We start from the raw sequence: 288,358 nt of genomic DNA, 5'->3' as shown, positions 1-288,358 counted from the left end.
GCCAGCGATTACGGGGCTTGAACGCTAACCACTTTATTTATTTATTATTTTTTAGGGCCTCCTTACGTCAGTTTCAGCCCGACCTGACGCTCAGCATGGTCGCCTCTTCGGCGTCGGCTTCATCGGCCTTTTGTTTGAACGGAAACAGTTTTCCAAAGTATAGTTACAAAACGTAAATGTGTTTCTTCCATTAGTAATGGTAAAAGAATAATTTGTGAAACAAATCATACGCATCCGCAGGTTTGCAGTTTTGCTGCCGTGTGAAGGTCATTCTTGTGAAAAGTAATGGGTGTCGTTCCACCCAGTTATAAAAACTAAACTAAAATGACCATCGACACAAACGAAAGACGTAATAAACATTAAAGAATAGAAAAAGAACACTCCATTTGCCAAACTTATTCATATCAGCATAGTGCCTTCTGCGAGGTTTGTCTGCTCGATACCAATTGCTTTGTGTGTCCGTCGCTGATCATAAAATTACGTGTACATCGTTTGCCGAAAGTCGGTGTCTTGTTGCATTGGCTCATAACTTTGAAGACTCCGTAATGTCCTCATGTTACTAGTGTGCGCGGGACCTTTTCTTTGTTTCCTTTGTTTTTCCTTACTTTTAATTACATCTTGGTTAGTTCGAGCGCCGTGGGGTAGTTGGCAAAAAGTATTTTATATCTTTGGTTTCTGATTAGTTGTGTCGTTTTACTACATCTGTGCTGCAGTGTATCTATGACGTCGCAGTCGCTGCACTTCTTAGTGGCTGCCAGCTTGATTCTGTGGAATTACAATGAAATGAACACCCTTAGCTGCTTACACGCGCTGACATAAGTCAACGGGGACAGATCAAAATGTGTGCCCCGACCGGGACTCGACTCCGGGATGTCCTGCTTACATGGCAGACGCTCTATCCATTTTATTTTTATTTTTTATTTTTTTTTTTAAAATCTCATTTTGTTCGCTTTCGTTCGTTGTATCTGCTCGGGGCGAACGTTGTAAGACATCCGTTTAAGTTCGTTGTTGATCCATTAACTCGTTTTTTTTGTTACAGAGGCAGCTAGCCCGCTGACCGAATACGCTGAGCTACCGTGCCGGCGTCCATCTGAGCCACTGAGGACACAGAGGATAGCGCGACTCAGGGATTTATCTCTGGCACGCCTCCCGCGAAACCCACATTCTCAACGTATTGTCCCGCACTACATTCGTAGTACCCCCGCCCATTATCATACCCGCGGCGCGTTGCCGATACCCGTAAGAGTTCGGGCACTGTTTGTGCATTCTCCCAGAAGAAGAAGATGGTCAAGTGGCTGGTGAGCCTTAACTATATACAGAGCGAGTCACCTAACGTTACCGCTGGATATATTTCGTAAACCACATACAATACTGACGAATAAATTCCACAGACCGAACTTGAGGAAAGGGGCTAGTGTAACTGGTTACTACAAACCATAAAAAAATGCACGGAAGTATGTTTTTTTAACACAAACCTACGTTTTTTTAAATGGAACCCCGTTAGTTTAGTTAGCACATCTGAACATATAAACAAATACGTAATCAGTGCCGATTGTTGCATTGTAAAATGTTAATTACATCCGGAGATATTGTAACCTAAAGTTGACACTTGAGAATCACGCCTCCGCTGTTCGATAGTGTTTATCAGAGAGCACCGAATTACGTAGGGATCCAAAGGGAACGGTGATGGTCCTTAGGTACAGAAGAGACTGGAACAGCACATTACGTCCACATGCTAACACCTTTTTATTGGTCTTTTTCACTTATGCAAATTTACACTAGACAGCAAAAAAAGTGGGTCACTGCTGAATACAACCAACATAACGTACCTGTGTTGCAGGTCCTCTAAACACCAAAACCCCATGGGGTACAGTCGTTTGACTAGTTTTTCGCTCTCTAAAAGGTTTTCCATCCTCATGCTGAAGGTCGCTCAACGGCGAGTGGCTCTGGAAACTGGATATTGAACGAAGCAGTAGAAAAACGCGATTAACGGCAAAGAGCACTCTAAGGAAATCTCAACGCTAACAGCGAATCACCAGTAATATCATTGTTCTCATAACACATCAACAGCTACGTGTACACAAATTTGAACTTCAAATGACGTGACCAACGTCGTCGTTCTGGACCCAGATTCAAACCCAGCACCTATAGCCATTGCTAACTAAGCTAAGCTTTGTTTGTGCCTTATTGAGACCCGATCACTAGGCATAAAGAGACGTGAAGTATAGACGTTTGCACCAGTATCAGTTATCTATTCAGATCCTGAAAATAAATGACGAAAATGTTTGTACTGAACTCGGAATCCTGTCATAACAGTTACCGTCCTGGGAACTACCCCCAACGACGTATAATATGGTGTCATTCACAAGGAACAACGTATGCTCATCGTCATATAAAGCTTGTGACAGGGATGCGAACCCAGCACCTAATCGGAATGTTAACGAAGAACAGTCATGCTCAAAAGTATCCGAACGACCTGGATTGCATTTCACCTCATTCCCATGCAACCCACATAACGCAGCTGTCTAGCAGGTCCTCTAATCACTCCTTGATACAGTCGTTTGACTATTGAAAATGGTTCCAACAAGTCACCACTAGAAAACACTGCTCTGTATCGCAATAACTCAAGATGTAAAATAATGCCACGATACTACAAATATTAGGGAACACCTCATCACAGATACGACTGTCCTTAAGGCTTGTAAGCTCGCATTTATTGCAATAACTGACACACCTGGAATGTAAGCACTCTCATGATTACGTCTGATAGGTAATGCACGTAGTAAGTTCGTCCTATTCATGATTTACTCTTCAAAGTAACATACCATACTTGTTATTAAACACAGCATGTCATTAAAAATTTACGTTATTCACGAGAAGCTAGTTGAGAATATGTATGAACTTCAAATGACACGACGAACCGACTCGTTCTGCAGATGGATTCAAACCCACGTCATGCAAACGAAGATTTCGTGACTGACGCAAATTAACAGTCATTCCTGACTAGGCATAAAGAGAGTGATATACCTCGATTTTAGACAATAACAGTTAACAAATATCAACTTTAAATTAGATAACGTAAACATTTTTAACGGTCGCGAATTCCTACCCAGCATCTATTGTCCCTGTTAACGAACTACGAGAGATGTTAAATATTGCTTCCTCACAAGTAACGTACTTGAAATGCCGTGAGGTAAAGCTTTGTGTTGGACAGGGATTCGAACCCAGAACCTAATCGGATTGGTATCGAAGCACAATCAACTGTGACATATCGGATTTTCTCGGCAGTAGCTAGATATTTTAACTAAAATGACGAGACGAAACATTAATTTTTTCCTTCCCAGGACGCCAACACGGCACATATCACTTTTATATTCTAGAGAAAAGGATCGTTAAGTATGGGTTTGTTACACCAGCAGCGACTTGTGAGCATGTTTGAACTAGAAATGATATGACATAGAGTTCAGTGCTGACTAGGTTGGTTGGTTGGTTGCTTGGGGAAGGAGACCAGACAGCATGGTCATCGGTCTCATCGGATTAGGGAAGGATGGGGAAGGAAGTCGGCCGCGCCCTTTCAGAGGAACGATTCCGGCACTTGCCTGGAGTGATTTAGGGAAATCACGGAAAACCTAAATCAGGATGGCCGGACGCGGGATGCTGACTAGGAATCGAACCCCACACATATCGTTGTTGACTACACACAAAGAGACGTCAGCTTCCGAATTTTTCTCTACCAGCAGCTCGGAATAACATCCTTGAACTTACAGTGATCTCGCAAATAGTTCTGCGTCTCACTGGGAGTAAAAAACGTCAGATATCGTTAGTGTTGACAACGAATGAAAATGCATTAGAAATAAAAATTATTATCCACCAGCAGATAGGTGTTCTCATGCTAGAGCTTGATAATGCATAGTGAAAAGTTTAGTGCTCGGCCAGGATTCCAACCCATTCATGCGCAATATGTGGAGACGTTGAGGAATCTGCAGTTTTCAACAAACAACAAATTGTAGTCGAGCTGTATTGTCACGAAGGGATCAAATTCCGCGTCAAGGGCGGTCTGAGTTTCATTACCAGTTCAGAACCAATTTTATCGACCTTTTTTTTTGGTCATCAGTCTACTGACTGGATTGATGCGGCCCGCCACGAATTCCTTTCCTGTGCTAACCTCTTCATCTCAGAGTAGCACTTGCAACCTACGTCCTCAATTATTTGCTTGACGTATTCCAATCTCTGTCTTCCTCTACTGTTTTTGCCCTCTACAGCTCCCTCTAGTACCGTGGAAGTCATTCCCTCCTGTCTTAGCAGATGTCCTATCATCCTGTCCCTTCTCGTTATCAGTGTTTTCCACATATTCCTTTCGTCTCCGATTCTCGTAGAACCTCCTCATTCCTTACCTTATCAGTCCACCTAATTTTCAACATTCGTCCATAGCATCACATCTCAAATGCTTCGATTCTCTTCTGTTCCGGTTTTCCCACAGTCCATGTTTCACTACCATACAATGCTGTACTCCAGACGTACATCCTCAGAAATTTCTTACTCAAATTATGGGCGGTATTTGATATTAGTAGACTTCTCTTGGCCAGAAATGCCTTTCTTTTTGCCATAGCGAGTCTGCTTTTGATGTCCTAATTGCTCCGTCCATCATTGGTTATTTTACTGCCTAGGTAGCAGAACTCCTTAACTTCATTGACTTCGTGACCATCAATCCTGATGTTAAGTTTCTCGCTGTTCTCATTTCTACTACTTCTCATTACCTTCGTCTTTCTCCGATTTACTCTCAAACCATACTGTGTACTCATTAGACTGTTCATTCCGTTCAGCAGATCATTTGATTCTTCTTCACTTTCACTCAGGATAGCAATGTCATCAGCGAATCGTATCATTGATATCCTTTCACCTTGTATTTTAATTCCACTCCTGAACCTTTCTGTTATTTCCATCATTGCTTCCTCGATGTACAGATTGAAGAGTAGGGGCGAAAGGCTAAAGCCTTGTCTTACTCCCTTCTTAATACGAGCACTTCGTTCTTGATCGTCCACTCTTATTATTACCTCTTGGTTGTTGTACACATTGTATATGACCCGTCTCTCCCTATAGCTTACCCCTACTTTTTACAGAATCTTGAACAGCTTGCACCATTTTATATTGTCGAACGCTTTTTCCAGGTCGACAAATCCTGTGACCGTGTCTTGATTTTTCTTTAGCCTTGCTTCCATTATTAGCCGTAACGTCAGAATTGCCTCTCTCGTGCCTTTACTTTTCCTAAAGCCAAACTGATCGTCACCTAGCGCATTCTCAGTTTTCTTTTCCATTCTTCTGTATATTATTCTTGTAATCAGCTTCGATGCATGAGATGTTAAGCTGATTGTGCGATAATTCTCGCACTAGTCAGCTCTTGCCGTCTTCGGAATTGTGTGGATAATGCTTTTCCGAAAGTCAGATGGTATGTCACCAGACTCATATATTCTACACATCAACGTGAATAGTCGTTTTGTTGCCACTTCCCCTAATGATTTTGGAAAGTCTGATGGAATGTTATCTATCCCTTCTGCCTTATTTGACCGTAAGTCCTCTAAAGCTCTTTTAAATTCCGATTCTAATACTGGATCCCCTATCTCTTCTAAATCAACTTCTGTTTCTTCTTCTATCACATCAGACAAATCTTCACCCTCATAGAGGCTTTCAATGTATTCTTTCCTATCTGCTCTCTCTTCTGCATTTAACAGTGGAATACCCGTTGCACTCTTAATGTTACCACCGTTGCTTTTAATGTCACCAAAGGTTTTTTTGACTTTCGTGTATGCTGAGTCTGTCCTTCCTACAATCATATCTTTTTCGACGCCTTCACATTTTTCGTGCAGCCATTTCGTCTTAGCTTCCCTGCACTTCCCATTTATTTCATTCCTCAGCGACTTGTATTTCTGTAATCCTGATTTTCCCGGAACATGTTTGTACTTCCTCCTTTCATCAATCAACTGAAGTATTTCTTCTGTTACCCATGGTTTCTTCGCAGCTACCGTCTTTGTACCTATGTTTTCCTTCCCAACTTCTGTGATGGCCCTTTTTAGAGATGTCCATTCCTCTTCAACTGTGTTGCCTAATGCGCTATTCCTTATTGCAGTATCTATAGCGTTAGAGAACTTCAAACGTTCGACATACAGAAGCTGAAATAAATGATGGAATAAATGTCCTGTGACCATTCACAGGTTTGTTTCGTCACTAGAAATAAATAACTAGTACAAGAAAAGTTACTGGTGATAGAGTTTCTACATGCCACCACTCCTTACTTTATTGTGGTTCCACCTAACGTCTACTTGGTAGAGAAGGAATATCATGTTTAACGTGATTTTCACACCACAATGCCATTGTAACCTCTTCACTTGGCATAGCCAGAAGAGAATAGAAACTGCCTCTCCCTATAAAAAAAATCGGCAGAAGTTGGAATCTAACCGAGACCATCATCATATGAAACTATCATCAGTCCAACAGACCACCAAACCCTCTTCGCTACGACTCATTTCTCTATCATAGTACCGTAGCGGCACACAAGATGAGAATTCTGACACACAGGCTCCCTGTAGTGGTTTGCAGGATGTTCAGTACATTCTTTTACTTGGTTGACCGAATCGCCATGAACTAGCTGCCTTGGCTACGCAGTGAATACATTCGACTCTGTTTTGTAATCATCGAAATAAAATAACGTATCTGCCACCTAGACAGAACTGCCAACAGTGTAAGATGCAGAAATTTAAATAGGAAGTGTTCCTTTCCATTTGAGTTACTCTATTGCGCTATCTGTTTGTTGAAACCATCGTGCAGTGCAAAAGAAATGCTGTAACTGTCTGTCTGTCAGAAGTCTAGATCCGGCCATATGCATTATCTCACACCACTGTGGAATGCCGAATTTCTGGAGTAACTGTTGTTCTCTTCCAGAGGTGCTGGAGCTACGTCACAGCTAGTAGCATAACGGTAAGCGTCGCCCGCTGTTGATAAGACGTTGCTTGTTCTATTACATTCGCTACTATATTTTTTTTAAAGCGCAATTCTGCTGTCTGCTGAAGTTATCAATTTAATGGAACTTTGAACATAATTCTCTTCACTTCTCAACCCAAAATAGTCGCATGTGGAAAAAAGGCTAACTTCTGCGTCATTTTGTTCTTTTCAGGTTTAATAGACGGCCAGGCAGCAGATGCGTCCCGAAGCTTTTGTATTATGTATGGGAAGAGCGCATGGTGCCAAAACAGTCAGAAAAGTTTTTTCTGTATTATCTGTCGTCTGGTTGTGGCATTTTATTTTTCTTCAAACCTTGTTTGACAGCTTTAACTCAGAACAAGTTTTCTACATGCATGTAATCAATAAACTGCATGTGCATTGTCAGACTGTTATAGATAACATCAGAGAATTCGCATATATCGTTGATGATTAATTTCTCTCTCATGTTTAGTATTGTTTTAACAACACTAAAAGAAACCGTATGAAAACTGTGCACTGTATTATAAGCAACGAAAAAATTACCCACGACAACCTTACGACGAAAGTCTGTTTTAACAAAACTGGGTGTCTGTACACAAGCGTGCCTCTATCTGCACGAATTAGTAAAATACTTCTCACTTAGATTTCGATTGGGTCTGTGTTTAAATGGTATGCTGTGTCATACTCAACAGGTATGCAAACGTGGCATTTCATAAATAAAGTTACGTATTCCTAGAAACCCAAAATTTGCTTGTCAGCAGCGGAAAGAGGCGTTACCTGTTGTGGAGCATTGTAAGTTTTTCGCCATTGCACTATGAGCTGAAAGTATTTTCTTACGATTTACTTATCGATGTTTGACCTGACTGCTTTCAGCTCTTACACAGAAGGGATAAAAAAGTTACAATCTGCGAGACTGGAACCGCGAACCATAACAGTCGCGATTCCACAGGTCAGCACGTCAACACACAGCTAGCGGATATATGTGGTTTGCGCATTCCCCTTACGAGGCCAATAGTGGCTAAAACTCGTAAACCGCTATTTACGGGACGAGATTAGTTATGATTGCCAAGTTCAATGACTTTGCTGGGCTGAAAACCGTAAATTTACAATCTTCTGTTACACCTCAAGCGATAACAAGTCAGGTTATTCAATGGAAATGACATGAGAAATCAAGCGAACTTTGAGGCTTAATTCCATGCACACCAGGAAGTAACTCGCGGATCACAGAGTTGCGAAACATACCTTGTGTTGTTGCCAAATCTCAGTTACAGCAGGAAGAAGACGAAACGATGTGATCCCATAGCGGGCTGGGAAGTGACCATAGCTGGCGCCTGAAAGACGCTGAAGCTACGGCCTGGAATACGTAATGCATCTGATTCGCATTTGTGTAACTAGGTTTAGGGACTGGAGCTTAGTTACTAGTAATACTCAGAACTGACTGCTACTAAGCATCATAAATCAGTTGTTTTTATATTTCTTTCGTAACTGTACTCAAAACTAAGAAACTCATTCATGGACGTTTTCGTGCCTCGCCGATAGTCGAGCACAACAAACAAATAAAAAGAGAATGTGGTTTTGTGTGTGTGTGTGTGTGTGTGTGTGTGTGTGTGTGTGTGTGTGTGTGTGTGTGTGTGTGAGAGAGAGAGAGAGAGAGAGAGAGAGAGGGGGGGGGGGAGAGAGAGAGAGAGAGAGAGAGAGAGGGGGGGGGGGAATTGTTGTAAAGAAATTGAATACTGGTGTGTAAAGAAATTTTTCATTTTAATTTCGTACAAAATTTATCCTCATTTACGTTCATGTTGAGAATTGATAACTGATAATGGTGCAAACGTCAATATTTGACGTCTCTTTCTGCCTAGTGATCGAGTCTCGATGCGGCACAAAGCTTTGCTTTGTTAAAAATGGCTTTACGTTCTGGGTTTGCATCTGGATCCAGAACAAAGACGTTGGTCATGTCCTTTAAAGTACAACTTCGTGTGCAAGTAACTGTTGATGAGTAATGTGAACAATGATATTACTTGTGATTCGCTGTTAATGTTGGGATTTCCGTTAATCATGTTTTCTTTTAACTGCTTAGTATTACATAAAGTTGATGCGAATCCACTCCCCGTTGAACGTTGAACGACGTTCAGCATGTGTTGCGTAAAGCTTTCAGACAGCAAAGAACTTGTTTCCAATTGCCATTCAACTTTATAAATCCATATACTGTCTCAAATATTTAATTGTGCCTAAGGATTACTGAACGATTTATGTGACATAACTAGTTGTCCCATAATATTTGAAATGTCACTTATTGTAGTTAAGTTTAGTTTACAAACGTTAAGGACTGTCTGACCTCTTCTGTACTATCGTGGTGTTACTTTACATCTGGACGGACTGTCATAAAGACCGGTGTTCTCTAGTAGTCTCTAGCGGTACCCATTGTGTATCTTACAACGACTGTACTGTGGGGGGGTTGCGACGACGTGTAACACACATATGCAATGTTGGTTGCATACATTCTGGTGCAGCCTACACGTTGAAATTCAGCGGTGACCTACTTTTTTTGCTGTCGAGTGTACATTACCATGAGGGGTGAGGTACACGTACACACGTGGTTTCCGTTTTCAATTACTGAGTGGAATAGAGTGTGTCCCCACATGTCTGGCCGATAGATGTTCAATGTGGTGGCCATCATTCGCTGCACACAATTGCAATCTCTGGCGTAATGAATGTCGTACACGCCGCAGTACATCTGGTGTAATGTCGCCGCAGGCTGCCACAATATGTTGTTTCATATCGTCTGAGGTTGTAGGCACATAACGGTACATGTTCTCCTTTAATGTACCCCACAGAAAGAAGTCCAGAGCTGTAAGATCAGGAGAACGGGCTGGCCAATTTATGCGTCCTCCACGTCCGATGAAACGCTCGTCGAACATCCTGTCAAGGGTCAGCCTAGTGTTAATTGCGGAATGTGCAGGTGCACCATCATGCTGATACCACATACGTCGACGCGTTCCAGTGGGACATTTTTGAGCAACGTTGGCAGATCATTCTGTAGAAACGCGATATATGTTGCAGCTGTTTGGGCCCCTGCGATGAAGTGAGGACAATGTTTCAAGCGTCAACTTTAGGTTACAATATCTACGGATGTAATTAACATTTTACAATGCAACAAACGGCACTGATTACGTATTTGTTTTTATGTTCAGATGTGCTAACAAAACTAACGTGGTTCTATTTTTTAAAAAACGTAGGTTTGTGTTAAAAAACATACTTCCGTGCATTTTTGTATGGTTTGTATTCAACAATTACACTAGCCCCTCCCCTCACGTTCGGTCTGTGGAATCGGTTCGTCAGTATTTGATGTGGTTTACGAAATATATTCAGCTGTAACGTTAGGTGACTCACCCTGTATATACTAAGATGGTATTTTAGTATATATATATATATATGGTATCTTAGTATATATATTGATTCTGTGGAGCCTTTCCTTCGTAGAAATTGTTTCGTTCGCTAGCTTGTACCACGTGGATTTGATTCCCGTATCCAAGACCTTATTATTTATGTTCTTCCAGATCTTGGGCCTGCCGCCGCTTCGTGCTGAAAATTGCCACGCACTGGTATTCAGGGTATTACAGAAAGGTACGGCCAAACTTTCAGAAAACATTCCTCACACACAAAGAAAGAATATATGTTATGTGGACATGTGTCCGGAAACGCTTACTTTCCATGTTAGAGCTCATTTTATTACTTCTCTTCAAATCACATTAATCATGGAATGGAAACACAGAGCAACAGAACGTACCAGCGCGACTTCAAACACTTTGTTACAGGAAATGTTCAAAATGTCCTCCGTTAGCGAGGATACACGCATCCACCCTCCGTCGCATGGAATCCCTGATGCGCTGATGCAGCCCTGGAGAATGGCGTATTGTATCACAGCCGTCCACAATACGAGCACGAAGAGTCTCTACATTTGGTAGCGGTGTTGCGTAGACAAGAGCTTTCAAATGCCCCCATAAATGAAACTCAAGAGGGTTGAGGTCAGGAGAGCGTGCAGGCCATGGAATTGGTCCGCCTCTACCAATCCATCGGTCACCGAATCTGTTGTTGAGAAGCGTACGAACACTTCGACTCCATCGCGCATGAACCACATCATGTGTTGTATTTGTAAAGGCACATGTTCTAGCAGCACAGGTAGAGTATCCCGTAGGAAATCATGGCGGTGAATCGAGGAAGTACAGTACATACTGACGAAATTAAAATGAGATCTAACATGGAAATTAAGCGTTTCCGGACCCATGTCCACATAACATCTTTTCTTTATTTGTGTGTGAAGAATGTTTCCTGAAAGTTTGGCCGTACCTATTTGTAACACCCTGTATATTTGACGATCGAAATTTATCTTGCGATTTCCTCAATAATGCTTGAGAAGGACGCACTACTGCTCACACATTTTGTTGTCCTCATGGATTACTACGAGTGTACGAAGTTTGCAGTAAATCCGCGTTCCAAACGTCGAGGGCTCCCCTTCTGAGTCTAATCAATGTGAACAGTCGACGAAATGGATTCGCCCAGTAAGAACATCTTTTGTATACAAATGATCAGAAGATCGAGATTTAATTTCGCTGAAACTAGTAATCACTGTGTATTTTTATGCGATCTGGTCGAATAAACTTTTGTAATAGGAAGAACAGTTGTAAAGTTGATGCATTAATTTGTTCTGAAAGCGGTGCTGATATTGAAGACAACAAAAGCGGGTTAAAAGCTGTGAGCTATCAGGGGAAGTTAACCTTGCATTACTGAGCAACTGTTTCACCAGGTATCCAGTCTAGCTTACCAAATTCCCAACCAGACTAACATTAATTAAAAAGAAATAAATCAGTTTATATTTTGACATTTATTTTAACATTGATCATTGTTCGTTAAAATTTCAGCATATTAAACTTGATTCATAACTAAACTGGTGCCTTATTTAGGATTGTGAAAAAGTGAGTTTGTAATCTTACGGAATTCATCAAATATGGAGCCAAGCTTGGGAGACTGCATACAACACTGCATTCATAAAATAAGACACGAAGAACGTTGAAACATACGCAAGAGGAAATTAACCACAACCAACCGATTCAATTTTCACCCATAAAGTTACGTTCGCAGCGCAATCCTGTCCGTCATGGAATTACCACACACTGGTATACTAAATTGATACCAACTCTCTGTGAAATCTTTCCGAAAAAAATAGCTCAGGGGTACTTTGATGATTACAGCACATGATTCACGTGGTCAACTTGGTTTACACAAAGAGTGTGACTGAACAGTAATTTTGATAATTAAAATAAATTACATCGAAACGCAATTTACAAAAGAAAAACCTCGAACTTGTTACTATCGTCTTACTATTAACCTGATGGGTCAAACAATTGTATAAGCACATGGTACTGGTCTCACAAAGTACACCGCACGTGGGTTGAACATAAAGAAAAGTTGCTATATTGAAAAATATTGTCAAGAGGAGACGTTATAATCTCATGCACAATCGCATTTAAGATTGATGATCTTAGTTAGAGTTACGTATCATCAACACGTGGTTCCACTTTACTCACAAAGTAGTGATAAAGCAACTACTGGAAGATATACTGAACTTCACACTCGAATTACATTGCGTTGCAATTTAAGATAACAAAAGATATTTTAGATCTAAACCTGAAATAAAGGTGATTAAATTTTCAGTTAGGCTGAACTTAAGAAAACCATTGTCCTACAGACTTAGCAGAGACGCGCTTAGCAGGAGATCTTACCACTTCAGACGCTCGCCGCGGACAGACTGCCTGGGCCCCTACCGAGGGTGGTTAACAGATATAAACGGAAGTGAACAGAGAGGCAGCTTCCTATACCTACATGACAAGGGGCGGACAGGACCATACTAAGAATAGAAACCTCCCTGCTTTTAGAAAGCGTAGCTACCTGTTCCGACTTTGGTCCTACTGTTCTCTAGCAGACAGGCTTGTCTGCTACCATCAAGCATGCAACTAGAAATACAGTTGCTCAATCATCGTCTCACACAGACGGGAAGGGGGATGACAGTATCTTATCATTTACAGCGGATATAGGTTTCGTATGAGACTGTGTGACATGAATTACATATAAACTGTGTTTTAAAGTGTAAAAGTGTGCCAGATCGTTCTTGTTTATGTGTAAAAGTAACGCGTTCCACTGCTCAGTCTCCTCCCAGATAGTCAGAAATACCACAGTAAATGTAGAAGAGAAATTTATGCCGTAAATGACAACAGATTTAAGAAATTAACATGAAAGGAATCCAACAGAGACGTTTCACAGTTGCTTTTAGAGTCAGAGATTGCCCCCAATAGAGATGACGATGTCAGGTAATCATCATAATCGGATTATTAGTTCCAGTCAGCGACGCTTCTTTCTTCAAACAATTCATTCCTGCTCTCAGTTCGAAGGCGCCCAGTGTCTCGTTTCGCCGGAAGCCGGTCGTCCGCAGCGCCGAAGGCCAGCGCAGCACGTCGGGCAGACCGGCAGCTGCGCGATGAGACGCGCCGCGCGGCGGTCCGAGCACACCGAGCGAAGTCGCGGCGGGCGCGCAGCGGCGTCGCGGCAGGGCGCAGCAGCGGTAATCCGGGCTACGGCCGGCAGGGGATCGGCAGCGCTAACGCCGCAAGATGTATGCGGCGGCCGCCGACGCTGCACGCGCCGCACGCCTAAATGCGTATCGATCACCGTAATGCGCGACGACTGTGCCGTCTGGGCGCCGTTATGGCTGCACCGGCGCTCCCACCGGGCGCGGCCGTCTCTCAGTGTGCACACGAGTGTCCGGCGAGAGGCACCTGCAGCCTCCCCTGTGGTTAAGAATACGCCTAATGTACCGACTCGACTCCAGTCTCCTTCCAGTGAGCGCGCTTTTAGCGTTCCGTGTCTCAGTCTGTAAAAAATGGAACCCTGGTAGCATCGATTTGTTGTCTCTCTTCGTCTGCCGGCCGGGGTGGCCGAGCGGTTCTAGGCGCTACAGTCTGGAACCGCGCCACCGCAAGGGCCGCAGGTTCCAATCCTGCCTCGGGCATGGATTTGAATGATGTCCTTAGGTTAGTTAGGTTTAAGTAGTTCTAAGTTCTAGGGGATTGATGACTTCAGCAGTTAAGTCCCATAGTGCCATTTCTCTCTTCGTCTGTCTGTCTGACTGTTAAGAACATTTTTTTCTCAGGGAATAACTTGGAGCTTGTAGACAACGTCAGTATAGAAACGGGGACCATAGTAACGCATTGAGACCTCTCATGAGCAAATTTTTCCCTTTTTAGGAAATACATTTCTTTCTAGTGTTTTGGTCTTCCCACATCTACATCTACTTCTACATACATACTCCGCTAGCCGCCAAGCGGGGTGTGGCGGAGGGCACAATTCCGGTCAAAGTCATATTTTCCCCTCTCTGTTCCACTCGCGGATCGGGCGAGGGAAAAACGACTTTCTGAACGCCTCAGTACGAGCTCTTATTTCCCTTATCTTTGAATGGGGATCATTGCGCGATTTGAAAGTTGGTGGTAATAATATATGCTCTACCTCCTCGGTGAAGATCGGATATCGGAATTTAGTGAGCAGCCCCTTCTGTTTAGTGCGCCGTCTATCTCCAAGTGTGTCCCACTTCAAACTTTCCATGAGATCTGTAACGATCTCGCGATGGCTAAATGTACCAGTCAGGAATCTTGCCGCTCTTCTTTGTACCTTCTCAATCTCTTGAATCAGACCCATCTTGAAAGGGTCCCATACAGACGAACAACTCCAAGGCTGGACGAACTAACCTATTGTAACCTATTTCCTTTGTTGAAGGACTGCATCGCTTCAGGATTCTACCAATAAACCGCAATCTAGAGTTCGCCTTACCCGTTACTTCTGTAATCTGATCATTCCATTTGAGATCATTTCGAATAGTCACACCCAGATCTAAACATTCATGGTGGTGTCTGTTTGTTCTATATCGTGTCTCCCTACCACTTTCGCGCAACGACGCTCTGAGCGCGTTTTTTAGGGAATTGACTAGTTTGAACCTGGGACCTGTTGCTGGTAAGGAGAAGCCAGACCACACATTGCATGTAGAATTCAGAAGAGTTCAGTGGGACTAGCGATGATGTAACCAAATACTTAATGATCTCAGCGTCAGCTCCACTGGACTCCCTGTAAAAGAATCTTAATACTAACTAAATGTAATGGAAGGGGTTCAAGGCTTTCCTATTTTTAGTTAGCTGGTAAAATAACGTCGAAAAAGCAGTTAAGTTTACCATTGGAAATTTTATTCTACTCACAAAACATCGTTTATAAATTGCATTATTGATAAAAGGAAGTGTTTTAATACAGGATGGTAAAAACCAACTGCGTTCAACAAAAACGTGAACGAATATTCCCTGAATGTGTTTTCAAGTTCTACAATGGATCGAAGGATGACCTATGCCATATCACATCTATAATCTAGGTTTAAATTAAGTTTCACAAAAGAGAAAACTATCAAAATGGTCCACAGTGACCCTCAATTATCTTTAATAACTTATCTAACTTGTCGTAAATTACAGTGGCTGATGTGGCTTCTCAATAACTATATAACAGAAAAATCATCGCGTTTCAGATTTTTACTTCAAGTGGCAAATGTGGACACCATGAGTTTTAATTTACGATCGACACTAGTATTACGCAAAAAAGGGGGTGTAACAGATGAGACTTCTGCAGTTCTGAGTGAAGCCTTATGCGCTCAAAAATCCTGCATCGCGTGCGTTCATTACCTTGTCGGTGTTTAGGCAGCGTCATGGCAGCGGCGGGCAGCACAACTCCACTCACCTCGCCATCTCGGAAGCAACTCTTTCCTAACTTCTCCTTACTACAATTTACCGACTTTGGTTTAAAAAAAAATCTGGCTGTGTTTTCATCTGACCAAACAGGGTCTCAGTGTTAACCTTAAGCTCCGCCTACAAAAATTTTGTCTATCCAATGAGAAACGATATACTTTTCGTGGTGGGGTAATGTTTTTAAAGTTTGCAACGTAACAGAGACGCGAAAAAGTCTCATGCTAAAACCTGCAGCTGGTGTGGTCCTTTTAGTGTTATCGTAAGATCTATACTGTTCTTCTGGAGGGCTCTATCTTTTAACATGGGCTGGGGGGTGGTCCTAATGTAACAGACACGCGAAAAAGTCTCACGCTAAAACTTGTGGGTGTTAGTGGCCCTTTTTGTGTTATCGTAAGATCTATACTGTTTTTCTGGAGGGTTCTAGCTTTTAACATGGGCTGGGGGGTGGTCCTTGACGTAAAAGAGACGCGAAAAAGTCTCACACTAAAACGTGCGGGTGGTGTAGTCTTAGCGGTAGGCTGGCGACGTGGGTGTCCAGTCTGTCCCTTATCGTAGGGCCTTCTAGCTAAACACGGTTCTGCTCTCGGCTTATGTTCTCGTTTCTCCCTTCGGAACTGCGCCTGTCTCACGGTGGGAAGGTACGACATGCGTTTAGGCATTCTTGTGTTAGTCTGTGGTATTCCATTTGCTCACTCGTTACTCGTACTACTTTGGTTAATTTAATGTCACGATTTATTCGGAGCTATGTGACATACTACTGGATTTGCTTATCATGTCAGGGTTTTCATGGAAGGTGTTGGATTTGACTGACACCTTACACAGATACTTTACGGACGTTACCGCTTCCAAAGACACATCAGGTGCCTATACAGAAAATACGTACAACTCATCTTCTCCTTTTGTCATCTTGGTTATCCTTTCGTTACCATAGTTAACATCGGCAATGTTATTACTAAAATTCTTATGAGTTAAGAAACCCACTCCTGCTTGTACTCGTAGATGTTTATCCACACGACAGCAGAGTAGTGTATAACGTCCTCTTACGATTGGAACTTCTCATTTTATCTGTCACTGCACATGTGCTTATTTCATGCCCTTCCATTCCTATAACAATATTCCACTCTTTGTATTCAATGTGGCAAATTTGTAAGTTCTTACCTGTTCTTTGTCCTTTACTGAGGCAAGGTCGACATAATTTTATCCGTGCTCTTCCGAGGATTATCATTATTTCTGTTTGCTGCCTTAGACTTTATTCCCCAGGCAGCTTGCTAACCTGACCCCGAAAACCAAAACCTGGATTATCGGTGTTTTGATATTCGGGGTCTCTATCCCAGGGCGGGCTGCCATCACTGCTCTTCACAGAGCACCGTCTTCGCTGAAGGTGGACAGTGAAAAGGGAAAGGAAAGACACTCTCGTGCCTCGAAACCAAATACCTTTGGAGTAAAAAACAAAAAGATCTGGCCAAGGAAGGGCGACAGGAAAGATGTGGGAGAGATCTAACACAAGTAACTGCAAGTACCATCAGACTTAGCCAAGGTCCCATGTACTCGCAAGGCGGGAGTCCCCTAGGGGAGACTGGGCTCTGTCTAGGGTATCACCAGCTGACCAGTCTAGCATGGATGACCCTACCAGGAGCATTGACCCCTCCAGCATAGCTATGTCTATCACTAAGACACGCAAAGATGCCTACAACGTTCAGGCGGTAGCTCACGGGAGAAAATTTGTGTTACTGAATAATGGACACCTTTACGGACCAAAGTGAGTGACTAAATGTTTTTGCAGATTATTCATATGTCTAATAATGGACACCTTTACCGACCAACGTAGATGACTAAATCTTTGTAAAGATTATTCATATGTCTAGTGTGGATTCCATGAACTGTTGTTACTATTGTTACTGGAGAGAAACCATTCAGAACACTGATTTCATTCGCTACAACTTCCAGGTGTTAAAATTGTTTTCGATTATTGCAGTAATGTTAACAATATGAGGATGCAAACGAAATTGAAACACTTCCGATAGCAATGGCAGAAAGTAAGCTACATATAAAAAAGTTTGTTAGACATAAGCATTACCAAACGTCTCAATGATTCTTTATTTCTTGCTTTAATAAAATATTTCTAAAACACGTCAGTTTTATTTGATTGAACGTTAGGTAAATATTATATATCTTGGTTATTTTAAACGTTGTAGTGTTAAATGCTACCGGTGTGGCCGAGCGGTTCTAGGCGCTTCAGTCTGGAACCGCGCGACCGCTACGGTAGCAGGTCCGAATCCTGCCTCGGGCTTGGATGTGTGTGATGTCCTTAGGTTAGTTAGATTTAAGTGGTTCTAAGTTCTAGGGGACTGATGACCTCAGATGTTAAGTCCCATAGCGCTAAGAGCCATTTGAACCATTTTTTGTGTTAAATCAATTTTTCCCATCCAAAGTGTAGTTAGAAGTTAAATTTTGGTAGAGCTATTGTCTGACATCTGGTCTCTTTCTTGGGTAATGGAGTCAGGAAGATTTTGAATCACTCTTTCAGAGGCACGAAGATTTGCGCAGTGGTGTTTTCAATGTGACGGTCACAAAACCGCATACTGTTAGGTATCCGCTATTGGAATGAGTCCTCTGCAGACATGGCCGGGCTGCTGAAGATGGGTTGTACGAATATACCAAACAGTTTTGTTGCGAGGACACTCGAGATTCGAATTTTGTTTTGGGTTCTGGCTGAGATTATTCACTGGTGTCCAAATTAACTGGAAGAACAGCCAATGACCGGAAAAGCCTTACCGGCATTTCTATCAATCATTGTAGTTGCCTGTAGCAACATGAAAATAGGAAAATAATTCAACAGATATGATGCAGTGCGAGATGTGTGACTGGAGGAAGAAAGTATCAATGCACTGAAAGAGGTCAAGTTGCTTAAAATCAAGTTGAGAATGAGACGTAACTTTAACTATAGAGATCCGTGTAGTAAGGACGTCATTACGGACGTGAGAGCTGGACCATAAGAAAGGCTGAACGACGTGGAATGGATACCTCTGAAATGTAGTGTTGAAAGAAACTTCCAAGAGCTCCGAGGACCACAAAGAGAACGAATAGGTTGCCATTACAGCAAATAAAACCAGACTGTTCCTAGGAAGGCCAGCCACTGAAACAAAAACGTTGGGAACATTATTATAAAACACGATTCGATGAAAGACATTATTGCTGGGGAAGATCGAAGGCACAAGAAGAGGACGGCAATGGATGAGATGGATCGATAACATCGCAGAAGTAATGGACTCCAACGTGAAAGTCTGCGGGAGAAAGTGCAAGAGGGGAAACTGCAAGACAGAAAAACTGGCGTGCCTTATTTCCTGGGATCAACGAGACATTTTTACATGGAAAATGTCTCCATCCCACCAACCGTCTAAATGATTTGTTTGTAAAACGGAGCATGTGTAGACAATGTGTGTTTGAAGGTTAACGGATTCAGAAAATACAATAGCGTAATTCACTGAAGAAAAAATGCAATGCGGTAGAGAACTATGTATCTTTTAGACAGTACAAACTCTGCAACAGACGTCTTGGTGACATTAGAAGCTGACAAACGACATATCACGTTACAAGACCGATATTTCATGACCCTTATTCACGCTGTTATCTAAAACGTACTTCCTATATCTGCTCTACAGAGCTGTGTTATCATTTTTGTAGCATAGCACTTTTTTTTTTTGAGTCATCTGCCTTCTGACTGGTTTGACTCCACTCGCCGAGAATTCCTCTCCTGTGCAAACCGTTTCAACGCACTGTAGTTCTTGTACCCAACGTCCCCAGTTATTTTTGTGTGAACTCCAATCTTTGTCTTCCCCTACAACTTTAACCCTCTGCAATTCTTTCCAATGCCATCGTAATTATAACATGATATCTTAACACACGTCCCATTGTATGGTGTCAGGCAAATCCAACACCTTCCATGAAGACCCTGACATGATAAGCAAATCCAGTAGTATGTCACATGGCTTCACAGTAACGTGAATAATTGTTTTGCTGCCACTTCCCCAACGAGTTTAGAAATTCTGATGGAAGGTTATACATTCATTCTGCCTTATTCGAGCTTAAGTCTTCCAAAACTCTTTTAAATTCTGGTTCTAGTACTAGAGGTTCTCTCTTTTCTGCGTCGATTCCTATTTCTTCTTCTCTCACGTCATCAGGCAAGTATTCCCCCTCATAGAGGAATTTAATGTACTATTTTCACCTATCAACTCTCTTCTCTGCATTTGACAGTGGAATTAGCATTACGCTCTTAATGTTACCTGTTCTTTATTTTAATTTCACCGAAAGTTGTTTTTACTTTTCTATATGTTGCGCCAGTCCATCCGATAAATCTCTCTGCTGTGTCCCCAAGAAGATATGGTGCTCAGCCTACGTGGATGAGCGCCGCGCTGCCTAAGACGCAGGCGCGTCTTGAGGCAGGGGAATCTTGATTAAAGCTTCAAAGCGGGACGCAAACAACTACCATGCCTCGCATTCGTCACACGTGGCACAAATTGTTCCCAAGTGGACACCCGTCCACCAAACCTGGATATAAGCAGGCACACTTTTCTCCTAAGTTGGTAGTTAGTTAATGAGTACCTCAAAGATAGTACATCAGTACAGGACCCTGTCTCAGCAAGTGTCAATCGACTCATGTACAGTCGCCGCTAAGAAGAGCCAAACGAGAGATTATACGAGGAAGTGCTGAAAAGTTCAAATGGTTCAAATGGCTCTGAGTACTATGGGACTTAACTTCTGAGGTCATCAGTCCCCTAGAACTTCGAACTACTTATACCTAACTAACCTAAGTATATCACACACATCCATGCCCGAGGCAGGATTCTAACCTGCGACCGTAGCGGTCGTGCGGCTCCAGACTGCAGCGCCTAGAACTGCTCGGCCACCCCGGAAGCTGCTGAAAAGTAATGCCTCCGAATTTTTTAAAGCGAAAACTCTTAAAGATTTTAAAATAAAACAAACTTTATTAACATTCTACTTTTTATTCTTTACGTCCACGTATTTAATTCTCAACATAGCCACTCTGGCGTTTTCCCAAAGAGATATCAGTTTGTTAATACAGCCACTGAAGAATGATTAAGTCACAACCTTACCTCTATGAGCACCGATTCATTACTATCAAGATGAAGTTCTCGAAGATGTTCTTTAAGTTCCTCCATTGATGCTGTCGTGTTTTCGGGATCAAAATGGCAAACCCAACTTTCATAACCTGTCACAGTGTTGTTAAGGACACCATCCCCCTTACACTAGAAAAACAAAAAAAGAAATTGTTGGCGGATGTCCAATCTCCTCTGTTTCACGTCAGAAGTGAGTATTCGTGGTACCTACCGTGCACAAAGTTTCCTGCGCCGCAGTTTTGCAATGATGGCCTGTAAACGATCTCGTGTTATGATGTGCCTGTATTATCCGACGATTTTTCCTGGTGCGTTTATCAACCCCATTCCGATAAGTCTCGTCGGTTGCCGTACGCGCTCATCCTCTCCGAGCTCTGTCAAACACGCTGAGGTTAGCACCACCGCTTCCTTCATTACGAGCACGATCATTCCAAAGTTGGACATTACTTATGTCGATTCAATCATCATCGTAAACAGCTTTCCTTCTTCAACGGGTTTCAATTGCAGGCACGTTTTCTGCAGTCAGGAACTCTATTACAGCATGCTGTTTCTCATGCATAGACATAGTTACGTTACAGACCACCATGCTACACGCTACAATTGGGAGCCCTCAAGCGGCAGAGAGTCGCATCTTGCGTCAGCAGAGCAGGAATGTCGACCGAGTAATATGCGTGACATGTAATACCTCAATCGATTTTCGGAACAGAACATGATTCGGAGGCATTACTTTTCAGTACGGCCCTCGTATAAGGCGTGTCGGTCATAGCTCACCGTACTTTTGTTTACGGTTCACTACAAGTGAACCATGAACCATGGAGCTGGGGAGGCTTGCGTGCCTCAGTGATGCAGATGGCCGTACCGTAGGTGTAACCACAACGGAGGGGTATCTGTTGAGAGGCCAGACAAACGGGTGGTTCCTGAAGAGGGGCCAGTCTGGATGATTCACTGATCTGGCCTTGTGACACTAACCAAAACGGCCTTGCTGTGCTGGTACTGCGAACGGATGAAATCAAGGGGAAACTACAGCCGTAATTTTTCCCGAGGGCATGCAGCTTTACTGTCTAGTTAAATGATGATGGCGTCCTGTTGGGTCAAATATTCCAGAGGTAAAATAGTCCCCCATCCAGATCTCCCGGCGGGGACTACCCAGGAGGACGTCGTTATAACGAGAAAGAAAACTGGCGTTCTACGGATCGGAGCGTGGAATGTCAGATTCCTTAATCGCGCACGTAGGTTGAAAAATTTAAAAAGGGAAATGGATAGGTTAAAGTTAGATATAGTGGGAATTAGTGAAGTACGGTGGCAGGAGGAACAAGCCTTTTGGTCAGGTGAATACAGGGTTATAAACACAAAATCAAATAGAGGTTGTAACCTCCCCCTCACTTATCGACCCTAATGACAGTGAAAAATTAAACCGAGTGTACCTAATGGAAATTTGGGAAAAGCAATCGTCACCGAAGTTAATCTGTCGGTAAAAAGGGAGGAAAGGGTTACATCTAACTGAAAGGAATAATGCAAATGAAACTGGTGGAAATTAATTTGGAAAATGGGTAAAGTTAATAAAAAAAGTAAATGTGCGGCCGTTACGTTAACAATTAACTGGCGGTAATTAGATATTTGAGATTTGGGAGAAATTACGGTCACCAGTCCTATGGACAATTACTATAGTAACTGAAAAAAAGGTTATTACACGTATAATTAGCACTAGAAGCGTGGCAACTGAAGGTTGACACGTGTAGTGTGAAAACTGAAAGTTTGTCAGAAGTAATAAATTTCGCTACACTCTGACTTAATTTAGTAAAAGAATTCATAAAACTGGAAAATTTAAAGTTAATTTAGTGACTGAAATTAATAGTGAGCTTTGTTTCTGTAGCACACTGATATTCAGTAAAATACGGTTAGCCTTGGGCTACCTCAACAATCATTTCAAAAGCTACTTGAATCTACGCAGTTTATAAATAAGAGATTTAACCTTGAACTTGAATTAAATGATTCTGAACAATTGACAATAGTAAAATTTAGTACGTACGAAGCTGAGCTGCAGTCACAGGTAAGCCAAAATACGGTAACAAAACTCGCACTCTTAATTTGTGCTTGTGTAATCTAAACATTGTAGCCAGCTATGAATACTTTAACTGAACTTTGAAATTAAAGCAGTGAAATGGAATAATATTACTTTCATGCTGGCGTTTGAATTTCAACGACACTCGGGTTCATTCCGGAAAAGGAAGGGACCCTGCTTGGTAATGCAATTGGGACAATGAGCAACAAATGTTCGTGCTAAGTTGCTGTAATTATAGTTACGAAAATGGAACAGTTTGAAAAGCTGAGGTCTGCCATGCAGTTCTAAAACTTTACGTGCTTCCAGTCTTCCTTGTTGGTTGGTGGCGACAGTCAATCATTGTCGGCCGTCGCTGTTGCAGAAGCTGGAAGTTTGCGCGCCTTCTTCTCGACACGGTCACCAGGCGAAACAGGCTCTTGATGTGCGCCAGCTAATGCTTCCCGTCCGCGACACCGTGTCAGAAACTGTCATAGCAAGTCGAGTGCAATTACATGCTGCCCAACCCCGAAGGCGCGGCAACTCGCGGGAGCGTCACACAACACTTGCTCCACTGCACTACTCCAGCCAGACTCCCTTTGCCGCGCTCCACGCGACAGAGTTAACACTACCAAAGACCCTAAACACTTTTGGTTGTCCACACGACCATCGATGTATTCCTTCGATAGCATAGTTTTCCCTAGGCCAGACCCAGCAAAAACAAACCAATTATACATCGACATAGATGCATATAGATACAAATAGTGAAACAATTACAATATACAACGACACAGAAATGTTATATCTTCAGGTAACAAAATAAGGAAAAAAATTTGCAGTGTAATAGATGGAAATAGGAGGATATGCATTTCCGGCGTTACAATGTAATGCAGGAGAAGGTTTAATAATGAATAGGAAAATTGCAGTGCGGGTAAGCTACTACAAACAGCATAGTGAACATATTATTGTAGCCAAGATAGACACGAAGCCAATGCCTACTACAATAGTACAAGTTTATATGCCAACTAGCTCTGCAGAGGAAGAAGAAATTGATAGATGTGACTGGAGTTCGAGAGTAGGAAAAGGGAGAGAAGGAAACATAGTAGGTGAATACGGATAGGGGTTAAGAAATGAGAGAGGAAGCCGTCTGGCAGAATTTTGCACAGAGCATAACTTAATCATAGCTAACACTTGGTTCAAGAATCATAAAAAAAGGATGTATATATGGAAGTATCCTGGAGATACTAGTAGGTTTCAGATGCATTATATAATGGTAAGAGGGAGATTTAGGAACCAGATTTTAAATTGTAAGACATTTCCACGGGCAGATGTGGACTCTGACCATAATCTATTGGTTTTGACCTGTAGATTAAAACTGAAGAAATTGCAAAAAGGTGGGAATTTAAAGACATGTGACCTGGACAAACTGAAAGAACCAGAGGTTTACAGAGTTTCAGGGAGAGCATAAGGGAACAATTGGCAGGAATGGGGAAAGAAATACAGTAGAAGAAGAATGGGTAGCTCTGAGGGATGAAGTAGTGACGGCAGCAGAGGATCAAGTAGGTGAAAAGAAGAGGGCTACTAGAAATCCTTGGGTAACAGAAGAAATATTGAATTTAATTGATGAAAGGAGAAAATATAAAAATGAAGTAAATGAAACAGGCAAAAATGAATACAAACGTCTCAAAAATGAGATCGACAGGAAGTGCAGAATGGCTAAGCAGGGCTGGCTAGAGGACAAATGTAAGGATGTAGACGCTTATCTCATTAGGTGCAAGATAGATACCGCCTACAGGAAAATTAAAGAGACCTTTGGAGAAAAGAGAGCCACTTGTATGAATATCAAGACCTCAGATGGAAACCCAGTTTTAAGCAAAGAAGGGAAAGCAGAAAGGTGGAAGGAGTATATAGAGGGTCTATACAAGTGTGATGTAATTGAGGACAATATTATGGAAATGGAAGAGGATGTAGATGAAGATGAAATGTGAGATACGATACTGCGTGAAGAGTTTGACAGAGCACTGAAAGACCTGAGCCGAAACAAGGCCCCGGGAGTAGACAACATTCCATTAGAACTACTGACGGCCTTGGGAGAGCCAGTCCTGACAAAACTCTACCATCTGGTGAGCAAGATGTATGAAGCAGGCGAAATACCCCCAGTCTTCAAGGAGAATATAATAATTCCAATCCCAAAGAAAGCAGGTGTTTACAGATGCGAAAATTACCGAACTATCAGTTTAATAAGTCACAGCTGCAAAATACTAACGTGAATTCTTTACAGAAGAATGGAAAAGTTGGTAGAAGCCGACCTCGGGGAAGATCAGTTTGGATTCCGTAGAAATGTTGGATCACATGAGGCAATACTGACCTTACGACTTACCTTACAAGAAAGATTAAGGAAAGGCAAACCTACGTTTCTAGCATTTGTAGACTTGGAGAAAGCTTTTGACAATGTTGACTGGAATACTCTCTTTCAAATTCTGAAGGTGGCAGGAGTAAAATACAGGGAGCGAAAGGCCATTTAGAATTTGTACAGAAACAAGATAAGAGTCGAGGGGCATGAAAGGGAAGCAGTAATTGGGAAGGGAGTGAGGCAGGGTTGTAGCCTATCCCCGATGTTATTCAATCTGTATATTGAGCAAGCAGTAAAGGAAACAAAAGAAAAGTTCGGAGTAGGCATTAAAATCCATGGAGAAGAAATAAAAACTTTGAGGTTCGCAGATGACATTATAATTCTGTCAGAGACAGCAAGGGGCTTGGAAGAGCAGTTGAATGGAATGGACAGTGTGTACAAAGGAGGATATAAGATGAACATTAGCAAAAGCAAAACGAGGATAAGGAATGCAGTGTAATTAAATCAGGTGATGCTGAGGGTATTAGATTATAAAATGAGACACTTAAAGTAGTAAAGGAGTTTTGCTATTTGGGGAGCAAAATAAGTGATGATGGTCGAAGTAGAGATGATATAAAATGTAGACTGGCAATGGCAAGGAAAGCGTTTCTGAAGAAGAGAAATTTGTTTACATCTAGTATTGATTTAAGTGTCAGGAAGTCGTTTCTGAAAGTATTTGCATGGAGTGTAGCCATGTATGGAAGTGAAACATGGACGATAAATAGTTTCGACAAGAAGATAATGGAAGCTTTCGAAATGTGGTGCTACAGAAGGATGCTGAAGATTAGATGGGTAGATCACATAACTAATGAGGAGGCTTTGAATAGAATTGGGGAGAATAGGAGTTTGTGGCACGACTAGAAGACGGGATCGGTTGGTAGGACATGTTATGAGGCATCAGGGGATCACAAATTTAGCATTGGAGGGCAGCGTGGAGGGTAAAAATCGTAGAGGGAGACCAAGAGATGAATACACTAAGCAGATTCAGAAGGCTGTAGGTTGCAGTAGGTACTGGGGGATGAAGAAGCTTGCACAGGATAGAGTAGCATGGAGAGCTGCATCAAACCAGCCTCTGGACTGAAGACCACAACAACAACAACAACAACAAGTGAACATTGTTCTGTATTGCCGAGTACAGTCTTTATACTCCAGTTATTGTACAAATAACTTAAATAAATTACCATAAACTGTTGTTAGCACAGGTCTATAATTTTATACTTTCAATTTTTCTTAATAATTATAGAAGATCTTAATGTTCTTTGATATGTTACATTGAGAAATTCTGTTTCCCTCTAGCATGTAAGTTTTTCAGAGACTTTAAATTCATTCAGAACCATGCAGTCAAAAACTTTATTAAAAAACTGGTAAAATAGGGGACTCCGACCATTATGATGAAGCATTACATTTCTTCAGTACTCAGAAAATGGTGTAAAAGTTAATGCCTCTTCTTTTGGCACTCAGAGCTTCATTTCGAACTTTACCTTGTGAGTTTCCTGGGAACACTCCCTCTGCAGCAACCAACAATTGCCAGCAATCTTGCTGACGTCCCATCGGTCCTGTTGTCTCCCATTTCTCTAACATCATGCTGGAACCTTTCGTCTTATTCCTCACTCATAGTACCTGGATCTTCTGCAAAATAGCTGACGTATAAATCCAGGAATTCAGCTCATGCTCATCAAGGTACCCAAAACTTTGAATTTATCCAAAATGTTTCTATGTTCTCGTAATCAAGATCTTTGTAGTTCCCGAGAAATTTATTGACGATTTCTTTAAAGGATGTCCAAGCTCATCTTTCAGTTTATTTCCTTTTTTCTTAAAAATTTTCGTCTTTTGTTAGATTTAAGGCCAACAATAACCGATTCTTTCAGCTTAACTTCCGATTGCCTCGAGAATCTCCTTGCTACGTACTTGGAAGCGTCAGCGCCATTTGGTAGGGCTTTATTAAACTGCTGCTGCCTTGCAGAAAACCGCAGTACTAACACTGTAATGAGTAACTGTTGCCCCTGACAACAGACCAAATCCTCTTTTTTTCTGAGCTCTACATAGCGCTTAGGACTCAAGTAGCCTTTTCGTACGGCAGCTGTATTATAAGACTATAAAACTGAACATAGTTTTATAGCACATTGCATTGTAAAACACCCCAAAACAATACTGACGTTATTATGGCGACTAAATAGTTACAATTTAAATACTTCACAGAACTTCTCAATTTGTATCAAAATGTTTGTCAATGAATATTTTATTTTACTTAGAACCCACGCCTAAAAATACGTTAGAGACACACTTTACCCTTAAGAAAAAAAATTCATTGTCAACCAGTATAACCTGTGTTGGCAACTATTTCTGTCGTGGCTGTAGCCTAACCCTGTGACAAAGCTGTGTAGCACAGACAGTTTTTCTTGTCGTTTATTGTAATTTATTCCCCCCGCCACATATGGGCGTGGGAGTGGGCTGTCAGTGGTACAGTTCTCCGCTTTTCAACCAATGAGACACATAAATAAAATTCGGGGCTGTTTTTTATATTAAAAATCGAAGGTGGTCATTTAAAAAAGGAGATATACACATTTTAAAAGGATGTCAAAGAAAGATGAAATTCATCCGATAAAAAAAAAAAAACTGAGCACTGCACTTTCACTTCGCCCTGAAGGGAGGTATTGCCGCAGGAGAGAGTAGTTGTAAGTAGGCTGTTTAGGTTTTCTTATTGGTAACGCCACGTAGCACTCTGTAAGAAAATCATTGGCTGTGCTGTGTGCAGTCTGTGGCTAGTTTGCATTGTTGTAATACTCGCCATTGTAGTGTTGGGCAGCTGGATGTTAACAGCGCGTAGCGTTGCGCAGTTGGAGGTGAGCCGCCAGCAGTGGTGGATGTGGGGAGAGAGATGGAGGAGTTTTGAAATTTGTAAGACTGGATGTCATGAACTGCTATATATATTATGACTTTTGAACGCTATTAAGGTAAATACATTGTTTGTTCTGTATCAAAATCTTTCATTTGCTAACTATGCCTATCTGTAGTTAGTGCCTTCAGTAGTTTGAATCTTTTATTTAGCTGGCAGTAGTGGCGCTCGCTGTATTGCAGTAGTTCGAGTAACGAAGATTTTTGTGAGGTAAGTGATTTGTGAAACGTATAGGTTAATTTAGTCAGGGCCGTTCTTTTGTAGGGATTTTTGAAAGTCAGATTGCGTTGCGCTAAAAAAATATTGTGTGTCAGTTTAAGCACAGTCTTGTACAATTTTTCTAAGGGGACGTTTCATACAGTTTCGTAAGGTTAAGAGGCGTATGTAGAACGATAGGACAAACCACGGAGATGAGAGGTAGGAGGTACGGTGGATGGTGGAACATACAATCGGTGGGAGAGAGAGTGTGAGGAGTGGTGTGTCGTGGGGATAGGGCAGTGACTGTAAGAGGAAAGGGATGGGGATAGATGGAGAGGGAAAGGAGAGAGGGGCTCGGATGTGGAGTAGGATAGGTGGGGAAGGATTAAAGTTGGTAGGAGGGATAAAGATCGGGGCAGTAGGGGATTCTCGTCCTGCAGCGTTTATATGTTTGACCCCAAGTACATCTGGTGAGTACAGCACCCTCCATCAAGCATAGACTGCCACAGATAGTTGCAGTGCTAACGTCAGCAATAGTATCCGAATTGGCCTGTCAATGCAGTACCATTACATTGTGAGGTTTCGGTTCTGAATTTGTGCACTGCTGTACGAGCAAGTGGTACTTATGTAGCGACTGAATGCTGAATGAAGCAACAATTCTATCGGAGTTTTTTCCAAGCCAGCTCGTAGTGGGTCTATTTTAGATAAAATCGATACATCATTTACTACATGGTCCGCGCATGTTTCCAAGCTACTCGCTTTCTCCATTATTACGTTTCATTGTTTAACTCGTTTAATTATCAGCTTGGGCAAACGTAGTGTTAAGAAAGCACACTGCCATTTTCAAACTGATGCAGTAAATATAAGTTAAAGACCTGTTTGAAAAAAGAACGAATGATTTCGAGCAACTGTATGTTGCACAAAAATGTGTCTCCTATTTTACATCAGAATCAACGTTTCTCGTGTAGCACTTTAGATTAGCGCAAACACAGATTCTTTCGCCCACGGCACTCAATTAGAAGTATATCGAGTGGTGGCAGTCGATATTAGATTGAAAAAAACAGCGAAGAATTTGCAGAGTCGTATCAACACAGCAATGGCACAAACCAAAGGAACAATAACAGTCCTTCCTGGAGAAAGATAATCACGCTGATTATATTTAAGACCAAAGTCACATGAGTACAGGTATAAAAACATCTCCCTAAACAATCGAATATTATTTGCTCTTCACCGAAAGCTAAGTTAGGTTGGGAGAGATTCGTGCGTCTGTGAGAAGGTCTATGTGCGAAGCAAACAACTACTACCACCGTCGTACCCTAGTAATAGATCTGACAGAGAAAGCGAGGAAATTCTGGTTCCATGTAGAATCGCTAAGCGGGTCTAAGGCTCCCATCCAAAAACTCATCAACCAGTCTGGTGTGGCAGCTGAAGTCAGCAAAACGGAAGCCGAAGTTTTAAATTACGCGTTCAAGAAATCGTTCACGCAAGAGAATGGTACATACTCCAGTATAGACGACACAGTAAAAAGCATCCCTGGAATAGAGAAACAAATGGAGGAGTTGAAAGCAAATAAGTCACCAGGTCCGGATGGAATCCCAGTTCGGTCTTACAAAGAGTATTCTACGGCACTGGTCCATTACTTAGCTTGCGTTTATTGTAAATCTCTAGCCCAGAATGAAGTCACAAGCGACTGGAAAAAAGCGCAGTTGATTCCTGTGTATAGGAAGAGTAAAGAAACCGACCTGAAAAATTACTGACCAAGATCCTTAACAACGGTTTGCTATATAATCATTGAAAATATTCTCTTCGAATATAATAAATTTTCTTGAGACCACGAAGCTTTTGTCAACGAATCAGCATGGTTTTAGAAAGCATCACTCGTGCGAAACTCAACTTGCCTTTTTTGCATATGATATAGTGCAAACTATGGATGAATGACAGCACACAGATTCCACATTTATAGATTTCCGGAAAACATTTGACACGGTGTCCCATTGCCGGCAGCTAACGAAGTTACGAGCCTATGGAGTAAGTTCACAGATAAGTGAGTAGCTAGAAGACTTCTTAAATTATCGAAACCAGTATGTTGTCCTCGGCGGCGAGTGTCCTTCAGAGAAATGGGTATCGTCAGGAGTGTCCCAAGGAAGTGTGATAGGGCGATTTTGTCTCTATACACTAAATGGTTTGGCGGACAGAGTGGGCAGCAATCTGAGGTTTTCTTTTGCTGGTGATGCTGTGGTGTACAGTAAGCTGTTGAAGTTGAATGACTGTAGGAGGATACCACAGGACACAGACAAAATTTAGGGCTGGTGATAAATGGCAGCTAGCTCTAAATGTAGAAATATATAAGCTAAGGCGGTTAAGTAGGAAAAACAAAGCCTTCGTGTTCGGATACAGCATTAGTAGTGTACTGATTTTCACAGTCAAGTCGTTTAATTTAGTGGGCGTAACGCTGAAAAGCGACGTGAAGTGGAACGAGCATGTGAGGATTGTGGCGGGCGAAGGTGGATGTGTAAGTTTAGTTTATTAAGACAATTTAAGAAAAGCATGCTTCATCTACAAAGGATACCACAAATAGAACTCTAGTGCGACCTATTCTTAAATTTAAAAAAAATTATCAGCGATGACGACCCAATACTTCCGGCGGAGGAGCGGACAGAGGTGCTTGGAACACTCTTGCCCTGGGTGTGGAAAACTGCCCCTAAAAGCGGAAGAATCAGCAACGATCAACGGCATGAGGATGCAAAAGGCAATGGAAACCACTCCATTAAAGACACATAACGTGTATCCACAGGACATGTGGCCTATAATTGAAAAAGTGTCAAGATGATCTCTCCATGGCAAAATATTCCGGACTAGCTTCACATTCGGATCGGCGGGAGGGAACTGCCTAGAGGGAGGTGACAATGAGAAAAAGACTAAATAATCAACGAAAGGGTAACGTTCTGCGACTCGGGGCGTGGAATGTCAGAAGCTTGAATGTGGTAGGGTACCTAGAAAATCTTAAAAGGGAAATATTAGGCTCAATTTAGGTATACTGGGGATCAGTGAAGTGAAATGGAAAGAAGACAAGGAATACTGGTCAGATGAGTATATAGTAATGTCAACGGCTGCAGATAATGTTATAACGGGAGTAGGATTCATTATGAATAGGAAGATAGGGCAGAGAGTGAGTTACTGTGAACATTACAGTGATAGTGTTATTCTCATCAGAATTGACTGCAAACCAACACTGACAACAACAGTTTAGGTATACATGCCGACGTCGAAAAGAGATAAAGAAAGTATATGACGATATTGGATTGGTATTCAGTACCTAAAGGCAAATGAAAATCTAATTATCATGGGGGATTGGAATGATGTCACTGGGAAAGGAGTAGAAGAAATGGTTGTGGGAGAATATGGGCTTGGTACTAGAAATGAGAGTGATAAGTTCTGCAATGAATTTCAGCTAGTAATAGTTAGTACTATGTTATAGAAGCACAACAGGAGGAGGTATACTTGGAAAAGGCCGTGAGATACGGGAAGATTTCAGTTAGGCCTAGATTAAATTACGGCTGGGCAGAGATTCTGAAATCAGATAATTGATTTTTAGGCGTATCCAGGATAAATGGAGACTCAAACCAAAAGTTGGTAGTGATGAAGAGAAGCTGAAGTTTAAGAGACTAGTCAGAAAGAATGAATGCGCAAAGAAGTGGGATACAGAAGAACTAAGGAATGAAGCTGTACACTGTGGATACTGCGATAATGAATAGGCAGTTTAATTGAAGAGGAAAGGACACCTCTAAAGAAGGCAGTCACCTAAGTTGGAAAGAAAAACATAGGTACAAGGAAGGTAACGGCAGAGAAATCATAACGGCGAAGAAATAATGGATACCAGAAGAAATACTTCAGTTGATCTAAGAAAGAAGGAAGAACAAAAATGTTCAGGGAAATTCAGGAATACAGAAATACAAGTTGCTTAGGAATGAAATAAATAGGCAATGAAGGGAAGCTAAGGCGAAATGGCTGCTTGAAAAATGTGAAGAAATCGAAAAAGAAATTACAATCGGAAGGTATGATTGAACATACAGAAAAGTCGAAACAACCTTTGGTGAAGATAACATTAATATATTTGAGTTATCAGTCTACTAACTGGTTTTATGCAATATGCCACGAATTCTTGCTATTCCAACCTCTTCATCTCAGAGCACTCGTGGCACTTGAGCACTTGCAACCTACGTCCTCAAATATTTGATGTGTATAGTCCAATATCTGTCTTCCTCTACAGTTTTCACCGTCTACAGTTCCCTCTAGTACCAAGGAAGTTAATATAGGTTGTCTTAACACATGTCCTACTATCCTGTCCCTTCTTCTTGTCAGTATTTTCCATATATTCCTTATTCCTTAACCCAATTTTCAACATTCTTCTGCAGCACCATATCTCGAAAGCTTCGATTTTCTTCCATTCTGGTTTTCCCACAGTCCATGTTTCACTACCATACAACGCTGTGCTCCAAAGATACATTCCCAGAACTTCTTCCTCAAATTAAGACTTGTGTTTGATACTAGTAGATTTCTCTTGGTTAGGAATGCTCTCTATGCCTGTGGTAGTGTTTTCCATGTCCCCATTGTTTCGTCCGTCATGAATTATATTGCTGCCTAGGTAGCAGAATTCCTTAACGTCGTCTTCTACATGATCCCCTCTTCTGATGTTAAGTTTCTTTCTGATCTTATTTCTGCTACATCTCATTTCTTGCGTCATTTCTCTCGTCTTTTCTTTCAGTCCATATTCTGTATACATTAGACTGTTCATTCCATTCAACACATCATGTAATTCTTCTGCATAAGGATAGCAATGTTTTCAGCAAATCTTATCTTGAACCCTTCTTTTATTTTTGTCATTGGTTCTTCGATGTATAGGACGAAAGACTGCGTCCGGCTCTTACACCTTTTTTAATCTTCGCCCTTTATTCTTCTGTTTCTTCCACTGTTACTGTTCCCTCTTGGCTCTTGTACACGTTGTATATTACCCGTTTTTCCCTATAACTTACATCTATTATTCTCATAATTTCCAATATCTTGCAACATTTGATACTGTCGAACGCTTTTTCCAGGTCGAGAAACCCTATGAACATGCTTAGATTTTTCTTTAGTCTTGCTTCCATTACAAAACACAAAATTCTCTCTCTGGTGCCTTCACCTTTGATAAAGCGAAACTGATAGCCGTCTAACACATCACCAATTTCCTTTTCCATTCTTCGTATATTACTCTTGCCAGCAAGTTGGATACATGAGCAGTTGGGCTGTGTGTGCGGTAATTCTCGCACTTGTCAGCTCTTGCAATCATCAAAATTGCTTGGATGATGTTTTTCCGAAAGTCAGATGGTATACCACCAGACTCATAGCTTCTACCCACTAACGTGACTACTAGTTTTGTTGCCACTTCCCCAACGATTTTAGAAATTCTGATTTTGAATGTTGTCTATCCCTTCCGACTTATTCATTTTTAAGTGTGCAAAAGCTCTTTTAAATTTTGATTCTAATACCGGATCCGCTATTTATCCTGTATTGACACCTGTTTCTTCTTCTGTCACGTCATCAGACAAGTTTTCCCCGTCATAGGAGGCTTCAGTGTACTCTTTTCACCTATTAGCTCTCTCCTCTGCATTAAACAGTGGAATTCCCATTACACCCTTAATGTTACCTCCTTTGCTTTTATATATTAGCGTGTGCAACAGAGAAGGGAAATGACCGGTACAACTAGCACAGGGAGCCACCGCCACGTGCCATTCGGACCGTCTAATGTCGATGTAGGCACATATGCGGTAAAAGTGTTAACTACTTGAAGGAAGCAGCGAACCTCCAGTAATTAAGACATTGCACACCTCTTTCCGTTTCTCGGTTTCAGATATTTGCTTCTCAAATAATTTTCAGTATCCCTTTTAACGATCTGTAAACCTTGTAATTTTCCACTTTATCGTTGTTATTGAGGAGAATGTTGACACTTGTTCACACAGGGAATGACATGGGAGTCTTTAACAACGCATCAATAGCCATAATTCAAACAAAAGTTAATTTCCAGAGTGAATTTTTACTCTGCAGAGGAGTTTGCGATGATATGACACTTTCTGGCCGATTAAAACTGTGTGCCAGACTGAGACTCGAGAACCCAGCACGATTTGCCTTTCGTTTGCAAGTGCTCTACCAACTGAAACTGATTCTACCAGGTGGTTATACTTAATGTACAGCCGCTCACAGAGGTTTAATGTGGGCTGTATCACTTTTTTTTTTGCTATCAGTCTTCTGACTGGTTTAATGCGAGCCACCACGAATCCTGTCCTATCATCCTGTTCCTTCTCATTATCAGTGTTTTCCACATATTCCTTTCCTCTCCGAAACTGCGCAGAACCTCCTCATCCCTTACCTTATCAGTTCACCTAATTTTCAACATTCGTCTGTAGCACCACATCTCAAATCCTTCGATTCTCTTTTGTTCAGGTTTTCCCACAGTCCAAGTTTCACTACCTTACAACCGAGCGAGGTGGTGCAGTGGCTAGCACACTGGACTCGCATTCGGGAGGACGACGGTTCAATTCAGCGTCCGGCCATCCTGATTTAGGTTTTTCCTTAATTTCCCTAAATCACTCCAGGCAAATACAGGGATGGTTACTTTGAAAGGGCACGGCCCACTTCCTTCTGCGTCCTTCCCTAATCCGATGAGACCGATGACCTCGGTGTCTGGTCTCCTCCCCCAAAAAGCAACCCAACAACAACCCAACTACCTTACAATGCTGTACTCCACACGCACATTCTCAGAAGTTTCTTCCTCGAGTAAGGCCGATATTTGATATTAGTATACTTCTCTTCGCCAGGAACGCCCTTTTCGCCATTGATAGTTGCTTTCGTTCTCCTCCTTACTCCATCCGCCATTGGTTATTTTACTGCCTATGTAGCATAATTCCTTAACTTCATCTACTTCGTGACCATCAATCTTAACGTCAAGTTTCTCGCTGTTCTCATTTCTACTACTTCTCATTACCTTCGTCTTTCGACGATTTACTCTCAGTCCATACTATGCACTCATTAGCCTGTTCATTCCGTTCAGCATTCTTCTTCACTTTCACTCAGGATAGCAATGTCATCAGCGAATTGACATCTTTTCACCTTGAATTTTAATTCCACTCCTGAACCTTTTTTTTTTTGGTTTCCATCATTGCTTCGTTGCTGTACAGATTGAACAGTAGGGGCGAAAGCCTAAATCCTTGTCTCATACCATTTCTAATACTAGCACTTCGTTCTTGGTCGTCCACTCTTATTATTCCCTCTTGGCTGTTTTACATATTGTACATGACCCGTCTCTCCCTATAGCTTACCACTACTATTCTCAGAATTTTGAACATCTTGCACCATTTTACATTGTCGAACGCTGTTTCCAGGCCGACAAATCCTATGAGCGTGTCTTGATTGTTCTTTGGCTTGCTTCCATTATTAACCTAAGGGAGTCAGAAATGCCTCTCTCGCTCCATTACCTTTCGTAAAAGCCAAACTAATCTTCATCTAGCGCATCCTTAATTTTCTTTTCCATTTTTCTGTACATTTTTCTTGTAAGCAACTTGGATGCATGAGCTGTTAAGCTGATTGTGCGATAATTCTCGCACTTGCCGTCTTCGAAATTGCGTGGATTATGCTTTTCCGAAAGCCAGATGGTATGTCGCCAGACTCATACATTCTACACACCAACCAGAATAATTTTGTTGCCACTTCTCCCAATGGTTTTAGAAATTCTGATGGAATGTTATCTACCACTTCTGCCTTATATGATATTAAGTCCTCCAAAGGTCTTTTAAATTCTGATTCTAGTAATGGATCCCCTGTCCCTTCTAAATCGACTCCTGTTTCTTCTTCTATCACATCAGACAAATATTTCCCCCCATAGAGGCTTTCAGTGTATTCTTTCCACCTTTCCACTCTCTCCTCTGCATTTGACAGTGCACTCTTAATGTTATCACCCTTGCTTCTAATGTCACCGAAGGTTTTTTTGACTTTCCTGTATGCTGAGTCAATCATTTCTTTTCCGATGCCTTCACATTTGTCCTGCAGCCAATTCGTCTCACGTTCCCTACACTTCCTATTTATTTCATTCCTCAGCGACTTGTATTTCTTCATTCCTGAGTTTTCTGGAACATTTTTGTACTTCTTTCTTTCATCGATCAACTGAAGTATTTGTTCTAATACCCATGGTTTCTTCACAGTTACCCTCTTTGTACCTATGTTTTCTTTCCCAATCTCTGTGATGGCCCTTTTTAGAGATGTCCATTCATCTTCAACTGAGCTATTCTTTATTGCTGTATCTACAGCCTTAGAGAACTTCAACCGTATCTCGTCGTTCCTTAGTGCTTCCGTAACCCACTTCTTTGCGTATTGATTCTTCCTGACTAACCTCTTAAACTTCAGGCTATTCTTCATCACTGCTGTATTATGATCTGAGTTTATGTCTGCCCCTGGGTACCCCTTACAATCAAATATCTGATTTCGGAATCTGTGTGGCTATGATGTAACTTAACTGAAATCTTCCCTTATCACCCGACTTTTTCCAAGTATACCTCCTTCTCCTGTGATTCTTGAACAGAGTATTCACTATTACTAGCTGAGACTTGTAGAACTCAATTAGTCATTCTCCTCTCTCATTCTTTGTCCCAAGCACATATTCTCCTGTAACCTTTTCTTCTACTCCTTTCCCTACAACTGCATTCCTGCCCCCCCATGACTATTAGATTTTCATTCCCGTTTACAGACTGTATTACCCTTTCAGTATCCTCAAACACTCTCTCTATCTCTTCATCTTCAGCTTGCGACGTCGGCATGTATACCTGAACTATCGTTGTCGGTGTTGGTGTGCTGTCGATTGTGATAAGAACAACCCAATCGCATGAACTGTTCACAGTTACACACTCTCTGCAGTACCTTCGTATTCATAACGAATCCTACTCCCGTTATACTATTTTCTGCTGCTGTTGATATTACCCTATACTCATCTGTCCAGAATTCTTGTCTTATTTCCACACCAGTTCACTGACCCCTAGTATATCTTGATTGAGCCTATGCGTTTCCCTTTTCAGATTTTCTAGTTTCCCTACCACGTTCAAGCTCCTGACATTCCAAACCCCAACTCGTAGAACGTTATCCTTTCGTTGATTATTCAATATTTTTGTCATGGTAACCTCCCCCTTGGCAGTCCCCTCCCGGAGATCTGAATGGGGGACTATTCCGGAATCTTTTGCCAGTGGAGAGATCATCATGACACTTCTTCAATTACAGGTAAATATCGTATGGTAGCGAAATTTGTTAGATATTCTAATGCGTTAAATGGAAAACGATTTACGCTGAAAAAAAAATTAGTTTCAATTTTGGCCAGCAGATGCAAATCTGGCGCTGTGAACACAAGAAAGGCACGTAGAAATATTGCCACGTGTAATAATTAGGAACGAGACAGGACGGGAAGTGAGAAAGGCATAATTTTATTAGTAACTGCCGCTCACACAGTTTGTTCAATATGAGCACCTGAGATGTTGACGAGTCGCTGTACAGCGCCAGATTTGCAACTGGTGGCCAAAATTGCAGCTACTTTTTTCCTGCGTAAATAAGTTCTGCATTAACGCCTTAGCATACCCACCAAGTTTTTGTGCCATTTGATACTTACAGCCCACACTGGACCTCCGCGAGTAGCTGTAGTTTGAATATGACCTCCCAGTATAAACATCCCCAGGCTCCAGTAGCTAAGACACGTCTCCACCATATCTTTCTTCCTGGAGGTGTTGGTCTTACAAGTTTCACAGGAGAACTTCTGTGATGTGTGGACGGTAGCATATGAGAGACTGGCGGAAGTAAAGTTGTGAAGACGGGACGTGGGTCGTACTTCGGTAGCACACACTTTTAACCTGCCGGAATTAGTCTATTTGCCGTCCGGCATCTCATAATAGGCGTGGATTTGGAGAGATACATAGGGCAGTTGGTTTGTAAGGTACAGCTGTTTTTCGAGTTTTGGCTTCTTTATAGGTGTAGTTAGTGTATCCCCATTTTCCCAGTATACTCTATGCAGTAGACCCGCTCAAAAACTTTCGTAAAACTAAATAACGAACCTCTGAAGTGAAGAAAATATGCAGTACTTTCACTGCTGGTAGTTGTACTGTGAATCAAACGTAACTACCACAAACTTCCATTGATAAATAATGGTCTTTTGACACAATGCTTTCTAGGAACGAAAATATCAATCTTGATCAGAGATGTCCACTTCATCTAATTGGTATTTGAATACGTGAACTTTGTTGTTATCCTCATAACTACTGATACAGCCAGGAACGCCACGCTTCTTCGCCATAATAAATAGTAACACTCAGGTACTAAAAACAGGATAAGCCCAGAGGCTACTAAGATTTATGAATGGACAGAACTGTTTAGCAAATCATGTGAAGCTCTAATAGAGGCATCCTCTTTAATGTCGACTAAGCTGCGCACATATTCACCTGTAACACATGACGTTAGTTTGTACTAATCAGCTTGAAAGGTCGTTGTAGTAATTTTCATTATGTTTTCATTTTTGTCGCTGTGACATTAGCTATCGTCTGTTAACTCAATCAAAGGGCCTTGTAACTAAACATGTGCGTGCAGTAGACCACGGAGGCAGTCTAGTTATTTGTGACGTCAGGAGTCTTCCGCCCAGGTTAGCAGGCACAAGGGGAGACCGGTTTCCTAACTGTCAGGTGGAGAAGGGATGGGCAAAATTATGGCTTTCCGATATCAGTGGTTTCTGTGAATGCCACTTTTTGGTAATTGAGATTTTTAGTTGCCTTTTGTCACAGTTTAACGTGCAATTTTTGCAATTTATCACCCCAGATGTTACCCTACCGTTAGTCACAAGCAACAAATAACAGACACGGTCAACTATCTCTGCTAACTGGTATATCTGACCAGGTTAACTGTGTCACTGCAACGGAAGCAATGTTTGTCTCCCGTAAAGCGCGCACACTGAATTTTTTAAGTGTGTCATTGAAGTCATTATATAATTTGAGAGGGGTGATAAATGGATGTGAAATACCCTGTGAGTGAATATTGAAGATTGCATTCTCCCCTTATTAATCTGTCCCATACCCCAAAATTTTCTACCATTTAGTTACTGATGAAAACTTGGTTACGCGAATTAAAGAGAGTGACTGGAAGGGATCTTCGAGTTAAAAGTAAAAGCGCAATACTTGAAAACACACAGAGACTTTTACCTGCGATTGTAGTGATGAAAATGTATCGATCTTGTGAGTACGCAACTAGTAAACATTTTGCAGAAGTTGCTTCGGTCAAGTAGAGGTCCACTAATCCCTTCTTGCATTTTTGTTTATGTACGATACATTTCTATAATACGCATCAGTACCATTATCTAATGTAAGTTTTCTGAATTTACCTTGCATTTTAGTTTTTACATTGATAAGTACCTTAATGTGTTTTTAAACAACGCAAATATTAGACTACACTATCGTTAAATCTGTTGTCACGGTCTCTATCTGGCACTGATATTCGTTGGCCTGAGCAACTTTCACCGAATTACCTCCTAGAACCTAACGTAGAGCTCGGACGATTACAGAAAACCAGGATTTCAGGAGTTTTTCTCACGGCAAATTAGTCGTCAGGAGCAACTGACTGCCTACACTGTTGCGGCGTTAGCCTTATATAACTCATTGACGGCTCGTGATTGATCGGTAATTACATAATGTTGTTGCAGATTATGTCCACGCCTGCACTGGTGATTCCGCCGTTCCCGTAGTAGCGTGAAAATTGCGACGAATATCTCTCTCCATCGAGATCTCGCTTTCATGCACCGCTAACATTATACCCACTCTTACGGTTGAAGTTCTTCTCACACATTCTTATTTCTACAGCTCTTTAGTTACAGAATCCCAGTGTATAGAAGCCTGGGAGAAAACTTACGTTTCATCAGACAATATGCTGTGCTCAGTACTGCAGATTCTCTAGTTCCCAATTTTTAATATGTTCTTGATGTTTCGCGCAGTGATCGAAAGCGGTACGGATGGACTGACCTATATAATTGCTTCCGCATTCAAAGCGATATTGTAAACCCCAAGCACTCTGGGGCCCAGATTACCCATCTTGTTAGGTCGGAAAATAGCTCTTATATCTTGTCTTTTCAGGATTCTCTATTTTACTGGGTGTAGCGACGCAGAAAGAAAGGAATACAATCGGTGGTTCATTACGTGAACTGTCAACATATTCACGTTATCTTTTCTTGGAGAACGCTAACTTCACACTCGTATCAAGCGAACCATAGCCGTTCTTTCGGAACATGTACTTCGTATGATTAATTTCCTGATCCAAGTGTTCCTCGTCAAAAGCAGTTTTTCGATTGTGTGACTATGTATTTAAAACTGTTCCCTTCTGGGCTGGGTGATGAAAACTCTGGGTGCTAAGAAGAGAGATTTAAATTAGTGTGCCAAGTGTTCCGAGACGTCCATCCGACTTTCGTTGCATCGAAACCTCGAAAAATGTAGCCTTCCTTCTTTCTCTGTCTCGACAGTGAACCAATGTTCAAGGAAGTGCTCTAGAGCGTCTACACCGTGTGGCCAGATTAACGTGTCGTCAACATAGCGATAAAGTGAAGATGGACGAAGGGGAAGCCAAATTTAACACACGTTCCACAAAACGTTCCATAAAAATATTACTTTTAGTTGCTACTTGCTATTTCTGACTTCTCATGTGGCTGAATAGCAGGCAGATACGGTAACCTTATCGTGAATATTGCGAATTCTCGAGCACTGTGATTTGTAACAGATATATGGAGTAGACTGACCGTCGATGCCTGCCTCTGTGCGCTGAATGACGTTACCTATATGAATTCTTTTGCACGCGCCATTGTAACAATGTTGCGAGTAATTTTTTAGAGATCAGATCCTTGGTTTCCGCTTCACGGTAGACATGTGTTCCTTAACATTAATTTTGTCCAGGCTGTTTGGACCTGTAGCTTGATTTCATACGGAAGCTTGTCATATTTATTATTTGGAGTCAGACTTCCGTTCTGAGCACCCACTGATGTGATGTGATGTATTCAAACAGTGGGTGAGTGCTTTGGAATTAATCTGATCAAAGTTAACCTGTGATGGCTTACTGTGCATGTGTTAAGGAAATCGTATCATCCTTTCTTCTGAGTAATTAAATATGTGCATGTAAAAATATTCTGATGAATGCGTGTGAAATTGTAATATTTTTTCTGTATTCCATGCCTGTCGTAGCTGACAAATTTGTTTTAAAAGGCAAACACTTCAACTTACAATATAAGCTGAGCACTTAAACTATGTACTTTCTTTGGTAATTATAAAAATCGAAATAGATTTTTGACTCAGTTTGTCTCACGACTCCACACTTACCGTTTACTGTGAGAAACAACCAAGGAGAAGATGTGCACTTGCCTTGAACAGCAGCGTGACTTATTTCGGGTGCAGAGACAGACGATTATATTTCAGATGCTGTTGCAGGGCCGAACGGATCTTCGTTTCCTCAGGTAAAATTTTATTTCAGGGTTATGACGATAATTTGTTGTGTATTTTCGGGCAACATAACATTTACCCACATCTTCATAATTTCCAAAACGGAACTAATGAATGCTGAAAGGCAGGTTTTTGCTTACAGTTAGTTAAAGTTTCAGAAATCATTGATCAAGCTAAGGTTTAGCTTGCTGCTTTTGTTGTTAAAAGGTTTCGCAGTCAAATACAAGTTTCACTTATTGAGTTTCCGTTTATGAGGTCTTTTTCTCTTTGCTTGGACCACCCAGAAGCGTGTGTGATTCTCGTATGGAGAAGAATCTAATTTCTCTTCAGAAAATCCAACACGTCCTTCGAGGCAAACGATACAGAAACATATACCACCTCTATTCGTCCTGCTTTCTCATATTGAAAGGCAGAAATGTGCCGAGGTAAATGTGAACAGACAGAAGAATCTAACTTCCGTATTTTGGATCCCCTGGAGCTATGCGATGGAGGCCTCTTCCAGCTGGTTATTAAGATTCACCTGCTCTGGTGTGTCACCGAAAAGAATCGCGCCTCTGAATAAACCATTTCCCCGCTACATATTTCCTCTAAACAGGTGGATCGTTATTTTGCTGGTTTCTCTAGATAACAATTATCTATAAAACTACAGCATCACTACAGCTTCTGCTCGGTGTCCCACAGGATTAGCAAAATAAATTCAACTTACCTCTGCGAAACGCACATTCGACTCTCCTCAACTATGTAACAGGAACGACCTGCAAAAAAAATATTTAACATTTAGGCCTTTCAGCCAATCAGTCTACATATAACAAGCATCCCTTTTGGATTTGCCTGTTCTTTCCTGATAGAAAAGCATTTTAGGGTGGTACCTCTTAGCTGACGCTTTACAGCTGCACTGCTCAGAAAAGTTCCACTGGCACTCTAGGAAATCAAAGCTCATCAGCCCTGGAAGTATCCTGGAGAAATGTTGGCTGGCTACATCTTTATTAAATCCAGCACGTGCCCTTGTTCACCCTATCAACATGAAAATTCCACACTAACCTGCAGCTGTCTTCTGTGTCGGCCTTGAACTAGCCTTTGCCTTTAAAACAACAAGTCACAAACTGAATGAAATTCACGGGACATTCCATTTCGAGACACAGTATAACGACCACGCACAAATACTCCATTGTTCGAAGTAAATGCAAGTCTTACGGACACAACGCCCAGAATAGCCAAATTTCGGTTTAAAATCGCTATTCATAGCAATAAGTTTAACAATCCCGCTTCATCTAACGACCTGAAATGTACACTCCTGGAAATGGAAAAAAGAACACATTGACACCGGTGTGTCAGACCCACCATACTTGCTCCGGACACTGCGAGAGGGCTGTACAAGCAATGATCACACGCACGGCACAGCGGACACACCAGGAACCGCGGTGTTGGCCGTCGAATGGCGCTAGCTGCGCAGCATTTGTGCACCGCCGCCGTCAGTGTCAGCCAGTTTTCCGTGGCATATGGAGCTCCATCGCAGTATTTAACACTGGTAGCATGCCGCGACAGCGTGGTCGTGAACCGTATGTGCAGTTGACGGACTTTGAGCGAGGGCGTATAGTGGGCATGCGGGAGGCCCGGTGGACGTACCGCCGAATTGCTCAACACGTGGGGCGTGAGGTCTCCACAGTACATCGATGTTGTCGCCAGTGGTCGGCGGAAGGTGCACGTGCCCGTCGACCTGGGACCGGACCGCAGCGACGCACGGATGCACGCCAAGACCGTAGGACCCTACACAGTGCCGTAGGGGACCTCACCGCCACTTCCCAGCAAATTAGGGACACTGTTGCTCCTGGGGTATCGGCGAGGACCATTCGCAACCGTCTCCATGAAGCTGGGCTACGGTCCCGCACACCGTTAGGCCGTCTTCCGCTCACGCCCCCACATCGTGCACCCCGCCTCCAGTGGTGTCGCGACAGGGGTGAATGGAGGGACGAATGGAGACGTGTCGTCTTCAGCGATGGGAGTCGCTTCTGCCTTGGTGCCAGTGATGGTCGTATGCGTGTTTGGCGCCGTGCAGGTGAGCGCCACAATCAGGACTGCATACGACCGAGGCACACAGGGCCAACACCCGGCGTCATGGTGTGGGGAGCGATCTCCTACACTGGCCGTACACCTCTGGTGATCGTCGAGGGGACACTGAATAGTGCACGGTACATCCAAACCGTCATCGAACCCATCGTTGTACCATTCCTAGACCGGCAAGGGAACTTGCCGTTCCAACAGGACAACGCACGTCCGCATGTATCCCGTGCCACCCAACGTGCTCTAGAAGGTGTAAGTCAATTACCCTGTCCAGCAAGATCTCCGGATCTGTCCCCCCTTGAGCATGTTTGGGACTGGATGAAGCGTCGTCTCAGCGGTCTGCACGTCCAGCACGAACGCTGGTCCAACAGAGGCGCCAGGTGGAAATGGCATGGCAAGCCGTCCCACAGGACTACATCCAGCATCTCTACGATCGTCTCCATGGGAGAATAGCAGCCTGCATTGCTGCGAAAGGTGGATATACACTGTACTAGCGCCGACATTGTGCATGCTCTGTTGCCTGTGTCTATGTGCCTGTGGTTCTGTCAGTGTGATCATGTGATGTATCTGACCCCAGGAATGTGTCAATAAAGTTTCCCCTTCCTGGGACAATGAATTCACGGTGTTCTTATTTCAATTTCCAGGAGTGTATGTTTGGAGACATTCATCGAAATAATTGGTTGTCTAGGGTATCCAGCGAAGAAATCTAGAAAGAAATGACTGGCAGAAGGACTGATTCAAACGTACAGAAAAGTCAAATCGACCTTCGGTGATATTTAAAGGAAGAGTGATAATATTAAGAGCACAGCTGGAATTCCACTACGAAACACAGAGCAGAGAAGGCATAGATTGAAACAGAGCACTGAAAGCCTCTACATGGGAAGGACTTGCCTGCAGACGTGACAAAAGAACAAAATGGCGTCAACTGGGAGACATAGGGGATCCTGTATTAGCCAGAACTGAAAAGGGCTTTGGAAGACTTGAGATCAAAAAGGCAGAGGAAAGAGAGAGACTATTCTATTGGAATTTCTACAATCATCGAGGGAGGTGGCAACCAAACGACTATTCAGTTAAGTGTGCATGCTCTAGGAGAGTCGTGACGTAACATCAGACATTCGAAAAAAGTATCATCTGCACGATTCCGAAGATAGCAAAGGCAGGTAAGTGTGAAAGCTAGCGCGCTATTAGCCCATGCATCCAACCAACTGACAAGGATAGTATAAAGAAGAATCGAAAAGAAAATTTAGGAACCGTTAGATGACTGTTAGCCTTTAGGAGAGGTAGAGGCACCAAGGAGGTAGTTCTGACGTTGCGCTTGATGTTGGAAGAAAGACACGTTAGTAAGATTTGTCGGTACAGAAAAAGCAAAAGCATTCGACAATGTCAAATGGTGCAGGGTGTTCGAAATTTGGAGAAGATTAGGAGTAATCCATAGTGAAAGACGAGTGATATACGATATGCACTAGAACCAAGAGGGGAAAAATAAGAGCGGAAGACCAAGAACGAAGTGCTCTGATAAAAAAAGGGCATAAGGTACAGACGCAAGGTTTCGCCCTTGCTGTTCGAACTATACGTCGAAGAAGCAATGACGGAAAGAAAAGAAAAATTCAGGAGTGGGCTTAAAATGCAAGATGAAAGTATAAGAATCGCTGGTGACGACCTCAGCGAAAGTAAAGAGGAATTACAGACTGTTTAATGGCATGAACTGTAAAATGAGTACAGAATATGGATTGAAAGTAAACTGAAAACAAGTAATGAGAAGTATCAGAAATGAGAATAGCGAGAAAATCGACGCCAAAATTGGTAGACGAAGTTAAGGAATTATTCTACCTTGGAAGCAAAATAACCCACGATGGACGAAGCAGGGAGAACATAAAACGTAGTCTACCATAGGCAAGGATGATATTCCTGCCCGAGACTGGTGTCAAAAATAAGCCTTAACATGACGTAGGAATCCCTGAGAATGCACGTTTGGAGCACAGCATTATATGGAAGTGAATCATCAGAGAGGGGAAAATAGGAACTGAGGGAATCGAATCGTTTCAGATGTGCTACAGAGGAATTTTGAAAATTAGGTTTACTGATAATATAAGGAAAGAGAAGGCTCTCTGCAGAATCGGCGAGGAAAGGAATATGTTGAAAACACTGAGAAGGAGGGACGGGATGATAGGACGTGCGTTAAGACATCAGGAAATAACCTTCACGGTGCTAGAGGAAGCTGTAGAGAGAAAACTATAGGGGAAACACATATCTGAACACGACAAGTAAATAATCGAGTACGTAGGATGCAGGTGCTACTCTCAGATGGAAATGCTGAGATACGAGAGGAATTCGTGGCGTCCCGAGTCAAACCAGACAGAAGACTGAAAAAGAAAGGTATTTTCAGCTGAGGTAAAAACTATTTTTTCGATAATGCTCTCCATATCACTGAATTTGAGAGAGAGAGAGCGAGAGAGAGAGAGAGAGAGAGAGAGAGAGAGAGAGAGAGGGAGGGAGGGAGGAAGAAGGGAGGCTGAAAGGCATTGGATTCAGCGCCATATTGACAAGATCAAGTTGGAAAAGTCCACAGAACCTACTTATACCGTGACGTAATGATGATGTGGTGTATGACAACATACTTGTGTGAACAGAAACAGATCAGAACACTGACAATATTTTTTGCGTCTTTAATTTATGTGAGTTGTGGTGACAGACTGCTCTATAGTGTAGTTCTGAGGTATAAGTTATCAAGTGAAAATCTGATTGCGAGTTAGAGAAGCTAACGGATGAAGGTACAAAACCGTAGTTGTGGTGACAGATTTGTCACGTAATCCGGAACCTAGGTTAGGTTGAAAAGTGACAGTCTGGTTGTGAATTGGTGTAGTCATAGCGGAAACGTCAGTTACTCAGCGAGGATGTTGGTCGTCTCATTTTCAAAGGAACAATACTGGCATTTTCCTTGTGATCAGGCTGGCCCAATGGGAATCTGAAACACTGTCTTCTCAAATGCGAATTCATGATGCGCATCCAGGTTCCTTATATGCAAAACACACAACGGGTAGAAATACTGGCATTCTATTTGCTGCCGGTGTGTAATATTATCACCTGTAGCCTTACTGCACAGGACTTTGCACATTCTGATACACTATGTGTAGAGACACACTGTTCGTCCAAAAACTTACAACGCTGATTCTGGTCATAGAATGTGAGTGACGACAGCGGGGTAATTACAATGGCAGGTTGAACTAACAAACAGTATCTGATGTACATTCGACCAGTCAGTTGTGAGCAGGCAGCATTTGACAAATGGATATGCGATCCTAGTGTGCCAGCGTTTATGTATCAAGTCGCAATGGAGCAATGTGTCTAAATTGATTGTTCAAGGCATTCTCCAGAATGTTTTGAAGATCAGAAAACTGTGAGCGAAATTTGTCCCGTATACCTTGTTTCCCTACCAAAATGAACTTCTTACTGTACATGAATAATGACAAATTTAGACTGTAGAATGAGCAAGTAAAACTAGGCAGTACACAAAACACTGGAAACAAACCAGCACTTTAAAGTTGTTCTTCAGGCACATTTACATACTCTGTCAGTCCAAAAAAGATCCGAGATTGGATTAATAAAGAGCGTACTAGTTAAAATGCGAAAAGCTTTTCTAGCAAAAGTCATCGCTTGTGACGATACTTGGTGTTATCAGTAACAACACACCTCAAAACGACGAAGTGTAGAATTCACATGAAGAGTCAACACTTTAATGAAATAACCTGCATTCAAGCCAATGTTACGCGCGAGTTGAAGATGGCAAAGGAGTATTTTTCTAACAATTTCATGTGGTATTATGAACGTTCTGTGGGTTGAACTGGGGAGGAGAGAATGTAGAACGGCCGAAGCATTAAAACCACCATCTGAACTTCTCTCGTTCCTTATTAATCCACTCTCGTAACTTTTTGGACTGAGAGTATGTCATTGTGCTTGAACAGCAGCTTTCAAGTGCTGGTTCCTATACTGTGTCTTGTACACTGACTGGTTTCAGTTGTTCGTTTTACAGTCTAGATTTGTCACTATGCTTGAAGGAGTAGAATAAGAAGTTCGTTTTTCCTTTTAAGTACGTTGTTAAGCTACATAAGAAACTTTACTTGCTCTTAGACTGCCTTTTATTATGAACCTATATATCTGATGATACAGCTGTAAGAAAAAAAATTGTTAGTTATTAGAACTACAAATAAAAAATTCTTTCTGAATAACAAGGACCAGTATCTAGTTTGTTAGAAAGTTTTTCTTTTATTCTAGCCACAGGAAAACGGTCATTGTGTATGGTGGATATACTGAATAGTAATCAGAGTTCAAGAAAGAATTATTTTTATTAAACATTGGATTATTGATTTAAATAAAAAACAAAATATGTATTTTCTATCTCATATGAAACACGTTCTTTAAATTTAACAAATGTAAACAACATTCATCACTTGTAAAGTCCAATAATCGACTCACCAAATCTTACTAACATAAAGACATTATCAACAAAAGTAGTTATCAATGAAATCTGTTTATCTATAACTTATAAATAAATCAACATTTCTGTGTTAACAATTATAATTGCCTCCATGAATATTACTGCATACGAAAATGCCTGGGAAACATTTGTGATCTGCATGTCTGATGAAGCTCTGACATAAGCAGCCACAACAAAAGAGCAAACCTTTGAAACCAATTTGGTCCCTACATCAATCACCAATCACCATTCAACAACGACTGTTTACAAAAGATGTGTTCACTATATATACAAAAGTTTAATACATGTGCTATGGAATAAACAGTTTTGTACAGCTAAATATTAAATTGTAAAAGTAATATAATGTAAGAAACTTAATGTAGTGTCATTTCATGGTACTGAACAACTGTCTGTGAGAAAGTACACTGAATTTTTGCATATTGTAAATATAACATCAAAAATTTAACTAGGCATTTCTGACTGAATTAGCTACCATTGCTCAGTCAACGGTTATGATGTATTACATGTTGTTGTAAAAGTTAATTACAATGAAACACTACAATATACTTCAGGAAATAAGATACATTACAATAGATCAAGCAACACAATTAACTTTAGACAGAAATGACATTCTGTTGTTAGTGAGTATCACAAACATCCACGTCAGTATGGACATTAACATATCGATTTGATTCATAAATATAATACAGCACATGAGCGAAATCTGGAATGTAATGTTTGAAGATTGTACTCCTGTCATGAAATGAAGACAATTTTTAAAGGAAAGACCAAGAATAGTAAGAAAAACAAAATATTAGAGACACACATTTTAGTCTTCTAGTATATCTTTCTGCTGACTAATCAACAACAAAAATTATAATTTTTCTTCTGAAAAAGACTTAAGGCTCCTGAGAGATAAATGGACGTACTTCAATAGCGACCACTGTCGCTAACACTTTTCTTCCACAGTGTTTCTGACCCTGAAACCCTCACAGAATACACTATATTGTCCACTGTCTTCGATCTCTTACTAGAAATTAATGAAAACAGCGCTCATAAGACAAATTCAGATCAATAGTGGGATTCTGACCACTGCAAAAAACTGGTACATTATAGCATCACTATTTATTCCTGACCTGCAAGATCACAGGGGCTGTCTTTCTCCTGCATTGCAAGAGTAAATAAAGACTACAATTACCATTCAACACGAACGCTACGCAGTCTGTACAGCTTAATAATTTGTACCAAACATTTCAATATTACTACATGGGAGTCCGAACTGAAAGAAATCTCCACCAAAACGTTGCCAGCCAGCGGCAAATTGGCAAGGTATGTCAGATTTGGCATGCCTGCCAAAGGACGTGAATATGTGCTTATATATACAGAAGTGTATAATGAACGAAATTTGAGGACGTAAATTGTTGCACGCCACCTTTACCACTGTGCAGCAGAGGCTTTACTTTTCGGCTACTCCGTCGGTGCCTCTGGCCTTTCACAGATCTGCTGCTGTTCTTTGTCCGATTGCAGAGATTCCTGTGAGGGGTTGCCAGTGCTGACATCTGCCGGCAGCTGCTGGTCACAGCTCGGCTCCTCGTGCTCCTCCGTCGGATGCTGTGACTCAGTCGCAGGTTCCTGCTTCACGCACACCTGCGGCAGCTGCTGCTGCTGTGGTGACGGAGAGGCTCCGCTGCTGTCCGTACAGCAGACGGCGCCGTTGTTCTCAGTGCTGGCACGCGGCGACACGGACTTGCTGCCCCTTGCTGACCGCGTGCGCCGACCAGGAGTCGCTGTGTGGGCGGCTTCTACCGGCTGCTGCTGGGGTTTGTAGCAGGGATCCAGCTCATATGTGCCGTTACTCCCACTATGTTGATAGAATACCTGTTTCAAACCAAAGGAAGATTTAGTTCACTCAAAAATCAACACTTTTTCCTTCAATTACTTGTATGTATAAATCCATTAGTCTCTGCTGTTGTGATTGTACCTCAACAAACTAGAATGTTATTATGAACATTAATAAAGCTACCATTAAAGGCGGAATACGAACAACAGGCTCCGGTTGGTATGGTTCAATGGAAATTTAAGTGAAAAAAAATTAAAACTTCCAGAATGGATTTTCACTTTGCAGTGGAGTGTACCTGCCTAGGATTCGAACCTGGGACCCTTGCCTTTCACAGGCAAGTGCTTTACCGAATAAGCCATCGAAGCACGACTCATAACCCACTCTCAGAGCTTTACTTCTGCTAGTACCGCATTTAGAAATTACTTTCTATTTTTTCGTGTATTTACCCAAGGACCAACGTAAAACTTTACAGCTTTTATGCAAGTGCATATCTCTACTAATAGGGTGAGGTAGAAAGGATGGGCGTTTTCAGAACATATAGTATTCAGGATCAGGTAGTAGGAGTGGGGGACTAATGTCACGTTTTTGGTAGCTCCTGCCATTATTTTGTTTAGCCGAGGTGTTGGGGCCGTGGACTGTGCGACATCGCATGTTTGCTTACGATTGTTTTGTGGCCAATAATGAGTCTATCGTTGCTGTAACTGGTATAGATCGTGTGCTGTAACTGGTATAGATGTTACTGGTCCACACTTGATAACGGGAACACTGTAACTTTAATCCCGTAATGTTATAGACAGATGAATTCTTCTTACGTGAACTAAGAAGAAAACTTATTTCTATCCGGAAAGTTTGGTTTCAACACGATGGGGCCACAGCTCAAACAACAAGAATGTCAATGGAAGCTATTCACACTGATTTCGTGCTCGCGCCATTTCCCGGTTTGGTAACATTAGTTGGCCTCCTCGTTCTCTAGATCTGTCCATGTGCGACTGCTTTTTAAGCAATTCGTGTGAAGTCGTTCAATTTGACAGAGCAATGCCGGAGAGAGTGGAAGCCAGCTTCTGAGAACGGCTTGAGAAGCGCATCGCTGAAAACGACCGTCACCTGGGATATGATGTTTGCAAGCATTAATTTTCTAAACTGCCAATATCACTTGAGTATTATTCTGCATTTAAAAATGTTTCTGAAACACAAGTAAAGATACAGTGTTTAATTTTTTTAATTTTTTTTATGTATGTCCATTCTCTATACTGCACCCGGCATAACGACAAGACGTTGTATAACTTTGTTACCGAAAATTTAAAAGGTTTAAATCTTTACATGATACACTAATAAACAGTCAGATTTTCGAAGTGGCGTCAACTCGAAAGACTTGCACCAGGCGAAAGGTCAACCCGACGGGAGGCCCTAGCCACACGGCATTTCCATTTTGCTGTAGATTTTTCAAACTACACTGTACACGTTTTCTTTGAAAGCGAAATGCGAAAAAGAAAATGCTGTGCTGCGCTGTTTAGTTTTGTTTCCCGCAGTCAGTTGTAACTTCGACAGGAGGGCATATAATTAATTAGACAGATAGTTTCTCCAATATCATATTTTCATTCTACTTACATATCATTTTTCAAAAATTTTATAAGCAACAACAATGTGCTGTTTTGTTTCGTTCCTCGCAGTCGGTTTCAACAGAAAACAGGACAGTTGTATTTATGGCTTATCGGCTTACGATTACGGTACTACTAAGAATTACGAATCGTCCAAATTTTGTAATAATACCCACCCGCAGATTAAAACTGTGTGAAATATTGTCATTAAGACTCCTATCCTCACAGATCTAACAGCACGAAAGGTCACTCTCATTACCCATATACCACTGCTCCCAACTGAATTGTTGACTCATTTTAAGTGACAAATTCTCGAACAAGGTTTTGTTTTCATTAACAGTAAACTGGTTCGAGGTTAGAGAGAGGGGGAAGGGGAGCCGAACAAAGCAGGCGAGGAGTGGACACAGAGGGGAGGGAGAGAGAGAGAGAGAGAGAGAGAGAGAGAGAGAGAGAGAGAGAGAGAGAGAGAGAGAGAGATGAGATTAGGACGCATATGCAATTCCAGTATGTACTTTATTTAGCAATTACTGAGCATTTCCAGGTTCGCTAGCTACTACTAAAAACAATAGAAAGTTGAGTGGAATCATACCACTGATTCAAGTGCAAAACGTATACTGACTTATTACACGGATAAAAAGGATAAAACTGTATGGCACTGCTTGTTTCCCTTTCTTTTTATCCTGGTACAGATCTCTTCCCTTCTCCCAACGGCACAGCTTGCCTTGGGCACGCATCAGTTCTTCAGCATGGTTTCTATTGGCTGTCCGTGGGAAGACTGAAGCCGTTTCGTTAAAGAAGCTCAATTTCGCCTCATTCTGCATCGATCTGCAGCCAGCAGTTCCATGAGGCTGCTGTCTCCCTTCTACCGTCAGTGTAGCAACGGCCCTGCAGCCACAACTGGGTCGCTCTTTCCTGTGCATTCTACACACTATTTGGTCAAAAGTACCCGAGTTTCCTATGCAGCATGGAAGCGACCACTGTATTTTACGAGAGGCGCATCTCATAGGATAAAAAGAGGTGGGGAGTACGGTGTTGTCAATAGAGAATCAGTAACAGCACAACGGGTCCGTTGAGAAGAGCTGAGTGACTTCGAAAGTGGACTAGTCGTCAATGGCACCTGAGCAACACATCCATCAGGGGCATTTCGCCCTTCCAATACTGCCCAAGTAGAGTATTAGCGATTTTTTTTGTATTCTGACTAGTTTGATCCCGCCGGTCACGTATTCCTCTGCTGTGCTAAGCTCTTCATCTCAGATTACCACTTGAAAACTACATCCTCAATTATTTGCTGAATGCATTCCAATCTCTGTCTTCCTCTACACTTTCTGCCCTCTATAGCTCCTTCTAGTACCATGGAAGTCATTCCCTCATGTCTCAACAGATGTCCTATCGTTCTGTCCCTTCTCCTTATCAGTGTTTTCCACATATTCCTTTCCTCTCCGATTCTGCGCAGAACCTTTCCTTACCTTATCAGTCCACCTAATTTTCAGAATTCGTCTGTAGCACCACGTCTTAAATGCTTCGATTCTCTTCTGTCCCGGTTTTCCCACAGTCCATGTTTCACTGCCATACAATGCTGTACTGCAGACGTACATTCTCAGAAGTTTCTTTCTCAAATTAAGGCCGGTATTTGATATTAGTAGACTTCTCTTGGCCAGGAATGCCCTTTATGACATTGTTAATCTGCTTTTGATGTTCTCCTTACTCCGTCCCTCATTGATATCTTACTGCCTAGGTAGCAGAATTCCTTAGTTCAATCTACTTCGTGACCATCAATCCTGATGTTATGTTTCTCGGTGTTCTCATTTCTACTACTTCTCGTTACCTTCGTCCTCCGTCGATTTACCCTCAATCCATACTCTGTACTCATTATAGTGTTCATTACATTCAGCAGATCATGTAGTTCTTCTTCACTTTCATTCAGGACAGCAATGTCATCAGCGAATAGTATCAATGGTATCCTTTCACCTTGTATAATGTGCCCTATTTTATGCACCACAAAGACAACGTGGCATGATGTACGAGTTCAGAATGAAACACGCTTAACAACAAAAATTTTTGGAAACCGTGGATGATAGTTACTGCTGTAGAAACCAGTTTTTAACAATGAAGACTAGTTTGTGCGATCTTGGCTATTGAAAACTTTTTCCCAAGTTGAACAGCGTTGTTTTCTGCATACAGTTGAGGAACAGTTCGAAGGCAATGATGGCATCAGAACATTTCCGCCGCCACAAAACAGCATTTGTGAGGCAGTGATTTGTGGGCAAGAACATTCCTGAAATAAACCGGTCTGACCTCAACCGAATGGAACACTATTACGGATGACTCAGAAGATGGACTTCGTTCCAGATCTCGGACTAACTTTGGTTCAGCTCTTGAGGGAGCGTGGCATTTCTCCCAACAGGGTTCACGGTGTCATAAAAGTGAACGGGGAACACGACGATATTAATGTCCTCTAATAGATGTCCCGATACTTTTGGTCAGAGTGCATTAATAATCCAAATGTGGATCGCACCAAATTGCACAAGAGGAATAGCTGTTTTGAGCATTTGAGTCTCTCGCTGACATTTAGAAAGAAACAATATGTCCGCCATCCAACGGAAGAACTGTAACACGCTCTTTTATGGAGAAGTGTTTATTTCATTTTACTTAATTTTACATACGCGTCTTAATTTTCATCATCCAGTACAAAACTGTGCCATAACTACGCCAATCTGTTTTGGGACATTGCTACGACACTTTTTTTCACTAGCTGCTTATTTTTTATGACCCACCGTTTAATTTCTTATGGTGGGTCGTATGTTGCCACTTAGCTGCTGTGATTGGGTCCGGTGTGCGGTGTGACAAAGTAACACCAACCCGGCTCCCGTCCCCACTCACACCATTGTCCGTGTCCCGCCACGTGGAGGCGGGCTCTTTTTTTGTGCAGCATTAGAAAAACTTATAACTAATACAAAATCAAGTGAGATATTAATGAACAAAACGATATTAAATATTTAGAAAGAAGGAAGGAAGGAAGAGAACTGAATAGAGATGAGAAAGGTATAACATTGCCAGTCACTTGGTTGTGGAAGGCGGCCCGGGTCTTGGAATGACCCTCAAGACGCTGGCCATAGCTCACCATGCCTTTAACATCTACCACCCTAAAAACTAACTTAACTAGACGAGATTAGGGTACGTTAAAGCTAGAAACTAAGACTAAGATCTCCATGTCCAGCCTGCTAAACTTTTTACGATATACAATAGTGAGGTAACTGATTTTGTGCTTGGCTCGAAGTTGCTAATGAAAGGGCACTTGTGGTAATAGTGATAAAGGTAATGACGCTAACGGTTTGTGTTGAGCCAACAAGGCTCCTAGTAGAGTACATCAGGCGCAAGCACCTCCCGGCCCCGCCGACAACTCGACCTGAACGGTGGTTTTCCCCGACCTACGATAGGTATCCGTCGGGTTGGGCTCAAAAGAGAGGGACCACAATTAAGATCCTTCCATCCTCAGACGACAGCGAGACATGGTTGATTTGGGGGAAGGGGACCAAACAGCGAAGTCATCGGTCTCATCGGATTAGGGAAGGATGGGAAGGAAGTCGGCCGTGCCCCTTCAAAGGAACCATCGCTGCATTTGCCTGAAGCGATTTAGAGAAATCACGGGAAACCTAAATTAGGTTGGCCGGACACGGGTTTGAACCGTCGTCCTCCCAAATGCGAATCCAGTGTGCTAGCCACTGCGCCACCTCGCTCGCGCCCGCGTTAGCGAATTCTGGTACGTGGCGCCTCACCTTTTCGTCTTCGCGCTCGTTGTGGTGGCTGTAGGTGTGGTTGTCGAGCTCGGCGCGGAAAAAGAAGCGCAGGCCGCAGCGGCTGCAGTCGTAGGGCCTGGCCTGGGGGCCGTGCGCCGCGAGCATGTGCTGCTGCAGGCCGGCGGCCGCCGTGAAGACGGCGCTGCACAGGTAGCACGTGAAGCTGCCGCAGCCCGCGAACGTGTGCTCGATCAGGTGCGTCTGCAGCTGCAGCGGCGACGACAGCGCGCGCCGGCACACGTGGCACTCCAGCCGCGGCCCCGCGCCTCCGCCGCCGCCGCCGCCGCCGCCCCCCGCCTCCAGCAGGTGCGTCGCCACGTGCCGCTGCACCGCCGCCTCGCTGTCGAAGCTCACCTGCGAACGCGTCAGGTCTCACTATAATGCGCCTGCAGTCTCCGAAAAGACAGGAGGGAAACTTCATAACTATGAAGGGACTTCAAAATGAAGTTCCCAGTTAAGAGCATTGCGCAACAAGACTGGAGCATTGTCAGAAGGGAAGACACGTTCAGAGTTTCCTCCAGAGACGGCGTCAGAGCATGGGAGTGAAATGGCGCGGCAGTTTAAAACATGTAAGGTGCCTCTTACGTGAGGAAGACATTTTTACCAGTTTTAATAAATTATTGTCTCTCATTGATGTATTCACGGTAGTTAGACCTACTTCTATGCCATCGATGTTTGCTAAAGTTATCGAGAGGGTTGTATATACAAGGTTACTGGAGCATTTAAATTCACATAATTTTCTGTCACATGTACAGTTCAGCTTTAGAAATGGTTTAACAACTGAAAATGCTATATTCTCTTTTCTCTGTGAGGTTTTGGACGGATTAAATAAAAGGTTACTAACACTAGGTATTTTCTTTGATTTAACGAAGGCTTTTGACTGTGTTGACGACAAAATATTACTGCAGAAGTTGGACCATTATGGAGTAAGGGGAGTAGCTTACAATTGGTTCGCCTCTTACTTGAAGAACAGAAAGCAGAAGGTAATTCACTGCAATATTGAGTGTGGTAGTGATGTTCAGTCCCAATGGGACACTGTTAAGTGGGTCGTTCCCAAAGGGTCGGTGCTGGGGCCACAGCTGTTTCTTATTTACATAAATGATATGCCTTCTAGTATTACAGGTGATTCAAAAATATTTCTGATGACACCAGCTTGGCAGTGAAGGATCTTGTGTGTAATATTGAAACAGTATCAAATAATATAGTTCATGAAATAAGTTCGTGGCTTGTGGAAAATAATTTGAGGCTAAATTACAGTAAGACTCAGTTTTTACAGTTTCTAACTCACAATTCAACAAGAACCGATATTTTGATAAGACACAATGTGAATATTATAAGCGAGACGGAACAGTTCAAGTTCTGAGGCGTTCGGATAGATAGTAAGCTGTTGTTGAAAGCCCATGTCCAGGATCTTGTTCTGAAACTAAATGCTGCTTTATTTAACATTAGAACAGTATCTGAAATAAGTGACAGTTCAACACTAAAAGTAGTTTACTTCGCATATTTTCATACGCTTATGTCATATGGTATTATTTTTTTGGGGTAATTATTCTGATTCAGAAAGGGTATTTTTTGCTCAAAAACTGGCTGTTCGAGCTATGTGTGGTGTAAGTTCGAGAACCTCTTGTCGACCCCTATTCAATAGTCTGGAAATTCTGACATTGCCCTCACAGTATATATTTTCTTTAATGTCGTTTGTTGTTAGCAATATTACCTTATTCCTAAGAGTTAGCAGCTTTCACTCAGTTAATACTAGGCAGAAATCAAATCTGCATGTAGAATGCACTTCCTTGACACTTGTGCAGAAAGGAGTGCACTATTCTGTTGCATCCATTTTCAATAAGCTACCACAAGAGCTCAAAAATCTTAGCAGTAGCCCAAACGCTTTTAAGTCTAAACTGAAGAGTTTCCTCATAGTTCACTCCTCCTATTCTGTCGAGGAGCTCCTGTAAGAGTTGAAAAATTAAGCAAATTCCAGTGTTACGTTGTTGATTTTCTTTATTTAAACTTACGAATTGTCTATGTTACTTATATTTCATTTATCTGTTTCTACTATCTTGTTATAATTTCATGTATTGACTCGTTCCATGACCATGGAGACTTCTCCTTAATTTGGTCCCACGGAACAATAAATAAATAAAATAGGAAGTGCTGTAGTCCGTAGACGGCCATGTGTCGGAGGGCATTTCCCACACTGGGTGACGAAGCTACCGTATGTCGCACGTATTGGTGTGGGGCTCTGCGCTGGACCGTAGCAACAAGCGTCAGCCTGGGAAATATACATGACGGGAAGTGGCGCCAAAGTCACCGATTTTGTTTATTTATATTTAATAATTAAAGTCATTTATGACAATAAGAATACTAGGAGGAGCCTCTGGATGTTTAAAACTATTTATCATAATTCTGCCTCGTTAAAATTCACACCCGTTCATTAACAAATGCATATCTTAGTAAGTACGAACTTGATCGAAATCCACCAACTGTGACGAAACTAGTAAGAGATACGGACTGCACGCCAAAGTCCGCAGTCGGCGTTAAGAGCTCTTCCTGTCTTGTTCGATGGTAGCCATACTCTCGGTTACAAGTAGTTTGTGACATGAGTGTTTCATTATCGATCTAATAGGAATATAAGTGATATTACGGCATTCTGAATGTTAATTTCGAGTAAATAGATACCCCAAAGTTGATCGACAGCAATTTCAGATAATTAGCTTCCACCGACAGAGACATCCAATGCGCCAATGAAGAATCTGCACAGGACTACATTTACGAGAACTGCACCGCGCACAGCTAGGAGGAAATCCGACGACACGACCCACCAAGGCGGATCAAGAAAGGTCCAACTTACACTCCCAAATTCCGGGTGGAAATGCTGACCAATTATACTGTACGTCACATATACCACCCTCTACGGACTCGCGGCTAAGCTGAGTAATAACAGTATCAGTTTACAAGCGAGGAAATCTTACAGACATACTCTTAAGATGAAGTACGCCGGACAGCACGATGCTTGTGGGTAAAACATCTAAATTGCACAACGTTCAACGTGAAATTCTGGCAGTCTATGGACTAAATGCAGTGGCCTCATCCAATCATAGAGAAATTGTGTCAACAGTCTGATCAAAGCCGCACAGACATGGATGATGCTGACAATGAAAGAAGGTCAACGGCTTTGACACCAAACAACAATGTCCGGCCAGTAGAGGAACTGATTTGCAGCAATCTTAGTTTTTCCGAAAGTGAGGAAGTTCATACAGGAGCAGGTTTCTAGTGAGGAATTTAACGACTGATAGAATGTTCCGATCGTTACTCAGACTTGGTCACTAGGCTGAAAAATAGTGACGTGCCTATGCCACTTTGAAGTGTAAGACAGCTTTCAATAAAAGTTGCTTGGTATAAGTTATTGGCATGCCATTATAATGTGCAACCTCCTTTTTTAGTCTCCATGTATAACAGTGCGAAAGACCAGGATGTAAATGAGATTCGAGAGAAGATGGAGGAGGAGGAGGAGGCTAGAGGAGGAGGAGGAAGCGTTCTGCCTACTGTAATTGTGACTTAAATGACCTGCTGTAAGAAACTGAGTTTTGAATGTTAACTGCCAACCATTACCTCAGATGGTAATGTTAATGTCAGTTCCCATTTATGAAGGCTTGATATTCTATTAGAGTGACAGACACTGTACACAGCACTTCAAACTGACTTTTTCCTTTTAAATGATACTGATACAAATGTATTCTATTGCTCGAGGGCGGTTACCATTGTTGATCAAGTGCAACTATGGTCTATAAGCAAATAAACTTTAATAATTTGCCATGCCAGTCTCTTCCCAGGCTTGCAAATCAGTAACCTGTTAAAAACTTTCAGTGTGTGTAGTAGTTTTCTAAATAGCGGTGAAGGAAATATTTATCTCTAGATTCTACCACAGTTTAAGCAGCAGAAATTTCTCAGACTCACCTTTGTTAAAAATGTATGTGGCGGAAAAAACTCTCCCAACCTGTACAATCTAATTGTAAAACCAATCCAAATAGCAGCCACTTACGTTAGGCAAAAGATCTAGCACATAGGCGAATGCATAAACTTGTCAGCACTGGATCCATGAAACGACAGGTAGTCACACAACAATGACAGAAAGTGAGGACCAGATAGGTAGTGGTGTAGAATGGAATGACAGAAGACAGTAGGAAATTACCAAAAATAATAGCGCATTTTGATATTCTTTAGGTAGACAGGGTAAAAACTGGGAGTGAAAGCTTATCTACAAATAGCAGAACCGAGACTGCCGTTACAAGAATCTAAAGGCATGAAACGGAAGCAGCAGTTGAGAAGAAATCTAAAGATTGGGCAAGCTGAAAGGGAAATACACGGGAAATAGAATTGAAGTTAAGGGAGAAGAAATAAAAACTTTGAGGTTTGCCAAAGACATTGTAATTTTAACAGTACTTGTACGAGTTGTTTAACAGAATTGATTTTATTTTGAAAAGAGATTATTAGTTGGTCAACAAAAATTTAAGACGGGAATGGGATGCAGTCGGATTACATCAGGCGATGCTGCGAAAATTGATTGCAGTTCAAAAATGCAGACTGGCTATACCAAGAAAAGCATTTCTGAAAAATTGAAAGTTATTAGAAAATTACATAAATTTAAGTCTTTCCCTTGCTAAGAGTGAGATTCAGAGGAGAAACTGATCAGACATGAATACAGGCTATTGAAATGCGCTGTTACACAACTTGTAAGGTCACATGGATAGGTAGCATAACTAATTAAACGACGTTGAATCAAACTGGAGAAAAAAATTATGGCGAAATTTGGCTAAAAATGGATTCGTTGACAGGAAATGTTCTTTGGCATCATTTAACAGGCAGTTTGGGGCAAAAGGAAACTGCAATAAGCAGCTTCAAATCTATGTAAGTTTCACTAGTTATGCAAAAATGGAGAAGGTTGCACATAGTATACCCTCGTGGAGAGCTGCATCAAATCAGATTTTTACTGAAGGTCAGAACACAAGCTACGCTTTATTTAATTATTTACTATATTCCATTTTCTCGATGAAAATAATGCGAAGTTATGTATAGAATCATATTTATGTGAAAGTTTGTGAGCATACATACCTAAGACAAAAACAAGGATGATTTGCCCCAGAGAAAGACAAAAATTAAGGAAGTCGCTAAAGCATTGGCCCACCTCTGACCATAATGCAAGCAGTTATTTGGGTTGACATTGATTGACAGTTGTTGGATGTCCTCCGGAGGAATATTGTGCCAAATACTGCCCAACTGGCCCGTTAGATCGTCAAAATCCGGATATGGTTGGAGGATCCTGCCCATAATGCTCCAAACTTTCCCGATTAGGGAGAGATCCGGCGACCTTGCTGGGCATCGAGGTTCAGTTCGAAGCGGGGCTCATCACTGAAGACAGTTACACTCTATTCAATGAGATTCCATGCCGAAGATGTATCTGGGGACGCCCCAGATAGCGGTGAGCTACAACTCTAAATGTCGCCCACCATACGGCCAACCAATGAGGAGTCATGGTCTGGGGTGCCATTTCTTTTCGTATCAGGACCCCATTCGTTGCAATCCGCGGCCTCCCTGCAGCAGAGCGGTATTCTACGCCTCGTTTGGTCACCTTTCATCGCAATCCATTCTGAACTTGCATTAGGGCAAGACAGTGCACACCGACACATGACGAAAGTTTCTACTGCAAACTTTATTCTGGCCTGCAAGGTCGCTGTATGTCTTTCCTACTGAGAAAGTTTGTAACATTATACAGAGGGTCCAAAAAAATGTATCCGCTGTTCAAAATCACATAACTGGCAAAGTAATTGACGGAGTTGTCTCATCTTTGGTAGTGTAATAGTTTGTAGTTCCGGCAATCGCCACACAAGCGTTGTATTGCGTTGTTTTGTTCTGTTAGATGACAGTCGCCAGATAGTGTTCTGTTCTTAGTTGCACCTAGTTACTTGAGCAAACATGGCTAGCGCAAGGCATACATTCGATGAAAGTAAGTCAGTTTTGAAGTGGTATTGTAAGTACGAAAACATTAATGCGATTCAACGGCAATGGCGAAAAGAGTATCGAACAGTGCCACCGACACGTTTAACGATTCGTCGCATTCGAGACAAATTTGAAGCCGAAGGCTGTGTTAAAGATGCACACAAACAACGATCTGGATGACTTGTAACAGTACCAAGTCCAGCTAACTCCCGTCGCATGTTACAACAATTCATTCGCTCAACACAGTGTCTGTGAGACAGTGTGCCCGTGAAACTGGAGTGAGTCGGTCAAGTATTCGGCGAATTTTGAAGACAGCAAAGTGGAAGTGCTACATCCCATGATTGCTACACGCAATGAACGGGAACGACCCAGATCTTAGAAAAGAGTACTGCGAGTGGTTTACTATCATGGTGCGCAACAATGATGTGTAGTCTGATGAGGCACAGTTCAAACTCAGTGGTACAGTAAATCACCACAATTGCATCTAATGGGCCGCCAAAAATCCGAACGTCAATGTAGACAAAGCCGTGAATTTTCCAGGAGTAAATGTGTGGTGTGGGTTGTCTTACCGGTGCTTGATTGGGTAATTCTTCTTTGATGGCAAAGCTACCGGTGAGGTGTACCTTCAGAAGCTCCAGACATCCATTTTACCTGTCATCCGAGACTTGTATGGAGACGGAAGAGTTTACTTTCAACAAGATGGTGCCCCAGACCACTATCAAAATCGTGTTAGGGCGTATCTCGACGAAAATCTACCAGGAAAATGGATAAGCAGTAGAGGTGCTGTGGAGTATCCACCACGTTCCCCAAACCTAACTCCTCTGGACTTTTACCTGTGGGGAACACTAAAGGATATCGTTTATCGACAAAAGCCACGCACATTGGATGAGCTTCGAGAATCCATCGTACATTCATGTACAAATATCCAGCTGAACACGTTGGAGCCAGTAGTTCGTGCTGCAGTTCGGCGGCATCGTTTGTGTATGGATATTAATGGTGACCATTTCGGACATCTACAGCAATATCTTTAAGTTGAACATCTACAGCGATATCTTTAAGTTGGACTGTAAGCTACACTTTCAACAAAAATGAGATAACTGAGTCAATTATTTTGCAAGTTATGAACTTTTTAACAGCGGATACATTTTTTGGACCCCTCTGTAGACCGGCCCTAACGATCTAACGCGTCAGTTTGACAGAATTTTCCACGATATCATAGAGGAGTACATCCAACGACTCCATTAATCATTTCCAAACAGAATAACTATTTGCACAACGGTCAGAAGTGGACAAAGGCTTTATTGACTTTCTCAATTTGTGAAGCTCTCTCTCTTGAATAAATCAGCCAATTTTTTTGAAATTGTGATCATTTGTTTGTCTGTACATCCCATCTACATATTTTCGTCCCATTCGGGAAATTTCTTCGTGGTTCATGTCTGTTTTCGTCTTAGTGTGTAGTTAGGACGTGTGTAGATTTGGTGCGGGATGCTGAATAGAAACAACATTTCTCACTTCAGTACTAGGTTCGACCAGATGTAATCTGTGCATTCAAATACCGTCACAAACTTGGAGACTTGAGGTGCAATCCGTTTATATGCAAGGATGAGTGAGACCTTTGTCCCATATTAACAGTTTTATTGACAGTAGAACTCCCTTCCGTTGCTACATATTGTGTGTGGACACTGGATGCCCGGTGTTAGCCTAGGCACATACAGAACATCATAACAGCAATACGGAGTGGTCGGGGTGAGTCACCTGGCACTTTATGCACTGGTAGGCCTTGCGGTGGGCGGCGGCGACGTGCGCCTCGAGCGCCTGCGGCGACTCGCACTTGAGGTGGCACTCCTGGCAGCGCGTCTGCTGGCCGCCCACCGCCGCAGCTGCAGCCGCCGCCGCCGCCGCAGCTGCAGCGGCCGCTGCTTTGCCCAGGCAGTCGGCGCAGACGGGCGGCTCGGCGTCGGCCGGCGCCGCGCCCGGCTTGAGGCACAGGCAGCAGGGCACGTTGCCGCGCTGCTGCTGCTGCTGGCCCTGTTGCACGTGGAATTTGGCGTGCACCCGCACCTGTCACACAACCAACAGCTCATCACTCACCTCTCACCGTATTCAAACAAGGAAAAATTGGAAAATATTTCTAGTAGATGGTTCAAATGGCTGAGCACTATGGGACTTAACATCTGTGGTCATCAGTCCCCTAGACCTTAGAACTACTTAAACCTAACTAACCTAAGGACATCACACAACACCCAGTCATCACGAGGCAGGCAAAATCTCTGACCCCGCCGGGAATCGAACCCGGGAACCCTGGCGCGGGAAGCGAGAATTTCGATTAGATTTCCCAACCATGTTATTGTTCTAGGTGGAGATTTTAATTTGCCGGATATAGATTGGGAGACACAAACGTTTATAACGGGTGGCAGGGACAAAGAATCCAGTGAAATTTTCGAAGTGCATTATCTGAAAATCACCTTGAGCAGTTAAACAGAGAACCGACTCGTGTGCGATAACATACTGGACCTTCTGGTGATAAAAAGACGCCAACTATTTGAAACAGTTAACGCAGAGCAGGGAATCAGCGATCATAAAGCGGTTACTGCATCGATGATTTCAGCTGTAAATAGAAATATCAAAAAAAAGTAGGAAGATTTTACTGTTTAGCAAAAGTGACAAAAAGCAGATTTCAGAGTACTTGACGGCTCAACACAAAAGTTCTGTCTCAAGTGCAGATAGTGTTGAGGATCAGTGGACAAAGTTCAAAACCATCGTATTATATGCACTACATGAGTATGTGCCATGCAAGATCGTAAGAGATGGAAAAGAGCCACCGTGGTACAACAACCGAGTGAGAAAACTGCTGCGGAAGCAAAGGGAACTTCACAGCAAACATAAACATAGCCAAAGCCTTGCAGACAAACAAAAATTACGAGAAGCGTAATGTAGTGTGACGAGGACTATGCGAGAGGCGCTCAATGAATTCGAAAGTAAAGTTCTCTGTATTGACTTGGCAGAAAATCCTAAGAAATTTTGGTCTTATGTCAAAGCGGTAGGTGGATCAAAACAAAATCTCCAGACACTCTTGACCAAAATGGTACTGAAACAGAGGATGACAGACTAAGGCCGCCGGTCGAAGTGGCCTTGCGGTTCTAGGCGCTACAGTCTGGAGCGGAGCGACCGCTCCCGTCGCACGTTCGAATCCTGCCTCGAGCATGGATGTGTGTGATGTACTTAGGTTAGTTAGATTTAATTAGTTCTAAGTTCTAGGCGACTGATGACCTCAGAAGTTAAGTCGCATAGTGCTCAGAGCCATTTGAATTTTGACTAAAGGCCGAAATACTAAATGTCTTTTTCCAAAGCTGTTTCACAGAGGAAGACTGCACTGTAGTTCCTTCTCTAGATTTTCGCACGGATGACAAAATGGTACATATCGAAATAGATGACAGAGGGATAGCAAAACATTTAAAATCGCTCAAAAGAGGAAAGGCAGCTGGACCTGATGGGATACCAGTTCGATTTTACACAGAGTACGGGAAGGAACTTGCCCCCTTCTTGCAGCGGTGTACCGTAGGTCTCTAGAGGAGCGTAGCGTTCCAAAGAATTGGAAAAGGGCACAGGTCATCCCCGTTTCCAAAATGGGACGTCGAAGAGATGTGCAGAACTATAGACCAACATCTATAACGCCGATCAGTTTTAGAATTTTGGAACAAGTATTATATTAAAGTATAATGACTTTTCTGGAGACTAGAAATCTACTCTGCAGGAATCAGCATGGGTTGGGTTTCGAAAAAAGACGATCGTGTGAAACCCAGCTGGCGATATTCGTCCACGAGACTCAGAGAGCCATCGACACGGGTTCCCAGGTAGATGCCGTGTTTCTGGACTTCCGCAAGGCGTTAGATACAGTTCCCCACAGTCGTTTAAAGACTACTTCTCTCCACAGTCGCCGCTCCGACTTAGATATCCATTGTAGCGCGATACGAGTGCCGTTTCACGAGTCGCTGCAACTATGGTACACCTTGTGAATATTTCGCACCACCATAATAGCACTAAATGCATTCTAAATTCAGCGGCAAACACTACCGAAATCAACCGACAGACAGCGACTGCGTACGAAGGTGACAGGGTACCAATACTTGAAACATTCAGTGTGAACTTGGCACTGCTACGACATGCATCCTCCCTGACCTGCCCGACTCACCAGGACTCAGTCCGTGAGGCTTCGATTTCATTTCACAGCTGAAGAAACCATTACATGAGAGGTGCTTTGCAAACAATGGCTCTGAGCACTATGGGACTTAACATCAGAGGTCATCAGTCCCCTATAACTTAGAACTACTTAAACCTAACTAACCTAAGGACATCACACAACACCCAGCCATCACGAGGTAGAGAAAATCCCTGACCCCGCCGGGAATCGAACCCGGGAACCCGGGCGTGGGAAGCGAGAACGCTACCGCACGACCACGAGATGTGGGCTTTTGCAAACAGGGCGGATGTCCTCACGGCATTTCGGCGGCAGGCGGTACACATTGATGGCAATGCCAGTGCATTCATTCAACGCCTTCCTTGTCGTTGGCGAAGCTCTGTGGCTGCACTGGGGCACTATTCTGGAGCACAGTACCTGATTTTGATTCATTTTTGTTCCATCTGTACGCGTGCAGAATAAATTTACACAGAGTTCCAATGCTTGTGTTTCATTTCAACCTCATATACTGGAACCCTATTTTTTGTTGACAGACGCACACTACCTTACCGGTTCAATCTACATCGAGTAATTCCGATAGTGGCGCATTGCTGGAGATATATGATAGTTACCACGACTTACGAAATGACCCTCGTACCAGACTTTCAGTAACCTCGTCATACAACGCAGCCACATGTCCTTTCCGCCAATTCTCGACGCTGGTCTGCAGCTCGTTGTCTGTGCCAAAATACTGTCCTTGCAGCTAACGTTTCATGCGAGCAAAGAGATGAAAATCAGAGGGAACTAAATCCGGGTTGTATGGTGGTTTATCAAATACTTTCCAACGAAAACGCTGGAGGAGAGTATTTGTTGCACCTGCAGTGTACGGCCGACGGCTGTCATGAAGTACAATACTTTACAACATTCCTCTTCGCTTGTTCTGAATAATCCATCGTAGACTATTTTTTCGATCCAGTGCTTGACTCAGTGCCACACTGCAGCCTATTAACGAAGGTACCAGCATACAGAATAGGTTCCCAGATATGTGAGTGGTTCAATGACTTCTTAAGTAAAGCAAAGCAGTACGTTGTCCTGGATGGCGAGTGTTCATCAGAGATAAGGGCATCGTCAGGAGTGCCCAAGGGAAATGTGATACGAATGCTGTTATATATGATCTGGCAGACATGGTGAGCAGCAGTCAGCGGCTGTTTGCTAATGATTCTGTGGCCTATGGAATGTTGTCGTCACTGAGAGACTGTGGGAGGGGACCAGGTGACTCAGACAAAATTTGTAGTTGGTGTGATGAATTAGGGCGAGTTCTAAATGTAGAAAAATGTAAGTTAATGCGGATGAGTAGGAAAAACAAACTCGTAAGGTTCAGGTACAGCATTAGTAGTGTCCTGCTTGAGAACTAAGTGTATAAATAAATTAATTAAAAATGTCCTGTTTGACACAGTTATGTTGTTTCAATATCTGGGCGATATGAAATGGATTGTAGTAGGGAAGGCGAATGGTCAACTTGGGATTATTTGGAGAGTTTTAGGAACTTGTGGTTCATCTGCACTGGAGAAAGCATATAGGACGCAACTGTGGCCTAGTCTTGGGTTTTGCTCGGGTGTTCGGGATCCACACGCGGTCGGATTACAGGAGGACATCGAAGCAATTCAGAGGCGGGCTACTTGATTCGTTATCGGTAGGTCAGAACAACAAGTAAGTATTACGGAGATGCTTTTGGATCTCGAATGGGAATTCCCGGAGGGAAGACGACAGTCTTTTTGAGAAACATTGTTGGTAAGGCGGGTGCCAGGTTGAGATTCACTGGGAGAGTCCTTAGAAAATGTAGTCCATCAACAAGAGAGGTGGCTTACAAAACACACGTTCGACCTATACTTTAGTATTGCTCACCAGTGTCGGGTTGATACAGGAGATAGAGAAGATCCAAAGAAGAGCGGGGCGTTTCGTCACAGGGTTACTTGGTATACGTGATAGCGAGATGTTTAGGAAACTCTGCAAGATAGGCGCTCTGCATCACGGTGTAGCTTGCTGTCCAGGTTTCGAGAACGTGTGTTTCCGGATGAGGTATCGAATATATTGCTTTCCCTACTTATACCTCACGAGGAGATCACGAATGTAAAATTGGAGAGATTCGAGCGCGCATGGAGGCTTTCCAGCAGTTGTTCTTCCCGCGAACCATACGCGACTGGAACAGGAAAGGGAGGTAATGACAGTGGCACGTAGAGTGCCCTCCGCCACACACCGTTGGATGGCTTGCGGAGTATAAATGTAGATGTAGATGTATTGAGAGTGTTTAGAGAACCGGCATGACTTCAGAAAGATTCTACTGCCGATAGCGTAAATTCGCATAGGGACCTCAAAGATAAGAGAAATTAGGACACGTACGGAGGCATTTTACCCTCGCTCTATTTGCTACTGGATCAGGAAAGGAAATGACTGGCTACGCGAGCTGTGGGCTGGGTGCGCACCTCTATGTCGGAGACGAGCGTCTGCCGGCAGACGGGGCAGGGCGCGGGCAGCTTGTCGCCCGCGTGGCTGGCGAGGTGGGCGCGCAGGTCGTCCTCGCGCTGCAGCGGCGCCTTGCACGCGGTGCACGCCGGCGCGCCCGCAGCCACCTTGCAGTGGGTCAGCTTGTGCTCGGCCAGCACGGCCGCCGACGGGCACAGCTCGTCGCAGATGTTGCACTTGTGCTTGCCGGTCGCGCCGGGACCGGCCGCCCCCGCGCCGCCGCCTGCACCGCCCACGCCGCCGGCTGCCGCCCCCGCGTGCGTCTTGGTGTGGTTCTCGAGCTCGGTGCGCGACTTGCACGTCTCGCTGCAGTAGGCGCACTGCAGGCTGACCGCGCCGCCGCCGCCCCCGGCCGCGCCGGCCTTGGACGCGCGCACGCCGCCCCCGGAGCCGCCGCCCTTGCGGCCGCCGCCGAGGTGCTGGTGCGAGTCCGTGGAGGTGGCGTCCTCCTCCAGGCGGCTACCCGCGCCGCTGCTGTCCGTGCTGCTGCGCCCGCCGCCCCCGCCCTTCGCCTTGGGTGAAGACTTCTGAGCCAGCTGTCGCGCCACGGGGCCGTGCTGTAATGGCTCCGGCGTCGCAGACGCGCTTCCGTTCACCACCTGCGACCGCAAACCGAAGTAAGATCATCGGAGGACGGATCAGTTGAAGTGGACGTAACGCAAAAAAATAACATCTGGTTGGAAAAGTGGTGTAAGCTTTGATGTTGGAAGCTGTGAGAACACTAATCAACACAAGTTTCAACTCTATAAGAGCCCCAGAAAAATAGAAAAATGCTTATTATTAGTATCATATCCAGTACTGGTTAAAACAGTCTTGATTGCTATTTTAGGTCTATTTTTCAACGACGCGTTTCGCCTTATTTAGACATCTTCAGATTATCTACATAGAAAACAGAGATCGAATACATATATTGAACAATCGCGATCGCGTTGTGCAGATTTGGATAACCTAAAAGCATGTATAAACAGATCAAATACTCAAAGAACAAATACTTTAATTTGGTATTTCTTAGAAAAATCTTTTAGTCAACCAAAGGATTCTCTGTGTTTCTATGTAGATAACCTGAAGATAACTAAATAAGGCGAAACGCATCATTTAAAAATAAAAAAACTAAAATTGCAACCAAGACTGTTTTTAACCAGTAATGTTTTGCTGTATGCCACATATGGATTGGAAGAATTTCTACAGTATCGTATCCACCTATTACAATAAATCCAACACATATTTAAACAGAAAAAATACACACTACTGACGCTATATAAATGTCACTAGAGAGGCACTTCTGACGCTACGATTGATAATTGAAAAAAAGACTAAAGAAAAATCAAGACACAATCACAGGATTCGTCGAACTGGAAACAGCGTTCAACAATGTCGAGCGGTGAAAGATGTTTGAAATTCTGAGAAAGGTAGGTATAATTTATAGGATAGGATGGGTAATATACAGTAAGTACAGGGACTAAGAAGGAACAATACGACTGGAAGACCAACAACAACCAAGGGCTTGTATTAAAAAAGGGGGTAACACAGGGATGTAATCTTTCGCCCCTATTGATCGATCTACACATCGAAGAAGGAATGACTGAAGCAAAAGAAACAGTCAATAATGGGATGAAAATTCAGGGAGAAAGGATATCAATGATAAGATTCGCTGATGTAAATATTAATGACGGCTGCAAAACAGCAAACCTGTAAACCTGGAGAGATTGAAAGATCACCGCCGGCCGCTGTGGCCGAGCGATTCCAGGCGCTTCAGTCTAGAACCGCGCTGCTGCTACGGTCGCAGCTAAGAATCCTGCCTCGGGCATGGATGGGTGTGATGTACTTACGATTAAGTAGTTCTAGGGGACTGAGATGTAAAGTCCCATAGTGCTTAGAGCCATTTGAACCATATTAAATGTAAATCTTCTCAGACATCTGTATCGGTATCTAAATATTAATGCTTGAATCCGACTGGGGTCATGTAAAGTGAGAAACGGGGTGGGTAAGGTGGAGGGGTGCTATGGGATTCTGTTCTGAGTCAATCGCTTTTTTCATGTATAGTATCTGATCAAAAGCATAACACACATTAGCAGACATTAATATGAGACGTATTCACTCTTCGCCTTTAGTATGACTTCAACTCTGTTCGGTGTAGTTTCAGTCGGGTGCACCAACGTCTGTAGAGTAATGGCAGTCCATTCTTCTTCAAGAGTCGAAACCAAAAAAAGTAGTTGGACCCTGGGGTCTGGAGCAAAGTACACGTTCTAACACGTCACAGTGTTGTTCCATTGGGTTCAAGCCAGTCTGTTTCAAGAATGTTACTGTGCACAAACCATTGCCTCACGGATGCTGCTTTATGACAGGGTGCATTGTTGTGCTGGCGCAGTCATTGTCTCGGTGCTGTTCCTCTCCTGAACGCATTACACCATGCTGAAAAAGTATTCATAAACTTCCACATTTAGTGTTTACTTCAGCGCAATGAAGCCGCCACAACTTAACCATGAAAAGCACCTACATAACCCAAAACCACCAACTCCGAGCTACACTGTTGACACTAGGCATATCGGCAGGTAATGTTCTCCAGCCATTCGCCAAACCCGAATCACCCCATCACAGGGCACAGCGTGATTCGTCTCCCAAAATCACTCGTTTCCAGTCATCCACTGTCCAGCAGTGTCGATCTGTACATCACCTCAGCTGTTACTTAGAGCATAGACTGCAGGTACAACTTCGCAACTTGCGAGCGTTCCTCCCGCTGGTTTCATGAGTTTCTTCACAACCACTCTCTCAACGCTAGACGGTCCCTGACCGTCAACCTGAGCTTTATATTGTTTATGGGTGTAGGGCCGTGTTACATACGCTGATGCGGGTTCGGGTTAGCTTTTACGTAATATTTTGTCTGGTAATACAATACAGGGTGATTCAAAAAGAATACCACAACTTTAAAAATGTGTATTTAATGAAAGAACCATAATATAACCTTCTGTTATACATAATTACAAAGAGTATTTAAAAAGTTTTTTTTTCACTCAAAAACAAGTTCAGAGATGTTCAATATGGCCCCCTCCAGACACTCGAGCAATATCAACCCGATACTCCAACTCGTTCCACACTCTCTGTAGCATATCAGGCGTAACAGTTTGGATAGCTGCTGTTATTTCTCGTTTCAAATCATCAATGGTGGCTGGGAGAGGTGGCCGAAACACCATATCCTTAACATACCCCCATAAGAAAAAATCGCAGGGGGTAAGATCAAGGCTTCTTGGAGGCCAGTGATGAAGTGCTCTGTCACGGGCTGCCTGGCGGCCGATCCATCGCCTCGGGTAGCTGACGTTCAGGTAGTTACGGAAAGATAAGTGCCAATGTGGTGGCGCCCCAAATATGAATTGTTGTGCTTCTTGTTCGAGCTGAGGGAACAGCCAATTATCTAACATCTCCAGATACTGTAGTCCAGTTACAGTAGCACCTTTGAAGAAAAAGGGACTATCAGATCAATTGTGTGATTGGATTGAGGAGTTCCTAGATAACAGAACGCCGCACGTCATTCTCAATGGAGAGAAGTTTTCCGAAGTAAGAGTGATTTCAGGTGTGCCGCAGGGGAGTGTCATAGGACCGTTGCTATTCACAATATACAAAATGACCTGGTGGATGACATCGGAAGTTCACTGAGGCTTTTTGCAGATGATGCTGTGGTGTATCGAGAGGCTGCAACAATGGAAAATTGTACTGAAATGCAGGAGGATCTGCAGCGAATTGACGCATGGTGCACAGAATGGCAATTGAATCTCAATGTAGCGAAGTGTAATGTGATGCGAATACGTAGAAAGATAGGTCCCTTATCATTTAGCTACAAAATAGCAGGTCAGCAACTGGAAGCAGTTAATTCCATAAATTATCTGGGAGTACGCATTAGGAGTGATTTAAAATGGAATGATCATATAAAGTTGATCGTCGGTAAAGCAGATGCCAGACTGAGATTCATTGGAAGAATCCTAAGGAAACGCAATCCGACAACAAAGGAAGTAGGTTACAGTACGCTTGTTCGCCCAATGCTTGAATACTGCTCAGCAGTGTGGGATCCGCACCAGGTAGGGTTGATAGAAGAGATAGAGAAGATCCAACGGAGAGCAGCGCGCTTCGTTACAGGATCATTTAGTAATTGCGAAAGCGTTACGGAGATGATAGATAAACTCCAGTGGAAGACTCTGCAGGAGAGACGCTCAGTAGCTCGGTACGGGCTTTTGTTGAAGTTTCGAGAACATACCTTCACCGAAGAGTCAAGCAGTATATTGCTCCCTCCTACGTATATCTCGCGAAGAGACCATGAGGATAAAATCAGAGAGATTAGAGCCCACACAGAAGCATACCGACAATCCTTCTTTCCACGTACAATACGAGACTGGAATAGAAGGGAGAACCGATAGAGGTACTCAGGGTACCCTCCGCCACACACCGTCAGGTGGCTTGCGGAGTACGGATGTAGATGTAGATGTAGATGTAAAAACTTTATTGGCTGAAATGGCACAGAAAACGTTCACCTTAGGCGAGTCACGTTCATATTGAGTTGTTTCCCGCGGATTCTCAGTGCCCCATATACAGACATTGTGATGGTTGACTTTCCCGTTAGTGTGGAAAGTTGCTTCATCACTAAACTCAATCTTTGAAACGAAAGATTCATCTGTTTCCATTTGAACAAGGATAAAATCACAGAAATCGATTCTTTTAATCTTATCAGCTGCAGACAGTGCTTGAACCAATTTCAGACGATAAGGTTTCATAACTAACCTTTTTCGTAGGACTCTCCATACAGTTGATCGTGGAATTTGCAGCTCTCTGCTAGCTCTGCGAGTCGATTTTCCTGGGCTGCGAACAAATGCTTGCTACATTTTCATCACTTGTTCTCGGCCGTCCAGAACTTTTCCCTTTGCACAAACACCCATTCTCTGTAAACTGTTTATACCAACGTTTAATACACCACCTATCAGGAGGTTTAACACCATACTTCGTTCGAAATGCACGCTGAACAACTGTCGTCGATTCACTTCTGCCGTACTCAATAACACAAAAAGCTTTCTGTTGAGCGGTCGCCATCTTAGCATCAACTGACGCTGACGCCTAGTCAACAGCGCCTCAAGCGAACAAATGTACAACTAAATGAAACTTTATAGCTCCCTTAATTCACCGACAGATAGTGCTTAGCTCTGCCTTTTGTCGTTGCAGAGTTTTAAATTGCTAAAGTTGTGGTATTCTTTTTGAATCACCCTGTATTTTAGCGTAGAGAACATGATGATGGCTTAATGACATGCCGAAACTGGTTGTCTGGAATAAATGGGAGATGAAAATAGAGCTGTTGGTGTCTGTATCGCTGATTGTTTTATCTATATCTATGTCGTCCCTCATGGTAACGCCAGATGAACCGCTAGGTTAGCCATACGGTCAAACGCATGGCTTTCCGGATTGGGAAGGAGCGCCTTGTCCCCGGCACGAATCCGCCCGGCGGACTTGTGTCGAGGTCTGGAGAGCTGGCCAGTCTGTGGATGGTTTTTAGGCGGTTTTCCATCTGACTCGGCGAATGCGGGCTGGTTCCCCTTATTCCGCATCAGCTACACTATGTCGCCAATTGCTGCGCAAAACAAGTTCTCCACGTACGCATACACCACCATTACTCCACCAAGCAAACATAGGGATTACGCTCGTCTGGTGTGTGACGTTCCCTGGGAGGGGGTGTCCACCTGGGGCCGAACAGCACAACAACCCTGAAAGAGTGGCTCAGTGTGAGGCGGCGGAGGAGTGAAGTGGACTGCGGTAGTCGTCGTGGGGTTGTGGACCACTGCGGCTGCGGCGGGGACGGAGCCTTCCCGTCGTTTCTAGGCCCCCGGTTAACATACAACAAAAAGAACGGATGAAGTGAAATGTTTTCGCTATGTCGAATAGATTAGGAAACTGAATATGTGTTTTTTTCTCCTTTGGGACCACGTTCGTAACATACTTTATGAATAATATCATTGACAACATCTACTAAGTATTTTATTATTTGTTTATTTCACATCGCGAAAGACTGGAACCAATGAAACGTATGGATAACAAAGTGTAATATGAGTTATTGCAGTGTTTTGTGTGTAAATGAATCTTGCGATGACATCGTCTATGTTGCCATTGTGATAGATACGCTCGTTTACAATACATTATAATTATACAATATAACCCACCACCTTAATGATTAGTGGGTCCTAAGTGTTACAATGTTATTTGCAGCTAATTACAGTTAAATTGTAAATTACAGACAGTACAGGTTAATGGGCAAACTAATATTTATGTTGAGCTATCCACACAAGTACCTACTTATTAGTAATCCTAACAGCCTGCAGCCTTAGAGGTGCAGTGTGGATATAAACATGCTGCTATGCCTTGCTCATCGAGCTAATCCCGATGAGCATGTCCTTGACACCAGGCAGGCAAAAATTACTAGTCGCTGCAGGTTCATATTTTGGTATCTACTTCTAATCCTACTAACTAACCTACGTTAAGTGCGGTGCTGTCATGTACCCAGTCCACCTAGCCCTACGCACATTTCTTGTTGGTCGTCGCAAGTCGCACGAATGAATAGCTACAATCCGTCCTCTTCGTGGGACTACCGGATGAGGTGGTAGACAACGCACCTGGTGGGTGGAGTGGTGCGTCTGCATGTGCTTGTCGAGCAGGAACTCGACGTGGAAGGCCTCCCTGCAGACGGGGCAGTGGAACTGCTTGGAGTGCGCTGCCATGTGGAACTGCATCTCGAGCTCCGAGCAGAAGCTGAGGCGGCAGAAGAGGCAGCGGTGCGCCGCCTGCTGCGCCTTGCCGGGGGCGGCGCCGGGGGCGGAGCCGGGGGCGGGCGCCGCGTGCGTGGCGCGCACGTGCAGCCCGAAGTCCGCCTCCGACCGGAACACCGCCGCGGGGCAGCCCGTGCACCGGAACAGCTTGCACTCGTTGCTGTGCTTCACCGCGAAGTGCACCTGCGGCACGCCCACAACACCCCACGTCACACAGTGCGCGCGCACAAGGGACGCGTTTTATCGTTCCTCTATTTACACATTGTCACACTCATTCTTGTGGGTTCATATTGCTTGCGCTTGTACACTGTGAAACTATGGGAGAAACTTCTCTTTGAGCAGCTCCTTTAGCTTCTAACGTGTATCAGAAACTTAGAGACTTAGCCTTGACATCACAGTATTAGAGAATGTTCATACGGAGAAGGGTTCGAAAATCTTTCAGAGCTCTGTCAAATTCTTCTCGCAGTATTATATCTTCTCTTTCATTTTCATCTACGTGCTTTTGCCTTTCTACAGGATGACTATTATTAACGTTTAAAAACTCCTAAGCTACGTGGGTGACGCTGAGTCAAGTAATTTAATATAAGAGAAATGGGCCAACAAATGTCGGGAAATACCCAGAATGTGTATGACAAATGCAGAACATGTGACGTCGGCGGATGATTAGAGTCGCCGCACGTGCAGCGGTTGAGTCTATCAACATGTCGCAGCTGACCATCCCAAGTCAAGTATTGCTGTCGGTGTAGCTCTAGGCCCATGTGCGCGAACTTACAGCGTGGGGCTCAGCCTTCGAGTCTTGCATGTGGCAATCAGTATTGTTTTCATCGCGTTGGGCAATTATGTGTACACATGCAGTTAAACTTTACTATTTCATTTACCGATCTTGTGGTCACGTCCGATTTATTGGAAAGTAAAGTACAACGTAAACGTAGCATGTTGCGTCACGTAAATGAGCATAAGCTACCAGTAAATGAGCCACGTTTTCCTTACTACATAGTCCCTAAAAAAAAGAAAAAAAAGAAGAAAAAAGCCTCGGGGGGTTAGCCGCGTGGTCTGAGGCGTCTTTTAACGGTCCGGGCGGCTCCCCCCTTTGGAGTTTTGCATCGTCCTCGGGCATGGGTGTGTGTGTGTTATCCTTAGCGTTAGTTAGTCTAAGTCAGATTAAATAGTGCGTAAGCTTAGGGACCGATGACCTTAGTAGTTTAGTCCCATAAGACCATACCACAATTTTATTTTCCAAAAAAACAAAAAAAGTAACAAACAAATAAAAGCAAAATAAGAACAGTCTTTGCTTGGTTACAGCGAGTACAATAATTTTGTAACTTCTGCATCGGATCACATTCACAAAAGGTGTTCGAATATAGGTTAGCGCAGCGGAGCGCCTTTTTGGGGCACTTTCTCCTGCGAGCGAGGATAGGATGGACAAGACAACAACTGGATGTGCTCCGAGGTAGGTCATTTGGTGACTTTCCATATGCAACATTTGTTATCGACGTTTGGGGTATTTCTCGACATTGGTAACCCCATCTGTCTCATACTAAATTACTTTCAACACTAAATCACTTTACACTCTGATAAGGATCACCGTCTGTAATACTGCCTTCAAGTTATTTCCATCGTGCAGCACCTTTATTTAATTAGTATTTTGTTTGCTTGCAGGCACACGTCATAGTCATGGTAGACACTGGTGCAAACGTTTCCGCTGTTGCCAAAACTGAATTGTAGCACGATATTCTACTTTATTAATGAAGAGCGATATCATGTTTTGGCCTCTCTAGAGACGTACTAGGAGATTTCGGGTATTTCACCGTGTACAATAAGTCAAGACATACGCCTGCAAACAAATAAACAAAAGAGTTAAGGTTTTTTAACATGGCTGTCATTCAGCGACTGTATTTAGGGACACAGTAGAGCGTCGATTATTCGAACGTCTGTCAACCGAACGACCGCTTAACCGAACTGTGTACTCGCTCGCACATGTTACTCTACCACCCTACCGACCACCATCCCCCTCACTTCCAAACCAAGTTTCCCACAGTAGTCGCCGCACTGGCCCACCGCTAGCTGAATATTGCTTCTAATGGGACATTTACAAGGCGCTGCTGACAGGCCATGCCGCCAGTCGCTGTGTTTCAACAATCAGCACACTTCTGTCGGCTTGGCACTGGCAGTAGAAGTAGCGGCAGTATCAAAGCTGTTAACAGCAACAGCTCCGCCAGCTTAAGAGTTGAGGCGTGCCGCTGCGCGCAGTTTGAAGGATTGCGCGCCCCCAAGAAGAGCTTCTCACGGTGCTGCCACCTTTTGTTCTCTGTTACGACCTATTGTGTGCTGCTGCGTGAAGAAGTGAAATTGACGATACAAAGTGCTTAAAGGTAAACGTGTCGTCCTTTCTATGAGGGACAAGTACGAGATTATTAAAAGGTTATTGAAGGTGAATCTTCAACTACTTTATCCAATTTTTTGGCAAATAAACATGTACAGTTCGATTATCCGAACAAACCCGTTTTCCGAACACCCATGTCTCCCAATCACTTCAGATAATCGACGCTCCACTGTATTTATTTATTCGAGGTGACAAAGCTTTGCGACTACCCCTTGTTGGTAAGGTACAGTAAATTGTAGATGTAGTGCAAATATTCTTGACTTAAAAGACTGGAAAACGAACGAGAAATAAAAGGTAAGTGTAAAAAGGCTCGTGCAGCGTGCTCGTAACGAGCTGATGATCTGGCGGAAGCGATCCCGCAGCGTACCTGGATGGCAACTTTGGAGTCGAACATGTCCTTGCAGAGGGAGCAGCGGTAGAGGTGGTGCGCGTGGATGTCCATGAGGTGCTTCTGCAGCTCGTCGGGCTTGGCGAACAGCTTGAGGCAGGAGGAGCAGCCGAACTCGGTGGCGGTGGCCAGGAAGTGCGAGGCGACGTGCGCGGCCAGCGCGTCCTCGCCGGGGCAGGCGGCGCCGCAGTGCGCGCAGCGGGCCGCCAGCGGCAGCGCGGGCGGCGCGGCGGGGGCGGCGGAGGCGGCGGCGGCCGGCTCCAGGTGGTGCGCCACCACGTGCTCGCGGAACGACTCGAAGTCCGGCAGCGCCGCCGAGCACTGGCTGCACAGCAGCGTGCCCGGGTGCTCGTACTGCGGACCCAAACGTGCGCCGCGGCTCAGCACCGGCTCCTCTGCTCCCACCGCTACAGCTTATACGAGGGGCGTTCACATTTTTCGTCGGCCAAGAAAAAAATGCGGAATTTGTTGTGGGACATCGTGAAGTACACTACGGGCCATTAAAATTGCTACACCACGAAGATGACGTGCTACAGAAGCAAAATTTAACCGACAAGAAGAAGATGCAAATGAGTAACTTTTCAGGCCGTTCACACAAGGTTGGCGCCGGTAGCGACACCTACAACATCCATACATGAGGAGTTTCCAACCGATTTCTCATACACAAACAGCAGTTGACCGGCATTGCCTGGTGAAACGTTGTTGTGATGCCTCGTGTAAGGAGGACAAATGCGTACCATCACGTTGCCGACTATAATAAAGGTCGGAATGTAGCCTATCGCGATTGCGGTTTATTGTGTCGCGACATTGCTACTCGTGTTGGTCGAAATCCAATAACTGTTAGCAGAATATGGAATCAGTGGGTTCAGGAGGGTAATACGGAACGCCGTGCTGGATACCAACGGCCTCGTATCACTAGTAGTCGAGATGACCGGCATCTTATCCGCATGGTTGTAACGGATCGTGCAGCCACATCTCGATCCCCGAGTCAGCAGATGGGGACGTTTGCAAGACGACCATCTGCACGAACAGTTCGACCACGTTTGCAGCAGCATGGACAATCAACTCGGAGACCATGGCTGCGGTTACTCTTGACGCTGCATCACAGACAGGAGCGCCTGCTATGGTGTACTCAACGACGGACCTGGATGCAGTAATAGCAAAACATTTTTTCGGATGAATCCAGGTTCTGTTCACAGCATCATGAAGGTCGCATCTGTTTTGGCGACGTCGCGCTGAACGCAAATTCGAAGCGTGTATTCGTCATAGCCATACTGACGTATCGCCCGGCGTGGTGGTATGGGGTGTCATTGGTTACACGTCTGTCACCTCTTGTTCGCATTGACGGCACATTGAACAGTGGACGTTACACTTCAGATGTGTTACGACCCGTGGCTATACCTTTCATTCCATCCCTGCGAAACCCTACATTTCAGCAGGATAATGCACGACCGCATGTTGCAGGTCCTGTACGAGAATTTCTGGATACAGAAAAAGTTCGACTGCTGCCCTGGCCAGCACATTCTCCAGATCTCTCATCAATTGAAAACGTCTGGTCAATGGTGGCCCAGCAACTGGCTCGTCACAATACGCTAGTCACTACTCTTGATGAACTGAGGTATCGTGTTGAAGCTGCGTGGGCACGCCATCCAAGCTCTGTTTGACTCCATGCCAAGGCGTATCAGGGCCGTTATTAGGGCCAGAGGTGGTTGTTCTGGGTGCTGACTTCTCAGGATCTATGCACCCAAATTACGTGAAAAAGTAATCACATGTCAGTTCTAGTATAATATATTTGTCCAATGAATACCCGTCTACCATCTGCATTTCTTCTTGGTGTAGCAATTTAAATGAGCAGTTGTGTATTTCCGCTTCAACACCTATAGCTTCATGAAGTTCCGGTGGCGTTTGTTAAGCAGGTGGGTTCCAAGCAGAGCGCTGTCATTGACTTCCTTTTGACGGAAAAGCGGAGCACTTCAGATATTCAAAAGAGCCTGCAGAATATGTACGGTGAGAGAGCAAAAGCATGGTGAGTCATTGGGCGAAGCATCTTCCGCCATCGCAACAAGGTTGTGCAATAGTGCTCGATCTCCTCCGCGCCTGCCGGCAGGCCACATACAGCCGTCACTCCCGAAGTGTTTGAACGTGCAGACACTCACTCGAGTTTTTGTATGTCCACCTCTGGAGGTCTGGAGAAATACGGCCATTCACTTATGTGAGGAAATGAACTCCTACAGCCGACCCTACGATGTCATTTGTTGTAAGGTTACCAGTTTTGATGCTTCAATGCACCATCTTCAGGCCTCGGCTGATGCAGAGGGGGTTAACACCATCTGTATACACGATGCATCAGTGGCCAACGTCTATAACTGGTTTTCGCAGACCACCTGTAACGATGCTGTCCTTCCATCTATCAACAGTGAGTGATGGTTGATGGGACAAATGGTTCAAATGGCTCTGGGCACTATGGGACGTAACTTCTGAGGTCATCAGTCCCATAAAACTTAGAACTACTTAAGCCTAACTAACCTAAGGACATCACACACATCCATGCCCGAGGCAGGATTTGAATCTGCGACCGTAGCAGTCGTGCGGTTCCGGACTGAAGCGTGTAGAACCCTCGGCCACTCCAGCTGCCTTGATGGGACAACAACGCGGTTACAGATAATCTGCGAAAACCAGTTATAGACGTTGGCCACTGCTGCATCGTGTATACATTACAATTAAGTTGCGGCAAACCTGCAAAGTACATGTCTGCATAATCAGAGAACGTTGTCAGATAAGTTTCACCGTAACGCGAATTTTGGTTAAACTGTATGTGACACCGTTCCATGAATACACAGATAAGACCTTTGCAGGTCTGCAGCAATTTTGTCACTGCATCTGCCTGATAATGAAGCCATCAGAGCTTCAATGTTGATCGTAACGAGTAAGAAACCTAAAACACAGCTGTTTGGAATTAATTTCTAAATACAGACTAATCAGTTATTCTACACGACAGTAATAACCACTGGCGTCCCCATTTCTTCAGAAAAATCGGAAACGAAAGCTTATGGAGTTGTTACCATGTGCAGAGGTTTCATGAGATCCTGCGTAAGGTACCCCGATGTTTTTGTTTCACACATCGCGATAGTATGATCACCGAGTGAAATGGAACTCTTCTTCTTCATGCTAGTTCCTAACAGCTGCACTACTTTTGTCGACATTTTATAACGTTCTTTCAAACTCCTCTTATGTAGCAGTTAATAGCATCCCTTACAGTAAGATTCGCAACGTTAACTTTACATCTGCACTCGCCGAGTCGTCAGATACGCACTGTCGCTCTGCCAGAGATTATGGCGGCGCCAGCAATAAACTGTGGCAGGAGCTGTAATACAGCTTGTGGAACGTGATGATATCTTCGTGGCACGGCCGTACACCTTTGTCTCGTCACGAATCCTGCACCACGGCTGTTTTCTTACATTATTGTAGATACCAGCACGATAGCGCACACAAAGGTTTCGGGAATGAAATTTTCACTCTACATAGCACAATGCACTGTTTATAAACTGCTTGAAAGATTAAAACTGTGTGCCAGATTCAAATACGAACCAGGACCTTCGCGTTCCGTGACCGTTGCTCTTACCAGCTAAGGTACACGGACACGACATTACTATGCAAGCAAATCTCTTTCCTACGGAAGCTTTCTTGGAGCGACACCACACAACCAGACGCACCAGCCAAATGTGTCATTCTGTCGCGTGTGTCACTTGTACTTTGAGGGGGAGGGGGGGGCAGTGATGAATATTCAGCATTAATGTGGGTTACAAAGGAAACCATAGAAGTTTTACTGTAGTTCTCTCTCTCTCTCTCTCTCTCTCTCTCTCTCTCTCTCTCTCTCTCTCTCTCTCTCTCTGTGTGTGTGTGTGTGTGTGTGTGTGTGTGTGTGTGTGTGTGTGTGTCAAACTGAGGGAAAGGATAAGTGAGGAAACAACGAGAAAAAGAGATATTATGGACGTGTGGCCGGAAACGCGTTCGACATAAAAGTGGGGATAAAACATCTTTCAAAGCGTAGTTTCAATGATTGAAAGTACACACGAGAAGATACCAGACAAGTGAGCTTATTCTGTCTGCTTTATTGTTTTAGTTCCACACTCTAGAAGACTGTGAGCTTCAGCTCCTCTACATAGCAACCACGTTAGCCCTCGCACTACCAAAAGCACATCTTCCAGCAGGCGGAGGGAGTGGGGGACGGAAGTGGACAAGTGCCTCGCCTATGAGGCACTGTGGAAGTATAAATGCTCCCACGAGGCGGTCATCAATAATCCACGACCATACATTGAGGCTGAACTGATCATGACGGTTCACTGCTATCGCAATATGTGTATTCTCCGTAGCTCACAGATGGGTGTCGTGAAGATTGACGATACCTTCATCATAAAGATAAGCACCGTGGTGCCCTGAATCATGAACCAGCGGCAATGGTGTTGCTCCAGAGGCACGTCCGTAGGTAATAGGACTACATGCGTTGTAAATGATGTGGAAAATGGCAGTTGTCACGGAGAATGTTCCGCACGATCGTTTATTCACCCCATGCTAACGGACCACTTGCCTGGTACTCTTACCAGTGTCAGTGTCAAAGATCTTTTATTTCCACGTTAAAGAGAGTGTACGCCCCTGGGAATGTATTTACACTCATATGTCCGTATTACCTTTTGTGCTCCTTGCCATCACAGTGACCGTTTCCTGCAGTTTGTCCCCATTTAGCAATATCGACATACATATTCACTGGTGAGCAAAACTTAATCTTGAAAGAAATTAACTTTTGCATAGTGTGGCACAGTTAAGCAACTTTTCTAGATGAAACTTGAACCATACATAGAGAGAATCGCTACATTATAGTACAGAGGGTAATAGAAAGAGATGCGTAGTAAGACGAACAGAGATAACGCTTTTATTCGAAGACAATAATTATGCTGAATTCACCGTGATTTATGATGGTCTCCCGGGCAACACAAAAGCCTGATATAGTTCTTAATCTGGTGTATGTTGACCATGGAAGCAACGCATTCTCCGTAATGTGCTGCCGTGGTGGCCATAAGGTTGATAAGGAGTTCTTGTGGTAGTACGTTCCAGTCTTCCACTACCACGGTTTACAGCTGCTGGATGCTGGTTGGTTCAAATGGCTCTGAGCACTATGGGACTTAATGGCTGAGGCCATCAGTCCCCTAGAACTTAGAACTACTTAAAGCTAGCTAACTTAAGGATATCAGACACATCCATGCCCGAGGCAGGATTCGAACCTGGGACCGTAGCGGTCTCGCGGTTCCGGACTGAAGCGCCTAGATCCGCACGGCCACTCCAGCCGCCTTGATGGGACAACATCGCGGTTACAGATAGTCTGTGAAAACCAGTTATAGACGTTGGCCACTGATGCATCGTGTATATATTACAATTAAGTTGCGGCAAACCTGCAAAGTACATGTCTGCATAATCACAGACGTGCTACACTACGCCTCTCCTATACAACCCACATGAGTTGGATTGGATTCAAGTCGGGATCAACGGACAGACCAATCCATTGGCCGAGTGCTCTCCCGTTCCAAAAGCTCCTTCACTTGCACTGTTTGACGCGGTCGCGCATTGTCGGACATGAAAGTGAAGTTAAGGCCGAATGCACCGCAGAAAAGATCCACAGGGTGTAGGAGGATGGTGTCACGAGTGTACTGTTTTGAAAAATTTTGGAGGCCAGTAGGTTCTGCCCATGGAACATAATGCCTCCCCGCACCTGGAGAAGCAAATCGATCGTCTTCGACAATGTTCCCGAGTACTAACCACGAAATCTTGGAACACCGGTCAACGTCGTCGTGTCACTGTTGTCGTTCCCATGTGCGTCTTTTCTGGGGTGCATTCGGGCCTGACTTCATTTTATGGGCGACTCTGCGCGACCGCATCGACCAGTGCAATTGGGAGACCTTCTGCGATGAGAGGATTCGGCAAATGGACTGGCCTGCCGTTTCCAATTAAATGCCATAGAGCACAAGTGTGATATGTTGGTCAGACGCACGCGCACCAACGACCATCCAGCATTTGTCAAGCGCGCTGTTGGAGGAGTGGAACGTCCTACCACGAGAACTCCTTGCGACACTTGTGGCCGCCGTGAGAGCACGTTGCAGAACACGCGCTGCCATCCGTAGTGATCAAACCCCCAATTAAGAACCATCTGCCGCCTTCTGAAATGTCCAGGGACGATCATAAGCCCTGGTAATTCTAGTGTAATTACTGTGTTCGAAGAAACGAGTCCTTGCTGTTGTTCTCAAGGCGTATTTATTTCATCTACCGTCTGAACTATACACTAGCAGTTCTTTCAACGTGTGGTGCAAGTTTCATCGACTTGGCAGTGACGCACAATGTGTAAGTTATTTCTGTCCATAAGTTTTGTAAACCAGTATATAGTCTCATCAAGCTGCCAATTTTCCTCCAAAGTCTCCGCAAATAGGGAGGAAGCATCAGTGAATAGTGTTGTACACCGACCGCGGCCTCTCGGCAAAGAAATTTTAACTAAAATCGCGTTTAAACTTCGCAAAGAGAACCATCTGTAGAGAGGAAATCTGGGGCTGTCGTGTAGAAAGAAGCTAGACGCTAGGTGTACTCACGACGGCGGAAGAGTCGCTGCGCTGCCTCTTGGCGGGTGGCCGCGCGTCGTGCGGGTGCTGGTGCAGCAGCGACGGCGCCGGTGGCGGCGGCTGGAGCTGCGACAGCGGCTGCGGCTGCGGCTGGTGGGACTTCTTGCTGAGGTCTGTGGGCCGCAGCTGCTCGTGCGCCAGCAGGTAGTGCTCGGCGAACAGCGCCGCGCTGGGGAACGCCAGCTGGCACGGCGCGCACTGCAGCCCGTGCACGGCGGCCGCGTGCTGCCGCAGCGCCGCCACCGACGCGAAGCGCATCGTGCACAGCTCGCACGGCACCTGCTGCTGCTGCTGCTGCTGGGGCGGCTGCGGCTGCCGGCCCTCCACCTGCTGCGGCGGCTGCGGGCTGGGGTGCGTCGGCGCTCCGGGGGGCGGGGTGCACGCCGCCGCCGGACTCGCCTGCCTGCTCTGGCGCTGCTGCTGCTGCTGCGACGAGTACTCGCCGTTCAGGATCGAGCCTGCCACAAGACAAGCCGCGGTTTGGTATCGAGGGCCCCCACAAGGAACACTGGTCAGGCGAAGTGGAAGCACGGCGTCAACGACGAATAAAACAAGGGAATAGGGTGCCCAATCATACGAGGGCTCAATGTTTCGACCATTAACCCAGTCACCATCGACTGGAGCTGAGGTTTTACGAATAAAACCGCGTAGACTGCTACAGAAAATGTTTTTATTTATTACGACGTTTCGGCGTCTGTATCATCATCAGGTATCAAAAATTTTGAACTTGTGGACCAATGGGGGCGTTAACTAACCCCCAACTAGGCATAGATTTTAATCTAACGCTAAGCCTTGTTCCGCAAGTTCAAAATTTTGATACCTGATGATGATGACAGACGCCGAAACGTCGTAATAAATAAAAACATTTTATTTGGCGATGTAGACGGTTTTATCCATAAACTGTTCATGATGATCGCAGGCCCTTGCCGGAAACTGTATCTTATTAATGAGCTGAGTTTGAAGGTCTTTCATGGATTCTTTACTGCTAGCGTTCAGTCACACTGACTCCGCAGATACAGAGGTGGGCTATTCGATGATGACTGTTTGATATCGGCTGTACGCCGACTGGGTACGCTGCCAGTACGACGTCTTTGACCTGCGGATTGCTAGTCTTTAAACCAAAGGCGTCCACTTCGGAGACCAATTACTAATATCATAAGGGCATCGCTTGTTATGAAAACAATACTGTACACAAACAGTCCGTTGATACATCGTCTACCACAGGAGCCACCAGAGAGCTCGTGCATCAGGATACAGGCGGCGCTACCATCGACGTAACAAGTACAGACCTCACTTAGGACACACTCGTTGCTGATCAGCCAGAACCCGCCGAGACCAGCTAGGATGCTCCGATGTACACCGGCCGTCTCCGCACAACTACACGTTACTCCACACGTCACGGCCCCCACCCACACCACTCGGTGTGGGGCTTCCCTCGCCATTGGTATTTAGGCAATGAACTTTCTTTCTGTTATTCTCAAGTGATCACGACCGATCTTTCAGCTGTTATTGTGACTAACTCGTTTATGAACTTCTGCCGTGAGTAACTTGTTCTTTACTTCAACCTGCGAGTCATTATTACTACGGCGGTCATGACCAAGAATAGGATGTAACACCGATACTGGCCTCATAATTTTTTTTTGAATTTGGAGCGTTTTCCAAGATACGTACACCTCAGAAATTGCTGATTTCCCTTTGGCCCCTCGCCTTTTCCTTAAAATAATAAATAGGGCATGTTAACTGAAAGAAAATCTGACTCTTAAGGAAGAGAGATAGAGGAATGAACTCATGTTAAATTTTGTGAATAAAATTACTTCTAGATTACTTACAAATATAGAAACGCTGATGATTGGAAAACGAAAGACTAAGAAGTTTCCCAAGACGTAACAGGGCGTAAACAAATTAAAAGCTTGATAAACAAAAACCAACCACCTCGCCCAACTGAAGAAAGAGTACCTTGAAATACCGAGTTGATCCCTTTAAAAATTAGATAACTGTTTACATCTGTCTTTTCTCTGTATCTCCAGATTCGTTGACGGAACATTAAACCTCATTCTTACACACCACATTTCCCTTTTCACGTCATCGCATAGTAAGTGCTGAATATGAGACGTGTGATGTGAAAGTAGCTTACCGTGCATAGCGTGGACGTGGAGCTGCAGCGCCTCCATGCTGGTGAAGCTGTCCTTGGTGCAGTAGATGCAGGCCAGCTTGGGCGCAGGGTGGAACGTGGGGCTCAGCAGCAGCATCGAGCCGTGCTGTGTCGCCACGTGGTTCTGCAACACGCGGGCCCCAGGTTCAAGGCGACGGTAAATAGGTTGATTGGTTACTTGGTTTGGGGGGGGGGGGGAGGAGAGACCAAACAATGTAAGGTGACAAAAACGAAGTTAGGAACAACATAAACAGCACAGTCCAATCAATGGGGAAGGAAAAGGGGCAATTAAAGAGGTAAAGGACCGTCGAGGCGACAGGAAGAGGAAATAACACGAGAGGGCGAGGAGGTGGGGACAGGTGAGAGCCGGGGGAACACCAAAGGCGCTACGCACGAAGGGGCGCCAGACCCATCCCGACACCCACACCATACCGCACCGTGATCTTGAATCAATGGGGAGAACACCACGGGAAAGAGACTCAAGAAAAGGGGGTGAAATAAAACGGGAGAAAGACCAAATAAAACGTAGTGAAAGGGGAGCAAAACATGGACGGCGTGGAGGCAACGCCAATGCTAATCGAGAGACTCCAGTTCCAGACGGAAATTCTGGTACTTAATTTTGGGAGGCAAACCGGTTTTGCGAAGAAAACCGAGGATTGGCGTAACTGTGCGAAGGCATATTCATTATGAATGACCAAAGGGTGGAGGTAGTCCTTCACAATATTGATCACTAAGAGGTGCACGCAAACTTCAAAGGCGGAGGGGGGGGGGGGGGGAGATATCATTACGAAGTAAAAAAGACCATCGGTCAACCTGGTATAGCCAGTATGAAAACTGCACAAGATGGTAGATTCCCCCCCCCCTCCTCCCCCTCCCCCTCCCCCCGTCCTCAAAAGGTAGTCTCACACATCACAACTGAAGAAAAAGAAGACTGACATGAAGCCACAAACCGACCCCACAAGGGGGGGGGGGGGGGGACGGAAAACGGGAGTGTAGGTAGCCAGGTGATCGGCGCCCCTTACCCGGAATACCTACGTGGCCAGTAACCCAAAGAAAATAAGTCGAACACGCACCGTGCTCAAGATCGACGAGAAGGTCATGGATGCCAGAGACCAAGGAGTAACGGGAAAAACACCAGATGATGGCCTGAAGGCTCCACGGTAGACACTCGTAGTTGTGACAGTGCTGGCGTAACTTATCGTTTCCAAGTATACACAGACAACTGACCGGAGCAGCTGTTGTCCGGTTCAGGTTTTGTTTGGAGTAATAATTCAACCTTCCTTCGAAATTGACCCTATAGAGGTTGAGTTTTGGCTCATGGGTCTCAGTTATAAGTGAGAGTCGGCATCACAGTTTTTGTAGAAACGTTTTAAAGAACCACGAGTTAGAGGTGTCGGAGTTTGCTGCAGCCGGCAGCTTGTCACATCCCTATAATAAATCTAGTACATCTTAATATCACATTTCATTTCGTCAGTTTGACCATAAATGAGGAGGAGAAACGTTAACCCCAGTAACATAGTACCATACCACCTATCTTCCCTGTCTCCCCAACCTAGCATCCCACTCCTCTGTTAGCCTCTAAAGTTCCCATCTATGATCCATCAGTTAATCCAGTAGCAACAGCAGCAAGCTCAAGTGCAGTTTTCAGAAACCAAGGTTATGTCCAGTGAAATATCTAACTGTGAAAAATTATTAATTGGAAACCTATATTATGTTCATGTATTGCTGAAAAGAGCGAATCCGCATACGAATGAATAGGACACAAGAGTCTAACTGCTAAATCAAAATCTTGCAAGCGTAAATAGTAAGATAACCACAATATGCTGCCAGAAAACCATACACATCACATAACAGAAAGTGTATAGTTAAAAAATTATGTTTCATTTAGATTACTGATGATGCCTTATACAAATACGTGAAACATGAGGAGACGAAAACAGTCTCGGTTACAATGTTGAAATTACTGTTTACCTACTTCAATACGCAGCCAAGACTGTTTTCTTCTTCTCATTCTACATACTGGTTGCTTTATCACCACGCCACAAAATGGAAAACCCGTTATGCGAAGCATGTTTGAACGAGAACAAAAATAAGCATTCAATTGCAAAAAACAGATTATACTTATTCTTATCTACAGGATAAACACAATTCAAGCATCAACAGGTTAAGAATTTTGCTAATATTAATAAAAGTAAAGCGTACTTAAAGAATAACAGGAGGAGGACTTTTTAATTGCACGACTCCGTTTGTTCACACATAGGAAGAGCGCATACGGTTCAGCTCAGAGACACTATAACTAACACTAGCTGCGCCACGGAGGGATAGGACTAATAATAACGCGACACGAGGTGCTGTGAAACTGGTGTAATACTGCTACGCTGTTTTGGACCCATTTGTGTTTGCGAAGCTCTCAGTCGAAGTTTCCAGGGAGCGAATTGGCAGGTTTACTTTTTTCAAAGCAATTTATTTCAACGTAGACAGCTTGCTGGAGGCCACTGGTATTTGGGATAGTGTATATTTTAACCCTGTAATCGCTAGGCAAACACGAGTTGGTGTTTCTTACCATACATATAGCCTGATCAAATTTTCTAAAAAATTTAAGACTGACATTTGGAAACTGAAAAATAGATAAAATGACTAAACAACAGCCTGAATAGCAGTAGTTTCTTTTTCTTAAATACTTCATGGAGTACATTACATCTGTTGTTTTACCCAAAGTTCAGATACACCTGACGATGCGGCTAAGACCACGAAATCGTGGTACTGTATATCGACTTGGGTAGTGTAAGGTTTCGGTCAATATTGTGTTCTACAACAGTGGCGGATTTGTTTACTATGAATATACAGATTGAAGACCTCAGGCCGGCCGCGGTGGTCTTGCGGTTCTAGGCGCGCAGTCCGGAACCGTGCGACTTCTATTGTCGCAGGTTCGAATCGTGTCTCGGGCATGGATGTGTGTGATGTCCTTAAGTTAGTTAGGTTTAAGTAGTTCTAAGTTCTAGGGGACTGATGACCACAGCAGTTGAGTCCCATAGTGCTCAGAGCCATTTGAACCATTTTGAAGACCTCAGCCGTGTCTTTATGTCAGTACGTGAAGGCTAATCTCAGAAACTACTGTAGGAATTTTGATACGGTTTTTACTATGAGATAGACTGGTTCACGAGGGACGTTTGAGAACATCATTTGTTACCGCTACGCCAGAAGTCGGCAGGCTGCAGATCGTTAGAGCTGTCCATGGAAGACCGGGTGGGGCGCTGTTTAAGACTACATTACTGAACAGCCAACCCGGTTCACTGCAACCAGTTCCAGTTTCAGTTTCAGGTGCAGGTTGCCTAACGCGTGCCAGGGCAACACAAATTAGATTTTTAGTATTTCCTGTACTTATTGACCGAATTTAAATATTTAATATCCTGTCATAATTTACTCATTAAGAGGTATGACCTTTTGTTAAAAATGTGGCACAGTAAGACAAGTATTAGAGTTATAAACTGTGTATATGCCTTCAGGCACCGTAATTCACCGCGCATAAATGCCCAGACTTAGAGTCTCGACGAAATACTTAAGTGATTTTTGATATGTTTATGTATTGCGTTTTATTACATTTTACTTTTTTTAAGTAATTGCTTTTCTAGCGCTATATGATAAATCTCTATTGCTTTTTGTTTCTGCTACAACATCCCTCTGTTTCACGTTACACAGCGAATTTTCGAATAAAACCTGACTTAAATACTGACAGCTTTGATATGAATACTATTTATTTTTAAGTTACAAACAGAAGGATAAGTTTGTAGAACAAATGTTTCTGAGGTTATATATCCACACTCAGTTTTTAGGTCGTCTCCGCTTCCCGCTTCTAGGGCAATCTGGTAAGACACTGGTCGCATACGCAAACAAAGCTTTCGAAATGAGGTAACGCGGATAGATATGCAACACACCTAACTTACAGGTAATGCGCTTAATTGAATTAACCACAGCTACCAGGAAAACTACAGAAGTCTACACTTACTTGTGAGAGTCAACAGTCGTACACGGTAGTTTTACAATTTACCCACACTGTGTTCACCCAATATTTTAGAATCAAAGCACTTAACGACTTCGAACAAACTTCAAGCATACTTTCAAATCTTTTCTTAACTTTTTCTCACTTACTTGCTTAAAGTCAAGCATGTAACACATTAATTGATTTGTGAATTAATCGTAAATCTGTAGTTATTTTGTTCATGTGATTTTGATTCTCTACAGAATCAAGTTTTTAAGAATTCACCCTTCGAGAAACACGATGTAGGAAGAACTCCGCTCACGTCTGGTAAAATTTTACCAGCTGTGAGCTGAGTACTTCCTATCATCACGCCTTTCAACAGCTGCAGTTGCCTGGAATATAAAATTGTTTCTGATTTGAGAAAGAAGCGCCAACTCTGCTGATTGTTCCATTTCACAAGTCTGGTAAAGCGATTTCTTGACCCTTGGCTGCAGTAAGATATCTGACTGAACACGTCATGTGTGACATACGTCATGGTAATATAACTCACAACAATGAGCCATATAAAATACCTTTAATTCTTCTTTAGCTGTGTACAGAAAAGAATTCACCAGTAATTTCCACACCTGTTGCAAATGTAATACAGGGAGAAAAAGAGAGAATTCTTTTGTGGGTGGTATAAAAGGTTTCCCAGTGTCCCTTTTAAACAGGCTTGCGAACGTTCCGGCGTCACCTCTCTTTTTTTCTTTTTAAAAGAGCAAAATACGCTCCTGGGATGCAGAGCTGGCGTAATGGAAGACAGGCGGAGAAGAGAGAGAGGGGCGTAAGCGACGAGTCGTGCTAGCGCGGGCAGGCGCGTGTACGGCTGCGGCCGACACGGCTCTCGAAGCGCTACTGATGGCGCGGACGCGGAAACCAAATTAGCGCTATGAAGACGTACGCGTGTCGCCAAATGGTGGCGCGCCGAATTAACTGGCGCGACACTGGTGTGCACTCCGGAACGCGCATAATCCGCTGGCGCCAAGACCCGCCTGTGGGCGCCCGGCCACTTGCTGCAGCGCGCCGGCCGCTCCGGGGCTTTCCGGGCCGCTCCCAATGCGTCGACAAAAATCCGGAATACCCCTCTAAATTGTGTCGAAACCAGTGACTACCGCAATAAATAAATTTTACAGTAGTTGTGCCATTATCGGTATCAGCCACATTTCTCATCTTCAGATACGCTGATTATGCTATCCTTTGTTTGGAGCGCCGGCAGCTGTGGCCGAGCGTTTCTAGGTGCTCAGTCTGGAGCCGCGCGACCGCTACGGTCGCAGGTTCCAACCCTACCTCGGGCATGGATGTGTGTGATGTCAGGTTAGTTAGGTTTAAGTAGTCCAAAGTCTAGAGGAGTGATGACCTCAGATGTTAAGTCCCATAGTGCTCAGAGCCATTTGAACCATTTTTCAACGTGACTGTGTCTTCCAAGCTCGCTAATTTTTAGGTTCCTCACAGTAGGTCGGACGTAATTGTGCATCCGGATTGAAGGTTGTGGATTCACAGTCAATACATGATAATTATTTTATGTTTTTTTACCTGCTCTATCGGACGTGCCAAAAGAACAGACACCAAACATTCGTATAAAAGGCTGTGTGTTGAAGCGCCACACAATCAGGGAACGAGAGGACTCCTGTGAAGATCCCGCAGTGAAATTGAAATGAGTAATATTAGCATCTACATCTACATTTATACTCCGCAAGCTACCCAACGGTTCTAGTCGCGTATGGTTCGCGGAAAGAACGACTGCTGGAAAGCGTCCGTGCGCGCTCGAATCTCTCTAATTTTACATCCGTGATCGCCTCGGGATGTATAAGTACGGGGAAGCAATATATTCGATACCTCATCCAGAAACGTACCCTCTCGAAACCTGGACAGCAAGCTACACCGCGACCCAGAGCGCCTCTCTGGCAGAGTTTGCCACTCTGCTAAACATCTCCGTAACGCTATCACGGTTACCAAATGGCCCTGTGAGGAAACGCGCAGCTCTTCCTTGGATCTAGTCTGTCAACCCGACCTGGTAAGGATCCCACTTTGATGAGCAATACTCACGTATAGGTCGAACGAGCGTCTTGTAAGCCACCTCCTCTGTTGATGGACTACATTTTCTAAGGATTCTCCCAATGAATCTCAACCTGGCACTCGCCTTACCAACAATTAATTTTATATGATCATTACACTTGAAATCGTTCCGCGCGCATACTCCCAGATATTTTACAGAAGTAACTGCTATCAGTGTTTATTCCGCTATCATATAAACATACAATAAAGGATTCTTATTTCTATGTATTCCCAATACAATACATTACAGTTGCCACTCCCTGCACGAAGTGCCTATCCGCTGCAGATCATCTTGCATTTCGCTGCAGTTTTCTAATGCTGCAACAATACTACAGCATCATGTCTGAAGGTGCTTTGGCTCTACATCTACATCTATCTACATCTACATCCGTACTCCGCAAGCCACCTGACGGTGTGTGGCGGAGGGTACCCTGAGTACCTCTATCGGTTCTCCCTTCTATTCCAGTCTCGTATTGTACGTGGAAAGAAGGATTGTCGGTATGCTTCTGTGTGGGCTCTAATCTCTCTGATTTTATCCTCATGGTCTCTTCGCGAGATATACGTAGGATGGAGCAATATACTGCTTGACTCTTCGGTGAAGGTATGTTCTCGAAACTTTAACAAAAGCCCATACCGAGCTACTGAGCGTCTCTCCTGCAGAGTCTTCCACTGGAGTTTATCTATCATCTCCGTAACGCTTTCGCAATTACTAAATGATCCTGTAACGAAGCGCGCTGCTCTCCGTTGGATCTTCTCTATCTGTTCTATCAACCCTACCTGGTGCGGATCCCACACTGCTGAGCAGTATTCAAGCATTGGGCGAACAAGCGTACTGTAACCTACTTCCTTTGTTGTCGGATTGCATTTCCTTAGGATTCTTCCAATGAATCTCAGTCTGGCATCTGCTTTACCGACGATCAACTTCATATGATCATTCCATTTTAAATCACTCCTAATGCGTACTCCCAGATAATTTATGGAATTAACTGCTTCCAGTTGCTGACCTGCTATTTTGTAGCTAAATGATAAGGGACCTATCTTTCTATGTATTCGCATCACATTACACTTCGCTACATTCAGATTCAATTGCCATTCCGTGCACCATGCGTCAATTCGCTGCAGATCCTCCTGCATTTCAGTACAATTTTCCATTGTTGCAACCTTTCGATACACCACAGCATCATCTGCAAAAAGCCTCAGTGAACTTCCGATGTCATCCACCAGGTCATTTATGTATATTGTGAATATATTGGCAGGTGGCCAAGCGCTGACGGAAGTGATGGTGTTACACTCCTACTGGTCGGGTAGAGTTATGGGTGGGGATGGCGTTGTCGTTGGTGTAGGTGGTAATGTTCTGGATGTATTGGGTTCGGGGTGGAGGTGCGACTTGGATGAGTCAAAAATAAACTTCAGTCCCATATCCGTCCACCTGAAGGTGGACCTGCTAGGAGCGTACCTGCAGCTCGTCGGGCCTGCGGAAGGAGTCCCCGCAGGAGAGGCAGCGAAAGCCCGAGGCGGCCGACAGCCCGGGGCTGGGCGTGTTGGGCCCGCTGCCGCTCCCGCTCCCGCTGCCACTACCGCTGCCGGCAGAGGCGCTGCCCTCCTTCTTGTGGTTCTGCATGTGCGACGTCAGCGCCGCCGCCGTGTTGTAGCCGCGGTTGCACACCGTGCACTGGAACGGCTTCTGGTTGTCGTGCGTCTTCATGTGGATCTTCAGGTGGTCGCTGTACAAAAACAAGCCACGTCCTCCTCATTATACAATACACTGAAAGGCCTCACATGTTAGATCATACCTAAACTTGCGTTACCAAATTGTTGCAAAAATGTAACTGATACCTCCTGAGAAGAATTCGGAGTTGGTATTAAAATCCATGGAGAAGAAATAAAGACTTTAAGATTCGCCAATGACATTGTAATTATGTCAGAGACAGCAAAGGACTTGGAAGAGCAGTTGAACGGAATGGACAGTGTCTTGAAGGAAGGATATAAGATGAACATCAACAAAAGCAAAACGAGAATAATGGGATGTAGTCGAATGAAGTCGGGTGATAATAGGGAATTAGAGTAGGAAATGAGACACTTAAAGTAGTAAATGAGTTTTGCTATTTGGGGAACAAAGTAACTGATGATGGTCGAAGTAGAGAGGGTATAAAATGTAGACTGGCAATGGCAAGGAAAGCGTTTCTGAAGAAGAGAAATTTGTTAACATCGAGTATAGATTTAAGTATCAGGAATTCGTTTCTGAAAGTATTTGTATGGACTGTAGCCATGTATGGAAGTGAAACATGGACGATAAATAGTTTGGACAACAGAAGAATGCTGAAGGTTAGATGGGTAGATCGCGTAACTAACTAGGAAGTATTGAATAGGATTGGGGAGAAGAGGAGTTTGTGGCACAACTTGACAAGAAGAAGGGATCGGTTGGTAGGACATGTTCTGAGGCATCAAGGGATCACCAATTTAGTATTGGAGGGCAGCGAGGAGGGTAAAAATCGTAGAGGGAGACCAAGAGATGAATAAACTAAACAGATTCAGAAGGATGTAGGCTGCAGTACGTATTGGGAGATGAAGAAGCTTGCACATGATAGAGTAGCATGGAGAGCTGCATCAAACTAGTCTCAGAACTGAAGACCACAACAACAACCTCCTGATCATAATTACTGACCCCATCATTACATTTTGTTACACATGCAGATACTACGAGGGACGTTCAATAAATAATGCGACACATTTCTTTTCTCGGCCAGTTTCGGTTGAAAAAATGAGTTCGTTGTGGGGCATCGTGGAATATTCTCGTTTGTGCCCCTACGGTTCCATGAAATAGGTGGTGGCGCTATACTCAACCTTCACAATAGCGTCTGTAACGGAGATGCGTTCCAACGAGAGAGCTGTCTTTCAGTCTGTTTTTCCGGAAAAGCAGAGCGTAGCAGATATTCATAGGCGCTAGCAGAATGTCTACGGAGACCTGGCGGTGAACAAAAGCACGGTGAGTCTTTGGGCGAGACTCCTGTCACCATCGCAACGAGGTCCCGCAAATCCAAAGTAAGAGTGATATCAGGTGTGCCGCAGGGGAGTCATATGTGCAGAACTATAGACTTACATCTGTAACGTCGATCAGTTGTAGAATTATGACACACGTATTATATTCGAATATAATGACTTTTCTGGAGACAAGAAATCTACTCTGTAGGAATCAGCATGGGTTTCGAAAAAGACGATCATGTGAAACCCAGTTCGCGCTATTCGCCCACGAGACTCAGAGGGCCATAGACACGGGTTTCCAGGTAGATGACGTGTTTCTTGACTTGCGCAAGGCATTCGATACAGTTCCCCACAGTCGTTTAATGAACAAAGTAAGAGCATATGGATTATCAAACCAATTGCGTGATTCGATTGAAGAGTTCCTATATAACAGAACGCAGCATGTCATTCTCAATGGAGAGAAGTCTTCCGAAGTAAGGAAAGAGCATATGGACTATCAGGCCAGTTGCGTGCTTGGATTGAAGATAACACAGCATGTCATTCTCAATGGAAGTAAGAGTGATTTCAGGTGTGTCGCAGGGGAGTGTCGTAGGACCGTTGCTATTCACAATATACGTAAATGACCTTGTGGAAGTTCACTGAGGCTTTTTGCGGATGATGCTGTAGCATATCGAGAGGATGTAACAATGGAAAATTGTACTGAAATGCAAGAGGATCTGCAACGAATTGACGCATGGTGCAGAGAATGGCAACTGAATCTCAATGTAGACAAGTGTTATGTGCTGCGGATACATAGAAAGAAAGATCCCTTATCATTTATCTACAGTATAGCAGGTCAGCAACTGGAAGCAGTTAATTCCATAAATTATCTGTGAGTAGGCATTAGGAGTGATTTAAAATGGAATGATCATAAAAAGTTGATCGTCGGTAAAAGCAGATGTCAAACTGAGATCCACTGGAAGAATTCTAAGGAAATGCAATCCGAAAACAAAGGAAGTAGGTTACAGTACACTTGTTCGCACACTGCTTGATTACTGCTCACCAGCGTGGGATCCGTACCAGATGGGGTTGATAGAAGAGATAGAGAAGATCCAACGGAGAGCAGCACGCCTTGTTACAGGCTCATTTAGTAATCGCTAAAGCGTTACGGAGATGACAGACAAGCTCCAGTGGAAGACAGTGTAGCAGAGACGCTCAGTAGCTCGGTTCGGGCTTTTGTTGAAGTTTCGAGAACATACCTTCACCGAGGAGTCAAGCAGTATATTGCTCCCTCCTACGTTGACCTCGTGAAGAGACCATGAGGATAAAATCAGAGACACTAGAGCCCACACAGAGGCATACCGAATATCTTTCCTTCCACGAACAATACGATACTGGAATAGAAGGAAGAACGATAGAGGTACTCAAAGTACCCTCCGCCACACCCCGTCAGGTGGCTTGCGGAGTATGGATGTAGATGTAGACGTAGACTCCTCCGACTTCCCGCGTGCCGGCAGGCCGCCGACAGCTGTGACTGCTGCAATGGGGAATAAGTGGACACACTTATTCGAGGTGATCGACGGATCACACTGAAACATCGCACTTCTCAACTGGACGTTTCTATCGGCAGTGATGACACACAGAAGCTCGCAAAACTTATTTGGACTGTTCTTCCTCATCCGCCCTACAGGCCATATCTCGCACTTGCTGACTTCCATCTGTTTGGCCCAATGAAGGTTGCACTCCGCGTGAAGCAATACGTGGATGATGGGGGCGTTATTGATGCAGCAAGGCGTTGGTTGCGACGGTGACCAGTGCTGTGTAACATGTCGGCATACAGACCTTCCCTGTAAGATGGTGGTTTTGTAGTCAAAAGAGTGCGGAATAGTGTGGTGTATTGGAATACATCAAGCTGATTTCAGAAAAAAACTGTTGCATTCCATATTGTAAGGCCCTTGTACATGTAAAATTACTGTAAATGGCTTTTGGTGCTTACGACAGTCCAAGAATTAGTTAAGTAACCGAAAATGTACTACTGACTTGAGGGCATTTGGTAGATGACTACAGTTAATCAGTTCCTGTCCTATTGACCCGTCATCAGAAATCAAAATCGATTGTAGTGGTAAATCCTCATTAAGCACTCCTTATCACGTGCTTCTGACTGACAAAAACGAGTACTTGTCGACGCCTTAGATTTTCCCTTCTCATGATCAGTCATTACAGTCGAAGGCGGTAAACTATAATTACCTATCAGGTGCAATCATGTCAAAAATCGTTTATTAATAACTTACATCCTTATTGTGTGACGCGACATTTTGCTGAACAAATTATTTACGGTATCAAGAAATTGTCATATCTCAAGTTCTAAACACTATCATCATATGGTGATTATTTAATGAAAGTTGCAATAAAAGAGTCATATAGAGACGGTCTGCACAAGTCTGTCAGTTATTCAAGCGATGGTAAAAATGTGGAACAGTTGCCGCTCTACTTCTCTCATAAACAAGCGAAGTGTATGATCTCGAATTCTCAGAACCGCACCAAAATATGCTTGGAGTATAAACTGCTCATCACAAACAGTGCTATGAGCCAGTTGCGCGCAAAATCGCCCGTCTTACAAGAAGACACGTTTGAATGATCACCTTCTCAAGATCTAAGAGACAATCTTTGATAACTCCAAGAAACTAAATATCGTCATAACAGAACCAAAAACACGCATATATCAATGTCGTGACTTATTTCTATACTTCGCTCTTCTTCAAATAATGACACTGTCTGAGCAAGAATCTGTGTCTACTGACCTGATAGTGTTACAGAGCTATTCAGTCTTCAACGTGCAGGTACGGAACTTCATTGAGAAGGTCAAATCAAAGATAACAGAACAATATGCACAACTGACTAAAGGCACTTTTGCACATTGCACATCATGTCTGCATTCAAGCATTCCAATATCATACTGCACACTAATTACATTTTCAAACGACTATTTTGGTATGTCAGTGTCACACCCTCGACTTTGTAAAACATTATATAAAACAGGCTTTTATTTCGGAGCAGAAAGTAGACAGTACAGCACAGAGTGTAGCTGATGATGAAATGACGCTCATGTAACTTCACTTTAGGTTAAGTAGTGTGTAAGCTTAGGGACTGATGACCTTAGCAGTTAAGTCCCATAAGATTGCACACACATATTTTTGCACGTCGTCTCTAGCACTTTCTGACATTTATCGGATTAATTCGCCTCATGGTACTGATCTACACCCTTTACACGTTGACCGCAGCCGAACACACCAAAAGACGGACTCCTAGCGCAAATATACTACACCGACAACTTCAGCACCTTGTAGTACAGGTACAACACACCATCGAAGAATGGTGCTAGAAGACAACAACTGTGTTTTACATTAGAATGGCTCGTACCGCTGTTTTTGGTATGAGCGGCTTACATTTTAAACATTTTCGTGAGTTGTACTTTGTACTTTGTCAGTTTCAGCGTATAGGCGGCATATGGATTCTCTGTCCAATTGATTTGACAGCAAATTGTTTGCTACTCATCGCACATATCATATCGTTTTTGCGATGTCACTATGTTTTATTTATTTTGTATCAAAGGCATGATGTGTTTCTTAAAGTTAATTACATAAAATTCGTTGTATCAAATCTGTGTTATTTGAGAGGTTCAATTTTTGTACATTTGTTTTTAACATAATATCTTTAAATAGCCTATGTATTTTTGGCAATCCTTTGTAGGAGACAACCCTCCGATTGTACAAAATGGCTCTAAGCACTATGGGACATAACATCTGAAGTCATCCGTCCTCTAGACTTAGAACTACTTAAACCTAATTAACCTAAGGACATCACATACATACATGCCCGAGGCAGGATTCGAACCAACAACCATAGCAGCAGTGCGGTTCCAGACTGAAGCGCCTAGAACCGCTCGGCCACAAGAGGCCGGCGTCCGATTGTTATTTTGACTTTGGCTTACCAATAATTTGAGCCTATTTCACTTCAGAAGAGGCCAGTTTAAACTGTCGAAATCGGTGAAGTGCACCAAATAAAGGTTTTCCTGTTTACAATTAATGAGTGATGCAAATGCCGGAAACAGGAAAACATGGTGCCGACGCCATAAAACCTGGACTATGGACCGATGGAAGAATGTCATTTGGTCGGATATGTCTTGCTGCACACTATTTGCAACTTCTGACCAAGTTTCCGCCACAGGAGTAAAACATAGCTGAGGTTCGATGATAATATGGGCAATCATATCGTGGTTTTTCATGGCCCTCGTAGTTACTCTGCAGTGTCGTATTACTGTCAAGGACCACGCGACTATCTTGGCTGCTCGGGTCCATCGAATGGCAGAATGGTTCTTCCCAATGGTGACGCTTTGTTCCAAGACGACAGCGCCCTGTTCACAGCTGGCATTGTCCAAGACAGGACTTGTGAGCACGAGGATGAATTGCCGCATTTCCCTTTACCACTTGTAATATTTCTTTATTTACGTGAGCATTACTGCACACCAACCTCAGTTCTCAATACCAGTAATATCGTACTAGATTTCTGCGAAGTAACAGACATATTTTTGTGACAATATTCACATTTCGTTTTATTAACGTATACGTACTCCGATGTATCGATATATTACAAAGATATAGTTCTTGTGTGTATTCATTTCTGTGAGACTGTCATAATCTTTGACTTCCTTGTAACCGTTCTAGCGCGACTGCGCACAGAGCAGTCTTTGTCTCACTTTGCAGAAGTTAAGTTGTTATTTCGCTTTGTAAAAGAACAGTCAAGTCTTGTATTTGGTTAAAGTGGAAATTAAATATATGAAGATTGATGAAAAACTGTTTTCTTGATGATGTGACAATTAAGAAGTAGTTTATGTGAATTTACAAGAAATTTAATAAAAATGTGGATCGTGAACACCAAGTCAAAAATTATTTCTATCATACCATTGTTCTGATCTGGGATTGTTTGATTGTTCATTAAGAACAAATATTGCTAAAATACAGATCTGGACCTTCTAGCAGTCAAAGTGGAATCATCCTACAATCAACAAGATGAGCCATAACAACTTCGACGAAATCTACGTGGGAATCCATTCAAGATAAGTGCCGAAATTAATAATTTTTTTACAGTGACTTCATCATTTTCCTTCTGACGATACCACCCACAGTCAATAACTTTGTTGTTGCCCGATAAAGCGAATATATACTGCGTGAGCAACATTATTCATCTGATTTCTAGCCTACTTTGCAAGTGGTGGTATTGTAAGACACTTCAGTATTCTAGAGCCCTTGTGGGCTACTTTGGAGAGAAGGGTAGGTGATCGCTATCCACCTCCAGGAAGAAAATCATAGAGGACCTGTATTAATTCGTTCCCCTCCGGCCCTGGTAGCTGAGTGGTCAGCGTGACGGAATGTCAGTCCCAAGGTCCTGGGTTCGATTCCCGGCTGTGTCGGAGATTTTCCCCGCTCAGGGACTGGGTGTGTTGTTGTCCTAATCATCATCGTTTCATCACCATCGACGCGCAGGTCGCCGAAGTGGCGTCAGCTCGAAAGACCTGCACCCGGCGAACGGTCTACCCGACGGGAGGCCCTAGTCACACGACATTTCATTTTTCAATTCATTCCCAGATGTCTGGAAGCTGTTTTCAAAGACAACGGGTTTGCTGCAGAATATTAGGTACGACAATGTGTTGTGTTTTAGTGTTTCCGTATTTTGTTCCAACCCCTGTATCTGCCTCCAAGCGGTCGCACTTTGTTGACATATAGGACACTAACTACACGAGCTGTGGTCGTTAAACGGTGCGAGAGTTCGATTCAGCGAGGCGAGCTAGACTCATCAAATGATGCGAATAGGTTATCGGAGAGACGAGGACGGGCTGTAGGTGGGGCGGTGAGGCCCCGTTCGCGCAGAGCAGTAGGTCGCGGGCAGCGTTGCGTCTTCCTGTGGCGCCGCCACCCGACCGTGCGCCCGCGGACAGAACAAAAGGCGCACCAGAACTAAGTGCGCGCTTCCTCCGGCCGGCGTGATGCGCAGCTTCCTCCTTGGCACGCTCCCGCACATGGAAGGCCGTGGCACGCCTCGCAAGGAGCTCGCCACAAGTGGCACCGTGTCTCTGTGAAAGAGAGTCGCCGTCGTGTCGGAGTGTCCCGCGAGCACAGGGTAAGGATCCAGAAAGAGATTTTCACTGTGCAGCGGAGTGTGCTCTGATATCAAACTTGCTGGCAGATTAAAACTGTGTGCCGGACCGAGACTCGAACCAGGGACCTTTGCCTTTCGCGGGAGTGGTCTACCATATTCTCAGTTAGAATATAATGAATTTCCTTGAGACAGAGAAGTTGCTGTCCATGCATCAGCACGGCTTTAGAAAGCAGCGCTCCTGAGAAACGCAACTCGCCCTTTTTTCACACGATATCTTGCGAACCGTGGATGAAGGGTATCAGACGGATGCCATATTCCTTGACTTCCGGAAAGCGTTTGACTCGCTGCACCACGGCAGACTCCTAAGGTACGAGCATATGGGATTGGTTCCCAAGTATGTGAGTGGCTCGAAGACTTCTTAAGTAATAGAACCCAGTGCATTTTCCTCGATGGTGAGTGTTCATCGGAGGTGAAGGTATCATCTGGAGTGCCCCAAGGCAGTGTGGTAGTTCCGCTGTTGTTTTCTATCTACATAAATGATCTTTTGGATAGGGTGGATAGCAATGTGCGGCTGTTTGCTGATGATGCTGTGGTGTACGGGAAGGTGTCGTCGTTGAATGACTGTAGGAGGATACAAGATGACTTGGACAGGATTTGTGATTGGTGTAAAGAATGGCAGCTAACTCTAAATATAGATAAATGTAAATTAATGCAGATGAATAGGAAAAAGAATCCTGTAATGTTTGAATACTCCATTAGTAGTGTAGCGCTTGACACAGTCACGTCGATTAAATATTTGAGCGTAACATTGCAGAGCGATATGAAGTGTGACAAGCATGTAACGGCAGTTGTGGGGAAAGGTGGATAGTCGTCTTCGGTTCATTGGTAGAATTTTGGGAAGGTGTGGTTCATCTGTAAAGGAGACCGCTTATAAAACACTAATACGACCTATTCTTGAGTACTGCTCGAGCGTTTGGGATCCCTATCAGGTCTGATTGAGGGAGGACATAGAAGCAATTCAGAGGCGGTCTGCTAGATTTATTACTGGCAAGTTTGATCATCACGACAGTGTTACGGAAATGCTTCAGGAACTCGGGTGGGAGTCTCTAGAGGAAAGGAGGCGTTCTTTCGTGAATCGCTACTGAGGAAATTTAGAGAACCAGCATCTGAAGCTCTAAATTCCACTGTTCCATTTTCGTAACATACAACAAAACCGCAACTTCACCTATAGCGCTCTCATAAATCACGTGATGGATGTAAGTTGCTGAAACTCTGAGCATCTGGAGGGGATGAACACACCAGTCTACACAAGGAGAAAACCACAACGTTGCCATATCGCTATCAGTGTCTACAGTCTTTCTACTTTTCTCTCACGCCACGTATTCTGTGGGCTTCACTGCTTTCTAGGGCCGTTTCAAATACTAGAACTTTGTTGCTAATGCTTTGGCAGCTAGCCACTAGAATTTTTGTACTCTCGCCTGTGGGGGACATTTATTTGTCTCTTACACTGATACTTCCGCGTCCAGTACAGCTATCGTTGTCTGGAGTGGACACCTAAGGTGCCAGTTACTACAGTCAGTTGCTGACGGCACTTGTTGCAAGTTATGTAACAATCGTGATTCGTTTTCGTCGGCAACGTAGTTTCTTTGTGCTGCACGTTTATTTTACTCCATAATGTCCTAAAATTATTGTAAAATACAGGAAAGTGATAACGACTGTTAACCACCATGCTAAGCTAACCCGTACTGAAAATTCCTGTCAGATTAAAACTGGGACTCTAACCTGGGACATTTGCGGCGAAGTGCGGTAGAACACATGCCTGCGAAAGGCGGAGGTCCTTGGTACGAATTTCGTTCTGGCGCACAGTTTTAATCTACCAGGAAGTTAAAAATAGCTAACACTCCACCGTAGAGTCAAAATGCATTCTGGATACCCCGAACTACATGTTAACGGCCAGCACGTGAGTACCCGCCGTGGAAACGTCCAACCGCAACTGTACTGTGCGCGCTCACAAATGTGGGTTGACAACTTCGTCTCTTGCCATGCTTGACTGCGAATCACTTCATTATTCCGATCTAGATGTATATGCAGGGTGAGTCAGGAAGAATGATACATGCTTTGAGGGATGGAAGTGATTCTGAACAAGAAACTTCATGTAGACATTTGCCCTATTCCGAATGGTTGTTGTTTATTTTTCTGTAACATTCAAGCAGTGTCTTTCTTTCCATTCCCTGACACTGGCATTACGTGACCGTCCCATTTCATAGTATTACCCAACATTACTTATACGATGTGACGTGCCCAAAATTTTTACCACTAATCTAGTAATCGGATACAATCGGGTTGTTGGTTATAGTCATTATTTTACATTTATCCACATTTAAACAGAGGCGCTACTCAGTTTGTCTAAGTCTCTCTGCAATTCTTTATGATTGTACAACGACGACAGTTTCCTGTAGAAAATATTAGCTTCAGCGAACTTTGTAGTCAACTTTGAAGTTATATGGCAAATCGTGTACATACATTAAAAACAAAGAGCGGGAGCCGATATTTAGTTACCTGCGCGAGAAGGCAGCCTCGCAGTGGGTGCACCGGTACTTCTTGTCGCCGGTGTGCAGTTTAATATGGCGGTCGCGGCTGCGCTTATGCTTGAACAGCCGGCTGCAGAACTCGCACCGGAACGGCATCTGGTCGCTGTGCGTCTGAAACACACATACGCACAACCATTCACGCACTGTCACTCTCAGAAAGGTCTCCTACAACAACCTTCGAAATATTCGGACTCGCGCTAACAGAAGAGTTCCATTGTATGATCGGTTTTCAGTAAGTAATGCAACACATTTTTTCCTGAAAGCAGGTTGGTTTCATTCAGAATCCCAATACACCATATGATGCCCCACTCTTCTGTATAGAAAACGCTATTTTTCAATATAAACTCCGTTCAATGCGACGTCCTTACGCCATCCTCCTGGGAAGGCCTACATTGCCACATTGTACTACTTTCCTGCGTACGTTGGAGCCACGTCTCGTGGACGGTTGTGTCAGCACTAACAGATGCCCAGATATGCGCAGAGGTGTTTGACTGTATTCCATCGATCACCTCGAATGTGTGCGCACATTCCAACATTGCAGAAGTCGCAGCTGTGTGCGGCTGCCCGGCACGTGGAAGATCGCACAGGTTTGCGATGACGACAGACGCCTCGCCCAACGACTCACCGTGCTTTTGTTCGCTCCCAGGCATTCTGCAAGCGCCTGTGAACATCTGCGATGCTCTGGTTTTCCGTCAAAAGAAACTCCATGACATGTCTTTGTTTGTAACGCACCTACGTCAAAGATACCATTTGAAGGCTACGTATAATGCAGCCACCTATCGGAACTTCATGAAACGACAGGGGCTGAAGGGGGAATATTGTGTTGTGTCCAATAACAAATTTAACGGTAATTAACAGAGAAAAAAATCTGTTGCGTTACTTGTTGAGCGGCATTGTCAATACGAATTATTTCCCCAACTACGGCTGCGAATGGACTTCCTCAGCGTGTTTTGTCGAGGAAGCCTGTGCTTGTGGAAGAGTTTTACGTCCCACAGACACTAGACGCAGGTCGGGTGGCAGTCCAGGTATCATAACACAGCTGTGATGCGTATGATCTACACTATCTGGCAATAACGTTAAAGCAGCCAGAAGACATGGTCAGATGTCAATGTAAGTTCGTACTTGTGTACACAGTCGGCGAGTTTGTAAACGATGAGAATTCCAATTCTCTGTGATACATGGAACGGCCACCAGAGGTCACTAGTAGTGTTCATGCTTAGTGCTGTTGCGAGGCCTCGTAGGGTATAAATGGGCGTGAAAAGTGTCAGATGTTGAGCGATCACTGTGAAGCACACGGAGGTCCGGCATACTCAAGTGAGACAGCACCAGCAGCTTCTGCCAGTGTTTGAAAGGGGCTTCACAGTGGATGTCAATTTGGCCAACTGGTGGAACCGTGTATAATCCAGATGTAACAGTGGCCCGATGTTGGACTGCACGAGAACGTCGTCACAGTTCATGTAGACCACGTCTGATCACCAAAACGGAGGATCTCCTTGTTGTGCACCAAGTTCATCATAACCCCTTCACATCTGTACCTGCCGTCCGAGAACAAGTTATGTACTCCGTGCAACATTCTGTGTCATCGCTTGCCGTAGGGCGGAGACACACAAAAGCTGATGTAGGGAATTACCGTCCCATGCGTAGGATGCCGTAAAGGCTGCCGTTAGAAGCAACTGGCTACGTCTGGAGTGGTGCTGCGAACAGAAGTATGGGCAGCTGAGAATGATGTCGCATTGTTTTCAGAAATTAATCGCGGTTCTGCATTATCCCCGATGACTTTCGTCGGAGAGTATGAGGCCAGCAGGGCAGACATCACATCCTTCGAAAGTATTGGACAGGAACAGAGGTGTTCGTCCGAGCGTTACTGCGTCGAGAGACATCGGGTGTACGGGTGTAGTTTCTGGTGACGGCCGTTAGTGACTGACAGAGGTCTAAAGACACAAATGTACGTCACCACACGTTGTCTATTGCGTAACAATACCGTGGTGTCTCTTTTTTTCTAGTCTACACATACAGGTATGTTCACGAACTGTCTGCGTAACGATGTGTTGGGCCTAAATCCTGCCCCAAAGTCAGTATCCAGGATATCAAGAACCAGTTACAACAGGAAAGGTTACAACGGCTTAATGACAACCTCCCCAACCGAATTAATGCAACCATGCCGGCCAGAGGGGGTACAACAACATACTGATAGTACGCTCGTATTAATAAGTTCTACGCTACTTCGACTCCGTTTTGTTATCATTGGTGTAACGTTAAATACCCTTTGAACCCATGACCAATCATTTCTTTTTCATCTTCCCTTCTGGGTACTTCACTTTTTTGTTGTTGTATGTAAGCAAAGGACAAAGGTGTGTTTCACTGAATACACCGAGCGAGGTGACGCAGTGGTTAGCACACTGGACTCTCATTCTGAAGGACGACGGTTCAAACCCGCGTCCGGCCATCCTTGATTTAGTTTTTCCGTGATTTCCCTAAATCGCTTCAGGCAAATCGCGGAATAGTTCCTTTGAAAGCGTACCGCGATCTCCTTCCCCAGCTTTTCCTAATCCAATGGCACCCTATTTGGTCCCCTCCGCGAATCAATCAACCAATCAACACAATATACGTCCTAAGATTACAAGATATACTAAATGTAGACTGCACAAGTCACTACAGTTCAGAGAAACTAAAAATTTTATCTTTACAGCGATCTGGAATGTATAAGAGTACAGAGGCTGCGAACATAACAGAGATTACAGGAGATAAAGCATTTGCACTAATATGTATTAGTCTAAATTATACTGTAACAAAGAGGAAAGCACTGTAAATACATCAGAGCTAACAGAAATTCTTAAACGAAACATTAAACTGTTTTTCATGGAGTTTTCTTAAGCTTAGTGCAGTAATGTTTGCTAAAATACGTAGAATTTTGTCGCTTATGTCAGTCCAATAGCGCTACAATGTTGTTCTTTTATTTCGAAAGATATTAATTTTTAAATTTGCTGTACTCTGAAGCAGACTGAAGAATTTCTAGCTCTGAGTTTGGCGCGCAGATTGAATCATCACTCATCCTGCTCGTACCACCTTGGGAAAGATACATCACGGAACGAGGTACATTTAGTCTCCGTTGATCCATTATGGATCGTGGGACGACGGCTGGCATGAACTTCTTGGCGCTATAATTTACCAACAGCCGTATGTATTGTAGAAATTTCTATGTGCTACCAGTTTCGGCGGCATTACATTGCTGCCGAAACTGGTAGCACATAGAAGTTCATAAAATAAAATAAATTACTACAATATATACCGCTGTTGGTAAATTATTGCATCAAGAAGCAACTAGGTACATTTAGCTAGCTAGTACACGAGCTTGTTGGCGATGTGTGTCTTGAAATGTAAAATGTACTTTGTTATCTCTTTCAGGCAGATACAGCATTTCTAAAATCCAGTAATATTAAAGTGGAATGAAACGGTGCCAGTACCATCAACTTTAAGTGGTGACCATATTAAGGAAAGACAATAAGCTTTGAAAAAATATAATGAACTTACATCTTCGATTTCTCCACGAAATGCTATTGTGGATAAAAAATTAACTACTAATAATTCATACCTTTTACGTAAGAATTCTGATCATGGCTCTAGTCATCCACTTGATTCGTTTAGTTGTACTTGAAACACACAGAGGAAAGAGTTTATTGTGGTTTCGATGAACAGCTCCAAACGAACACAAACTCATGTGCTTCGCCAATCCCCCCCCAAAAAAATGCACATATTTACAGACATGATAGGGATGCGAATCATGTCCGAAAATTGGAGAAAAACATTAGCTGTGAGGGACATGCACATCCGTGGTCTTCGGCAAAACGGCTGCGAACAGTCATGGAATAAAAAGGTACGTAGAAATAATTTGAAGATGAACGATGTTACAGAGACGTATTATCTCTGGACGTATATGTGCAAATACAGCGGTCATAAGTATTTTAACTAAAATCACTTAACGAAAGCGGGTGTTTATAACCAACTCGGCAATGAAATCGCTGCGCTCTCGGAGCGCCTCAGTTCTCACGTTTAGCTTCGCTGGTTGCATATCCAGTAGGCACGCACCTACTTTGTAACTGGGAAGAACACGGAGCAAGAGCATTTCGAAAAGCAAAATTATGCTGTCGATTTATCTAACGCTGTTGATGCTTGTGCGCTTGGCACTAAACAATGTACACTTCAGCTCCGGTTAACGAAGAAATATTTGTATCTTCACGTTTTCGCGGTGTAATGACTGCTCCATTAAATTTCGAGTGTGCAGTCGCATAAATTCAGCTTTTTCTTGTAATATTTCGATTGTACATCGTTCAGCCTTCTTCAGAGTGAGCCTAAAGACAGTCTTTGGACTCACTCTGAAGATGGATGAGCGATATACAGCCGAAATATTACAAGAAGAAGCTGAATTTTTGCGGCTGCACACCCGAAATTTAATGGAGCAAGACAACATTTTTCACTCGAACACCAATATGTAATGACATTGGCAGTACTATTTCTGATCTGATGACCCACGGTTTTTCTTCCTTACACTTTAACGTTTAAGAGCTGTAAATGAACCTCTGAAATTACGGAGTCTAGTGCAAAAATTTCTTGAACTGCCATTCTGTACGCAAGGTTAATGAAGGCGATCCTTCGACACCGGCGTTATTAGAGTAAGAGCAATTTTCCAACTGTGAAATGACGGCGAAGAAAATCCGCGTAAATCTGTCAAAAAGTAGCACATACTAAGAACAAGCTGGGGAAACCACATAAAATGTATGTTTTTATGTCCAGATGTGGATTTCAGCCCTACTAGTTTCTAACGTATTAGTATGGCCGCAGGTCAAATAGCTCCACTGAATAAATGCTGTATTAAACAAGCGATGTTAACGAATGTAAAAGTGACCATTCGTGAATTTCGATTTGATACAAACAGTACTGCCGAGGGGCCCGAAAGACCTCAACAGTTGAAGCAATGGCCGCACGGGCGAAAAACGTGGGCGAAAAAAACGTCTCACAACGGTCAAAAAATAAATAAATAAATAATGCTGCAGTATTTCGCTGTTTCGCAGCTTGATTCTGTTGTATGCGAATTGCGGCTGCAGTACCAGTTCAATGACAGCATCTATAGGAGCTGCGGTATTTCTAGAAGTAAATAAAACTTGGAGAATTGAAGCCTCCTCATAACTTACAACTCTCCGCGTCTACCAAATAGCCTGTTTCGCTAGTACAATGAAATGAACTTTTTTCGGTATTACAACAAAAACACAGTTTATTTTTTGTTTTCGTTTCTAACAGAAAATTAGCAAAATGAATACCCGGGAAATGCCGGCTTTGTTAGCTAGTAGAAATGTAAAAGAGGTCAGTGTCAAGCAAAATTACAGAATTGGAGACAGTACAAGAAGAATCTTTGGGCATGTTTTTGTAATATTTCAAAAGGCAGGATAAGTGTCCGGGGAAAGTAAATGTAAAAAAACAATATGCGACGAAAATTTTGCTTCAAAATAGCCCGATAGTTGCACTATGCAAAAACACAATCCAAAATATTCTGACCACTGCACATCACAAGAGGGAATGTTGCCTGATGGCGATACAGGTATGCGTACGCGACGTGGTAAGGAAAGTACGATGGCCGTAACAAAAAGGTATGGCTAAACTTTCAGCGAACGTTCCTCACACTTAGGGGAGACAATACGTTATATGGACATGCATCCTGGAAAGCTCTATTTCCAGGTTAGACTGCAGTTCCTAAAACTTTTCAATAAATTAATCATCTATTTTGAAACGAAGCCTCTTCCGTGGACAGCGCATTTGCACTACAGTAAGGGTTGACACGTTATTGGGGTCAACTAAAGAATGAGATATAACTCGTCGGGTTTGGCCAGTCACGTCATGTTTAAGTCAGAGATGATAATTTGTGTATTTCTGAGCATTAGATAATAAATAGGTTATCTTCGGAAAAAAACAAAGCGTAAATTAAAATAAATGATTATAGCATTTAAAGAAAGAAATTATGTACGTGTTTCATTGTTGGTCGTCGTTTTAAAGAATCTGTGTACACGTTTTAATTTACTGGTCATCATTTGATCTGATAGTGTGTGTGTGTGTGTGTGTGTGTGTGTGTGTGTGTGTGTGTAGTCTATTAAGTGATCTACAGGTCAAGTGAAGAAGAGGATACCAAAGGGCGGTCTGTTGGTGTTTCTGCCACCGGTAAAAAATAGGATACCAATGTCAAGTTTTTGCGCTCTTTTGTTGTTGGTAATACTAGCCTCATATTTCTCAGTTGACCTACACATATTGGTGTCCAAAATGAAAGCAACAAACCGCTATTCCCCGTCCTGTGTCTAATTCACGATATAATCATACAAACTGTCAACAAATGTCCATACGATCATGTTCTGCACCGAAGATGGCATTCCGGTCAACAGACAACCACGCCAACCATGACGTCAAGGCCCCTATCGAACGGGGTAGTTATTGCCGGGGTAGTGTTCAGCTGTGTACACAGTCAACGGCGCAGTACGGTACAGAGAAGACGCCAACCAGACACTGCGGCGCAAGGCCATAAGAAAAATGGAAACAGGACAGTTGCAAACTGACGTGGCCCGGTGACTTAATGTGAAACGTTATGTTGTATCCCGAAGAGCAGGGCACGGCCGACAACGTGTGATATCACAAAGAGAGGACCCTTATTTGGCTCTACAGGCACGACAGTGCTGCCTTAGCACCGCACAGCAACTGGCATCTGACCTCGCACCATCCGCTGAAGGTGTATCGAGGCAAACGGTATACAGAAGCCTTCGGCACTGTGGCCTTTATTGTCGGAAACCTGCTGTATGTGTACCACTTATGCGTCTTCACAGATGGGAACGTATAGAGTAGAGTCGTCAACATGCCATCAGGACGATCGAACACTGGGCCAACGCTCTTTTCACAAAAAGAGTGATTCTCGACAGATTCGCATCTGAGCACAATTTCGGGATTCAAACGCTGTGAGAAGGGACTGATATCGAGGAGGATCCCTAATGGTGTTGCAGGGATTATGTTTACCACTCGAAAACGTCTTCGTGAAATTGTGCGGGGGAACTGACAAGGTTTAACTACTGTTAGGTAGCGTGACGAGGTCTTGGGACTCATGTGAGGCTGTTGCGAGGTACTGTGGCCGCAGACTTTGTATTGATGGATGATAATGCTCTACCTCACTGATGATTTTCTTCGCAACGGGTGTTATTGCCTCAACATGATATTTATCACATCATTCACAGCATGCCCCGACGTTATCAGGCCTATATCCAAGCCAGAGGTGGTCACACCCTATACTGAGCACATTAACCAGTTGTCGAAATGTTTTTGCAAATTCGTTAAGTTGGAAAAAAAACGAAGAACGTTTTGTCTACCCTTATTCATGTCGCAGTTGTTTACATTCTGTACTCTTTACATTGTTTCCACTTTACTGTCACCTGTTTTGTGACAAAATAAAAGCAACCTTGCAAAATTTCCGTTATTTCCTTTAATTTTAGACACCAGCGTAGAGCGACAGAAGTACAGGAGACCAAGGTTCCGTTTATCGTATTTGTGTGTTGCGTAACTCGTTTTCCTGATAATTTTGTTTTCTCTTGTGGTAATTTTTGTAGTTCTGTTTCTAGGTCGCACCCGCTCTAAACCTCCATATTCCCGCGTCTGTCCGTCAAGTTCATTTGTTTTATGGACTTTGATAAATCGCGTTATCTTTCTTTCGCTATATAAGAACGATTCCTTTACAATTATGGTTTTCCGTTACGTACGTGTATGATTTCTATTCTCTGTGCTATATTCATTTCTTTCGTTTTCTCGTTACATTATAAACTTATGTTACACGTGTGGGTTTACGTGATGTATGTCTACGATTATTGTTATCTGTGCTACGTTTCATTGTTTCTGATCATTCGTTCATGCTTTCAAACGTTTGTCATGTATCATCTGTGACTTGCTTATGACGTCACTGGCCAAAGGAGGTAGTTGTATCCCATTTTACAATATTCTCCATTGTTGAATGAACCATTCGTGGAAGTGTACCTGTGCACGCAAATCGGTACTGATAGTTCCTGCACGGGCTGCACATGGCATGGATACAGTCATGTGGTGAACATTATTTGCAGCATCTAACTGTCTTACGTTGACACTAGGGCTGTCGTCAACTGGGCGAAGACGTTCCTCCTACAGTTGAGGTGTTCTCATCCTTTTAGACCTTCCCCAGTCGCGGGGCTCTGCCGTTACCAACTGCTAATCCGTACAGCTAATGGGCTTCTAGCAACTCCGCATTTGAGTACAATTCCACAGCACTGTTCCTGAAACCAAGTACGTGATAAACGCTAAATAGCTCCTGCTACGTGCTTGCACAGTCCGTGATGCTCCGTGCTTGATGGTGGTAGACCAATGAGATTAGACCCGTGCCAACGCAAGCAATTATGTTAGTCGTATGTCAGCATTACCTTCTTTCAATTGGAACAACAAACACTGGCGGTGAACATAATAACTACAACTTACTGTACATTCTAACCAAACGTAACAAAACATGTTTCAAATGGCTCTAAGCGCTAAGGGACGTAACATCTGAGGTCACCAATCACCTACAACTTAGAACTACTTAAACCTAACTAACCTAAGGACATCACACACATCCATGCCCGAGGCAGGATTCGAACCTGCGACCGTACGAGCAGCGCGGTTCCGGACTGAAGCGCCTAGAACCGCTCGGTCACAGAAGCCGGCCTAAACTTAACAAAGAGGATAGTTTGAACATGTGGGTTTCCCATGATTAACATTCACCTGGGCTTCCACGGGATCTGTTGTAGTAATCGAAGTCACCACCAGGGAAGTTCTAATTTCGTTAAAATTATTGCGGGCCACCTGCATCTCTTCATAGTTGATGTTTTCCTCTAATGCGATCTTGCAGCAGGATAACAAGACGCGTTTCAAGGCTAGAATCTTGCTGCTATGGTTTGAGGAGCATAACAGTCTTGACTCCCTAATATGTCTGATCTGATCCCGATGGAATACATCTGTGACACTATCGGGCGCCAAAACCATCGATCCCTGTAATCCATGGGCCTATTTCATCTGTGAATACACATCGTGTGTCACATACCTCCGCATATCTGGAAAGGACATTTCGCATCCATGTCACGCAGAATCGCTGCTGTATTGATTCCAAAGATGGAACAGTATGCTGTTGAGTAGGTGGTTATAATATTTTGGCTTATCGATGCTGGTGCCATGTGAACGACGGATGTAACAGTGGGAGGGAGGGGAGAGAGAGAGAGAGAGAGAGAGAGAGAGAGAGAGAGAGAGAGAGAGAGAGAGGGGGGGGGGGGGGGGGGGTATCACTTTCTGTTTTTGTGGACGACGCGCGAAACTTCGTGGGAGAGTTGGTCTCGCGTGAATCACTCGCACAGTTCGTGTTGGAATGCCAACGCGCATCGCTTCCCAGGTTCGCGGAATACTGGTAGTCGGGCAACGTTCTTCAAAAGCTCACTTAAACAGCCCCTTATCGGGATCAAGCTGACATGCAGAATCATGAAGGGGCCGTGCAACGAACTCCGAATTGACATGGGCTACAGTCTTGGATAAGCACATATAAACGTTGCGCACAAAGTGGATAGGAATAAGCGGGGAAAAGACTCTTAATAGATCACAAAAAAGGCGAATATGATCCTGTTGATTAAAAGACTGGCCGAAAATTGTGATACCAGCTGCCTCAGTCTACCTTCTTCAGCATCTTTAAAAATTTTCCGAAAAATTTTGGTACGCGAACATACTCGCGCTCTTTTTAACATGCAATTCAGCTCTCACTCCCACTCGCTCCCCTACCTGTAACTCGCTCACACCCACTAGTCCATCGCTCATATCCATCCAATCCCACTTCCCCATTTTCTCTCACTCATTCATTCATTCATTCATTCATCTCAACTCATTGTCATTATCTCTTTGCGTCTCTCTGTCACTGTCCCCCTTTTCGCAATCACAGTCTCCTTTGTTCTGTCCTATTACCACCACCACCACCACCACCACCGTCTCCTCCCACTGCTGCTGTCCCTTCTCACTCTCACTATCTCTCTCTTCCTTGTTGTTATTGTCATAGACTCTGGCTCTTGTTATCACTGCCCCTCACCCACTTCCACTTTCTTCATAGGTTTAGTCCTCTCCCACTGGCACTGTGTCTGTCGTTCTTTCCCTAACACTGTTCTGCCATTGTCAACTATGTTTCTTTACTACTGTATAAACCCCCCCCCCCCCCCTCTCTCTCTCTCTCTCTCTCTCTGCTTTTTTTTCCAAATGCCACTGTCTCCTCCTCTCTCAGCACAAAAAAGCGCGAATATATTTGCGTGCCAAATTTCTTGGGAAATTTGTAAAGGTTGTGAGTAAGGTGGAATAAGGCAGCTGGTACCCCTTTTTCAGTCAGAGCCAAACGACGATATTCGCCTTTCTTGTGTCGCGAAAGAAGCATTTTTCCGCTGGTTCCCTTATTTTCCCAGCCACAGCAGACATGTTACTAATATCAAAAGAATTTTATTCATCACTAAAATTTTGATAGTGAACGTGTGAAGTCAACTAACGGAAAGCTATTTTTACACCTCACAACGGATTTGCATGTACAAAATTTTTGCGTGTGCTTCAGTACAACAACAACATGGGATTCCCGGAACCATTCTCATGATAAGGGAGACACTTAACGGCATATTTATCGGCAGTACGTCACTCCATAAACTACATTTTCGCATCACGCCACATTTTACGAGTGCATTTTACGTGCACAAGTAGAGTAACTTTCAAACTCTATATCTCAGAAACGGATAAATATATCAAGAAAATGTGAAGGCATTTCGAGATCGGGATCTTAGGAATGTATTGTAAAAATTTCAGCTACTTGTCGTACATATCGGTCTTGGAATCCGGGGCTCATTTTAGGTCCCCAAAAAACTATGTTTTTTCGGGTTTTCTCAGGAAACGCACATGAACTAAATGGTACCTCCATACGTCCCTCAAGGCACACTGTAGACCACATCCAATGGAAAGAGAACGAACAGATTGCCTCCATTTGCCTAAGCTGGAGGAAGTGTATAATAATCAAACTTTTGCCCTGTGCTGTAGGATAGTTATAGTAAGAGGATTCTCCTGCTGGGTATACAAATGGTGCCTAACCCAAGGGCTATCCAAAACACTTTACCTAACCTTTCTAACAGGAGCCGAGGTACGAGCCCAGGAAAAATCCCGTTTTTATGCGCATTTTGGAGCACATTAGGTAGCGCATCTGTCGCGTACTGTTGCGTACTGAGTATGTCATCTATATTCTGTAAGTCAGGAAATGTTAAGCAGCGGATTTCTCTTTCAGAAACCGCATTTCGATGTTGTTTGTCAGAAGATCGTGTTATGACTCGTGCAACAAGATAAACACCTACAGACACCTGCCGGAAATCGACAGTGCTACCGAAACTGCGCTTTAATCGTCTGACGATACCTCTGCTCCCGTTGGTCGGGATCCTGCGACTGTCATGCAAATAGGTAGTCGATGAGTTCAGGAGGGCAATACTCAGTACCATCCCAAGCACCATGCCGTACAGGAACTTACAACCACATCACGTACCTCAAATCAGGAGATGGCCTTGTTTGCAGAAAGACTTTTTTAATTTTTTTTACACGCATCTGTAATTATCTACAGCTCTGCTAACTAAAATACAAAAGCTTGACACTGTCAAGAACTACAATCTTTACTAAACAGTTTTGCACACAGTTCGTTTTGTAAATGAAAACCGTCTCTTGCTGCAAGGTATTTTATTTCTTACAGGTACGTGACACCTTTCAACTTAAGGTATCTTCACTGGAATCTAGAATGATAGAGTTTTGTTTTTTATATGCGATATTTGTGTATTATAAAACAGTTCACCAAAACTGTAGAAATCTAGATTTCACTGAAAATTCCGCAAAGTAAAGGGCGAAACGCATCTGGAAGAATTATAATATATTGTAGAAAGGGAAGGCCGTTGTTATTTACAGGACGATGCCACACAAACTTGTTTACACAAAGCATTCATTCATTTGATGGGATAAGTTACAACTGAAAACATGTAATCGTTGGTTTCCCAGAGGCTGGTGCGTTAGCACTCGCCAGCCACAAAGACTGATGCCTTCTGTCATAGATTTGGAGCCTCATGTAATGACGTACCCGTATCTGCCATCCAAGCTCAGTTCGACAATGTTTAACCTCGCTAGATCCACTGCTGCTGCCAGAGGAGACAGTATTATTTATTAAATTTCCCAAAATCCACTACTAATTTAATCATGCATTCTTTCTACTATACTGTACATCCACAATAAGCAAAATTTCGTTAGTTGCTTTCCCTCCTAGGGATGAAATTTTAATGGCCAGATGAAGCGTGAAAATAAATACGCATAAAATTGGAGGATTCGCCGACGGATGTTATGACCGACTTTCGCTTCCATCTTAGTAAAATGACAATATAAAGGAAGATACAGCATTCGGCGACATATATACAACACTTGCTTCATTCGGAATCGTGACTGAAAGTCATGTCTGGTCCCAGGAAACGCCAGCAAAGAGAAAGCTAAGGAGGCACTACAGAATCAATGTCAGGCTTTCGACTGTTAAACGTCCCTTCCACGTTGTGGCCACCAGACCAGTTAGGACAAAGAGTGAAACAAAATAGGCCCATTAATGGAACTTGCGTGACGTTTACCATAAGCGATTTAGGATAATTCGAACTTATCAAGATTTGGGGACGAGGATTTGACCAACGTTCCAGTGTTTTAATGCCTGCGCCATCTCTCCCGATCTCTGGCTTTCGAGATCAGCACTTGATCCCTTGGCCGACCACACCTTACGCCTGTTATCGCTCCTCTGTTACAACTACAAACTCTACTTTCTCTTCACTGCATGAAAGTCAAGACGATGAACAGTTTACCTGGAGTTGAGATGTTGCGGGAGGTTGGTTGGGGGCGGGGGGGTATCGTTTTAGATTAAATCTTTTGGAGTAACTAAGCTCTCCAGTGCCGTTGGGAATGTGATCTATGTAAAACAGCGCACATGAGCTACAGTCTTTCACATTAGACATCCCACAGTTATGTACTCTGCCTGTTCTCCAGCTTTGGCTGCAGATACTGCGGTCATTACAGTACTTTATTACTACTGACAGATCACTCTGGAGAACTTTTCATCATCAGATGTATGATTAGGGGTCTTGCTTAAGAAGCAAATGCACATAAACAACGAACATCATTGCGAGCATTGCTTCAGGCGACCATTCTGGGCAGAAATAAAACACGCTTGATCTTACCCCTGGCATCCCAACCGCAATTCCAAAGCTGATAGTGCCGCCAGACAACCGGAAATATCTCCACAGTTTCGAATATGACCGGGAGCGACAAACAATTCGCTATCATAGGGGCTGTGAAGTGCACACGAAGAGTGCCAAGTGCGCTCTATCTCGAAAATAACGCACTTTCTCAAACACTTTTCAAATCAAGTATAGAAACCGAAAAAGTAAAGAAGTATTCAGACTTTATGTGCTACAACAAAACTGTTTCAGTGAAACGAAACACAGCACAAATAATACATTCTCCGAGGAAGGTGCACTTGACTCTGAGATTTTTATATTACGGCTTTCAATTACGTCACTTTTTACGTACAGGGTGATCAAAAAGTCAGTATAAATTTGAGAACTTGATAAACCACAGAATAATGTAGATAGAGAGCTAAAAATTGACACACACGCTTGGAATGACATGGGGTGTTATTAGAACAAAAAAAAAGAACTTCACAAAATGTCCGACAGATGGCACGTGAAAGATGTCTTGCGCGCGTCGTTTGGTGATGATCGTGTGCTCAACCGCCACTTTCATCATGGTTGGCCTCCCAGGTCCCCAGACCTCAGTCTGTGCGATTATTGGCTTTGGGGTTACCTGAAGTCGCAAGTGTATCGTGATCGACCGACATCTCTATGGATGCTGAAAGACAACATCCGACGCCAATGCCTCACCATAACTCCGGACATGCTTTACAGTGCTGTTCACAACATTATTCCTCGACTACAGCTATTGTTGAGGAATGATGGTGGACATCTTGAGCATTTCCTGTCAAGAACATCATCTTTGCTTCGTCTTACTTTATTATGCTAATTATTGCTATTCTGGTCAGATGAAGCGCCGTCTGTCGGAAATTTTTTGAAAGTTTGTGTTTTTTTGGTTCTAATAAAACCCCATGTCATTCCAAGCATGTGTGTCAATTTGTACCTCACTATCTACATTAATCCGTGATTTATTCAGTTTTCAAATTTATACTGACTTTTTGATCACCAGGCATGTTGGCACGCACTGTAACAGTTTGTGGAGTGAAAACTGGAATCCCGTACAAAAAACCGACCACTACTTCACCACTGCGGTTCTGTATTATAAAATCAAATTTTCGTGCTATTTCACTACAACACAACATACGACGAACTACCCACAATACGAAACCACATGGTCGGAACGTCACGGCAGTCAGCTTTCAACCTATTGCTACTGATTGGAATTGCTAGTTGAAAAAACAAAATTTGGACTAACAGTTAATCATTTTTTTACAAAATTTGTTCCGGCTGCTGCTGTAATAATCAATATACTCAACATGACATTTCCGTGAGGAACAGTGTTGTTGTTGTTGTTGTTGTCGTTCAAGTATATACCCACCAACAACCATCCAGCCGTTCTGAACAGCGCTGGTGAAGGAATGGAACTCCTTGCCACAGGAACGCCTCATCACAGGAAAGCCTTACCAAATTGCGGCCGGCATAGGACCACGTAGCAGAGCATTAATTGCGTTCCGTGGTGATCACACACGCTATTAAGACCCATGTCTCGCCTTTTGTAATGTCCAGGAGACTGCCATGAACCGCGGCAATTTCAGTGCAAAAAATGGCTCTGAGCACTATGGGACTCAACTGCTGTGGTCATTAGTCCCCTACAACTTAGAACTACTTAAACCTAACTAACCTAAGGACATCACACACATCCATGCTCGAGGCAGGATTCGAACCTGCGACCGTAGCAGTCGCACGGTTCCGGACTGCGCGCCTAGAACCACGAGACCACCGCGGCCGGCCAATTTCAGTGCAATTATTATTTTTGAAGAGTAGTGCCATTTCTGTTCATCTCACTGTGTTCTGTACTGTAGAAGTTCCTTTTGCGTATGCTCCTAGTTTCATGGAGCTATACTACACTCCTGGAAATAGAAAAAAGAACACATTGACACCGGTGTGTCACACCCACCATACTTGCTCCGGACACTGCAAGAGGGCTGTACAAGCAATGATCACACGCACGGCACAGCGGACACACCAGGAACCGCGGTGTTGGCCGTCGAATGGAGCTAGCTGTGCAGCATTTGTGCACCGCCGCCGTCAGTGTCAGCCACTTTGTCGTGGCATACGGAGCTCCATCGCAGTCTTTAACACTGGTAGCATGCCGCGACAGCGTGGACATGAACCGTATGTGCAGTTGACGGACTTTGAGCGAGGGCGTATAGTGGGCATGCGGGAGGCCGGGTGGACGTAACGCCGAATTGCTCAACACGTGGGACGTGAGGTCTCCACAGTACATCGATGTTGTCGCCAGTGGTCGGCGGAAGGTGCACGTGCCCGTCGACCAGGGACCGGACCGCAGCGACGCACGGATGCACGCCAAGACCGTAGGATCCTACGCAGTGCCGTAGGGGACCGCACCGCCACTTCCCAGCAAATTACGGACACTGTTGCTCCTGGGGTATCGGCGAGGACCATTCGCAACCGTCTCCATGAAGCTTGGCTACGGTCCCGCACACCGTTAGGCCGTCTTCCGCTCACGCCCCAACATCGTGCAGCCCGCCTCCAGTGGTGTCACGACAGGCGTGAATGGAGGGACGAATGGAGACGTGTCGTCTTCAGCGATGAGAGTCGCTTCTGCCTTGGTGCCAATGATGGTCGTATGCGTGTTTGGCGCCGTGCAGGTGAGCGCCACAATCAGGACTGCATACGACCGAGGCACACAGGGCCAACACCCGGCATCATGGTGTGGGGAGCGATCTCCTACACTGGCCGTACACCTCTGGTGATCGTCGAGGGACACTGAATAGTGCACGGTACATCCAAACCGTCATCGAACCCATCGTTCTACCATTCCTAGACCGGCAAGGGAACTTGCTGTTCCAACAGGACAATGCACGTCCGCATGTATCCCGTGCCACCCAACGTGCTCTAGAAGGTGTAAGTCAACTACCCTGGCCAGCAAGATCTCCGGATCTGTCCCCATTGAGCATGTTTGGGACTGGATGAAGCGTCGTCTCACGCGGTCTGCGTGTCTAGTACGAACTCTGGTCCAACTGAGGCGCCATGTGGAAATGGCACTACATCCAGCATCTCTACGATCGTCTCCATGGGAGAATAGCAGCCTGCATTGCTGCGAAAGGTGGATATACACTGTACTAGTGCCGACATTGTGCATGCTCTGTTGCCTCTGTGTATGTGCCTGTGGTTCTGTCAGTGTGATCATGTGATGTATCTGACCCCAGGAATGTGTCAATAAAGTTTCCCCTTCCTGGGACAATGAATTCACGGTGTTCTTATTTCAATTTCCAGGAGTGTACTTGGCAGTGACACATCGTGCGGAAGTTACTTTTCTCCTTATGTTTTACACAGCTCGTTTATCATACTGGCAATACCGGTTACTACTGATCCAATCAGAGTTTTCGTGCCACCTCTTTTGGCACGTAAGAGTACTGCAGCAACGGGAAATTGAAGAGCGAGGACTCACAGACGCTACATTCTGCCAGAAGCTCTTCCAACAGCAATGCCGGTTGCCCAGCAACCGCGACCTCATGGCTATGCTCGCCGAGTCGAAGGCGTGTTTATACGCAGGTAGCAGCCGCCGCCGCCGCCCCCGCAATCTGCGCCCGCATCTGCCCCAGATGGCGGCCCCTTTGTTCCCGGTCGCGTCACGAGATGGCATCGCGGGCGTCCGTCAACTCGCCGCCAAGGCGAGCCGCGCCGCGCGTCCCGGGACGAGGGCGTGTCGCGCCGCTAACGCCCCGGTCACGATTTCCAGAAGCAAGAAAGCCGGCGCGGCGCGGCGTACCGCAGGGCTCGGGCCGCCCGCCCACCATTTACTTACCGTGGAATTAGTCCCCCTACTCCTCCTCTCCTCGTTTTGTGTTTGCTACCAGCCTGCACTGTCAGGAGGTGAGCCGCCTCCTTTTTTCCCCCGAATGCTAATTCCGATCGTCAGCATCACAGGTTTTTGTATGACAGTGGGAGGAGCAAAGGCGAAATGAAGCGGTTACCACCGGTGATTGTGCACTCTACAGTCTTCAAGAATGACAGCACTGCGGTTCTGACTTGGCAGGAGAGTGTTCGAAGGAAACTACACCTGTTGATGTTGCAGATCGTTATTGAGTTTACTCAGAAGCTTCTGACCAAACTACCCGAAAAACAAAGAAACAGTAAAACTACACGATCGTAAACAACAGATTCTTTTGTCCCTCTTGCGAGTAATCTCTGACGTTTCGCCAAATTCTTTCAGTTTCCTTTTTGTACTGTATAACTGTAGTCAGCCCAAATAAATACAGCTCATCATGTCTTTCATGAGACGATCAGTGTCATCGAGGGGCGTCGGTTTGTTTCCAGTTGCAATGATTTTTTAAGAGGAATTTTACGTGCCCATTCGATAAAGTGACCCCATATTACTCTGGTGCGATATTTTTTTTTTCGACATGCTTCAGTAAGAACAGTAAACCACGAAAAATAAACAGAAATCCAGCAGCGACTCAGTAGCGCTCCATGCTTAGGATAGCATTCAGCGCGAGACAGGGAACGCTGTCACTACTGCAGCACCGGTTATTCTTAGAGTTTTGCTCGCCTTGTTAATACATATCGATTAAACACATATCGCACTACGCTAAACTGTAACCGCTCTGCCGAATGGGCAAGTAAAATTCCGCTATGAAAATGATTTTGTTCGTTACTGGAAACGACCGACGCTTTTCGTCTACACCGGATATCGCATGAAAGACGTAATGAGCGCTAATATTTTCTTGGGTTGACTCTAGCTATAGAATGCAAAAACGAAACTGAAGATATCTGCTGGCATACCAGAGAAAATGCGCCAGATGATACCCTGTATTATACAGGACGAATCACCTTAAACTTGCAGCTCACATGTTGCGAAAATTGTGCGATTTTCACACAGTGGATTGTTAGTCAGGAGCTCGTATTGTTAGCCAATAAACAGATTGTAATAATACAGGGCTTTCCCAAAAAGAATGACCCGATTTTAACTTGTAATAATATTGAGACAAGTCTCACTAGGTAACTGAACAGCGCTAGATGTAATCGGCATGGTCTAGGGTTTCAGAAAAAAAAATCGCTAAATATCGCTACGAGCGCCGACCTGGAGCATGGACATGGAAGATGACACTTTAATGTCACGGTTGATTTTCAGCGATGAGGCAACTTTCTATATTAGCGGTAAGGTTCAGCATCATAATGTGCGTATATGGGGGCTCGAAATTCCTCATGAAACAATTGGACACTAAAGTGATTCACCAAAGGTGAATGTTTTTTGTGCTGTTTCGCAAAGCAAGGTTTATGGACCCTACTTTTTTGAGGAAGAAACCGTAACAGGACAATCATATTATGCAGTGCTACTGAACTGGTTATTCCCACAACTTGACTGACAAATTTCGTCTATGAGCAAGATGAAGCACCACCGCACTGGCATAACAACGTGCGCAGTTTCCTCAATGCCAACTTGCCTCAACGTTGGATAGGGCGTACAGGACGCGAGACCAGGCTTTACAGTCTTGGCCTCCTAGGTCCCCTGACTTAACACCACATGATTTCTTCCTGTGGGAATATGTTGAACAATATGTTTACGCTCCTTCCTTACCTCGTGATACTGATGAACTAAAAACCAGAATATCAGCTGCTGTAGCTTCAGTGACAGAAGATACCTTAAGCTCAGTTTGGGATGAATTCGGCTATCGGCTACATGTCGTCCATGCAGCCAATGGAGGACATATTGAACATTTATGATGGATTTTTATAAACTTATTTCTTTTCTGAGTAATTTAGTTTGCAATTTGTTGGTGTTAAGCCCTTCTTCCTAATAAATAATTCTGTTTAAAATCGGGTCATTCTTTTTGGGACTCCTGTACATAGATAATTTTTTGTGCAAACATACACTTCTTTAAATGGAACAATGCCTATTGACATTAATAAACTGAAAGTAGGGGAAATTAGAATGTCAGCGATGTTTGTTGCAGGATGCTAGTGCGAGCCGTTTACTAGATACCGTGTTTTGAAGCGTTTGCCCACCGACACTTATTTCAACTCGCACAGTTGCTAGGTGTGACGTCGTTACGTTTGCTTACAGCTTGTGTGTTTCTTGAGTGCACTGCGGGATTTACCAATGCAGAGAAAGCAGACTTGCTTGTGGTGTGTGGAGAGAGTAGGAAGATTGCGGTTCGTTCTTGTGCGGAGTATGCGGAAAGATATCCCAATAGACGTCAACCATCTTGGCAATTATCTATCAACCTCTTCAGCCAGTTACATGAAAATGGTAGAGTACACCTAGACAACGTAACGGAAGGAAACAAGTGATGACAAAAGAGGGGTAAGTTAACGTTCTTGCTGCTGTTGCACTTGGTCCGCGCGTTAGCTACCGCGCAACCGTATGTTGCATGAGTCAGGCAGGTGTCCTGCGCTTTCTCCATCGGCACAGGTCGCACCCCTGTCACATCTCTCTCCATCAAGAGTAGCATGGAAACGATTATAAGAATGGTATTAATTTCTATACACAAGCATTAAGACTTGACACACCAGATATATCATGTATCTTGTTATGTGATGAAGCCACTATTACCAATCATGGCGAGGCAAACTGCCAAAACATGCGCTATTGGTCTGTCGGCGCCCATGGAATGTAAACGTGTGGTGTGGGAGGTGAGCCATTAGCTCATGAGCCCGTTTTTCATAGACGGAACACTGAACGAGCGCAAGTTTCGCAGCCTCCTAACAGACCATCTTCCAAGGGTGCTAGAAAACGTTCCTCTGAAGACTAAGAGGAACCTGTGGTACTAACATAATGGCTGTCCAGCGCATAGCGGACGATGTACTACACTATTTTTCCAAATCGTTGGATTGGAGGCAGGGAATACGTACCGTGCCCGCCCCGTTTACCCGATTTGACGCCTGCAGATTTCTTTCTGTGACGAAAGTTGAAAGACGCTGTCTACAAGGACATACCAACTGCACCCGATGATATGCAACGATATGTTACTGCAGCCTGTTCAGACATATCCACTGAAATGCTAGCACGTGTGCAGCAGTCGTTGGATACCGGATTGGAAACGTGTATTTCCGCTGCCGGTGGTCATTTTGAACGCTACCTGTATTGGTCAATTGTGTTGTTACTGATCTGAATCCATTTGACTAGTGTATGCATGCGTGTTGTTCTTTAGTGTGTGCTATCACAGGTTCTGTACAAGAGTGTCTGTGGGAACTTATCACAATACGGTCTCTTGTACACAATTCCCACTAGAATCCTACAACAAATAACATCACATTCTATTTTACCCTACTATTAGATCGACGATACCAATTGGCATTGTTCCACTTAAAGAAGCGTTTGTTTGTACCAAAACTGCAATTTCTAAGTATTACTACAATCTACTGATTGGCGAACTGTAATAGCCCCTGACTACCAAACCATTCTGTGAAAACCGCACGTCCATAGCACTTCCCATTTTTCAATGTTTGCAGTGCAAGTTCAGATGATTCTCCCTGTATATATACATTGATAATATGTGGCCTATAAGTGTGAAAACAATGATTACCGTAACGTGTAAAACATTTGAAGTAAATAGGTCGAGCAGTTACTGAGATTTTTGATAAGTATTTTCCCACTTTATATGTTACCTTATCTTTCATATACTATATATATATTAAAATATGTAGCCAATGTTCGTACGAATGTTCATTATAGTATTGTGTAAAAATTTAAAGCAAATCTTACAACAACTTTTCCAGATTTCTGGTAATAACGATTCTCTTTTATACATTACATGTTTGTTCATATATTACACAAGTATATTAAAAATAAGTATATAAAAACAAGCTCCTCTTTGACTGCAATGTCGTGTGAGAATTTCAAAGCAATCAGTGAAGAACTTTCGGAGGTATACGATTATGAACAAAGAACATTATCATTTTTATTTATATAGATAACGCGGCCTTACACTCAAAATGATTTTGTTAGAATGAGATGAAAATATTTTACACTAATGGTCAATCCGATCAAGAAACCTAGCAAGAAATTTCTGAGCATGGTCCAAAGAAACTGACGTCTGTAATTGATCTGAAACAATTTTTCACAGCAGAGAACAAGCATGGGACCCGTTTCTTTGCATTTTATCTTTGAAAAATATTTTAAATGAATATTGTTACTGTCAATAATAAAAGAAAATAACCTCATTTAAGTATAAATAAAGCTTCCTAATTCATACAATAACAGTTGGCGAAACCCCTAGAAGGTGGTAATTTTTGTTCTATAGTACATTAGGGTTTATATTCAGTTCCTCTCTCAGATGGAGAATGGAAAAGAAAAATAAATATTTCTTATACGCCTATGTACAAAATGTTGACAGGATAGTGAAAAATCTACGCCATTTGTTTCTCGGATGTTACTTTAATCTGAACGTTTTAAAATCATTTTTAAAAAGAATTAAAGGAAACTTTATGCTGCAATAGTTTATACTGCAAATTCTGGGACCTCGGCCCGTAGCTGACGCACGCACTAACGCGAGGAGTTTGGGTGAGATCGACACCTGTTTGTTCTACCCAATACGAGAAAGAATTAAGTGTTGCTGTGATAACTGTTTGTCGCCTTCATTCGGCTTGAGTGGAAAAGTACGTCTTATTCATTTATTTATTCATCTATACACAAAATTGGCAAATATAATATGCTCCCTCTTTCACTGTGGTTTTTTCTGTTGGCCAGTTTAGGCCCATACCGGTTACTGTATACAACAGCTTGCGAAAGAGAAAAAGTGTTAAATGCAGTAGTGTGATGGTGAACGACGATTCTTGTGTTTATGGTCGACGATCCAGATTATTACAAGTTTATTTTTTCATCTTGCTTATCGTGGATCTTGCCCGACGAAAGTTCCTTGATCCACAGTTGAAACCAGTTTTGGACGACGAACGAACTCCATGAGCATTTTTATCTGATTAGGCAGTATGTGACTTCTAGTGGATTTAAGACTAATTCTGTTGTGCAACTACCAGAAAGCAGCTAAAAACCTTTATTGTCTACAACTAATAATCGGATAGACTATGATTTTATAGTGTTGTATACCAGATGGTCATAATTATAAGTTGTTTAAATTGCCTGTATTCTGAGATAGCCGATTTAAGTTCTATATGTAACTTCTCTTCTCCTGCATTTTCTATATTAGGCAAATTATGGCCTGTTACAGTTACCATATTTATCTCGGGCTTTACCTCACTCAGTAGCCTTTCTGTATCCATTCCTCATGGATATTCGTTACATTTCTTTTCGTTATCATCCAGTTTTTCTTTCACTCTCCAATGTTTCAACTTCTTTCGAATATTTTCATTGCATCTTTCATCTGTTCCCTTTACCGCATTATGTAATGTCGTTTCTATTCCTTGTATTTATTTTCCCTGTTTTTTTTATTCAATACCTATGATTCATTTCCACGTATTAAGGACGACACTGCGAATGTTTTGCAAAATTTCAATCACGTTTCTTTCTATGTTTTATGTTTTAAAGTTCTATTAAATGTTCCTCAGATATTTCCAAACATATTTATCTTCATATCTTTCTCGTATTCATACGATATTTTACAACAAATATGATTAAAGTTTTTACGTATTCAACTTATTCAACTGTTTTCTCAACATCACCTACTGTCTTAAAATTTTCTATGAAAGCCATGGATTTCTGGTGCAAAATTCTGAAGTCGGTTAGACCATGACATACATAGTTGAAGAGTTTTAAATATTTTAGCAGGTCTTCGGTGGTTATGAATTGAAGTGGCTTTTATAGAAGCTGTGGAACTCAGTTTGAAGAATATACCTAAGAGTGATGGTATCTCATTAGAAACTAGGAAAGACATTTTTCTGCAATGCAATACGAAAGTTGCGGCAATCAGTGATGGACCTGCGAAACGTCACGGAGTGGTGTTTCATGAACGAAAGTGTGGCAGACTAATGGCCAACAGCCCAGCAGCTGAACACGGGCAGACCTAGCGAAACCAGCGGACGTGAAAGCGCTCTGCATGCGCTTGAGTGGGCAGCGAAACACCGCGGGGGCAGCTACAGACGTCAGCTTCCGGCCCTGCACCCGAGCGAGCTGCCGAAGAGGCGTAATCTCAGTGTCAGTACCAACCAAACGGCAGCAAGCGCGGAGGGCGCACGCTGACGTGGCGTTTAGTAGGAGAGATTTCCAGACAGTACGCTCATTGTTAAAGAAAGGTGTTACGGCATCGGATGGTACACTGTAGGCGGGGTATAGGCCGCTGGATTGCGAGAACTAAGGTGACGCAGGAACAACATAGTTTCCACCAGGCTGTATTTTTAATAGTAGTTTATTAAGCACTGCTAGGTAATTCCGAGCTTTGTTCAATCACAAGAGCATACTAGACGTGGATACATCATCCTCGTAAAGCATGTGGAACGAAAATCACACGCCCTGGCTGGTTAACCATGGCATAGTCGTCAAGGTATACGACCTCGGAATGGGTATAATTTGTGGCCTACCTATTCCCAGGTCGTGTGCACTGACGACCGTGCTATGCGTATAGGGTATATGCAAATCCGTCTTCAATGGTTAATTATATCATTTTATGTTCATAAAATTTTATTCTCCATGAATTTCAGCATTTAAAAAAAAAGAGCATAGAAGGTATTCAAATAATTTAAAAGCTGCACAAACGCTCCACTTGAGTCATGTGATGTCACTAGCTAGCACGTTGCTCCTACTGATTCACAGTAGTACCACAGTCGTGAAATCTTGTTTTGGAATTTACGTTTCGGAAAATAGGTTGCAAATGGTGTGTAGCAACATGTTGTACAAATACATATAGATATAAAAACTCATGAGAAATTGTTTTAGAGTATTCCAAAGAATGAGAAGATGAGTAGAATGGTGTTGCAGCTCGCTCCTAGATATCCAAATGAGAAAATTGTTACTATGTGCATTTACTTCAGTGAGGATCAGGTTGACGTAAGTAAAAATATAATGGTTCAAATGGATCTGAGCACTATGGGACATAACTGCTGAGGTCATCAGTCTCCTAGAACTTAGAACTACTTAAACCTAACTAACCTAAGGACATCACAAATATCCATGCCCGAGGCAGGATTCTAACCTGCGACCGTAGCGGTCGCGCGGTTCCAGACTGTAGCGCCTAAAACCGCTCGGCCACTCCGCCCGGCAGACGTAAGTAAACACTCCATACGAAAACATAGTGGCTTGTATCGTAATAGCTAGTGTGCTGGACTTCTGACGCAATATTTGTAAGATCTATCCTCTTCGCTCAATACTGCTGTCTTCTTAAGTTTACTCTACTCATAATATAGTTATGCAAGAGCTTTAAATTCTATGACATATTACTCTGTAATATCTATTTTTTAGCTTCATTGCCGCGCGGGATTAGCCGAGCGTTCAAAGGCGCTGCAGTCATGGACTTTGCGGCTGGCGCCGGCGCAGGTTCGAGTCTTCCCTCGGGCATGGGTGTGTGTGTGTGTTTGTCTCTAGGATAATTTAGGTTAAGTAGTGTGTAAGCTTAGGGACCGATGACCTTAGCAGTTAAGTCCCATAAGATTTCACACACATCTGAACTTTTGTTTTTAGCTGCATTTTACAGCTCATCAATTTTAGATGAACCACCTTGGATGGTGTTAAACTGTATTTCCTGCCTGATGTAGCTCTTATTCTGTAGAATCTGAGAAACCATTTAACCAACTCCGAATACATTATTCTTCCCAAACTTGTTGTTGAAGGATGTTTCCCATTTCCAACTGTCTCCATTGAGGCTTTAGTAGAGCTGTATGATTTTGACAAAGAGAAAACTTATTGGAACCTACGAGGAAATTTAATAAGATCAGGGCATTGCCGTAAAATGAAAGTTGTCCTGCTTAAACCATAGTGTTTAAGGAGCAGTTAAGTATGCAGTAGAACAACAGATACTGTAAGGTTCTGCTACGTCAGCTGCATATTTAAAGACAAAATATTACGGTGGTTTAAATTAATGACCAGGAGGCACAGAAGAACTGCAATGCTTCGAACAATTGAAGGCAAACACGATGATGCTCTGCAGTTTCCCACTAGTATTATTACTCTGTTACAAAATTTTCTCAATTTTCCAGGACGTACCTGGAAAACAGTAGTAGTTCTGGCAACAACCACAGCTGTCAACAGTCAGAGTTATCTTGTGAATGAAAAAGTTTCTACTGTGTTTCATTGTGCAGGCTTTCAGAAGTTGCCCTGCAAAACCTTTTTCACCATGGTACGAGCAAACAACCAGTTCCGTATGTCTTCAGTTTTAAGGCAATTCCGTGGCTCACTGCTGTGTCACAGTACTTTCTTATTTCCGGAACATAAAAACCTAGAAGCCGCAAATGACCATAACGCGTCAACTTTCGGAAGGTTTCCACTGTCAGCCTTCACAAAATTATTTTCCCTTGAATACTGGGCAAAAATGTTATTTAAATGTTATAATCATCAAGAATAACAACAATCCGTAGCATATTTTTAACATACGAAAATAGATTATTGTGCCTGATGTATCATTTCCGTTTCATTCTGCTTACGAGGACGGTGTATCCACACAGAAAGTGTTCAAAAGAATTAGGGGAATACGTGCCGCAACGTATGGTGTGTGAAAACTACTTTGGTACCAGCGGTACTTGCGGTCTTATTGCATGGCTTGAGATCTTCGCTTTCAGTGTAGGCAACAACTGAAATCATTCGCCATGTATTGGCTGTGTCATGCATTACAGTGTCAGGTGACCCCTCAGAAGGGAGTGAGTACCGGTGTCCCACTGTTTTTTAGTGAGGTACAAGGTGGCAGTTCTAATTTTTGAGCGTTGTAGTCAATCGAGCACATGGGATGCGACATCACAATGGATAGTAAGTCGCAAGGCAACCGTGGCGGAAATTAAACCGTCTGACTATGTGCTGCCACGTTCCAATTTAAAGTAATGCCTGTTATAGTCGATGGTGCGCAAATTACTGCAGGATGGACATGATGTTGAGCGGAGTCGGGTTCAAGTATCTACCCGAAAGTAGTAGTAGGGTGTATGTGAGTGTATGCACAGTAATTCTTCACCTTTGGGGTGGACACTTAAATTCTAAATCGCACTGATAGTATGGAAAAATTCGTTAGTAGTCAGAAGTTTATTGCTGTATTATTAACAATGCTAAGCAATAACAACTTTTCGGAAAGTTTACGAGGAGGAGGAAATTAGTGTTAGGCGTCCCGTAGGTAACGAGGTCATTGATGGCCGGAGACGGGATTGAACCGTCGTCCTCCCGAATGCGAATCCAGTGTGAAAACCACTGCGCCAGAAAGTTTACGACTTTTGTCGCACATAACTGAATTCAAGGCTAGCGAGTAAACTTCAGCAAAAATTTCTGTCGATGGGATTTGATTTTAAAATGTGCCACAATAATCACTTTATTACGTGTGAGTGAGACGACGGTTTTTTTCAAAAAAAGCGAACTACATTAGATTTTCACGAAAAACAATTATCATAACAAAAAGAGGCTAGTGGTTTATTTAGCCTATTCTGGTAAGTTTTGTTGAGAGTAGATTTCTCGTAGGAATATGATTATTTTAACGGTATATTTTGGCTTTCACATTTACATGATTGTTTACGAAGCATGAAGGATTTATTACGAAGCATGAAGGATTTATAACACCATACTCGTTCAGGCATAGTTCCATTGTTTAGGGCACACCATGAATCGTGTTTCATTTTCCAAAATATTCACACATAGTTTAGTTGTGTATGGCATATCGTGGAACATTTGTCCATCTGAAGGGAAAGTTTGCATATCTTACATTCAAGACAGGTTTCCCCACGACGCTCTCGATTATAAACTTTGCACCTCCTAGAGGCAGCAGTTTTCTTCTGAGACGGCGTTAGTTTCGTCCGCTGTTACAATTGTAGACAGGAAGAGGTACATTCTTCAAGAGCTATTCTGCCATATTGAGAAAGAACTTCGGAGAATATTTTTCTTTTTCTTTTTGACCAGTTGTCTTGTATAAAGGGTTTTCATGTCTCTTATGTGGTGATGCAGAGAGCAAATTGCGCCTTCAGTTGATCAGCAGCTGCAGGAAACCAGTGTCTGTTGTGTGTGCTTGATTGGTAACCTGTGTGTTTGACGCCTAAGCGTTCGTTTCTCTTGGAACGGACTCAAAAAACTCATTTACGACTTCTAAGTTTTGTAGGATTTTGTTCCATATACAGTAGAACTCTTGCTTTTATTCCGGATGTCACAGAACAAATACTAGTATTAAGATTATCAGCTACATTGTCGCAATCCCAATTAGTCGCCTTTGAGCAGTCCGGAGCAAGATTTGCTGTCGCGCCGGCACTAGTTACTTGCGTCACCTTGCTTCGTTGCATACTTCCAGTTTCATCGTCGTCCAGAAGGCTAGTCTTTTTTATAACTTCATGATGTACCAAATGCAGTGTCACAGTCTGCACCATTACACAAATCACTAAATTCTCGCCGGCCGGAGTGGCCGTGCGGTTCTAGGAGCTACAGTCTGGAACCGAGTGACCGCTATGGTCGCAGGTTCGAATCCTGCCTCGGGTATTGATCTGTGTGATGTCCTTAGGTTGGTTAGGTTTAATTAGTTTTGAGTTCTAGGCGACTGATGACCTCAGAAGTTAAGTCGCATAGTGCTCAGAACCATTTGAACCATTTGAACCATTTGAACTAAATTCACTTTATTTCAGAAAACTCATAATTCTCGCGGTTTCTACTTCTTAGAGGTCAGATCTGTTGCTACTCACTGTGGTCATGAAACACAGACTAAATTCCTGTAAGCTCGAATTAATGCCTCGACTTTATGAAAGTACAACTAATGCCTTGTAATGGCGTGGCTGGCGAAATATTATAGAAAGCAGCGAGCTACATAAGTCGCCTGTAGCATTTGCAAGGCTGTGGCGACTTTATCCGCCTTTGTGTGAGAATGGGTTGAACTAAATCTGACATTTTACACTTTACGCTGTGAAGAAATGCTAATTAAGTGATAGTGTGCGAGGAGTATAGTGACAAGGGTCGGTCAACGCATAGTTGCATCTCCATCTACATTTATACTCCTCAAGCCACCCAACGTTGTGTGGCGGTGGGCACTTTACGTGCCATTGTCATTACCTCCCTTTCCAGTTCCAGTCGCGTATGGTTCGCGGGAAGAACAACTGATGGAAAGCCTCCGTGCGCGCTCCAATTTCCCTAATTTTACTTTCGTAATCTCCTCGGGAGGTGTAAGTAGGGGGAAGCAACATATTCCATACCTCATCCAGAAACGCACCCTCTCGAAACCTGGCGAGCACCGCGATGCAGAGCGCCTCTCTTGCAGAGTCTGCCACTTGAGTTTGCTAAATATCTCCGTAACGCTATCACGCTTACCAAATAACCCTGTGACGAAACGCGCCGCTCTTCTTTGGATCTTCTCTACCTCCTCTGTCAACTCGACCTGGTACGGATCCCAGACTGATGAGCAATACTCAAGTATAGGTCGGACGAGTGTTTTGTAAGCCACCTCCTTTGTAGATGGACTACATTTTCTAAGGACTCTCCCAATGAATCTCAACCTGGCACCCGCCTTACCAACAATTAATTTTATATGATCATTCCACTTCAAATCGTTCCGTACGCATAGTCCCAGGTATTTTGCAGAAGTAACTGCTACCTGTGTTTGTTCCGCTATCATATAATCGTACAATGAAGTATCGTTGTTGCTATGTATTCTCAACACATTGGCGTGTAGACAAGCAGCATGTAACAGCGCTCCGGTTATAAGAATACTTGCGTGACATGGCCGAAGAGGGGGGGGGGGGGGGGGGACGCCGTCACTATTTCCCCTACTGGATATAAACGCTACGGTGAGATATTCTATTTGTTGACAGTATTGTCACGGAACGTCGGAAAAAAAAAATCAACATCCGAAACGCGTAGTAGCTGAATGGAAGATTTCTATAAATCGGACGCTCTCAAGAGTGTTGTGCTGGCGAGGAAGAGAAAGTAGGACGCACTATGATGGCTGCGCACCCAATTCCTGGGAAGCAGCACTACCACACTGAGCTCACACGCCGACACACCCGCGTAGCCCTCGGCAGTCTCGCTCCGTTCTCCACGATGTCATTTTGCAAACACTGTCTGTTCGGTGGCAAATAAGTTCAACGGGAACTTCAGCGCGAATCGGTTCACGCTTCTGATTTTGTGTAACCCAATAGTTACAGCAACTCTCAAAAAAGCCGCTTCTACTCGCTTCTTCCGAGGGGGATGTTTTCTCTTCGAATGTAGCCGAGAATTATGCAGATTGACCAAACCACAAAATGGTGTTAAAGGAAAGAGTGTTTGTATTACGGAAAACCATTCGTCGTCACTAATTTTACAATACGAGGGGTAGTCCGAGTTTTAACCACCATCTCGAAACAATAATACGTTACAGCTGCTGTTTTTCAATGTAACATCGCTTATTCTTTTTATCACATGCTACCAGTTTCAACCCGAACGTAACCTGCCATTCACAACCGCTTTCATGTGCAATAAACGGAATGGAGCGGGCCGAAATAAACGGGATTCCGGGGCAGTAAGCCCAGCATGGTTTTTTTTTTTTGAGAGACAGAAAGTGCGACAGTCGCATGGGGAGAGACCAAGAGTATAGGGCGGGTTTTCAAGGGTTCCCCACTTTAGCTGACGCAATTCTGCATTAAGACATTGGCGATGTGGGGACATACGTTACCATGTAGCAGCCGCGTCCTTTGTCGAATCGTTACTAGCACCGAATGTGGAGCACCATTCCGCAAAGCTGGTTTTCGAGAGGTATGATGCCCGCTACACACTTTTCATTGACCGATGGATATCTACAGATGTTTGTCCTTCGGTAGCCAAGGAAAAGAATATTAGCACGTTGGTCCTAAATGGACGCATTTGGAAATAACGTCGCCATCGTACATGTTTCCGCATTATTGCATGCACGTCGGAAAGACACGAAAGCCACACTAATCCCTTACCTACACATTCTGCATATATACCCGTATCGGAGTCTAGGTACGTAACATACACGCTGCAATAACACCCTCAAACGGAAGATTTTAGATCGCTCCTTATTAACAGAGTGTTTCACAATTTCTGCTATAGGCTCTAGGGATCGTAGAGGGGACTTAAAAGATACGATTTTGATAAGTAACGCAAGTCTGCAATTGTACCGTTTGCATGTACAAAAGCTTTGAAGATCGGATCACTTTCATCTGGCGTTTCATGGTGTGCACACAACGGAGACAGTTGAGCTCTCTGGCCTTGTGATCTACAGGTGCCCATCGCTCAGGCAGTGTCTGAAGCGCTTGTCGTCTCGTCGGGTTCTCGTCAACGTGACGAAGGACATTCTCTTCAAAGCCGATGGTGCAACGCGTCCGTGCAGTACCAAAGTCAACCTAGTTGCGAACGTAACAGTTTCTCGCAGCCGTTGTTATAATTTGACGAAGATGCTAAGTGATGTAATTACAACAGGAACTGACGAGTGCGCCTTCTTCTCTGTGTGCCTACCGTGAAGCAGGGGATTTGAAGATGATTCGATCTTCAAACTTATTTTACATTCAAACAGTACATCTCTAGATATATATTTCGTACCTCAACTTACGATATTGTTGTTGTTGTCTTCAGTCCTGAGACTGGTTTGATGCAGCTCTCCATGCTACTCTATCCTGTGCAAGCTGCTTCATCTCCCAGTACCTACTGCAACCTACATCCTTCTGAATCTGCTTAGTGTACTGATCTCTCGGTCTCCCTCTACGATTTTTACCCTCCACACTGCCCTCCAATGCTAAATTTGTGATCCCTTGATGCCTCAAAACATGTCCTACCAACCGATCCCTTCTTCTAGTCAAGTTGTGCCACAAACTTCTCTTCTCCCCAATCCTATTCAATACCTCCTCATTAGTTACGTGATCTATCCACCTTATCTTCAGTATTCTTCTGTAGCACCACATTTCGAAAGCTTCTATTCTCTTCTTGTCCAAACTAGTTATCGTCCATGTTTCACTTCCATACATGGCTACACTCCAAACAAATACTTTCAGAAACGACTTCCTGATACATAAATCTATACTCGATGTTAACAAATTTCTCTTCTTCAGAAACGCTTTCCTTGCCATTGCCAGTCTACATTTTATATCCTCTCTACTTCGACCATCATCAGTTATTTTACTTCCTAAATAGCAAAACTCCTTTACTACTTTAAGTGTCTCATTTCCTAATCTAATTCCCTCAGCATCACCCGATTTAATTTGACTACATTCCATTATCCTCGTTTTGCTTTTGTTAATGTTCATCGTATATCCTCCTTTCAAGACACTGTCCATTCCGTTCAACTGCTCTTCCAAGTCCTTTGCCGTCTCTGACAGAATTACAATGTCATCGGCGAACCTCAAAGTTTTTACTTCGTCTCCATGAATTTTAATACCTACTCCGAATTTATCTTTTGTTTCCTTTACTGCTTGCTCAATATACAGATTGAATAACATCGGGGAGAGGCTACAACCCTGTCTCACTCCTTTCCCAACCACTGCTTCCTTTTCATGCCCCTCGACTCTTATTACTGCCATCTGGTTTCTGTACAAATTATAAATAGCCTTTCGCTCCCTGTATTTTACCCCTGCCACCTTTAGAATTTGAAAGAGAGTATTCCAGTCAACATTGTCAAAAGCTTTCTCTAAGTCTACAAATGCTAGAAACGTAGGTTTGCCTTTTCTTAATCTTTCTTCTAAGATAAGTCGTAAGGTCAGTATTGCCTCACGTGTTCCAACATTTCGACGGAATCTAAACTGATCCTCTCCGAGGTCTGCAACTACCAGTTTTTCCATTCGTCTGTAAAGAATTCGCGTTAGTATTTTGCAGCCGTGGCTTATTAAACTGATAGTTCGGTAATTTTCACATCTGTCAGCACCTGCTTTCTTTGGGATTGGAATTATTATATTCTTCTTGAAGTCTGAGGGTATTTCGCCTGTCTCACACATCTTGCTCACCAGCTGGTAGAGTTTTGTCATGACTGGCTCTCCCAAGGCCGTCAGTAGTTCTAATGGAATGTTGTCTACTCCGGGGGCCTTGTTTCGACTCAGGTCTTTCAGTGCTCTGTCAAACTCTTCACGCAGTATCGTATCTCCCATTTCGTCTTCATCTACATCCTCTTCTATTTCCATAATATTGTCCTCAAGTACATCGCCCTTGTATAAACCTTCTATATACTCCTTCCACCTTTCTGCCTTCCCTTCTTTGCTTAGAACTGGGCTCCCATCTGAGCTCTTGATATTCATACACGTGGTTCTCTTCTCTCCAAAGGTCTCTTTAATTTTCCTGTAGGCAGTATCTATCTTACCCCTAGTGAGATAAGCTTCTACATCCTTACATTTGTCCTCTAGCCATCCCTGTTTAGCCATTTTGCACTTCCTGTCGATCTCATTTTTGAGACGTTTGTATTCCTTTTTGCCTGCTTCATTTACTGCATTTTTATATTTTCTCCTTTCATCAATTAAATTCAATATTTCTTCTGTTACCCAAGGATTTCTAGCAGCCCTCGTCTTTGTACCTAGTTTATCCTCTGCTGCCTTCACTACTACATCCCTCAGAGCTACCCATTCTTCTTCTACTGTATTTCTTTCCCCTATTCCTGTCAATTGTTCCCTTATGCTCTCTCTGAAACTCTGTACAACCTCTGGTGTTTTCAGTTTATCCAGGTCCCATCTCTTTAATTTCTCACATTTTTGCAGTTTCTTCAGTTTTAATCTACAGGTCATAACCAATAGATTGTGGTCAGAGTCCACATCTGCCCCTGGAAATGTCTTACAACTTAAAACCTGGTTCCTAAATCTCTGTCTTACCATTATATAATCTATCTGATACCTTTTAGTATCTCCAGGGTTCTTCCACGTATACAACCTTCTTTCATGATTCTTAAACCAAGTGTTAGCTATGATTAAGTTGTGCTCTGTGCAAAATTCTACTAGGCGGCTTCCTCTTTCATTTCTTAGCCCCAATCCATATTCACCTAATATGTTTCCTTCTCTCCCTTTTCCTACACTCGAATTCCAGTCACCCATTACTATTAAATTTTCGTCTCCCTTCACTATCTGAATAATTTCTTTTATTTCATCGTACATTTGTTCAATTTCTTCATCATCTGCAGAGCTAGTTGGCATATAAACTTGTACTACTGTAGTAGGTGTGGGCTTCGTATCTATCTTGGCCACAATAATGCGTTCACTATGCTGTTTGTAGTAGCTTACCCGCATTCCTATTTTCCTATTCATTATTAAACCTACTCCTGCATTACCCCTATTTGATTTTGTGTTTATAACCCTGTAGTCACCTGACCAGAAGTCTTGTTCCTCCTGCCACCGAACTTCACTAATTCCCACTATATCTAACTTTAACCTATCCATTTCCCTTTTTAAATTTTCTAACCTACCTGCCCGATTAAGGGATCTGACATTCCACGCTCCGATCCGTAGAACGCCAGTTTTCTTTCTCCTGATAACGACATCCTCCTGAGTAGTCCCCGCCCGGAGATCCGAATGGGGGACTATTTTACCTCTGGAATATTTTACCCAAGAGGATGCCATCATCATTTAATCATACAGTAAAGCTGCATGTCCTTGGGAAAAATTACGGCTGTAGTTTCCCCTTGCTTTCAGCCGTTCGCAGTACCAGCACAGCAGGGCCGTTTTGGTTAATGTTGCAAGGCCAGATCAGTCAATCATCCAGACTGTTGCCCCTGCAACTACTGAAAAGGCTGCTGCCTCTCTTCAGGAACCACACGTTTGTCTGGCCTCTCAACAGATACCCCTCCGTTGTGGTTGCACCTACGGTACGGCCATCTGTATCGCTGAGGCACGCAAGCCTCCCCACCAACGGCAAGGTCCATGGTTCATGGACCTTGGGGATTAGCTCCCTCTATATCGCTCCCTACTAAGAGTCGACTGTGATTTTCTCTGGCGTTTCAGAACGTATTTCCAATTTCGTTTTTACAATGTGTAGCTAGAGTCACGGGCCAAACAAATTGGCTTATGATCATCACGTTTTTCTTGAGACACTCAATGCCGACGAAAAGTATCGGTTTCTTTCACGCTACAAGCAACACAATTTTTAAAGAGGAATTTTACATGCTGATTCAATGGAACTGTCCCAAATTACCTAATGCGATATCCTTTTTATAAATATGTATTAACATGAGCTATTAAACACGAAGACCAAGCAATATTCCAGCAGCGATAGCACCACCCTGGCTCACGCCGACTGCTGCCGCCATGCAGCAGCGCTATTTAGTCGCTGCTGGTGTACTGGCTTCCTTCCTGTTGATGCATAACGATAGAACGAATAGCGCAGTAGACCACATTGGGACCGCTCTATCGAACAGGAACGTAAAATTTCGCTTCAAAAATCATTTGCTTGTAACGGGAATCAATCCGATAAATTCCATCGACACTGGACGTCGCTACACGTTGCAGAAACGAAATTGCAAATATCTGCGGTAACATCAGAGGTTGTGATTGACGACTCTTAGGAGGGAAATCAGGTTCAGATGGCTCTGAGCACTATGGGACTTAACATCTATGGTCATCAGTCCCCTAGAACTTAGAACTACTTAAACCTAACTAACCTAAGGACATCACACAACACCCAGTCATCACGAGGCAGAGAAAATCCCTGACTCCAATGCCAGTTGCGTTTGGTCGGCCAATACAGGAACAGTTAATGCCCGATGTGGAGGACGCTAGAGTTGTCAGATTATCTTCCATATAACCTCGAGTGGCTAACACACCAAGGCAACATGTCGGCACTCCGCAGAGCCTATTGGGTTATTACAGCGGTATGAGGGCGAGCGTTATCCTGTTGGAAAACACGCCCTGGAATGCTGTTCATGAAAGCCACCACAGCAGGTCGTACCACGAGGCTGACGTACACATTTACAGTCAGGGTGCTAGGGATAACCACGAGAGTGCTCTTCCTGTCATACGAAATCGCACCCCAGACAATAACACCAGATACAGATACAGAGCGTCCAGCGCGTAGATACGTTAGCTGCAGGTCCTAAACTGGCAATCTTCTGACCAACACACAAAGATCAATGGCGCCGATGCAGAACCAGCTTACATCAAAAAACACATCAGAATGCCACCGTGCCCTCCAATGAGCTCTCGCTTCATACCACCTAAGTTGCTACAAGGCGTATGACACTGAGCTGTCTTTGAAGTAAACGATTTGTAACAGCTCGCTGTGGTGCCAACTGCTGTTCAGATTGCTGCTCCAGATGCAGTACGGTGCGCCAGAGCCATAAGCCGAACACAATAGTCTTCGTTGTCGGTAGTGGCCGCCCTGAGCCCAGTCTTCCTCCGACCGTAAATTCCCCTAACAACTGCTGCCAGCAATCATGTACAGTAGCTAATTTCCTGTTATATCATCCTGTAATATCCCTGTTATACGGCTTCCTTCAAACTCAGTTAGGTGCTGATAATTGCGTCTTTGATGCCTTAAAGGCATTCTAGACGAACATCAGCTCACCAAGTCCAATCTCAAAGGTAACTACCGCTCATGACCGTTACAGCGTGTATTTAAAGCAACCCTGATTTACATATTAATGGCGGTACTAGGCGCCACTCTTACGCGGCTGGAACATCATTTGAACAGACGTCATCTTTCAGATGTACAAACAACCCTACCAACATTCGCTTATGTCGCACAAGTTGTTCTTAGTGTTGCTATTTTCTTCCGTCGGTGTATATAACAGGGATGAGAAAGTTGTGTGTAATTCTGATTTGATTGTTAATCTTACAACCACCTAAGAAGCATGTAAATGCGTTGTCTTCTGCGGCCGGTACCACTCTCACAAAATCCTCCTGCGCATCGTCTTAAAATTTTAAAGCATTCCATGTTTCCACATTCCTTAGACCTTACATTCTGCTCAAAAATGTTCAAATGTGTGTGAAATCTTATGGGTCGTAACTGCTAAGGTCATCAGTGCCTAATCTTACACACTAGTTAACCTAAATTATCCTGGGGACAAACACACACACACACACACACACACACACACACACACACACACACACACACACACACACACACACACACACCCATGCCTGAGGGAGGACTCGAACCTCCGCCGGGACCAGCTGCACAGCCCATGACTGCAGCGCCTGAGACCGCTCGGCTAATCCCGCGCGGCTAACATTCTGCTGTCTGAGTAAGGTCGCTGCAATAAGGTCGAAACAACTGATTTTAAGATGACGTAACAGTGGCACCGGGATGACTTTAATATATGAGCTGCAGTTCTGTATTTGAGTAGACATGCGATACTATCAGGTTAGAAGAGCACAGTTTCCTGGAGAACGCTGCCACGCACTGCCCTACGGTGGCGAGTTGCGCAATGGGAGCTGCCCTCGTTCCGTGTGACGAAGAGTCGCAGACACGACTCGCTCCGCTAGGCGCGCTCCTAGATCTCCGCCTGGGTAATTGCAGGTCTGCTCACAAGGAATGTGCAGGCGCCCAGCGGCGACGCCACCGTGGCGGCGGCTCAGCAGCGGAAAGCCCCATAGCTACAGCTGTCGGCTGTGAGCAACACGTCCTGTACACTGTCTGCTTTCCTCAGCTTAAATCAGTTACTATTGCGCTGTTCGTTTAACGCCCCGGCGAAACAATAGGTATAGACCGAATTCGTTTAAATACCATTTAGAGTATCCATTATATAGTATCACGCTATGAAGGGTACATTAATACGCTTCACAAGGAAAATGCTACTGCTAATGACCGAGCTACCTTCTGTGGTATGCTATTCTTCGTTTATCGATGCAAGTTGTCTCTGTACCATATTAATAATTACACTTCCCGAAAGAACGTATTCCACCTATTAGTGGAATCAATATGGATTATGCACACACTTCCCGTGGGCTTTAACTTCGTTTAGATGACTTTCAGAGAAGTTCCTGAAGAGCCGAAACCAGAGAAGATAATGATGTTTGACACTGGGGTCTGCAGCGAAGTTCACGTTCTAAATGATCCCTAAGGTGTTCCATTTGGCACTCTGGGAAGGGCAGTCCATTTCAGGAATGTTGTTACCCCCAAACCATTACCTCACAGCTGCTGCTTTATGACTTCGTAAATTGTCACTCTGATACAATCATTATCTCTGAAGCGCTATAAGCGCAATGGGACCACATCCTCATCACCCCCCACGCTGTGACATCACCTCCGCCATACTCGACTCTTCGGTGTACAAATGATGGCACGTAACGTTCTCCAGGCGACTGCCTTGGTTTAGCTGCGGCTGCTCCCTTGCATTTCGACTTCACACTCACTGACACATACTGCTCTTATTGCTTCTCTACTGACTCCCCGCCTCCTTGTACACTTACGTCCCCGCATCTCGTGACGTGCAGCGGTCAATTTCGCATTTCACAGTGTGAGCGGATACTTTTGATCATAGTGTATTCCTGCTTCAACTTGCGATTCTTCCAAGATTAGTTTGTTCTTTTTTTCCGTCAGAGTGATCCCAGAATTTCCTGGGAAATTAGAACAGTCTCTCGGAGTGGGCAGTGCTGCTACCGCCTAAGCTAACCAACCTCCTCTCACGACGCGCCTACACAGCTTTTCTTCGGCCAATATATCTCTCATACCTTCCAGATTTCACTGAAGTCGTGTGTGATCCCGTTTCTGCCCTTCTGATCAGTTTTTTTTCCTGCCTGCCTTCCCAACGCACAGGAGAAAAATTTGTGGCGGGCCCTATCAAATGCTCAGGAACTTGGAGGGGGGGGGGGAATTCACTTTAACCGTAATAAATGCGAACGACGAATGTTAAAAAGTAACATCGGGTATCGGATATGCGTACCAAGGCACCAAGTACTCTCCTCATGAGCTATTGAGTCAATACAGATTCAGGGTCGAGCGAAGGAGAACCAGTCACGCTCGATGATCACAGAAGGTCAGCCCATACAACAATTGCCTCCCATTGTTTACAAAAATTGGTTCAAATGGCTCTGAGCACTATGGGACTTCTGAGGTCATCAGTCCCCTAGAACTTAGAACTACTTAAACCTAACTAGCCTAAGGACATCACACACATCCATGCCCGAGGCAGGATTCGAACCTGCGACCGTAGCGGTCGCTCGGTTCCAGACTGTAGCGCCTAGAACCGCTCGGCCACCCAGGCCAGCCATTGTTTACAGTGGTACGAGTTTGTGTATCTTCTTGAAAGAAACGGCTCTGTTTTAGTAATAGTAATAATAATAATAGTAGTAGTAGCAGAAGAAGAAGAAAATTAGAATTTCCTCGACATTAAGGTTCAAATGGTTCAAATGGCTCTGAGCACTATGGGACTCAACTGCTGTGGTCATTAGTCCCCTAGAACTTAGAACTACTTAAACCTAACTAACCTAAGGACATCACACACACCCATGCCCGAGGCAGGATTCGAACCTGCGACCGTAGCAGTCGAACGGTTCCGGACTGCGCGCCTAGAACCGCGAGACCACCGCGGCCGGCTGACATTAAGGAAATTACAATATAGGGTGTTTTTGAAAAGAATATACGTATTGCACAGTATTATGTTGTCATACTTGTCTATTGCTGCGTTACAGCTCGCTTATTGCAGGAATGAATACGTTACCTAGTTCGTATTCAGTTCTGCCAAATGTCGGTTGTCTACGGTTTTATTACTGTCAAGTGTTGCAAAATGGCTACTCCCCCGCAGAAATCATTCTGTGTTCTCGATTCTGCTAGGTGTAATTCCGTGATTACAATGCAAAGACGTTTCAGGTTGAGATACAAACTGATTCTCGGAATGAATGCTACTGACAATTTGTAGACACAGAACGTGTATGCAAAAGAAAGAGTGCTTACCGTCACAGTGTTTACGAAGAAAATATCGTGCGAATTCAAACCACTTCCCAATGCAGTACTAAAAAACCAACTCTTAGTGCTAGTCAGGAGTCACAACTGCTTCCAAAAACGACTTAGCCTGTTTTAAGATGTCGCTTCGTACTAGGACGACATTACTGTTTAACGTCCCGTCCACAACTAGGTTATTAGAGACGGAGCTCGGATTAGTGAAGGATGGGGAAGGAAATCAAGCGTGCCCTTTCAAAGGAATCATCCCGTCATTTGTCCGAAGCGCTTTAGGGAAGTCACGGAAAACCTAAATCAGGATGGCCGGAAGCGCTTTTGAACAGTCGTCCTCCCGAATGCAAGTCCGGTGCGCTAATCACTGCTTAAGGTCGCTCGGTTGAAGCTGTACAAGTGACAGCTGTTGCAGGCTCTACGTCATGGTGGCAAACGCAAAGGTGTGTCATTTTCTGGCGAGCTTCAGAATGCTATTGACAATGGTAACACTTGCGCACAACGCATCGTGTTCAGTGATGAAACGACATTTCACCTTAGTGGGAAGTAAATAAACATAGTACTCAATATTGAGACATACAGAACCCACATGCTCGCATTGTACATGAACGAGTTCTACTCAAAGTCAATGTGTGACATCCCACTCATCTGTTTACGATCTATTCTTCTTTGATGGAAAGACGGTTAACGGTAAGCGGTACCCGTTTGTGCTACAAAACCGGTTGTTTCCGAGGCTGATCGAGGACAACTGCATTTTTCAACAAGACAAAGCACCTCTCGCTCAGCTGGCATCCAGGTCTCCGGATTTGACACCCTTTGACTTCTTCCAGTTGGAGTTTCATTAAATTTAATAAATATATGCACTCTAAATACTTTTTGAAACACCCTGAATTTTCTGTAAACAATACTGAACAGCTATTTAAAAAACGGCATCACCAAACCACCAAAACCTGTTGTATAGTTATTCAGAGACAACATGACGAAACTGTTTCGCTATGAATAGGTATTCATCACAATAGATTTTGGTGGTTCCACGGTGCCTCTATTAAAGTTGTTATTAGAGACAGAGCACTCGCTCAGTTGTTCAAGGACGGGGAAGTAAATCTGTCGTGGCATATTTAAAAAGGCTACCTGTCATTCTCATATACTAGTTAAGGAAAACCCCGGAAAATATAAACGTGAATGGTCCGGCGGGGTTGTGAACCAGTTTACACACGAATGCGAGGCCACTGTCGTAACCACTACGCTATCTGGGTCGTTATAAACATTTGCAAGCGGACGTAAGACAGTCGCTGAAGGGAAAGGGGGGGGGGGGGGGGCGGAAAGGTTCCCATAAACGCATTATGGGTGGGACATTGCTTAAGACTGATGAAACTTTACGATAAGAACTGCAGCACGTACCGCACGTGTTACGACCTCTGTAAATGGAAGAACAGAAGTACAGTTTCGAGTAACAGGAACGCAAATTTTAGGTGAATGCAGAGCCTTTGGGTCAAGGAGGCGTCACAAAAATGCTGTGTTGACGACATCTAAAGTAGAAACTAATGAAATGTGTTAATAACTTGAGATATTCCATAACACGACTCGCAAACGAAATGATCAAAGTAAGTGCGTCACTGAAACTTTCTGGCGGATTAAAACTATGTGCTGGACCATCAAACTTCAGCGAAGCGCATCCAGGAATAAGGAGTATTGCAGAGAAATGGCTTAGCCGCAGTCTATGGGATTAAATTTCTATTTTCGGCTACGAGCGCAAGATTTATTAGTCGCCGCCTAAAATAAAACAAAACAAAAATTATGCTAAAAATGGCCCATATAGCTCTAAGCACTATGGGACTTGCGCTCATCAGTCTCCTGGACTTAAAACTGCTTAAACCGAACTAACCTAAGGACATCACGCACATCCAAGCCCGAGGCAGGATTCTAACCTGCGACCGTAGCAGCAGCGCGGTTCCGGACTGAAGCGCCTAGAACCGCTCGTCCACAGCGGCCAGCTAAGAATTATGCCATAAAGAAAAATAACCACTTCCATACCCGCACAAATCATGCGCTTAAAATATCAAGCAGCATAAATGGTTTAAAACGTGTCCTAATATAATATAGCTATAGCGGCGGAGTCAATAGACTCACACAAAATCAGCTTAACATGGTCACACACAATTAAAATATGGTGTGAACTCGGCCTCCGTGCTGGCAGTGTCATGGTGCAAACGGCGATGCTGTTCATGACAAACTGAAATATAATTGCCACATAAATGTTTATATCGTCAGCTCATTAGCTGTCGCTACTGTAGGCCTACAGAAATTGGCCCAATACAGAATTGTGCTGGGCAGACGTTAATAAAACCGACAAACTGCAGGGACAGACTGCTGACTGGAAATGGAGGAAAAAATGTCCTATGAACATGTGTCTGGAAATGCATCGTTGCCACGGTTGATGGAGCTCACGAATGAATGTTCCTCTAACCATGCCCTGTGAATTCCTCTAACCATGCCCTGTGAATTCCTAGAGTATTGCAGGCTGATTAATGCAACAGAATTGTACGGTATTTATGTCGAAAACAAGCTGTGACAGTATTCGTGTACGGCCAAGCAGATGGAAACGGTCAAGAGGCAGCATGGCTATTACAAATCCAGTACCTTTACAGACACCAACCACACCACACAACATTTCAAGCCCTTTTTAGTCGTTTGTGTGACCACGGGTCCGTTCAGACAGACGAACGTGCAGAGAGGTGGTGGACTGTGGGCACATGAGTTTTGAAGCACTGTTTTCTACAAGATAGCGACACAAATCCTAGAACGAGCTTCAAGCAAGTGGCCCGCCCACATGGTGTAAGCCAAAGTACGATTATGCGCATCTTGCACGAGAACCGCTGTTATCCCTGTCACGTGCATCCCACTGAAGCCACTCTGAACATCTGTTGTGACGTGAATCCGATGCAGCTCTGTACTGTGTTCCGCGTCGATTGTTGTCATTTCCGCACACGTTTTAATAGGACCTTTTTCCTTCATTCCCAACTGGGTCCTCACCGCAGTATGTCGTTTTATTAATAATCTCCTTGTATAAAATGCAATAAAATGAAACAGTGAAAACAAGTTATACCACAGTGGAGTTATAGCGTGTAAAAGTTTTTAAGGCAGTAAAACGAAACATATTAAAAACACTGAGTTAGCTTTAAAATTATTAAAATGGAATTGGATAAATGACAATTTGTATTATGAAACAATAGCTCGGAAATTTAGATAACTACAACTTACACAGGAAAAGCTGTAGGAGCTTACAAAATTACTTAAGAATGATGAAAACTAATGGAAAGAATCAAATGGCTGAAAGAAATAACCAGAATTAGGTAAGAAAATTTGCCGTGCCCTTCCAAATGGAACCATCCTGGTAATTGCACCCTTTACCTAAAACTGTGTGGCCGTATGTGTGTTTGTTGAATCCAGTGCGTTACAACTGTCGGCGGATCCGGTAATGAACGGATGTAAGAAGTAGGGACTAATGCCAGAGTTGAAGCGAATGCTGACGGCACCAGCTGTGCGCCTCTGGTATGAAGCGGTTGTGTGGTGCGCAGCTGCGAGCGTCACCTGTCCACGCCGTGATTTCAGGAACTACCAACTATGTGCCTGTCTAAAGTCATTGTCTTCGTTTAGGGGCATCTCTACACCTTGGATGACATAGCTTCACTGCACAGGAATGTTGCATCCGAGAAGACGCCCGTCAGAATCCTTGGTAAGGCTTCTCTCTCTCTCTCTCTCTCTCTCTCTCTCTCTCTCTATCTCTAATACACACACACACACACACACACACACACACACACACACACACACACACACACACACCTCTTTTCTTCTAACACGAACGGGCTGCTAGCATATCATCATTGCAGCTGCGCGTGCCGATGTGCATGTGTGTCACGAGAGCTTGTCAACACAGTAATTTCTCGCTAGGGACGCCGAGCAAAACACGGTCGGATAAGAGCAAGCGGAACCAAGTCCTAGCAGATAAAGTTGCGTACAGACGGTCTGCTGACATTTAGAAAAGCGCCAACGACGATTATTTTGGTGAAATATTCCTTTGAGGTAGATGTGAATGCTTTAATTCTTAAGCCTTTCGGCTGGTTCCATGCCTTCCACGTCTTCCTACCTTACGCTGCTTTTCTCCATATCTACCTCCCTTCTACAAAATGTTTTTCGATTTCCAATCTTTATCTAAACTATAAACTTTCCCTATTAACATATCGTTCCAGTGCTATTTTCTGGTTGTTTGAGCAAAGTGCCTCATCGTGTCTGTTATCGTGGTAAGAGTTGTCCCTCACACTTCTTCACATAGCTTGCCCACTTACTTTTTGACATCATTCCGCAACAGTAGGTTTCAAATACTTTCACTACGTTCTTCTCCAGACTGCACATGCTCTACGTTTCACATTCATACAAGGTTGCACCCTAGACGTACATTTTTAGGAACTTCTTGTTCAGTTCTACATCAAAGCCTGCCTGCATTAGAGGCTCTTTTACTGTAGAACACCTTCTCTCACTTCTCCTACTTCTACTTCCGTGTTCTCGATTCTCCTTTCTATTACTCTTTCCTCATTGGTTTCGCTTCTTTTGTAAGTAACCTACATGCTGCCTGTTTTACTTAACTACCGTTAAGTCTCCCCTACGTTTGTAGAGTAAGGCTCTCTCGTCTGAACAATGGCAACACTATATGCTAGTCTAAAAGAACTTGAAATGACAATTTTTTGAAATCCTGAAGCTATAAGAACTTCAAAATTAAGTTAAAAGTATCCTGTTACTCATTATGGTGATTTTCGCATACAACTTCCGACTCGGTCGTTTCCGGACCGGGGTCTCTTACCTGAAATTGACACAGTAACATTGTCACGGAATGATTCAATGTATCAGATTCGTTGTACTGAATACACTGCGCGGGCCGGCCGCGGTGGTCTCGCGGTTCTAGGCGCGCAGTCCGGAACCGTGCGACTGCTACGGTCGCAGGTTCGAATCCTGCCTCGGGCATGGATGTGTGTGATGTCCTTAGGTTAGTTAGGTTTAAGTATTTCTAAGTTCTAGGGGACTGATGACCTAAGCAGTTGAGTCCCATAGTGCTCAGAGCCATTTGAACCAATACACTGCGCCATTCTTTTACAAAATTTAGCGAAGCACTTAATAATTCTTCGAAAATGTAGTTCTTCTTGGAAGGTTTAACTACATCGCTTGTGCCGCCTGTACGATCGCTACGGGGGCAGCGCGGTGGGCGGCCGTGTTGGACGAGGCACGCAGCGCGGCCAGCCGCCGCCACCTGCCGCTGGGTGCTGGGTGCTGGGTGCTGGCCGGCGTGGCAGGAGCACAGCCATTGTGGGGTGGCCTTTGTGGGCCGCGCTGAATGCGGCCGCCGACCGCCTCTGGGTGCCTCGCGGCCGCGCTGCCGATTCTTTATGATCTGTGACCAATGGATTCGTCCGTGCTTGCGCTTCACGTCCGAATCCACCGGAAATACATCCAGCAACCTCACTCCGTCTTCAGCTTGGTGAGAAAGCAACTTAACGGCATTAAGGTAAACGCGGTAGTCAGGGATACGTAGTCGGCACCTGAGTAATGCTCAACAAGTCTGCAGATCGTCAGCAGGCGGTCCGTAATGGGCGACGTGACTTTCCTTCGTGTTTAATTGGCTCTGATTTCAGCACTTCATAGTGTTCCACGGATTGCTCACACTCAAAGTTGCACCACTCTTATTTGCCCTGGAAGAATCATACAGCGTGTTACTTTTATCATTACGAGACTATAACTAGAATGGTATACGAAAATCTAGAATCGTGCCGACATAATCTAATCAATTTATTCGTTGACAATTGGGGGGGGGGGGGGGGGATGGGCGGTAGGATGATATAAAACGTGTGTGAATAAAAATCTTATAACAATATCGCAGATTTTCTTTACTGATTACCGGTTTGGGTTCACTACCGAGCCATCTTCAGATCAATCTAAAATGTTCATTGTGTGACAGTCATTGCATATCGTCGTATTTTTCCATCAGAGCTAAGGCGCATTAGTTATATAAGAAATCCTAAGTGAAAGCCGTAGTTGTTTATGTAAACCGATAACGTTAATCACTAATCAAATGAAGTTACAACGCCTACTTTGCTACACACATGTGCCAACTATCGACAGCAATGACAGTTGCATCGTCCATGAGTGGATGTGTGGCAAAATGGGCGCTGTAACAACATGTTATTAGTGAGTATCACTGTCAATTTACATAACCAATTAAAATTTTCACTTCAGAATTTTTCCATTTAACTAGGGCGATTTACCTCTAAAAATTGCGACGATGTGTAATGAGTATCACACACTGAACAGTATTTTAAATTGATCTGAAAATGTCTCGGTAATGAGCCTAAACACATAATCAGTAAAGAAAATTTGTGGTACTGACGTAGGTTTTTTTATGCATATATGTTACCAAATCAGTATTAGGGAAGGGAACTGAAGTTTTAAATTTGTTGGCAGGTTTCTACCAACGTGCAGTGCAACAAGCTTTAGAGTTATCTTGGTCACGTTGAGCATCACATGTGAATGACATTAATATTAACGATTTACGAGAAACTTCACAGCTGTGTTATTACACCATTTCCTGTTTTTGAGGTGTGACATACATATAGTCACGGAAAAAGCATGCGAACATTTTATAGATACGGAGCTTTTTTTTTTTTGCTGTTATTGTCGCTGGAGAAGCGTTTAGTTACTTGATACTCAGCATCTTTACTTCATTGACGCGTTTCCAGTAACCTCAACTTAGGAATATCTAAGGAGGAATGGAGCTAAATACACAGGGTATGGCGTCATGTGCAGATACCAAATAGAAATGTACTCCTATGCTGGTACTTCTGCGTGACGCCATACCGTGTGTCTGAAGCTCCCTGCCTCCTTTGAAATTCTGAAATAAAGTTGAACTTCTGAGCATCAATTGAACAAATTTTACTCCAAAGACCATAATAGCAGTATGAAAGAGAATCATAATTTCCTGTGCCAAGACCGGTTTCGTTCTTAGACCAACACCAACACGTTGCGAAACGTTGCACAGTTGTGCCAGTATCGTGGTATACACTGAGGTGAGAAAAGTCATGGCATACCTCCTAATATGTGTCGAACCTCCTTTTTCTGTGCAGCAACCGACGTGGCATGGACTCGACAAGAAGTTGGCAGCGCCCTCAGAAATTTTGAGCCATGCTGTCTCTATAGTCGTACGTAACTGTGAAGGTATAGCCGGTGCAGAATTTTGTGCACGAACGACCTCTTGATTACGTCCCATAAATATTCTACGGGATTCACGTCGGGCGATCAGGATGGCCAAATAATTCACTCGCACTGTCAAAAATTTGTTCAAACAAATTGCGAACAATTGCAGCCCGATGACATGGCACGTTGTCATTTGTAAAAATTTAATCGTTGTTTGGGAATAAATAGTTAATGAATGCTTGCAAATGCTCTTCAAGTAGCTGAACATAATCGGGGGTACTGTCCATTCCATGTAAACACAGCTCACACCATTATGGAGCTACCACCAGTTCGCACAGTGCCTTGTTGACAACTTGGACCTATGGCTTTGCCGGTCTGCGCTATATTCGAAACCAGACATCAGCTCTTACCACCTTCAATCGGGAATAATTTGACCAGGCCACGGTTTTCCTGTCGTCTAAGATCGAACCGAGCCCAGGAGAATGCTGCAGGCGATGTATGCTGTTAACAAAGGCTCTCGCGTCGGTCGTCTGCTGCCGTAGAGCCAGATTTCGCCGCACTTTCCTAAAGGATTCGTTCGTGGAACATTCCACACTGATCTCTGCTTTTATTTCACGCAGTGCTACTTACCTGTTAGCACTGACAACTACGCAAACGCCGCTGCTCTCGTGTGTTAAGTGAAGGCCGTCAGCCACTGCGTTGTCTGTGGTGAGAGGCAATGCCTCAATTGTGGTATTCTCGGCACACACTTGATTAATTCACTAACAATTTCCGAAATGGAATTACCCATGCGTCTATCCCCTACTACCGTTCCCCGTTCAAAGTCTGTTAATTCCCGTTGTGCAGTAATAATCACGTCTTTAACCTTTCCACATGAATCACATGAGTACAAACGACAGCACCGACAATGCACTGCCCTTTTATACTTTGTGTATGCGAAACTGGCGCCATATGTGTATGTTCCTATTGCTATCCCATGACTTGTCACCTCAATCTAAATGGTCTGATTGTCACACGTAACTACATAAACACTGCCTAGAGAAAGTAGTGCTTTGCGTGTTCTCTATACACCAGCCAGGCGATCGGCAGAATGTTTATCATCACTATTACCAAATTTTGTCTCTAATGTTAACTACGACAACCAGGTCATTAATATCATGATAATGGCACAATTGGGCAACCTGATGATGTTTCACGAACGAATTCGATCGTGATACAATACATTTGTAGTAATATGGGTGTACTTATTTTTAGTAATTATTAATTCTGGAGTGCTGTTGCAGCGTTTGGCTTCCCAATGAAGCAGAAATGACTGCAGACATCGAACAAATTCAGAGATTTGCTGTTAGAATCTTAGGAGTGAGCAAGGAATGACAGAAAATGTAGAGCTGATAAGAACAACCTCTTTACATCACTGGAGCAGGGTAGGAGACGTGGAATCGAACAAAATTGCGTAAATAACACAGGTAATGCCCGTTCTAGGACTGCGACCACAAAACAAGAGGCAACCAAAGCGGAAGTGTTGCTTTTAAACAAACTTGTTGCAGCTAATATCTTTTACCAGTGCAATCCAACCGTTTTCCATTCGCCCCCCCCCCCTCCCGCCCTCGGAGGAAGGAGAACGTAACAAAGGTTAGATTCAGTCGGCAGCCGGCTACCGCCTGGAGAAGTAATTTTGATGGATTGCGTCCTAGCGGCGATCTGGTGCTGTTCGGCACATTTTTCTGTTCTTGAGGGAATGTAAATTCGCGATCGCAGCTTACTTTGGCGTTTCTAATACGCAACTTGTATAACTAATTTTCTTTATTGCATACCTTAATTTTAAGGTCTTCAAATTTGAACTCGGGAGCTGCACAGATAAGGATCTGGGTGCTTTACCCTCCATGCAATGTTTCAAGTAAATTTTGGTACTTACGACAGTGTTACCGTCTTTCTTGGATAGTTTAATCGAATAGTCAGATGACTTTGCTCCCCGTCAGCTTGTTATTACATGAAAATTACAGATCAAATAAACTATTATACGCATATTTCACTTAAATCTCAAGATCCTTTACCTTTCCCTACAAATTTTCATAGTTAAGTGACCCATTACATGTAAATATAGCCTGTTGTATCCCCAACTGGTTAACTTCACTGTGTCGGCGTTGTCCTTGCCCACAGTGGCCTAGTACAAGGATAATGCACTTACTATTTTATTACAGCAACAAGAACTGCACTCGGTGGACTTGTAGCCTATATTACGATTTGGTTTTATTAACCAGGGAGAGTTGAGTCCACTTCCCGTTCAGCTTAAGTTGATCGTGGTTTGGGATTAATTACAATATAACCACCAGATCAAGAAGTTCCAGAACTTTTATTCTGACAAGTGGGTTATCAGCAAGTGCGAACTAAGATAGAGAGTTTTCGAACTTCCTGCCTCCTCTGCCGCTTCAAAACTGATATCGTCGAAAAATGGCAGCAGCAGCAGCATCTTAATGGTTCAAATGGCTCTGAGCACTATGGGACTTAACATCTGAGGTCATCAGTCCCGTAGACTCAAAACTACTTAAACCTAACTAACCTAAGGACATCACACACATCCATGCTCGAGGCAGGATTCAAACCTACGACCGTACCAGCAGTGCGGTTCCGGACTGAAGCGCCTAGAACCGCTCGGCCACAACGGCCGGCAGCAGCTTAATCGGACACACATTGACTGCTGGACACACCCGAACACGTTCGCTCACCAATAAAACTTCTGCCAGCGGTTAGCACACTGAACTCTCTTTCGGGAGGACAGCTGTTCAAATCCTCGTTCTTCCACCCAGTTTCAGGTTCTCCATGATTTTCCTACATCGCTGCAGGCAAAAGCCGGGATGGCTGCTTTCGAAGGGCACAGGTGGTTTCCTTATCCATCCTTCAGACAACCCAAGACGGTGCTCCGTCTAAAATGACCCTTATGTCGAAGGGGCGTTAAACGCTAATCTTCCTCCTGCCCCTCCTTCCTTCCGACGTTGGTTGTCGTCCGAATAAAATAACATCGTAGTTACACGGCTGTCTGAGAATTTCATGGACATTGGCAATTAATCAGCTCAGTGGCGGTGACAGTGGGAGGACGCCGGGGATCTCCCGGCCCCGAACCACAGGTGGCCGCACGTGGGCAGGGCGCGCGCTTCCCACGGGCCACAATTAGCGCCCAGGGCCAGTGGCAGTGAGATGGCATCGCGCCGGCCATTGTGCGCTATCTCGGAATGCGGGCGGACATCGCTTACAAGAGGGCCAGCACCAGTCCGAGCCTGCCCAGCTTCCGGGGTTGCCGGGCAACACGGGCCGCACATTCTCTCTCTCTCTCTCTCTCTCTCTCTCTCTCTCCTGGAGTTCGACATTTATGTACGCTAAAGAATCAGTCTCAAACGAGAGTACTTAATGGGTCGCACGGTGACTCACTGCAAGAGAGAATACCGTATGAGCCGGCCGGAGTGGCCGTGCGGTTCTAGGCGCTACAGTCTGGAACCGCGAGACCGCTACGGTCGCAGGTTCGAATCCTGCATCGTTCATGGATGTGTATGATGTCCCTAGGTTAGTTAGATTTAAGTAGTTCTAAGTTCTAGGGGACTAATGACCTCAGATATTAACTCCCATAGTGCTCTGAGCCATTTGAACCATTAATAAATATGTGAATCTTCTTATCGACCTCAGTCGTAATCTTATAATTAATATAGCGCCCTTACATCCCCTAACCTGATATGAAACATTTTCTCAGTAACCTTCAGCTGACATGGGTAGATAAATAAATAAAACCAATAATCGAGTTTCAAACTCGGGGCGCGATTGTGAGAGAGGCAACGACGTTAGCCACTAAGTCATCATTTCGGCAGAGTTTTTCCCTCGCTAAAAGGCGTGTAAAATACATCTAAGACTTTGACCATCCTTTTCTCAGAAACGGTCAGGTAGCTACGGATAAGCACAGACGCGTGTAAGTCTATTGTGACTCCTTTTACATCGAGAGAAGTTTCTGGCAAATCTGGTTATGGCACTTGCTGTGTTCTCCATGTCAGCATGTACCTTCGACCATAAACATAATAGACCTTCCCTGACGTCATTTTCGTGGCTCCAACATCTCTGGGCTAAAGTCACGTGAATGTTGGCAAAACATGGTTGTTTCGTGTTGTGCTTATGGCTGGACTCAGCGTTTTGTAGGGGGAAATGGCATTACATTTCATGTGCAAGTGTTTCTGTGATAGTGCAAATCCCTTTACTGAAATCTGCTGAAGTCACTTTTATATTTTTTTTGTTTTTGTTTTTTGTTTTTTACAGTTGAAATAGAGTATCACGTAAATTAATGTGTTGAAAATGATGCCTGTAAAGTCAGACTCATATTACATTTTGGAAAGTATCTGTGATAATTCGGTTACAGAAGTAAGTATAACTGTTTCTCGTTCCTACTCATAGGTTCCCTAAGGATGAAAACCCAAGGCAGCTTTGGATACAGGCCCTGAAACGGAAAAACCTAAAGCCAGCTGCACATACGCGCCTTTTTGTATATACCAGTGAGATTATAATAAGGTAAGAGCACCTATAGTCGACACATGAAGAGAATTTTTTTCTACCTTCTAATACTATTAAATAAATTTAGGCTCCAAAGTTATTTTCTGAAACTTGAAAGTCTCATCTTCCATCTAAAATATCATTTTTTTAAACTGATAGTTTAAACTTTTGTAAAAATAGTAGGAACTGAGCCTTTGAAGTGCACCTAAAATTGATACTCTAAAATGGACCTGCTCCTAAAGTCGACAATTTTGGCACCTACAGTCGACATAACTACCATATCCCATTTTCTTTTATAAGTGACTAGATCTCAAAACGCGGCGAATCCAATGGTCAAAGTTTTGACAAGAGCCCACTCTTACTGTTTAAAAGAAATTAACGACATTTTACTTTAATTGCTAGTTTATAGTAATTTCGCCCCGCTGCCCACCAGAGGGGCGTTCGATGTATTTGTTAGAATTTATAAATGGTACTGTGGAAAAAAGTAATTTTTGTGGGAAGCGTTTAGCAGTCAATTGAGAAATGTGGGTAAAATACGATACAAACGTAGGATGGCAGACCGCTGATTTGAAATACCGCCACGTTTTGCAAACAGTCATGTGGTTCGTGTAGGAGCCACACCAGCCAAACAGCTTCTGCACAGCAAGGCCAGCCTACAAGAATCTACGGTCGAAGGCAGGTATCCTATCCAACTTGTGGTTTGTGTAACAGAGAACAAGAGCCGTCGTATCAACCTTCTCTGGGGCACTCCTTACGATGCCTTCCTCTGGTGCGCTAAGCGCCGCGTATTGGCAGGTAACTGCCGTAGGTGCGGGATTACCCGCACGCGAGTCGCCGTACAGCGGCAAATAGCAGGAAAGCGGGCCGCGAGGAAGTCTGCTGTCCCTTCCTGCCCGTGCGGCGGGGCTGACAAACAGGAAGGATGGGACGACCGCGGCAGCCGCAGGCGGCTAATCTGGGCACGTGACGCCGGTCCGCTGCCGGCTATTATCGAAGTCACGTGGCGAGACGCTGCAGCAGCCGCTACAAGTGCTTCCCCCGCCTAGGTGGCGCGACGCCGAAACGCTGCTGCCATCTTAATTTTTTTCACTGGTAACGACGAGGCTTTCATATCCTAGGCAGCGAATTTGTTAAGAAAAACCGAATATCTACACCTACATCTCTATTCTGCAGTTCACACGTAAGTGCCTGTCAGAGTGTTCTTCGATCCACCTTCGGATTATTTCTCTACCGTTTCACTCTCTAACAGCGCGTGGGAAAAACGAACACTGTAATCTTCCGGTACGACGTCTGATTTCTCTTATTTTTATTATGACGATTATTTCTCCCTAGGGTGGGTTAACGACAGTAAAATATTTTCGCATTCGTGAAAACATCTCGCCGCAATGCAAAAACGATTGCCACCTCTACTTGCTTATTATACCCGTGACACTCTCTCCCTTATTTCGCCATAATACAAAACGAGCTGCCATTATTTGGACTTTTTCGATGCCAACCGTCAATACTGTCTGGCAATGATCCCATATCGCACGGCAATACTCTAGCAGAGGACGGACAAGCGTAATGCAGACAGTTTCTCTAGTACGCCTGTTTCATTTCCTATGTGTCCTGCCACTAAAAAGCAGTCTTTAGTTTGCCTTCCCCACACCATTTTTCTGTGTGTTACTTCCAATTTAAGTTGTCCGTAATTGTAATTCCTAGGTATTTAGTCGAATTGACACCCATTAATCGTGTAATTAAAATGTAACGTATTTCTTTTTGTGATCATGTAGATGACCTCACATTTTCTTACTGAGAGAGAATTGCTAATTTTCGCACCATGCATATGTCGTGTCCTAGTCATTTTTAAATTGGTTTCATCTTCTGATGACTTTGCTCGTCCTACCATACAAACCATTTCTTCTTTTCCCAATCTGTCGCCGGTCTGTGTGGCCGTGCGGTTCTAGGCTCTTCAATCTGGAACCGCGAGACTTCTACGGTCGCAGGCTCTAATCCTGCCTCGGGCGTGGATGAGTGTGATGTCCTTAGGGTAGATGTTAAGTCCCATAGTGCTCAGAGCCATTTGAACCATTTGCACCCAATCTGCCCATACTTTTTCTCAATGCAAACTATTTTCAAGGTGTCTTACTTGGTTGCCTATTTCTCAAGGCCTTCTTTCTTTTTGTTGCAATTTTCACGCCTTTTACCATCACCAGACTTGTTTGGAGACGAAATTTGCTCCTGCCATTGGCGTTTCTAAACGGACCGAAAGGTCTATCTTCAGCGTCAATGAATACCTAGCCCGCATCTCGTGGTCGTGCGGTAGCGTTCTTGCTTCCCACGCCCGGGTTCCCGGGTTCGATTCCCGGCGGGGTCAGGGATTTTCTCTGGCTCGTGATGGCTGGGTGTTGTGTGATGTCTTTAGGTTAGTTAGGTTTAAGTAGTTCTAAGTTCTAGGGGACTGATGACCTAAGATGTTAGGTCCCATAGTGCTCAGAGCCATTTGAATGAATACCGATTTATTCGGACGTGTGAAGCTAATTGAATTACACGCTTCTTTCATTTTGTTAACCGTTGCATTAATCGCTTGTTTTGCGAAACTGTCCCTCTTAGCAACTGCTATTAAATATCGTTTGTAGTACGTGATAGGCTATTCTAATGTTGGGCATGAATTCTGCAAACTGATCTTCCTTGTACCCAGTGAAAAAACCAAATTGACATCGCTTATTACCCTATGGACTCGTGAACAGATGCACATAAATCACTGTTCTCAACCAGTTCAGAGATCACTGAATGGTACATAACAGTTTTACAACACGCAGAAAAGAAGTGCTCGAAGGCGTCGGGAGCAGAAGTCACATCTATGATTCCATCGTACGAAAACATGTGCTAGTCAGTCCGAATCAACCGAGGCGATGTAGCTGTAGCAGCGGCAGCAGCAACGGCAGCATCAGGCGCCGCCAACGCTGAAAAAAGCAATTTCTCAGCGACGTCGTCCTTATTTCCAACCATTTATAAAACGCGGCGCTATAAAAAGATACACGCTTATTGCTTCCGCAGTTACCCACAGCAACTGCACGGCTGTTATTGTTCTGGGCGCAGGCGATCGGTATCGCTAATTACAGAAGTGATGGCGTGTCCGAGATACGCATGTAGCATGCGGCCGCTGGTCTGAACGCGATGAGCAACAGATACCGCCTCGGCTGCAGCTGATGCGCGGAACGTGACCCCACCGTGGCCGCCATCTCGGCCAACTTAAAGGTGCACGGACTACCTCTTCACTTCCTACTCACCAGCTTTGAATTATGTTGCGATGGTACACAGATTATTTTCATTACAATTTTCCATTCAGTTGTGTTTAAACGCAATCGATTTCGAAGCCTTTTACGTTTTCATTTACAGGCACAGTGAGATCGACATGTAATTAGTTGTTTAGTTTACAAAAGCGAGTACCATTCACTGTATCAATGTATCCTCCTGTATATATACTTAGTTTGTGATCGTTGGCTGTCCAGGGTTGCATGTACACCGATCCATTTCCAGAATGAAATTTTCACTCTGCAGCGGAGTGTGCGCTGATATGAAACTTCCTGGCGGATTAAAACTGTGGCGGACCAAGACTCGAATTCGGCACCTTCGCCTTTCGCTGGCAAGTGCTCGACCATCGGAGCTACCCGAGCAAGACTCACGTCCCGTCCTCCCAGCTTTACTTCCGCCAGTATCTCGTCTCCTACCTCCTCGCAGGTCAGGTTCTGTGAAGTCTGAAAGGTAGGAGACGAGATACTGGCGGAAGTAAAGCTGTGAGGACGGGGCGTAAGTAGTGCTTGTGTAGGTCATATGGTAGAGCAGTTGCCCGCGAAAGGCAAAGATCCCGAGTTCGAGTTTCGTTCCGGCACGCACTTTAATCTTCCAAGATGTTTCAGATGCATTTTATGTTTCAGGTGATTTTCGCTTCATAAATAACAAACTAAGAGCTAGTGAATGTTTGTTATTCTTCGGCTTCTCCCAGCGTTGATGAACTGTTCATCAGTGCATCTGATGGTGACTGCATGGTTGCCCGTAGAGATATTATGCCCTTTGGATAATGACATCCGGTCGTTCATCAGTAAAGAATTTCTGAAGTGTAATGTTTGGGTGTGATTACCACTTCTCGTTTAGATATAGAGAAATATGTGTTACAGGATGAAAGTTTCTACCAAATATTACCACAAGAGCGGACAAGGCATGATTAACAAAAACCTTCGACTTCAGCTATCAGAAGCGATTTTTCATCGGAAGTAAATTCGAAGACGACCTGACTCTATTGCGTTAATTAATGTGAAACGTTTAGATGCTGCTGCAATTTGTTAGGAACATAAAAAAATCGGAAAGAATAAAAAGTCTGTGGGGACCGTAAGTCGACGAGACCAAAGCACTCTGCTAGTTACTAAGTAAAATCAGAGTCACTGGCGTAATTCACTCCAGGGTGCATTACATCTGGCTGGCACTGCCGTACATGATCGTTTTATTGATCCAGGTGTTACGGTGTACTGAAGCATAATGTTGCACGGACGCTCTGACCTCTAAATCTTTGAATACGGTACATTCTCGGGTCAACATTAAACGTTATTGTGACACTATACTCCTTACCCTTGTACTGTCATAGTGCGTTCGGCCTTTATTTTATTTTTATGTATGACAATATGTGGCAGCATTTAACAGCTCGGGTGGAGCAGCTCTTGAAACAACTACTCGGCAAGTGGATTGGTCTGCCCCCGCCCCCCCCCCCCCCCTCCCGACTTAAATTCTATCGAGCAAGTGTGCAATGCATTGGAGAGTCGTATTACAGTGCGTCCATCAACATGAAGGAATGGATACCCTGCTACAAGCAATCCTTACCAACCTCGTGCCCAGAAAAGTAGCACGTTGTAGAGCATGCATTGCTGTTCGCTGTGATCACAACCTTATTATGAACGATGTCCCGCATTTTTAATGTCCAGGTCATAAATTGCGGCGGATTCAGAGTCATTATTATCTTTGAATGAGCATGACATTTCTGCTCGTCTCATTGCTTACTTCTTCCATTTACCTTCTGTATGGAAAGACAGGTAAACACAGGCACTGCCAGAATGAACGACGAAAGAGAGATGGTGGCCTAGACACGGCAAGAATAGTTTCCATACGCCACCCTATCACCTCGCTTCTTACGTCAGAGAGGGGTGCCGTTCAGCCAAGTCAGCAATCATCGCCGAGACTACAGCGTCGTCTCTGTACCGAACCAGCAGTACAGCAATTGTATTAGACAGAACTTTGTACGAATGTTTATCGTCAATTGCACTCTGCGGGAAAATACTAGTATCTTGTCTATATCAAGTGATAAACTGATGTCACTTGACAGTAATAAACACTCATGACAATCGTGTGGACATCGACTGTAATAAAGTTAAGTATTTCATCTTGTTCATGTTGCAATATAGTAACCTAATATTTCAAATGTTTTAGTATTATTTCGGTCCCAGCCAAGAGTAAAGCTAAACTTGCCATTGTACCGATGAGTGTTATTCCGTTCTGTACAACAATGATACATGCACGATCCTGTTCTTCGAGTGTGGAAAATTGCCTTTGAAGTAATAAGATTTATTGAAAAATTTGGTGAGGTGGAAGTTTGAAACTGACTTCACCCCGAGGTGATGGAGAGTATTGCTTGCATTACCAAGAAGTCAAAATTTGATAGATGCATAATGAAGGTCAAATTACCATGTGTTTTCATGGAGTGCTTCTTCCTACCTGCTTCTGCCTGGCCGCGCGGGATTAGCCGAGCGGTCTAGCCGCTGCAGTCATGGACTGTGCGGCTCGTCCCGGCGGAAGTTCGAGTCCTCCCTCAGGCATGGGTGTGTGTGTTTGTCGTTTGTCCTTAGGATAACTTAGGTTAAGTAGTGTGGAAGCTTAGGGACTGATGACCTTAGCAGTTAAGTCCCATAAGATTTTACACACAATGTTTTTTGGTTCTGCCTCCTGCTCCCCCCCCCCCCCCTTCTCTCTCTCTCTCTCTCTCTCTCTCTCTCTCTCTCTCTCTCTCTCTCTCTGGTTCTCCACTTCTCCAAAAAAACACTGTTTCTGCCAGATCTTACTGCGCAGACTGCGTGTTGTGTTGCGCTGCAGTCGCAGACGTGGTACTTCCGTGACGAGCGGCTGCTGACCTGTCAGTCAACTGCGGAGGCCAAGTGGGTACTTGGGCGCCCGCGGCGCGGCTCGGCGAGGCGAGTGGAGGCGCAGCCACCTGTTGGCTGCAGGGGTGAACAGCCGTAACGAGAGCCTGCCGGGGTCATCTGGATCCCGCATCCCGGCCCTTATCCGGCCTCGCGGCCAGCAACAGGTGCTCCACGGACCTTGCGCAACGTCTCCCGCTGCACGCCCGTCAGGCCGTCACGGGCTCCGCTCGCTACACGCATGCCGCAGCGGCAGCAGCGCTCGGAATGCTGTCCCCCTGTTACCTCCAGGACGCAGCACCCGGTCTTACTTCACAGTGTATCAGTACACCACTTATTAAGCACTCGCATTCCGAAACGTCGCATAGATCGCTGCTAAAATTGAGAAACAGCCTCCTCAGAGCAAACGAGGAGTTCGAAGCCTCCCGAATACGAAAAATAAGCTCGGCCCGGAGATTTATTCAACCTCAAACGCACCATCACCGAGAGAGGCGATCAGAAGAACTAGCTCCTCTTCCAAAACCGGATGTACTCCCACTGTACATTTACTTGCCTGCAAAAATCAGTATCAAGGAAACTACAGAAACTGCATTCTCTGTCTTTAACAGTAGCCACGCGGGATTAGCCGAGCGCTCTTAGACGCTGCAGTCATGGACTGTGCGGCTGGCCCCGGCGGAGGTTCGAGTCCTCCCTCGGGCGTGTGTGTGTGTGTGTGTGTGTGTGTGTGTGTGTGTGCGTGTGCGTGTGTGTGTGTGTGTGTGTCGTTAGGATCATTTAGGTTAAGTAGTGTGTAAGCTTAGGGACTGACGACCATAGCAGTTAAGTCCCATAAGATTTCACACACAAAATAATTTTTGGTTCTGCCTGCTGCCCCTCCCCCCCCCCCTTTCTCTCTCTCTCTCTCTCTCTATCTCTATCTCTATCTCTATCTCTATCTCTCTCTGTGTCACACACATTTGAACATTTTTGAATTGTATGAAAATAAACGTAAATTACTCACAAACTACGGCGTGGACACAGTTTATTCAACATGTGAACATCACTACAGATATTCGGTTTTAGGTAGTGACATGTTCGATGAAGTGTAGCCATGTATGGAAGTGAAACATTGACGATAAATAGTTTAGACAAGAAGAGAACAGATGCTTTCGAAATGTGGTGCTACAGAAGAATGCTGAAGATTAGATGGGCAGATCACATGACTAATGCGGAACTATTGAATCGGATTGGGGAGAAGAGGAGTTTGTGGCACAACTTGACTAGAAGAAGAGATCGGTTGGTAGGACATGTTCTGAGACATCGAGGGATCACAAATTTAGTACTGGATGGCAGGGTGGGGGGTAAACATCGAAGAGGGAGACCAAGAAATGAATACAGTAAGCAGATTCAGAAGGATGTAGGCTGCAGTAGGTACTCGGAGATGAAGAAGCTTGCACAGGATAGAGTAGCATGGAGAGCTGCATTAAACCAGTCTCAGGACTGAAGACCACAACAACAACATGTTCGATATGCCTGCCATCATTGGCGATGATGTGGAGCAGTCGATTAGCGAAATTCTGCGTGACCCGCCGAAGTGCCGCAACATCGATGCTGTCGATGACCTCCTGAAAGGCTGTTTCCAGCTCAGCAATCGTTTGTGTGTTATTGCTGTACATCTTGTTTTTAATATAGTCCCAGTAAAAGAAGGCGCATGTGTTCTCATCTGGAGAATATGGCAGTCAATCGAGGCCCATACCAGTGGCCTCTGGGTACCCCAAAGACAGAATCCGTTGCAAAAATTGCTCCTCCAGGACATCGCACTCCTGTGTCGATAGGCTCAAGCTCTGTATTGCATGAACCACATCTTGTCGAAATCAGAGTCAGTTTGGATATGTTGTTGTTGTTGTAGTCTTCAGTCCTGAGACTGGTTTGATGCAGCTCTCCATGCTCCTCTATCGTGTGCAAGCTTCTTCATCTCCCAGTACTTACAGCAACCTACATCCTTCTGAATCTGCTTAGTGTATTCATCTCTTGGTCTCCCTCTACGATTTTTACCCTCCACGCTGCCCTCCAATACTAAATTGGTGATCCCTTTATGTCTCAGAACATGTCCTACCAACCGATCCCTTCTTCTGGTCAAGTTGTGCCACAAACTTCTCTTCTCCCCAATCCTATTCAATACTTCCTCATTAGTTACGTGATCTACCCATCTAACCTTCAGCATTCTTCTGCAACATCACATTTAGAATGTGATCTATACTCTATGTTAACAAATTTCTCTTCTTCAGAAACGCATTCCTTGCCATTGCCAGTCTACATTTTATATCCTCTCTACTTAGACCATCATCAGTTATTTTGCTTTCCAAATAGCAAAACTCATTTACTACTTAAAGTGTCTCATTTCCTAAACTAATACCCTCAACATCACCAGACTTAATTCGACTACATTCCATTATCCTCGCTTTGCTTTTGTTGATGTTCATCTTATATCCTCCTTTCAAGACACTATCCATTCCGTTCAGCTGCTCTTCCAAGTCCTTTGCTGTCTCTGACAGAATTACAATGTCATCGGCGAACCTCAGTTTTTATTTCTTCTCCATGGATTTTAATATCTACTCCGAACTTTTCTTTTGTTTCCTTCACTGCTTGCTCAATATACAGATTGAATAACATCGGGGAGAGGCTACAACCCTGTCTCATTCCCTTCCCAACCACTGCTTCCCTTTCATGTCCCTCTACTCTTATAACTGCCATCTGGTTTCAGTACAAACTGTAAATAGCCTTTCGCTCCCTGTGTTTTACCCCTGCCACCATCAGAATTTGAAAGAGAGTATTCCAGTCAACATTGTCAAAAGCTTTCTCTAAGTCTACAAATGCTAGAAACATAGGTTTGCTCTTCCTTAATCTAGCTTCTAAGATAAGTCGTAGGGTCAGTATTGCCTCACGTGTTCCAACATTTCTACGGAATCCAAACTGATCTTCCCCGAGGTCGGATTCTACCAGTTTTTCCATTCGTCTGCAAAGAATTCGCGTTAGTATTTTCCAGCTGTGACTTATTAAACTGATAGTTCGGTAATTTTCACATCTGTCAACACCTGCTTTCTTTGGGATTGGAATTATTATATTCTTCTTGAAGTCTGAGGGTATTTCACCTGTCTCATACATCTTGCTCACTAGATGGTAGAGTTTTGTCAGGACTGGCTCTTCCAAGGCTGTCAGTAGTTCCAATGGAATGTTGTCTACTCCGGGGGCCTTTTTTCGACTCAGGTCTTTCAGTGCTTTGTCAAACTATTCACGCAGTATCGTATCTCCCATTTCATCTTCATCTACATCCTCTTCCATTTCCATAATATTGTCCTCAAGTACCTCTATATACTCTTTCCATATTTCTGCTTTCCCTTCTTTGGTTAGAACTGGGTTTCCATCTGAGCTCTTGATATTCATACAAGTGGCTCTCTTTTCTCCAAAGGTCTCTTTAATTTTCGTGTAGGCAGTATCTATCTTACCCCTAGTGAGATAAGCCTCTACATCCTTACATTTGTCCTCTAGCCATCCCTGCTTAGCCATTTTGCACTTCCTGTCGATCTCATTTTTGAGACGTCTGTATTCCTTTTTGCCTGCTTCATTTACTGCATTTTTATATTTTCTCCTTTCATCAATTAAATTCAATATTTCTTCTGTTACCCAAGGATTTCTACTAGCCCTCGTCTTTTTACCTACTTGATTCTCTGCTGCCTTCACTACTTCATCCCTCAAAGCTACCCATTCTTCTTCTACTGTGTTTCTTTCCTCCATTCCTGTCAATTGCTCCCTTATGCTCTCCCTGAAACTCTGTACAACCTCTGGTTTAGTCAGTTTATCCAGGTCCCATCTCCTTAAATTTCCACCTTTTTGCAGTTTCTTCAGTTTTAATCTACAGGTCATAACCAATAGAGTGTGGTCAGAGTCCACATCTGCCCCTGGAAATGTCTTACAATTTAAAACCTGGTTCCTAAATCTCTGTCTTACCATTATATAATCTATCTGATACCTTTTAGTATCTCCAGGGTTCTTCCACGTATACAACCTTCTTTCATGATTCTTAAACCAAGTGTTACCTATGACTAAGTTGTGCTCTGTACAAAATTCTACTAGGCGGCTTCCTCTTTCATTTCTTAGCCCCAATCCATATTCACCTACTATGTTTCCTTCTCTCCCTTTTCCTACACTCGAATTCCAGTCACCCATTACTATTAAATTTTCGTCTCCCTTCACTATCTGAATAATTTCTTTTCTTTCATCGTACATTTCTTCAATTTCTTCGTCATCTGCAGAGCTAGTTGGCATATAAACTTGTACTACTGTAGTAGGTGTGGGCTTCGTATCTATCTTGGCCACAATAATGCGTTCACTATGCTGTTTGTAGTAGCTTACCCGCATTCCTATTTTCGTATTCATTATTAAACCTACTCCCGCATTACCCCTATTTGATTTTGTGTTTATAACCCTGTAGTCACCTGACCAGAAGTCTTGTTCCTCCTGTCACCGAACTTCACTAATTCCCACTATATCTAACTTTAACCTATCCATTTCCCTTTTTAAATTTTCTAACCTACCGGCGCGATTAAGGGATCTGATATTTGACGCTCCGATCCGTAGAATGCCAGTTTTCTTTCTCCTGATAACGACATCCTCTTGAGTAGTCCCCGCCCGGAGATCCGAATGGGGGACTATTTTACCTCCGGAATATTTTACCCAAGAGGACGCCATTACTTAACCATACAGTAAAGCTGCATGCCCTCGGGAAAAATTACGGCCGTAGTTTCCCCTTGCTTTCAGCCGTTCGCAGTACCAGCATAGCAAGGCCGTTTTGGTTATTGTTACAAGGCCAGATCAGTCAATCATCCAGACTGTTGCCCCTGCAACTACTGAAAAGGCTGCTGCCCCTCTTCAGGAACCACACGTTTCTCTGGCCTCTCAACAGATGCCCCTCCGTTGTGGTTGAACCTACGGTACGGCTATCTGTATCGCTGAGGCACGCAAGCCTCCCCACCAACGGCAAGGTCCATGGTTCATGGGGGGAGGCAGTTTGGATAATTCGGATGAAATCATCTTCCAGAATCTTTCCGTACCGTTCGGTAGTCACCGTGCCATCAAGGGATGTCGCACCGATTACTCCGTGACTGGACACGGCACACCATACGTCATCCATTCTGGGTAAAGAGACTTTTCGATCGCGAAATGCGGATTCTCAGTCCCTCCAAATGCGCCAGTTTTGCTTATTGACGAACCCATCCAAATGAAAGACGTCTTCGTCGCTAAACCAAACCATACAGCGCATACTAATTCCCATCATGCTCCATGCAGTTTGAACGTCATAACGCAAACCGTTCAGAAGTTATGACGATTTCATTTCATATAGTTCAATAACTGTGACCCTGCACATTACACGTAATAGGGGGTGGACGGCGAGGCTGGGCCTGTCGAAGTCTGCTTCTCTGACGTTTTTCATTTTCCTGCCTCCGAGGATCCTGCTCAAAATATAAGACAGCAGCTGAAGTAACTGTACGCCAATGTTTACTATCGTCTGCTGCGGCACAACAATTAATTGGGTCAATGTTTAGACCCTTTAGGTTCTTCTAGAATTGGTCCTTGTGGCGTTTCAGAGGAGAAGGGCTCTACCTGTGCTCACTTCCCCACATAAATTTTGTCGCGGAAGTCTGTTGTTTCTCATCCGCTGGACATACCCAATCTATCCGACCTGGTGACCATTAACCGTAGCTTCTATACTAAAGAACTTACCTTCTCAAGAACAGTATTTGATGCGAAGACATCGCTTTTGATGTTTACTACTCCTGTGTTGGTAGAAGCGTACTAGTTTCTTAAGATCACGCCGATATAGTGTCCAGGTTCCGCAGCTGTAGAACAGGGTAGAAACAACTCCTCAGTGCACCACCAGTCTGGTGCACGGAGCCATATCTTTATTCAGGGAAACCCAATATACGAGACGTCCAAAAGGAACATGTGCGTCATGCATTCTGTTCTCCACGTCCTTTTCCGACGAGCACATAGTTGATAATATACTTCCTAGGTAGAGAAGTGGTCTATTTGTTCCAAAGGTGTTCTGGAAAGAGAGATAATGAGATCCAGAACGGCAGTAAACAAAAAGAAAAGTATCTGGGCGTATCTCCAGAAACTGGCACAATCAGCAGAGTACTGCGGGTAAGACGGTTTCAGAGTATGGTCGCAGGTTATTCTTGTGTGTAGTTGCGTGCTGGCGAGCAGTGGACAGATATGATTCAAGAGTTGGAGCAGATGCACCCGCTGCTCCCTGACATGTAGCTTCACGAGCAGATTGCTGCCTAGAATGACACAGACGTATTTAACAGGATCCGTCTAGTTGAAGGGCAAGTTATGAAAAACCAGCCTGTCTCGGAAATTCGGGCGCTGGAGGGTGAATATTACAGTTTTCGTCTTTTCAGCGTTTAGTTCAATGCAGTTTTTTTTTCGAGCTGCGCTTTTTTCATTAACGTCAGGTGGTGTTGCGGATGTCCTATGATGGTGGTGATAAGTCTGCTTGCAAACAAAACCGTATCGTCGCAAATTGCGCTGCTACAACTTGAGGCAGGACAGGGAGGCCCTTGATACATAGACTAAGGTGGAAAGTCATGAGATACCTAGTAATATCTTGTTGGACTTCGTTTCTTCGGCACAGTGCAGCATCTCGACCTGGCACGGACTCAACGAGTGTTGAACGTCCCCTGCGAGCCATGCTGTCTCTATAGCAATCCATAATTCTGAAACTGTTGCCTGGGCAGAACTTTGTACACGAACTGACCTCTCGATAATGCCCCATAAATTTTCCGATGGGATGCACGCCGGGCGATCCGTGCTCGCATCATTCGCTCGAACTGTCCAGAATGTTCTTCAAACCAATCGCGAACAATTAGAATCCGATGGCATGGCACATCGTTATCCGTAAAAATTCCATCGTTGTTTGCAAATATAACGTCCACGATTGGCTGCAAACGGTCTCCAAGTAAACGAACATCCAGAGAACCCAGACCATCCTGTAAACACAGTCAACAGCATTATGGGACCACCACCAGCTCGCACAGTGCCTTCTTGACAACTTGAGTCCGTGCCTTCATGGGGCTTACACCACACGTGACCCTACCATCAGCTCTTACCAACTGAAAACGGGATTCATTTGACAGGGATGCGGTTTTCCTGTAGTCTAGGATCCAACCAATATGGTAACGAGTCCAGGAAAAGCGCTGCAGGCGATGTAGCGCTGTTAGCAAGGGCACTAAAGTCGGTCGTCTGCTGTCATGGCCCATTAACGACAAATTTCGCCACACTGTCCTTCGAATAGGCTCGTCGTACGTTCCACACTAATTCAAAAAAATGTTCAAATGCATGTGAAATCTTATGGGACTTAACTGCTAAGGTCATCAGTCCCTAAGCTTACACACTACTTAACCTAAAGTATCCTAAGGACAAACACACACACCCATGCCAGAGGGAGGACTCGACCCTCCGACGGGAACAGCCGCACAGTCCATCACTACAGCGCCTGAGACCGCTCGGCTAATCCCGCGCGGCTCCACACCGATTTCTTTGGTTATTTCACGCAGTGTTATTAATCTGTTACCACACTCAACTCCATGCAAACTCGGCTGCTCTCGGCCGTTAAGTGAAGTCCGTCGGCCACTGCTTTGTCCTTGGTGAGAGGTAATACCTGAAGTTTGGTATTCTCGTCATACTCTTGACACTGTGGATCACGGAATATTGCATTCCCTAACGATTTCCGAAACGGAATGTTCCGTGCGTGTAGCTCTCACTACCATTCCGACAAATCATGGTTTGCGCAGAAAAATTTAAGTGCTCGTTTTTCCCACGTGCCGTTCGAGAGTGGAACGGTAGAGATACAGCTTGAAGGTGGTTCATTGAACCCTGTTCCAAGCAACTTTATTGTGAATAGCAGAGTAATACGTAGCTGTAGATGTAGATTCGAAGTCTGTTAATTCCCGTCGTGCGGCCATAATTACATCGGAAGCCTTTCCATATGAATCACCTGAGCACAAATGACAGCTCCCCCAATGCTCTGACCTTTCATGCCTTGTGTATCCGGTGCTACAGCCATCTATGTATGTGCGTATCGCGGTCCCATGACTTGTCAACTCAGTGTATAACAAATAACAATGCCGACAGGACAGACACCTGATGAACGCCTTCTGCGAGATGTTTCAGGCTTGAGCGTTCGCCGTCAATCCTTATCATTCCACTGGACCTGAAGGGATACCAATTCGATTCTACACAGAGTACGCGAAAGAACTTGCCCTCCTTCTAACAGCCGTGTACGGCAAGTCTCTAGAGGAACGAAAGGTTCCAAATGACTGGAAAAGAGCACAGGTAGTCCCAGTCTTCAAGAACGGTCGTCGAGCAGACGCGCAAAACTATAGACCTCAATCTCTGACGTCGATCTGATTAATTTTATAACATGTTTTTTGCTCGAGTATCATGTCGTTTTTGGAAACCCAGAATCTACTTTGTAGGAATGAACATGGATTCCGGAAACAGCGATCGTGTGAGACCCTACTCGATTTATTTGTTCATGAGACCCAGAAAATATTAGATACTGGCCCCAGGCAGATGCTATTTTCCTTGACTTCCAGAAGGTGTTCGATACTGTTCCGCACTGTCGCCTGATAAAGTAAGAGCATACGGAATATCAGACCAGCTGTGTGGCTGGATTGAAGAGTTTTTAGCAAACAGAACACAGCACTTTGTTATCAACGGAGAGACGTCTACAGACGTTAAAGTAACCTCTGGCGTGCGACAGGGGGGTCTCCTGGAAATTGAAATAAGAACACCGTGAATTCATTGTCCCAGGAAGGGGAAACTTTATTGACACATTCCTGGGGTCAGACACATCACATGATCACACTGACAGAACCACAGGCACATAGACACAGGCAACAGAGCATGCACAATGTCGGCACTAGTACAGTGTATATCCACCTTTCGCAGCAATGCAGGCTGCTATTCTCCCATGGAGACGATCGCAGAGATGCTGGATGTAGTCCTGTGGAACGGCTTGCCATGCCATTTCCACCTGGCGCCTCAGTTGGACCAGCGTTCGTGCTGGACGTGCAGACCGCGTGAGACGACGCTTCATCCAGTCCCAAACATGCTCAATGGGGGACAGATCCGGACATCTTGCTGGCCAGGGTAGTTGACTTACACCTTCTAGAGCACGTTACGTGGCACGGGATACATGCGGACGTGCATTGTCCTGTTCGAACAGCAAGTTACCTTGCCGGTCTAGGAATGGTAGAACGATGGGTTCGATGACGGTTTGGATGTACCGTGCACTATTCAGTGTCCCCTCGAAGATCACCAGAGGTGTACGGCCAGTGTAGGAGATCGCTCCCCACACCATGAGGCCGGGTGTTGGCCCTGTGTGCCTCGGCCGTATGCAGTCCCGATTGTGGCGCTCACCTGCACGGCGCCAAACACGCATACGACCATCATTGGCACCAAGGCAGAAACGACTCTCATCGGTGAAGACGACACGTCTCCATTCGTCCCTCCATTCACGCCTGTCGCGACACCACTGGAGGCGGGCTGCACGATGTTGGGGCGTGAGCGGAAGACGGCCTAACGGTGTGCGGCACCGTAGCCCAGCTTCATGGAGACGGTTGCGAATGGTCCTCGCCGATACCCTAGGAGCAACAGTGTCCCTAATTTGCTGGGAAGTGGCGGTGCGGTCCCCTACGGCACTGCGTAGGATCCTACGGTCTTGGCGTGCATCCGTGCGTCGCTGCGGTCCGGTCCCAGGTCGACGGGCACCTGCACCTTCCGCCGACCACTGGCGACAACATCGATGTACTGTGGAGACCTCACGCCCCACGTGTTGAGCATGCCTAAAGAATGCCCACTATACGCCCTCGCTCAAAGTCCGTCAACTGCACATACGGTTCACGTCCACGCTGTCGCGGCATGCTACCAGTGTTAAAGACTGCGATGGAGCTCCGTATGCCATGGCAAAGTGGCTGATACTGACGGCGGCGGTGCACAAATGCTGCGCAGCTAGCGCCATTCGACAGCCAACACCGCGGTTCCTGGTGTGTCCGCTGTGCCGTGCGTGTGATCATTGCTTGTACAGCCCTCTCGCAGTGTCCGGAGCAAGTATGGTGGGTCTGCCACACCGGTGTCAATGTGTTCTTTTTTCCATTTCCAGGAGTGTATATATGACCTAGTAGATAGTGTCGGAAGTTCCATGCGGCTTTTCGCGGATGATGCTGTAGTATACAGAGAAGTTGCAGCATTAGAAAATTGCAGCGAAATGCAGGAAGATCTACAGCGGATAGGCACTTGGTGCAGGTAGTGGTAGTGGCAACTGACCCTTAACATAGACAAATGTAATGTATTGCGAATACATAGAAAGAAGGGTGCTTTATTGTATGATTATATGATAGCGGAACAAACACTGGTAGCAGTTACTCCTGTAAAATATCTGGGAGTATGAGTGCGGAACGATTTGAAATGGACTGATCATATAAAATTAATTGTTGGTAAGGCAGGTACCAGGATGAGATTCATTTGGAGAGCCCTTAGAAAATTTAGTCCATCAACAAAGGAGGTGGCTTACAAACACTCGTTCGACCTATACGTGAGTATTGATCATCAGTTTGGGATCCGTACCAGATCGGGTTGACGGAGGAGATAGAGAAGATCCAAAGAAGAGCGGCGCGTTTCGTCACAGGATTATTTGGTAACCGTGATACCGTTACGGAGATGTTCAGCAAACTCAAGTGGCAGGCTCTGCAAGAGAGGCGCTCTGCATCGCGGTGTAGCTTGCTGTCCAGGTTTCAAGAAGGTGCGTTTCTGGATGAGGTATCAAATATATTGCTTCCCGCTACTTATGCCTCCCGAAGAGATCACGAATGAATAATTAGAGAGATTCGAGGCTCACGGAGGCTTTCAGACAGTCGTTCTTCCCGCGAACCATACTCGACTGGAACAGAAAAGGGAGGTAATGACTGTGGCACGTAAAGTGCTCTCCGCCACACACCGTTGGGTGGCTTGCGGTGTATAAATGTAGATGTAGATCATTATTTTGTTGTCGCGGAGAATGCTGAGCATCATCTTGGTCCAATAGTCTGGCAGGATGTTAAGGTGTTTCAGTTCGGTAATTGTTTCGCCAGAAGCGGGCGTGCTCTTTCTCTGCCTCCAGAAATATGGGGGCTGTGTACCTGGAAACACTGATGTTATACGCTATGTATTTCGATATTCGCAGTCGGGAGTTCCGATTAGAGTGTCGACTGGAAGGCATATTGGTCTGGCCTTATCACGTTCCGGTCGAAGACGTGTGGTCGAACAGCGTCTTGTCTGGCTATTGGCACTCCCGTGGTGCACGGGGCGGCGACATCGCCCACCTTACTGCAGGCAGCCCGAGTCCGCGAGAGGACGCACAGCCTCGCCGTGTCCTTGTCCGCTGCTGCCACTCTCGATTGAAGTGAGGGCCCGTAATAGCCTGTCGGCAGACGCTGGGGCGGCCGCTGCCAGCTGTCAACAGTCCATCCCGTCTCGGCGACCGCAAAGGCGCTCCCACCTCCCGGCCGATGGATCAACCCCTGGACACGGCCTACCGGTCCCGCAGTACTTTCTTACCATAAACGCCTTAGCAGCTGAAGGAGCATCGAATTCAATAAGCGTCGTAGACGACATTACCATTAGTAACGCGTATTAAGGAAAGAAAAGCGAGGAAATGTTCCGTGTCCTTGCCAGTGGACCCATCCAGGTTTATCTAATATGTTCCAAAATGCCACAAACAATATCGGGTTTTTCCGCGCATCATATCTCGGTTCTGTTGGTGACAGAAAGGTAGGGTCAAGTGTTTTAGTTAACCCTTGGGCTATTTGTATACTAAACATAAGTATAATCTTACTCTAACTGTCCTTTAGTATAGGGTCAAAGCTTCATTTCCTCCAGCTTAGGAAATGGAGCAAATCGGTTGGTTCTTTTTGCATTATACAGGGTGTCCCACGCATACCTCCCTGATTTCAAAGGCCCAGGAAAAAAAACCACAGTAGATACGACAATGAAAAATGCACCACATTGAAGAGCATCTCAAAAATTTATTTATTTATCATCTATACATGTGAACCATTTGTAGCACTAAGAATATCGAGTCTATATTCAGTTTCTTGCCAAGTTCTTTGTAATAGCCGGCCGGAGTGGCCAAGCGGTTCTAGGCGCTACAGTCTGCAGGTTCGAATCCTACCTCGGGCATGGATGTGTGTGATGTCCTTAGGTTTGTTAGGTTTGAGTAGTTCTAAGTTCTAGGGGACTGATGATCCTAGAAGTTAAGTCGCAAAGTGCTCGGAGCCATTTGAACCATCTTTGTAATATTTCCTCTGTTACTGCGGCAATCGCATTAGTGATACGATGTCGCAACGTAGGAATATCGTCCACTACGGTCGCATACAAGCGGTCCTTCACGAAACCCCACGTGAAGAAATCAAGCGGCGTAATGTCAGGTTAACGTGGTGGCCGGGCAATGGGTCCTCGGCGTCCTATCCAACGATTGGGAAATTTTCCATCCGGGAGTGGTCCAGAACTGAGTTCAGCGTTCGAAGAGGCTACAGGACATCACGTTGGCATCAAACTGCTAGGAGACGACTGCATGATGCGAATCACCATTTTTAACGACAACGTTGACTACTACGTAGTACAGTGCAACACAGCGCAATCCGATACAAAAAGGCAAGCAATCACGGAAAACCGACGCCCGAGGAATGGCGTCGAGTGTTGTTTACGGACGAAATACCAATCTATTTGCATCATGTTAATCGTAGACAAAATGTTCGGAGGCAACCCGGTAACATCTAACGTTTAACACTGCGTACCACATGTGCAAGAAGGTTCTGGATTGGCGTTACATAGGGCTCACTGCAGACCCCTCATGGTTGTTGAAGGCACTCTCACTGCGCTATGGTGCAAGGACGAGATTCTCTAACCAATAGCGGGGCGGTATCGCCAAAATATTGTTGACAATTCCATCTTGATGGATGGTAACTCGCGTGCTGTTCTCGTCAACACGTTCCTTCGGCATGCTAGGGTCAACACAATAGAAGTCAGATGTTTTTGGACGTCAAAAACTGCTACGTTCTCTGCGTGAGTTACACAGAATCGCCAATTAACAGTGGGACAGTTTGTACTGGGTTGTGAGTTAACGAGCATTTCGTTGATATGAAACTTCCTGGAAGATTAAAACTGTGTGTCGGACGGAGACTCAAACTCAGGACCTTTGCCTTTCGCGGGCAAGTGCTCTACCAACCCGTCCTCACAGCTTTACTTCCGCCAGTACCTCGTGTCCTACCTTCCAAACTTTACAGAAAAGTGTAAATGTGTACCCCAAACGGGACTCCAACTCGGGATCTCCTGCTTACATGGCAGACGCTCCATCCATCTGAGCCAACGAGGGCACAGAGGATAGTGCGACCCACATTCTCACCTTGTGTGTCCATACACTACATTCGTAGTGTCCCTACCCACAACATACATTACTCGTGCAAGACACTCTTACCAAGTCCCGTAAGAGTTCGAGTAATATGTGTGCATCCGCGCAGAAGGTCATAGCCGGTATTGCCAGAACTATATACTATATGGATATGGTGTCTGTTCTTTCGGAAATTCCGTTTCGGAAATGTGGTTTCCATTTCTCTACCGATCGGAACTTACTTTTCCAACAGCCCTCGTAAAATACCTCGCGACCCATTTCCCAACGAGCTCCCATCAGATCTCGAGGCTTGGGCGGCTTCTGTGGCAATGAGAACAGGCTGTCTAAGAGACACGTCCAAGAGTGTTAGACGAACAACATGATAAACACAGTACCTCGTAAATATTTTGTGACTTAGAAGAATCAGAGGGGGGAAGAAGAGAAACCAAATATTTCTCAAGCCGCAAGCTACTCCTACGGAAGAGTGGTCGCGATAAGACGCAGTCTCTTAGAGGTTTGTTTAGCTGACGACCGCAAGACTGCGGAAGTCCTAGTGACGAATGAGGAAGATTCTGAGAGTGTCAAAAGCATACTTTGTTTTTTCCTTTCACTTTGATAAGGCGTAGCAGGCTGGCGTCTATTTGCGTTGAAGTTCCGAGCCTTTGTCATTGGTTGGTGCCACTAACAAACACGTTGGTTCTGTCTAAGAAGGAACTGCGGCACAGTGCAGGAAGCAACCGAACTTCCTTGCTGTATTACCAAACACCGACAAGAACAGGAGGATCTTTAGTCTGCACAAGCTCCTCAGCTTCTCCGCACAAGTTTCGAAACACAACCAAGAAGTACTCCAACCCCACAGCTTCACATGCCGGATGTTTTGACTAACAGCCCACATGGTCTTGATGCTATGCAGTTTGCAGCTCTCCAAGCTAAGTTGCGCACTGCTGAGACTGTCTACCACTTCTCCTCTTCCTCAACATTGAGACTGTGCTCCATCTGTAGTGACCTAGTCGTCGATGGGACTTTAAATCCCAATTTTCTTTCCCCACGAAAGTGCAAAAAGTAAGTGCAAGACTACGTGGGAATTTCGAAGGAATTAAACTTGGATGTGTGTAAGGACAATCAAGGGAATGAAAGAGATAATACACTGCCATACATGTGCCATGGACTCGACTAAAGTCTTAAGTAGTTCTGGAGGGAACTGACACCATGAATCCTGCAGGTCTGTCAGTAAATCCGTAAGAGTAAGAGGGGGTGGAGATATTTTCTGAACAGCACGAGGCAAGGCATCCAACATACGCTGAATAAGTTTCATGGCTGAGGAGTTTGGTGGCCAGCATAAGTGTTTAAACTCAGAAGTGTGTCCCTAGAGCCACTCTGTAGCAATTTTGGACTTTTGGAGTATCGCATTGTCCTGCTGGAATTGCCCAAGTCCGTCGGAATGAACAATGGACATGAATGGACGCAGGTGATCAGACAGGATGCTTACGCACGCGTCACCTGTTAGAGTCGTATCTAGACGTATCGAGGGTCCCACATCATTCCAGCTGCGCACGCCCCACACATTTACACAGCTTCCACCAGCTTGAATAGCCCGTGCTGACATGTAGGGTCCATGGATGCGTGAGGTTGTCTCCATACCCGTACACGTCCATCCGCTTAATACAATTCGAAACGATACTCGTCCGACCAGGCAACATGTTTCCAGTCGTCAACAGTCCAATGTCGGTGTTGACGGACGCAGGTGAAGCGTCAAGCTTTGTGTCGTGCAGTAATCAAGGGTACAAGCAGTGGGCCTTCGGCTGCCAAAGCCCATATCGATGATGTTCCGTTGAATGGTTCACACATTGACACTTTTTGATGGCCCGGTATAGAAATCTGCAGCAATTTGCAGAAGGGTTGCACTTCTGTGAAGTTGAACGATTCTCTTCAGTCGCCGTTGATCCTGTTCCTGCAAGATCTTTTTCGAGCCGCAGCGATGTCGGAGATTTGATCTTTAACCCTATTCCTGAGATTCACGGTACACTCGTGAAACGGTCGTACGGGAAAATCCCCATCTCATCGCTACTTCGGAGAATGTGTGTCCCATCGCTAGTGCCCAGACTAGAACACCACGTTCAAACTCTCACAAATATTGATACCCTGCCATTGTAGCTCCAGTAACCGATCTAAGAACTGCGCCAGACAATTGCTGTCTCTATAGTCGTTGCAAACCTCAGCTTCTGTTCTTTCTGTGCATTAACCATGTTCCACAGATTCTGATTTATTACATAGCGAATAAATATTTCTTTAAGTGAGTAGATTTGCTAACCGCCATTATGTTGCGTTCGTGCAAACCTATCTTAAGTGTACTCCGTTCAAATTGCCCGAGAATCACAGCTTGGGAAGTATTCGAATTTGGCAGTTGGTATAAACGTATTTGGGGATGGTATGTTTGCAGTTTTATGCGAGATGCATGGGTTGAGGAACTGAGTGCATGTCTGAGTTCTTGAAATATTTTTTGAACAATATCGGTATTATATACTAGAGGAAGCTACTGTTAAAGCCAGAGAATGCCGTTTCTTTAGTTTCCTTGATACTGATTTTTGCAGGTAAGTAAATCTACAGTGGGAGTACACGTATGAGTTAAGTTTCATTAATTTTGAGTTGGACAGTAAATTTTATTTCATTTCTTAGTCTCAGAATCCCACACACGGAATTAATCACTGTTAACTAACGCACTTACGTTCATTCAGTGTAATATAATGATATTAGGTCACTGCTTGTGGTTCTAAAAGTTTTCCCGTCATAATGAGTAATCCATGAGGTTTCTCAGTTGTAGACGGTATTTCGTCTTACAATCATTTAACCAGCTGCGCGCAATAGCTCACTGCTTGATTGCTACTACTTTTAACAAAAGACTCAAGAAATAATAAGCAAGAGTGTTGTACGCCTGCATGTGCGAGAGGATACGAATGCCATGACTGCGCAACTTGCCCGCCTAGTATGCTGTTGTAAACAGCACTTCCTCATCTGTCAACCGCTGCTTCTCTCTACAGCTCAAACTGAGGCACGAGAGACAATATTATGCACTGCCGGCAACGTGTGACTCAAGTCTTTACATGATTGCTCGCACACTCAACGACGTGCTGAATTTCTTCCCGCGTCTACCGAGTGCTGGCTGATGCAAATCAGGTCTTGCGTGTGGCATTCATTACATCTGTGAGAGAATATCCTGTCTCGAGGCTGAGGTTTTTCAAAGGCTCTTTAAATGGTTGACTTTGTTTCGTATACTTTGAAAATAATAAATACGCCAGGAAAATAAAATAGCGTTTCTTGCTGTGCTTAGCAGTATGCGGACCTCTGAATACGTTTACTCATTTGTGACTCTCATCATACAGTCCTGATAGAGCTGTTTGTTTCATTAGGCTTACGTCAGGATAGAGCTAACTAAATGACTTATTTTACACGGTGGAAGGTAACTACAACATGTCAATACAGATTAGGCCGATCTGAATGCAGGGATTCGGCAATATGTAATTCGTGACGCCAAACTTAGCACAGCGATTCCCGTGATTTCTGCACGGTCCTTAGGATCAAATTACAGTTCTATTTAAGTTAGATTTAGCAGTGTGCCCGCTGATTGTTCACGCCAACAGTCCACCAATGGGCAGTGCTCTGGGTTCGTCGGCTCCTGTTGTGTTGATACTTCCACTGCGCAAACATTGCGCCCACCAGTACTAGAGTAAGAAATTGTTAAAGGGATGAAAATTTCTATATTTCAAGCAAAACACATAATCTTGGACCCAACTGTAATCAAGAATAGATTTCGACTTGCTTAAAGGCACTACACAGAACTGTCTACACCAATGGTTCCCATACTTTCTGATACTGTTACCCCTAATATCCTACCATCAACAACATCGGTGCCTAACTAAAGTTTATAATGGAAAAAAAAGTTATTTGAGGACTTTTTTTATTAAAATGATGAAAGATAAATGACATTTAGTTTTTGTAGGTGTTTTATTAAACTACGAAGTGCTGAGTTAAGTAGACAATTGGTACTGTTTATTTCTAGCAATCCTTATTTATCAGTGATGATGCAAAGTCTCATAGCATCGCGAGTACAGTCTTTTCAGAAAAGAAAACTAACTGCCCACATTGACATTCATCACAAAACACGCTTGCTCTAATCCATTCCACCCCACAGCGACAAATGCTTCAACCACACCCTGCAACCACATTTAAAATTAACCAAGTTAAAACGTGTGCTCCATATTTCTGAAGTGGCAGAAATTTGAAGACTTTATGTTGTCGGTGCTCTTGTGTCTGATTCCTGACTCTAATAACAAAAAGAAGAAAATGAATAGTAGTAACAGAATAATAATATTAACATTATCAAGGCCCTAGAGCACTGTAATAGCCATTATATAGTGACTGTTGTGTTGTGCTATCAATTAGTTCGTTTGTCCGTTGCGAAGTGAATAATGAAGCAATTTATGGTCCATTGCGAGAACTTCATAGGAACAGGGAAAGACATTTACGTGAGATATTTACGCGTATGTGACATATATGTCTCAATTTCGCGGTCGTAGGGGCAGGCTGCAAGTTACGAACTATGTGTATAGTTGGCAGACTATGTGGGAGACATGTTGCTCATTAATTCGTTTCACAAGCTGAAACACCAACACTGCGTCACATGTCAACATTAATATTAAAAAAAATACAGTTATTGCCAACTTATATAATCTGGATTACAGTTTTACGAAAGAGGGATAACAATAATAATGATTTTTAAAAACTGTTTACTTTCGTGGCCGAATCACTTTTGCTTTTAACCCTCAGAAAATTTCATTTTACCCTTCAGGGGCTAATCATCTCATAGCATGCGAATCACTCGTGTACACTATACGTGAATTTCAGAATTTTTATTTGCTTTTTGTAGGAGACACAGATAACAAATTTCATATTTGCCACGAGTTAAAAAGTGACAAAACTTCAAAAAATATGTTTTTCAAAGCTTGTACTTAGCAAGTGCATTGAAAAAAGAAACTCTGGAAAGAGCCGATGTCGAGTGGGGTTTTCGAGCTAACAATATTTGACAAAATAAGTTAAAGATTATTTCTCTGGAGGTAAAATTTCTTTCGTTTCAAAAAACTTAACTCTGTCCGTAACTGAAACCGACAGCACGTTTTTGACATGCTTGAGGACACTGCGTGGCTGTGGTCGTCTAGCGCGTAGAGCATCGGACTACGGCCGTAGAAGTCCGGTGTTCAATTCCGGAGGGGAGGGGAGGGATTTTTCCTCGTTGCTATCCCTCCATTCCTCTCAGTCTGAGTACTGGCTATTTTTCCGGAACGAATATGGCGGCCGTGGAGAGGGACCCGCCATCCCTCCACCTCCTAGTGCCGTCGCGGGGAGAAGGATACGAACCTGAAGTCGAGCTGAGAGTCCTGTAACGTGCTTGGCGCCACAGACTTTGCCTGATCTTTTAACAGGCACGAGAGAGATCTTGTCCCCCACATAAATTTTAAGACTTTTTCGAGATTTTTATAACAGAGAGCGATTTTCTATCGCCGCAGAGGCGGTATGAATCGCACGCTGCTACGGCGGCTCGTACCGCCTTAATTTTTATAAGCGTGGTCCTATATTGTACTACTATTGCGGTGTCAGCTGGTGTGTTCAAGGTCCACCTTGCATTTTGTGTGTTTTTATGACGGATGGATTACATATCCAGTTACTGTTGTCTCCATTTTACTTTTTGTATGACTATCTGACGGATGGGTTTCATATCCAGCTACTCTTACACAATGTGATGATGCCCAAAGGGGGCGAAACAAGTCACTGACATTAAATAATTTCGCAACCAAGACTGTTTTTGTTCTGAAATGTCTTTAATTACTTCAGAGTTGCATTTAAATGATTAAGTTGATGACAGGTTGCAACGGTACTTTGCTGTCATCTTCGGATCTCATGATTTTCAAAACTATGCCACATGTGTAAGTTGTATGCTTTCGTGACCGTTGTCACTTAAGTTAAAATCTTCTGGATTGTTATGCCGTGTCATGTATCTTCAAGCAATCGACGTTTCACCCTTCTGTTTGGATCTTCTTCAGGATTTGTAGTATCCACTGTAGATTGAGAGAGTCCTCAGTCTACAACAGACATCATAAGATCCTGAAGAAGTTGGATCAAAACGTCGATTGTTTGAAGATTTAACTTCAGTTATGCCATTTGTTTAGACAGTACTGAAAATTGTCAAAATGCATGGCATAATTTTGAAAAAGATGAGATCCGAAGATAACAGCAAAGTACTGTACAAACCGGTAATCAATTGAAAATAAATATTTTAATGTGATCTTTGCTCGGAAGTACCGGGTGATCAAAAAGTCGGTATAAATTTGGAAACGTAATAAACCACGGAATAATGTAGATAGAGAGGTAAAAATTGACTCACAAGCTTGGAATGACATGGGGTTTTATTAGAACCAAAAAAAAGTCACAAAATGTCCGACAGATGGTGCTGCACAGCAAAACTCTACCGTGGCGGGTGAGAGGTACGCCGATATGTTACAGAATCGCATCATCCCCAGCCTACCTGATAAACACCAGCTGGAACGTACGATGTTTATGAACGATGGCGCTCCACCCCATATTGCTAGACGCGTCAAAGATCTCTTGTGCGCGTCGTTTGGTGATGATCGTGTGCTCAGCCGCCACTTTCGTCATGCTTGGCCTCCCAGGTCCCCAGACCTCAGTCCGTGCGATTATTGGCTTTGGGGTTACCTGAAGTCGCAAGTGTATCGTGAACGACCGACATCTCTAGGGAAGCTGAAAGACAACATCCGACGCCAATGCCTCACCGTAACTCCGGACATGCTTTACAGTGCTGTTCACAACATTATTCCTCGACTACAGCTATTCTTGAGGAATGATGATGGTCATATTGAGCATTTCCTGTCAAGAACATCATCTTTGCTTTGTCTTACTTTGTTATGCTAATTATTGCTATTCTGATCAGATGAAGCGCCCTCTGTCAGACATTTTTTTAAACTTTTGTATATTTTTGGTTCTAATAAAACCCCATGTCATTCCAAGCATGTGTGTCAATTTGTACCCCTCTATCTACATTATTCCGTGATTTATTCAGTTTTCAAATTTATACTGACTTTCTGATCTACATCTACATCACTACTCTGCAATTCACATTTAAGTGCTTGGCAGAGGGTTCATCGAACCACAACCATAGTATTTCTCTATCATTCCACTACAGAGCAGCGCGCGGGAAAAACGAACATCTAAACCTTTCTGTTCGAGCTCTGATTTCTCTTATTTTATTTTGATGATCATTCCTACCTATGTAGGTTGGGCTCAACAAAATATTTTGGCATTCGGAAGAGAAAGTTGGTGATTGAAATTTCGTAAATAGATCTCGCCGCGACGAAAAGCGTCTTTGCTTTAATGACTTCCATCCCAATTTGCGTATCGTATGTGCCACACTCTCTCCCCTATTACGTGATAATACAAAACGAAGTGCCCTTTTTTCCACCCTTTCGATGTCCTCCGTCAATCCCACCTGGTAAGGATCGCACACCGCGCAGCAATATTCTAACAGAGGACAAACGAGTGTAGTGTAAGCTGTCTCTTTAGTGGACTTGTTGCATCTTCTAAGTGTCCTGCCAATGAAACGCAACCTTTGGCTCTCCTTCCTCACAATATTATCTATGTGGTCTTTCTAACTGAAATTGCTCGTAATTTTTACACCCAAGTACTTAGTTGAATTGACAGCCTTGAAAATTGTACTATTTATCGAGTAATCGAATTCCAACGGATTTCTTTTGGAACTCATGTGGATCACCTCACACTTTTCGTTAGCGTCAACTGCCACCTGCCACACCATATAACAATCTTTTCTAAATCACTTTGCAACTGAAACTGGTCTTCGGATGACCTTACTAGACGGTAAATTACAGCATTATCTGCGAACAACCTAAGAGAACTGCTCAGATTGTCACCCAGGTCATTTATACAGATCATGAACAGCAGAGGTCGCAGGACGCTTCTCTGGGGAACACCTGATATCACTTCAGTTTTACTCGATGATTTGCCGTCTATTACTACGAACTGCGACATTCCCGACAGGAAATCACGAATCCAGTCGCACAACTGAGACGATACCCCATAGGCCCGCAGCTTGATTAGAAGTCACTTGTAATGAACGGTGTCAAACGCTTTCCGGAAATCTAGAAATATGCAATCAACTTGAGATGCCCTGTCGATAGCGGCCATTACTTCGTGCGAACAAAGAGCTAGCTGCGTTGCACAATATAGATGTTTTCTGAAACCATGCTGATTACGTATCAATAGATGGTTCCCTTCGAGGAGATTCATAATGTTTGAATACAATATACGCTCCAAAACCCTACTGCAAACCGACGTCAGTGATATAGGTCTGTAGTTCGATGGATTACTCCTACTACCCTTCTCAAACACTGGTGCGACCTGCGCAATTTTCCAATCTGTAGGTACAGATCTATCGGTGAGCGAGCGGTTGTATATGATTGCTAAGTAGGGAGCTATTGTATCAGCGTAATCTGAAAGGAACCTAATCGGTATACGATCTGGACCTGAAGACTTGCCCTTATCAAGCGATTTGAGTTGCTTCGCAACCCCTAAGGTATCTACTTCTGAGGAACTCACGCTAGCAGCTGTTCGTGTTTCAAATTCTGGAATATTCCATTCGTCTTCCCTGGTGAAGGAATTCCGGAAAACTGCGTTCAATAACCGGGTATATCTCGAAATATTACAATCTGCAGGTCCTCTGTAACGTATTTATTCAGCAGTGGATGTAGTGGGAGTGATGACGTCAGTTGAGAGTAAGGAGGATGCGGTAGCTAAGCCGGCAGCTCTTTGTCGAGAGTAGGAGGCAGCGGCGGACAGCAGACAGCGGCAGTCGGATGCGCCGGTGGAGCTTTGACCTGGCGGTATCCCCGGTCGCACCTGTCAGCTGGCGACGGATCGGTAGGAGGGGGAGATTTGTGGGACTGCCTGCAGCAGCGGACTGGCCTGCAGACGCGGGCGCGCACCGGTGCAACTAGGAAATACCGCAACGCGCGGACGGGACGGGAACCCAAAGGGGGAAAAAGAGGCGAGGCGCGGCGCGGCGCGTCGCGTCGCAAGCTAGGACAGCGCGACTGGTCTGCTGCCTACGTTCCTCGAAGCGCAGCTCGGCGCGTTTTTCCGGCCGCTAGCGGGACCCGGCCCAGCGGCTAGGTCCGCCTAGCTCCCGGCTCCGTCTCCTAGGCTTCCGCCTGCCCCGGCGCGGCCCTACTTGGCTGGCTGGTAGCGGGCGCCGCTCCACGCCGCACGCTGCGTGTGATCGACTGGATTCTCGGCACCGCTAGCGGCCGGGCGCCGCCTCGGCCGGCGCCAAAAAACACTCTGCTAACGGCAGCGCGCCTCCACTGGATCCGAGTGCGTTGCCCTCTCACAATGTCTACAGTACACCGTCACCTGTTGCAGCCTGCAGCTTTCTCAGTCGAGTGAAGTTGCGACGATGCCAGGCTGGCACGTAACTACTGCCCGTTATCTAGAAAATATTGCAAAATGTGCAGACCATAAATTTACAAATGAGCGGTAGATAACAATATGGGAACACAACACGTTACTATGCCTAATACTGTGCAAAAAACCCGTTGGCATCCAAAACACCTGCCAGCCGTCTCGGATTGGACAAATGCAGGTCCCCGCATGCAAAATGAAATTTTCACTCTGCAGCGGAGTATGCGCTGTGCGGGACCGAGACTTGTTCCTGGTTCGAGACTCGGTCTGGCACGCAGTCTTATTCTACATGGAAGTTTCAGGTCCCTGTATGGTCTCCGTTGGAAAACTGCACCACTCTTCCTGCCAAACGGTGCAAAGTTCATGTAACGATGATGGAGGCGGATAGCGATCACGCACAATTTTCTCCACAGTAGGGCACAGAGCCTCAATAATATTGATGTCTGTGGCTCTGGTGGCCAGGGCAGATATTCGTGCTCACAAAGTCAGTGCTGTGCGACGCGAGCTGTGTGAGGGATTGGGGTTGTTTGGGGGAGGAGACCAAACAGCGAGGTCATCGGCCTCATCGGGTTAGGGAAGGTCAAGGAAGGATGTCGGCCGTGCCCTTTCAAAGGAACAATCCCGGCATTTGCCTGGAACGATTTAGGGAAATCACAGAAAACCTAAATCAGGATGGCCGGACGCGGGATTGAACCGTCGTCCTCTCGAATCCGAGTCCAGTGTGCTAACCACTGCGCCACCTCGCTCGGTGAGCTGTGTGAACGTCGGTTGCAAAACGAACGTACTCTATCGTAAGTGAGCTTACACTACTGTAGTTTGCTGGCCGGGGTGGTCGAGCGGTTCTATTTAGTAAAAACTGTTTACAAATGTAAGGAAAAAAGATTATACCCTTTGGGGAATTCTGAAACACGTCGTCTCGGATATAGCAACCTTATGAAGTTTCTGGTTCCTGGAAGAGCGTTTAGTAAACAAGCTCCTGAGATTACCAAGTGATCTTACAAACAGAAATGCATGTTTTTGCTTAAATTCTATCATGAATCTTTTGCCGTGTCTCTCTTGTTAGAGAGCGAAGGAACAGAGCTAGCGCTACTTCGTAAAATGTTGATATTTTACCACTAATAACACCTGCCTTGGTCCTGCATGGTCGTGTGGTGTTGCTAGTTGCTTACTGTGTGTGTATGTTGTCTTTCTGCATACGCCTACTTCTGGTTCATCGTTGACTTTACTGCACCCAGCGACCGTTTAAATTGTCATGCACAGGCATAGCTCACTAAATTCGTACCTTGAAAATGGAGGCGTGTTCACATGTCGAAGTATCGGCGGATGTGGAGGACGTTACTCGTCTGCAATCCCGTAAATTACTTGAATAAAGCAACCTTGGATGTAGCAATATTTCACTGCGTTCCATATTGCCAAAGACTTCGCTAAGCATGTTACGCTCCGGCAAGTGCTAGACCAGACAGCGCAAGTGGTACCGTCAAAGTAAACAAACTTCGCTTCATCTTCGCAGAAGTATCGTCAACTGTGGGCTAGTTTGCAAAGAAATGAAACTAGAAAAGCTGCTTCACTGCATTCAACAAATAATAAAAGTATGCGCAGTCGTTCACAGTGTTGCAGAGCTCGACCGCACTCCTGGCGCCTGTTGCTGAGGAAGGTGGCAATTCGTCTGCGCAGGCGCCGCTGCGGCAAGCCCGCAAATCCCTCCGGAGTCCCCCACGCCGGCCAAGGCCCGCGGCAGCCCCAAAACACTTGTTCCCTGGTCCCCTAATCCCTCCGTTACACCCACGCAACAACACACTTAGCTGCCCGGCTGACTGAGCTGGCAAAGCTACTACCGTCAGTACTCAACAGAAACCGACACTGACTGCCGGTGTCTGGTCATCTACATGTTCACAAACCCATGAGGGTCAACTGAAATTAACCAATTGTTGGCCAAATGTGAACTACAACGATACGAAGAAACTTTTAAACGTCCAGAGCAATCAAAGAGTTTTGTATTAAGCAACGCGATCGGAGATTATATACGCTGTACCATCGAATTAGTCGTGTTATACACCGTCCACTCACATTAATGTGAACACCGCCCATGTTCGACATCAACATGCAGTAACCACCATAGACGGCAGGTGGCTGCGCTAGCAGTGGACGGTGTACAAAGCGTGTCAGCGGACACGGAGAAAACCTCAGTTGTCATCATGCGCAAACGGAGAGATTTATCTGACGTCCAAAAGGGCATGATTCATTGGCTTTCGGGCCAAGGGCACAGGCATTTCCGAAGCGGCTACGTCTAAACTGTTGGCGTGCCGCCGAGGTTATACACTGTATATGGCAAAATGGTGCTGTCCAATGCCGGCGCCGAGGCAGATGTATGCGGGCGTATACAGGGTGAAAAGTATTTAAACCGACAAACTCTGGGAGGTTGTAGGAGGACATCAAAACAAATATTTTTCTCTAATGTCATTTTTTCCTATGAGGAGTATTTAAAGCAGTAGAGGAATATTTCTCTGGCGGCAAATTAATTAAACCAACAAACACTTTTCCATTTTTTTATGACCAACACCCAACACATTAACGCAAACTAATTTCAGTTACAGTAGATTTTCAAAAATGCCTCCATTGACACGTAAACAAGGTTCATTGTTCTGTCTGACACGGGCAAAAACCCTAGGAGTATCCTGAATTATTGCTGCGGCTGCTACTATCCGGGCAACCAGGCCCTCTTCTGTACCAACAGGAGTTATGTAAAGAAGGTTGCGCATCTCTCCCCACACAAAAAAAAAGTCCAGAGGGGACACATCTGGGGATCGAGCAGGCCATGGTACAGGACCACCTCTGCCAAGCCACGTATCTGGGAACCGTCGGTCCAGGAATCGACGCACACGACGACTGAAATGTGCCGGCGTCCCGTCATGTTGGAACCACATGTGTTGTCTTGTAGGGAGCGGGACGTCTTCCAGCAATTTAGGCAATGCTCTGGAGAGAAAACTGTAATAGTGCCTGCCATTTAATGGCCTAGGTAGCATATACGGCCCAATTAAACAGTCCCCAACAACACCTACCCACACGTTAACGAAGAACCGCACTAGATGAGCGCTATTAATTGTGACATATGGGTTATCCACACTCCAAACTTGCGAATTGTGAATTTTGAAGACTCCATCACGCCCGAACGTTGCTTCATCGGTAAACAACACAGAGGTTGGAAATGTAGGATGCATTTCACACTGTTCCAGGTACCACTGCGAAAACTGTGCTCTGGGTGGATCATCAACTGATCCCAGGTTGTGGACACGCTGTAAGTGAAACTGGTCTCTAAGGACTGTTCTTACATTCGTCTGATTCGTACCCATGTTACGTGCAACTGCACGAGTGCTGATTGAAGGATCCCGCTCCACATGCTGCGAGACAGGTTCCTCAAATTGCACCGTTCTTACCGAGCGACAGCGTCCCTGTCCAGGTAATCTGCTAAATGACCAGATCTCACGCAGACGTTGGTACACAGCACCAAAGGTCGTATGATGTGGGATACGGTGATTAGGATATCGTTGTTGATAAACCCGCTGTGGAGCTCGTCCGTTGTGGTGCGCTACGTAGTACGCATCAACCATATCAGTGTACTGACCGCAGATGTATCGCTCCATTAGTAAACAGAGACAATGCACTGCTACACTGGTGGACAGCAGTTGCCTACAACTGAAGACCGTAATACGGCCTATACCAACTGAACACCGTAATACAGACTCCACCGGTTTAAATACTCCTCATAGGAAAAAAATGACATTAGGGAAAAATATTTGTTTTGATGTCCCCTACAACCTCCCAGAGTTTGTCGGTTTAAATACTTTTCACCCTGTAGACGTGGAAGTCAGCAACTGTCCGCCCAGATGAACCAAGGAGCTGTCAACAGTGTCTCCTCAATGACCGTTCAGCGAACGTTGCTGTGTATGGGCCCCCACAGCAGCACCTGGTTCATGCACCCATGCTGACTGCTGTTCATCGCCGAGGAAGGCTGGAATTTACACTCCAGTACCGAAACTGAATGCGGTGACAGGTGACGTTTTCAGAAGATCCACGTTTTAGGCTCCATCGGACACTCGGTCGACACCCTGCAAAAATCTTCGGAAGGGTCCAGGACGGAGGAGAGAGCTTTATGGCCTCGGGAATGCTTGTGTGGCATTCCCTGCGTGATCTCTTCATTCAAGAAGTCACAATGGATTAACTGATGTGTGTACAAATCCTTGGGAACAATGCACACCACTACACGCACTTTGTTTTTCCTCGGCACGACGACATCTACCAGGTGTACAATGTAAAGTGTCACCCACTCGCAGTATACATGCGTGGTTTAAAAACCATCTGGATGAGTTTACCGTACTCTCCCGGTCGCCAAACTCACCGGATTTAAAAGCAATCGAGATCCTGTTGGATCTCCTTGATCGGTTGTTGGCGTCATGGATCCTCAACTGAGAAACCTAGAGCATCTGGAGTCGACAGCACCTTCCACAACCTCGATCTGCAAAATGAGGTTATTCGGGCTTTCGACAGGTGGTCATATTAATGTGACTGGACAGTGTTACCGCTTGTATGAGAGGAAGGACATGGATTTGAGCGACACGAGTGACTTATCGCCGATGTTCCGGATCTATCAAGTGAGTAGGAAGTCTGTGTGTGTGATAGTGGCGTCTATCTTGCCCTTAAGTTCTTCCGAGCGGTTCTAGGCGCTACAGTATGGAACCGCGCGACCGCTACGGTCGCACGTTCGAATCCTGCCTCGGGCATGGATGTGTGTGATGTCCTTAGGTTGGTTAGTTTTAAGTAGCTCTAAGCTCTAGGGGACTCACAACCTCAGAAGTTAAGTCCCATAGTGCTCAGAGCCATTTGAGCCATTTGACGATTAAGTTCTTTCCAGAATGAGGATAAGGCTCTCTCGTGTAGTGTCGCTGCTCATGAAGCAAAGTCGTTGTTTCGATAACCATCTGGCGGGTGGATGTAGATTTTAGGGATGTTACTATTCATGGGCCATATTTACAATAAGTGACCGACTTTGGGAAACTTAAATCGCGTGTTGTTTACTAAAAGCCATAGTACTTGCCGTATTTGCCTGTGTGGCGTGGATTCACAAGCACTTTTGTTCTCGGTCTGTTCCTATTGAATTAGAATAGAATAAAGCCATAGCGCCTGTCAGGTGTACGATGACGTCTGCACGTTATCGAGATCTCCGTGTACAGCATGTTCTTCCTGCTGTGGAAGAGCGGAGCTTTCTGGAAACTGTTTTCATGCAAGATGCGTCAACACCCCATGGCGGTCGCTCAGTGAAAGATCTGCTTAATGGAACCTTCTACGAACATGTTATTTCCAGAGATATGCCAGATATATGGCCTGTAAGATGATAATCCGGATCCATGTGACTTGACTTTGGTGATGTCTACGCTGAAGCGCCAAAGAAAGTGTTACAGGCATGCGTATTCCATTACAGAGACATGTAAACAGGCAGAACACGGCGCTCTGGCCGGGAACGCCTATATAAGCCAAGTATATGGCGCAGTTATTAGAGTCTAAACGTAGTGTTATAGTCGGCGCACGAGCGATAGAACACAGCATTTCTGAGGTAACTATGAAGTGGAGATTTTCCCGTACCACCATTTCACGAGTGTACTGTGGACATTAGGAATTCGGTAAAACATCAAATCTGTGGCTTCGCTGCGGCCAGAAAAAGATCCTGCAAGAACGGGACCAACGACGACTGGAGAGCAACCCTTACGCAAACTGCTGCAGATTTCAATGCTGGGCCATTAAGAGGTGTCAGCGTGCGAAACATTCCACGAAACATCATCGGTATGGGCTTTCGGAGTCGAAGGCCAACTCGTGTATCATTGATGACTGCACGCCACCAAGCTTTCCATCTCGCCTGGGCCGATCAACACCGACATTGGACTGTTGATGACTGGAAACATGTTGCCTGGTCGGAAGAGTCTCGTTTCAAATTGTACCGAGTGTATGGACGTGTTTAGGTATGGAAACAACGTCACGAATCCATGGATCCTGCATGTCAGCAGGGCACTGTTTAAGCTGGTGGAGGCTCTGTAAGGTGTGGGACGTGTGTAGTTGGAATGACGTGGGACCCCCCGATACGTCTAGATACGACTCGAACAGGTGAGACGTGCGTAAGCATCCTGTCTGATCACCTGCATCCATTCATGTCCGTTGTGCATTCCGACGGACTTTGGCAATTCCAGCAGAACTATGCGATACTCTACAAGTCCAAGATTGCTATAGAGTGGCTCCAGGAACACACTTCTGAGTTTAAACACTTCCGCTAGCTACCAAACTCCTCAGAGATGGAAATTATTCAGCGTATCTGGAATGCCTTGCATCGTGCTGTTCAGAAAATATCTCCGTCCCCTCGTACTCTGACAGATTTATTGACAGCGCTCCGGGATTCATGGTGTCAATTCCGTCCAGCTCTCCTTCAGACATTAGCCGAGCCCATGCCACGTCGTGTTACGGCACTTCTGCGTACTCGCGGGGATCCTACACTATAGGACCGAGCGAGGTGGCGCAGTGGTTAGACACTGGACTCGCATTCGGGAGGACGACGGTTCAATCCCGCGTCCGACCATCCTGATTTAGGTTTTCCGTGATTTCCCTAAAATCGCTCCAGGCAAATGCCGGGATGGTTCCTTTCACAAGGCACGGCCGACTTCCTTCCCCGTCCGTCCGTAATCCGATGAGACCGATGACCTCGCTGTCTGGTCTCCTTCCCCGAAACAACCTACCACTATATTCGGCGAGTGTACCAGTTTCTTTTCGTCTTCAGGATGGAAGAACGCATTTTTTCGATCTCTACCTGATCTGGAAGCCAGTACACAGGAACTGGTTGCTCGGACTGCATCGGAATTGTTGCGAGCGTTTGTTGATGAAGTCGTTTTACGTATGCAAGATTTCGTCTACATCTCCGGTGCTCATACTGAACAAATTGTGTTAGTGGAGGTTAATAATAGAATCAACATTAGGTCGTTCTGACTTGTTCGACTTTTCTGCCCACGTCCTGTTCCTAATCGATTACAAATGGAAGAAAAGTATCTACGTATTTTTCTTGTATTTACAGTGTCAGATCTTGACTTGGTGACCAAAACAAGAATTTTTTCAGCGTAAATCGTTTCCGCATTAACGTATTAGATTATCTACCGATAATTACAGTCCGCACTGGACCCCTGTGAGTATGACCACCCAGTGGAGTGAGGTAGCGCGGCAGCGGCGAGTTGGCGGGTAGGATGGGCGGTGAACGTACCTGTTCGTGCTTCTTGAGGTAGGAGAGCCTGGGGAAGGCCTTGTCGCAGAACTGGCAGGCGTAGGGCGTGCCCTCCGTGACGCCGACGGTGAAGGCCAGCTCGGCGTCGGGCAGGTCGCTGGCTGAGTTGGGCGTCGCGCACGAGCTGGCCGACGGCGACTCGTCGGGCGGCGTCTCCGACCTCCACGACGAGCCCGCCTCGGTGCCCAGCGCGTCTGCAACACGCCGGCGCGCCGTCGTCAATACTCGTCGTGACGAATAACCAGAATGTTAAATGTGAATGTGTTTGTCTCACACCCAAAGGCTACTCGAGATTCGCTTGGACACTGTCGGCCACATAGCAGGCTAGCCGGTACTTTGGCACTGACAGGTCAGGGGGAGGGGGTGGGGGTGCAGAGGACGACCGAACTGGTTAGGTTTGAGAGGATTTCCATATCCAGCACTTACCTGAAACCCAAAGCAAAACTCATCGTACCACTGTCAGCACCAACACAGCACGCACGCACCCACGAACGCACTCAAATACAAGCACGCGCGAGCACCTTAAAGCTCCCCGTCATACAACAAAATACTCTTTCAGAGCACACAAAACAATATACCAGACCACGTCAATGTGTGGTAAACAGTTATACAGTATGTGCGTGCGAGTACAGCTTCATACAAAAGTGAGGTACGCAGAAACCACGGAAAGTGAACAAAAAAAGAAAAAAAAAATCTCACTACACGCAGCACCCCCTCCCCCCCACACACAAGAACAAACTAATTTACGAGGCCAACCACGAACAACACGTCCTTAAAACCAACACGTAAGTAACAAGTATGACGTAAACTGTTTCCTACTCTACAAGCACTGTATATAAGAACAAAACTTTGGTATTGCAGATATATTCGCCGGAGTTGCCTTAACTTAAAACGTGAAATGTGTGACTAAGGTGGTCAGAAACAGCCTGAAAAACTTGTAATGATGTTGCATTGCGAGGTTGCGCTGATACATAACTGTTAAGATAAAAATTCGGTACCTCGAGCCGTTTCCGAATTATTTTGCATTCAAGTTAGCCAGCGTGGTCAGTGCGCGTGCAGCTTCAAGCGCTAAAATGTGGTAATACAGTCCTATGTGGATCCGTGAGTTACCACTTCTTGAAATCCTATTACCAGTTAAAAGGTGCCTTCTCGGAAGTGACAAATTTAAGCTAGATGAGTAAAAGCTAGGTCTGTTTTTTTTAAGGGCTGTAGGGCTTTGTCTTACGAGATCATCAACGTGATTTTAATGTTTTCTGGCATTTCCATATTTCACGCTTAATTTTTAAATTACTGACAACGACAAGTCAGTCCTGGTATGAGCGGGCTTTTATTTAAACGACATCGAATTTTACAGAACATACTTTTATGAAATCAATGTGAAAGGCACAGAATCTTTTTACGATAGCTAAGGTAAGAAAATAATAAAAAGATTATGAGTGGATCGACATGAACAAGCGCACCTGTTACATTCCATTTGATAACTCGATATCCGTAGGCGCTATGCACCATGCAGGACTACAATTTATGACTGATTTTCCCTACAACACCTGAAGACTTTACCGCCGGCAAGTCTTTACTAACACCTAATTATGACTAATCGTACCCGTAACGACACATTTTCAAGAGATCCTCAATATTTGAAGCAGATATATATTCATAGGATATACGTTTGATTTAAACCCATCAAATACGATCTTCAGCTAAAGTGACGAAACTCAATGGCTTCTTCCATTTCTCAGAACTCGATACGACCGCGAAAGTCGATAGACATCCCAAATGATCGAAACTGGACATGTACACGTTTGTGGCCAAAGATAAATAAAGGCCCGAGTACGCGTCTGTGACGTCAGCAATGTAGTGTTCGGGGCCAGCGATAAATATTTATCATGGCCCTTCGATCAAATCTCTGACAGTATTGCAGGGAAGCTTTTCGAAAGACCTTTGATAAAAGCTAGAGCGAGGGCCGTTGTTTACATGTCGATTCTCTTACTTTGGTGCATTTACGCTATAAGATGGCCAAGTGCGTGACTGCCACCACAGAGATCATTAGTGCCATGAATAAGAAATTTCTCAGAACACAAAGAACGCTGACTACAACTAATTATTATGGTTTTTGTAATCTTACAAAGAAATAGCTGCAGCAATCAGCTGCATTTTACGTTGCTGCACCGTGCCTGATGTAAAGATAGCGCGTGGAAGTAAATGGAAATGTGAAAAGCCAGGTGTGTTCAAAGCGTACTTAAGTGAAATAAACGTATTAATTTATACTCTAAATAACCTAACTTAACCTTCATAAATTCCTCAGTAGGTGATTTATACATTGGTTCACATCTTTCTGGAACAATACGTAAAAGGGTGAACAGGGTTTCGCGTAATTTATTACAACCAGGAATAGCTTTCACCTGTTGCTAAAAATCTTAACTTATGCATGAGACAATCTTCAGCAGAAATAGTGCTCATGTTTTAAACAATGAAACACTGTACCCATTACGCACTTGTGCACGATGCTTTGCCAGGATTTCTCTGATGATCGAGTGCAACATTTACATAGGAATTTTACGTGATGTTTCGGAAAATCTGTTCGATTGCAGTAAACATAAAAGTGAACTGCTGGGCAAGAGAGGCAGAACAATACACATACAAACATAAAACATATATGTGAATAACACGCGGGGTAGTCGCGCGGTTTGGGGCACTTTGCCACGGTTCACGCGGCTCTCCCTGTCTGAGGTTCCAGTCCTCCCTCGGACATGGGCGTGAGTTGTCCTTAGCGTGAGTTACTTTAAGTTAGATTAAGTAGTGTGTAAGCCTTGGGACCGGTGACCTCAGCAGTTTGGTCCCAAAGGTATCTACAGCCGCGCGGGATTAGCCGAGGTTTAAGACGCTGCAGTCATGGGCAGTGCGGCTGATCCCGGCGGAGGTTCGAGTCCTCCCTCGGGCATGTGTGTGTGTGTGTGTGTGTGTGTGTGTGTGTGTGTGTGTGTGTGTGTGTGTGTGTGTGTGTGTCCTTAGGATAATTTAGGTTAAATAGTGTCAAAGCTTAGGGACTGATGACCTTAGCAGTTAAGTCCCATAAGATTTCACACACATTCGAACAATTTCTTTTTAGTATCTACAATAAATTTCCAAATTTCTATGTGAATATTTCCTTTTGATCATGAGAATAAACTCTCGAAAAGCGTCGTATTAAGCACGGCATGAAAAGTACGTCAATAGTGCAATGTTTCATAGTTTAAATCACGAATGACCCATGTGCAGGTTTCCAAAAACGTCGATTATGATTAATGAAATTAAGACCTGGTATTTCTTAAATGAGTTTTGTGTGTTCAGGTATGAAGGGCCACTTTCACGAGGGCAAAGTAAAGTGTTTTGTCGCCCATTCTCAAATCATTTTTATTGTTCTTTATATCGTCGCACTATACCTCTCGCTAGCCACTGCCATTTCCATTTTTTCTTTTTTCTCAAATATGCTGTTGTTAACTGTTTGGCATCCATTCCCGAACAACTGGGGCGAAACATTTTACAGTCTCGTAATAGCTCCAGTGAAGTACTTTGCTCAAAGAAGAATGTCGAAATCTTTGAGAAAGCGTGCGTGTGCGTCGGCTGGTAGCACTACATTACTGACGTCACACAGACGTGCGCTGAGGCCTGCAAGTATCGCGGGCCACGCAACACGTCACGGAGAAGAACCGCGCTGAGCTTAACGTGTGCCGGCTCGGTGGCGCCCCCTCAGTGCTACTGGCGAAAGCCACGGTGGGACGCACGCGGCCCACTCCCTGGTGACGCACAGCGGCGACCGCCGCCTCCGTCTGAAACCCTGTCCCGGGCCCGGCCGCGTTTCTTCCCAGAGTGAGTCAGGCAGGCACGCCGGATTCCGCCTCGTTAGATGTCCGCCGCGGCCTCAGCTGACCGGCTAGGCATCCTTCTGTTCCTGCCGCATAAAAATTTCCCCGTGAAATTTCAGTACGCTCACAGACTCAGCCTTTACTGTCACACCAAGCGAGGTGGTGCAGTGGTTAGCACACTGGACTCGCATTGGGGAGGACGACGGTTCAATCCCGCGTCCGGCCATCCTGATTTAGGTTTTCCGTGTTTTGCCTAAATCGCTCCACGCAAATGCCGGGATGGTTCCTTTGAAAGGGCACTGCCGACTTCCTTTCCCGTCCTCCCCTAATCCGATGAGACCGATGACCTCGGTGTCTGGTCTCCTTCCCCAACAACCCAAATTTACTGTCACGTAAACGATTCACTCCACAGGTACATCAAAATTGAATCTAGATCTCAGTCTGTAGCCATCCACATTCGTTACAAACGGACATTCAGGAAGAGACGTAGTTTCTTTAAAGAAATTGTCCTGCTCCAGCTTCTTGATTTTGTAACGCTACTCATTTTCACAAACATCTTGAAACATTCCTATGTGATTTGAGTTTTGTTGTGCAGTAAGTTTCTCGTGAGATTTGCTAAATAGGTAGGCTGCTTTAACCATTGGTTACCCCCCATCTCCTACCAGGAAAAGTTTCATAACTGAGTACACTTTAACATCTTCGGGGGCGGCCGGAGTGACCGAGCGCTTCTAGGCGCTACAGCCTGGAACCGCTCGACCACTCTGGTCGCAGGTTCGAATCCTGCCTCGGGCGTGGATGTGTATGATGTCCTTAGGTTAGTTACGTTTAAGTAGTTCTAAGTTCTAGGGGACTGATGACCTCAGAAGTTAAGTCCCATAGTGCTCAGAACCATTTGAACATCTTCGAAGAGGCAATTTAATACGGTGAGAAACACGATTATGAGACACTCGATAATTGACGCATACGTCTTTCTGATTATTACTGAGCAATGTCAATGTGACTTTAAAGAAAAGCAATTTACCTATCATCGTGTAAAGTGCAGTCTATACGTACATAACGCAGCTTCCAGGAACATATCAATAGCACCATTAGATACAAGGTGTGGTAAATAATTTAGAAATTTTTTTTTCATATAAAATCACTACCAGTCTGCGGATGCCAAATGCAAAACTTCCACACGTCACACGTCGTATCTGCCTTTAATTATACTTTCACTTTATGAAAATATGACAACATGCCTGAGGTTTGTTTTTCAACGTTGTCATTCGTAAAGTAGAACTGTCCTGAAAAATAATTGTACCGCCACTATGAAAGATCACTGAAATTCCAACGAATCGTTACAGTGGAATGTAACATACGTGAAATAATGCGTTTCCCTTATGACAGCGCCATGCTATTACACCTGATGTTAGCCCACAAAAAATATCTGCAACCTGATGGAAAACAAGTTCTCATCCAAGATCGCATTTGTAAAATCTTTTTTACGATAAATAATAAAGATTTTACAAATGATATCTTGGCTAAAATGTTTTAACCTTCAATTTGATTATTCACATATCGTCCCTTATCATACAGTATGAGCAACTTAACAGCAACTGTCTGTAATATGACGTGGGAGCTGAATACCGAATGTATAATGGGCATGGCAATGGACTATCGTGTAGGTGCAGCAATTCGTGATTTGTGAGGAAAGCAGTAGATGTATTTGAGGACGAGAGGCTCTGAAATAACAAAAAATTACTAAAGAAGGCAGTATTTCCAAACGATGACAAGCTGTATTACGAAATAAGGTTCTTTATATTCGAAATAAAGTGCAAGTTCTTTCCCGAGAGATCCAAGATCAAAATGAAATGAGAGGTGTACCGCATAAGGAGTGGTTGAAAGGCAGAAAGAAAGCTAAAGCAGTAGGAAGAAAGCTGAAATAATAGAAAGAAATCTAGGGCAGTTGGAAGAGAGCTGGGACAGTTGGAAGGGAGCTGAATCGGTAGGAAGGAATAGTTGTGTGAAAGAGGCAGCTGTTGGGGCAAGCAGAAGGCAAGACAACGGCAGAAGAAATGGTAGTGGTGGTGGTGGTGGAATTTTCATATCAACGCACACTCCACTGCGGAGTGAAAATCTCATTCTGGAAACATCCCCCTGGCTGTGGCGAAGCCATGTCTCCGCAATGTCCTTTATTTCAGGAGTGCTAGTTCTGCAAGGTTCGCAGGAGAGGTTCTGTAAAGTTTGGAACGTAGGAGACGAGGTACTGGCAGAAGTAAAGCTGTCAGGACGGGGCGAGTCGTGCTTGGGTAGCTCAGATGGTAGAGCACTTGCCCGCGTAAGGCAAAGGTCCCGAGTTCGAGCCTCAGTCCGGCACAAAGTTTTAATCTACCAGGAAGCTTCAGTAGTAGTAGTAGTAGTAGTAGGAGGAGGAGGAGGAGGAGGAGGAGGAAGAAGAGGAAGAAGAGGAAGAGGAAGAGGAGGAAAATATGTACGAGAATAGGGGTAGAGAAAGAATCCAAGAGCTAAGAAGTAGTTGAAGACCAAAAGACGGTAATGACTTGTGTGTGTGTGTGTGTGTGTGTGTGTGTGTGTGTGTGTGTGTGTGTGTGTGTGGGCTGCGACGCGAGTCTCAGGTGTCGGCGCCGTCCGGCGGCGCTGCGGGCCGGACGCTCTGCCCACGGCCACTTGGCCGGACCGTGGGACGCGGGCCGCTAACAAGGGAAGTCTCACTTACTGGCCGGCCGCGGCCGAGGCGCAAGAGTAGGTGCTGCGGGTGCGCCTCGGGGTCCCACGCTCCCACACGCGCCGCCCCCGCGCTCCCACTCGCCCCTCCACCTCCTTCCTCTCGCGCACTGCCCACGTGCCCGTTAAGCCACAGTATCGCCGCAAAGTGCTACGCTTAGAACGTACTACGCAGTCTTCACATGTGCCCTTTCTACCCTTCCTAATCGCGACTGGTGCTGGATGCGCAACATCACTCCATTACCTCCCTAGAACAGTGCATTTGGAAGATACACTACTGGCCATTAAAGTTGCTACATCGAGAATAAATGCAGATGATAAACGGGTATTCATTGGATAAAGATATAATAGAACTGACATGTGATTACATTTTCACGCAATTTGGGTGCATAGATCCTGAGAAATCAGTACCCGGAACAACCACCTCTGGCCGTAATAACGGCCTTGGTACGCCTGGGAATTGAGTCAAACAGAGCTTGGATGGCGTGTACAGGTACAACTGCCCATGCAGCTTCAACACGAAACCACAGTTCATCAAGAGTAATGAAACGCGTATTGTGAAGAGCCAGTTGCTCGGCCACCATTGATCAGACGTTTGCATTGGTGACAAATCTGGAGACTGTGCTGGCCAGGGCAGCAGTCGAACATTTTCTGTATCCAGAAAGGCCCGTACAGGACCTGCAACATGCGGTCGTGCAATATCATGCAGAAATGTAGGGTTTCGCAGGGATCGAATGAAGGGTAGAGCTACATTTGAAATGTAACGTCCCCTGTTCAAGGAGCCGTCAATTCGAACAAGAGGTGACCGAGACGTGTAACCAATGACACCCCATACCACCACGCTGGGTGATACGCCAGTATGGCGATGACGCATACACGCTTCCAATGTTCGTTCACCACGATGTCGCCAAACACGGATGCGACCATCATGATGCTTTAAACAGACCCGGGATTCATTCGAAAAAATGACGTTTTGCCATGCGTGAGCCCAGATTCGTCGTTGAGTACACCATCGCAGGCGCTCCTGTCTGTGATGCATCGTCAGGGGTAACCGCAGCCATGGTATCCGAGCTGATAGTCCATGCTGCTGGAAACGTCGTAGAACTGTTCGTGCAGATGGCTGTTGTCTTCCAAACGTTCCCATCTGTTGACTCAGGAATCGAGACGTGGCTGGACGATCCGTTACAGCCATGCGGATAAGACGCCTGTCATCTCGACTGCTAGTGATACGAGGCCGTTGGGATACAGCACGGTGGTCCGTATTTCCCTCCTGAACCCATCGATTCTATATTCCGCTAACAGTCACTGGATCTATACAAACGCGAGCAGCAGTGTCGCGATACGATAAACCGCAATCACGATAGGCTACAATCCGACCTTTATCAAAGTCAGAAGCGTGATGGTACGCATTTCTCCTCCTTACACGAGGCATCACAACAACGTTTCACCGTGCAACGCCGTCAGCTGCTGTTTGTGTTTGAGAAATCGGTTGGAAACTTTCATGTCAGCACGTTGTAGGTGTCGCGACTGGCGCCAAATTTGTGTGAATGCTCTGAAAAACTAATCATTTGCATATTGCAGCATCTCCTTCCTGACGGTTAAATTTCGTGTCTGGGGCAAATCATGTTCGTGGTATAGGAATTTTAATGGCCAGTAGTGTATTTAGTACGATAGCACGCGCTCTGAATTCACCGATTTCAGCGAATGGCCCCGTACGAAAGCAGTTGCGGAATTCCTGCATTTCGTATGTCTGGATTTATATTCCCCTACCTCTTCCTCCTCTCAACGTACGGCAATGTCATGGAAGTTTCGTCACTATGAGTGCTCGTCCCACATGTGTCAATACATACGTTTTATTCCTCGTTTACTGTAAAATTTTCTCGTAAACCAATTTCCGTATGGTTAGGGCAAAATCTTCAAATGCGTGTGAATTCCTTAGGCACCAAACTGCTGAGGTCATCGGTCCCTAGACTTACACACTACTGAAACGAACTTATGTTAAGAAAACACACACACACACACACACACACACACACACACACACACACACACTCACTCAAATAGTTAGGTCACTTTGCTTCACAGTGACTTCAGGCAGTGATGGTGAGAGTCTTGGTTGTTATGCCTCGCCACAGTTGTCGTGACAGATGTGTCGTGGTAGCGATTGTGATGGGAAAATTAAAATCGAAAAACACCAAATGGTTAGTCAAGCTGAAGTGTTCTGTCTACAGACTAACCACTATCATGGGGGGGGGGGGGGGGGGGGCTATGGGAGGAAGAAGGAAAAGGAAGTGTCGTAGGAGACAGAGAAAAAAAAAACTGGCACAATATGGACGAACAACCTTGAGAACCCTAAACATTGGTTATTCCAGTTACCCTCTCTTTCTTGGCAGTCATCTGTTGGTCTGGAAGTGGTGTCCTGCTGGCTACTGACGGGTCTCATCGTGACGCTACAACACACACGGCCTTTAGCGAAAAGGAGAGACGCAAAAATAACTTTTCTTCGTTTGTCTTGCTGTGGCAGCATGAGTATTAATGGCCTGCAGGCTGACGACCGTCGTAACTCAGACTGATGGAAGCATCGAGGGGGAGGGAGCGGCGCGTCAAATGGAGACGGATCGCGGGGATCAGTAGCCTGCGGATGGAGAACCGAAGGCGCGCTGTCCCACGGGGCTCCGCCCTGCCACCTGTGATTATATCTCGCAACTGTAATCTGAATACATCTCGGCGTCACGCATTACGTTTCAGACTGGCGGGACTTTGGGGAGAGAGCCACGGCAATGGTCAGTCAATGAATAGGACGAAGCAGAATATAAACAATAAATTAACACAGCTAGATCCCTATGTAAAACAGCGAAAAACAACTCTATCACTGGTTCTTGGACAAAGAATACCCGAGGAAGACAAATTAAGAAAAATTTGCAGCTTACCGACCAACACGGGAAGCATATTTACCACTGTCTGCATGTATGCAAACAGCTGATTCACATCATAACACCATACAACCAATACCCCAGTCGAATGTGATATAAGAATGATAATTCGTCTGTGGTGAAGCGTGGAGTCTAGGTTGGAACATTAAAATTTGCTTGTGAGTTGGTGAAACTAACGAATGTAAATGTGAAATAAAAGTTGCGGTAATATACTTAAGGCTCCGTATTCACAGCACTTTTAATAAATAACAGCGCTATCTCAGGATAAAAAGCTGCACTAACTAATAAAAAAATCTCTGACCAACATTTTCGTGCATATCATGCACGTCAGCAGACACGAAGACTGTAGCGTCAGGAGAAGAAATTACAAGCAAGATTTAGAAGGTCATCGCTGAAGACGCCAGGGAGAAGGTATCAGAGCCATAGAACCTTCTGGAATGAATAGCTATTCTGTTACGAGAGTGCTATTACATTGTGACGCATTCCAGGCTGCCAACCAAATTAATTTTTGCGATCTACAACAAGGGACATGAGCTTCACTGTTTCTTGTATCTACGAGTGGAATTTAAGCGACCATGTTATACACAACGAACTATCTGTTTCGTATCAAACTATGTTCTAGATTTGAAGATTCAGGGCCAAGCTTCCGACTATTTAATTTTGAGCTGATGTTAATAAATGAACGGTCTATCATTTGAACGTTCTTCTATCCAGTCGTCCGTAGTTAAATTTAAAATCACGTCTGCTAAGTGTATTAACCCGATCTTTCCTATCCCGCTCCTTTTGAAAGCAGTTAAAATTTACTTACAGTACATTTACTGAAATGTATGAAGTGTCACAACGACCGTAGTATTTTTATTTCAGTTTCATTGAATATTTTCCTTTCTTCACACGGCAGCCATTGCCATCTTTCTCCAGATCAGCGACATTATAAAGGACAGCAGAGTGTCCACATCAGAGACTATGCTGCACTAATCACGGAGTAGGAAGCATCATCATCATCATCTCTGAATTCAACATGACAATCCTCCCCCATTTGTGTTGTTGTGTAGCACAACACCAAACTATTTATCTAACAAATGGTTCAAATGACTCTGAGCAATATGGGACTTAACGTTTGAGGTCATCAGTCCCCTAGAACTTAAAACTACTGAAACCTAAGGACATCACAAGCACCCATGCCCGAGGCAGGATTCGAACCTGCGACCGTAGTGGTCGCGCGGTTCCAGACTGAAGCGTCTAGAACCGCTCGGCCAAAATGATTGATCATCAATAGTGTAATCTACAGAAGCAGGTTTCTTCACCTGTTCATGCGCAGTGTATTACATTTATCTACGTTCACGGTTAACTGTCAGCTTCTGCATCAATCGTCAATCATCTGCAAGTCTTCCTCCAGTTCGCTGCCGTCACCTGGCTAACTACAGCGAGACAAATGGTTCAAATGGCTCTGAGCACTATGGGACAACTTCTGTGGTCATCAGTCCCCTAGAACTTAGAACTACTTAAACCTAACCAACCTAACGACTTCACACACATCCATGCCCTAGGCACGATTCGAACCTGCGGCTGTAGCAGTTCCGGACTGCGCGCCTAGAACCACTAGACCACCGCGGCCGGCCTACAGCGAGACACTGAATTATTAAACATGATAATCAACTGTTTAAGTATAAACTATTCACGCAGAGTAGGAAAAAAATTGGTTTAATAATTCATGGCACATGATCATAGTAGCTCGCCGCAGTTAACAAGCGTGACTTAATTATGCTGACAATCGGATATACAATCGAAACCGATTGGTGCACGAAGTGGAATCATGTTGCAACTTTCTGGCAGATGTGTCTTCTTTTCTTCAAATACTTAGAACCTGTGGAGACCCACCTGCAGAAAATGTAGGGAGTTTCAAGAAATATTCATTAGATTTCACAGGACGTTATCCCTATACGAAAGAAGATACGAACTTGAGATAAATTGTGATTAATGTATGGAAAGTAAAAGTTTACCTTAGCGCCAACAAAGTTTCCCCTACGGGAGTGCTTAGAGCAGCTAGCTCGCTCTCTTATTGCCATGTCGAATCGAGTGGAGATGGCCACAAGAAACACCAAAAGGTATCTTGGTTCTTAATTTCAACAGATGCAATTTAGTTACAACTATGTGCCATGTTATCACCGACTGTACGGCACTGTGTGAAGGCACGCATCTCGCATTGCAACATTAGTATCCGAAACCACCTGATCTGACGGTATGTGATTTTCCTTGCGGGAGGGGGGGTTGCGTAAGGCTGTGTCTATGTCCCTCCCCAGCTAACTAGGGTTAAATGTGTTAGCGCATAGCAACAACTGTGTGTGTGTGTGTGTGTGTGTGTGTGTGTGTGTGTGTGTGTGTGTGTGTGTGTGTGTGTGTGTGTGTGTGTGCGCGCGCGCGCGCGCGCGCTCAGAAACTCCAGAAATGCTCGCGGAGCTATGCGATGAGTTTCACTATCGTCTGGACGCTAGTAGAACGTTCGGTGGAGGGAACGTCCAACTTATGTGATAGGTACGAGAAAACTTTGACTCTACTGATTGTACAAAATACCACAGGATTGTACATTCATGTACAAGATATAATGTCGTGAAACAGGGCGAATCTTTGAGACACGTCCTATGTATCCAGTGAGGTGTATTTTTGTGAGTACAAAAGACTTCCAAAGACATTATCATCGCCTCTTCGGACTAGAGAGTTGTGTGTTACTTTGACAGTTCATTTTATCATCAGGCGTCTATAGCTCCGTATTTAGAACAGTCTAATATTTATTATTAGTTGACTACATTGTGAACAGTGCTTCGAAGCCGAAACTGCAATAGAGTATCTAGAAGGAAATGAAATATTCGTCAAATAGTGAAAGCATTATCGTTTAGATAATACTTAGAGCAGTTATGCATTAGAGTGTGCATTCGCTCTAGGGAACCAAATGTGATGAATTCCAAGTGATAGCTTTCTGCCTCTGCCTCATCCGGTACCAGAAAGCCATTCGCACGTTTCGTAGTGCACTGCTGTGTGTGTGTGTGTGTGTGTGTGTGTGTGTGTGTGTGTGTGTGTGTGTCGCAACCTCCAGCTCCAGCTGGAACGCACTCTTATTCCAAAAGCGCAAGGCAGCGCAGCGGCGTGGCGCCCCGAGCTGCAACCAGAGCGAGGTCCCACCGAAGGCTACGTCCCCGGCTTGCGACACGACGCGCGTACACAGTAGCCGGCGGGCGAAAGGTTAGCCTAGCCTGGCCTGGCCTAGCTCACTCGTCTCGTTTCGCAGCCGCCGCGCCGCGGCATGTCGCTCAGAAGATGCGGGCAGATTTTTAAGCGCCTGAATCGCATTACCAGACGCCGCCGTGGCCGACCGGTTTCCCGGAGTAGGAGTCCGCTAGCCGGCTAGTCTCTCACCGGGTGACGGGAGCTGGTAGTCGCTGCCCACGGGCCGCCGTAAATAACGAAGCCCGCCGCGCCACCGGCCAGTCGCCATTCATATTTATGGACGGCTGGCCGCTGTGTACCCTCCTGACGGACTGCCGCCGGCCGTGACGTGGCGTGGTCTGCCGGCGTCGGGCGTCGGGCGGCAGCGTGTTATCACCGACTCGCGCCACCTGTTACTGTCCCTCACCGGTGTGACGCGGCGGAACAGCGATGCTCTCAATTCATACCAACATTCTCCTAATACACTACTGGTCATTAAAATTGCCACACCACGGAGACGACGTCCTACAGACGCGAAATTTAACCGACAGGAAGAAGATGCTGTGATATGCAAATGATTAGCTTTTCAGAGCATTCACACAAGGTTGTCGCCACCTACAACGTGCTGACATGAGGAAAGTTTCCAACCGATTTCTCATACACAAACAGCAGCTGACCGGCGTTGCCTGGTGAAACGTTGTTGTGATGCCTCGTGTAAGGAGGAGAAATGCGTTACATCACGTTTCCGGATTGTAGCCTAACGCGATTACAGTTTATCGTATCGCGACATTGCTGCTCGCGTTGGTCGAGACCCAATGACTGTTAGCAGAATATGGAATCGGTGGGTTCAGGACGGTAATACGGAACGCCGTGCTGGATCCGAACGGCCTCGTATCACTAGCAGCCGAAATGACAGGCATCCTATCCGCATGGCTGCAACGGATCGTGCAGCCACGTCTCGATCCCTGAGTCAACAGATGGGGACGTTTGCAAGACAACAACCATCTGCACGAACAGTTCGACGACGTTTCCAGCAGCATGGACTACCAGCTCGGTTACCCTTGACGCTGTATCACAGACAGGAGCGCCTGTGATGGTGTCCTCAACGACGATCCCTGCGAAACCCTACATTTATGCATGATATTGCACGACCGCATGTTGCAGGACCTATACAGGTCTCTCTGGATACAAAAAATGTTCGACTGCTGCCCTGGCCAGCACAGTCTCCAGATCTCTCACCAACTGGAAACGTCTGGTCCATGATGGCCGAGCAACTGATTCGTCACAATACGCCAGTCACTACTCTTGATGAACTGTGGTATCGTGTTGAAACTGCGTTGGTAGCTGTACCTGTACACGCCATCCAAGCTCTGTTTGACTCAATGCCCAGGCTTTTCAAGGCCGTTATTACGGCCAGAGACGGTTGTTCTGGGCACTGATTTCTTAGGATCTACGCATCCAAATTGCGTGAAAATGTAATCACATGTCAGTTCTAGTATAATGTGAATACCCGTTTATCATCTGCATTTCTTCTTGGTGTAGCTATTTTAATGGCCAGTAGTGTAACTTACGTGAATGGACCCGGGTGACGTCGTCGAGATTCTCGACGGTCACTCAGCTGCACTCCCATTACGTTTGCTGAACGTTGCATGCGCTGGAAGAAACTCGGGTCTCACATATTAACATTTGTTTCAGTATGCCAGTATTAATTATCACCTCGAATGGACCACAATGGAAACTCACGAAGACATTTGATCGAACACCTTCCTTCATCCCTAAATAACAAGTTTGCTTAGTTTCTGAATTACTATCGACAAGGTGACATATTTAGGCTAATCTACATAAATTTATTCAACCAGTTGTAATACCGCATCCACCTGCCCCTTCAGCGGCAGGAATCGCTTGCTCATTATGTTTATTATTGTTATTTTAGCCGAATTTATTCAGTTGTCGTCCAGAGTCACCTGCGTCATTTTTGTCCAGAGAAACTGCTGTCGCTGGCTTAAAGTAGTGTGAGATGAAATACAATTCTGAACGCAAGACTTTTTTCCCCTGACACCGGGTGCAGTAGAAAATGAGCATATTTTCAGTGATACCGATCAAACAAAAACAAAAGGTAAAATTTTTGAACGCGTTCTGTGACGGAGTACAGCGTTTATTATATAACGCTAAAACGCAGATAAAAGCAGTCTCTATCGTGTTTTCAGATTTTTTTATTTGTCACTGCTCGTACTTCTACGGGTCTCGCTCCGTCTGCTGCCACCAGCAACCATAGTGGTGGTAAAAAGCCTAAAAATGGTTCGACGAAAGGATCGAAACCGGTTGCTAACAAATAAAAAAAAAAGTCTGCATACGCGAATGAGACCTTTTTTATTTGTTTTAGAAAAACAAAAGGTGATGAAATCTAAGACAATATCTCGGCTAAATTAGTTATTAGTAATCGATATCTTTGATATGTTTACAAGATAGCACCTTCACTCGACTACTACCAACGATATTCCGGATTTGGGAGGAAGCCAAGCAATGTTTCAATGAAAAAAAAGTTCTTTTTCCAATCAATGTCCGGAAATTAGCCCATCGTCAAGAAGGTCACAGTGGCGATGGTGTTCGTATCGCATTTCCAGCCAGAACATAACGTCATCTTGACACTATTTCGGCGGTCAATGTGATCGCCATTTTCTGGTGTCTACGCCGTCGTGTTACCTCGCCGGAACTGAAATCAAACCGCAGCGGCGACTCCTCTACACATCGCCTGTAGGTCCACCGCGCGTGCACGAACGTAACTGCCATCTAGCGCAAAGCACGACAGGCGCACACGTGGTGAAAACTCGCGGGAACGATAAATCCATATCAAGTTTATGGAGCTACAGTTTACAATGTCGTCAACCAGATCACAGACGCCCCTTTAGTAACTACCAGTAAACCTCAGAAGTCCTTAAACAATGTAATTCCCATGTACATAAAATATATTCAAACGTCTGATTACTTTACAAATGAGTTAAGATGTTAAATATTTAACTTAAGCTTACAAACGAGAAAAACGTTTAGAAAAGGTCTGCAATTATGCTTGAAATTGGTTGGAAATCGCTAAATGCTGTCATTAAGAAACACTATATGAATACAGTGTGGGTAACTTGCGTTCCGTTTCATCCAAAAGCTAGTTTTTTACGTATCTCAATGTTTATGACGTCACTTGTCTGAACTGTGTGTCGTGTAATGATACAAATTTGCATATACACTCAGTGATATTCTTAGATACTGTCTGCAAAGGGTGTTGCAAATGCAGTTAGTGAAGATGTAATAAATTAAAAGGTCATGTCTGACGCTGCAGTTTTACTGCAAGAATAGCGGAAATATACTTGGCAATAAACTTTTTTCCTTTCATCAGTATGTGGGGGGTGTCAGCGACAAAAATTTTCGTAAATGTTTGATTATGTGGAAAGATACACGAAATCGCTAAATGCTCTCATAGACGTATATAAGACATCTTGGAATAGCTTACATGGTATTAATGGGAGCTGTAGAGAATAAAAGCTGTGTAGAACAAGAGAGGTTGTAATACATCCAGTGTTACTCCGAGATGACGAAAGTACAGTAATGGAACGCCTGGAGAGGTGGGGGGGGGGGGGGGGGGAGAGGGTGCTTCGAACCAGGTAGAAGACTGACAACACAAGAAAAGCTTTGTACATACTGCCTACTTGGAAGTGACTGACGACATTGTAAGCTTCCTGACGGTGCGATGGTTTCCGATAGCAGGATGAGGGATTTTACTACTCCAATTCATAGATTTGAACTTGTCAAGAAATCTCACGGAGAGCCTTACATCCAATGTTTATGACTTTTTTGTCGCCGTCTTTTTGTATCACAGTAATCAACTCTTTTCTGAAAGCATTACGAATTCAAAACAGTACGATCTCGCGTGAACATTTCTTTCGTTTAAAGCCGCACTGTGAAATTCGCTATGTTTAATATCAGATGCATGGAGTCGAGGGTACGTGGAGAAGTTATGTATGTAGGTGTAGGTGTGTGTGTGTGTGTGTGTGTGTGTGTGTGTGTGTGTGTGTGTGTGTGAGAGAGAGAGAGAGAGAGAGAGAGACCTCTGTTCTACCTACGTGTGCTACCTACGTGTCTGAAATTGTTAGTAAGCAATTGCGATACGACTGCGTGCCGCTGATATTAATTAGTGTCTGATCTCGAAACGTAGATCGTGTAAATGTCCTGCAGTGAACAAAGTAGTGTGTCAAGGAGAGTACGTACCGCTGCTGAGTTACAATGTAATGGTCCGACAAATGAAGAATCATTGTGTGTCAACCAACATTACTTTCTAATGATCCGAGCGTTGTGGCATAAGAAAGCGACGACGTACCACCGAGCGTTATGGCATAAGAAAGTGAGGAAGTACCGTTGTCTGATACAAGTACAGATTTCTTGACAGGCTAGCTTTTATTTGCATTCCGCATATTCCATGCAGGATTATAGTTTCATGAAGTGTGCAGCTCCAAACTCTACAGCTCTTGCCGTCCACGATGGAAGCAAATACCTCAATACGAAATCTAGATCGACGTGTACTATAAATAGATTCGTCTTTCTTGACAACACCTCACCGTCTCGTTCCATCTTCCGTCAGTGGAGTAGTTTCACAGTAATGCGACAATACTGACTGCATTACTTACTCCCAAACCTCGAGATGTCAGACACTCAGATAGGAACAAAACATTATATGTCGATAGAGTATCAACCGAAACACCGATTTATTTCGTGCTGTGTGCTATCGTCTAGTAGAGCATGCGTAAACGGTAATTAAAAGTAACACCAGAACAATGGAGTACAGGAAAAGAGTATCTGTGAGCCGTTAATATGAAGATCCCTGTTAGGTGAGTTGGTGGAGCGCCAGATCGTCCTACCGAAAGCCTCGGTTACGAACCTCACTGATGACAATTTTCGTTTCTTTTTCTTTCTTAAAAGCTTGAAAACAGTTACATGCCAGAACATTTTCCTGACGTGTGAAAGGACATTTTGGAGTTCGTAACAATGTTCTTTTGGCAGTCTGGCACACATTTCTATAGATAACACCACAGCTATCTATACAGATGTACTCTATAGGTTTGCTACTTTCAACTAACGTAGCGAAAGCAGACTGCCAAATAACATTGTTACAAACTGCGAACATCCTTTTACATGTCAGGAAAAAGTTCTCCAAAGTAACAGTTTCACGCGTAACTGTTAAAAAAATCGCCATCAGTGGGTTTTGAGCTGCGGACCTTTAGAACGACCTACCATAGATCTTCATAGTAGTAGCTTATAGATACGCGTTTCCTACACTCCGCATTTTGGCGTTACCTTCAGTTACCGTTTACACGTCTTCCGCTGGACGACAGCATATAGCACGAACTAAGTCGGCGTTTCGGTTGACACTCTATCGACACACAACGTTCGGTACTGATCTGAGTGTCTGACATCTGGAGGTTTGGATGTTCGCGCTGTCTCTTTGTTAAAAATGACAAGACTCGTTCTTGAGACGAGAGCGTGGAGTGTGAGACTTAATCGATAGATGACTTACTTCACATACTAGTAGAACGAACTCCGCTAATACGCTCAGAGAACGTCAACTGACAACTGATTTATGCTCTGCGTAAGGCATTATTGCACGATATTAAGGAAGGGTAAGTCAGCATCACGCCCGCTACACTGTAATTGATGTAGGATTTCGAAACCGCTACCGCAAAATCTGCATGTAGCTCATCAGTTTTCCACACCATTGTTGTCTTACCGGGTGGTAAAATTAAACTGATGGTGTACCGAATGCTGCAGTGCGGGCTGTATACATCGCAGGACGCTGAAACATTTGTAGGTATGCTCATTAGTAAGTGTGCTCACGGACTATGCTGAAAAAAATCAGTTCCACTTTTGTGATGTGTAAACAGTTGTGTTCTTGCAAGCTGGACTCACATGCTGCATAAGGACGTCGTTATAGCGTGCAGAGTCACTGTACTCCTAACAGGCCCGCAAGGTGTCATACCTCCTCGAAGAAAAACGGACTGTGAATGAAGGAGCTTGTGAAACCACATCACACAGTTACATAAGCTGAGCGCAGTGGATGTTCCTGCACAACATGTGGCGGAGTAGAACCCCATACGCGACAGTTCTGTACATTCACAGCAACGGGCAGAGAAAAATGTGCATCGTCCGTCCAAAGAATATTCCCCAGCCCCATGTCACCCATTTACACGCGTGCTCAAAAACGAAGGGAATATTCACGGCTTTATAGCCTATCTTGGGGCTTCATTTGGTGCACATTCCTAAACTTGTAGGAATACCACCTTAAACTGCGTCGGAAGATCTTTTGGACTGTTGACCAGGGGGGAGAGAATTCCCGTGACACAGCTTGAGCACTTACTGCAGAATTTGAGACTTGTGCTGCACGGTCACCTACAGCTGCACCGCCTCCATCTCCCCGCTGCACAACCTAATTAATCCATTTCTTCAGATTGATTGATCATATTCTTTAGTCCATTTATTAACATGGAGCCTCTTCGCAGCCGGTTCTGTTGGTGATATTCCCGCAATGCAGCGCTGCTATTGTTACCATTCTCATAAAACAACTTTACCAGCAGTGCACGATCTTTCTTTCCACTAGTCACTGTATTTCGTACGGAAAACTCCAACGTTACTAACCCTTTACTCGAACAGTCACTTCACAAAAGAAATCAACATGCATCGTCAAGTGACAAACAGCACACTGACATCAAAGCAGCAAACATTTCACATTCTGACTGCTTACAGCGCCATATTTTCATCTGGTGTTAGAAAATGGAACTTATGTTTCAGCATGCTTCGCGAGCGCACCGATTGCTGAAGATACCCACCATGTTTGAGTGTCCTGCGAAGTAGGCAGCCCGCATTGCAGTTCTCGAAACACCGCCAGTTTAATTATAACCACCCAATACATACAGACCACTCAGTTACAGAGGCGGACAGTCGTTATTACCTAGTATTGTTTGAGTACTCCGTCAGCTTACATTCAGGTACAAATGATAGGATCTAAATTGGTACTTCCTTCTTTGTCTATAGTGCCTTACACGGAGAAACGTAGACTTTCTGTGATCTGCATTTACTTCTATAGAGCCTTTTAATGGTTACAGAGAGAACAGCGTATACACCAGCTTTCTCATGTTTTCACTAGTTTCACTTGCTATTCTTATCTGTGGACAATAATCCTTATTGTACCTGCGGCATTGATTTGATAAACAATTTCAGTCTGGAACTCAGTACTGTATGGAAGAGAATTACAGTCCGGAGGAAAACCGCGAAAAAGAGACTCTAGGAAAGAGATGTGGTGTACTCGAGAATTTCGAAAATTTAGTGCATACGCCAGATACAGATGGAGACGTTCTCTGCAGGAGCTGATTCAAGAAATACGCGGGAAACAATGACAAGAATGGAGGACAGGATCATCACATCATAGCATATCATTTCCACGCATGGGTGTGATCGGCTTAGGTGTTTTCCAGTTTTAGTGAGAAAAGATAAGTCTTTGTGAGCGAGCTCTTACTAGACAGGTCTCACACTAGATCGTGGAGACATCAGGTAACTGGAGACAGTTTTTAATAACTAAAAGGTGGGACTTGGTAAATCTGATAGAAAATAAATTCCATTTGTTCAAGTGAAAACTTTTGATTTTCTGTGTGCTTCATTTTTAACTTCAGATTTTTATCCTCTTTCTTAATGGACGAGATTTAAAAACTTGTTGGAAACGGAATAGTGTCTGCAGCGCACTTTTTCGAATCCAGTAGTCGAATCTGAAAGAGTTTTGAGTCTTAGTTGGATTGATTAGCAGTATAAAAGTAGTGCGTACTTTAATCCAGTCTCACGGGTGTAAATCAAGACTAACGAACCTTAGTAATTTTAGCTTGACAGTACACTGTATAGTCACATTAGTAAGACCACCAGTCAAAAGCCTGGATAACCACCTTTTGCAGCGCGGTCCGCTACAATACGCACAGGACAGGTGTGAATGAGGTTCTGGAAGGTACACACAGGGATGAAGAGCCATGCCGATTCCATTTCCGTGTTAGGTTACTCGGCTGAGTATCCATGGCGCGAACAGCCCGACCGAGGTGGCCCCACACTCTCTCAATTGGCGCAGAGTTTGGTGAGCGGGGGGTATGGTAAACTCTTTATGGTGCTCTTCGATCGACGCACGTATATTGCAACCTGTGCGACACGTTGAATTGTTCTGCTGGCAGATGCCGTCGTCATCCAGCGAATGCCATGAAAACCTACCCCAGACCACCATGCTCCCTTCTCCGGCCAGGACGACCATCGAGCGAACGTTGCTGTGAACGGGCATACGCAGAAGGTGCCTATTTTTGCACCCAAGCTGACTGCTATTCATCAGCGACGAAGACTGGAAATTGCACGCCATTACGGCAACTGAACGTCCACTGAGTGGCAACTGATGGCTTTTACAGATGACAAGTTGCCTTTGGCGTGTACGGCGTGAAACAAATATGGCGTCACACCCGGAATTCGTTTTGTTTCCGGTTAGAGGTGATGGGCCTATGTTTCATTGCCTGTGACGATGTTCGACAAAAAATTTTCATGATCAACCTCGTAACACACAAGCAATTGCACACAGATGGTCCTTCGTTTCAGGTCCCTGTAGGCATTCTGCAAGCGTCTACGACTATATACGATGCTCTTGTCTTCGCCGGCCGGTGTGGCCGTGCGGTTCTAGGCGCTTCAGACTCGAACCGCTTGACCGCTACGGTCGCAGGTTCGAATCCTGCCTCGGGCATGGATGTGTGTGAAGTCCTTAGGTTAGTTAGGTTTAAGTAGTTCTAAGTTCTAGGGGACTGATGACCACAGCAGTTAAGTCCCATAGTGCTCAGAGCCATTTGAACCATTTGAGCCATCTTGTCTTCCGCGAGAAGAAACTCAATGACAGCTCTCTGCTTGGACCTCCATTACAGACGCCATTTTGAAGGCTACGTATAGCGACGCCAGCTATCGGAACTTCACGAAACTATAGGGGATGAAGTGGGAATATTCCACGATGTCCCGCGACAAATTCCTCATTTTTCAACCGAAACTGGCCGAGAAATATAAATGGTTTCGTTAAATTTTGAACGCCGATAGTAGATTCGTTACTGGCAGTTTCGATCCAAACTCGACTGTTACGGAAATCCTCCGTGAACTCTAATGGGAATCCCTGGATGGAAGACGATGTTCTTTAGGCAAACACTGTGGAGAAAGCTTCGAGAACCGTGATTTGCAACAGACTGCAGTACGATTCTTCTGACACCAACATACATTTCGCGTAATGACCGTGAAGACGGTCTAAGTGAAATCCGGGCACGTACGAAAACTGATATACAGTTCTTCCCTAATTCCATTTGCGAGTGAATAAGGTAAGAGAATGACTGCAGTAGTTGTAGTAGTAGTAGTAGTAGTAGTAGTTGTTGTTGTTTTCAGTCAAGAGACTGGTTTGATGCAGCTCTCCATGCTACTCTATCCTGTGCAAGCTGCTTCATCCCCAGTACCTACTGCAGCCTGCATCCTTCTGAATCTGCTTAGTGTATTCATCTCTTGTTCTCCTTCTACGATTTTTACCCTCCACGCTGCCCTCCTATACTAATTTGGTGATCCCTTGATGTGCCTCAGAATGTCCTACCAACCGATCCCTTCTTCTAGTCAAGTTGTGCCACAAATTTCTCTTCTCCCCAATTCTGTTCAATACCTCCTCATTAGTCATGTGATCTACCAATCTAATCTTTAGCATTCTTCTGTAGCACCACATTTCGAAAGCTTCTATTCTCTTCTTGCCCAAACTATTTATCGTCCATGTTTCACTTCCATACATGGCTACACTCCATACAAATACTTTCAGAAACGACTCCCTGACACTTAAATCTACACTCGATGTTAACAAATTTCTATTCTTCAGAAACGCTTTCCTTGCCATTGCCAGTCTACATTTTATATCCTCTCTACTTCGATCATCGTGAGTTATTTTTCTCCCCAAATAGCAAAACTCCTTTACTACTTTAAGTGTCTCATTTCCTAATCTAATTCCCTCAGCACCACCCGATTTAATTCGACTACAATCCATTATCCTCCATTTGCTTTTGTTGATGTTCATCTTACGTCCTCCTTTCAAGACACTGTCCATTCCGTTGAACTGCTCTTCCAAGTCCTTTGCTGTCTCTGACAGAATTACAATGTCATCGGTGAACCTCAAAGAATTTATTTCTTCTCCGTGGATTATAATTCTTAACCCGAGTTTTTGTTTTGTTTCGTTTACTGCTTGCTCATTATACAGATTGAATAACATCGGGGATAGGCTACAACCCTGTTTCACTCCCTTCCCGACCACTGCTTCCCTTTCATGCCCCTCGACTCATAACTGCCATCTGGTTTCTGTGCAAATTGTAAATAGCCTTTTGCTCCCTGAATTTTACCCCCGTCACCTTCAGAATTTGAAAGAGAGTATTCCAGTCAACATTGTCAAAAGATTTCTCTAAGTCTACAAATGGTAGAAAGGTAGGCTTGCCTTTTCTTAATCTATTCTCTAAGATAAGTCGTAGATTCAGTATTGCCTCACGTGTCTACAAGTCGTAAAAGGCACTGTATTTTGAGTCGCTATGTATATTGAGCTGAAATGGGTAAAAGTTGCGCAGGGAGACAGAAATAATCGAACACAGGGTGCAACTGCTACTCTGAGATGACGGCAGTACAGAAGAAGTCGTGGCGGGAAACGAGTCAGCAGATTTGTGACCCAAAAGACGTAGACAGGCTAAGGGCTGGCGATTCTGTCGCGGCGACCTTCGGTGACGTACGACGCCGGCCGCAGGCGGCCGCTCAGAAATAGCTGACCCCGTGCCGTGCCGCGCCGCGGCGCTCGGCCCTGTCGCCTGGGTTCAAGTCCCACAGCGTCGCGTGACGTAACGCACGCATCTGGGAGCCACCGACACGCGGGCGCCGACCCTCGCGGAAGTCCTCGTCTCGTCCTCCAGACGTCTCGTCAATATGTACAGATTTCCAGGTCACTACCCATTTGACGACTTCTGTCGCCGCGCTGCGAAACGGTTAAGCGAAGAAAAGCAGACAGCTCCTACATTACAGTCCTGCGACGTGCTCGATCTCATTGGGAGTGATTCTAGCTTCTTCAGGTTAATATGGGCAAAAAGTTTAATTTTTTAAAGAATGAAACTTCTCCGAGCGAATGACTGTTAAATACGTTTATTAACATAGTTTCGCGGAGCACACTTTAAACGGGAAGTTTCTGTAATTCCATCTTGGTTACATTATTCTAAATTTGGTTTTTAATGGATATGACTACGAATAGTAGGACATGTTAGTCACAGATACATACTGGCCTAAATGCACACTTATCTCTGAATTTCTATTCTTTTTAGCGGTTCTTGCATTCCTTCACAACTCAAATTACATAGACTTTTGGACAACATCGTTGTGGAGATGAAGCAGAGATTAGTACGATAAATCAATTATTCAAAAACAGTCGTAATCGTATTTATTATTATTATACCGCCAACCGGTTTCAACCCGACGTAGGGTTCATCTTCTCGGCGTTTACACTGTGGAATTATAGACATCCGTCAGAAAGACTCCATTATGTTGTTGTTGTTGTTGTTGTTGTTGTTGTTGTCTTCAGTCCTGAGACTGGTTTGATGCAGCTCTCCATGCTACTCTATCCTGTGCAAGCTGCTTCATCTCCCAGTACCTACTGCAACCTACATCCTTCTGAATCTGCTTAGTGTATTCATCTCTCGGTCTCCCTCTACGATTTTTACCCTCTACGCTGCCCTCCAATGCTAAATTTGTGATCCCTTGATGCCTCAAAACATGTCCTACCAACCGATCCCTTCTTCTAGTCAAGTTGTGCCACAAATTTCTCTTCTCTCCAAATTCTATTCAATACCTCCTCATTAGTTTTGTGATCTACCCATCTAATCTTCAGCATTCTTCTGTAGCACCACATTTCGAAAGCTTCTATTCTCTTCTTGTCCGAACTAGTTATCGTCCATGTTTCACTTCCATACATGGCTACACTCCAAACAAATACTTTCAGAAACGACTTCCTGATACATAAATCTATATTCGATGTTAACAAATTTCTCTTCTTCAGAAACGCTTTCCTTGCCATTGCCAGTCTACATTTTATATCCTCTCTACTTCGACCATCATCAGTTATTTTGCTTCCTAAATAGCAAAACTCCTTCACTACTTTAAGTGTCTCATTTCCTAATCTAATTATACAATATCTAAAATTACGTAAATTTAAAATATGTTACCCATTGGACGACTGCTGATGGTGTCACTCCTGTCTACATAACGGCAGGAAACTATGAGAGACTAACCCTTCGTATGGGCTTAAATAGCGTGCTGAGACCACGTGAATAGACGGCAACACACCCAGCGGCGATCAACGGTATTCAGTACAGTTTATTATATGTAATTACTTGTCACCTTGGTTTAACACAAATTTAAGTGACAGCAAATAACAGAAAACGGAACCACTCGATTTAAAAAGAGTTAAAATTATAGTGTTAATTATAAAATAATAACAAATGTTCCGTAGTCAACTCGTAAAATTCGTAAAAGTGTATTACATTATGTGCCATTATATAAAGTAAAACTATTTGTGACACACAAAAACTGGTGTCGTCTTGTATTGTATCTATTCGCACATTTACGTACAAAACATTTGAGTCAGTTGACTAGAACGGCTGACATGGGAGGACTACGAACCCCTCTACTTCTTGTGGTGAGGACGCCGTTGCCGTGGATTATAAAGCGTGTATCGGGCGCCCTCTAGTCTGTCTAGCGAGGCAGTATGCCAGGGCAAAGATAACACCATACGAACACACCAGCTGCTACCACGACGACGGCGTCCTCGCTACACAGACGAGAGGGCGTCTGATACATGCTCTACCTGTATAATCCACGGCAACGGCGTCCTCACGCTTCGTAGTCCTTCCATATAAGCCGTTCTAGTAAATTTTTCACTCTTCTTTCTCTTTTTCACTCTTCTTTCTCCTCTTCACTGATGCATATGTATGGGAAATTTATTTTAAATAATGGTAACTGATGTTATATAAAAGATTCTTTTACTGTTGTAAGCTTGATGATTTTCTCGATTTGTGTAGAGGCCTGAAGCAGGTGCCAATGAGACTCCGAAACTGCTAGCTCAATAAAATTATCGAATAAAATTACGGCTGTTGGTATCTATTTTCTTACAATAAAACGAAATGAGAAATACAGGAAAATATTTACGCTGTCTGATCGCTAGACGGTGAAGGTAGATGAAGAGGTTCACAAGATGTTCTAATGCATAGAAGGTCTTTGATGGGATAATAATTAAAGTGCTTTTCTTTAGAACAGTAGATGTTCGTCTGTATATACATACCAATGGTAAAACTGAAAGGAAGACGGACAGGAAGAGTAAGACTAAAAGGATAAAATTAGGAGAGGAAGGCGAAGGGGGCAGATGAGAGTGAGTTGTAAGGAAAGAACAGGCCAAGAAACTGAGAAGGAGAAGACTGAGGATGAGTTGGTGGTTCAGGATGTGGTGGATAAGAGGCATCAGGTCGAAGAGCAGGAGAATCGGGGCGGAGAGCAGGAGAATCGGGATGGAGAGCAGGAGAATCGGGATGCAGAGCAGGAGAATCGGGACAGAGAGCAGGAGATGGTTCAAATGGCTCTGACCACTATGGGACTTAACATCAGAGGTCATCAGTCCCCTAGAACTTAGAACTACTTAAACTTAACTAACCTAAGGACATCACACACATCCATGGCCGAGGCAGGATTCGAACCTGCGACCGTAGCGGTCGCGCGGTTCCATACTGAAGCGCCTAGAACCGCTCGGCCGGCGAATTGATAATGACAATGAGAAGTAAGCAACGAAGGATGAGTCGAGAACAGCGCTGTCCTAGTTCGTACGTGACATACGAAGGATGGTCGTGGCTGGTGAGTGTTTGAGCCCAAATTGTACGAAGTGTCAGAAAAGCGGTACGAGTGCGCGGTGAGGTGGGACGCGACAACAGCTGGGCCCCCCAGAAGAGCCCTTGGCGGCGGCCGCGGCGGTGCTGATTGGGCAGCCGCGTCCCAGTTGACGCAGTTGACTCGGGGTCAGCGCGGTGCTATTTCTGGGCCGCTGTCCAGACGCGCTAGCGCCCCTTCCTGCCGCCTCTCATCTTCACAACCTTGGAAAAATCTGCCGGGCCGCGTCAGCCACACGCAGGGAAGGTCCGCAGACTAATGGAGGAGTTTGCCGTCTCGGTGATGCGGAAACCGAGCTCACAAGCGTTGTATCAACATTTAATGCAAAGAAGTATCACTTCATACGAATACCTGACACGGTCGAAATCATTACTCTTTGCATTACATATATTTTTTTTAAGACCGGTAGTTTTACATAGTTCTTTAGACGAAGACTCCTGCCCTCCAAATGTTCACTGACATGGAGAGCTACGCATGGGAGACAACCCAGAAAATATTTATTTACTTGCCACAATAGTGTATACGATAAAGTTCGAACAATAATTCGAGCCTATAGCAAAATTTTTAGTTATGTGGGACGATTAGTGTGATGAAGGGAGGAAAGTGGGTAGAGCAATTTTGCTTTACACGATAACAGGGTTGTAGGCGTACCTGTTACGCCACCAACTACCTCTCACATACAGACAGTTTTCGTAATGGCAACAAGACGGTGCGGGAAAGAAAATGTTGAAATGTGTGTGAAATCTTATGGGACTTAACTGCTAAGGTCATCAGTCCCTAAGCTTACACACTATTTAACCTAAATTATCAGAAGGACAAACACACATACCCATGCCCGAGGGAGGACTCGAACCTCCGCCGAGACCAGCCGCACAGTCCATGACTGCAGCGCCTTAGACTGTGGGAAAGAGATTAGCCTTCCTATTCGTAGTAGATGTTTCCGCAATGAGCAGGCCATTGGGTTGTCAGCGAGAATAATTTTAGCCTTTCTAAGCAACTTGACTCAAATCATTAGATGAAATCGGAATGATGAGCATGATATTGTTACGACGGTAGCGTTTTGCGCTCATCAACGTTAATGTTCTTGCTGAGTATACCCACGTGCTTTTAGTGAACAAAACAAAGTTTTTCTTTACAGGCAATATCACTGTGTTACTTTCCACAGAAATTATTTTAGCACTTCAAGGATGGATTTTCACTACGCAGCGGAATGAATGCTGATTTGAAAATTGCTGGAAGACTGAGGCAGCTGAAGGTAGGAGAGAGGCCGGCCGATGTGGCTGAGCGGTTCTAGGCGCTTCAGTCTGGAACCGCGCGACCGCTACGGTCGCAGGTTCGAATCTTGCCTCGGGCATGGATGTGTGTGATGTCCTTAGGTTAGTTAGGTTTAAGTAGTTCTAAGTTCTAGGGGACTGATAAGCTAAGATCTTAAGTCCCATAGTGCTCACAGCCATTTGAACCATTTTTGGTAGGAGAGAGAGGCTCGCGAAAGTAAAACTGTGAAGATATTTCATGTATCCTGCAACTACAGCTCAGACAGTAGAGCGATCGCTTGCAGATGACAAAGGTTGGGAGTTCGATTCATGGTCCGACACATTGTTTTAAACTGCCAGTATATTTCGTTGGCAAAGGTAACACTTGAGAGGAAGCGGAGGACCACAACTCAGAACAGGAACTGCTGGGAAAGTCGATCCCGTCCCTTAGCCCGCCAACGCCGCGACAGCTTGTAATATTGCGACACGTGTGTGCCACGACATTCTATAGTCGTCGATGTCGCCGGGAAGCGTACAGTCAGGGTGAATGACAGAGCAATCAGACATCATACAAAATAACTTCCACTTATCAGCTTTTTCTACCACCTGACAATACTGACGCTTGAAATGGCGAGGGAAGCGCCATGACCGCTAGCCAACTCGTTCAATTGTAAGAAAACGATTTTATTCGCACCGACGACCTGCAAATTGATGATAAAATCAGCAGCTGAGGCTAAGCTGCCTGTCTGAAGGAATGCAATGCATTTGTTATTTCCAACTTGGAGATAACTGTCACTTTAGAACAGTAACTATGTAATGGCTACTACACTACTGTAGGGCTTACACTGTATTAGTATTGGCAGTCGTCAGACAAAAAGTGCCTGAAGTCTTTCAATGTCTAAGTTTAGAAGTAAAACGTTCACCAATAAAGTGATTTACAAACAGCGTATTGCACACAATTTAACTTGCTTGATTTTAAATGGGGTGCTGGGTGGGACGTGTAGGTGAAGTAACTGCTATTAGGGAGAGCAGTAGTCCAGGGGAAGCATGTTTTGTGAGACGTATCTACCCTCGTTCTGCACAGTTAGCTTTCTTACCTGACGAGTTGTAGGTAGCATCAGTGATGTGATTGCTTAAGCATGCATTCGAAAACAATCTCTCTCTCTCTCTCTCTCTCTCTCTCTCTCTCTCTCTCTCTCTCTCTATATATATATATATATATATATATATATATATATATGTGTGTGTGTGTGTGTGTGTGTGTGTGTGTGTGTGTGTGTGTGTGTGTCTAAACACAGTGCACAGAAATAATGTGCCATCCAAGACTTATACGTGTGAAAGCAGATTTTTTTTTCTACGATAGCAACGAAAATAAAGCAAGGAACTGAATGGTTTGGAGTACGATTTATGACGTGTACTGGCTGACAACAAATATAAGAACGATTGTTAGACATAGAGGTCCAATTATGTCATTGACTTCGTTCGTGGGTTAGTAAAATACCCACGAAAACCAAATATCATTCATCTCTTCTCATTCTAGACAGTAAAAATGTTCAAAGAAAATTCTTTTTTATCCTAAAATTTAGTTAGGCACTAAAGTTGATGATGGAGGGGCGATCGGCAGTTCAGTGTTTTTTTTCCCCTGTTGAGAACTGCCACACACTCACAGGTGATTGTTTAGGTCTCATGTCCTTATCAGCGTGGCGTAGTGTTACTCTATTGTGGCAGCATTTATTTTTTACTTGCGGGTATCGCCAGTCTTTGGCTCAAACCATCTTGTTTGGTACTTCTCTGCCTGGTGGAGTTCCAAATCCAGGTATTCGCCAGAGAAAACCCCTGTCGGAGTAGAATTTTGGTTACATTAACTTTTATGTCCTCTCGAAGTATTTTGCTAGTTCTTAGTCTGAAATTCTTCCTATGTTATTCAAGTATCATGGTTCTGTTCTATTTACTCTATTTTCTACTTATGTATATACGATAGATGGTCATTTTCGATGTTAAACTTCCCCTAGTTACGTCGTTTGGTTTGTGGTAACGGGAGGGATTGTTTCCTAACCTATTATTTACAGGTCGTCAATTCCGATGTCACACTTCACTGTTTTATGACTGTCCTGGCGAAGTTTGGTGTTGCGCGATCAGATGTTTTGCATTTCACTTGTGACCTGTTAAAGTAGTTCATTGTTTTTCGGCAATGTCTTTTGTATAGAGAAAGCTATGAAATCGGCAGAGTAAGGGAACTTTAAATGGGTAACGTTAAATTCTTAAATTGGCTTGCTGATTAAGTACTTCAAAAAATGGCTCTAACCACTATTGGACTTGACATCTGTGGTCATCAGTCCCCTAGACTTAAACCTAACTAACCTAAGGACATCACACACGTCCATGCCCGAGGCAGGATTCGAACCTGCGACTGTAGCAGCAGCGCGCCTCCACACTGGAGAGCCTAGAACCACTCGGTCACAGCGGCCGGCTAAGCATTTCATTAAACCTTCGTATGTTGGGTGGAAAGGGGCGCGATGGTCTAAGTAAGGTCCCCAAAGGTACGAAACCACTTATCTACATACTTACTGCGCACTTCAGTTTCAACTAAGTGTTTAGCAGAGTGTACACTCAAGTATTTTCTGTCCGTATCTCCATCGTTCCAGTCTATAACGCCATGGGGAAAAATGAAAACCCAAATCTCTCCGTGTGTGGTCTAATTTCCCTTGTGTAGTCGGGAATGAACGAAACATTTAATATTCTGAGAAAAAAGTGAAAAGATCCAACCGCGACGGAAAAAGTTTTAATGATTTCCAGAAAGATTTTTCACTGTGCAGAGGAGTGCGCGCTGATACGTTCCTTCCTGACTGATTAAAAGTATACGCCGGATTGGGTCTCGAACCTGGGACCTTTGCCTTTAATGAGTGCCACACCAAGTCTCCTATCATACCCGTGTACTCAATTACATTTCTGTAAATAACTTACATATACGGGTGTCGTATAATTTGTAGGTTTTGGTGCATCCTAAAGCACAATTATTTACACTTGATAATGGCCACACGGCCGAAGTTGCAACAGTGGATTATACAAATAAATAATGTTAGTGCAGAAAGGCGACCAAGATGTCATTCACAAAATGTTACATAACTGTGACCCCAGCTACGGGCAGTTAACGACCCTCTCCCTCCCAAAGGAGTTGCTCTTCTTCTCTGAACTTTACGTCATCCGTCAGTCTCAACTAGTAAGGATTCCATACCGCACAGCGACACGCCAGATGAGGGCGCACAAGAGTAGTGCACCATGAAAATTAAAAAGTGGTTGCCGATATGCTGCCGTGTATCGTCTAGTCAAGTCATCAGGTGATCAAAGCGTATTGCAAAATGATTCATGCAGTGTATGATAAAAAAATGGCAGTTGCCACAAAAAAAACTGCGATGTCTTCAACACAAGTGCTAAAAACTGTGTTGAATTTTGGTTACACAATAACTCAAACACATTTAAATTTTGTCGACTGAAATAAATACTTATGGTTTGCAGTTACATACAAGTCAAACAGGAATCAACACACAGAATGTTGTGTGGAAGGCTAACGAAAGACTGCGATTTAGTGTCGTAACACTTATATCATGCAACAGATTTATCAGAAAGACTGCCTACATTAAGCTCCTCCTTCCTCTTCTGGAGTACTGGTGCGCCGTAACCTCACCAGGTAGGATTGACGGAGGACACCGAAGAAGTTCGAAGAGCAGAAGCTCGCTTTGTATTATAACGTAGTACGAGAGAGAGAGAGAGAGAGAGAGAGAGAGAGAGAGAGAGAGAGAGAGAGAGAGAGAGAGAGAGAGAGTTTCACGGATATGATAAATGAGATGAGGTGGCAGTCATTAAAACAAGGGCGTTTTTCATTGCTTTGTGATCTTTCCACGAAATTTCAGTCACAAACGTTTTTCACAGAATGCGAAAATATTTTGTTTTCTCGCATCCACATAGGGATAAATGGTCATCGTTATAAAATAATACATATCAGAGCTCGAACGGGAGGATTTAGAAGTTCAGTTTTCACTCATGCTACTGGAGAGCGACATGGCTGAGAAATAGTCAAAGGGGTGCTACGAACCATCTATATAACGCTCAAGTGTCCCTGCAGAGCAATCACGCAGATGTGAGAAGACTACCATTCTTATTGTTAGAACATGAATATCACTGGTCGAAACGTGTTTCAAGATCGTGAATGGTGGAAGTACGGAAAATTCACACAATCGCTATTACAGTACTACGAGGGATATTAAGAAAGTAAGTTCCGATCGGTGAAGAAATGGAAATTAGTGTGAAAATCTAATAAAACTTGGCACATATGTGTACGACAGCGTCTCTTGTATACCTGTAGTTACATCACTTCGCTCTTTTCAGTTCTGAGCGCATGGTGAACACAAAGACGCGTTGTGTCTCCCGCCAAGTATCAGGTCCTAGTGTGAGATTTCGCCTGACGTTATGCAGCACACATTACAGAACTGTCTTATGGTTCCTATTTTGTGGCAATTCTCGGTCGCAATCTGCAGCGGCAATGAAAATGCTCCTGCACCGTTTTCGATGGGAAGTGGTCGATCACCCACACTACAGCCCGTAATTGGCTCCCTCTGTGTTTCATCTCTGCTCACATTAACTACTGGCTATGAAGACAACATTTTCGCACAGACAACGAGGTTATTGATGAGCGTAGAGAAATGGCGAGAAGCATAGGCGGCTGCCTTCAAAGACGAGGGTATTGGAAAGTTGGTACAACGCTACGACAAATGTCTAACTCGGAATGGTGACTATGTAGAGCAGTGGCTGGAAGCTGTAGCTAACTGTTGCAGATAAAATATTTCTGATTTTCAAAGTGGTTGCCATTTCCCCGATCAATCGGGACTTACTTTCTGAATAGCCCTGGTATTACGAGAAATGAAAAATGCCGCTTGTGCGTTTGTTTACCAACACTCGAACGTCAGATGTTTATTGCATAGTGGATCGGTAGTCGCGGGCAAGAAACTCGGAGTTGTCAGTAGGCAATTAATATGAGATGAGTGTCGAGGCTGGGGTGGGAAGCGCACTCGAGGGCGCGGCCGCTCGTAAAAAGAGGCGCAATCAGCCGCAGCGCAGAGCGGCACCAGCTGCGCTGCAGTCCCGCGGGACCCTGCCCGCCTAGGCGCGCCACACTCGCCGTCTCGCCGCCGCCCGCTAAACGCCGCCGCCAGTACCTCCAACATGTCTACTCACACGGATCAAGAATCGCTCTCGTTTCTCGCGTAACGCGCTGGTGCCGCCACCTGACGAAACTTAGTACGATTGATGGCCAACTTTACTTGGTGGACTCCAGAGTGCGGAAACAACGCGTGTACTCGCTCCGCTACCCTATTCTCGACTTACCATCTCAAAACATAATAAATGGTGCACAATTTCTTAGGAAAAATCTCATTCGATGTAATCAAAAAGCTTAAATCTAGAAACGTTAAAAACATTTTATGTGCACAACATCTTTGGCCAGTTTTTGCCCACTGGTAAAGACAACGTTCCAGCTTTGGAAAACAGAGTGGTAATTACCTGCAATTATGGTAAATTCTATATAGGTCAATCTGGCAGAGCACTATGCACCCACTTGAAGAAACACCACAGAACTTACAAAAGAAGACTATACTTTTGTAGATCACCTGCTTAAATAAGGTCATAGTTAGAAGAGAGCCGGCTGGGGTGCCGAGCGGTTCTAGGCGCTATAGTCTGGAACCGCGCGACCGCTACGGTCGCAGGTTCGAATCCTGCCTCGGGCATGGATGTTTGAGATGTCCTTAGGTTAGTTAGGTTTAAGTAGTTCTACGTTCTAGGGGACTGATGAGCTTAGAAGTTAAGTCCCATAGTGCTCAGAACCATTTTTAGTTCCAAGAGAAAACAAAGCACCATATTACATCACATCCATAGAGGAAGGAAGATGAACTATTTTGAAGTAATGGAAATTAATAAAAATATGTCCATCTGTCTAAGTTGTGAATGACCAGGCACAGATCCCCTACTCGTCACTTCTAATTGCAGACATTACTCAAAATCCCACCCAGGCTACGTTGCAATTACACCTCTTACTCACATGCCCCATTTTGCTTTTATTACGTTTACTAAATTTCTCATGTTTTGCTTAATGTCACTGGTACATTTTATCTGTTTGTAATTTAGAACCGATTAAAGACCAGGTTATTCTGTTCAGTTACACGTTTGTAACATGTCACCAAAGTTTATTACTAAATTTATTCTATGAGTAGCTGTTGTACTTTGCGGATAGTTCATTAGTCAAAGTGTCACATATTTCATCTAACTTCAATAATCTTCCATGGCATAAACACTGAAATAATCCCTATTCTTTTATTTATAAACCTAATGTTAACATTTTTCGTCTCTGGGAATGGAGATACTCTATAGAGACACTAGTTTAAAATCTTTCCTGCACCGTATAATTACGTCTGTACCTGACGATGGTGTAAACACCTGAAAACCGGTCTGCGAAATAAACAACAAATATTGTAGAATATTACACCGGTGTTGCGTATGTATTCAATCATAATATATGAAATATCCTACCAAGAACCGAAAGAACATTCAATAAATGCAATTTTACTGCTTCTTTAAAATTACTATTCATACCCTCAGCCACACACCGTGAGGTGTAGATGTAGATTTGTTTCACACAACCATAATTTCGGCTTTACCACCATGCTCAAGTACAAGTGGAACTGAAAATTAATGAAACGTACGAATCATACAGTGCAGGACATAATATGAGGAACGAAGAGTCATTACACTATTTAAGAACATTACTTGCATGTCGCAAAATGTCCGGTATTCCCAAATGACACAATCGCCGAAGTAACGTATCTGGTCTCATAAACCAGCTGTCGTGTTACAGGATAGGAGTACATACCAGACACACAATAATATGCTGACATTGTGCACACTGAATAAACATTAACGAACTTTAATGCGCATTTGACAGCTGATACATTGCTGTGGCTTGCTTTCATCTCGCCCATACGTCAACTGAGGTTAACATATCCCAAAACAATGGGAAGTATCGTTACAAAGCGGCGCCAGTGTTTGAGCTGTAATCACCGGGAAAAATAAACGGGATTACTTTATTATTTCTTTCTTATCTCAGACTTTATGTCTGGTCAGAAGTAGAAAGTGACACGGACCTTGATCAAGCGTGACTTCCTTTTAACTGTACGGTCAATGTTATATTGCATTTAGGAACTTTCGGGTAATTGAACATGTAACAACAATTACGGATTTCTGTAGTTCTATATATAAGTTTGGATGTAGCTGTATTGCATTGATGTACTGGTGGATATTGTGTGGTCGTACGACACGCCATTTAGGCACGTAGGTCATTTTGTGAAATGAAAGTAATTTTCCTAAATTATATAATAACTTTTTGTTCCTCAGACTTTGCCCTGCGCTGTACGATTTGTACGTTTTATTGCTTTTCAGTTCCACTTGCACTTGAGAACGGCTGTAAGGCCTAAATCATGATTATGTGAAATAAATTAGTAGTAATTTTCAGTCATCCAACGTCCATGCTACAGTGGTAACACCGTTTCCCATCAGATCACCGAATCTGTTGGGCCTGGCTGGCACGTAGATGGGTGGCCGACTGGGCCTGCCAAGATCTGTTGGCAAGCGGGGTGCACTCAACCCTTGTCAAGCCAATCTATTTGACTGAGAAACAGCGGCTCCGGTCAAGAAAACTGACAACGGCCGGGATAGCTGTGTGCTGGCCACATGCCCATCCATATCCGCATCCAGTGACTCCTATCTGTGAGGATGACACGGCGGTCGGTCGGCACACTTGGGCCTTCTGAGGACTGTTCGGACAGAGAGAATTTACGATAAAATGAAATTTATTTCAAAAAGTTCTAACTGATCGTCCTCGAAAAAAATCATTAACTTTATTGCAATTGTTAACCGCATGAGGACAGCGTTGCCGGCTTAAAGAAGCACGACTTTCAGGAATGGACACAAATGTGGCACATCTCGCAATAGTAATAACATAACTATTTCATAAAAGTGACGAATTCATGAATTTTTTTATTTCACGCCAATAACTTTATATCGTCTTGTATGATTGTGTAAATGCTTTTATGAAGCTGATTATGGATCTAAATTGGTTTTTCAATACAGAAATTTCAACAACATAGCTCTTGGCGGTTAATCAGGACGTTCTTCAAATACATACGAGCGGTGGGGCAGGCATCAATTTCTTAAAATTTAAACTAATACACTCAAACTCCGAGTCCCATTTCACTGAAGACGTCATTGTACATATTAATAATAGAACGTCATTAATACAATCATCCAGGAATAGTTACAGTGTGGAATCTGTAATGGTCTAAATATTACGGGGCATTTTCGCTTACAAAATATCTCTTAGCTTATACCAAGATCGTTGTAAAATTTATTTACTTTTTCATTTCTCTTTTAAAGGGAACTTCGAGGTTTCACCAACTTTTCCTATGCTTCATTACTTATAAATTATGTTTATAAATTATATTTATATAAAAATTGTGACATGTTGTAATGGTACAGCCAGATTAATGTACATTATACATTTATGTTCTTTCATATTATGCAATGTATTATGTTTTAAATTTTGTTGTTACGACCAACAAATTTTTCGGTTTCTATCATTGTGTCCCAAACCAGTATCTGATTTCAGCTTTTCCCAGAACCAATAAAAATGTCGATCGTTTCGACGAGGTAATTCATAAACCTAGAGACCAGAGCTGAGTATGAATGCCTAATGTTGACATCAGGATAGACAGAAATGAAACGATTAAAAAAAAGTCTTTAAAGTATGGTATTACAGAAGACTGTTGATCATATGTTCGATCAAGGTCTGGAAATGTCTTTCAGTGAGCCACCGAGGAAAAAAATTTTAATAAAGAAAATAATAAATCTGACAGCTGGAAATATATTACGACATTCCTATCAGAAAACTGTAGTCGCATGGACGATGGTAACAGAAAAATCATAAGTATCAGACGCAGATGTAAATGTACAAGATAGATCGTTGATTATGTTGAATGCAGCAGCTATGTTCAAATGCCAAAGACAGCTGGCAAGTGCCAGGAATCTAAACTGGCGTCACTTTCAGGTATTCTGATCATATGGCAGTGCTCCACGTCGATGCCATTTCGCCGGCCGCGGTGGTCTCGCGGTTCTAGGCGCGCAGTCCGGAACCGTGCGACTGCTACGGTCGCAGGTTCGAATCCTGCCTCGGGCATGGATGTGTGATGTCCTTAGGTTAGTTAGGTTTAAGTAGTTCTAAGTTCTAGGGGACTGATGACCACAGCAGTTGAGTCCCATAGTACTCAGAGCCATTTGAACCATTTGATGCCATTTCCTTATACGGTCACGTGGAGGGCGCTAACATCTGATGTGGGCGTGGCCACTGAGGCGATACAACGGCAGGACCCCTATCAGTCACAGTCTGGGCTATTTATGAATCTTTATCTACACGCCGTACGATTAGTCTTGAGTACGACCTCGCTTGCTTATGTTTCTAAGTTTCTACTACTTTCTGAACAGATGTCACATTTGTAGTATCTCATTTCCTGGTCCTGTCTGTGCGCCGTTCCTGCAGCATTTTGGGGGATGGATACTTCCTCCGGCCTTGAATTGATTAGCCGATTTCTCCCCAAACCATCATAAATGGACTGTGTCTGGAGACTGTACGGCTGAACTCTAGTGAGAGTAATTTCCCCATGACGGCCTTTGAAGAAAACGTTCTGCCAGATGGCAGCACCCTATACGATCTCCTTATAGGAGTGGGAAATGAAAATGTATACTTCTGATTGTCTGGAAGACCTACACGTTAAATAATTTCGTGTAGCGGTTTAGAATTTGTGAAATCGGACAGTCGGCCGGGAGCCCTCGAGGGGTGGAGAAATTATGAGACCTCTGCAGCGCAGTTGGCGTTTTCATTGTGAAGTGTAGGGAGTAGGTGATCGTGATCATACCATATTACTTAATGCGGTAAGGAAGACAGAGAATCAGATGTGCGTTCCCGGGCGCCGGTGTGCAGTTTGTCTGACAGCGTTGTTGTAGGTGAGTAAACCTGGACTTGTTTGGTTGAAGAGGGAGAACCTACAGCAGAGTCTCGAGCCTACGGAATATCAGACCATCTGTGTGGCTGGATTGAAGAGTTTTTATCAAACAACACAGAATGTTGTTCTCAATGAAGAGACGTCTACAGACGTTAAAGTAACCTCAGGCGTGCCACAGGGGAGTGTTATGGGACCATTGCTTTTCGCAATGTATATATAAATGACTTAGTCGATAGTGTCGGAAGTTCCATGCTGCTTTTCGCGGATGATTCTGTAGTATACAGAGAAGTTGCAGCATTAGAAAATTGCAGCGAAATGCAGGAAGATCTGCAGCGGATAGGCATTTGGTGCAGGGAATGGCAACTGACCCTTAACATAGACAAATGTAATGTATTGCAAATACATAGAAAGAAGGATCCTTTATTGTATGATTATATGATAGCGGAACAAACACTGGTAGCAGTTACTCCTGTAAAATAGCCGGCCGGAGTGGCCGTGCGGTTCTAGAAGCTGCAGTCTGGAGCCGAGCGACCGCTACGGTCGCAGGTTCGAATCCTGCCTCGGGCATGGATGTGTGTAATGTGTTTACGTTAGTTAGGTTTAATTAGTTGTAAGTTGTATGCCACTGATGACCTCAGAAGTTAAGTCACATGGTGTTCATTTGAACCTGTAAAATATCTGGGAGTATGCGTACACAACGATTTGAAGTGGAAGCATCATATAAAATTAATTGTTGGTAAAGCGGATGCCAGGTTCAGATTCATTGAGAGAGTCCTTAGAAAATGTAGTCCATCAACAAAGGAGGTGGCTTACAAAACACTCGTTCGACCTATACGTCAGCATTGATCATCATTGTGGAATCCGTACCACGTCGGGTTGACAGAGGAGGTAGAGAAGATCCGAAGAAGAGCGCGCGTTTCGTCACAGGGTTATTTGGTAAGCGTGATAGCGTTACGGAGATGTTTAGCAAACTCAAGTGGCAGACTCTGCAAGAGAGGCGCTCTGCATCGCGGTGTAGCTTGCTGTTCAGGTTTCGAGAGGGTGCGTTTCTGAATGAGGTATCGAATATATTGCTTCCCCCTACTTATACCTCCCGAGGAGATCACGAATGTAAAATTAGAGAGATTTGAGCGCGCACAGAGGCTTTTTGGCAGTCGTTCTTCTCGCGAACCATACGCGGCTGGAACAGGAAAGGGAGGTAATGACAGTGGCACGTAAAGTGCCCTACGCCACACACCGTTGGGTGGCTTGCGGAGTATAAATGTAGATGTAGATTAGCTAGCTGGAGGTCGTGAGGAATGAAAGTGACAGACTTTGCTAGGGTTAACTCGTGTCAAATTTTATTTCTTGCAGTATGCGGATTTGAGACTGATGATTCGTTGTGCCTACCTACAACTCAACCTGTCGTGCTTCCGGTGAGTAGCAACCTATGTTTTCATAATATCGTTGAAATATGATGAAACTTTTTCCTTTAAAATATTGTACTTTACAAATGTGTCGACATTTCATTTATCAAACAGACAGCTACAGGCGGTTTCAATCACGCTGAAGTAGTCTGCTAGATGGGATACTGATATTCGTCATAATCACTATGCTAGTTACCGAAACGCGGATACGCGTGCACAAGAATTTTACTGCCACTAGTAACTAGTTTTAATTCTATATCTGCACTAAGAGAAGGCTCGATTCCGTCTTTTCTGCTTCTAGCCAATGAAACCATTCGTTATCTTACCGGACAATAAAGCCCCCAAAGTTGTTCTGCAGAAATAGGCGTATCCTCCACTCCCGCTCAGAGCACACCGGTCATCCCATACTGTAATGAACGATGTTTTGGTAGCCGTGTCCCTTTTTGCCGTGGGGCGTCGTTATTAATATTCCGCGTGTATTGATCGTGAGATGGCCTGGCCGGAGAGCGGTCCCAGGAGGGCGCGAGTTCCCGTGGGAAGCGGGCGGCCGCAGTTCTTGCAGCGGCAGCAGCCGGGAGAGCAGAGAGAACAGAGGTCCCTGAACCCCGCCGTGTCCAGCCGGACAGCGCAGCGCCACCGTACAGCTGGACGCCAGTGCTTGCACACGCACACTCTCGCACACATGTTCGGTCCCGCCAGAGGAACAATTCGCTGTACCAGTGCATTGCAGTAGCGCACTGTAGTTTTTACTTTATTCGATGCCGCAGTAAGAACGTCGCTATCTGGGCTACTGTAAATAATGTTGTGACACCTGAAGATGATTAGACGATCGAAACGATAGTCAACAACGATTTATACCATCAGAAGTTGTTGCTGGTTCTGAAAATGCCTTTTTCCTCAAATAGTTGCTAACTGTGGGGCACCACTTGCACAAAATCTTGCGAGGTAGCTTACAGGTGAGCTTTCAGCAATTAGTAATGAAATTAGAAACATAAAAGGGCTATCCACAAAGTACATTACGTTTTGGAATTAAAAATAAATAAAGTATTGGAATTTTTTATTATATACAGATGAAAGCCACACTTAAATACTACTTTTCTACATAGTTGCCATTTAAATTAAGGCACTTATCATAGCGATGGACGAGCTTGGAAATATCTTCGTCGTAAAATTCGACCGCCTGCGCCTTCAACCACGTGGTTACCTCTTCTTGAAGCTGTGCTTCGTCATTAAAACGCTGCATAGCGAACCACTTCTTCATTGCTGGGAATAAGTGGAAGTCTCTCGGTGCCAGGCCGGGGCTGTACGGGGATGAGGAAACAACTCCCACTTAAAAGATTCGAGAACTTCACGAGTGGCATTTGCCGTGTGGGCCCGGGCGTTGTTGTGAATCAGCAAGATCTTTGAGCCCAACTTTCCCCTGCGCTTGTTTTGTATTGCCCTTCTGAGGTTGTGCAGAGTTTGTCAATACCTTTGAGAGTGTATTGCAGCGCCTCTTTCCAGGAAATCCACAAAAATCGTATTTCTACCGGGTTACTGATTAACCACGTGGTTGAAGGTGCAGGCGGCCGAATTTTACGACGAAGGAATTTCCAAGCTCGTCCATCGCTACGATAAGTGCCTTAATTTAAATGGCAACTACGTAGAAAAGTAGTATTTAAGTGTGGCTTTCATCTGTATATAATAAAAAAAAGTTTCCAATACTTTATTTATTTTTAACTCCAAAATGTAATGTACTTTGTGGATAGCCCTCGTATTAATAGCGTCAGCTGCTAACGGACGTTGATATATATCAACGGGAACAGGTGAAAATGTGTGCCCCGACCGGGACTAGAACCCGGGATCTCCTGCTTACGTGGCAGACGCTGTACCCATGTGAGTCACCGAGGGCACAGAGGAGAGCGCGACTGCAGGGACTATCCCGCGCACGCCTCCCGCGAGACTCACGTTCTCAGCTTGTATATCCACACACAACATTCGCCGTGTCCCACCCCAACACACGTTACTCGTGGAAGACAGTCTTACCAAGTCCCGTAAGAGTTCGGGTAATGTGTGTGCATCCGCACAGAAGGAGGTCATGTCTGGTGTTGCCAGAACTAAATGCCTTATATGGATGTGTGTCTGTTCTTTCGGACATGTCCATATAAGTAATTAGTAATGGTATCAGTAGGAAGAGAAACTACAGGACAATCCCCAAAAAAACACACACACACACACACACACACACACACACACACACACACACATACACACGACGCACCGGTACCCCCACATGTACTATAGAATATAAGGTATGCATGTGATGTGTGCATCAAACTCCGACGCAGACGTCACAGCCGACCCTGCCACCAAGTTTGTGACAGTTGTGCGGAGATGGAATGCGTTGAAACTTGATGTAGTTGTTTGCCTGTACCCTCACAACCGAACTGTCAGTTTCCAACCTAGCCTAGAACTCTGGCTAAGCTACATTACCGTCTGTCACCACAGTCACGTTTCTTGCTTTCATATTTGTTGGATTCAACTCACAGCCGAATTGCTACATTCCAGCCTAACCTAGCTCTCGTCTGAAGATGGTTAAATAGTATCAGACTGGTAAAGGAAAAATAAATGATAATAAAACACTTCCAAGGCCGACTACCAAAAGCCGTTTAACCCAGCAAGAGGCCTAAGTTCTCCAGCGATGTCTGTTCACAGAAGTGTCGTTCCGCACAAGCTTTTCAAACCCGTCATAATCCTATGCTTTTAAGTGAATACTGCTTTGCTTACGAGAGTCTTAGTTCTTATCGGTGACTGACGACGGTTTAGTGGACAGCTGCGCTGTAATTAGCTGTGTACTTACGGGTTCTGAGACTGTTTTGAATTGTTTCCAGTGAAATTTTTTTTTTTTTTTTTGGTGCTGTCGCGGGTCTTACCACCACCGCAGAACAAGAAAGAAAATTGGAATCATGTTTAACGTACTTCCTAAGAACAACGATATGAATCAAAAGTGGATAGACGTCTGTAATCGCACCAGTTCGTTTTTAATTACTAATGCTGTGTGTTGCTTACAGAGTTAAACGTAAACACACAGAATTAGTCGTATGTATGGCAATCTAAGTGAACACACGAAGTTTTCAGGAAAGAACAGGCTGCAAACGATAAGTGGATATTTAATCAAGCCAACGGTTTATAGACTTTGCTTTGAAAATGGAAAGATAATTTCAACGATTCCACAGTAACTTAAAAAACTTTTGTAAGATTAGAGGACAATTTAAATGCGAAAAATCCATGTGTAAGTGGCGATCAAAAAGTTTTCGTTTCAGGGCGTTGCTGCAGCGTACATGCAACGTAGTTCGCCTCCGATGCGGGTGCATAAGCATCGACATGTAAGCAAGAGATCAGTTTGTGCGCGGTAAATGCGGAAACGTGAACTACGACAACATTGTTATCAAATGCGTCCAAACAAGACCAAAGTGCTGTTATTCTTTTCTTGGCTGCCGAAGGACAAAATCCGAAGGACAAAAGTGGTAGACATCCTCTGAGAATGAGACATCCAAAAGAGAACGAGAAGTCCGGGAAAACTATGACAAGGGGTACTGCTGCTTCATGACAACGCACCTCCCATATCGCAAATGTTGTTATGCGGACGTTTCACAAAATCAAGTGGGGTACATTGGAGCAGTCGTCCTGTAGTCCTTGTCTCTCGCCGTACGACGGACTCCCTTCGGTCCCTTGATAAAGGCCTTGATGGGTCTACGATTCCTGTCGGACTACCATGTGCAGCAAGCTGTTAAGGACTCCTTCACGCAGTAGGGCACGGTGTTTTTATCAACGGCTATCGAGCTGTCTAAGGCGCTGCAGTTCTCCCTCGGTCATGGGTGTGTTTTTGTCCTTAAGATAATTTAGGTTAGGTAGTGAGTAAGCTTAGGGACTGACGACCTTAGCAGTTAAGTCCCATAAGATTTCACACACATTTGAACATTTTTGAACCAAGTGGGTCGGGTGAGATGTTTGTCTCAATGTTCACGGAAATCTTGTGATCACCCCTAATACTTTGGGTGGCTCTGCACCCTCATCAGAATGAATGGTGTCAACAAGAAAAAAAAGCCCCAATAGTAAGTGATGTGGAAGTGAACAAAGGAAAACTGAAGAAAGTAACTTCACAACTTTAGAACAACGAAAAGAAAATAGTTTCTTACAGTTAAATGTTTTGATGTGTATATAAATATCCTGAAACATAAAAAATAGGTTTTATTGTTTTTAAATGACACTATTGGGGATGTGTCCGTACTACAGTCTAAGCGTGTGCCAACATCTTCCCCCACTTAAAACAATTATCCCTTCTAAGATGATAAAGGTTTTATACTAGCATTTCAAAGCCACAGAAAAAAATAGCCTGGATGAATGTTAGAAAACAAAAATTATTTACATATTTCGTAGACAAAAACTTTTCACAAAAGGCAAATTTGTTTAACTACTAAAGAAGTTGATGATTAGGTGTGGATGATGTTTTAGCGTCACCACCCAAGATGCGCGAGAGTCTCAACAATAAAGGAGTACTAGCATCGTATAGTGGCAGCTACCAACAAATGGCCTTCCCCCATCCCTCTCACTACCGCTACCTTTTCGCAGTTGCAACGACATGCGAAGCTGCGACCCAGCGCGACTCTGCGCCCTCGAGCCTTCGTAGGAAATGCAGGGTCAATGGAATCCATCCGCCTGTCCGCTGGCGGACACCCGCCTACGCACAAGATCGATACGACTCCTCACTTGCCATCGTTTTCTCTCTCCCTTACCAGCAAGCTGACACGCGAGGTCAGGGGGCGATGCGAGTGCTAGCATTTGCCGAGGAATGTAGCCGGGGCAGTTACGCATTTTCTATAATTATACTCTTATGGATAACAACATTATCACAGGTGCCCAACGCTGAATGTTGCCTGGTGGCATTGACGCGGTAAACAAATATTTTAAGTGGAGCTGAAACGAATAGGGAATAGGGAATCGTTCCATCGAGGATACGGTCCGCAAATGAGGAAATCCACTGACTCCGACGGATGGCAATTTACTATGGACCGACGACTCTGAAATGGGGAAGCTGGTCGGCCGTTCGCTAACACTTACTTGTGAGCATCTACGAGCAGTGGTTGAAGCACGATGGGACCGCGAGTGGGCGACAAGATGTTGGCGTCAGTGGTCGGCGGAAGGTGCACGTGCCCGTCGACCTGGGACCGGACCGCAGCGACACACGGATGCACGCCAAGACCGTAGGATCCTACGCAGTGCCGTAGGGGGCCGCACCGCCACTTCCCAGCAAATTAGGGACACTGTTGCTCCTGGGGTATCGGCGAGGACCATTCGCAACCGTCTCCATGAAGCTGGGCTACGGTCCCGCACACCGTTAGGCCGTCTTCCGCTCACGCCCCAACATCGTGCAGCCCGCCTCCAGTGGTGCCGCGACAGGCGTGAATGGAGGGACGAACGGAGACGTGTCGTCTTCAGCGATGAGAGTCGCTTCTGCCTTGGTGCCAATGATGGTCGTATGCGTGTTTGGCGCCGTGCAGGTGAGCGCCACAATCAGGACTGCATACGACCGAGGCACACAGGGCCAACACCCGGCATCATGGTGTGGGGAGCGATCTCCTACACTGGCCGTACACCTCTGGTGATCGTCGAGGGGACACTGAATAGTGCACGGTACATCCAAACCGTCATCGAACCCATCGTTCTACCATTCCTAGACCGGCAAGGGAACTTGCTGTTCCAACAGGACAATGCACGTCCGCATGTATCCCGTGCCACCCAACGTGCTCTAGAAGGTGTAAGTCAACTACCCTGGCCAGCAAGATCTCCGGATCTGTCCCCCATTGAGCATGTTTGGGACTGGATGAAGCGTCGTCTCACGCGGTCTGCACGTCCAGCACGAACGCTGGTCCAACTGAGGCGCCAGGTGGAAATGGCATGGCAAGCCGTTCCACAGGACTACATCCAGCATCTCTACGATCGTCTGCATGGGAGAGTAGCAGCCTGCATTGCTGCAAAAGGTGGATATACACTGTACTAGTGCCGACATTGTGCATGCTCTGTTGCCTGTGTCTATGTGCCTGTGGTTCTGTCAGTGTGATCATGTGATGTATCTGACCCCAGGAATGCGTCAATAAAGTTTCTCCTTCCTGGGACAATGAATTCACGGTGTTCTTATTTCAATTTCCAGGAGTGTACTTTCTTAACCATTCAAGTTTTTTTTAGGGAATTGTTTAAGAATATCACATTAATTGAGTTACAATTACAATCGGCTGTTTCATAAGAAATTACAGCTATAATTTTGAAGATAATTAATGACTGATTATAACAAATGTGACTTCCAAAATTCCTTTTCAATTTTAGTATCTAAATTCCGCTTGAGAAATGTGACCAACAATACACTGTACAAAATAGTTAGTATATTGTTAATTACAATTTTGATGCTAACATATTTCGGAGTGTTTTACAAAATATGGAAATAGATTTCGAGGTTCGAATCTCGGTTTGACCAACCGCTCGAAGTAACAGCTTTTTGTGACAAAGTTCTAGGACTCGAAGCTACAGAATTAATTACAACAAATCTGATTTGGCATTTTATAAAAACATGATCTCTGGAGAGCGAACGCAAATTTCATTGTATAATTTTCACGTTTCATGAAATAATCGGATTTTGACAGTTACTTTCCCATTTAAAGACGAAACTGATTTTAACATTAACATTTCTACGTTATTATATTCTGACAGTCACACAAATGAAACAGTTTTTCTGTAAATTTCGTAAAACTGATGTTTGCAATAAGAAGCTTTTCCACTAATTAAAGATTCCTGTTAATTGTGTTTCACTGAGATGTAGTTGACTAAATACGTTTCGTGTACAATGTTACTTGGTACAATACAGTACACTAAAAGTTGTATTTTAAAATTTTCTATAGTGTGAAATGTATATCGTATAATACGTAATAGCGTGTACTCCGTATAAGGGTCCCTATAGTATGTCACACACTGAAATTCAGTACTGGTTAAGCACTTGGAAAACACTGGAGAGAAATGTTGGTCATAAAGTTGTCTCAACTTCATGTGCAGTCAGCAAAAACCCAGTTATCTAGAAACGAAAAATTGTATCGCATAGTAACGGCAAACTGTGGTAAGTCTGAAACATAGGTTAATAGGTACATTTATTTGCAGTGGACACAGACAACTGGAAGAGGGTAGGATTACTCAAGGGAATTGTGGTACCAAACGATACTACAGAGAAGCTACTGCTGTCGGAGACACTGTTTTACCGAACTAGTCACGACGCTCCCCGAGAAAGGCGTAAACTACTTAATCGAGTGATGCGGCCGTGACAGTAGATTTCCAAGCGTACAGGGAGACGTTAGTTTCGCAACAAAAAGAAAACAAAATGGTAAGCTAAAAAGTAAATTGGGTAGTACATTGGAAACTCCTTTTGAGAAAGACTATATGGGATAGTGAATAGTGAATGAAGGACAAACCAACTTTCATGCATAAACATTTTACGTATTTGTTAAGAAGAAATCTTTTAATTTTTATTATACATTATATACATGAAGTAATAAAGGGGCAAGTGACTATGGTTCGCAAGCAGAAAGGTCTGGTTTCATATCCCAGCTCCTCCAATTTTTATTCCCAAACGTACAGCGTTCTAACTTTCATGAATTGTAATTACAGAAATATGTAATTCATGAAACCATGCAATATAAGAAGAAAGTCACGTCTATCAGTGATATAAAAGCAATGCACGAGTCCGTGGTTACAGTATTATCACTACTCAATAGAACTTACGTCTTAATTGTTGCATATATTTTTTATTTTAAAAAAATGGTACAAATGGCACTGAGCACTATGGTACTTAACTTCTGAGGTCATCAGTCCCCTAGAACTTAGAACTACTAAAATCTAACTAACCTAAGGACATCACACACATCCATGCAAGATTCGAACCTGCGACCGTAGCGGTCACGCGGTTCCAGACTGTAGCGCCTAGAACCGCTCGGCCACTCCGGCTGTCTATTTTTAAAAATTATGCACCTTCACGCAAATCAGCCATAGTCATCATTAGAACCACATAGTCTATGGTGCACGTTTACGTGATGTGAACTGACAAGATACAGTATATCGAAATTTTACATGTGATTCTGATCATGGCTCTGACCGAAATGTGTAAAGGTTTAGATTTTTAATATATATATATATATATATATATATATATATATAAAAAATCAGTCTATGAACTCCCTCACACATACGTCCCGCGCAATAACAATAGCGAAATAAGAGAAATTAGAGCTAATACGGAATTCCATTCGCGAATGGAACAGGGAAAAGAGAAATGGCAGTGGTATTAAAGGTACGCTCTGCACACGCCGCGGATTTAGCAGGGTGGTCCCAAAGTCATGCCCCTTAGGACACAGTCTACATTGGTGATTCAGTAAAACGAAGTGGTATGTAGGAATCTGACAGGGACCATCACTCGAAGAAAAAAGTCTCTTAAACATGGGCTCTAAAGTGCACACCTTAATAGCTATGAGCGCTTGTTCAGTATACAGGGTGGTCCATTTATAGGGACCGGTCGAAATATCTCACGAAATAAGCGTCAAACGAAAAAACTACAAAGAGCAACACTTGTCTAGCTTGAAGGGGGGAACCAGATGGCGCTATGGTTGGCCCGTTAGATGGCGCTGCCATAGTTCAAACGGATATATTCGTGTAGAAGGTAAAGAAATATGAATGTTTTAGTTGGACCACTTTTTTGCTTTGTGATAGATGGCGCTGTAATAGTCACAAACGTGTAAGTACGTGGTACCACGTAACATTCCGCCAGTCCGGACGGTATTTGCTTCGTGATACATTACCCGTCTCAAAATGGACCGTTAATCAACTGCGAAAAAGGTCGATGCCGTGTTGATGTATGGCTATTGTGATCAAAATGCCCAACAGGTGTGTGCTATGAATGCTGCTCGGTATCCTGGACATCATCCAAGTGTCTGGACCGTTCGCCGGACAGTTACGTTATTTGAGTAAACACGAAGTGTTCAGCCACATGTGAAACATCAACCACGACCTGCAACAAATGATGATGCCCAAGAAGGTGTTTTAGCTGCTGTCGCGGCTAAGCCGCACATCAGTAGCAGACAAATTGCGCGAGAATCGGAAATCTCAAATACGTCGGTGTTGAGAATGCTAGATCAACATCGATTGCGCCCGTACCATATTTCTATGCACCAGGAATTGCATGGCGGCGGCTATGAACTTCGTGTACAGTTCTGCCACTGGGCACAAGAGAAATTACGGGACGATGCAGATTTTTTGCACGCGTTCTATTTAGCGACGAAGCGTCATTCACCAACAGCGGTAACGTATAAACCGGCATAATATGCACTATTGGGCAACGGAAAATCCACGATGGCTGCGGCAAGTGGAACATCAGCGACCTTTGCGGGTTAATGTATGGTGCGGCATTATGGGAGGAAGGATAATTGGCCCCAATTTTATTGATGGCAATCTAAATGATACAATGTATGCTGATTTCCTGCGTAATGTTCTACCGATGTTACTACAAGATGTTTCACTCCATGACAGAATGACGATGTACTTCCAACATGATGGATATCCGGCACATAGCTCGGGTGCGGTTGAAGCGATATTGAATAGCATATTTCATGACAGGTGGATTGGTCGTCAAAGCACCATACCATGGCCGGCACGTTCACCGGATCTGACGTCACCGGATTTCTTTTTGAGGGGAAAGTTGAAGGATATTTGCCATCGTGATACACCGACAACGCCCGACAACATGCGTCAGCGCATTGTCAATGCATGTGCGAACATTACGAAAGGCGAACTACTCGCTGTTGAGAGGAATGTCGTTACACATATTGCCAAATGCATTGATGTTGACGGACATCATTTTGAGCGTTTATTGCATTAATGTGGTATTTACAGGTAATCACGCTGTAACAGCATGCGTTCTCAGAAATGATAAGTTCACAAAGATACATGTATTACATAGGAACAACGGAAATAAAATGTTCAAACGTACCTACGTTATGTATTTTAATTTAAAAAACCTACATGTTACCAACTGCTCGTCTACAATTGTGAGCCATATGTTTCTGACTATTACAGCGCCATCTGTCACAAAGCGAATAAAGTGGTCCAACTAAAACATTCATATTTCGTTAAGTACTAGACGAATATGTAATAAAAATGGGGGTTCCTATTTTAAAAAATGCAGTTGATACGCGTTTGACCTACGGCCGTGCCATCTAGCGGGCCAACCATAGCGCCATGTGGTTTCCTCCTTTAAGCTAGACAAGTTTCGTTCTTTTAAGTTTTTTCGTTTGGCGCTTATTTCGCGAGATATTTGGCCCGGTCACGATCAATGGACCACCATGTATGAGATGTGTTTCACAGCGCTGAAGATGAAGTCCTCATAGCTTTTAAAGTATGCAATTTGAGCCCACGTTTAGTAGACATTTTTGCTTAGAGGTTTATCGTTCCTGTCATACCTCTGAATACGACTTGTCATACGGCCCATGACTTTTGAATCATCCAGAACATGTAGAAGTAGAGTCCACTATGTGAGCTCAGGCGCCGTTAAGTGTGGTTGTTTCTGGCCTTCACGTGCCCGCACAATGAGCAGGTTAAGGCCCACGGCAGGTGCTTCTCTGACGCTCGGCTGCAGCTGCGCGGAACGTTGCTCGCCCGTCAACTGTCCTTTGCGTCCCGCAAGTGACAAACGAAGCGCCCGTGTTTAGCAAGCGTCATCTACTGGAGGCGGGCCAGCATTCCGCCGGTGTGTGGATCAGAGGGCGCGCCGGACGCTATATGCGGCGCGTCCTCAGCTGCGGTCAGTCATATCCGCGCTATTTCGGACAACTCGAGCTCAACCGCGGCAGCGGACTCTTCACCAAGAGCCCGCTTCAAGCGCTAACTTTGAAAATTCGCGTTTCTGGGAGATTTTCGTATATGGGCCTTACGCCGTCGTCCAAGGCTATTTCTCTGTCCAACGTTTCGTCTTCCAGTGCTGGAGACATCATCAAAGGCGTTAACGACTCAAAGCTGTTACACTTTTAAACAAGCTCGAAAAGCCGAAGTGTTTATACATATCCATGGAACCTTCGGCTCGTGACATCAGACCGCTCCGATCACGGAGTAGGGCCGACGTGTGTTGTCGAGGTTTTAGCGGGAGAAAATTGGCGACGTTTCTTTTATTTAGTATTAAGCCCCACAAAGTCTAACTTCAATCCTCCTCCTTTTCTGTTAAATTGTTTTGTGTTTTTGAATTCCTATGCGCCTCTGTACACTGAGGGAACGAAAGTCGTGGCATAGTGACATGTACATACAGGGTGTTACAAAAAGGTACGGCCAAACTTTCAGGAAACATTCCTCACACACAAATAAAGGAAAGATGTTATGTGGACATGTGTCCGGAAACGCTTAATTTCCATGTTAGAGCTCATTTTAGTTTCGTCAGTATTTACTTACTTCCTCGATTCACCATCAGTTGGCCCAATTAAAGGAAGGTAATGTTGATTTCGGTGCTTGTGTTGACATGTGACTCATTGCTCTACAGTACTAGCTTCAAGGACATCAGTACGTAGCGTCAACAAGTTAGTGTTAATTACGAACGTGGTTTTGCAGTCAGTGCAATGTTTACAAATGCGGAGTTGTCAGATGCCCATTTGATGTATGGGTTAGCACGGGGCAATAGCCGTGGCGCGGTACGTTTGTATCGAGACAAATTTCCAGAACGAAGGTGTCCCGACAGGACAACGTTCGAAGCAATTGATCGGCATCTTAGGGAACACGGAACATTCCAGCCTATGAATCACGACTGGGGGAAGACCTAGAACGACGAGGACACCTGAAATGGACGAGGCAATTCTTCGTGCAGCTGACGATAACCCTAATGTCAGCGTCAGAGAAGTTGCTGCTGTACAAGGAAACGTTGACCACGTCTCTGTATGGAGAGTGCTACGGGAGAACAAGTTGTTTCCGTACCATGTACGCGCGTGCAGGCACTATCAGCACCTGATTGGCCTCCACGGGTACATTTCTGCAAATGGTTCATCCAACATTGTGTCAATCCTCATTTCAGTGCAAATTTTCTCTTTACGGATGAGGATACATTCCAACGTGATCAAATTGTAAATTTTCACAATCAACATGTGTGGGCTGACGAGAATCCGCATGCAATTGTGCATTCACGTCATCAACACAGATTTTCTGTGAACGTTTGGGCAGGCATTGTTGGTGATGTCTTGATTGGATCCCATGTTCTTCCACCTACGCTCAATGGAGCACGTTATCATGATTTCATACGAGATACTCTACCTGTGCTGCTAGAACATGTGCCTTTACAAGTACGACACAACATGTGGTTCATGCACGATGGAGCTCCTGCACATTTCAGTCGAAGTGTTCGTACGCTTCTCAACAAAGATTCGGTGACCGATGCATTGGTAGAGGCGGACCAATTCCATGGCCTGCACGCTCCCCTGACCTCAACCCTCTTGACTCATTTATGGGGGCATTTGCAAGCTCTTGTCTACGCAACCCCGGTACCAAATGTAGAGACTCTTTGTGCTCGTATTGTGGACGGCTGTGATACAATACGCCATTCTCCAGGGCTCCATCAGCGCATCGGGGATTCCATGTGACGGAGGGTGGATGCATGTATCCTCGCTAACGGAAGACATTTTGAACATTTCCTGTAACAAAGTGTTCGAAATCACGCTGGTACGTTCTGTTGCTGTGTGTTTCCATTCCACGATTAATGTGATTTGAAGAGAAGTAATAAAATGAGCTCTAACATGGAAAGTAAGCGTTTCCCGACATGTCCACATAACATATTTTATTTATTTGTGCGTGAGGAATGTTTCCTGAAAGTGTGGCCGTACCTTTTTGTAACAACCTGTATACAGATGGCGGTAACATCGCGCACACAAGGTGTAAAAAAAAATGGTTCTAATGGCTCTGAGCACTATGGGACTTAACTTCTGAGGTCATCAGTCCCCTAGAACTACTTAAACCTAACTAACCTAAGGACATCACACACATCCATGTCCGAGACAGGATTCGAACCTGCGACCGCAGCGGTCGCGCGGTCCCAGACTGTAGCGCCTAGAACCTCTCGGCCACTCCGGCTGGCGCTAAGTAAGGAACCAATGCGGAAGAGTACTCTTTGCGAAAACGAATTGGGACTCCGTCCGGACGTAAGGCCTCGACGTGTCCTGTGAGACTAACTGTTGACACGTTGAACTTTGGTAAACACGGCACGAGAAACTACTTAAGTTGCCGTTTACGCACATGTAATCATAGCACGTAATCTCAATACAAACATTTTTTACAATCGCGTGGAAGTGTCTGGATCGTTTTGAATAACCCTGTACAATGACGCGTTTTCTGCCTATTTATGTGCACTTGTGCGAAGACACAACAGAAGGTGTACGTGGTGGACGACGGCGAGGTGGTCGGCGCAGCTGCAGAGCGTGTGTCGCAGCCGCGGCTGCAGCTGCAGCTGGAGCTAGAGCTGGAGCCAGTGTCCGCCGGCCAGCAAAAAGCGCCTCCCGCGCTAGCAGTGGCAGTAGCAGGCAGCGCACGCACTCGTCGCCGTCGCCTAGAGCCGCGGCCGGGCCGGCCTCGCCCGTACCGCTACGGTAGCGCGAGCGCAGGTGCAACGACCCTACGGCTGCACTGCACGCATCCAGGTTAATTGCTCCCCCGCTCCTGACTCATAGGGCACCGCGCACCAGCACACCCACAGCCGCCGGCTGCGTTGCAGGCTCTCTACCGACAGCTAGGCGTCGACCTCGGCGAAGAGCACTGATTTTCGGGGAATTTCGGAAAGACCCGAGGCAATACTGACTGCACTTAAGTTAAAGAAAGGCAAACCTACCACTACACCGTATTGTTCTTACAAGGGAACCTCCCCATCGCAACCCCCCTCAGATTTAGTTAAAAGTTGGCACAGTGGATAGGACTTGAAAAACTTAACACAGATCAATTTTTTTCATCCACACAACTTCTTCCTGTTTTCTCGATTGATCTGTGTTCCGTTTTTCAAGGCCTATCCACTGTGCCAACTTATAACTAAATCTGAGGGGGGTACGATGGGGAGGTTCCTTTGTTAGAGAAAGCTTTCGACAATGTTGACTGGAATCGATACTGAAGGTTGTCGAAATGGTGGTGTTATAGCGTTCAATCTGAAGACTAATTTGACTCACAAGGAGACGGTACGACCCTGGGGTCCGGGATTTGTCCGAAATTTTGTGTAGTGAAAGAGGACCCCTAACCCCTCAAATGGTTAAAATATTAGGATGCACCACTAGGAAAATCCCGAGAAAAAACGATCCAAAGTTTCTTAGGTGCCTTATGAGTGTAAAAATGTTAGTCAATTGCCGAGCCGTCGTCTGTCTAACACGGTTACCAGTCGGACCCTTACGCCAGAGGTCTCGGGTTCGATTCCTCCTCTGGCACATTTTTTTTCTTCTGTTCCTTGCAAAATTGCACCGCATTGTTACAGGATAATCATGAAATTAATTCCCAAGAAAAGTGTATAAAAATTCATTCTATAATTCACCATCAGTTTTAGTCACCAATATTCCGAGACATGATTCAAATGCCTGGTTTGGCTCAAAATTATCAGAAACTCTAAACATTTTCGTAAATGTTAATGGAGCATATTTTTGTACAGATTTATTGAAAACGCCCTGTGATTGTAAAAAATCCACTTTCATATGTTGCGCAAGATGTGGCAAAAATTATTGCTTTGTTACTTTTTACGATAATTACCACTGCGTTCTTGTTTATAATTATTATATGTATAAAAATTGAACGTTTCCCATTCGAATTTGTTATTTTGACTAAAAACCCAATGATTGTCCTTGTATACTTTGCAATGAAAAATGGAAAACCCACCGCCATGAATTGTGTTTTTGGACAAAAAGAAATTAATTTTTATTCAATAATGTAACTAATTTGTTAAAGAAAATGTAGGTTTGGGAAACTCCCTGAATGATTGGTGGACTAATAAAAGGAAATGAAACAGAAGAAAAAATTGTGCCAGAGGAGAAATAGAGCCCAAGACCTGAATTTAGAGCATTCTCGAAAATATTGGAATCCCAGGAAACGTTATCTTGCTAGTTTCAAGGCTGATAATAGGCAAAAATGTCGAGATTCTGGATTCCTGCAGTGGATCAACTATCTATAAACATGACCAAGATTTTACAGATCCCTCAATGTGCGAGTCCTACTTGAACCAGGCCAACTTCTGAATTTCGGCCACAAACCTCAGCCCACCTTATAATTGCCTTCTTTGGCATTAGTACTTGGCTAAAGAAATATTCTTTCACAAGAATCTTCAAAAATAAATACTGTGTGGTTAAAATTAAGTTGATGGTGTTCCGAGTGATGCAGCGCGAGCTGTATACACCGTAGGACCCTGAAACATCGTAGGTATGTTCATTGATTGGTGCCCTCACAGAGTATACTGAAAGCAACAATAGTTCCACTTTCTGCCACCAGGTCAGTAAGAATGTAAAATGCTTGTTTCGACGTCAGTACGCTGTCCGTCGCATGGTGACGCATGTTGATTTATTCTGGAAAGTGACTTTGTGTAAAGGGTTAAGAAGTTCAGCGCCTTCCCTTCAAAACATAATGGCTATTGAGAAGAAAGACCGTGCCCTGCTGGTAAAGTTGTTTCACCAGAACGGCGGCAATTGCAGCGGTGTATTGCGAGAATATGGCAGACAGAAACAGCTGCGTAGAGGTCCCATGTCAATAAATGGGCTAATGAAAATGATCAAGAAATTTGAAGAAACAAGTGAAATAAAAAATGGTTCAAATGGCTCTGAGCACTATGGGACTTAACATCTATGGTCATCAGTCCCCTAGAACTTAGAACTTCTTCAGCCTAACTAACCTGAGGACATCACACAACACCCAGTCATCACAAGGCAGAGAAAATCCCTGACCGCGCCGGGAATCGAACCCAGGAACCCGGCCGCGGGAAGCGAGAACGCTACCGCACGACCACGAGCTGCGAACAACAAGTGAAACAGGTTACGCAGCAGGGAGAAGGAGGAGGCCCATTCCCTTGGCAGTAGTTGACGAAGTTTGTATAGCTATAGCCGACCATGCTGCGCATGCCTCAAATTGTGCAACCAGTGCTTGAGCTGTGACGGGAATTCTCTCATCCCTGGTTAACAGTTCCAAAGATTTTGCGGCGCATTTTACACTGGTATCCCTACAAGATACCGAAAGTGCACCTAATGAAGCCTCAAATAGGCTACAGCGTCGTGATTTTCTCCTTCGTTTTTTAAAACACATGGACATGAGAAATAAATGTCATGTGGCTGGGGATTATTCTTTGGACGGACGAGGCACATTTTATTCTGCGTGCTGGTGTTGATGGACGGAACTATCGCAGATGGGGTTCTAGTCCGCCACGTGTTGTGCAGGAACATCCACCGCGATCAGATTACGTGAATGTGTAGCGAGGTTTCACAAGCTCCTTCATTGTCAGCCCTTTTCCTTCGAGGAGATGATACTACGCTGGCCTGTTAGGTGTACAGCGTCATGTGCACGTTATAAGGACCTCCCTATGCAACACCGTTATTCCAACTTTGCAAGAACGCAACTCTGTTCACACCTCCGAAGTGGAACCTCTTTTTCGGCGTACCCCGAGAGGGCACCGATTGATGAACATACCTACGATGTCTCAGCGTCCTGCGATGTATGTAGCCCGCACAACAGCACTCTGAACAGAGACAGTTTAATTACAACCACCCGGCATGTTTAGCCTATAGAGTCTCCTCGTATCGTTATGATGTGAATCCTGTTTAAGTAAACGGGCACTTTTCAGCAGGAATAAAAAGTTAAAATACTCCGTCGGCAAAAGAAAGTGAGGAGAAAAAGGCTAGTAACAAGATTTTTGCCGACCTGTTATCCAAAAGCGATCCAACTGAACACAGTTGACAATATCCTCCTCTTGTATTCTTACAAGGTATGTATCAGAAAGTCTTATGTTCACCTCCGTGTCGGGTTTGCGGCTTCCAATGGCCATCAGGTGGGTAGTGATAAATCTTTTATCTTAGGCTTGTCCACCGTTCATAATTTTTAATAAAAAAAATGCCTAATAATCCATGTGTAGGCTTGATGTTTGGACTGAGGTACTCCATCACGACTCTCAAAACCGTCTCACAGCCATACTTCTACCAGTACCTTTTCTCCGACCTAAAATTTCACTAAAGTTCTGCCGCATGTCTTGTGAGACGAGCTCCTTCGGAAAACTGGTGGAAGCACTGCAAAGACGGGTCTCGAGCGCTGCTTGGAAAGGTCACTCGGTTGAGCATTTTCCTACCACAGAGTTACAATCTGCAAGCAAGTTATCCACAACTTTATCAGGTTATCTACAACTTGTTCAGAAGCAAGCCCAGGTATAAGAGTTGAAAAACATGAGAGAGAGACAGTAGTTCAGCAAGAAGTGAGAAATTTGTTGTCTAACCCTGAGAAAAATTATTCTGTCAGTAGCAAATTCAGAATACTAACAGAGATGGCGATAGGTGTACGATATTACGCAAAATGTGTAAGCAAACTTACTCGTAAAATGAGAGGAAACAAACTACTGAGGCAGGCAAAACGTAGAAAACAAGCTCGTGTAGGTAGGCACTATTTTAGAGTTAATGGTACGAATAAAAAATGCTTCCGGTATTTGCAGTCACATTCTACGCCTCCTGCATTGCAGCATGCCTGACACGTGCGTAATGACGCACTGTCTTGCAGGTGTCTGGTATAGTACGAACATCTGTACGCGTTGCAGTTGTTAATGAACTTCTCCGATCCCACTACAGCCACTCTTCAAATCTCCTTGGAAATACATGTTGAGTTCATCGGTATTTTGTACCTACGTTGGATGAAGTTCCAGAAAATGTGTTACCATTCTCAATTTGGGCCGTCAGAAAAACTCTGCAAAACTTCAAACCCTTTCAATGTATACAACAAATTGCATATCTAACAGGAATCTACAACAATGGGTGGAAGGTCTGTCTACTGATTGCTGCTTGGGGCAACAACATGGTCTTTAGCGAGTGTGATCGATGTCATATTTTAGAAGTAGTAGCCTTACAGGTAGTTCAAATGGCTCTCAGCACTATGGAACTTAACATCTGTGGTCATCAGTCCCCTAGAACTTAGAACTACTTAAACCTAACTAACCTAAGGACATCACACACATCCAGGATTCGAACCTGCGACCGTAGCGGTCGCGCGGTTCCAGACTGAAGCGCCTAGAACCGCTTGGCCACCACGGCCGGCCCTTACAGGTAGTTTTCTGCCTGTACCTTAGGATATCAAAAGATCACAATTACTTACTTTATTTATTTAACAGAAGTACATTTTCGGACGACCGTACGTGTTGTACAAAATATATTGAAAAGATTTTGATGGAGGAAATATTTTAAATTAACTGTTTCGTGTCGTTTCAGGCAAGACTGCGCAGCGGTACCGTCTTAGCAAAGAGAGAGGTTCAGAAAATTTGTACAACATTTAGTAAACAGAAACGGTAAATCTTCATGATTTCTCAAGGTATTCGTATATTTTTCTGGGTATTATTCAGTTGCAAATGCATGGGACAACGCTGAAGACTGACGTCAGGGATTGTAATGTTTCGAGCTGAATAGTCAACAGATTCAGTCTATGAAGTGTTAGCACTTGTTTGCTCCTAATAAACTCTATCCTTATAACTTTTTAGATTTTTCTAGTCATGGGCACGTACTCGTTGTGTTAGACTTTTTTCATGTAACTCAGGGTTTTTTAAATTCTTGTCAATACACTGACAATTCACATAAAAGTAAGACTTTGGAGGTCTAATTCAGTTGATATTAATAAAGCCTGAGCCAATAGAATGAGGCGACAAAGTCATGACTGAGCGATGAACACACATAGAGATGGCCGTAGTATCCCGCACACAAGGTATAAACGGTCAGTGCATTGGCGGAACTGTCATTTGTACTTAAGTTATTCACGTGAAGTGGTTTCCGACGTGATTATGACCACACGACGGGAATTAACGGGCCCTGAACGCAGTATGGTAGTCGGAGCCAGACGCCTGAGACGTCTCATTTCGGAAATAGTGATCTACAGTGTCAAGAGTGTGCCGAGAATACCAATTTTCAGGAATTACCTCTCACCACGGACTTGGCAGTGGCTGGCGGATATCATTTAACAACCGAGAGCAGCGGCGGTTGCATAGAGTTGTCAGTGCTAGCAGATAAGCAACACTGCGTGAAATAATCGCAGAAATCGTTGTGGAACGTACGACGAAAGTATCCGTAAGTAGAGTGTGGCGTTAATGGGCTAGGGCAGGATACGACTGATGCGAGTGCCTTTGCAAACAGCACATCAGTTGCAGCGCCTCTCCTAGGCTCGTGACCTAGTCGGTAGGACCCTAGACGGCTAGATAACTGTGGCCTGTCAGGTGAGGCCCGATTTCAGTTAGTAAGAGGTAATGGTAGGGTTAGAGCGTGGCGAGGACCCCCCCTTTCAACGAGGCACTGTGTAACTGGGTCAAAATGCTTCAAATGGCTCTGAGCACTATGGGTCTTAACATCTGAGGTCATCAGTCCCCTAGAACTTAGAACTACTTAAACTTAACTAACGTAAGGACATCACACACATCCATGCCAGAGGCAGGATTCGAACCTGCGACCGTAGCGGTCGCGCGGTTCCAGACTCTAGCGCCTAGAACCACTCGCCCCCCCCCCCCCCTCCCCCGCCAGCAGTTTCCGTTCCTAGCTCGTCCGCCAGTGTCTAAATATCAGTGTACGACAACAACCGGCTGAGGGCACAGTAAGACGCTGATTGGGCGCGGCTCACACGACGCCTCGGTGACGTCAGCGGGTCCGCGCCCCGCTCTCCATTATGACCAATTCCGCTATGAAGCTGCCGCAGTGCGCCTTTTAATCCCATTAAGCGAGTCGCAGCACGCGCCGATTTTCTGCGGAAGCAGTGATATCATGCTTACTGCGCGCCAACTGCATACCAGCACGCTCCATAAAACCGTGCTAAGGCAATTCAACACGAATTAGCGTATTGCTTGCGCGACGGGAAGGAAACACATTGTTATGGTGACGGCGATTATTATGATGATTTTAGAGCAATCGACGACATTGTTATCCGCTGCTGCTACGCCTCGGGCATGGATGTCTTTTCCGAATATACTGCTGGCCAAAAAGTTATTCTGGTAGGTGGAGTCGGAAGTTTTTGTTAATTCTTTTTTTTGTGTTAATATTTCATCCTCCTAACACATTTCTTTGGAAGTTAAATATCAGTTTTCATAGATTTAGCTTTAAATATGTTTTAATATAACTAAATATTTTCATAGAAACTTTCGTCCCCTATGGCCTGAATTTTCAAAATCACTGTAATTCATTCTTTTTTATTTCTAACAGAGAGGTCAAATGCCAGTTTCCACGGATGTGGCTTTAAAACTGTACTATTGAAATACATACACGACTTTCCGACAAGGCGTGACAAATTCAAATCTTGAGAAGGCGCACAAGGGCAACCTCGCTGGCAAGACCCGAGGGGAGAGCAGACACCCACCTTTGCCGACACTGGCCCACTCAGCACTGCCTCAGGTTAAAAATCAGAAGGAACGATTGAGCCTAAAACGCACGATGGTTTACTTTTTAAACAAAGGCTTAAGCTTTCGCGGCAGTTCGATGAAATTTTTCAGGGTATGTGACCGCATTGTTAATATACAAAATTCCCCGACGTGCTACATTCGTCCGGTCATCGCTTAAAAAGAAGAGTGTATCTCCCGCCAAACCATTTGGCGCCATTTTAACACAGACGAACCAACAGGCAGTTAAACTATCTTTAATCTTCGTTGATCCATTATGGACAGTGGGCAACGGCTGGCATGTATTTCTTGATGCAATAATTTACCAACAACCGTATATATTGCAGAAATTTATTTTATGACCTCCTTATGTGCTACCAGTGTGGGGCCTGAAGATGGCTTCAATGTAATGCCGAAACTGGTAGCACATAAGAAGTTCATAAAACAAATTTCTGCAATATATACGGTTGTTGGTAAATTATTAAAGGCAGTTAAACTATGTCGCTGTTATAATGACGCCCCATGCGTTACATTCTGGAGGCTCTACTTGAGGCAGCAGGAAGAGTTTTGAAATCATAACGCAACAAACAACCCCGAAGGGCTAACCGTTGTTCAAACGGCAGACCTTTCCGTGACTGTAGTAGCATTATCAAGGATAACGGGCAACCCGCCATATAGTCTCGTTCGAAAAGTGTTAAGAGCTTAATTCATTATTTGATTGCACCAAAATGACAAGGTATCATATCAGTAAATAAGGTCATACAAAGTGTGAGTAACCAGTAATTAAGGCAAGAGACCGCAATAGATACACTTCGGTGTGCAGTGTAAAAGTGGATAGTCTCGACGCACAGGGTCCGTATCCAAACAGCAGCGGGAGCCAGGGAAACGACAGACAAAAAAAGATGGGGGGGGGGGGGGGAGGGGGTATGTTATATTTCAGCACTGTCTTACAAAGGTTTGCATCTGCCCTGGATTTAGGTCAGCGCAAAACGGCGAAGGAAACGGCGTAATTTCCCATGAAAAGTGTTACAGCCAAACAAAACATACGTTATGCAGCGATTGCTAAAGCCACAGCACTAGGTAGTTCAAAATGAATACAGCGAATACAAACGGCTGCAAGTAATTAATGCGTAACAATATCTTGTTCTTCTTTTTCTTTAACTTTTGTCCCGCCTGGTGGCAGGGTCAACTGAGCTGATTAATTGTCGTCATTCTCTCCGAACGTGGTCCATATCTGAATGAAGATTTACGGCCTTCAGGTCGTTGTGCAAAGCGTCGGCCTATCGCTGCCTTGGTCGTCCCTCGGATCTCTTTCCCACTGCTTCCACTGTTATGCTGCCTCTGCAATGGTGTCATCAGCGCCATGCACATTCCACATTATCGCAGATGGCTTTCTCGCATTTTCTTCTGTATCGTTGCTACGCTTAAAACGTTTTCTGATTAGTGTCGTACGACACGTGATCCAGTCGAAAACGACAGTTCGCAGTATGATGAGCAACATGAAGACTTTCTTGACAACGCTCGACACCTCTGACAACACCGGATGTTTCAACCCTTCTCTAAGGACATTGTGGGACTACATATCCAGCGAATGTAATCGTACCCTTTGGAGTGCAGCGCGACCGCGCCTTCGAGCACACCTTTGGAATGCAGCGTACCATTGATCCAAACTTCAAACTTCTGCTTCGAGTTGTGAGACAATTACGGAACTTCGAAAAAGTGAGACTTTAATTTTTTTGTGCAATGTACGATGGTTACTAGAACTGTAAGAGCCGTTCGTGGATAAATTCAGGCTTAGGGAGAAGAAACAAAAACTCAGGTTTGCCAATGACACTAATTTTGTCAAAGACGTCAAAATATTTGGTAAGGCAGCCTCACGGTATAGATAGTAGCTTGAAAACATGTTATAAGAAAAACAGATTTTAGTGCATCGACACTGAAAGGGACGTCCAGGAGACGCGGTGCTCTTACAGAAAGAAAGGGTAGACAGTAACTCAACTACGTACATTTCCGAAAGAGCGCGACGGCTCCCTGAGTGTTGTTTCAATGCTGACGCACTAATCTCGTCCGACCTACTATGAGAATCAATAATTTGTGAGCAGGGTAACTTAATGGACGAGGGACGCTGTACTGCAGCGTGCGATAAGTTGGAACTTGAATCGGTCAGGAACCGTGTCCGGATGGGAACAGCCTTTAGATTTGTGTGTTTTGTACTGAATTCCTTTCAGTACTGATGCAGATGACATCACATTTTTCATTATTTAGAATCATTTGCCACTTCTCGCACCACACAGGCATTTTGTGTAAATCATTTTGCAACTGGTTCTGATATTCTGATACTCTGATGCTTTACTGGGCTGTAAATGACACCATCATCTGCAAACAATTTAAGAGGGCTGCTCAGATTGTGTCTTAAATCACTTATTCAGATTAGAAAAAGCACAAGGCCTGTAACACATCCTTGGGTAATACCAGGTACCGCTTATGTTTTACTCGATGATTCTCCGTCACGCAAACTGTGGGTTCTCCGATGGAGAAACATGAATTCATCGCACAATTTAGACGATACTTCATAGGCACGCAAGAAACATAAAAAAGTCTATGGTGGCAGTTTTTTCAACTTTTCAACGTATATTCAAACTAATTTCCAGTAACACGTGTCGTATAATACAGGACTATGTGCCACACTTGATGTGCCTGTAAGCTACCTGCTAAAGCCGCCTATACCAGCAAGGGCCTCACAATCCGCAGAAGTGTTGCTCCACTCGAGTGCTCCAATACCGGTGATAAGTACACTACTGGCCATTAAAATTCCTACACCACGGAGATGACGTGCTACAGACGCGAAATTTAACCGACAGGAAGAAGATGCTGTGACATGCAAATGATTAGCTTTTCAGAGCATTCTCACAAGGTTGGTGCCGGTGGCAACACCTATAATGTGCTGACATGAGGAAAGTTTCCAACCGATTTCTTATACACAAACAGTAGTTGACCGGCGTTGCCTGGTTGTCATGCCTCGTGTAAGGAGGAGAAATGCGTACCATCATGTTTCCGACTTTGATAAAGGTCGGATTGTAGCCTATTGCGATAGCGGTTTATCGTATCGCGACATTGCTGCTCGCGTTGGTAGAGTTCCAATGACTGTTAGCAGAATGTGGAATCGGTGGGTTCAGGAGGGTAATACGGAAAGCCGTGCTGGATCCCAACGGCCTCTTATCACTACCAGTCGATATGATAGGCATCTTACCAGCATGGCTATAACGGATCGTGTAGCCACGCCTCGATCCCCGAGACAACGGATGCACACGTTTGCAAGACAACAACCATCTGCACGAACAGTTTGACGACGTTTGCAGCAGCATGGAGTATCAGCTCGGAGACCATGGCTGCGGTTACCCTTGACGCTGCATCACAGACAGGAGCGCCTGCGATGGTGTACTCAACGACGAACCGGGGTGCACGAATGGCAAAATTTCATTTTTTTCGGATGAATCCAGGTTCTGTTTACAGCATCATGATGGTCGCATCCGTGTTTGGCGACATCGCGGTGAACGCACATCGGAAGCGTGTATTCGTCATAGCCATACTGGCGAACCCCCCGGTGTGATGGTATGTGGTGCCATTGGTTGCACGTCTCGGTCACCTCTTGTTCGCATTGGCGTCAGTTTGAACAGTGGACGTTACCTTTGAGATGTGTTACGACCCGTGGCTCTACCTTTCATTCGATCCCTGCGAAACCCTATATTTCAGCAGGAAAATGCACTACCGCATGTTGCAGGTCCTTTGTGGACAGAAAATGTTCGACTGCTGCCCTGGCCAGCACATTCTCCAGATCTCTCACCAACTGAAAACATCTGGTCAATGGTGGCCGAGCAACTAGCTCGTCACAATATGCCAGTCATTACTCTTGATTAACTGCGGTATCGTGTTGAAGCTGCATGGGCAGCTGTACCTGTACACGCCATCCAAGCTCTGTTTGACTCAATGCCCAGGCGTATCAAGGCCGTTATTACGGCCATAGGTGGTTGTTCTGGGTACAGATTTCTCAGGATCTATGCACCCAAACTACGTGAAAATGTAATCAGATGTCAGTTCTAGTATAATATATTTGTCCAGTGAGTACCCGTTTATCATCTGCATTACTTCTTGGTGTAACAATTTTAATGGCCAGTAGTGTACTATCTGCCCCCTCACCCCCCCCCCCCCCCCCCCCCCACAGCGCACGCCCCTGCACAAGGCTGAGGCAGATTCCATTTCTGTCCGAGAAGGGTTTCGTGGAATTAGGCCGTGGACCAACCGGGAGGGCACGCGAGTTGAAACAAAAAGGCGGAGGAGAGAGCGTGCGAAGGCTGGCGAGCGTGTCGTTATTAGGGGGCGGACACCCTTGTCCTGCTCTCCCAGGACACTTGGCGCCGCCAGAGCAGGAGATTTATGGGGCGCGCCGTCTTGCGCTGGCGGCTGCGCGTCACGCGGCTCGCGCTGCTCGTGCTCTCTCCGAGTGCTGCCGCCCTCCCTCCGCTACGGTCGCCGGTTCTGCACAGGCTACAGCTGACGGCACCCTTACCGGTGCGGTGACCAAGGCCTTGTTTCACCGAGAAAGCGAGATAAAGAATATCATTTGATTTTAACGCCTTGTCAACGTCGAGGTCACTGGACGCGAAAAGCAGCCTCGGACAAGACGAGTCTGTGGTGTCTCCCTACATCCATCTACCGATGGACCGTGGGACGATAGCCGTTAGTCTATCATCATGTGGTAGGGAGATGGCTCCAGCTGCCGCCGGTCACACCACCAACAGGAACGCAGGTTCAGCATAGCCAACACTGCATGCGACGTATACCGTCTGGTAAAGCGGAAATGACCACTAGATGCCACGAGTGGTAGATCCACCAGTATAAGGGGTTGAGGGGGCGCTCGGCATCACTGTCATCAGCGCCCTGACGAAAAATCAACAGGAAATCTCATGGGTGGGGACGAGGGCGGTCCTCACAGGCAGACCAGTATATAACGTACTAAAGTGTGCCGCCCTTCCCCACCAGTTTAGGGACGAGGCCTGATAGTTCACAAAATTTCACCACACTGGTAACACTGGTATCGGTATCCGCGAGGACGCTGGGCAGATCTCCAGCGACACCAAGGGCTGCCCTATTACCAGTATACAGGGCACACGTAGCCACAATGTGCTGAACGGAAAGCGGCACGCCACAAACTTCACAGAAAAGTGGATTCTCCCCCGGAAGCGGAAGCTATGTGTGAAAGGGCTATGCCCGATGCGCAGTCTGGTACGGCTCTGTGCACGGTAGGACTTAACTGCTGAGGTCATCAGTCCCCAAGAACTTGGAACTACTTAAACCTAACTAACCTAAGGACGTCACACACATCCATGCCCGAGGCAGGAGTCGAAACTGCGACCGTAGCGGTCGCGCGGTTCCAGACTGTAGCGCCTAGAACCGCACGGCTACCCCGGCCGGCAGTCTCATCAGCAAAACCTCCTTCCAGCGGCGAGGCTGACACGAAGTCAGCCATGCTTTTGTGGTCGGTTTGAGTTACTGCAATTTGTTGTCCGACACCCAGGTTCGAATCCTGCTTCGGGCATGGATGTGTGTGATGTTTTTAGGTTAGTTAAGTTTAAGTAGTTCTAAGTTCTAGGGGACTGATGACCTCAGATGTTAAGTCTCATAGTGCTCAGAGACATTTTTCTTGTTGTTGATGCTGTTTTTATAGTTGTCGTCGCCACCGTCGGTATCAGCCCTTATTTTATGAATCTCTCCACGCTAGTTTATGCTGTGCAAACGTTTAAACCTCTGAATAATTACTACAACCTACATCCCTTTGAACCTGCTCATTGTATCAGAGCCTTGGTCTCTCTCTATAGTTTTACTCGTCTTACTTCCTTCCATTATCAAATATCGCTTCACTGATGCCTCAAAAGGTGTCCTAGAGATGGGGAAAAGAACCAGTTAAAACCCAAACCACTACTGTAGGTATTTTTTTTGTATTTGTTTGGTCTCTGTTATAACACGGCGCTTTCAGTTTTTACTAATAACTGGGTAAAGTAATCGGCAGGACTACGTGTCATTGCAAAATTTTTTTATAAAACAAACAAGTAATGTTTATTGGTAAAATTTCCATTGCTTTGAAACATTGAGTTGCTACAGGAAATGGGAAAAACGGTTAGTGCTATTCCAGTAACAACATCAACAGAAACAAGTGACAAACATGTGACATAAGAATTGGTACAGCAGTGCTCAAACAGTAACTTATCTGTTGCCGTGTGATGTGACCTATTACACAGAACGCGTGAAGGTGCACTGAGCAACACTTGCCTCCACCCGGTCTATGCGAAGTTCCACGCTGTCGTCCGCAGGCGCGGTTGTACTGCAGAGTGGAATCATCCCTAGTGAGGAAGTGTTTTACGGAGTGCAGTGGCAATACTGTATATGCTCCATATCGTTTAAAAGACTAAAAACTTGAGGTGGCACAACAAACTTGCGACTTCATATAAGGAGAACACGTCCACAATGTCCCATGGAAGATAGGGCACATTTAATTGATTTTATTGACAAGCTACAAACTAGGGATGATAACTAAATCCTCGGTTTTGTTGTTGCTTCATGGTGAAAATGGATTGCATCCAAAAATGACTATGGAGAATAACCATCAACTTGTCACCTTTCACTCATCATCGTCGCACCCCATTTTTACCGGCGACATTAAGAGCGATTTCTGCCATAGTCTCGACCTCATATCGATCGAGATGCCTTCCACCTGCGCTTTCATTAGATGTTTTCAATGTTTGTTCGAATTCTAGGTTTATTGCTGGAAAAATGCCTCACAGCGACAAAGAAATTAAAATGGATTATGTCAGAAAGTGGTTATTTGGGGCGGTTTCAACAGTTAAACTAGAGACACGGCTTCAAAATACTTTAGCAGCGCTGACACGACAGCTTTTGCATGTCGAGGATAGTCACACTACAGTAGAACAAATGTTTTAAATACATTCAGAAATTTGGTGTTTTCATAGGCATCGCCAGTATGAATGTATTTGTTAGTTGTGAAACATTGCTTTTACGGATAACTAGCCAACTGAATGAAATTCAAAATTTCCACTTTCGGCCCCTTGTCATAACGATCTCCAGCAGTAACTAAATTTTGGTTTCAGTACAGGAGATATGTAAGTTTTCGATACACATGTTCATTTCTCCAAGAGTCGTTTGAAACTTCTCATATGTATGCAATTATAACAGGAAACTACATGAATAATAAAATACAGTGACTGGTCCTTAATGCCAACGCGATGTTGGAATTACACAAAAAATATACGCTCTTGTGACAATGGGCCTATATGCTGTCCAGTTACATGACTTTGTTGAATTGTTATTCATCTTTTTCTGTTTATCGTACGGGTTAAATACACCATAATATCTAATCAGTTTCAAATCTCCTGTCCGAAGTCTGGTTTGGCAATAAAAAGAATTGTTTTTATTTTCTACGAGCATCCTTAATCCACTACGTGTGCGACAGTAAAATATTTTTACGGCTGCATACTTTCCTCCTTACTGGTCAGATTACTGTGAAAACAAATATTAAGAGAGAGTACGTAGTACCTAAACATGCATTTGGAAGTCAACGATAAAGAAATTGGATCTCGCTTATTTTGCAGCTGTAATTACTACACAAGGCGCCATATTAAACGCTTATCTGTTTTCACAGTCAAGCAACCTCTAGCACCCAGAATAATATTTTAACAATAAAACCTTCATCACTTCTCATTAACATGAAACTACTCGACACTCGTAGGAAAAAATCTATCATTTAAAGTGACTCGCTGCAGCTATCTGTAAGTATAATTACGGTTGGCCGTGCGGTCTAACGCACGGCCGTTCGGGCGGGAAGGAGCGCCTGGTCCCCGGCACCAATCCGCCTGGCGGATTTGTGTCTAGGTCCGGTGAACCGGCCAGTCTGTGGATGGTTTTTAGGCGGTTTTCCATCTGTCTCGGAGAATACGGGCTGGTTCCCCTTATTCCGCGTCAGTTACACTATGTCGGCGACTCCTACGCAAACAAGTTCTCCACGTACGCTACACCACCATTACTCTACCACGCATACATAGGGGTTACACTCGACTGGTGTGAGACGTTTCCTGGGGGGGGGGGGGGGGGGGTCAACTAGGGGCCGAACCGCACAATAACCCTGGGTTCGGTGTGGGGCGGCGGAGGGGTGAAGTGGACTGCGGTAGTCGTCGTGGGGTTGTGGACCACTGCGGCTGCGGCGGTGACGGAGCCTCTGTGTCGTTTCTAGCTCCTCGGTTAACATACAATACAATACAACTATAATTAACTTAATAGATACTACCGACTTGCACCGGCTTTGCACTAATAGCACGGTCTACAGCCTGACGATTTGTTTATGATGTGTACTGATGGATACAAGTCTCTCTGGTCAGTCAATCGAAATCCCAACAGCAGTTCCTAAGATTAGCCTTTACATACGGACAGACGGGGGACATTAATACAAGAATCGTCCGGCCTTAGATGCTTTGTACTATCCATGCGAAACTGCATCAGGCCGCTAGTTTATAATTTGTGTAGATAGTGTGTTAAAGGTTGGAACACTTGACCCGCAGTGATATTTATGGGGAAAGGCACCTTGCGGAGCCTAGGGCTACTAGTGGGACAGAAAACATGGTTATACTGACAGACTGTTCTGCAGCTTAACCCGAGGTCTAGGTTAGGTTGGAATGTGACATTCTGATTGCGAATGTGAAGGCATAAAACTATCGGAAGTGTGCTGGGCTCCATAGAAACGTCACCACATTCAATCTCCGTTGTCTACACGTGTCGGTGATGGATAAACTAACCCAATACCTAATTTCTTAAGATTCATGATGCCATGCTGTACTTAGAGCAAGCTATACGCATTTTTTAGGCTTCTACGGCCTCCCTAAATCGGTTAAGGCAAATACAGAGAAAATTTCTTTGAAAAGGACTGTCAGTTTCTTTCCACATCGTTCACCAACCCGAAATTGTGTTTCTTCCGTAATAACCTCATCATCGAAGGGAAGTTGAACACTAATCTTCATAAAACGTATTACGAAGCCTGTGTGGCCGGCCGGTGTGGCCGAGCGGTTCTAGGCGCTTCAGTCAGGAATCGCGCTGCTGGCACGGTTGCAGGTTCGAATTCTGCCTCGGGCATGGATGTGTGTGACGTCCTTAGGTTAGTTAGGTCTAAATAGTTCTAAGTCTAGGGGACTGATGACCTCAGGTGTTAAGTCCCATAGTGCTTAGAACCATTTGAACAAAGCCTGTGTGTCTCAAATCAGACAGATTTCGGGACATCAGTTTGGCTTCAAATGGTTCAAATGGCTCCGAGCACTATGGGACTCAACTGCTGAGGTCATCAGTCCCCTAGAACTACTTAAACCCAACTGACCTAAGGACAACACACACATCCATGCCCGAGGCAGGATTCGAACCTGCGACCGTTGCGGTCGCGCGGTTCCAGACTGTAACGCTTAGAAGCGCTTGACCAGCAGCGGTCGGAATCAGTTTGGCTTCCTCATGGTGCAAATTATATCTTGTCGGAAAGGGTACCGACTCACACGAACGCGGTAACTTTATCTGCTGAACCTGACCAGACCCACCCTTGCCGCCAGTACCCGAACCCCGAACGTAGTGGCAAACATGTGATTTTCTCTTGGGCATTCCCCGAAACACACCATTCCATGGTTGGAACGTTAATTTAATGTGTAGTATTAAATTTCATGTCTATATTTACAAAAAGGTAAATGATTATCTTACATACCCTACCTGACGGATGACAAAAATGTGTTTTGCCAGGCAACAACCGCTGTGAGGGTAAGATCTATCAAAAAGGTAGCCGTAAAAAGGCAGCGCATCTCCCGACGGGTAAATTCCCAGACTTTATTCAACGAGTATTTGCGAATGAGAACATATAGCGGCATGCGACAAACCTTACACATAATATCAAACCTTTACGAGATTTTTCTTGCTGACAACTCCCACTGTCCATGCAGAAAAATTACCGCCAGAGGTATGGCGTTATAATTTATTACTTATTCACTACTATCTGTATTTGCGACACGTTTTGCAGAGAGTACGCACATATAACACTGAATGTAACTGCAAAATTATATCGCTGTGCAGCACTTAGTTCGTGAGACACGATGTCATAAGCATTATATGCTCCGTGGTACGAGTGTGGAAGCACAGCTATACCTGGGTTCTTTGCTGCTGAAGTATATAACAATGAGCTTCAATCGCAGCTATTTTTATTTGGAGTATATTTTAAGCTAATGATTGTATGTTAATTACGTCATGTTCGTTTTGTGAGACTGTTGTCTATCTGTAAACCTCTGGAGTTAGTCACAAAATTGTCAATGTTGTAAGGGCCGACCGATTCACACAAAGAATTACGACGAAAATGAAAACTCTCGTACGCATTTGTCGTTTCCCCAAGCGCAGATGAACCAAAATTCGTGCCGTTGGACGCCACAGCGCGATACCTTGCACTCAAACAGTAACAAAATTTCTCTCACAAAATTTTCGGCAGAAAATGGACGTCAGATAAAGGCAATGTAGATATTAAAACACGTGATGCGCTTTGAAGTTGAGAGAAGTTTATCAAAGGCAATTTGGCAACAGCGGAGTCACATGTCGGCAAGTATCTTCGTTCAACACTGAGTGCCCGTGCCGCACAGTTGGTGCGGTGGGGAGACATCTGCGTTAGAATACTCGCGTCGAGAACTCTATACTGGGTCTAGTGTTTTTTTTCCTAGTTTTGACCAGCCCAATATAGCTATACCGTACGCTGGATCTAAATCGTGTGTGCGGATCTCTACCAGCGACAGCATGCCTTTACAAAACATACGTCGCCTTTAAGGCAGATGCTCAAAATAGCCTTTCTGACTCTCCGTACCATAGCTGCACCTATAGTTACAAGAAGAGTGTAGATGTGTAATATCTTTTGCTCCACATTCATTGTCGAAGTACAATAAACCGTTTGGAATGACAGTGAAGAGGATTGCTAGAACTACAGCTGACGTAATGTCCTAAAGAAATGTAAAGGACAAGGAAGTGGTCAGCATGATAGCTGGTTTTGATCTCTAGTCCCATTGGCAGGAGCGTACATAGGAAATTAGATTCGAATGGAGTTTATCAAATAGGGTGAAGCAATAAATGTAGTGTAGAGGCGTCCAGTCCTTTAGCTTACCTGGGTCACATTGGAAAAGATGAGTATTTTTGGGCCGCACAAAATATACTTAACACTAATAAAAACGCCTGAGAAAAAAAAAAGAGTGGCGTTCCGTCTGAGGTATAGATATAGCTAACACGTATCATTGTGTGCCAGGAGTTTCAAATTGACAAACGGAAATTTATGGGTTTTTTTCCAGATCGTATGAAAGATGCTGCAACCGCGGATCGCGGTTTGGACACCTCCGATCTAAATAATGCGTCTAAGTGATTTGCATTGTCAGAGGGGAATTACCCAAGACAAAAGAAGTAGGGTAGACGAAAGAGGATTTGGTTGAAGCTTTCTTTTTTGTGAAGGCGTGTAACTAAAGAAAAGGTAAGCAACGCTGACAGCGGAGTTGGCTCTGAGCACTATGGGACTTAACTGCTGTGGTCATCAGTCCCCTAGAACTCAGAACTATTTAAACCTAACTCACCTAAGGACATCACACACATCCATGCCCAAGGCAGGATTCGAACCTGCGACCGTAGTGGTCACGGGGTTCCAGACTGTAGCGCCTAGAACCGCACGGCCACGCCGGCCGGCGACAGCGGACTGGTAAACACGGAGGTGTGTAGTGCTTGGAAGGAAACAGTGTAGACGTTTAATAGCAAGATACGTCTCCAAATGTGCAGTCGTAAATGCGAGTGATATAATTCGTGTATTTTCCATAAGACCCGCGGTAATAGCTGATAACGATTAAGGAACCTAAAACTAGAAAAAAATTACACATAGGCCCTACTTGAAAATTCAGACATAAAACTCTAGGCGTTGCACCAAATGTGCAAATGTGTTTGCTGTAGATGCGAAATTCAGTTGAGCTTAAATATTAAGCGCTCTCCAATCTAAAGGGCAAGTAACGCAATTAAGGGAAGCGGATTACAGAACACTTGCTCGACGTTTTCTGAATCCCCGAGTTCGGGTCGCCCAAGGACACGCACCGCTGATGTAAGAGGCTGTAATAGTCCACCAATCTCTGCGGGAATTGATAAATATGCCGACAGCATAGGGCAGCGCCTATTTCTGGCGCTTTTTACCCGTGCCTCTAATGACTCAGCCGGTCGGATCACACTGGAGCGAGTGTCATCACATCACTGCTCCAGATGCTTGTATAACCCGGCCGCTTGCTCGCCACACGTGTTGCTCGGAGCAGGTGGCCAGGACAAGCGCATCCACATGGCAGCCAGCACGTGGCCACGTTTCTTACCCTGTCCCGTGCTGCAAGGAGCATGCGGCTCTGCGGTTGCGACGGCGGCACCAGTTCACAACCAACACACACACAGACACACACACACACACACACACACACACACACACACACACACACACACACACACACAGACACACACAATCACTCCGCAAGTTTTGTTTGGGATATCGCGATCAGATGGCTTTCTATACAGAGTGGTTGTAATTAAATTTCCGTTACCTGAGCACGCTTAGAAAAAAAAAAAAAAAAAAAACTACCGTATAGCTGCCCAACTGCACAGGAATGATGTTCAGACTATGCGCAGCAGGATTTCCATTGTTAGCAGTTTTACTGTGATGACTTGCCGTTAGGTGCCGGTACTGGTACAGTGACATAGGGTTGAACCGACGTCAGTGTGCATTACAGCTGCAGACAGTCAACTTAGGTCTGCGCAGTGAGAGCAGAGCTTTATTTGCAAAGCTGTTTTGATGAAACAGCGATTGATCTGGTGCTCTTCGCTACAACAGACGCATAAAAGAAATACGGAGATATCCTATTTTCGCACCAGGGTTGAAGAACGTAATGCAGAAGTTCGAAGTAACTGGCGATTTGGGACCTGCTCCTGGGAGAGGCCAACGGCCAGCTGTGCCGCTGAGGACGTCCGACGGAGTGTGGGGATCTTCAACCAGTACACGACATGCATCAAGACAGCTGAACATTCCATGATCCACTGTTCGAAAGGAGCAGTGAACAATTGTCAAATAGCAATTTCTAAAGCGGAGTGGAAACAAATGGTCGTCATAGTGAGCAACATTCGTAAACTGGAACGCAAGTAACAAATGGTACCTTCTCACGTGCAAATTACAATGTGTTTCTTTCAATGGTTAATTCTTTGTATCTCTTTCGGAAGTCCTTAAAATCTTTGCATAAAATTTCATTGCCCTACTCGTGTTTCATGGGAAGGGGGGGGGGGGGGGGGCATCTCGAGTACTGGAGTGGCGAAAGTTTAATTGTAACCACCATGTACATGTTTACTAAGTGAGTCGTACAAGACTTAACAGCAGTCTTTTCATTTCGTGAACGGTTCAAGATATCGAAACAAGATCTTCGGAAAATGGGAGACAGAAGAACAATTTTGTTTTGAATAAGTAGTACTCGCCCCAACTATTCGAAACTTTTAGCAAGAACGCCTGACAATTGTTTTATCGATATGTATCGACAGGGACATCAAAACACCAGTGCTCCAGCAGAACCCTGGCCCGAGCTGACTGCTATCGCCGGACAGCAGTGCTTCTCATTGTCGGTCGCTGCTGGAGTACTGGTTATTATTCATAGTGTTTTAATGTTCCTGTCGATATACCTGGCAATCAGAAAGTCAGTATAAATTTGAAAACGTAATAAACCACGAAATAATGTAGGTAGAGAGGTAAAAATTGACTCACATGCTTGGAATGACATGGGGTTTTATTAGAACCACCCCATATTGCTAGACGCGTGAAAGATCTCTTGCGCGCGTCGTTTGGTGATGATCGTGTGCTCAGCCGCCACTTTCGTCATGCTTGGCCTCCCAGGTCCCCAGACCTCAGTCCGTGCGATTATTGGCTTTGGGGTTACCTGAAGTCGCAAGTGTATCGTGATCGACCGACATCTCTAGGGATGCAGAAAGACAACATCCGACGCCAATGCCTCACCATAACTCCGGACTTGCTTTACAGTGCTGTTCACAACATTAGTCCACGACTACAGCTATTGTTGAGGAATGATGGTGGACATCTTGCATTTCCTGTAAAGAACATCATCTTTGCTTCGTCTTACTTTATTATGCTAATTATTGCTATTCTGGTCAGATGAAGCGCCGTCTGTCGGAAATTTTTTGAAAGTTTGTGTTTTTTTGGTTCTAATAAAACCCCATGTCATTCCAAGCATGTGTGTCAATTTGTACCTCTCTATCTACATTATTCCGTGATTTGTTCAGTTTTCAAATTTATACTGACCTTTTGTTCACACGGTATATCGATAAAACCAATAGCGCACTAAACTAATTTGGGACCGCTCTATCAAATGAGCAGGAAAAATTCCGCTTTAAAAATCATTTTCTTCGTAAAGGTAAACAAACAAAAGCTTTCCGCCGGCAACGGGCTTCGCATGAAAGACGTGATGGGCAGTATTTGTTTGGGATAAATCCAACTGCAGATTGCAAAAAAGAAATTGGAAATACGTGCAGAAACATCGCGGAAAATGCACCTGATTACATCCGATATATCCTCAGATGAAAAATGGCTCTGAGCACTATGGGACTTAACTGCTGAGGTCATCAGTCTCCTGGAACTTAGAACTACTTAAACCTAACTAACCTACGGACATCACACACATCCATGCCCAAAACAGGATTCGAACCTGCTACCGAAGTGGTCGCGCGGTTCCAGACTGTAGAGCCTAGAACCGCTCGGCCACCCTGGCCGGCTATCCTCAGATCTATGGGCTAACATGAGAGAGCATTTCCTGTAGAGCTACCCAACATTTATTGTGGACATAATGGAGACCATAGTTTGAGATAAGTCGAGATGTTTCTTCCCTGCAGCAAACACACCTAATATCCTTTCTCGAAGGAATGTCGTGTGACCTCTCCATTATGAGTTTTCGCGGTCGTCTCAGTTGATGACGTCCGTTAAGCTCGAGGTTACACGGGCGCGGAAAGTACGTGCGGAATGCCAGCCAGTGTATATAAATCTGCAGTTGTCTTTCCCAATTCAGGACGATGATGTGTGTCAAGGCAACGACACAGATCGTGTCTCCCACGCGACTTGGGCGTCCGATAATTGCTTGTGATCCATCTGTCAGAGTATAGCAGCACGTCAGAACTAATTTTCGTGACTCGGCTCTGACATTTAAGAAAATCTCAGCGGACACGCTGAATAGTGGGCTGTACTTTCGTATTTGCGGTTGATTTTCGGCGGGAGACGGCTGTCAAACAGAAGCTAGTGATTGAAACAATTTCATCTTTCCGTGATCGTTGACGATGGCACCTCTGAGACACCCGGGAGAAACCTCTTTATTGCCTGAAAGATTACACATTTCCTCAAGCTGCACTTTATTGACGTTTATTATTCATACTACATAACTGATCGAAATACATACATCGGAATACATACTGTCATCGTTTCTAATACATCAATCACATCTATACCCTAGCAAGGACACACTCCGTCGATACAGAGCGGTTGGGTTCCCAGAAATATTCCTTGATGGAACGTGTATTCCAAAATACGAGGGCGTGCTGAAAAATAATGGCTCCGAAGTTTCTACGTAAAACTTCTTAAACTTTTTAAATCAAACAAACATTATTGACGTTAACGTCTTAACGTCTACATATTTGCAGAGGTCGGTCGCTTGAGGGCTCCTAATTGCAGCGTGTAACTGGTGGTTTTTAACGTAACTATGTCGATGCGTGAGAAACACGTGCTGTAGCCGAGTTTCGAATTCGAAGAGTTCGTCGACACGTGAAGCAGCATTTGCTTCAACATGACAACACGACAACACGACAATGCCGGAACACACCAGCGCTGCGACATCTGCAAGAAGCCGACGCCTTGGATTCAGTTCCATCGATTATCCTCCGGCAGTCCCAACTTGGCGCCATCCGGTTCCATCTGTTTCCAGAACTTAAAGAACACCTTCGAGGACTTCACTTTGGTAGTAATGAAGCGGAGCAGGTAGAGGTGATGAGGTGGCTCCATCGACAATGTCATTCTACAATGGCGGTATCAACAAACTGGCCTGTCATTGAGACAATTAGGTTCGTCGTCACGATGACTATGTTGGGAAATAAGTATGTATATTTTTGAAGAATAAAGACGTAGAATGTTAATAACGTTTATTTAAAAAGCATTAGGAGTTTTCACGTGAAAATATCGGAGGCACACCCTCAAAGTGCAGCCTAAGGGAATCTCTAATCTTTGGCATGAAAAATATTGTAGTCCAGTTTGCCATTGCTCTGAATAAAGAAAATATTCAAGAGCCTTTTGGTACGGTTTGTAGACATTTCAGAAAACTTACTACAATTGTCAGACTAAATATTTATTGTATCCAAAAGGAAAGTGGTTATAATCAGCAATCGGCCTACCAAACTGAAATAATTTTGTAATTTTCCTAAAGAACTTTATGGGAATTTCGTGATGTGCCCTAGAAAGACCACGCGAAAATCTGCCTCCTATTTCTCTTAATGTGTGTCGGTTACCTGCCATAACTCGTTAAAAGTCGCCATGCTGGTGGACTTCCCTTTATTATATTATAAAGAGAACCATCAATGCAAATACTATGTACGACACTGTATGAAACTCGGGCAAAAATCACTTTAAAAGCCACCCTATTAGTCGACTCTATATTAATAGTAATTTCAGATTTTTCCCTGACGATGCAGCTGTCTATGATGTTGTACCGTCTGAAATATCAATCAGATCGCGATGAGATTTCAAAAGGGTTCAGATATTACTAACTTACGTTAGACGTTCAGAAATGTAAAAGTGTGCAATTCACAAAGCGAAAAAGATAGTATCTTATGACTACAACATCAACTGATCACAAATGGAATCAGTAAATTCATGTAGATACCTGTAGAATAGTCACATAGGGCAGAGGTATACAGCCTTTTAGCTTACCTGGATTACTATGAAAGACGAATACTACTTTTGGGCCACTCATAATGTACTTAACACTAACCATAACCGCGGAGGGAGGGACGGGGGGTGGGAGGGGTGGGAGAGGGGGGGAGAGGGGGGGAGAGGGAGGGAGAGAGAGAGAGAGAGAGAGAGAGAGAGAGAGAAATAGCATCGTGTTGCTGGAGTCAAACTGAAAATATTCGGTTTATCATAACTTTACGACCGTATGATAGAGACACACTTCTTGGGCCCACTGACACTTGCTTTGATGTGCATGTCGCCCGTGGGTCGCGGGTTGAACACCCCTGACATAGGGTCATAGTAGGTAGAGTAGGTGCCAGACTATGGCTCATTAACATGGATACTGGCGAATCGCAATGATCTTCAAAGGAGACTGCATACAAAACACTCATGGGACCCATTCTTGAACACTGATCAGGTGCGCAGAACGCATACCATACAGCACTACCAGAGGATGTGGAAGGCATATCAAAAGGACAGTACTAATGTTCACAGGTTCTTTTGACCTATAGGAGAGAGTGAAATAGATGCTGAACCCTGAACTGGCAGATATTTTAAGGCGGGTTGTCCAACACCAAGGCCGCGGGCCGCATGCAGCCCAGAACAAGTATTAATGCGGCCCAAGAAGTGAGCGTCCATCACACGTTCGATAAAAAAATCCATAAAAACACGTTCACGTTAACTTACGATAAACTGAATGTATTTGGTTTGAAACTCCCGCCACTTCATGCACGCACTGGTGCCAATGCTGGCGGCAGCGCTGGACGAAAGTTACACTAGGACCAACATTCAGTTGAATTCGCTTAGAGCCAACGTGGATATGTCTGACGCACAGACGGCGACAGGTGCATTTGCGGTTTTGAGCGTAAATAATATTGCTCCGCTGTTCCTGAGACATTGCGAAAAAATCAACTTGGATGTAAATACGACTCGAATGAACGAAATGAAAAACAAATTCGGTTTCGAAACAGCAAAGACAGAAAGCAAGCAACGTTCGAGCGAATGTTTAGTTAGCGTATCGATATTGGACCAACGTCCTTTGATGTTTGGTCGGAGTACCGACAAGCAACGGGGTCGTACGAAAATTCGCGCAAATGCAGGCTCCAACGCTATTTTGTCGATCCACACATTGTAAACGCCACCTTGGCCTGGAATTAACTACGTATAGGCCCTACTTTCGACCGCTTTTTTCTCATTGATTATTGTTAGTGGTAAATATATTACCTACATTCCAAAAATTCTTTTTCTTCCAGTGTAGCCTAGATAAGCTAAAAAATCGGTCACTCCTGTCTGATTTAAGATACGACGTTAAACACAAATGAATGTCCTGTTGCATAGATCTAAAGAGCCAGCATTAAACAGGAATCAAGGATTATACTACAATTACGTACGCATACCTCCTGTAACGGCGGCGAAGACAGGATTTGACCGACTACAGCGCGCACTGAGGCATTTAAGCAATCTTCCGTCCCGCTTTTCATCGCCAATACAACAGGAAGGAGCCCTAATAAGCGGTATATTGCGAATTACGCTCTGCCGTGCATTTTACAGTGCTTACAGTGTATAAATGTAGATGAAATGTCGTGTGACGAGGGCCTCCCGTCGGGTAGACCGCCTGGTGCAAGTCTTTCGATTTGACGCCACTTCGGCGACTTGCGCGTCGATGGGGGATGAAATGATGATAATTAGGACAACACAACACCCAGTCCCTGAGTGGAGAAAATCTCCGACGCAGCCGGGAATCGAACCCGGGCCCTTTGGATTGACAGTCTGTCACGCTGACCACTCAGCTACTGGGGCGGACTATAAATGTAGATGTGCTACGAGGGTAATTTTGATTGGATGCCAACATTGTTAGAGGATACTTTGACCATTAAATCTGTGCTAAATATTGTGTATTTTGAGTTTTAAGGTACCTAAAAATATATTCTGACGCTGGTTTCCATTTATTAAGCAATCTTTCTTATGTAAAAGCAATTTTGCTCCGGTTTTTATTTGACCACAAAGCTTTATGTTCCACGTTGCAAGTGGGAAAAAAAAGATGCATGTCAAATTAACAATAGGTTCACGGGGCTTGTGGTGACACAGCTGTATAGTATGGCACCGCTGCAAGGTGAGCAAGGGCATCTCAAGGTGGTTGCGAAACAGCCGTCAAAGCGGAGGAGGGCACAACACATTAACGCAGAACTGAAAGAAATGCTGCCAGGTGTTGTCAGGACGCGCAACACTACGTGCAAACTGCTGCTAATGGTAATGTCAGGTGTTCTGGAGCATCGAGGGCTGAGAGAAGTGATTGGGAAATATGCTGCCTGACAATTGCTAATCATCGACATTCTTTATTTATTTTGAATTAGTGGCTTTCAGTTCGTGCCAGTTCAGCCTTCTCAGCAATGGAAAGACGATGCGACAATTTATTGGGGCAGATTTTCTTGTCTGTTACTACGATACGAATGTAAGGAAACAACACCTAGACAATAAGCGGAGAAAATCTCCGGCTCGCCCAGGAAACGATCCCGTGCCCTTCTGTTAGCTGCCGCGCTGCCAAGCTACCAAGGCGAACATACTGACACTAAGAAACAACTGCCAATTGCTACGGAACAATCGATAGTTGTTACGGAACACCCGAGCAATAACAATAAAAGGGAATGTAGAGGGCGGGACATGTTAATTTCACCGAAGCCTGTACACGAATGTTCTGTATGCATTCGACAGTTCATGCAGTACGGTGTTTAACGAACGTAGTTGTGGAACCGATTAGTGCGACTTTCCGCTTGGTACGGCCACACGTCTATAGGACGTCATCTGAGCGCTTACGATCGTGGACGGCTCGAAGTCGGTCAGAGCGTGTCTAATGTGCCCACAATAATGGATGTTTCGAACAGTTATCTCGCGATTAAAAAGGCCACTGAAAATGCTACTGCTTCACTGTGGCAAGTGGATTCCGGTTACTAGATACTGCGGGACGAGAGGGGAACACGGCACACTCCATAGAATGCACATGAACGTCATCGGTGTGGCTTATACGTTATGGTGTGGGCATGCGTATCTTTGCGTGAGATACTGGTACAGCATAGCTGTATTGCAGGGAGATTATTCTAGATCATGTCTGTCTGTTTAGGGATGCGGTAGGCCCCGAATTTCTATTTGCGGACGACGCCGACCCACACTGGACCGTTGACACTTTCGAAGGTGCAGATATTGAACTATGGAACGTTCTGCATACTCCCCAGACCTAAACCCTATAGCGCATGCCCGGCATGCTCTTGGCGGATGCGTTTCTCGACGAACATCCCGTCGCCTAACAGTGGGGCACTCAACTGCGCGGTCATCAGCGCCCGTATGAAGTCCCAATTTTTACTCAGTCCAATTTGTCACACAGTCTAATCTAGCCACTGTCACGAATGACGATGATTAAGACAACACAGAGACACAGTCCCCAGGCAGAGAAAATTTCCAACCCGGCCGGGAATCTAACCCGAGACCCCGTGATCTAGAGGGGGCAACGCCAACCACTAGACCACGAGCTGCGGACATGTTCCTTACTGAGAGTCCGATATCGAGCTTGATGGTGGGAGACTGACTTGTATCAGACATGAGCGTTATTTATATTTGTATCTTGCCTTTGCATGTAGTGAAATCCGTACCTTTTTTCGTTCTAAATATAGGAGGGCGGTTTGAAAGGTTCTCGGAATCACCACGAGAGGTCAACGCTAGCGCAACGAGTTGTTCACGCGATATTCATTCGACTGTTGCCGGTTAACACGTGCCACGTCAGTGCTCTTGGAAGATAGTTGTGGCGGTGAGGTGACTCTGTTGTTTCCGCGCAGTGATTTGCGAAGATGGAAAAAAATAGAGATTCGAGCAGTGATTAAGTACTTCGTGCAAAAAGGTATGAAAGCAAAGGACATTCATGCCGATTTCCAGAACACACTGGGGGATTCTGCTCCTTCATCTTCAACTGTTGCCAAGTGGACAATGAATTTAAATTTAGTCGGAAGAGCTTAGATGACGATGCGCGCAGTGGCTGGCCAAGATGTGTCGCTACTCCAGAAATCATTGCAAAAGTGCACAAAATGGTCGTGAAGGATCGCCGATTGAAAGTGTGTGAAATTTCTGATGCTTGCCAGATGTCATCAGAAAGGATATATCATATTTTAACTGAAGAATTAAAAATGAAAAAATTATCTGCAAGATGGGTGCCGCGACTCTTGACGCAAGACAACGCGCGCCCGCACACTTCTGCCGTCACCATGGCAAAATTACACCATACAAGGTGTGAGCTGTTGCCACACCCGCCTTATTCACCTGATTTGGCTTCGTCAGACTTCCATCTCTTCCCAAAACTGAAAATTTTTCCTGGTGGACAAAGATTGACTTCAAACGAAGAATTGATAGCCGGAATTGACAACTATTTTGCAGGCCTGGAGGAAACTCATTTTCGAGATGGGATAAAGACACTGAAACATCACTGGACCAAGTGCATTAATTTACAAGGAGACTTTAATGAAAAATAAAGTTTCAGTGATGTAAGTACTTTTTCTTCTTTTCCGTTCCGAGAACTTTTGTAAACACCCTCGTACCACACCACTTCTATTACGTATGTATTGAGTTTCACGTCGCCCGTCATTCACTGTGATTATTTCTGTCCAACAATGTCTCTTTTCGTGAGCAACAGTAGAGCAGCCTACCAAGACCACCCCATTTGGCAAAAGTCCTTGTGATAAGAGCGCATTTGGGTTCAAATGGATCTGAGCACTATGGGACTCAACATCTTAGGTCATAAGTCCCCTAGAACTTAGAACTACGTAAACCTTACTAACCTAAGGACATCACACACACCCATGCCCGAGGCAGGATTCGAACCTGCGACCGTAGCAGCCCTGCGGTTCCGGACTGCAGCAGCAGAACCGCACGTGCATTAGAGACTCTAACACAAATATGCTTCTATGTAACTACTTCATCCTTCATAAAATTAAGCTGTCGATAGCGTGAATAGCCAACAGTTTGATCGTAAACATCGCAGCAGAAGGAAATTACATAGCGGGATTATGCAAAGCGAAGCGTATATTAGACTTCTCCTCGGTTCACTATCCTTCAAGAAGTGAGCGCTTAGCATTTTACCCCACCTAAGTAAAGCGGAATACTCAGTTACGTAACGCTCAAATGACTTCCAAGTTCATTACTCAGCTTACTTTTATATCAGGCTAAGAGAGAGATTTTAGGCGATTCAGCACATGCAGATTTGGTCTACACAGGGATCCAGAAAAAACAAACAGGTGAAACTCTAAAACACACACAGAACATGTATACGATTCCCAGATTGCTTACAAGGAATTCAGATAAGCTAGTTTAGCTCCCAATGATTATTGACTACTCGGGGTATTGCTGTAGGGGCTTAACAACTTTGTCTTGAGCATCTTCGCTTAAAGGTCACACATTTTCAACGTGCTCGAACACATACGCATGAGCGTAAAGCCACTAAACACGGCCATGTTGCAAATCACTCCAGAAAAATGTAACGGTCGACTGAGAACAAGTGTTCGAGGAGCCAGCCACTGTGTAACAAATCCCATATGTATCAATTTAGAAGGAAGATGGAAGAGTTTACAGTCCCGTAGATAGCTAGGTCATTAGAGACGGCTATCAATTTAGGGATGAGTCTGGATGCTACACACAATTTTGGCAATAGCGCCACAATTGCCTAATCACCGTCTGGTATAGAGTGAAATCTATGTTGCTTAAAAGTTAGTCAGTTAAAATGTGATGCAGTGAGCCTGGTAAGCCACAGACACCGCAAACGTTTCGCTTCTCTGACCGTGTGGTCTCGGAAGAAGCCGTATGCCCTGCTTCCACTTTGATAGGTATGGTGTTCTCCTGGGCCGTACAGTCGATTTCATGGCCCGTAATTAGTTGTACATCCAGTCAGCCAAATATTGACACGTGACCTCAAGATCGAGCTGACTGCGTCCAACAGAACGGCGTATCAATGACTGTTCGACGTGTTACTCTTCTAAAAATATGCTGATTCTGATAATGACTTATTCCAGTGCGATCAAAATAATTGTGAACGGTGTATATTTCTACAGTAAGGCCAAAAGTGGGTAAATTGTTCACAGGAACAGCATCCGTGCACAGAAGTCAAATAATTATGAAACAAAAAGCACAAAACGGAGCCTGTACCATTGGGAAAATTAGGCAAGGAAAGAGCGATCAGGGTATATTATGTAAAGCTCTGTAAACCATTTCCAGCACTAAATCACAGCATTCCCGAGATGAATAAAATAAATTTTCTGCAGCAATCCACGGATGGAAATTAAGTTCGTGCAAAACAGTAATTTGTAAACAACACACCTCCCCCATACCACCTCGAGAACCAAAGAGTAGCAAGAAAAAGCGGATGCCTTCAGAGAAAATAATGTAACGACCGCTTTTCCATTTCCAGCGCTGCTTAGGGCGCTACATTAAAAACTCCCTTAATGCCATTATAAAGTACTGCTTAATGGAGTGCTTTCTTGGGCCGCGATGTTTATTCTCAGGGGGTTTCACAACGCGTTTAGAACTCCCGAGGGCCCTTCAATTCGTCAACGGACAGCCAGAAAGAGCCGCCTTCAGCACGTAATTGCTAGCTTCGACGTAAGAGCCTGCACCTGATTCGAAGAGCGTGCTTTGTCAGTGTAAAGGAGCACCACAGTTGTTGAGTAATTAAAGACTGTAATGAGACTGCGGTTTTCACGCATTTGTGAGATGTAGCCAGCCGCGTTAAAAGGCAATTGTAGTGTTTCTGACCCGCATTACGCGTTTCCTGTTGGAACTGCGATACCTAGTGCGAAAAAATTGTGTCGCTGTACAAATGGTGACGCCGGGCACAACCTCCCTCCCCCCCCCCCCCCCCCCATGTACGCAACATAGATGTATATGTACGCAAATATGCATTTGATAAAATGATAAAACATATGTTGCAAATGTACATACTTTTTTCAGTTGCTTGCATAGAACCTCATTTCTTACCTTATTATTACATTTAATTTTCAACATCCTTCTAACTTCGATTGTCTTTCTTTACCGGTTTTCCTCATCAGTCCCTTCTTAACATACTTCCTCAAATAAAGGCCTACAGTTGGCGCGAGAAGACATCTTTTGAAGAGGAGTGCACTCGTTGCTACGCCAGTCTGCTTCTTATTTCTTCTTTGCTTCAGCCGTCACGCGCTATTTTGTCCCCAAGGTAGCAGAATACCTTCACTTAACTTGGTGGGCACCACTCCTGTTATTATCACTAATGGCACTCAGTTACTCACTATTTCATCTTTTTTCAATTTACTGTCCATTCGTACCCTGTGCTCATTAGACTATTCAATCCGTGCAACAGCTTTTGTAATTCTTCCTCACTTTCACTGACAAGGGAACCTCCCCATCGCACCCCTCTCAGATTTAGTTATAAGTTGGCACAGTAGATAGGCCTGGAAAAATTGAACACAGATCAATCGAGAAAACAGGAAGAAGTTGTATGGAACTATGAAAAAAATGAGCAATATATACGAACTGAGTAGTCCATGTGCAAGATAGGCAACATCAAGAATGATCTGAGCTCAGGAGCTCCGTGGTCCCGTGGTTAGTGTGAGCAGCTGTGGAACGAGAGGTCATTGGTTGAAGTCTTCCCTCGAGTGAAAATTTTAGTTTCTTTATTTTCGCAAAGTTATGATCTGTCCGTTAGTTCATTGACGCCTCTGTTCACTGTAATAAGTTTAGTGTCTGTGTTTTGCGACCGCACCGCAAAACCGTGCGATTAGTAGACTAAAAGAAAACATTTGATCGCATCCGATTCCTCCACAGGAAAACATGTCTGATATATTCTATACGACACTGGTGACGGCATGTGCGTCACATGACAGGAATATGTTGTTGACCCACGTAACTAGTACACTTGGCGAATGGGTAAAAAGATTCTTCTACCTTGTCCGATTTAGGTTTTCTTGTGGACGTGATAATCGCTCCCAAAAAAGTGATGAAAACATAAGAGTTTGTCACATAAACTGAAAATAAAAAATTAAACTTTTTCACTCGCGGAAAGACTTGAACCCAGGTTCTCTCGCTCCGCAGTTACTCACGCTAACTACGGGACCACGGCGCTCCTGAACTGGCACTAACCTGGATGTTGCTTATGTTGCGCATGGACTACTCAGTTTGTATATTTTCCTTATTTTTTTTGTAGTTCCACACAACTTCTTCTTGTGTTCTCGATTGATCTGTGTTCAGTTTCTCAAAGCCTATCCACTGTGCCAACTTATAACTAAATCTGAGGGGGGGAGGGGGGGGGGGGTGCGATGGGGAGGTTCCCTTGTGAAGATGTCAATGTCATCAGCATCAGTGAACCTTATCATTGATGACGTTTCATCTTGAAAAAAAAATCCCAATCCCGAACCTTTCTTTTATTTCCATCACTGCCCCTTCGACGTGCAGATTGAACAGTAGGGAGTGAAACACTACATCCGGATTCTACATCTTGTTTAATCCGATCACTCCGTTCTTTGTCTCCCATTCCAATATTTCCATCCTGGTCCTCGTACATACTTTGCATTTGCCGTATTTCTCTATAGCATGTTCTTATTTTCCTGATAACTTCAATGTTACGAGCCTTTGTACGTCGTCGAATGGAGTTTCTAGGTCGACGAAGCCCTAGAAAGCGTCTTGATTATTCTTAACTCTTACCTCTCCACAACACTGGAGCTGTCTCTCAGCTGCCTTTATCTTTCCTAAAGCTAAACATACACTCAACCGCCGGTCGCGGTGGCCGAGCGGTTCTAGGCGCTTCAGTCCGGAACCGCGCAACTGCTACTGTGGCAGGTTCGAATCCTGCCTCAGGCATGGTTGTGTGTGATGTCCTTGGGTTAGTTAGGTTTAAGTAATTCTAAGTTCTAGGGAACTGATGACCTCAGGTGTTTAAGTCCCATAGTGCTCAGAGCCATTTGACCCCCTTTTTTTTTGCATTCAACCGTAGGAAATGTAACGCACAATAAGTCTGGTTTGGATGTTTCTCAGAGTACTTTTTTGATACTGTTATCCCGCTTCCTCGGGCGTACGTGATTTTACTTCCGTTTCCGATTAACATTCTCCACCCAGACTAAAGCACTGGGCAGATCAAAAACACTTTTAGCCAATCAAATATTTGCGGACACGGTGCAAACTGTCTGGAATTCAAGATTAGCGTAAGCGTACCGCGTGTGACGCACCCAGCAGAGACGGTGTACTGTTTCTTCCGCTGGTTGTCTTTGCACTGCCTCACGACTAACACGGGTTTGGACACGTCGTGGAGCGACAATGTGAGCTTGGAGCACGAGCGGTTGGTTGCGCTGCGGCAGGAGCTCCGCCAAATGATTTAATGGGGTGCGATCGATATATATGAGCGGTGTGGAACTGCACCCTAGTATTTTCTTCATTAATTTAATCTCCAGTGAAGTTTAGCGACTGTGAGAGAGAATAGCAGCATATGGATCTCGCATTATTTAACGTTGGGAGGACTATATCAAAACTCGACATATATGACTATTTTATGTAGACCGGATCGTGTGACTTTGAATGGATATGCATTGACTGATTATTTGGAAAATAACAGCCAACAGTAACGAAATTCAATATTTCCTCTGATTACTTTTACTTATAGATTCCAACCGCTATCGTATTTGTCAGCGCACACGGTTATTTTTAGTAACATTCCGTTATACAGATGTCAGCCCGCCTCTCTTCTATATCGGAAGCTGAATATTAACAAACTGCAATAGGAAAAATCTGGTAGGGAGCTTACATGTTTTCACATTAGTTTTTTCTGAACATGTGTTGATTGTTTGAAAGCCACTTGTGTCCTACGAAAGGAATTTCATAGACGAGAACAGAAAGTAGTTTGATAAAGAGCGAGAGTCCCAACTGGGTGGTGCATGAGGTGCCGATGGTTAGTGCCTTTCACAATCTGATATACTCTTATGTGTCAGCGCAACGAGATTACGATCCCGAAAAAATGGGTGGTCTCAGTGAAGCGTCAAAAGCTGAAATGCTACTAGTCTGATATTCTGATGATATTTGAGTGCAGACCAGGTCAGAGTTCATCCCCTTAATTTCAATGAATACCGTACGTTAAGTATAATTGGTAGTTGATTGGAATCCAACGGTGGACATGACTGAACTACACGGTAGACGTGGGTATAGATATATGTTTTAAAAATTTGAGCGCCAAGTAAGGGCGTAAGGGTGGTGGTCCGTACATGATACAGGGACGCTAAATCTGCTTTTCGTAAACAGCGCATCTGAAGTTGCTTTCCTTTCATTCCTCGGTCATCACATCAAACGCAAACAACGCGACGCTTCTGTCATTCAAAACTAGTCGCACGTTTACGGCATTATACTACTGACGGATTCAGCCAATGTTAATATTCTCAGTAAAAACATTATCACGTCGATATTTACGTTTTCTACGGCGTCAACAGATAGATCGTGGAGCACGACCAAGTCTCCGACGTGTGTTCCTTGGGCACCACATCCGAGTGAAGTGAAAAACCACAGCACACTGCTTTCCTCTAAGTTTTGTAGGCGAGGTACTGTACTAGTGTTTCACAAAAATAATATGTCAACTAAGTCCGTGAGTCGTCTGAACCACTTTTGTTTTATATATTAGTTCCACACTATGTTGTGCAAAGCTCTTGAAGCAGTTACTTCAACCAACCATTGCAAAAATACTGAGTGTTCATCCTAACAGCTACTTGATTACTACCGTCATGCACTCTTGTAATGAGTTTTATGTAACACTTAACTCAAGCTGTTGACAAGAAATAATTCTCGTGTTCTACATAAACATTTCCAGTCTCTAGTCCGTACGTCCTTGCTCTCGAGGGTGGCTATGACGTATTAATAACGCATCAGGCTATGCCTCGACCAGCCGTTAATATGTATTTGCTTATTTTTTTTCGTGGTTTTCTACCTGAGTGCCAGCTAAGACCGCAGAGCAATGGACGTAACGCGTCAGTTCCTCTACGCCTAATAATTACAAAAATCAGCCTTCCGCATTACTTCAAGAAAGACTTGGTCATGATGGTAACGATCGAAATTGTGCTCTCCATAAGCTACTCTGGTGACTTTTGCAGGCGAAACAAACCCGTTTCATTGCGTGACGCCTTCTCAGTTCAGTTCGAAGTCAGTGGTAGTCAATCAAGATTGCCCCTATCGTCCACTAGTGAGCATTCCAAAATTTCATGGAAGGCGTTGGGGTTTAAGATATTTTGCATTAGGTTTTCATAAAATTTTAACAAAAATTTGGAAAGTAATTATCATCACATATTCAATTTGCTACAACTCTACTTTATAAATTTTATAACGAAGTTACTTTTACTTTATAAGTAACCATTACTGTGGAACTGTTGTGCAGTTAAAAACATTTAAGCACTATCAGAGATACTAAAGTGGGTGGTAGGCTGAAAAAGTTTACAGCCCCTGATTTAAATTCTTTCGCTTCGGTAAAAATAATCGTAATCACACATGGGCGGGGACGAGGTTGAGAGTATTACTACAGATCCTCCTCCCCTCTTTAGTCTAACAAGATTCCGTACTTTCATACATTATCGATCTTTGACACAAGGCAGCCTACTTTTCAGGTATTTGGAAAGCCTTGCAGAGTCCAGCACGCTGTTGGCGCCTTTCCAGATCCGTGGGACATGTATTTGTTGTCCGTTAATATACACCAACACTGATCGATAGGAATGTCTGGCTGTTACAAGCAATACGTTGAAATCCAATAGCGTCGCCACAAATCATGCAGATTTTGGAAAACCCACACTGTGCAGTTCTTCAACTGTCGATATACTGGTAAGCTTCCTTTAGCAATAATACAGACCAACAACAACGTTAGGATTTCACACTATTGTACAGAATAGAAAAGTTCTAGTTATTTCCCACTATGAAGGGAGCGCTTCACATGACATTGTTGGAAGTTGAAAAAAATGTTTCCACACTTTCATACAAAAAGCAAATGCAGCAATTTGTCGTCTTGCTATTGCAAAAAAGTACTTAAACAAAATTTTCTACAAGACAGCAGCAGGGAAAAACCAACAATTAGACGATAATTCGCTTGCTTTGCATTTTAGTGGCGTTTACTGTCGAACACGGAAGAATTGCAATAAAATATTAAACTAATTGCACAAATTTATAAAATTCAACTGTCACAACAACCTCGCTCGAATGGAGAAGGGTTGTAGGAAACCGCATACAAATCTAGTGACGGTAATTTGTCGTGACCCACAAAATGCACCACGATCGATAATAACCGATGACACTAACAAATTGCAGTCGTATTTGAATCACCGCACAATTTCAAAGAATCGCGAACTCAGTCGGTACGGAAAACCGAAATAATTATTGTAGATACCGATTGGTGAGACTTGGTGTTGTCGATACATAACCAGTGTCCGGTAGAATTACATTTGTAATATCGCAGACTTACACCAGAATTGCAGCACAACACACACACAACGCGCTACCCGACGTCTGCGAAGCATGGAACAGTGCAACACGCGGCCGTAGTGCAATAGCAGTGACAAATTTGTGCATTCCCACTGGGCTTTAGCCTCCATTTGGTGTATGGCTCGTTTAGTAGTATCACCGTGTCAACTGTGATATCACTAGAAGAGTACAACTACGCTCACGTTCTACTAATTGCACGATCTTAAAGTCGATAGCCAGAGCATTGTAGGTACAGCTGAGAGAAAATTTCGAAGACAGGATCTGTGCGGAAGGAGAATTTATCGAGCCATCATGTACTATCATCGCATCGAGAAAGCTTTTTCTAGCGTGCACAGAGCCGATTTATTTAGAAAAGTTAGTAACAATTACTAAGGTGAGCGACGTTGATGTCAAGATCCGTTCTTCGGGCAACATAGATAACAGAACAACATAACAGCATAGCTAAACATGCACCGTGTACTCATTAGCTTATTTACTCAGAAAAAGTTGTGGTTATGTCAGGAGGTTCAACAACGTATTAAAATTGTACGGGTTGAATAAACCATGGGCCGTACTCCAACGATTAAACCTCCCAGTCTCATAACATTACACTTGAAATGGTTGTCTACAGACAAATGTCACTGCACTAAAAATCCACATTCAACCCTCTGTATCCGGAGAACCATTTCTCTCGACACTGGCCGATTAAAAGTACTAACGACAAGTTTGCGGAGTTCCAAAGAAGATACTATGCCCCTAAAGCGAGTCTGATAACAGAAACAATTGGAGTTCCAACAGGTTCAGTACCAATGACCAAACGCCTGCCCACCCCATTAGAAACGCCTCGCCTACAACCGATTTTTAGATAGCCACACACCAGCGGTGTCCTTCCTTATTCGAAGAATACAACGGAGCACAGATTTCAGAAATACACTTCCGTGTCAATATGACGGAGGAAGGTTGTAAGGTAATTGTACAGGACTTTTACGGGATCAGGATTTCTCGAATGCGATCGCTGCGTTGCGACAGAGCAGTCTTTTTTTTTATCTTTAGGTGAAGCTCCACAGCTTTTTAAATATTTTTCTTTTTACCACCACGAAGCTACTGAAATCTTTATTACGCTTCAAGTAACTTCGACAAATTTATATCATCCTTGCGATTTGCCATACATTAGTACATCCCCAGCATTAACTAGATATGTAACATTTTGCAATAATGAACACGTGGTATAAACCATTTTAAACTTTAAAAGTCATGCCCGATGGTGTCATTAATTGTTTAAACCTTTGCATCATAATAAAGATATCAGCAGCTTTTTGGTGGCGTATATAAAAGTGTCTTGGTGAATGAAGTGTCGTGTTGTATTATAATCTGTAACGTTCACATGCGCTTTAACTCTTCCTTGTTGTCGAGGTGTCAGCAGTCCTTCGGCGGCGGAGATCGGAAACACACGTTCTATTAACTGCACAAACGTATAGGCCTAATATTTAGCACTCTGTCGCCATGGCGAGGAGAAATACAAAGAGAGGCTGCAAATTATCAAAAGAAAACGGGATCCTTAGAAGATTCTCTCGAGACATAACTTTGCATTACGATCACAGGAAAAAAGCGACGTACGCTCGCCGAAACGTCAGGCATCACGATGACACTCTTACATCACTGAACAGAGGCGCACTGCCGACCGCGTGGAGTGCGAACAGAGCTGGCGAGTGGCGAGCACGCACGCACCTTTGAATTCAGCTTCTGCGGCGGCGGCGTGGCTGTCGGTCTCCTTGTTGGCCTGTATCTTCTCGATGAGCAGCTCCAAGCGGGAGCTGTTGCCCTTGAAGAGCATCTCTGCGCTGCGTGTGCTCCGCACCCAGCGCACAGGCCGACTGCCGCGGCGGCGCCTGCCGGCCGCCCCAGCCGGCGGACCCCATTGGGCGGTGGGCGGGGCTTGCGTCCCCTGGGACGGGCCGAGACCCCCTCCAGCGCCCCGGCCGGACACGTGGCTCGCGCAGTGCCACACCGCGTAAACACTGCGGTTCCGTCAACACGGCGCCAAGCCCACCCGACGCAGAACCCAACACCCACGCGAGGGGCTCCGTGCGTGTTACTTCCCACTGCACCGGCGGTAAGCTGGGCGAGCAAGTCCCTCGAGCACGAAATAATCTCTCGTGAGATCACCAATTACATCAGTTTCAGCTCTTATCTCAACTGTTCCATCAATAGAGCTGGAAGCGGCAAGACCGTGACAGACAGTGGATATTGCTACTCGAGTGGTGACAGTCACGAGGATATTTCTGTGCGCGACACCTGCCACGGAGCGGTTTCAGTGTCCATATGTGCTACAAAAACTGATGTATATATTTATGTCTGCGTGTATGTTCCGCATCTCTTCCCGAACTACTGGACAAGTTTCAACCAAACTTGGTACATACAGAGGGGTCCAAAAAAATGTATCCACTGTTTAAAAGTCCAAAACTTGCATCCTAATTGACGGAGTTGTCTCATTTTTGGCGAAAGTGTAGCTTAAAGTCCAACTTAAAGATATCACTGTAGGTGTTCGAAATGGTCACCATTAACATCCACCCACAAACGATGCCGCCGAACTGCAGCACGACAGCACCAACTACTGACTGCAACGTGTTTAGTTGGATATTTGCACATGAATGTACGATAGATTCTCGAAGTTCATCCAGTGAGCGTGGCTTTTGTCGATACACGACGTCCTTTAGTGTTCCCCACAGGTAAAAGTCCAGATGAGTTAGGTCTGGGGAACGTGGTGGATACTACCTCTACGGTCTATCCATCTTCCTGGTAGATTTTCGTCGAGATACGCCCTAAGACGATTTTGGTAGTGGGCTGGGGCACCATCTTGTTGAAAGCAAACTCTTTCGTGTCCATACAAGTCTAGGATGGCTGGTAAAATGGATGTCTGGAGCTTCTGAAGGTACACCTCACCAGTAACTGTGCCGTCAATGAAGAATGGCCCAATCAAGCCCAGGTAAGACAATCCACACCACACATTTACTTCTGGCAAATTCACGGCTTTGTCTACATGCACGTTCGGATTTTCGGTAGCCCAGTGGATGCAATTGTGGTGATTTACTATATAGCACTGAGTTTGAACTGTGCCACATCAGACCACACAATCTCTGCAAACTCTTCATCGTTGCGCACCATGTTAGTAAACCACTCGCAGTACTACATTCTACGATCTGGGTCGTTCTCGTTCATTGCTTGTAGCAATAGTAGGAAGTAGCGCTTCCACTTTGATGTCTTCAAAATTCGCCGAACACTTGAGCGACTCACGGGCACACTGTCTCACAGACTTCTGTGGTGGGCGAGTGAATTGTTGTAACACACGACGGGAGTTAGCTGGACACGTTATTGTTACAGGTCGTCCAGATCGTTGATGCTCATTTCGCCAGTGCCGTTGAACCTCATTAATGTTTTAGTACTTACAATACCACTTCAAAACTGACTTTCTTTCATCGAATGTAAGCCTTCGCCAGTCATGTTTATCCGAGTAACTAGGTGCAACTAAGAACAAAACACTGACTATGTGGCGACTGCCATCTGACAAAACAAAAGAACGCAATACAACGCTTGTGTGGCCATTGCTGGAACTACAAACTATTACACTACCAAAGATGAGACAAGTCCGTCAATTAGTTTGCCAGTTATGGACTGTTAAACAGTGGATTCATTTTTTTGGACCCCTCTGTATATGCCTTACTGTTAGGCAGCAATCGCTGTGGCAGTAAGAACCTCCTACATATCATAGTTCAGGAGATACGACGTTTTAAACAATGAGCTGCGTGAAAAACTACCGCATAATCCATGACGTTTAAATCTGTTACTTCTTTGGTTACACTATTCGCAACATATTTTGCAAACAGTATCCACATATGTCGCTGAATGTCCCTGCGCAAATACAAGGTGTTCAGAAATTCCTGTTACAAGCTTCTAGAACTCGTAAATAATATTTCGAATAGGAAATCATGACCGGAAACTTACTTTTTTCGCTCTGCAGCCGTTTGAAAACATGTTGCTGGATAGGTTGCAACAGGGTAGTCATGGCAGGGGATGGTTACGTTGGATCATCTGATATAATTGGACGTCTGTCCCACATCTCTGACCTGGTTCGAGCTTCTTTCACGTGTCTATGAGTGTTAAAGAAACAAGGCGGAGTTACATTTGCAGAATACACCGACGTGATCCTTCTGAGTGGCGAAGCTCATATTAATGGAAGAGCTGCTCGTCGCCGTTATCAAGATCGTTTTGCACAACGTCCGTCTTCATAGCAACTCCTTTTCGCCGCAATTAGGCAACGGCTTTGAGAAAAGAGTATCTTCACCACCAGCAGGCGTGAAGAGACCGTACTGCACCACGTTGAAGAGATCCCGTCAACGAGCACACGAGCAAATTGTTTGGCTATTACTGAGTGGAATTGTAAAACAAATGATGTGTTTTGGATCGGGCCTAATCAATTACTTGCAAAAGTGGTCGCCTTACCAACATGTTTTCAAATGGATGTAGCACGGATACGGTTCGTTTCCGGACATGCGTTCCAATTGAAAATACCATCCACTTACTCCCCTGTACAACTCCTAGAAGTTTGTAACGGGAATTTTCTAACACTTTGTATGTGACTGTATGACACACAGTTCAAGAGATATGACGTCATAAGCGGCGAGATGCGTGAAAAAATGCCGCATGACCCACGAAGTTTTGATACACTTATTCTTTACTACCAAGACACTGCTACAGTCGGGTCAGCTTAGGAAAGCACTGACACCTGGCAGCGCTTTTGATAGCTTTCAACCACTAACAGCAAACGGCTGTAGAAAAAAAAAAATTGCCGTCTGTAGAGCTATGAGCAGTCGTTGCAGAGAGACTGTTCACTATAGTTTGTCTGTAAACTGAAGGGCGAGCAACGCTTTGGTGGGAGAAGTGGCCTTTCCCGGAAGAACGCTGCCACCGGCATACAGCGGCACCCAAAATCTGTTGCCCGTTACCTGTCTAGCGGTGTAGATCGGCGTGCGGTGATATACGTCGTTTCTGTTCGTGGGATCTTAGTTGCCAGTGTCAGTCAGTTAACTTTGTATACTTACTGATATGCTTCGATATCCGGAGGTGATGGATAATCGTCTAGCATTGCAAGAAAATGTATAGAGTACGAAGAAGAGGAGGTATTTGCGAAGTAACGAGCGTTCAATCGTCTCTAATGTTATTACAGCGTGTATTAAAGAGGCGACCCAAAAAGAACTAAAGCTATAATAATATTAGCAGTCCCAGTCAAAGGGTGGCAATTTATGCTAACGTCAGCCTCGCGCAATAGAACGCGTAAGGAAGTAACGTGAAAATAAGTCGCATGGTTTACTGAAATCGCCACGAAGAAAAACTAATAATTTTGGGAGAAAACCCATCGTTATAGACAGTTTCAAAATCATGTAAAACCTTTGATGCTTATGGAACACTAAATCTCTATCTCGGTCACTATTCACCTGATTCTAAGACAAATTGCTTAAAACATGTGCCCAACAGCTATTCCAAACACTGATGAAATTTTCTTCGAAACATATACAGAGGTTCTGGACTTCTAAACAAAAAGCTTGATCTACGAGGTCACATATTAATTTTTATTTTGTGGTAAGAACATTATTTGTTAATCTACAGCAATGTTATCCTCTTCAAAATATTTCTCAGCACATACTGTACACTTATGCCAGTGCTTTATCCAATACCCGAAACACTTTACGAGCTGTTTCTACATGATAGTTTATAGGTCTCTTAGCTGTGCATTTTTAATCTCATCCATGCTTGTAAAACCGCTGTCCTTTAAGGTCTGCTTTGAAATTTTTGTACCACTTGTATGCCCTTGGTTTACTCGTAACAGGTTCACCAAAAGCAATATTTAACATTTCTAAAATTTTCATACACTTTATTTCATTCTTATAACAAAATTTGGTGCAGGTTCTCTAATCTATTTTTATACAAAACAAATATTCGTTGATGCTACCATAACACATGTAACCTTTTTGACAGCTGACAACAGTGTAAATACCCAATATGCATAAAATTGTACACATACTTTTAAGACATGTTTTCGAAGACAGTGATAAAAAAGTAGTGCAAATCGGACTAATACAACACACAAAATTATCAATTTCTGCTTACTTTTTAAACACTCTTCGTGTTGCAAGAATTGTTAAGTTTCTATGCAGTTGGGTTGGGTTTGGGTTGTTTGGGGGAGGAGACCAGACCGCGAGGTCAACTTCCTCATCAGACTAGGGACGGACGGGGAAGAAAGTCGACCGTGCCTTTTCACAGGAACCATCCCGTCATTTGCCTGGAACGATTTAGGGAAGCCACGGAAAAACTAAATCAGGATGGCCGGACGCGGGATTGAACCGTCGTCCTCCCAAATGCAAGTCCACTATGCTAGCCACTGCGCCACCTCACTTCGTTTCAGTTCAGCCCTTCAAAGAAAACTTATACCTTTTAGTAGAAACACAAAGTAGGGACAACCCTTAAATTCTATATATTGATTGCA

At 44.3% G+C, this 288,358-nt stretch overlaps 1 protein-coding gene across 1 annotated transcript; it reads right to left on the bottom strand.

The window, feature by feature from the left end:
- Nucleotides 1-48,414: 48,414 nt before the first annotated feature.
- LOC126353831 (zinc finger protein 423 homolog) lies at nucleotides 48,415-283,676 on the bottom strand. Its single transcript, XM_050002964.1, has 12 exons — nucleotides 283,546-283,676; nucleotides 192,061-192,275; nucleotides 104,584-104,726; nucleotides 94,364-94,631; nucleotides 86,817-86,958; nucleotides 84,653-85,140; nucleotides 78,000-78,374; nucleotides 75,097-75,432; nucleotides 68,416-69,054; nucleotides 63,511-63,816; nucleotides 55,741-56,115; nucleotides 48,415-50,404 (listed from the first exon to the last, which is right to left on the bottom strand). The coding sequence occupies exons 1-12, from the start codon at nucleotides 283,649-283,651 to the stop codon at nucleotides 49,994-49,996; spliced, it is 3,804 nt and encodes a 1,267-aa protein (XP_049858921.1). The 5' UTR covers nucleotides 283,652-283,676; the 3' UTR covers nucleotides 48,415-49,993.
- Between the last annotated feature and the right edge of the window lie 4,682 nt (nucleotides 283,677-288,358).

This window comes from Schistocerca gregaria, chromosome 3, assembly GCF_023897955.1.
Source record: "Schistocerca gregaria isolate iqSchGreg1 chromosome 3, iqSchGreg1.2, whole genome shotgun sequence".
Taxonomy (NCBI): Eukaryota; Metazoa; Arthropoda; class Insecta; order Orthoptera; family Acrididae; genus Schistocerca; species Schistocerca gregaria.
This window is presented reverse-complemented; position numbering and strand designations above follow the sequence as displayed.

Bases quoted from the DNA above. Each gene is read 5' to 3' on its own strand.
- LOC126353831 (XM_050002964.1), bottom strand. From the start codon at position 283,651: ATGCTCTTCAAGGGCAACAGCTCCCGCTTGGAGCTGCTCATCGAGAAG. The intron at 85,141-86,816 runs GTAAGCTACTTT...GTCTTGTGGCAG, and splicing joins CCACGTCCACGCTATGCACG to GCTCGATCCTGAACGGCGAG. The intron at 75,433-77,999 runs GTACGCTGCGGG...GGCGTGCCGCAG, and splicing joins ACTCCAAAGTTGCCATCCAG to GTGCACTTCGCGGTGAAGCA.